At 39.3% G+C, this 248,591-nt stretch overlaps 3 protein-coding genes, 2 long non-coding RNA genes and 1 other non-coding gene across 16 annotated transcripts; 2 read left to right on the forward strand and 4 right to left on the reverse strand.

Moving 5' to 3' along the window:
- Positions 1-20,813: 20,813 nt before the first annotated feature.
- Positions 20,814-63,569, reverse strand: WDR89 (WD repeat domain 89). 8 transcript variants are annotated; one of them, XM_047738489.1, is made up of 4 exons: positions 63,494-63,543; positions 52,004-52,085; positions 49,379-49,451; positions 20,814-23,639 (listed from the first exon to the last, which is right to left on the reverse strand). In XM_047738489.1, the coding sequence occupies exons 2-4, from the start codon at positions 52,008-52,010 to the stop codon at positions 22,445-22,447; spliced, it is 1,275 nt and encodes a 424-aa protein (XP_047594445.1). In that variant the 5' UTR covers positions 52,011-52,085; positions 63,494-63,543; the 3' UTR covers positions 20,814-22,444. The 8 variants fall into 8 exon arrangements, with proteins under 8 accessions (XP_047594445.1, XP_047594446.1, XP_047594447.1 ...); XM_047738494.1 differs by lacking the exon at positions 52,004-52,085 and adding an exon at positions 47,036-47,155 and having other exon boundaries at positions 20,815-23,639; positions 63,494-63,555; XM_047738495.1 differs by lacking the exon at positions 52,004-52,085 and adding an exon at positions 47,036-47,155 and having other exon boundaries at positions 20,815-23,639; positions 49,329-49,447; positions 63,494-63,549.
- On the reverse strand, positions 32,722-32,863 carry LOC125105703 (U4 spliceosomal RNA). Its single transcript, XR_007128992.1, has one exon. It is a non-coding gene; the product is annotated as a U4 spliceosomal RNA (small nuclear RNA).
- A 202-nt stretch (positions 63,570-63,771) lies between the features above and the next one.
- Positions 63,772-122,239, forward strand: LOC125104833 (uncharacterized). Its single transcript, XR_007128741.1, has 3 exons — positions 63,772-63,919; positions 116,450-116,536; positions 121,434-122,239. It is a non-coding gene; the product is annotated as an uncharacterized LOC125104833 (long non-coding RNA).
- LOC125104834 (uncharacterized) lies at positions 72,258-81,028 on the reverse strand. Its single transcript, XR_007128742.1, has 3 exons — positions 80,853-81,028; positions 80,254-80,371; positions 72,258-72,290 (listed from the first exon to the last, which is right to left on the reverse strand). It is a non-coding gene; the product is annotated as an uncharacterized LOC125104834 (long non-coding RNA).
- On the reverse strand, positions 102,202-139,386 carry SGPP1 (sphingosine-1-phosphate phosphatase 1). Its single transcript, XM_047737664.1, has 3 exons — positions 138,537-139,386; positions 114,450-114,539; positions 102,202-104,641 (listed from the first exon to the last, which is right to left on the reverse strand). The coding sequence occupies exons 1-3, from the start codon at positions 139,230-139,232 to the stop codon at positions 104,090-104,092; spliced, it is 1,338 nt and encodes a 445-aa protein (XP_047593620.1). The 5' UTR covers positions 139,233-139,386; the 3' UTR covers positions 102,202-104,089.
- LOC125104832 (translation initiation factor IF-2-like) lies at positions 139,259-192,459 on the forward strand. Of its 4 annotated transcripts, none has more exons than XM_047737666.1 (3): positions 139,259-140,187; positions 183,698-183,867; positions 192,170-192,459. In XM_047737666.1, the coding sequence occupies exon 1, from the start codon at positions 139,259-139,261 to the stop codon at positions 139,718-139,720; it is 462 nt and encodes a 153-aa protein (XP_047593622.1). In that variant the 3' UTR covers positions 139,721-140,187; positions 183,698-183,867; positions 192,170-192,459. The 4 variants fall into 4 exon arrangements, with proteins under 4 accessions (XP_047593622.1, XP_047593624.1, XP_047593623.1 ...); XM_047737668.1 differs by lacking the exon at positions 183,698-183,867 and adding an exon at positions 191,128-191,262 and having other exon boundaries at positions 192,180-192,459; XM_047737667.1 differs by lacking the exons at positions 183,698-183,867; positions 192,170-192,459 and adding an exon at positions 191,128-191,582.
- Positions 192,460-248,591: the final 56,132 nt, after the last annotated feature.

Below are 248,591 nucleotides of genomic sequence, written 5' to 3' on the forward strand. Positions count from 1 at the left end.
TAAGTTCTTGATTGCATTCTGCCACTTTGCCAACATGATTATCCTTTCTCATCCTGTCTAAATTTATAGGCCAAAAATTTGAAACCGATTATCACTTTCATCTTTTCAACCACAGAGGTAGACTAGTTAGAATATTTTCCACATATTTGATAGTCATTTATATTTATTTTTCTGCAAATTATCTATTGGTGTTCTTTGGTTCTATTATAGATTTAGTGTTTTTGTGATTTGCTTAAATCCATTTTTTATATGTTGAATTTTACATAGAGAAGCGTACCATAATTCCTTGGAGATTTAAAAAGCAAAGTTTTTAAAAAGTCTTTCCCTTAAAAATTCCTCCTCCTGAAAATCTTTCAAACAAAGATACTCCTAAGGTTCATCAAGGATATTTATTGCAGAATTTTAATAACAAAAAATAGAAACAACCTAAATATGTATCAGTTGAGGGATAGTAAAATTATAGCATATTCATGTCATGGAATATTATATAGCCATTAAATATGAGGGAGATGTATATATATATTTGTATGGAGAGGTGTCAATGATATTAAGTGAAAAAAAAAGCAAGAATTACAGAATTATATGTAAAACAGTACCCTATTTATATTAGGAAAAACATAATATATGAAATATATAGCTACCTAGACAAGGTAAATATCAAAAATAAGTCTGGAAAGATATACATGGAATTGTGACTGGTGGATTCCTTTCATCATGGTTTGGAGTTAATGATTAAATTATGTATTTAGATATTGTTTTAATTTTTTTTAAAGATTTATTTATTTATTTTTAGAGATAGAGAGCACAAGTGGAAGGGCAGAGGGAGAAGGAGAGAGAATCTCAAGCAGGTACCATACTCAGTTGGGAGCCCAATGGCAGGCTCAGTCTCACGACCCTGAGATCATGACGTGAGCTGAAACCAAGAGTCAGATGCTTAATGTCCTATACCACTCAGATGCCCTTTGTTTTAATTTTTCATAGGGAATACATATTACCTTTAAACTTTATTTCATGCTGTGTCCAGGTCGCTCAGTCCATTAAGGGTCTGACTTTGGCCCAGGTCATGATCTCACATCTGGAGAGCGAGCCCCTGTGTCAGTGTCTCTGCTCAGCAGGGAGTCTGCCTGCCTCTCCCTCTGCCCCTTCCCCACCTCCTCAAATAAATAAATTAATTAAATATTTTTTAAAAAAACTTTATTTCACAAAACATCTTAGACATACAAATCATTGAGTGAATAATATAACATATAACCATGTACCTACCACACAGCTCTAGAAACAAATACCAGCACAGTGGAAGCCTCTTGTGTAACCTTTTCCATCACATCCCTTCGGTCTCAGAGGTTACCATGCCCCTAAATTGGGTGCTTTTTAGTCCTATGATGTCATACCTTTACTAAATATGTACATATTCTTAAACAGCATGTAATATTTTTGCATATTTTAGGATGTAAATAATTGGTATTATGTATACAATTGGTATTATGTGTATAATTGGTATGTTATCTTTTTTTTTTAAAGATTTTATTTATTTATTTGACAGAGAGATAATCACAAGTAAGCAGAGAGGCAGGCAGAGAGAGAGGAGGAAGCAGGCTCCCTGCTGAGCAGAAAGCCCGATGCGGGGCTCGAACCCAGGACCTGGGATCATGACCTGAGCCGAAGGCAGCGGCTCAACCAACTGAGCCACCCAGGCGCCCCGGTATGTTATCTTTTATAGCTTATTTTTTCACTTAACATGATATGCTTTTTTTTTTAAGATTTTCTTTATTTATTTGAGAGAGAGCCACCACGAGTTGGGGGGGAGGAGGAGGGAGAAGCAAACTCCCCACTGAGTAGAGATCCCAATGTAGGGCTCGATCCCTGGACCCCAGGATCATGACCTGAGCCGAAGCTAGACATTTAACTGACTGAGCCCGCCAGGCATGGTGTGCTTTAAATTTAACCATTTTAATACAGATACTTCAGATAATTCCCTTTCCCTGTTACAGAGTATTCCATTTACAAATGTTCTGCAGTTTGTTCATCTGGTTTTGTGATGGTAGGTTTCCAGCATTTTACTATTTTGAACAGTGGTGCTGTGAGTATTCCTAGGCCCATATCCATGTGTATGGTTCTCAAGTTCGTGTGTGTGTGTGTTTGTGTGTGTGTGTGTGTGTGTGTGTATCTAGCAGTAGAATCAGGTCATAGGGTATGTGCTTCCCCCTCACAAAATAGGGACAAATTGCTTTCCTCAATGTTTGTACCAATTTACATTCCCAGCAGCAGTGTATCAGAGGTTCTGTCATTCTAAAAACTCCTTAACCCACTCAGAGAGCAGACATTTATTTCTATATATTATCTTCTCATTTTTGTTTTATGTGTCTCTTACAGTATACTCTTTAATTGAGCTTGAATTAATTTTGCTGTAAGTTGTGACATGGGATCTAAAATGACTTTTTTTTTTTTTTGACAGAGATCACAAGTAGGCAGAGAGGCAGACAGAGAGAGGGAGAGGGGGAAGCAGGCTCCCCGCTGAGCAGAGAGCCCGATGCAGAACTCAATCCCAGGACCCTGAGATCATGACCTGAGCTGAAGGCAGAGGCTTTAACCCACTGAACCACCCAGGTGCCCCATGACTTTTTTTTTAAACAAATAACCAATTTTCCCACCGTTGTTCATTGACAAGGCAAGTCCTTTTTCATTATACTTTTAAATCTTTCTCTTACTTATTCTCATCTGATGGTTGAATTTCTCATCTGGTTGAATTTCAGTATCATTTTGTAGAGTATCCTAAATAACCTATTGAGATTTTATTGTAATTTCATTAGGCCCATGAATCATTTGGGTCTAAAACTGGCATTCAACAGCTCATACCTCTACTCTCAAAATGAAATAACTGACTCCTCACTGCATAGAATCAAGTATCTTCAGTCTGCTCCCGAAGTCCCCTATTATTTGTATCCGTATTCATCTTTCAGGCTCATCACTTCCAGCAGGCCGGTGTCTTCCTGGTCCGCTAAGCTTTCCTTATTTTTTTCCTACAAACTTTGTTCATGAAGTTCCCTCCAATCAGGAATGCCAACCCTTGGGGTGCCTGGGGGGGCCCAGATGGTTAGGCATCTGCCTTCGGCTCAGGTCATGATCTCCAGGTCCTAAGATTGAACCCCCAACCTTTTCTTCCATTCCCTTTGTTGTTTATTTAAAACTTTTCCTTCTTTCAAGGGCCTGCTGGGCTCCTAGCTAGAGTTAGAGTCCTAGACAGGAGTTAGCCCGCCATGTTGCATCGCTATTCAATCTTCCAGTAAGTCTGTATTTAATCTCTCCAATTCTATGACGGAGTTAACTAAAATAAGACAACGGGAGACGAGAGGAACTTGCCTGGAGAGAAGTCAGGAAGAACAGTTGCTGGTAAGAGAACTTTTACTCCTGTAAACTTGGAGTGGAGAGAATAACAGGACAAGTGGAAGAGAGAAGCTGGAGCTGGTGTCTCAACATCCCACCTTACCCTCCTACGACCAGAAAACAGTGGTGAAGCCAGGTAATAGACAAATGCCTTGCATTTGAATAGTGCTTTAGGGTTTGCTAATTTGCACACACATCATCTCATTTAATACTTGCAAAACTTTGAAGTAGGTGACATATCTCCATTTTATCAGTGAGGACCCTGAGGATTAGACATTAAAAGTCCCCAGCTAGGAACTGGTAGGGCCAGCTCTGTGACTCCAACCTTCCAGTGACCTCACTTCATCACTCATACTCCCTGTTGCTTCCATGTTGACTTCAAAATTTTTCAAATTTTATTTTTAATTGTGGCAAAAAAAAAAAAACTCACATAATATGAAATTTCCCTCAACCACTTTTAAGTGTATGGTTAATCATGTTAACTATATTGAGATCATTCGATAGCAGATCTCTAGAATTTTTTCATCTTGTAAAACTGCACTTCTAGGGGCGCCTGGGTGGCTCAGTAGGTTAAAGCCTCTGCCCTCAGCCCAGGTCATGATCCTAGGGTCCTGGGATCGAGCCCCACATTGGGCTCTCTGCTCAGCGGGGAGCCTGCTCCCCCCCCACACCTGCCTCTCTGCCTACTTGTGATCTCTGTCTATCAAATAAATAAAATATTTTTTTAAAAACTGCACTTCTATAGCCGTTGAACAACAGTTCCCCATTTCTCCCTTTTCCCCAGCCCCTGGCAACCACCATGCCACTTTCTGTTTCCATGATTTCGATTACTCTAGATATCCCCTATAAGTGGAATCATACAATATTTGCCTTTTGTGACTGGCTTATTTCACTCAGGCTGATCCTTTTGGAAGCATGTGTCTGAATTTCCTCTTTTTTAAGGCAGAATAATATTCCATTGTATATATATATACCACACTTTCCTTATCTGTTCATTTGTCAATGGACACTTGGGTTGCTTCTACTTCTTGGCAACCGTGTAATATTGCAATGAGCACGGATGTACAAAAGTCTCTTTGAGACCCCGCTTTTGGTTCTTTCCCATATATACCCAGAATGGGATTGATGGATCCTATGATGATTCTGCATTTAATTTTTTGAGGAGCTGTGTTAACTTTTACACAGATAGCCCCATTCTCATAGACTCTACTGCATTATGTTAAGCAGAGCATATCACCTTTCCTCTAATTAAATTGAAAACAGCCATTATGCTCTTATAGAACCATTAAAATATGTTTAAACTTCTTACTTAAGATGTATCGCTTACAACTTGGGCAACTGTAGGTGCTTTCATTTCCTCCCAGTCTCAGTGAACACATTCTTCTTCACTTTTACCTCCACCCTACCTTCCACCCCCTAAGTCAGGGGCACTAGATGAGAAGATTCATGATGGAAGGACTGATCTATTTTTGTGCAATTCTGCGTCTCAAGTAACTAGCACAGTGATTGGCATATAATAAGCATTCAAAAAATGGTTAAATGAATTGGTAAGTGAGGGGGCCTTGGTGGCTCGGTCAGTTAAGTGTTTGCCTTCGGCTGGGGTCATGGTCTTAGGGTCCTGGGATAGAGCCCCTTGTCACACTTCCTGCTCTCCCTCTGCCCTTCCCACTCATGCTCTCTGTCTCTCAAATAAATAAATAAAATCTTTAAAAAAGAACTCTATCTGACAAATAAGTTAATAAAACTTAAAAAAAGAATTGTGAGTAAGTGAATAAAAGACTATGTTCTGGTTATAATTAAAAAAAATTGAACTTATCCCCCAAAGTGGATGTTGTCATTTTTTTTTAAGATTTTATTTATTTATTTGACAGAGATCACAAGTAGGCAGAGAGGCAGGCAGAGAGAGAGGAGGAAGCAGGCTCCCTGCTGAGCAGAGAGCCCGACGCGGGGCTCGATCTCAGGACCCCGAGATCGTGACCCGAGCCGAAGGCAGAGGCCTAACCCACTGAGCCACCCAGGCGCCCCGGATGTTGTCATTTTTAAGAGAGCATAGTTCAGGACTTTTTTTTTAAAAGATTTTATTTATTTATTTGACAGAGAGAGATACAGGGAGAGAGGAACCACAAGCAGGGGGAGTGGGAGAGGGAGAAGTAGGTTCTCTGCTGAGCTGGGAGCCAGATGCGTGGTTCAATCCCAGGATCCTGGGATCATGACCTGAGCTGAAGGCAGACACTTAACCACTGAGCCACCCAGACGCCCCAGTTTAGCACTTTTTGTTCCAGCAAAGCAGGAAGTAGATCCCATATGGCAAAGAGATATTCAATGACATGAATTTTACCAGAACGAGGATACAATCTCTAGGATAAATTCAGACTAAAGCTCTAATGGTAACACAGGATCATACCAACCATGAGGATTTGGAAAGTTTGGGAAGCCCTTGGAATTCTAAGAATATCCCGCTGGATTAATAGGACAGAGCTCAAGGTAGAAAAAGCCAAGAGAGGGTGCTAATAGTGCAGGACTGTATTTCTCTTCCCTTCTGCCAGACAGCATGGACCCTGGTTAGAGAGCATTGGCAGCAAAAGCATTGTCACACCAAGTGGCAGATTTCCTCCTGGCTAGCTTGCCGTGCATTAGGCTGACTGGTGCCCTCTAAGGAGGACAGGGGTGTGGGAGCAAAGAGAGGATTAAACCCCTGGGGATAAAAATACATTATATGTTTATTTAAAAATTTAAAAGTTAAATTAAAAAATTAAAAAGAGAGAGAGAGAGAGAGGATTAAAGAAACTGAGAGCAGTTATTGTCTCCTAAGAAAGCAAGGTCTCCTGCTAAAGGCTGCTGGCTATACATCTTTGGACTTGATATACACCCTTATGAAAGGAACTGGAGGAAATGGAATTACAGTGTATCAGCAAAACTTAAATCTAGACTTCACAAAAATCACATGAATTTTCCAAGGATAGAGGCCCTGGAACAAATTGTTCAGTAGAAATTATGCTCTGCACATATTTAAAGAATGAATGAATTGTAGCTCTCTTCCATTCAAACGGGAAGATGGAATTCAAGCGAAAAATATCTTCTAATAGGCGTGTCCCCACAAAAAGATAAAAGACAAGGTGAAGTTGCCTGATGATTATGTGAAATCTTTTCCCATTCTCTTAGTCATGAGTTTATTATTTTTTCTAAAGATTTTTTTTTTTTAAGAGAGAGAGAGACAGAAATCCCAAGCTGGGGCAGTGGCAGAGGGAGAGGGAGAAGCAGGATCCCCGCTGAGCAGGGAGCCCAGTGTGGGGCTGGATCTCAGGACCTCGGGATCATAACCGGGGCCAAAGGCAGACTTTCACCGACTGAGCCACCCAGACACCCCTCTTAATCATGAATTTAAATTCACTCTAGCAGATCAATATAGTAAATATTGGGACCTTTTTTATATATTGCTTAATATAGGAGACAGCATGGTTTCATGAAAAATGCTAAACACAGGTCAAAAGACTTGCGTCTGACACTAGTATCGCTTGGACCATACTGGCCTTTCAGAAAATTATCGGTTTTCATTGCCTACGGTGCCAGAAGAATGGTACAAAGCTGATCATGTCACTCCCCAGCATAAAATTCTTCATGGGCATCTGTCACTTGTACACAAATTCAGAGCACTTTCGCCTAGTAAATTCCTTATCTCACTCCGACTTACCCAAATAGCTTAATGTCTATCATTTGCCCCTCCAAACATGTCAAGCAGTACTGAATGATATGTAATTTCCTCAGGATAAACCACACTCATTCATGCTTTCACTGCTTAAACACCCCTCTCCCTTCTTTTATTTGGCTTCTACTCATGCCTAAGTGCCACTCCTCTGACTCTCCTCTAGGAACCTCCATGTGTCCCCTTCTTAATACTGCCACAATGATGTCGTATTATAATTAACAATTTGCATACCTGCCTTCCCATCAGACTCTTCTCCCACTGCCATAAAAGTAATCTCTTTTTATCATATAAATTCAAACAAAGTGTAGAAAGCAAAATGTCCCCTTGAAACCCACTCCCAAAGGCAGTTCTTATTAACAGAGAGCAGGAAACCATAAGTCTCCTTTGAATTTTCAGAACATAGCAGTGCCTGGTATATAAGAGGCCTCAATAAACAGAGCTAATGGGGGTGCCTGGGTGGCTCAGTCAGTTGAGCATCCAACTCTTGGTTTTGGCTAAGGTCATGATCTCATGGGTTGTGGAATTGAGCCCTGCTTTAGACTCCAGGGTCAGTGGGGAGTCTGCTTGAAGATTCTCTCCCTCTGCCCCTGCCCCTCCCCCTGCACAGTGTACTCTGTCTCTTTCTAAAATAAAATACATCTTGGGGTGCCTGGGAGGCTCTGTTGGTTGGGTGTCCAACTCTTGGTTTCAGCTCAGGTCATGGTCTCAGGGTCGTGGGATGGAGCCCTGTGTCAGGGCTCCGTGCTCCATGGGGAGTCTGCTTAAGATTCTCTCTCCCTTTCCCATTGCCCCTCTCCCCCTTGCTCTCTTTCTCTAAAACAGATAAATACATCTTTAAAAAATAAAATAAATAAATCTTTAAAAAAAATAAACAGAGCTAAGTGAATGAATCTGTAAAAATAAGATGGCATAGCTGGCTATACCAGCCAGCAGTCTGTTGTGGTGATGGAATCATGCAGGATAATGACTATGAAATCTCTTTGAACCCTGGAAAGCATCATGTAAGTCCAAAATCTCGTGACAAGTGACTAATGACCCTGGGCCTCATTTTTGTCTGGCATCTTGGTTTCAATGAGGCTGATGCTGATGATAAAAATAAACAATAGCTAACATTCCCTGAGCACTTTTCGTGTCTGAAGTACTGTCCTAAGTGTTTCACCTGTATTAACTCACTTAATTATTATAAGAATCTAAAAGGTGAAGACTATTAATTTCGCCATTTTTTTTTTCAGATGAGGAAACCAAGGTACAGAAGGCTATGTAACTTCCCCTCCAAAACCACCGAGGTAATGAGTAATACAGTCAGGATTTAACCCAGAGGATCTCGCACCTGGATCCACACTCAGCCCCATCACCGGGCTGCCCACGATATACAACCCTGAGGTCATACCAAGAGCCAGTTACTTCCCATTCCTACAGTGCTTCTTGATCTAGCTTTAGAGTCGGAAGTACCTTAATCTCTGTCGTCCTTTGTTTCCTCACATGTAAAATGGGTATATTAATGGCCCCCATCTCACGATTATTTGTGTGGAGTATCTCCAACTCTGCCTCAGGTAGCCAAGCGAGAAAGGGGATGAAACCCAGACCCTGGAGCCAGGGACCAGTCACACTGCAACAGAGAAGTGGGAAAGGAAGACAAGAAGACTGCACTGGTGATCCTAATCTCAGGAGCTCAGCATCCCTCAACAAGTGTATTTGCCAGCAAATGAATGCTGAGAACTAGCACTCTAACTCGGGCCTTCTCAGTCAAAGTCTCAGTGGCCAAGGAAGCAGGCTCCCGTGAAGAGAAAGCCAACTCACAAGATGGGACCCTCACTTATTAATTCAGTTCTTTGGCTCTGGTCTGTACTAACGGCCACAATGGTTGATGGCTACCTATACCTGATAGGACAGGAATGGAAGTGAAACTTTACAGCGTGTCACGTGTTTAACAGCAGAGGTATGTGCGCTCAGTACTGTGGAAACAGGGAGAAGACTACCACTGGCAGGTGCTTACAGATGGCGCTTGGATCTGGAATAGTCTTCAAGGCTTATAGAAAACTCAATCCAACTTTCAAAAGGAATTGCCAAGTCGGAGTGCTAGAGCTCTATCCAGCCAAGCGACCGTCCTATCACACCAGGCTCGGGACCCTGTGGGAGTCATAGTTAATGAGGGTCTCCGGGGAAAGAGTACTTGGTTAAGCCCCTGCTGGGATCTCATTCAACTCCTGGGCCAAGCTCCATTATTGGTAAAGCCCCTAAGGAAATATGGAGACTTTATTCTGTCCTAGAGAAGAGAAATGAAGGCACAGGTGGCAACTTCATACATAGAGTCTAGTTTAATCAACGAGGAAGTTACTGGAACAAAAAAAAAAAAAAACCCTGAAAAAAAAACCAACCTTCAAATTAATGCAGCATTGCCCCTAGGCTAGGTACTAAAGACAGAAGGTAGAAAACTGACAAATCTGCTGTTAACTAGAAATGAATAGCTAAAACTAACCAGGAAGTTTTTCCAAGGGAGTCTTGCAAATGCTCTGAATGTCAGAGCAAAGAGTGAGCCTCTAGAAGAGCTCCCGAATGCAGGGTGCTTGCAGGGTGAGTCAAAGGGCGATGGGGGGGGAGGGATTTGAGTGGCACTGAGGAACACTTCTTTAGACTAATAATATTAACAACTTTGGCCATACCTAGTGGTACGGAGTCTAGAAAACAGCACAGGGAAACATCGTCCTCAGAATTAAAACAGTGAGAACCCAAGGCATAATAGATGCAATGAGCCATCTGCAGAGGTAAATCACCCTAAGAAATGTTTTGTGAATGTGTTTGCAGAGAAACTTGGGAGGACCTGAGTCCAATGCTCATGACTAAAATTAACCACGTATTTTATGCCTCTGCGCCTTTGCACATGTTTTCCTTCTGCCCGTTTTATCATCTGTTGCTCTTTTCTCCCCTTTTTCCAGCCTATCGGGTAAATTAGTTTTCTTTCAAAATACATTCCAAGCATCATCTTCTCTTAACCTGTGCCTGAGAACAGAATGAATCATTTCTCTCCCTCCTCCCCCTACCTTTGCACTCTGTACATCTTCTTTTTATTAGTTGAGACTCTGTCTCCCCTGATAAATTGCACGCTCTCTGAGAGCAGAGACCGAACCTTCTCCAGCATCATCCACTACAGTGCCTAGCCCAACGGACACTTAGTTCAGCTGATCCACTGAGCGGGTCAGAAGAGGGGAGGAAGGCTATGTCTCCTCTAGAAGTGGTGTAGCAGGATCTTTGGGGTAAGGTTGGGAGGTGTGGTGTTTTGCCAGATCGGCATATTGAATCCTGCCATTGGTTTAGGGGCAGTAGCAGAATCTACAGGAACCATGACATTTTTATGTTTATTGAAAGAGAACTCTAGAGGCACCTGGTGGGCTCAGTTGGTGGAATGTGTGGCTCTTGATCTCGGGGTTCTAAGTTTGAGCCAAATGTTGGGCATAGAGATTACTTAAAAATAAAATATTTTTTTAGAAAGGGAACTCTAGCTTTTTTTTTTTTAATGAGAAAGCAGTTTAGTAGGGAGACAAACGTGTAAACAAAAATATCCAAGTTGCTATAAAAGTACACATAAGATTAAGAGCTAGTACAAAGCAAAGGGAGGATTAACTCCCTAGATGGAGATCAGAAAAGGTTTCATGGAGGAGGAAATGATTGAGCTGGGTCATAAGGACAAAAAGGAGTTTGTCAAACAAACCACTGGGCAGAGGGAACAACCTTACCAAAGCATGGAAACAGTGTAACATTACAATTATGACTTTGTGCTTACTCTACTCCCAGACACTGTCCTTTTTTCTTTTTCTTTTTTTAGATTTTATTTCTTTTTTCAAGAGAAAGAGAGAGCACAAGTTGGGGGCGGTGCAGGGGAGAAGCCGACCCCATGGAGCAGGGAATCTGACACAGGCCTCAATCCCAGAACCTTGAGATCATGACCTGAGCCAAAGGCAGGTAACCGCAGAGGTGCTGAGCCACCCAGGCACCCCAACTCTCAACATTTTTCTAAAAGCTTTTATATGTATCCACTCATGTAATATTGTCAACTATCTTAAAGAGTTTACACAGTGTTATCAATTAGATTCCGCTGCTTGTAACAGAGACTTGAAATAATAGTAGCTAAACCACAGGGCAGTTTCTTTCTCCACAAAACCTCAGGGTCCCACACTCCTTTTAGCCAACAACTAGAAGCTAGTCATGTCCTTTATCCTCACAATCCAAGATGTTGGGTAGAGAACTCCAGCCATCCCATCTACATTCCAGACAGCTGGAGAGGGGGCACAGGGAATTCAATAGCTGTAAATTTATGCAGATTCTTAGAAGTTTCCACATATATTCCATTGCCTCAACATAGTCTTTTTTTTTTTTTAAGATTTTATTTATTTATTTGACAGAGATCACAAGTAGGCAGAGAGAGAGGAGGAAGCAGGTTCCCCGCCAAGCAGAGAGCCCAACGCGGGGCTCGATTCCAGGACCCTGGGATCATGACCTGAGCCGAAGGCAGAGGCTTTAACCCACTGAGCCACCCAGGTGCCCCCCAACATAGTCTTATAACCACAAACACTTGTAAAATATTCTGGGAAATAGTCCTTATTCTGGATATTACATCCCCCAGCTATGATTTGGAGTTCGATAACTATGGGAAGGAAGAACAGATAACGAAGACAGGAGTTTCCGCACCTACTCTTATCTCCAGTTTGCAGATAGTGACACCAGTGCCCAGTGGGGCTGCATTCGTCATGATGCATTCAAGGATTGCAAGTAGGTTTTGTGTTTTCTGTTCTGGGGTGTGTGTGTGTGCGCGCACGTGCATGTGTGTTTTGCTTAAGCATACAATGTAAAGCGGGAAGAATGAAGGACGACGGGGCTACAAAGTTAGATGATTATTTATTTATTTGACAGACAGAGATCACAAGCAGGTAGAGAGGCAGGCAGAGAGAGAGGGGGAAGCAGGCTCCCTGCCGAGCAAAGAGCCTGATGTGGGACTCGATCCCAGGACCCTGAGATCATGACCTGAGCCAAAGGCAGAGGCTTTAACCCACTGAGCCACCCAGGCATCCCCAAAGTTAGATGATTTTAATTCTGACACTTTACGTGATCAAACGATAATGGGCAGTGTAATGCACAAAACCCAGGCAGCACTAAAGTGCCAACAACATAATGTATGAGTAATCTCAAAGCTAGATAATTGAGTTGGTTTGTGAATCTGAGAGATGGATTAGTAAAATGGGTCAGTAATTGAATAGCGAATTGATTCAATATGACATTGCTGACTGCAGCGGCAGAAAATCACATAAAATTTGCCAAAAGGACAACAGATACCATCTGACACATTTTTCAGTTTCTCCTTTTAAATTTGTTAAATGTCTCCCTCTCCTCTAAATAAGCACCCACTAAAGATCGAATGGCTTGCATTGAATGCATGTTGATGAAAAAAAGTAAAACAGTGCAGGCTAACTCTTGCCTCACAAATACCTTACATTTATTTGAGTCAAGGTTCCAATGAGAAATATTTTGAAGAAATCATACACGTGACTGAAGTCAAGCAGTACCTATAGAAGAAATGGGTGGCTACCTTCCCAGCAACTACTCAATAACCCCAACCTACTTTTTTTATCCTTCCCTGGGCCCCTGTACTTCAGAAAAGTCTATGTTACCCCCAACCCCACAGGCAGTGAATCACATGTGGGCCAACTGGTGGTGATCGCATTTCTCCTGTTAGTGACTATTTGAGGCATGTGGGCACACAATGAAATTCTGACCAGTAACACTTGCTGTGAGGTTTCTCAGAAAGTGTGTGTTTGTGTGTAAGTGTGTGATCATTAATAAAAAGGATCACAAAGAAACACTCTCTTTTCCATTGGACATAGTTGAGTGTGGATGTGATCATTGACTGATTATAGCAATCTTGGGAACTTGAGGCTGACAAGATAAAGATTGGCAGAGCAGAAGAATGGAAAGAATTTGCCTTCTTGCTAACAAGCAACCTTGGAAATGCTCCACTTCTGAACTTATGTGAGGCAATAGGTTCCTTATATGGTTCATTTGAAATGAGCTGTTATTTGCAGCCAGAAGTATCCTGATATTCCACCACAAGGTATCCTATAACAAATACTGAAGAACAAAAACCAGCACTCCCCTAACCAATCTCTTCACCCCAGCTCTTCTCTAGAGGGACTCCCTTTCAACTTGTTTAGCTTTTTTGGCAAGCAATTTACTAACATGTTTCTAAATAATGGGCTTATAGTGCTATTTTCTTGATTTATCCACAGAGTGTTGACTCTCTGCTATGGGAGAGGAAAACGAAACATTTGCCCACGTCTTCCACTTCTCTTCCCTGCTCTCAATAGTTTTACAACATTTGAATAATCAATACTGTGCTTACATTATTATGACTACATAAATATTATTTACCAGTGAAGGGTTAAGTAGTGTACTGATTGCATTTCTTTCTTTTTTAAAGATTGTATTTATTTATTGACAGAGAGATAGAGCACAAGTAGGAAAAGCAGCAGGCAGAGGGAGAGGGAGAGGCAGGCTCTCTGCTGAGCAGGGAGCCCGATGTGGGGCGCATTTCTTTTCTTATACATTTTTTTACCCCCACCCTTGTTTGTATACATGGCTTTCGGAGTGCCTGTTATTCATTCTTAAACTTTCCAACAGATGTGTAATAGTCTTTGAAAGTGATTTTTTCTTTCCCATTAAAGTTTCTTTTCTACTCTTTCCTTCTTCCCTCTCTCATTCTCCCCTTCTCTTTCACTTCTAAATTTACTTCCTTTCCTTTCTCCCCCTATACCAGGCAATCACTCTGTGGTCACTAATATGTACAACTTTGTATGTCCTTGCAAAATGTGAAGTTCTTTGTATATTTTAAATTTATATAAATGGCTTTCCCTATGTATGCATTGTTTCCCATTTTCATAGGGTACTATCTTCTTATGGTCAAGCCATGTGTCCAAGTGTACATCTAAACCGTGGCTTGTAAATACCACAGAATACTTCATTGTGTAATCCAAAACATTTTTTACCTGTCTCTCAGGAACGGATGTCCGGGTGGTCTCCAAATCCACGACACAACAAATAATGCCCAATAATGGACCTCTATGAAAGTATCTTTGAGACATTACACCAAGCAGGACGACTGCTAGGTCAGAAAGTACGTCAACACAGAAGTGTCTGCTCTCCAGAAGAGCTGCATCTGGGCCTATGCTCCTATCACCAGTGCATGGTGGTTCCTAGATGCCCACATGCCTCCAACACTTGGTATCATTTAGTTTTCTAATTTTGTAGTTCTAAAAGGTATAAAATGATTAAGTCTTCATTTCTTATGAAGAAGAAATTTCCTAATTTCTAAAGAGTTTGGCCACCTTTTTAAGCTCTTCCAAAATTTGCCTTTTCATAGTCTTTTTTAAAAAATTTAAATTCAGGGCGCCTGGGTGGCTCAGTGGGTTAAGCCGCTGCCTTCGGCTCAGGTCATGATCTCAGGGTCCTGGGATCGAGGCCCGCATCGGGCTCTCTGCTCGGCAGGGAGCCTGCTTCCTCCTCTCTCTCTGCCTGCCTCTCTGCCTGCTTGTGATCTCTCTCTGTCAAATAAATAAATAAATAAAATCTTTTAAAAAAAAAATTTTTAAATTCAACTAGCCAACACATTGTACATCATTAGTTTCAGATGTAGTGTTCAACCATTCATCAGTTGCATATTCCCTTCTCACAGTCGGGTCATTTTTCCATTGGTATTGTTTTCCGTTATGGATTTGCAGTTCCTTCTATAGTCTAATTAACCACTTGTTGATTTTAAATATATTTTCTTGCACTCTGTTGCTTACTATAGATTTTGGGGGACCAAAAATGCTTAATTTTGATACAAAATTTCTTTTTTCTTTATACTTCATACTTTTGAATTTTAAGAAGTTAATTGCTATTTGTAGGTCACAGAGATATTCTCCCATACTTCCTTGTATTATAGTTTTCATCTTTTATTATTTAAGTCTACCATTTAAGGAATCTAGTTTCATTTTTCTCCATCTAGTGAGCTAGTATCCTCAAAACCAACTAATAAAAAACTCTCCCTTTTACATTATGTCACATTTATAAGATATTAAGTTGCTATATATCCATGCTGTCTGTGCTCTATTCATTGACATTGTTCTAAGGCCACACCACAGTTTTTACTATGAGTTTGTGGTTATCTGATAGTCTTAATGTCTGGTAGGGAAAATTCTCCTTTTCTAAGTTTACTGTTCTTTGTGGACCTTATGCTTTCATACAGTTTTTAAAAAAGATTTTTATTTATTTATTTGAGAAATATACAGAGATAGTGAGAGAGAGCACAAGAGGGGAGGAGGAGAAGCAGTTTCCCCAGTGAGCAGAGAGCTCAATGTGGGCCTGATCCCAGGACCCTGAAGATCATGACCTGAGCCAAAGGCAGACGCTTAACTGACTGAGCCATCCAGGAGCCCCAACTGTTTTTTAAGTAGGCTCCAAGTCCACCATGGAGCCCAACTCAGGACTTGAACTCATGACCCTGAGATCAAGACTTGAGGTGAGACCAAAAGTCTGACACTTAATCGACTGAGCCACCCAGGTACCCCATTCATACAAAATTTTAAAGTAAGTTTGGGTTCTTCAAAAAGTCCAACTGGGGGGCAGCTGGGTGGCTCAGTGGGTGAAGCCTACGCCTTTGGCTCAGGTCATGATCTCGGGGTGCTGGGATCAAGCCCCCATCTGGCTCTCTGCTCAGTAGGGAGTCTGCTTCTCCTCCTCTCTCTGCCTGCCTCTCTGCCTACTTGTACTCTCTGTGAAATAAATAAATAAAATCTTTTAAAAAAAAGTCCAACTGGAATTTGGTTGAGGTTACATTAAATTTTCAGACTAAATTCAGAATGGTTACTTTATAATACTGTCATCTCATTGGAAGCAAGGTTTCTTAGAACATCTTCTATTTTTTTTTAAGATTTTATTTATTTAATTTAGAGATAGAGACTGAGAGAGCAGGAGCAGGGGGAGGAGCAGAGGGAAAGGGATAAGCCAAATCCATGCTGAGCGTTGAACCCTCCTCAGGGCTTCTATCCCCCCAAACCGGAGATCATGACCTAAGCTGAAATCAAGAGTCTGAACACTTAACCGACTCAGCCACCCAGGCGCCCCACATCTTCTGTCTTTATTGGAGTTTTAAAGTTTCTCCAAACAGATCTTGAGTATTCTTGTTAATTCCTTGATACTTTTTAAAAATTTCCTGCTATTGTAAAATGATATTCTTTAGATTTTCATAGGCTGATCTTGGTCTGGCAACTTTGCTGACTCTCTTAATAGTTCAAAGAGAATTGAAAATGAGTCTAGGTATATATAATTTGCAAAGGAGTTTTTCCCCTCTTCCAATCCTTACACATTATCCTACTTCTTCTTCTTTTTTTTTTTTTTAAGATTTTATTTATTTGACAGAGATCACAAGTAGGCAGAGAGACAGGCGGGGGTGGGGGGGGGGAAGCAGGCTCCCTGTGGAGCAGAGAGCCCGATGTGGGGCTTGATCCCAGGACCCTGAGATCATGACCTGAGCCAAAGGCAGAGGCTTTAACCCACTGAGCCACCCAAGCGCCCCAATTTTTTTTTTTTTAAGATTTTACTTATTTATTTGCGAGAGAGCATGAAAGACCATAATCGGGGGAGGGGCAGAGGCAAAGAGAGAAGCAGGCTCCCCATTGAGCAGGGGACCCCCCTCCACCCGAGATCATGACCTAAGCTGAAGGCCGATGCTTTGCTGACTGAGCCACCCAGGTGTCCGATAGATTTTCTGATGTTGAGTCATCCTGAGATGAACCCTAGTTTGTCGTCATTTTTTAAAAATGCACCATTGGATTTGGTTAGCTATTTTTAACAGCGAATATATATTCATAAACAAATGAACCTCACTTTTTCTTCATTTTCATCTGGTTTTGGAATTAAGGTTGTATTAAACTTAAATTCTATTTTGTCAAGGGATGCCTGGGTGGCTCAGTTGGTTAAGCATCTGCCTTTAGCTCAGGTCATGATCCAAGGGTCCTGGGATTGAGCCCCATGTCAGGCTCCCTGCTGAGCAGGAAGTCTGCTTCTCCCTCTGTCCTTGCTCCCACTCTTGTTCTCTCTCTCTCAAATAAATAAAATCTTTTTAAAAATTCCAATTCCTCCCTGGTTTTTTGGTTCGTATTTGTCATATATATATATATTTGGTAACAACTTCATTTGGGTAAAATTCACATGTAATTCATTTACTCAAAGTGTACAATACAATGGTTTTTACTATATTCAGAGTTGTGCAACTATAATCACCATCAATTTGCATCACCTCCATACCCCCAAACATCCACAAACCCTCCCATTCCCCTCCCACCTCCCAGCCTTCGGTAACCACTGATACATGTTCTTTTGTTGTTCTTCTTCTTCTTTATAGACTTGACTATTCTGGACTTTTGATGTATATGGGATCATACAGGGCAGTCTTTTGTGGCTATTTTTACTTAGTATGTTTTCAAGATTCATCTGAGTTGTAGCATGAATTAGCACTTCCTTTCTTCTCATGGCTGAATAATATTCCATTGTTTGAATATACCATAATTTACCCCTCCAACAATTGATGATTATTTTATTGTTCCCACCTTTTGGCTATTATGAATAATGCCATTATGAGCACTCATGTACAATTTTTTATATGGACTTACGCTTTCAATTCTCTTCAGCATATACCTAATTTGGAACCGCTGGGTCAAACAGCAACTGTTAGAGGAATTGCCAGACTGTAGCTATGCTATTTTACATTCTTAACAGCAGAGCAGTGTATAAAACTTCCAATTTCCAACCTCACCAAGATTTTTTTTTTTTTTATAGCCATCCCAGTGTGTGTGAAGTGGTATCTTATCGTGGCTTTGGTTTGCATTTTCCTGATGACTGATAACATTGAGCATCTTTTTTCTCTATCTTCTTTGGAGAAATATCTATTCAGATCCTTGACCATCTCAAAAATTGCTTTCTCTTATGGTAATATTTTTATGTGGTAATATTTTTAAAAATATGTTTTTAGGGGTGCCTGGGTGGCTCAGTGGGTTAAAGCCTCTGCCTTCGGCTCAGGTCATGGTCTCAGGGTCCTAGGATCAAGCCCCACATCGGGCTCTCTGCTTGGCGGGGAGCTTGCTTCTCCCTCTCTCTCTCTGCCTGCCTCCCTGCCTACTTGGGATCTCTGTCAAATAAATAAATAAAATCTTTTTAAAAAAATGTTTTGAATGCAAGTTCTTATCTGATGTATTATTTGCAAATATTTTCTCCCATTCTGTGGGTTGGTATACCTTTCTTCATCCTTTAACTTTCTTTTAACTCTATGTCTTTAAGTGAATTTATTTATTTTTAATCTTAAAAACTTTTGAAATGATTTTTAATACGAGGGTCTCTTTCAATTTGTGAGTTTAAGGCACTTATTTCATTTTCCACATGGTCAGAAGCAGTGACCAATGGTCACATTCCAATGGTCAAATTCACTTCTCTCCCTGGACATCTCCCTCCCTCATGTCCTCTTGCTCCAACCTGGACTGAATACTGTGGGCCTGCTGCAAAGCTGTTATCCTGCCCCTATGTTGGGTTGGTGCCCTGATTCACGGTATCTCTTGTCTTCCTTGATTTACTCCTTTATTCTTTGGGGAGTACATCCTCCAGTATCCTTTTTCAAAAGCTAAACAGAAAGTAAAGTTTTAAACCTCACATGTTAGGGCAATTTGATCTATAGAATTATAGGTGAGAAAAGCAATTATCTCCTGAAATCCAAATTGTTAAATTCCTAGTGGCCAATGAGTGTGGTTAGCAATGGATATTCTGTTAGGGAAATAAATCTAATTCCTCAGTTTCAGAAGGCAAGTAAGAAATATTCGCTTAGCAAGGGATGTCTCAAAAAAATTTACTGCCATTTGCTTCATGAGTTTGGAGAGCACAAGTTCAGATAGCAGGAAATTGTCCTCAGAAGTTGGAACTTTGATTCACCATCTTGTGTCATCCAGATTTGCTAATGAAGAGTCTAATTCACAGGTTTTCCTTGTACCTAAGTGATTGCTTCCCCCCTCCCTTTCTTTGGAAATTTTTTAAATTTTCTCTTTGTTCTTGGAGTTCTGACACTTCACAGTGCTATACCTTGGCGTGGATCTTTTTCATTATACTTGACACTCTGTTGGGCCTTTCGATCTGAAGACTGAAGTTCTGGGCATAGCGTCTAATGTTATTTCATTTTAATAACCCCTTCAACCTCCTTTACATTTTTTTTCACATTGTAAAAACTGATAATCTGATATTAGACCCTTATTTTATCTTCTGTGCCTTTAATCTTTTCTTTTACTTTCTCTCTCTTTGAGGTCTACTTTCAAAGGTATTTGCTTACCTACATCTTCTAACTCTTAATTACTTTTTTTGTGGGGGGAGAGAGAGGGAGAGAGAAGGACAGAAGGGGCAGAAGGAGAAGGAGAGAAAGAACGCTCAGCATGGAGCCTGACACAGGGCTTGATCTCACACCTCTGAGATCATGGCCCTAGTCACAATCAAGCATCTGACATCCAACCTACCCACCCACCCAGGTGCCCGCTATTAATTACTTTTAAAGTTTAAACATTTTTGAAAGTTTTACTGTTTTTGGGTTTTTTAAAAGATTTTATTTATTTATTTATTTATTTGACAGACAGAAATCACAAGTAGGCAGAGAGGCGGGGGGAAGCAGGCTCCCCACCGAGCAGAGAGCCCGATGCGGGGCTCGATCCCAGGACCCTGAGATCATGACCTGAGCCGAAGGCAGAGGCTTTAACCCCTGAGCCACCCAGGCGCCCCAAAGTTTTACTGTTTTGATAACTGTTTCATTTCCTGTGTTGTTTTATAAATGCAGTGTCTCCAAGTCTTTTTATACAGCTTTTCTACTTACATAGTCAGCATTATCTCATATCCTAAGTATCTTAAAAACATGGTTTTTCATTTTTACATAGTGCTCCATCAAAAGATCAAAATGTACCAAAGATTTTAAGCAGCATGAGGCATTATCAAATCCGTATTTCCTATGTTCAGCCTAGAAATAGTGGGAAGAATGAATTGGAGCAGATTAGAAAAAAGGGTCTGTAATCTAGGAGAAATGATGAAACCTCTTATCTAAGGCAATAGTGGAGGGGGGGTGTGGTAAATGCAAAAGAATAGCAGATAGATTCTGGGAGGTGGAGTGGCACAGGTCTTGGTGATTGACTAAATAAGAGAAAAGAAAAAAGTTCAGAATTAACCTCAGGTTTATGATTTGAACAAAAGCAAGAATAAGTGAATTTTTTCAAATAAGAATTACGTATTTTGAGGGGCACTTACTTGGGTGGCTCAGTTGGTTAAGCCTCTAACTGGATTTTGGCTCAGGTCATGATCTCAGGGTCATGAGATCAAGCCCTGCCTCAGGGTCCCCGCTCAGTAGAGATTTTCTCCTTTCCCTTCTACTCCTACTGTTCATGCTCTCACTCTAAAATTAACAAATCTTGGGCGCCTGGGTTGCTCAGTGGGTTAAGCCGCTGCCTTCGGCTCAGGTCATGATCTCAGGGTCCTGGGATCGAGGCTCGCATCGGGCTCTCTGCTCAGCGGGGAGCCTGCTTCCCTCTCTCTCTCTCTCTCTCTCTGTCTGCCTCTCTGTCTACTTGTGATCTCTCTCTGTCAAATAAAAAAAAAAATCTTTAAAATTAACAAATCTTAAAAAAAAAAGAATTATTTATTTTGAATATGCTTAACAGTGATTTAACTATTGTTCCCTCTCAAGTGAGTGAAGCTAGATCAAACCTACATGTACGTTGCACTGTGCTGTACGATATGATTTTCCCCTAGTGCTATGGTCTCAGTGATAAGTCATTAACATTTAAAGAGAAATGTACAAGGTTCTAAAATAATGTTTGTATTTTTCATGAGAATATTTTTAGTTCGAAAGATTAAAAACATTTTAAAACATCTTTATAAATATTCTTATCTACAAAGATATTTTTATTTGTAATTAAACATAAGAAAACATACCAAACCTTTAGAGTGACCAAGTTTTTAAAAAATAGCTTATTTGTTTATTTGAGAGAGAGAAAGAGAGCACACGCATGAGTTAGGGAGAAGCAGAAGGAGAGGGATAAGCAGATGCTCCTCTGAGCACAGAGCATTGTGGAGCTCAACCTCATAACCCTGAGATCGTAGCATGATACAAAATCGAGAGTCAGATGCTTAATCAACTGAGCCACCAGACACCCCAAGTGACCAACTTTTTAATTAAGATTCTTTGGAAAAATATTTAACAGTAAGGATGAAAAAACTGGCAGTAAACAAAAATTCAAGTTCAAAATTATGGCATCGTCCTTTCCCAGCAGCACCTCCTGCATGGCCCCTACTCCCCATGGGCACTTAAGTTTAAAATTATGGATGAAACACTATGAAAGAAAATTTTATCACAAGATAGTAGAATATTTTGAAATAAAAAGTCATTCTGCCATATAAATACTTTCATTTTTTGTATATTCCCTTTGAGTCTCAAAATAAGTTCTACAAGATAATTTCCTTTTCATCAGTGAAATATCTGTTTACCATTTAACTATTTAAAGATATAGATGCAAATAGGGGTGCCAGGGTGGCTTAGTCAGTTAAGCGTCTGACTCTTGATCTCAGCTCAGGGCACGATCTCAGGGTCGTGAGTTCAAGCCTTACACTGGGCTCCATACTCAGAGTGGAGCCTACTAAAAAAAAAAACCCCAAAACAAAAAACTATCTATCCAGATAGATGCAAATATATACTAACTATCTTTTTTTAAATAGATGCAAATCATTTTATTTCAAAAAAAACCCTTAGTTCTACTTAGAATCATTAGAATATTTATATTTAAATACTCCAACTTAATTTATGTGTATTAAGCAAGTGGGAGCTCCTACAGAAAAGTCTGATTTGGTTTTATAAATAATGAAGATGATTTAAAAGGAAAAAAAAACTAAACTTAAAAGACGTATCTCAAACCACCTGATTTTTTAAAGTCACAACAGCCATCTACTTCTAAAAAGTCCTTATCAAAGCTATTTCTTTAAACCCAACATTTACTAACTCAACAGATGGGTTTTAAAAATGAGGAATGTAATTTTACTTTCAACTCACTGATTATATACTCAACTGGCAGCTTTAAAAAAAATAATTTTAGAATACATGTAAGACCTGAATTAAACCATTTTCAACATTTCTCCAGGACTTTTTGCTAACTGGCTTGTTTTTACATATGAGCTTTAAACATAGCTATCACAGGTAGTACACAAAAATAACTACTTGCGACTATAAAACCTCTCAAGTAAACTCCCAACATAACATCACTGCTTCTTCCTTCTCTTGTAAGAATCATTACTGTGAACTCGTACTCGCTGGGACACAGAGGATGCTATTTTCATGCTGTCTTTCTTTGTAAATGTCTTCTCTATTGGTCCGGGTTTCCAAAGTAACAACTGTGCATCTTCTCCTCCGGTTAGCAAAGAATCATCCTGCATATTCCAAGAGAAAGAACGGACTGTAGCAGCATGCCCTCCGTGAAGGGTGGTCACATGGCTCAATCCTGATGTAGTGCAGCTCATTAAGTGAATAATTCCTGTGTTTGTTCCTCCAACAACAAACAATTTGTCCATTTTTTCATGATATAGGCCACCAATTAAATAGTCCAAAATACCTTCTTTCAGATTAACCACTTCTCTGACATCTTGGATGTTCAAACATGTAATTGGTTCATCAGTATTCAGATGATTAAGATCCCACCAACAAAATCCTTCATCGTGTGTCATGCAGTAAATCTGTTTATAATCCTTTCCAGACCAACCAATACAGCTTACTGATGAAATGGAGTTACAGGTTGTAATCAGTGCATCTTCTTCATTATCCACACTAATATCAAATACATTTACCAGGCCATCAGTTGAACCTGAGACTAACATGTTGGGATTGTTGGGATGGAAGCACACTTGAGTGACATCATCACTATGAGTCTCTGAATATGCTCCAAGTGGGTCTTTAGTAGTAGACAAATCCTGAGAACTAAGTCTTGCATCCCAAAATACCAACAAGGCATCATCATCAACTTTTTCTGTACCAGCACAAATAACATGATCATTGCAGTTGATATCAAAACTAATAAAAATATTGGAAGGGTAACCCTTGAACAGCTGGACAGGTTTTTCACTGGCTAATCGAGCATCCCAACACTTTACGGTGCCATCGCTACATGATGAATATACACTGTCACGAGAACTTGCAAATCGGACTCCACTCAGAAGTCCAGGATATCCACTAAATTCTCGTAGTACATATAACCTTTCTTTATCATATATTCTGATTGATCCATTAGAACATAAAACAGCAACCAAGTTTTCTTTTTCTGCTTGTACAGCTTTTGATGTGTCTATACCAAGCAAATAAGTAGGCTCTTTAGTTTCCGAGGAACGTTTAACAATGCTCAGATTAGCAAATTGTTCCTCAATCTTCTCCATGTCAGGAGTAGCATCCAAGCGTAGTAAAAATCTGTAATAAAAATACAAAAATTAAAATTAAACGCAAAGCTTCTCCAAAATTATAATCAAGTCAAGAACACTTTCCTCTGAGGACCGGCACAAAATAACAGAAATAAAGTCTATTCTAATATTTTAATCTTTCCCTGCCATGATATAACTAGAACTCGGTTGCATCCCTCTAATTCAATCACTTTTTTTTAATTAAGATTTTATTTATTTATTTGACAGAGATCACAATCAGGCAGAGAGGCAGGCAGACAGAGAGAGAGAGAGGAGGAAGCAGGCTCCCCACTGAGCAGAGAGCCCGATATGGGGCTCGATCCCAGGACTCTGGGACCATGACCCAAGCCGAAGGCAGAGGCTTTAACCCACTGAGCCACTCAGGCGCCCCTAATTCAATCACTCTTGAATACTCAATCTACCATATATACCTTATGTCAGTAAGAGAATTTTAAAACATGTACATATACTGCTCAGTAGTTCCTTTTAGCTTACACCCAACCTTTGGTCCAACTCATAATTCTCAGCATTAGCCAGAATGTTGGCTTCTCCTGGCCCCAGCTGCCTGAGGCAACTTTTAGAATTTAAACGCAGGTGGATGGGTGAGCTCGGTGGTAGGTATTAATGAGGGCACATACTGCATAGGGCCCTGGGTGTTATATGTAAACAATGAATCTTGAACACTACATCAAAAATTAATGATGTACTGTATGGTGACTAACTTAACATTAAAAAACAAAAGAATTTAAACATAGATGTGCAGATGTGCAGAAAAATGGTCCCCCAAGATATCTATGCCTTAATGCTTGGAACCTGCGAATGTTAAGTTACATGGCAAAGAAGAATTGAGGTAGCTGATCATTTGATCTTTAAAAAAATTTTTTTATTATTGATGTATAGTCGACACACGTTACATTAATTTCAGGTGTACAACATAGTGATTCCACAAGTCTGTGTTATATTATTCTCATCGCAAGTGTAGCTACCATCTGTCACCATACAATACTATCAGAATATCACTGACTATATTCCCTATGCTGTACTTTTTACCTCTATCATTTATTCATTCCATAACTGGAAGCCTGTATTTCCCACTCCCCTCCATCCATTTTGCCCATCCCCCCCACGTCCCTCCCCTCTGGCAGCCAAGAGTTTGTTCTGTATATTTATGTGTCTGTATCAGCTTTTTATTTTTCAAGTGCCACATCTAAGGGAAATCGAACAGTATTTGTCTTTCTCTGTGTGACCTATTTCACTTAGCATAATACCCTCTAGGTCCATCCATGTTGTCATGAATGACAAGATCTCATTTTTTTTTTTTTTTGTGGCTGACTAATAGTCCTCTGTGTGTGTGTGTGTGTACATGACCTCTTTATCCATTTATTTATCCATGAACACTTAATTGCTTCTGTATCTTGGCTATTGTAAATAATGCCGTAACAAACATAGGGGTGCATGTATCTTTTTGAATGAAGTGTTTTCATTTGAATGAAGTGTTTTCATTTTCTTCGAATAAATACCCAGTAATAGAATTACTGGGTCATATTGTACTTCTAATTTTTCAAGGAACTTCCATACTATTTCCTACAGTGGCTGTACCAATTTACATTCTCACAAGCTGTGCATGAGGGTTCCTTTTTCTCCATATCCTCACCAACACTTGTTATTCTTTGTCTTTTTGAATCTGGCCATTCTGGCAGATTTAAGGTAATAGCTCATTGTGGTTTTTGATCATCCCTGATGATGAGTGATACTGAACACCTTTTCCTGTATCTGTTTGCCATCTGTATGTCTTTGCAAAAATGCCTACTCGGGTCCTCTGCCCACCTTAATTGGATTATTGGGGTTTTGTGTCGAGTTGTGCTTATCAGTTGATTTTAAAATAGGGAGATTATTCAGATTATCTGGCTGGGTCCAGTGTAATCACCATTGTTCTTAAAAGTAGGAGGAGGCAGAACATGATGCGAGTCAGAGAGAGATATTACTATGGAAGAAGGGCACAGAAAAATATATTGTTGGTTTAGGGGAAGAAGGTCTTCTACAGGTGGCCTGTAGAAACTGGAAAAGGCAAAGAATAGTCCCCATTTAGATTCTCCAGATGGAAATGCAGCCCTGCCAACACCTTGATTTTCACCCAGTGAGACCTATTTTGGACTTTTGACCCCTCAGAATTGTAATAAATTTATATTTTTTTCAAGCCACCAAGTTTGTAGTAATCCATTACAGCAACAATAGGAAACTAATACATAGGGGTTCCCAATATGAAATTCTGGAGAAGTGCTTCTCAGGCAGTAGTAACTTATAAATGATGGAGCTGGAATGTGACCCTAGGCATTCTGGCTACAAGGACTGTGCTATTCACCACCACACCATATTGCCCTCCATTTTTTTTCTCTTAAAATATTTCATTTTGGGAGCTCCTGGGTGGCTCAGTGTTGATTAAGCATCTGCCTTCAACTCAGGTCATGATCCCAGGGTCCTGGGATCAAGTCCCACATTGGTCTCTCAGGTCAGCAGCAGTCTGCTTCTCCCTCTCCCTCTGCCCGCCGCTCCCCCTGCTTGTGCTTTCTCTCTCTGTGTCAAATAAATAAAATCTTTAAAAAAAATTTTTTTTTAAATTTTTAAGGAATCTCTACACCCTAGGTGGGGCTTGAACTTAGAAGTTCCTTAATGGTAGAACAAGTTCAAAGCCAGAAAAACTTGCATGCCTAGTGACTTTATCACAAATTTCCTATCTTGCTTTTACCAAATAGTCTACCTCACAAATTCACTTTTTCATTCTTATAATGAAATGGTTTTTTTGTTGTTGCTTTAATGATATCTTTTTAACCGTTTGTCTTTTCATCTTTAAAAGAAGAAATGAGTACCAACTCAAGAGTTGTTAGAAGAATCAACTAAAATAATGTGTTTAGCACAACACCTGGCAAATAAAATACATATTCAACAGATGTTATATAAAAATCATCAGTATTACCACTACCAATACCAGTAACACTATATTGGAGGCAGGGTGAGTTTGGATCTAGGTATTGTTACTCAGACTTCAGTGTCACTGCCTAGAAAGATCCTCCCTAGTCAACCGATCTAAAATAGTCCCTGTTACTTCCTATCATATTGCTTGTTTTATCAATTTAAAAATTAAAAATGCCTAATTATAAAATATTTCAAATATTCAAAGCTTAGAAAAAAGTGTAACAGACACCCAAATATAGACAGTCATATACTCAGATTTAACAGATGTTAACATTTTACCATACTTGTTTGTTTTTTATTTAAAGAAACATTACAGACACAACTGCTCTGAATTTATAACATGGCATTGCATTTGTATGTCTTCTTTGCATTTGCTCTTTTCACTCGGTATTTTTGAAAAACCCTATTTTGCTGTTGAAGTTCTTATTCTTTCTTACTTATCTAGTATCAATAAATAATTGTTGAATAAATGAATAATTGATTCAACTTTCTTGCTCTTGTTCTAGGACAAACAGAATAAACCTAAAAGGATATTGCATGTGTTATGTGTTTTCAGGGGGAGCTCTGCTCATGGAAATTAGTAAAATAATGGGATTCTTTAACAGTACTTTAAATAGGGCATGGAAAGCAACTACAGAGAAAGATTTTATATTGTAAAGAAAAATATTATTTAACTTTTTTTTTTTTTAACCACAAGCTATTCAAATTATTCTTCAAATGTGTATTTACTTAAGAGTGTACTTCCTAGGGGCACCTGTGTGGCTCAGCTGGTTAAGCGTTGGCCTTCGGCTCAGGCCATGATCTCAGGGTCCTGGGATTGGGCCCCACATTGGGCTCTCTGCTCAACGGGGAACCTGTTCCCCTCACCTCCTCAATCCCCTACCTGTCTCCCTGCCTACTTGTGATCTCTCTGTCAAAAAATAAATAAAATCTTAAAAAAAAAAAAAGAGTGTATTTCCTATAACCTCCAAGGAGAAACCCTTTTAAAATTCCAAATAAAAACTATCCATTCTTGAAATATTCCAAGAATTAATATGAGGTTATAAAATAAATAATTTTTTCTACTGCTTCATTTTGATTTTTGCATATGAAAGGTCAGGTTGATGGAAATTTTTTTTTTTAAGATTTTATTTATTTATTTGACAGACAGAGATCACAAGTAGGCAGAGAGGCAGGCAGAGAGAGAGGAGGAAGCAGGCTCCCTGCCGAGCAGAGAGCCCGATGTGGGGCTCGATCCCAGGACCCTGAGATCATGACCTGAGCCGAAGGCAGCGGCCCAACCCACTGAGCCACCCAGGCGCCCCAGGTTGATGGAAATTTTAAACAATCAAGTTTAATGTGGCTTTTAAGCTAATAGTAATTTGTAGGACTATGACCATGCATTCAAGCAGGATAGTAGTACAGCACTCCCTCCCTCCACTACATTGCCTGGAGAGTCTGTTTCATATTGGAACAGTACCCTGAATGGCTTCAATTCAAAGGATTCTAGGGGTTGATGGGTCAGGAAGGGTAGGCCCCAGACTGAATGCTACAGCAAACTTAACACTTCAAGACTGTGGAGATGGGGGCACCGGGGTGGCTCAGTCGGCTAAGCATCTGCCTTCAGCTGTCATTGTCCCAGGGTCCTGGGATCAAGCCCTGCATCGGGCTCCTTGCTCAGCAGGGAGTCTGCTTCTTCCTCTTCTACTCCCCGTGCTTGTGTTCCCTCTCTTGCTGTGTCTCTCTCTTTCTGTCAAATAAGTAAATAAATAAATAAATCTATCTTTAAAAAAAAAAAGATTGTAGAGATGGTAACAATCACAGTGGTTGTCCACTTGACACACTATTCAAATGCAATATAGTTTCTCAAGAAAGAAGAACTAAAGGATGGATGGGTGGGTGGATGGATGGATGGATGGAAGGAAGGAAAGGGGGAGAGAGAGAGAGAGAAAACAAAAAGGAAGAAGGGTATTAGAGGTAAGGTAGGTATATCTCACAAAGCCCTCAAGCTATAGAGCTTAGAGAGTATACAGATACAGTGAAATAATTTGATCTCTTACAGAGAAACATGAAAACCTCTAGCTTATGTTTTAACACATTAATATGCAAGTGAGTCATACTTGAAATATAGCCTCCCTAGGCTATGTAGTTAATTCTTAATTTTACATGCTAATGAATCATTCCAAGATGATAAATACTTTTTCTTCTATGCACAGCCTTTATCTGCATTTTCTTTGCATGATCCACCTCCAGTCCTGAAAAGAAGCCATAGGCTCTTTTCATCCCACACTACACTCTCACAGGGTGACTTCATTCACGTTCACGTGCCGTCTATATGCCAATGATCTCATCCATTTACAGATCTGTATTTCCAACCATCTACTGGCCATTTCTTTTTGGATGTGTCCCACTACACCCCAAAATAAAAGTGATCGTTTATGTTTCTCTCCTGCCCCACCAAACCTTCCCTTTAAAAATAAAAACAAGATGGGGACGCCTGGGTGGCTCAGTGGGTTAAGCCGCTGCCTTCGGCTCAGGTCATGATCCCAGGTCCTGGGTTCAAGCCCTGCATCGGGCTTTCTGCTCAGCAGGGAGCCTGCTTCCTCCTCTCTCTCTGCCTGCCTCTCTGCCTACTTGTGATTTCTCTCTGTCAAATAAATAAATAAAATCTTAAAAAAAAAATAAAAAAAAATAAAAACAAAAACAAGATATATTTCACTATTTTCTCCATTTTGATTAATGGTATTAGCACCACGACAACCCTCTGATCTACCTGGCTAAGCTAGAACCTCTGGGATATCTAATTCTCCTTCAACCAATCAGTTTCCAAATCCTACTTTTGGCTTTGGGCTGTGGGATGCTTAGGGGAAGTATTAAGTTAAATCTATTTCTGTCGATCAGAACAAAATTGACAATTTCATATGATTCAACCCAACAAAAACATATGATGAGAACAAGTAAGATTAACCATAATTTCTATCTTTTCTCTATTTGTTCCTGTTAGATGCATAAAAGGAAGCTTAGTTAGCATTCTAGATCTTAACGGGGCTAGGGAGAGCTGAGGATTGTGGACTGAGCCCTTTTTATGTCAACATACAAACACACAGATACACAAAGAAAGAGGGTACAAAAAGAGGGGGACACAAAAGAGTACTAAAGAATATAAAAGAGAAGAGAAATGAAAATAAGCCAAAAGGGAAGAGCAAAGCAAAGAGAAGGGAATGTGCAAAAGAGGGGGAAGTTACTACCACTGTCTCTGGAGTCCTACACGAGGGAGATACTGCAGTTTGTACTCTGCTGACACAGAGATGAGATGAGAAATCCAGATTTAGGAGAGTTTAGGAAAGTCTAAAGCTATGGTAATTTGTGTGGTTAAAAAGAATCTTTCTTTCTTTTTTTTTTTTTAAGATTTTATTTATTTATTTGACAGAGACACACAAGAGAGGGATCACAAGCAGGGGCTCGATCCCAAGATCCCAGGTTCATGACCTGAGCCGAAGGCATCCGCCCAACAATTGAGCCACCCAGGCACCCCAAGAATTTTTCTTCATTTAAAAAAGGCTGCTTGGGGCGCCTGGGTGGCTCAGTGGGTTAAGCCGCTGCCTTAGGCTCAGGTCATGATCTCAGGGTCCCGGGATAGAGTCCCGCATCGGGCTCGCTGCTCAGCAGGAAGCCTGCTTCCCTTCCTCTCTCTCTGCCCGCCTCTCTGCCTACTTGTGATCTCTCTCTGTCAAATAAATAAATAAAATCTTTAAAAAATAATAAAAAAAATTAAAAAATAAAAAATAAAAAAGACTGCTTGTTAGAATTCAATAATTATAATCATAATTAGCCATTATAACCAACTGCAATATGGGCCTAGGTGTTCTGAGAACAGTGGTAGAAGAATTACTAATATCTCACCTTGAGCCACTTAGTACAGATCAGGCAACAGCAGGACCCCAGAGCTGCTGTTGTGCTTCTTACCGGAATACAGGATTCTCCCATCCGACTATAATGCGGAGGGTGGAAGATATTTAGAAAAGCAACCCAAAACAAACATTTTGGGTTAAGTTTGATGTGGTGAGAATATTAAATTCCTGATGAACTGCCATCTTGGAATACAGTATGTGGGAAGTGCTCACTAATCTCTTATCTGAATAATTGTCCTTAGATAATTAGGAATTGTTTACTTAATAACAAAATCCCTAAACATAAGTATGAATTTCTTGTCGCTTTTGCTTTCGTAAGATTTAAGTTCTTTTATCAATTGAAATGCTATTTCATTTTATTTTCTATTAAAATATACCCAGTAAAATGTTCTTTCTGTAAATAAAGTACATCCCAAACATACCTTGCTGCAACTAGGTACTGCTCTGATTCTGAGATGGTTAAGTTTAAATATGAAATCTGAAGGACAGACTAGCTTAAATATCTCCATAACAGAAGAAATAGCTTTTTCCCCCATTTGAACAAGAAACATAAAAGAGAAATATCATACATTTTATACCCATTTAGAAAATACTGATTACAAAAGGCACTATACTAGGGTTGGGAGAGGGGGGATGGGGTTATGGATATTGGGGAGGGTATGTGCTATAGTGAGTGCTGTGAAGGGTGTAAACCTGGCGATTCACAGACCTGTACCCCTGGGGATAAAAATATATGTTTATAAAAAATAAAATTAAAAAAAAGGCACTATACTAAACATCTTCTGTATATTATTTTGCATGAAATCAGAAATGGCAGTATCCTTAGAAAAAGATGTATTTCTATCTTTCAGCTATGAATGCTCATTATGCCTACAAGACCTGCCAGCATTAGCATCATACACTACATTTTTACTACTGAAAAGTAACAATTGTATGTGAAGTATACGTTGAGTATAGGACCAGTATTCTTGACAAAAGTTATCAGACTTGAGTCAGAAAAACCTAATTCTCCACAGCTGAAACTTAATGTTGCTCACTTATAAGGAATTAGCTATAATGACTGTGGAATGCAGACGTCCAGCGAATGTCCCAAATGTGGGAAAAGGTTTCATGGGAAAAGGCATTCAGGAATGGACGTTAATAACTTTACAATCCACACCTATAATTTACAACAATGCTATGCCCACATTTATCAAATTGGGCTAGGATACCTGAGCCTCACAGAGAAGAAAATAATCATAATTGGAGTTCAACAGATGCTAGCCTATGGGCTACCAACTTATATCTAGTCGCTTTTTTATCATAATCATTTAACCCTATAAGATAGGATTATCCCCATTTTATGGCAGAAATTGAAGCTCAGAGGGACTAAGTAACTGGTCAATGTTCTCACAGTTACTAAGGGGAGGAAAAGGGGGACTGTGGTTTGAAACCCAAGTTGTCTCTTCAAAACCTGTGAACCTTTGTTCACGCTAATGCTCTTTTATGTAAGTCCTGAAGCATTAATGTCAACTATAATTAAGGAATATGCCTATTAGCCTTTGAGAGGGCGAATTACATGTTAACCCTACAGATAAGCAGAGGAGAAAGGAAGAGTGCAGGGTGATTGGAGAAAAAAAAAAAAACGTACACTGGCCTAGAAAAAGGTTACTGTAAGCAAACATCACTTATTCTTTATTTTTTTCTGTCCCTCTTTTCAAACTTTTTAATTATGGAATTTATATGGAATAGAGAATAGTAAAAGAAACCACCATGCACCCATCGGCCAGCATAAACAATTACACTGCTCAAAAGTTATTATTAGGGTAAGGGGAATCAGTTATGTATCATATGTTATTTGAAGAGCAATTAAGGAGCTCTCGTGGACAGTATGATGGAACCCCTCCAACTCATCCCCTTCTCCCTCTTCCACGTGGCCATCAGCATGGTTTCAAGAATTGACCCTAGCTCCAGGAGCAGATCCTGATTAGCCTAAACCAATCACAGTAATTCTATTCTTTTAAACCAATAATTGGTTCAGAACCCTTATATTCCTGCCAACCCATGCATGTATTCTCCTAACTACAATTCATTCAGATGTGGAACACTAATTCTAAAGTGGACCCAATCCAACTGATGGAAAGAACTTTTATTCCATGTTAATGAGATTCCACATTTCTATTTAAGTCAGTTTGCAGCAGAATTTTTGTTAATACAGCCAGAGCCTCTCTAACTAATTGAAGATAATCAAATAAAGTTTTGTGTATATCACCAAATATTCACTTTATGTAAGAGGCTCCTACAAGGAAAGATTTAGGTAACATACTTTAATTAGCAATAATCGCGCCTCGGATAAACCTCATTGGCTACGATACTGCCACTGCGCAAAGCTCAGGTAACATACTTTAAAAAGTCAAATTTCATTCATACTGAAACGAGCGATTTGACTTTCATTCCCTTTAGAACATCTATCTATCCTCTCCCCCGACACACTCCATATTTTTTGTTCAAAAATAAAAGGGAAAAAATAAGAAACACAAAGGAAATCAACAAGATAAAAACACAAACCATTGAAATGATACAATGTTTTAAAACTTAATGTTAGGGGCGCCTGGGTGGCTCAGTGGGTTAAAGCCTCTGCCTTTGGCTCAGGTCATGATCCCAGGGTCCTGGGATGGAGCCCCACATTGGGCTCTCTGCTCAGTGGGGAGCCTGCTTCTCCCTCTCTCTGCCTGCCTCTCTGCCTACATGTGATCTCTGTCTGTCAAATAAATGAATAAAATCTTTAAAAACAAACAAACAAACTTAAAGTTAAACACTATCTGGTGAGTTTCTGGGGGTTTTTTTTCTTTCTTCCCTTCTTTTTTCCTTTTCCTCCCTTCCTCCTGCCTTCCTTCCTTCCCTTCTTCCCCGCTTCCTTCCCCTTCCCTTCCCTTCCTCTCCTTTCCCTTCCTTTCCTTCTTAAAGTGGGCTACACGCCCAGTGAGCAGCCCAATGTGGGGTTTGAACTCACAAACCTGAGATCAAGACCTGATCTGAAATCAAGAGTCAGACGCTTAACTGACTGAGCCACCCAGGTGCTCCTGTGTATTTTAAAAATGCATTTTTTTAGGGGCGCCTGGGTGGCTCAGTGGGTTAAAGCCTCTGCCTTCAGCTCAGGTCATGATCCCAGGGTCCTGGGATCGAGCTTGGCATCAGGATCTCTGCTCAGCAGGGAGCCTGCTTCCCTTCCTCTCTCTCTGCCTGCCTCTCTGCCTACTTGTGATCTCTGTCAAATAAATAAATAAAACCTTTAGGAAAAAAATGCATTTTTTAATATCCTAAATAGTCGTATGGTTCAAAATTCAAAAGGTTCCAAAAGGTTCCTCAAGCCCCTTTCTTCTCCCAGAAAGCAACAAATGTTACCAGTTTCTTCTGAATACTTTCAGAGATTGTCAATTTGAAAATAATGCATTGGGGGATGCCTGGGTGGCTCAGTTGGTTAGGCAGCTGCCTTTGGCTCAGGTCATGATCCCAGCATCCTGGGATCGAGTCCCACATCGGGCTCCTTGCTCGGCAGGGAGCCTGCTTCTCCCTCTGCCTCTGCCTGCCATTCTGTCTGCCTGTGCTCGCTCTCTCTCCCTCTCTCTCTCTGACAAATAAATAAATAAAATCTTTAAAAAAAAAAAAAAAGGAAAATAATGCATTGGGACACCTGGGTATAGTCAGTTAAGTGTCTGACTCTTGACTTTGGTTCAAGCATGAGAACAAGCCCTGCATCATGCTCTATGCTTGGCCAGGAGTCTGCTTAAGATTCTTTCCCTCTCTCTCTGCCCCTCTTCCCATTTTCTCTCTCTCTCAAATAAGTAAATAAATTGTTAAAAAAGAAAAGAATGCAGTGAAGTATTTTCAGCTTATCAAAAAATTGTCAGTGTGGTACAATAGAAAAAACAATAGGTTTAAGAATCAAACATCCTAATTTCAAGTTGTTATTCTACCACAAACTAACAAAGTCATCACTGTACAAATTACCTAAACTCTCTAAGTCTCAGTTTCCCCATCTATAAAGCAGGGATAAAGGGGTGCCTGGCTGGCTCCACTGAAGAGCAGGAAGCTCTTGATCTCAGGGTCATGGATTCAAGCCCCACACTTGGTGTAGAGAAAAATAAATTAATTATTAAAAAAATAAAGTAGTGGAGCGCCTGGGTGGCTCAGTGGGTTGGGCCTCTGTCTTCAGCTTGGGTCATGATCTCAGGGTCCTGGGATCGAGCCTCTCATTGGGCTCTCTGCTCAGCGGGGAGCCTGCTTCCCCCTCTCCCTCTGCCTGCCTCTCTGCCTGCTTGTGATCTCTGTCAAATAAATAAAATAAAATCTTTAAGAAAAGAAAAAAAAGTAAAGTAGAGATAAAAATGGACAGTCAATATTCAGTGCCGATTATGGCCAAGTATGACTGTAAATGCTAGAGATTCAGATGAAAACAAATTTGCTATCTTCAAGAAGTTAGGAGACAGAACAGTAAAGAATTATAATATAGGGAGATAAGCACAAGGACAGAGGTAATCATAGGATCCAGGAACACAGAGGAGAAGTATACAGAGGGCACAATTCTTGACAGTAAGAAAATAAGCAACAAATGGTATTTCCTTTCTTCTAATTAATTTCCATGTGATTTACATTCATTTAATTTCATTTTACATTCACATCTAAAAATTTACAATTCTTATAGCTTTTAGAACAGGTATAAGCAGTCTCTTATATTAAAACTTTTTAAAAAATGAATCAATACGTAAAATTTCATGAACACAAGTATCAAACATAATTCTCAATTCTGAATAAACTTTATATCAAATTGAATCGGTGCTTTTTAAGATTTTTTTCATTTTATAACGAAAAATACCCTTCTAAAGAGCAAATAAACTTCCACGTGTTTTAGAAGACAACAGAGCTTCACTACTGTATAAGCTTCAGTGAACTTCTCCAAGATTCTTATCTTTTAGTTAGGTACTAATCAGAAAAGCTTGAGTTCTAACCTATTTAAAATACCCTTGGAGCTCCTTGAACAAATGGCTGATTCTAGGTCTGGGACAGGGAAAATACAGATGAGCCAAGAGCACCAAATAGTGCCAGAAAGTAAAGTAATGTTTAAAAAAAATAATAATAATAATAAGGGCCCCTGGGTGGCTCAGTGGGTTAAAGCCTCTGCCTTCGGCTCAGGTCATGATCCCAGGGTCCTGGGATCGAGCCCCGCATCGGGATCTCTGCTCACCAGGGAGACTGCTTCCCCCTCTCTCTCTGCCTGCCTCTCTGCCTACTTGTGATCTCTCTCTCTGTCAAATAAATAAATAAAATCTTTATAAAAAAATAATAATAATAATAATAAGATACAAGAGCCAAAGAATAAAATAAATACCCACAAATCCACACGGATAAAAATAAATGGCTATATAATTAAATAAATGAGGGAAGAATTTCAACTAATTTAAGCAGCTATACTTGCTAGGAGGTAGAGCTTAATTCTTCTCCCCTCCAGTACAGACTGGACTTAATTAACCTGCTTCAAAAAACAGAGTAGGGAAAGAGTAAAAGATAATAATTTCAAGTAGAGAAACCTGGAAGACGTTGCCTTAACCAACTGATGGAGGTTAACATCACCAACAATAAGTCGGTAAGTCGTGTTGATGTCACCTGCCCCCTGGTGTGACATGGGAAGGACACTTCACTTCTGTGGTATTCTTCCCCCCAAGTCTATCACCCCAGTGTAATCAAGAGAAAATACCAGACAAACCCATTCAGGAACATCCTACAAATACCTGGTTAATACTCATCAGAAGTTCCAAGGTCATGAAAAATAAGCAAAGTCTGAGAGATTATCACAGGTTGGAGGAAAGAAGGAGGTTTGATGACTAAATGCAATGTGGTATCTGTGAATGGACTGACCAGAGAAAGGATGTTAGTGGAAAAGCTGGTGAATTCCAAATAAACTTTATAGTTCAGTTAACAGTATTATACCAGTGTTAATTTCTTAGTTTGGTAAATGTATCACTGTTACATTAACTTAGGGAAGTTGGATGAAGGGTATACAGAAACTGTAGTATCTTTGCAACTTTTCTACAAACCTAATAGTACTCAAAAAAACACTTAAAAAAAAATGCCCTCAATACATATCTTGGATATTTAGAGGTTCGAGGTAGGAAAGGATTTCAGGTACATACATACTAGGAATGTTCCTATGTGGAAATACTCTTATGTCAATCTCAACTCTAGACCTGAGATGACTCCCACAGGCTAATCATCAATGCTACCACCAAGCTCTGCCCATCTATTTTCATGATGAAAATATAAAAAAATAAAATCTACTAATACTCCCAAATTGGGAAAGAAGCCAACTGAGGAGGAAGGTAGGTGACCTCAGAAAAACTCAGAAGTAAACACCCTTACTTACTAATGCAGGAGCTCAGCAAAGAGGGCTGCTAGTGCTCACTATATTTCTAAGGTCTCCATGCTAATTTGGGAAATGAGAAGCAGCCCAGAGGAGTGAGATAAAATTGGGATTTGGGACAGAAAATATCATAGGATCTCAGAAGAAAAAAAACAGAGACCAGGTTCCCCCATCAAGACTGATGCCTCAGTCTCAGTGAGGAGTTTTTGCAAGTAGAAGTGAATCATGTCATGTTTGGGTCAGGTGATCAAGAGGTGGTCGGTACGTCTTCACCTTCTCTTCACTCAACTGCTGGCTGGATGCAGAGGACTTCAAAGCCCTACAGGATGGCTGAGCCAAAAAATGAAAGGAGTCTGAGTCCCCCAGCCACCACATGAAAGGCTACCTGCTCACCAGAAAAACCTACATCTGCCTGTATCAAGCAGTTGTGAAGACATCTGAAAGATGTAGTTTAAAAAACTGCAAAATAAAACCCCAACCTCTTAGTATCATTCACCTTTTCTTTAGGTTAAATTCAAAGGGAATTAATACCTTATACTAAAGAAACACCAGAATTTCAGCAATTACCTATTTATTTATTAAATCCAAGTTAAACTAAATATAATACTATTTAGAGAATGTACACTATACCATCCCGCTTTGATAAAATTATTCCTATGCATGTTTCTGCTCATTCTATCTGTATATATGCACAGAAAGGTCTCTAGAATAATGTTCATAAAATGTATTGCAAATATCTGGAGCGTCCGTGCGCACACACACATGTACATAGGGAATGTGTTGCCTTCCCAGTACTTTTCTACACTGCTAAAATTTTTAACAATGATGTAACCTCATAATAGCTCCATAAGTACGATTATGTTCACTACCCTGATGAGACAAGCACAGTTAATATACACTAAAACTGGTTTCTGAATTCAAGCATTCTTGTTGCAGAGACCATAGTATCAACGCCTACATTATACTGCCTCTGTAAGTATATGTCACATTTATTTATTAATTTAGCAATTTCTACATCCAGTGTGGGGCTTGAACTCATGACTCCAAGATCAAGAGTTGCATACTCTACCAACTAAGCCAGCCAGGTGTCCCAAGTACATATATATTTTTTTAAAAATACGGGCAGCCTATGTTACCTGTAAAAACAAGCATATACTATACTTATTTTTTAAAAAGGGGGTGAGGGCTATATTAGTAGAGCACCTGGAAGGAGTAGCTTCTGATGTCTAATGTCATGTGCTAGTGGCAAACATGACAAGTCAAATGGTAGCCATAAACTCTCTATGCTGGATATTAAAGAGGCTTATTGTTTATCAAGCATATCTCAGGTCAATGTATCTGAAGCAAAACTGCTTAAGTAAAATTTAGGAATCTGGCAAGTAATGTTTATTTGAAAACCTGGGAAGAGTGACATAGTAACAGTCACTCCTCTTCATTATCAGTACGTCTCAGAAAAACACCACCTTGGGGTAAAAAGTATGCATTGGCTTAACTTCAGCAGAACATCTCTCAGAAAACGTTTATATCAGAAATTCAGAGAAATTTGTGTGTATAGTTTAACACAGAATGGGCTTTGAAACAACTTGCCAAAGAGCCATTTGTTTTAAACTAGGAAGAAGTGCTGAATATTTAGTGGAAGGTATGCTAAACTGACATCTGCTCCAACTTCAATGTCATTTTAAATATCATATTCATTAATGACTGAGACTTAATGTCTTTGTAGATTAATCCTGCTCAGTGAGTCTGAATATGCTATTCTTATTCATATGAATGTTCAAGATACTGGTTGCAGCAACATATGGCATCTCATACACTGAAATTCTTAGGAAAGCACAGTTTTTAAGTGCAGGAATCTGTTACCAAGGAAAGGGGGGTGGGGTAGAGGGAATGACACACACACTTTCTCATGCAGTAGGAGATACAACATTCAAGTATCAGGTTCCAGATATAACATTCAAGTATCTTTTTAAAAACAAAGACACTTTCCTCAATAACATCCTGAGATGTCAAATTTCTCAAGGAAATCTTCCACCCAAAAGTCACCCTTTGAATTAAATCTATGAATGCCTTGCTTCTTCAACAAGAACAATCAACTGTGTTTGCCTTTCCAGAACAACCAGCTGGTTAACCAAATACAGAGAGAAACCAAACTTCCCCAGTCACCAGATGTCTTAATTTGGAACAGTTAGTAACAATGTGGAATAATCCAAAATTTTGAGCTGGTACTCTATGTTTACTACTTCTTTTTCTAATTCTGAATAGACGCTTTTAAAAATTAAGCAAATGGGGCGCCTGGGTGGCTCAGTGGGTTAAGCCGCTGCCTTCGGCTCGGGTCATGATCTCAGGGTCCTGGGATCGAGTCCCGCATCGGGCTCTCTGCTCGGCAGGGAGCCTGCTTCCCTCCCTCTCTCTCTCTCTCTCTGCCTGCCTCTCTGTCTACTTGTGATCTCTCTCTGTCAAATAAATAAATAAAATCTTTAAAAAAAAAATTCAGCAAATGTGTTCTTTGAAAACTGCAAAAAAAGGGATAAAAAGAACCACTGCCTATAGCCTGAACAGATCAATGTTCACATCAAAGAACCAGCCACTTGAATATTATATTATAGTTAGAAATTGATCTATCGACATTAAATCTGCTCTCAAGTCCTAAAGAATTACCCTATTCGATAACTCAAAAATGATTCCTGAAGGTCTGACATGACAGGCCTAGAACACACTGGATTCAGCTAAGAACACAACAAAGCCCCTGCCTTCATGGAGGGCAGTGGGGTGACAGATAGCCGTAGAGACACATAACTAATTAAAATAATAAAAAAAGTTGAGGTGTTATGAAAAACAATAGTGTTTAAGGCAAGAAAAATGAGGCAGGAAAATTTTTTGGATATAGTCATTAAAGGAAAGCCTCTCCCAGGGGTAACATTTCAGCCAAGACCAGAAGGAAATGAGGGAGCGAGGTATTGGACTCTGTGGGCTAAGAGCCACCTCCTGGGCAGAGAGAAACAGCAAGTGGTCCATTGCAGCTGAAGCTGAGTCAGAGAAGGCAAGTGGTGTAGGAAATAAGGTTAAAGAGGTAGTCGCAAATAAATAAATCTTTAAAAAAAAAAACGAAACCCCAAAACCAAAAAAATAATGATCTTGGGTCATGAGATCAAGCCCCAGTGTCTGGCCCCATGTTCACTGGGGAGTCAGCTGGGGATTCTCTCTCCCTCTAACGCTCTACCCACTTGCTCACACTTGTGTGCACATGTATGCGCATACTCGCTCTTTCTCTCTCTCAAAATAAATAAATAAGTATACCAAAAAAAAAAAAAAAAAAAAAAAGAGGTAGCTGGATCCAGATAAGAGCTTTGCAGGGCCACAGTCGGAACTTGAGATTTTATTCTCAAGTGAGAAAGGAGGCTGGTTGAGAGCAGATGAGAGATGTCTGTTAAGGAATTCCTCTGGCTGCTGCCTGGAGAACAGACCTTAGGCAAGAGATATAAAAGTGGGAGAAGTGGCTGGATACAGGCCACAGATATGAAAGAGGAATAAAAAGAATTTCCTGATTAGAAGACAAGTGGGGTATGAAGAAAGGTGACAAAGATGAATGAGGCTTTGAATTCTGGCCTGAGTAACAAAGCCAAAGTTGGCATGTTACTTTCAGGGTAATTACAAGCCTTTAAGAAAGTTACAAGATGATTAATTAGATAATTAGACAAGTATCCAGTTGTTTAAATAATCTTTACTGATCAACTGTGTTATATTAATAGACTGGAATGCTACATGGCAATAGAAAATCAGATACTACTGGTAGAAGCAACAGTATGGAAGAATCTCAGAACTGTTTAGTGACAGAAGCCTGACACAGAAGAATACTATTATGACTTCTTTTACACAAAATTTAAGAACAGGCAAAACAAGTCTACAACAGTAGAAATCAGAATACTGGGGTGCCTGGATGGCTCAGTGGGCTAAGCCTCTGCCTTCAGCTCAGGTCATGATCTCAGGGTCCTGGGATCGAGCCCCGCGTGGGGCTCTCTGCTCGGCGGGGAGCCTGCTTCCTCCTCTCTCTCTCTGCCTGCCTCTCTACTTGTGATCTCTGTCTGTCAAATAAATGAAATCTTAAAAAAAAAAAAAAAAGAAATCAGAATACTGGTTATCTTTTGAGGGGGTTATGGACTGGGAATGAGAACAAGAGAACTTTGTGGGTGATGATTAAGCACAGATATTTGCATTTGAAAAACAAACAAACCATCATGGAGGAGAATGACCCCTTGCCTCCAGCACGATTCTCATGAGGGAAAAGCATCAACAGTTGGAGGAGGAAGGAGAGGGTGTCGAGAAATCCCTTATAGATAAGCAGGGCCTGCTAAAAGTTGAGACCTGAGGAGGAACAACAAGGAAAACCCTTCAGCATACCAGGCCCAACACTAAGCACAGGATATTAACAGCCCAGAGCTGAAGAATTTCAAGTCTGTAGTGTACTGAAGGTAACCACAGCAACGACAAAACCTAAAGCAGCTCACCTACAGATTACACTATTGAATCCCTAACACTAACAATCTGACAGAAGCAGAGAGGGGTCCATTTCCAGGAAAAAACACTATTTACCTTGTTGTCTACTATTCCTCTACATATGATGCCCAGAATTCAATTAGAAAAAGAGAGAGACAGACACAAACAGAAGCAAGAAAAAAACAACAAACTGTCAAGAAATGTGGCAATGAACAGAAAAGACACAGAAATCACCCAGATAATGGACTTTAAAATGACTATAAATTGTGTATTAAAAACAAAACAAACAAACAAAAAACAACAATTGTTGGCAAGAATGTGAAGAAACTGGAACCCTTCTACGATACTTGTGAGAATGTGAAATTCAATTAGCCTCTCTGAAAAACAGGTTGGCAGTTTTTCATAAATTTAAACATATGTTTATGCAAACATATGTATAGGAATGTTCATAGTAACATTATTCATAATAGTAAAAACATATAAACAACCCAAATGTTCATCAATAGATGAATGGATAGGCAATATATGGTATATCAATGCATTGGAACACTATTCTGCCATGAAAAGGAATGAAGTACTGTTAAATGCTACAGCATGGATAAACCTTGAAAATATTACACTAAGAGAAAGAAGCCACATACAAAAGAGCACATATTGTATGATTCCATTCATATGAAATGTCTAGAAGAGGCAAACCTATTAGATCAAAAAGATTAACGACTGCCAATGGGAAGGAGGAAATTGGAAGTGACTGCTAATTAGAAAAACTATGTAAGTCAGTGGACCAAGAGTGACATTTTTAAAGCATTCAAAGGAAAGGAAAACTTGTCAATACAAAGCTCTGTACCCACAAAAAATACCTTTCAGAAAAGAGGGTAAAAGAAAAACAGACAAAAGCTGAGAAGAATCACCACCAGCAGAACACAGAACAAGAAATGTTAAGAAAGTTATTCACCCACAGTAGTACTGGAAATCTAGACTGACATGAAAAAATAAAGAGAACTAAAAATGGTAAACATGAGTGTAAATTTAAGAATTTTAAAAATTAAAAATTTTGAGGTGCTTGGGTGGCTCAGTTGGTTAAGCACCTGACTCTTGATTTCCACTCAGGTGATGATCTCAGGGCTGTGAAACTGAGCCCAGAGTTGGGCTCTACGTTCAGTGCAGAGTCTGCCTGAGATTCTCCCTCCCCTTCCCTCTGTCCTTCCCCTCACTCATCCACACATTTGCTCTCTCTCTCTCTCTCAAATAAATAAATAATCTTTTAAAATTTTCCTAAAAAAAGTTGACTTTCTAAAGCAAAAAATAGTAACAACATATTAGAGTGCTATTAAAAGTCAAATATTTGAGAGTACTAGTAGGAGGATGGGAGGAAAGAAATGGAAACATATCCAGCAAGGCTCTTACAACATAATTAGGTATCATATTATTTTAAGGTAGACTTTACACAAGTTAAAGAAGTATACTGTAAACCCTAGAGCAACAATTAAAGGACAAAAGTGGTAAAATTAACAAACCAATAGCAGAGATAAAATGTAATAATAAAAACAATCCAAAAGAAGGTAAGAGAGAAGAAAAAAGGAACAACAAAAAAAAGAAACAAAGAACTGAAGAAAATAGAAAATCTATAAACAACTAGCAAGATGGTAGATTTAAATCTAACCATATCAACAATTACATTAAATATAAATGATCTGAACAACTCAATTGAAAGGCAGAGATTCTCAGGTTTGTAGAGGGCAGAGGAGAAGCAAGACACAACTATATGTGTCTAAAGGAAACCCATTTTAGCAAAACTATGGAAAAGAGCCCTGATGTCCATCAACAGATAAATGGATAAAGAAGATGTGGTGTGCACACTACAGACACATACACAATGGAATACTACTCAGCCATCAGAAAGATGAAATCTTGCCATTTGCAATGACGTGGATGGAACTAGAGGGTATTATATTAAATGAAATAAATCGATCAGAGAAAGACAATTATCATATGATCTCACTCATAGGTTGAATTTAAGAAACAAAACAGAGGACCACAGGGGAAGAGAGGGAAAAAAATAAAACAAAATTAAATCAGAGAGAGAGACAAACCATAAGAGACTCTTAAGCATAGGAAACAAACTGAGGGTTGCTGGAGGGGAGGGGAATGGGGAAACAGAGTGACTGGGTGATGGACATTAAGGAGGGCACAAGATGTAATGAGCACTGGGTGGTGATGAGCACTGATGAATCACCGACTTCTACCTCCGAAACCAGTAATATATTATATATTAAGTAATTGAATTTAAACTAAAAAATAATAATGAAAAATTAATAAAAGAAACCTATTTTAAATATAAAGTAGGTTAAAAGTAAATGGATAGAAAAGTATATATCATGCAAACACTAACAAAAGGAAACCTGAAGTAGCTTATTAATACCAGACAGAGGAGAAGTCAGAAAAGAAATTCACTCAAAATTGACCATAGACCTAAATCTGAGAACAAGAATTACAAAATTCCTGGGGAAAAAAAATAGGGAACCTAGGACTCCTAAGTTAGATGAAGATTTCTTAAGTTAATACACAAAGCATGTACCAGGGGCACCTGGCTGGCTCAGATAAGAAATACATCTTATCAAGTCCCAAAGGGAGTGTAGAGATACTGAAATAAATAAAAAACTTAAAAACAAAAACAAAAACAAAAAACATCTACCAGAAAAGAAAAAATGTGAGTTAATTAAAATTTAACATTTCTGCTTTTTGAACAAGAGTGATATGAGTTTGGGGCGCCTGGGTGGCTCAGTGGGTTAAAGCCTCTGCCTTCGGCTCAGGTCATGATCCCTGTGATGGAGCCCTGAGTTGGGCTCTCTGCTCAGCGGGAAGCCTGCTTCCTCCTTTCTCTCTCTACCTGCCTCTCCGCCTACTTGATTGAGATCTCTGTTAAATAAATAAATAAATAAATAAATAAATAAATAAATAAATAAAATCTTTTTAAAAAAAGAGTGATATAAGGGACAGTTCATATGAGAATTTCACAGAAGGTTAGATAGCTGGCTGAAAAGGTGTTAAGAATCATATTATTTTAAGGTAGTTGTGAATGTGAGTGCCCTGACAGGATGGGTACAAAGATGGTCAAAGAGGATTCCAGAACAAGCTCTTCTGTAGTCTTACTGAAGCAGCAGTAGAAGGTATAGCTGTAAGGTATTGGTGGGGGAAGGCATCTTCAGGCTGCTAGATCTAATTTTTGGCTGTAGTAACTTAGAGGTCAGTGATAGCCCCCATGCTTTTGGGTAAGTACTCTGAGGATATTCCCTTCCCTTCCCTACAAAAAGGAAAAGGGTAGCTGATAATTTGGGTGTCCCAGGGGAGATGGATTTATTAAGCTTTCCTGCAGGGTCTTGAAGACCAAACCATCTTGGTTATCCCAAACAACAGGCTATATGTGGAATACAGGGTCTGAACCATTAAGGAGAAATTTGGGATCCAAGTACAATAAACAGCTAGCCCAAGAAAACCCCGTTAAGTAACATTTGGTTTTAAGGTTTGGAAAGTTCAAAATGCCTTGAAGCTTATCAGGATCTAGGTGTCGTCCCTGTGCTGAGATTAAATGTCCGAAATAGGGGCGCCTGGGTGGCTCAGTCATTAAGTGTCTGCCTTTGGCTCAGGTCATGATCCCAGCGTCCTGGGATCAAGCCCTGCATTGGGCTCCCTGCTCTCAGGAAGCCTGCCTCTCCCTCTACTACTACCCCGGGCTTGTGCTCTCTCTTGCTCTCTCTCAAATAAATAAATAAAATCTTAATAAATAAAAAAATATAAATGAATGAATGAATGCATGTCCTAAATATTGAACTTTGGGTTGGATAAATTGCAATTTTTCTTTGGAGACCCTATGCCCCTTAACAGCTAAGATTTTAACGGGTAAACACTCTTTTTGTGAGAAGCCTTGGGAGGGCAAGCAAAGAAGCAAATCAGCCACGTATTGCAGTAACACAGCCTCCAGACAATTTTGTCATTTAGGTCAGCCTTTAAAACTTGTTGAGAAGCCTCTCAGTAAAGCCCTGAGGCACAACTGTCTGTTATTGTCCTTCCCAGGTAAAGGCAAAAAGATACTATCCTTATCAAAAAGGATCTTAAGAAAATCCACTCTATTAGTCAGCCAGAGTAAAATAATTGCTTTCAGTTGGCACAGATACCAATAGCATGTGGGGATTAAGGATGACTGGATAATAGCAAGAAATTAAGTTGTTATTTATTACTCTAGATCTTAGACAAATCTATTCTCAGCCATTGGATTTTTTATGTACAAAATAGGGTATTAGAAGGACTAGTACAAGAGATAAGGAGTCCTTGAGCCTTATAGTCCTCTATATAAGTCTTATGTCCTGTAGGGTTTATTTATAGGGTGCTGTTTTTTGTTTTCCCTTGGGAGAGTTTTTTTGAGGGGTCAATCTAGATCTTAATGGGAGGGGCACTATGAATTCTGTCTACATCTGTTGAGGATCTTGCCGGGAGTTGAGGTTACTAGGTTTAATAGTGGGAATGAATCCAAAGTTTAGACATCCTTGGTTTGTAGAGTACAAGTAAAGACAAAGGGGATTGAATTTTCCTAAGTGTTAGATTTAAACTCAAGGGTTAGTTCCCTTTTTGGGACCCCTGGGAGGCTCAGTCAGTTAAGCATCTGCTTTTGGCTCAGGTCATGATCATAGGGTTCTGGGATCAAGCCCTGCATTGGGCTTCCCGCTCAGTGGGGAGCCTGTTTCTCCCTCTCCCTCTGCTTACTGCTCCCCCTATTTGTGCTGTCAAATAAATAAACAAAATAAAATTTAAAAATCCTCTTTAAAAAAAAAAGGGGGTTAAAAATAAACTGAGGGTTGGGGCGCCTGGGTGGCTCAGTGGGTTAAAGCCTCTGCCTTCAGCTCAGGTCATGATCCCAGGGTCCTAGGATGGAGCCCCGCATCGGGCTCTCTGCTCAGCGGGGAGCCTGCTTCTTCCTCTCTCTCTCTCTGCCTGCCTCTCCACCTACTTGTGATCTCTCTCTCTCTCTCTCTGTCAAATAAATAAATAAATAAAATTTAAAAAAAATATAAACTGAGGGTTGCTGGGGGGTGGGGGGTAGGGCTAGGGTGGCTGGATTATGGACATTGGGGAGGGTATGTGCTATGGTGAGTGCTGTCAAATGTATAAGCCTAATGATTCACAGACCTGTACCCCTGGGGCAAATACATTATATGTTAATAAAATAAAATAATATTAGAAAAAGGGTTATTTCCCTTTTGACAGAAAAAAAGGCAACATTAGATTTCTCCAGGAAATTTTATTCCAAGAAATATATGGGAACTAAATAAATTATATGTTAATAAAATAAAATAAAATTAAATTAAATATAAAAATATATAAAAATAAAAACATATTAAAATATAAAAATTAAAAATATTTTTAAACGGTCATTTCCTTTTTGACAGAAAAAATGGCAACATTAGATTTCTCCAGGAAATTTTATCCTAAGAAATACATTGGAACTAAATCATTGAGGACAAATGAGTAGCTCACTTGCAAAGGTCTGACAAAAATACATGGGCTGAGAAATAGGCACATGTTGTGGTTTTTTGAAGACCCACACCCACCCCACTATTTGAATATATGTATTACTTAGATGAAGAGACTCTTTAACTGTAGGGGGGTTGAGCACTGATAGTGTAGCTCCTACATCAATTTCTAGCAATCCATTTCTAATAGCCAGGAGTTTTGCAATCATGATATAGTCCAGTAAGATGGATTTGGATTTCCCATCTGTTAAAGGTGAATATTCAAAATATTAGTTATCTTTTTTCTGGTGTCATGTTTCTACGGTGCAAGCTAACAGATTATCCAAACTGACAAAGTCAGGGGTGCAATTGTCTCCCATTTTATATGGGTTCTTTCGACCAACAGGGATAAGTCTCTGTTTAGGCCATTTATGAACATGGAATTATAAGCTGTCTGAGCGGCAGGTGCCTCAGTGGCAGGTGGCTCAGTGAAGCATCCAACTTGGATTCTGCTCAGGTCATGATTTCAGGTCATGAGATCAAGCCCCAGGTCGGGCTCCTGCTCTAAGTTATGTCTGCTTGAGATTCTGTCTCTCCTTCTCCCTCTCCCTCCTCCTTCTCACATGTGGGTAGGCACTCTCTCTCTCCCTCCTATAATAAATAAATCAATCTTTAAAAAAAATAAATAAAAGTCACCCGAGTGGATTCAATATCTATGGAAAGTCCAGAATTTTTAAAAATGACTTGGAGTCTGCTTTATTAGTCACAGACAGATTTAGTAGGCTTTTGAACGTATGCTTGAATTTTGCTCTGGTTTAAGGTTTAAGGAAGGCCCTAGGGATGGCTTCATGTAGCCTTTGACCATACCACAAACTTGATCATATAAAAGGGCAGTGATTGGTTTAATTTAAATCTTATAGATTGTTGGAGGACCTGGGTGGCTCAGTGGGTTAAGCATATGCCTCTGGCTCAGGTCATGATGCCAGAGTTGTGGGATTGAGGCCTGCCTTGGGCTCCCTGTTCAGTGGGGAGTCTGCTTTTCCCCTCTCACTCTGCCTGCCACTCCCCCTGCTTGTGTTCTCTGCCAAAGAAGTACATTTTAAAAATCTTAAAAAAAAAAAAAAAAAAAGGCAAGCACCCCCCACCCCACAAAGCCTGGAACTTGAGATTTCCCCAAACTGTTTGTTTGTTGTTGCTGTTTAAGATTTTATTTATTTGACAGAGAGAGAGGGATCACAGGTAGGCAGAGAGGCAGGCAGAGAGAGGGGGGAACCCCACTCTCTTGTGGCATTTGATCCCAGGACCCCGAGATCATGACTTGAGCCAAAGGCAGAGGCTTAACCCACTGAGCCACCCAGGGCCCCCCCCCCCCCCCACGCAAACAGGAGATCTATTGTTGAGCATGACCTTCTCTGACAAGCAGGTAGGCTAACTGATAAGAGATGGAAGGGCAGGTTGGTAAGTTAGAGTTACAATACTGAATTCCTCTGCAAATGCATGGAGATTCCCATTTACCTTGGGAAAAATCTAAACTATAGTCCTAACTTTGGCCTTTGTCAATGGGATGTAGGAAATCTGGGGTAGTTTAGAAGGATCCTCCGGTTTAATTTTGAAAGGGAAGGTTTTAATGGAATCAGTGGATGGGTTTTCAATAATAGGAAAGAAAGGAAGTTCAGAGAGAGGAGAAATGTTAAGAGAGGTAAAGGGGAATATAGGGAGGTGGAGTAGTAGGGCTAGGGAAGACCTTGGTTACCCCAAGGAAGAGGTCCCTGGTGTTTTTTAGTATGTTAGTTGTTTATTTTCTTCAGTCAATTTAGAAACAGTATTTTGTAAAGAGGCAATTTTAGAATCCTAAACACATTTAGAAGCTTCCAGACAGCAATTAAAATAACTATCCCATTTGGATTGTTCGATAGTACAGCCATGGTCTTCTAACTTAGAGAAAAATAAGTATGGGGAAATCAAAGTTTCCACATAATGGTCACTGGACTTCTAGGTTATCCTTAGTAAGACTGGTTTACTTAGTCAAACGTGTGTGAGGAAGGACTGTAATTTTAAAAGATTTTATTTATCTGAGAGAGAGAGAACATGCATGGGGCGTGCAGAGAGAGAAGCAGACTGCCTGCCAAGGGGGAAGCCCGATGCAGGGCCCAATCCCAGGACCCTGAGACCATGACCTAAGCCCAAGGCAGGTGCTCAACCAAATGAGCCAACCAGGAGCCCCAGGACTGTAATTTTTTAACATAAAACCAGCCAGTGTTCCTGAAGGGGTAGGGCCGCCCTTAGAAAATTCTGATAACCAGGATCCCATTATCAGAAGTAAGAGTACATACCGGAAGGACAATCTGTCCTTATCCAGATCCCAAATAAAGTCAGAGAGCTCCACCAAAGGAGGGAACTCAAGACCTCAGAGGAAATTTGCCAAACTGAAAAATTACCTTATTTGCAGAAACAAAGAGTGCAAAGGGCTCAAGTGCAGGAAACTCACTTATTTCTGGACATTGGTATTCCTTGGTGGTCACCTCCTTCAGATCCCACTTTTGATACCATGTAATGTCTATCTAAGAGAAAAGAGATAAACTAAGACAACCTCGAGTTACCAAAAATCAAGTTTATTGAGCAATAGTTGATGAATTGCAGCTTGGGATAGGCCAACTGCAGCGAGCTATAGGAGAGTCTGCTGAAGGTTCAGCTTGGTTTGCTTTTATGGGCAAGGAGCACAAAAGGAGAAAGTCCAGCTAGGAGCCAAGCAGCAAGCATGAAGATGAGAGAGATTCTTGGTGGATGCTCGTCAGTCAGAAGATAAAGTTCAATCCTCTATAAATCAAGCATTTATGAGAAATCAGTCTCAGTCTTTAAGTTTCATTTTTCTGAGGGCACATGTATGAGGTTCTCCACTTCATATCCTTTGGTTCCATTTTATATTAAAATCTTTCCACTGTTTATCCATCTCAAGCCTGAAGGACATGTGGGGATGCCAGAAGCTGGATATACAGCAGATATTTGGATACATTAGTCTACAGCTCAGGGGGAATGTATACAATTGGGTCATCAGATTACAGGTAGCAGGCAGTAGTTAAAAACTAGGAAAGTGGATAAACCTACTGAAGGGAAATTATATAGAATGATATAAAACAGCAAGCCAAAAATGGAACACTAGGATAATACCACTGTTCAAAAAATGGGAAGAATAAGAATGAACTATAAGAGAGACAAAGGAAAAAAAGAACTAGAAGAATTTCAGAAAAGTGGCCAGACAACAGCTTATGTTAAATGATCATTAATATATAGATTTTTGTATCACATGCATTGCTTCAGTTAACCCTATCAGTGACCCTAAAAGATAATCTTTTTATTACTGCTTTTTAGATTAGGCAACAGAAGCTTACAGAAATAGGTCTTGCATGGTAGTTAAAAGAATGGATATATGCTCAGGTTCAAATTCTGGTGTCACTAGCTATGTCTTTCAGCTTCCTATTTTTCAAACAGGGGTAACAGTTGCAACATCAGAGGGTTGTTAAAAGAAGTAATTTAATTACTACATGGTAAGTGCTCAAAATGATGCCTGGTACAAAAGAACAATAAGTGCCAGTACAGGGAATTTCGAAGAAATGCAATGGTGTCAAATGATAAATCTGTAGAATAAACTATTAGGTATAAATTCTATTATCTATCTATATACGTGTGTGTGTGTGTATATATATGTATATATGTGAACATATATACATATATGTATACATATATACATAATCACTCATACACACACAGTGTGATTATGTATATATACGTATACATGCATATGCACATACCCATACTGTTAATCATGGTAAGTGAGATTTAGAATGTATACACACAAGGGCACACACACACAAGGTGGGAGGGAGGGGAGACAGACTAGATATATCTAAAGTGAATTCACAGTATGAATTATTCCTCAAAAAAGTCACCAAACAGAAAGATGCAAAAAAAAAAAAAAAAAAGATGCTTTAACATATTAATAATTCTTTAAATTTCCACTGTTAACCAGTGTTACCCCGACACTGGATATCTTGCAATCACGTCAACATATCTCACACAACCAGGCAATATTTTATAAGAATTTATAAACTGATAGTTAAAGATACTTTCCTTTATATTCTAAAGTAGATTCACTGTTTAATACCTCCAAATTGGGTGAATGTCCAAAAGGGATCTGTTGAAATTGAAATCAAAATGGCAAAACCCTTGAATATAAATATTTATAGCTTTATACTTGTGTAAAGATACAGTAGAACAGACAAGTTCTCTTAACTACTTTGTGCCATATCATGGGAAGATCAGAATCTAGTTAAATTCTAAATTCATTTCCTCTCTTCTGAACACAGTAAAAGATTCTGATAATAGAGAAATAACCAACAAAAGGAATAATTCTTGAACCATCCTGCAAAAGCCGGATATTAAGAGAAAAAAAATTCACACTTACTTTATAGATCTGACGTGAAGGATAAAAAGGATTGGAAATAAAGTACTGTCGACTGTAGGTTTACTAAACACATGAAAATGTTTAGCTTAGGCTTATGCTATCAAACTCTTTCAATACTTGCCTTCCTTGCCCTTGGAATTAACTACTACTGCCATCTAGCAAGAGGTCCAAAAATTAGAGAATGGAATAAAAAAAATCATTCAGGGCTTACCTACAAAGTCTAAACAGACAGATGCTTTAACTGATTAGTAATTATTGAAATTTTTGCTGCTAACCATGATAACCAAAATTGAATTTCTCATACTTGTTCTTTCCTCTCTTCCCCATGCAACATAAATTATCACCTCTACGTGAACTCCTAGATTTTACTGTCAAACCTGATCTCTCTTCAAAATTTCAACCTCATATTTCTAACGTCTGTCTAGACCACTATCCCTGAACATGCTACCAAAACTTCAAATTCAATATACCCAAAATATAACTCAAGTACCTGTATTCTTCTACATAATCTTCTTAGTCATCTGGGCTCAACATCTCAGAATCATCTTTGATTAAAGAAAGTCAAAGGACAAGATGCAACTAGCCAATAAACCCACACATTTATCTCATCACTGTCCGCCCCACCATTATCCTCCTCAAGCAGTCCATTACCTCTCATCTGCCAACTGCAATGGTTTCCTGTACGGCCCTGACACAGAACAGGGCAGGAAATACTTGATTTAACATCTAATTACTGGAAAAAGATGGGAAGAATAGGACAAATTCTTACTTCATATAAAAAGTTTTGATCTTAGAAATCAATTTCATGTTGTAAAAAGTACTGACATTCAGTGTGACATGAAGTGGAAAATAAAAGCAGATATGTGATTTCACAAACATTTAAGGACATAAAACTACTTAATTTTTTTTTAAAGATTTTTATTTATTTGACAGAGAGAGATCACAAGTAGGCAGAGAGGCAGGCAGAGAGAGAGAAAGGGAAGCAGGCTCCCCGCTGAGCAGAGAGCCCGATGCAGGGCTCGATCCCAGGACCCCGGGATCATGACCTGAGCCGAAGGCAGAGGCTTTAACCCACTGAGCCACCCAGGCGCCCCAACTACTTAATTCTTAAAAAGCATCATACACGTTCCTGTGTTTGTGCATGGGCTGCAGTTGTTCAAACATGTGAATCACACACTATATTTTATAGCAACCCCAGACATAGCAATATTTTAATGGGTGAAATATTTTCCCCGTGATAAAACTGTAAAAAAGATTGCTAATCTTTCCAAAAACCCTATATTGTCTTCTTGAGTTATCTAGATCCTACCCATGCTTCAAGATCGAGACCAAACTCTACCAGTACTATAAAATGATTCTTAACCTGGCCTAAAGCAAGTTTTTACTTAGTCTGAATGCCAAAATATATTCTCTTATTTATATAGCAGTAATCATATACTAAATATATTGAAGCATTATTTTTCTTGAGTTATATTTCACATATTTATATTTGTTTCTCTCTACTATTGAGTATACATTTCTTAAAAGACAAGAGCCATGTTTTCCAATTCTCTTAACATCAATCCTCTACCAGCCTGAGGCTACCTCTATAGCCTACCTCATAAAATCCTCCTTCCGGGAAAGGAGTATAAAAACACAAACATACACAAAACACACTCCAAAGAGGAAAACAAAGAGGCAAAGATAAGGAACTACACAAAATGTAAAACAATGATAAGGACAGGAAACACACACACACACACATACACACCCAAAGCCATAGACACAGCCATCCCTTTTCCCGAGAAAGCAAAGAAATAAAGAAAAAGAAATAAGAAATCAAGCAGTATCAATATTGACATCCATGCATCCATAAACACAGCTTTTAGATCAATTCACTTTAAACACTATAGTCATATAAAATACCATGAAGGCAGAACTGAGGAAGCTAAGAAAGGGTTAGGATTTGGGAGCCTCACTTTCTTACCACCTTACACAGTACCTTATAGGCAGAAAGCATTCGATGAACACCTACTGGTATGAACATGATTTAATAGACAGTACTACATACCCAAATTCCAGAATTAAACAATTTGTTCAAAATGCTATTCCTTCACAAAATACATTATAGGATCAAGTTACCTCAAATTTCCAGAGTAATGCAGCAAATATTATGTGCTTTATATAATATAAATAAGGTTTTGATGCCAAAAAAGGATACATACACATTTTAATCATTAAAGAGTTTCAAAAATAATCCAATGATTCATAAATTGTATTCTTCCTATTTTTAGAATGGCTCAGAGGATTTGTGTGATTCTCAAATTCCATTCTCAATTCCTAAGAAAAAGTTCAATTTGATTTTACAATTTCAGGGGGAAAAAAGAGGGGACAATTTGGAGGAGATAAAGTAGTTTTATAAAAATAATTCAGCGCCATGTAAAATATAAATTAATAATAGGCTAATGAGATCACAAGTTTAAAAAAACTAACCTTTATGAAAAACTTAGCTTCAGTATCTATTCTTTCTTCCTTTCTTAAAAAATAGATGCCTGTCATGCATGCTAACAACTTAAAAGCCCAAGTAATACAGGGCTGCAGAATTTATGAAGAGAAATACTCTGATAGGATGAAAACCAAGATGAGGGATGTCTGGGTGGCTCAGTTGGTTAAGTTACTGCTTTTAGCTCAGGTATGAGCCCCATGTCGGGCTCCTTGCTCAGCAGGGAGCCTGCTTCTCCCCTGCCTGCCGTTCCCTGTGCTTGCTCTGTGTGTGTCTCTCTTTTTCCCTCGCTCTTTCTGTCATATAAAGTCTTTAAAAAAGAAAACCAAGATGAAAATACTCGGACAAGCAGCCAAGAATTGGAAACACAATGGGAAATAAAGGAACATGTCTTTGGGGCGGACTCGGTCAGTATGAGTAAGCTAAAGAGGGGTTATGGGAAAAGATATGCACTAGAAGCAGGCGTACTTTTTTTCACATGACCTTCTGTTAATCATTGAATCTGATCTGAATCTTGGTTTTCTCATATTTCCATTTGTTCTACTTACTGGCTCTTTTTTTTTTTTTTTAAGATTTTTATTTATTTATTTGACAGAGAGAAAGTGTAAGTAGGAAGAGCAGTAGGCAGAGGGAGAGGGAGAAGCAGGCTCTCCACGAGCAGGGAGCCCGATGTGGGACTCGATCCCAGGACCCTGGAATCATGAGCCGAAAACAGCCACCCAGGCACCCCATTACTGGCTCTTTTGTATCCATCAATGATATTAATAGTAACTAAGATAGACTGAACTCTTGCTGTATGCAAGTTACTGTTCTAAATGCTTTATATGTTGGGGCGCCTGGGTGGCTCAGTGGGTTAAGCCGCTGCCTTCGGCTCAGGTCATGATCCCAGGTCCTGGGTTCGAGCCCCACATCGGGCTTTCTGCTCAGCAGGGAGCCTGCTTCCTCCTCTCTCTCTGCCTGCCTCTCTGCTTACTTGTGATTTCTCTCTGTCAAATAAATAAATAAAATCTTAAAAAAAAAAATAAATGCTTTATATGCATTCTATCTCATTTAGAGCTCTGGATGACCCTATAGGGTACCTTACTTACCTGGTTCTAGAAGAAAGTGAGGCTTACAAAAGGCAGGTGATTTGCCAAAGATCATTTGGCTCACAGTGCATAACAAGGACAGGAAAAGAAATCTGATTTTATTTACTTATTTATTTAAAAGATTTTATTTATTTGACAAAGAAAGAGGGAACACAAGCAGGGGGAAGTGGGAGAGGGAGATGCAGGCTCTCTGCTGAGCAGGGAGCCCAGTGTGGGCTTGATCCCAGGACTCTGGGATCATGACCAGAGCCTAAGGCAGACGCTTAACTGACTGAATCACCCAGGCGCCCCTAGAGACCACACTCTTTTTTTTTTTTTTTTAAGATTTTATTTATTTATTTGTCATAGAGAGAGAAGCGAGAGTGAGCACAGGCAGACAGAGTGGCAGGCAGAGGCAGAGGGAGAAGCAGGCTCCCTGCCAAGCAAGGAGCCCGATGTGGGACTCGATCCCAGGACGCCGGGATCATGACCTGAGCCGAAGGCAGCTGCCCAACCAACTGAGCCACCCAGGCGTCCCTAGAGCCCACACTCTTAAATGCTTTCTTACACTGACCCTCAAATGATATAAAAGATGTATTTTACAAAGCATTTAAATGGTCATTCAAATGTAAAGTTGTCATAATTCTTATCTGCATTAAATGAGATGAATCAATAACACTCATACAATCAAGCAACATGGTTAAAAATTTAAAGCACATACATGTGGAAAGTCTTAATACCAACAAAGATTTTAATATCAAAACCAATACCATATGATATGAAGTCCAGCATAATTTTTAGTTGCCTGGACATGCAAATTCCAAGTATTTACAAGGTTAAAAAAAGATTTAAAATAGTATCAGCTGTAAGATACGGTAAATTTAAAAATATAAGCCATAACCTAGAGCTTTTTCTCTTTGTATTCCATATTCATATTCATACTTGATGAATAATATTGAATAAAACCAGAGAAAGAAATTTATTTTTAAGATTTACTTAGAGTGAGAGAGAGCATGTACAAGCATGAGCAGGAGGCACAGAGGCAGAGGGAATCTCAAGCAGATTCTGCCGTTGAGCACAGAGCTCAGAGGCAGGGCTCTATCTCCAGATCCTGAGTCTAAAGCTTAACCAACTGCACCACAGAGTGCCTCAAAGAAAGGAATTTATTTATTTTTTAAATTGTTTTATTATTATTTTTATTAATATAGAACGTACTATTTGCCCCAGGGGTACAGGTTTGTGAATCGTCAGTATTACATACTTCACAGCCCTCACCATAGCACACACCCTCCCCAAGGTCCATAACCCAACCACTCTCTCCCTCCCCCACCCCCCAACCCTCAGTTTGTTTGTGAGATTAAGAGTCTCTTATGGTTTGTCTCCCTCCTGAACTCATCTTGTTTCATTTTTTTTCTTCCCTATCCCCCAAATCCCCCACTGTGCCTCTCAAATTCCTCATATCAGGGAGATCATATGATAATTGTCTTTCTCTGATTGACTTATTTTGCTCAGCATAATACCCTCTAGTTCCATCCACGTCATTGCAAATGGCAAGATTTCATTTCTTTGATGGCTGCATAGTATTCCATTATATATATATAGACCACATCTTTATCCATTCATCTGTTGATGGACATCTAGGTTCTTTCCATAGTTTGGCTATTGCGGACATTGCTGCTATAAACAAGGAATTTATTTAATAGTATTCGTCAGGCACTGTTTTAAGCACTTCACAAATATTTACTCATTTAACTCTTATAACAGCTATGAAGTACTTGTAATTATCCCGTTTCATAGATGGGACAAATGAAGCACAGAATGGTCACATGTAAACAGCCCAAGATCACAGAGCTAGTAATTGCAGACAGTATTCAATTCAGGCTATTTGGTTTAAAAATCTGTGCTCTTAACCACTATCTCTGCTACAATTTACAGAACAGTGAAATTCTTTTTTGGTGGGGGTTAGGATTTTATTTATTTGCTTGTCAGAGAGAGAGCGAGCGAGCGCACAAGCAGAGGGGATGGTAGGCAGAGGGAGAAGCAGGCTCCCTGATGAGCAAGGAGCCCATTATGGGACTCCATCCAAGGACGCTGGGATCATGACCTGAACTGAAGGCAGACACTTAACCATTTGAGCCACCCAGGCATTCCATGAAATTATTTTTTTAAAAGCCAATAAGAAGTAATGATCACAATGAATGCCCACAAAGAGAACAGAGCTATCACTTATCTCAGTATAGATATCGACACTAAGGAACATGTAAAAGAAATATTTTAACTGACATGATAAACAAAGTAACCTACATTATCAGGAAAAGTTTTAATTATAATGGCACACTAAGCTTATTAGTCTTTGGAAAAAGTTTCTTTTAATTTTCCTATGAAACCAAATGGTTAGTAAAGCAATGACATTTGGAGACTAATATTAACATTAAAAGATTTACTAGACAGGATTTTTATCATTGTTTGGTCTAGTCGCCTTATGAAGAGGAAAAAAACTATGCTAGAGCTTTAAAAAAAAAAAAAATCACCGGAACTGGTAGAATTCATAACAGAATTAATGCTAAATATGAACCCTTTAAAAAATACAACATATAGGGGCACCTGGGTGGCTTAGCTGGTTAATCGTCTGACTTTGGTTGAGGTCATGATCCCAGGGTCCTGGCATCAGGGCCCACTTTTGAGCCCAGAGTCAGGCTCTCCGCTAAGCAGGGAGTCTGCTTTTCCTTCTCCCCGGCCCCTCCCCCTTTCTCATGCTCTCTCTCTCAAATAAATCAATAATATCTTTTCTTAAAAAAGGTAAAACATATACTTAATATGACCTGCTAAAAGAATCACATTTTGCAAAGGACTACTGTATTTGTCATTTCATCTATTCTCACAACTGTGAGAGGTAAGAAGGACAAGCAATAGTGTTATTTCACAAATAAGTAAACTAAAGCTCAGAAAAGTTTAACATTTTATATGGTCTAGATAGAAAGATCTTCTGATTCCAGGTGCATATCACATGGTGCTGCCAACAATTTTATGCTTTATACTTTTCAAGTTGTTTCATAACAATTAATGCTTAGCCAAGAAAATTTGAAAAATAGTGAACACATAATGAAGGTTATGCTCATTAAAATGTTAAAGTGTTTTATTAAAAACCTTATTGTATGGGGTGCCTGGGTGGCTCAATCGGTTAAGCATCTGCCTTCAGCTCAGGTCATGATCCGAGTCCTGGGATGGAGTGCTACATCGGGCTCCCTGCTCGTCAGGAAGCCTGCTTCTCCCTCTTCCACTCCCCCTGCTTGTGTTCCCTCTCTCACTGTGTCTCTCTTGGTCAAATAAATAAATAAAATCTAAAAACAAATGAACAAAAAACAACTTGTTGTATGATGTACAATTTATCTCCTGAAATGAACAGTTAAACTCAGTCAAAATGAACTTGCAATCCAAGAAAAAAAAAATCTGTATTAAAGCTAAGTGAGGGGCGCCTGGGTGGCTCAGTGGGTTAAAGCCTCTGCCTTCAGCTCCGGTCGTGATCCCAGAGTCCTGGGATCAAGCCCCGCATCGGGCTCTCTGCTCTGCAGGGAGCCCGCTTCCACACCCTCTGCCTGCCTCTCTGCCTACTTGCGAGCTCGGTCTGTCAAATAAATAAAATCTTTAAAAAAAAATTTTTTTTAAAAGCTAAGTGAATCCATACATTTATCATCATGATCACTGAGTAATGGGTAGTAGTATTGTTGTATCACTAAATTATACACTTGAAACTACTATAACACTCTAAATTAACTATACTGGAATTAAAATTAAAATCTTAATTAAAAGGGCACCTGGGTGGTTCAGTGGGTTAAAGCCTCTGCCTTCAGCTCAAGTCATGATCCCACGGTCCTGGGATGGAGCCCTGCCTCGGGCTCTCTGCTCAGCGGGGAGCCTGCTTCCTCCTCTCTCTCTGCCTGCCTCTCTGTCTACTTGTGTTCTCTATCAAATAAATAAATAAATAAATCTTTTTTAAAAATCTTAATTAAAAAAAAGAAGTAAATCCAATTTTAAATCCTTAAACATGAAAAATGTGACCCTACAATAGTATTATTTTTTTGAGAATTAAAAACAAAAATCATGGGGTGCCTGGGTGGCTCAGCAGTTGAGTGTCTGCCTTCAGCTAGAGTCATCTCAGAGTCCTGGGACAGAGCCCTTCGTCAGGCTCTCTGCTCAGTGAGGAATCTACTTCTCCCTCTACCCTTGCCCCTGCATGTTCTCACTCTCTCTCAAATAAATGAATATAACCTTTAAAAAAAAGAAAAAAGTCACTTCTAACTACCATTTTATCTCAATCACTTAAGTTTATTCTAAACCGAGTAAGGCAACTTATAAGATCAAACGATTCTGCTTGATGACTGGGAAACCTAAGGGATTTGTTAGTTACTGAGAAATGCTAGTTTCCCAGAAATGATCAATTTCAGAGAGTTTTTTGGTTGTTTATGTTTTTACTTTTTAAAGTAGGCTCTACACCCAGTGTGGAGCCCAATGCAGGGCTTGAACTCACAACGCTGAGATTAAGAGTTGCATACTTAACTGACTGAGCCACCCAGGTCCCCTCAAAGATAGTTTTTTTTTAAAGATTTATTTATTTGATAGAGAGAGAGAGAGAGGGAGAGAGAGCGAGGGCGTACCAGATTGGGGGCGGGGTAGAGGAAGAGGGAGAAGCAGACTCCTGAGCAGGGAACCCAATGCAGGACTTGCTCCCAGGACCCTGGGATCATGACCTGAGCCGAAGGCAGATGCTTAACTGACTGAGCCACCAGGCGCCCCCAGATAGTTTTTTAAATGTACATTCCTCTAATTTATTTCAGGTAGATTTAATTATTACCAAACCAAGGAACAGAGATGGCTGGTGAACCAAACATTTAACAAATGGAATTGCTTAGGCTTGGATTACTGGGAGAATTTTTTAAAAACTTAGTTACATAATTAGTCATCAGGAAAACGCTTAGTAAACAATACTTTGTACTTCATAGACTATAAACTGCATATCATACCTTCACATCCCTAAGTCAGGTGGCAAACTGTCCACACTGGACTTGCAAAGATGACCTACAACTGGTTTTGCATCTATTAGCTTGACATCCATCCATTTTGAGGAAATAAAGACACCAAAGTGAAACAGCTGAAAAAAGAATTTCTTTGGAAGTTATTTGTGAAAAAATACTATGACATTTTTTCCTTGTTCCCACTCTACCAAGGATGAGTAGCTCAAACTTAGACCTTGATCTGGTCCCTTGTAGATTATGGATATACGTTCTATGCCTGGCAAAGTCTGAGAGACTGTGGCTCACTACCTGCTCAAAGAAAACAAAGAAAAATGACTGCATTGCATTGTTATTGGCCTGATCATGCAGACTTTGTCAGGGCCAAGGATGTGAAGTTTTTCCTGTGGACCCGATGATGGCATTGGTATGGAACCAGCTTAAGAAGGACTTTTGGCATTTGGATGCCAGGGAGAGTTCATAGGGCAAAGAAACTAAAGGCTGGAGGTTAAGGGCTGAGAACTAATCTTAAGCAGCTGGCTAAGTACTGCCCATTGTGGCAGAGACTAACTCATCAGCAGATCTGCAGTGAGGCACACAACTACACATTTGCTAGATGTGACTTTCTGTTAGAGAAAGCAACATGAGAAAAAGTAATGTAGGTCACTGCCAGGCCTGGCCCATATAAATGTCCCACACGTACTTCCCCTTCCCACTCCATTGACAAAGCATAGAGATCTTTACTGAATAGTTCTTATATACTGAATACCTATTCAGAGCTGGGCTCCTTTTCATACTCTAATTCCAACATACCTATACCAAATGGTAAGAAACCCAACTCATGGGCGCCTGGGTGGCACAGTGGTTAAATCCTCTGCCTTCAGCTCAGGTCATGATCTCAGGGTCCTGGGATCAAGCCCCGCATCAGGCTCTCTGCTCAGTGGGAAGCCTGCTTCCTCCACTCTCTATGCCTACTCGTGATCTCTGTCTGTCAAATAAATAAATAAAATCTTAAAAAAAAAAAAAAAAAAAGAAACCCAACTCATCAGATCCAGTCTCCTAATTATGACTTTCAGATAGACACGAGAGCAATTGTTGGGTTATTTTCTTCTGAAGATATGACAAAAACCTGGTCATCAGAGCTGTCTTGCTGGGGGAATTGGAGAGTATTAATGATGAGGGGCTGTCAGTCCAATTCTCCATGAAGCCTAGTGCACATTCTAGCCTTAGGAGCAATGGGACCCAAAGTCTTTATCTGGTTGCCTACATGACTTCCTTATAATAAATCCCCATCATCTGAGGTCATACTTCTTAAACTGGGAGACACAACTATGACTATAGTAAACTGGCTATTATAAGTTAAGAAACAGTCTAAATCTCTAAAACAGCAATGTTATGATGTGGCAAATAATTCAGAAGAGTATCAAACATGGGCATATTATGAAGTCAAATACAAAAGTCACAGGAATTCTTAAAGTAGGAGATTAGAACTCAAAGAAATTTCACTCTTCATACATATTTGATTAGACTTTAAGCTGCACGAGAATAGGATCTCCTTTACCCTCTTTACACCCTTTGTAGTAAGCTGAAAGATGGCCCCCAAAGATATCCAAATCCTAATTCCTATGAATGTTTCCTTACATGACAAAGGGGTTTGTAATTAAGATTTTGAGATGGAGAGATTATTGTAGATTATCGAAGTGGAACCTAAATGTAAGCATAAGTGCCTACATAAGAGAAAGGCGGAGGTAGGTTCGACTATAGAAAACAATGTGATTATGGAAGCAGAGATAGCTGTGACATGCTTGGGAAGATGAAGGTACCACAGCCAAGGAACATATGCAGCCACCAGAAGCCGAAATAGGCAAGAAAATGAGTTCTTCTCCTCAGAGCCTCCAGAAGGAACCATAACTCAGAAGTTATTTGAGCTGAGCTAGCTTTATGCTATCCACGTCAGCCTAAGAATACAAACTATAGAACACTTCTGCATTTACAGGGTACACCGTCCTCAACCCTGGATGAGTAGATAAGGGGGCCACAGAGGCTTCAGAGTATTTTGGAGCTTCCAGACTGGGGAACAAATGAAGACTGCAGAGAGTAGAGTGCCTACAGAGGGCATGGAAGTTTGAACCCTTTCTGCATACCTCACTTCGCATGCATCTCTTCCATCTGGCTGTTGGGTCCTATACTTTTTCATAGCCTTTAATAAGCTGATAAATGTCTGCAAGTTGATCAAGATGCACTGGTGGATGCTCTTCAGGAAGGGCTCATTAGGGGCAGTGCTGGAAGTGACGCCACTGACACCTCACACTGGAAATGCTACTCATCAAGCCAGACAACTGATGATGGAACATTTGGTTCAAAGCGTCCCGGCTTCTCTCAATGGCCTTTCCATTCCTAATGAAATGCTACTTAAATGATTCATGCGGGCTGAAAATTCAGGGAGATGAAAACCTAGCAGATTAAATGGCGGTGGGGGGGGGAGGATCTTTATAAAGAAAAGAGGTAGTTCACACGTGGTACTAAGCTACATATTACCACTCTTTTTTAGACACAGAATATATAAAACTACGTACAGAAAATTATCTATCTATGCTATTTAACGCTCGTTGGGCCTCACAGGAAAAAAATTTGAAAAGCAAAGAAAAGTGATTATCATCAATAATTTATATATTACATCCATTCTCTCATTTGATCCTTAAAAGTATAGGACACAGTCACATAGTCCAGGTCTGGTATTGATTTCAGTTCTGCAGTCGAGGAAGCTGCGGCTCAGAGGGCGACTTGCCCAAAGGTTAGGAAATGGTTCCTAGCCCAAGGTCTTCTACTAGATGACTTTACATCCATATCAACTCACTTATAAGTATGTTGTGTTAACTTCTAAAATAACTTCAAGTTCGGAAAGAAAACAGGAGCAACATTTTACAATTTAAGAGTGTATTTTAATTGTACGTCTTTGGAAACCAAACGCCACACTCAACAGACAAGCCGAAGACAACGTGTGGACGAGTTACTTGGCAGTCTTGTTTCCTCACTTGAAAATGAGAACAGTTCATAGGACCCCCACCCTTTAGGTCGCTACGTGGATTATGTATCACACGTAAAGGGTTTTTAAAATAGCTGGTCTCACGGTTTGTATTATATTTTACAGGGCGTCTGTTCCCAAATGAAAATTGACTTTCTGACTTCGAAAGTTTACGAACTCAGGAGATAAGAAAAATGAGAGTTGCAGGAGAAAAACAAAAACAGGTCCTGGGTACCGTTCCTTGAACACTAGACGAAGGGCACTTCGCGTCTACAGAAACGTGTCACAGAGGCGACTCCTCCGTCGCCGGCGACTGCGACCCTAACACCAAAGGCCCGCAGGGCACCGACAGAGCGGCTGTGGTGCAGGGGCTCCAACCCCGGCACCAGAAGCTCCGACACGTGGCTCCCTCCTCCCAGCCCCTCCCCACTTCCCTCAGAAATTCTCGTGCCAGATAATCAGCGACGACGGCTTTCTAGTCTCAAGCCACACTGTCGCCGACCGTGGAGACAACTGCCCAACCCGCGAACACGCCCAACCCGACCCTATGAGATATACCTCAACTGCAAGCACACAACGCGCGCGGGAAGAAAAGCGAGCTCAGCCTGGAAGAACCGCTGACGACCGGAACTCCACCCCCTACCTCTCTGATAGGGTAAATGCGCAAAGGAAGATGAAGCGCATTGGTCAGCAGTCCAGAGGCGGGGGAAGCGAGAGAGGACGGGTGAGGAGGGGCGACGAAGTGCCAAGACCCAGCCTCTCTCCGGATTGGACGAAAGCAGGACGTCTGCGCCTGCGTAGACCCAGTTTCCGTAAAGCGCCGCACGGGACCTCCCCTTTTGCGGCTCGGTTACGGAAGTTTCAACGACTCATTGGTTGTAACGAAGGTGGTGTCTCCTGGCTGCGTGGCCAGTAAAGGGCAAGAATAAAGCGGGTTCCGCCTCTTCCTCGGGCGGCTGAGTCCTTCCGTTGCCGTCGGGCAATGTGAGTTCCTTTTTGCTTTAAGACGACGTAACTTCCACTGAGACAAATTAAGGTAGAGAATTGTTATGGTGACCAGGAAGCTTCTACTGCGAGTAAGATACTTAAGAGTTAGGGCCCTGAAACACCCACGTACCCTCAGAACTTCTAAGTATGACTTCAGAGTTGGAAGGTTAAGAAACCGGTTTTTTAGGCCCCCCTTTTTTTTGCGTGGCTTTGTCATTGGATGAAATAGCTATCAATTTGAAAGTAGCTCCGCCTGCGCCCCTGGGAACTCTGGGATTTGTAGTATCAGACGCTCAAGTCCTGTAGCTTTAAATGTGGTTGTTGCTGTTGCCTTCTGCCTAACACCCACTGACGTTTACTGTGGTTTTTTGATGTGTTCCGTTGCGCTTTTTATCTTTTCACTGATCAGCACCGTTAAAGCCAGAGAACACTTAGGGAAATTGAAAAGATGTCATGTGTGTCTGTAAAGATAAGTAGTTGAAACATTGTACAAACATTGTACTGCTTGTGCTTGGACGCGCTGTGCTAGATGTTCATAAATACGGCACTAAGATTCTTGGCTTGTAAAAATTGTGCTAATACCATAAAACCGTCTTTGATTTTCAAATTAGTGCGCATTCGAAAATACTTGAAAAGTTCCCGAAACTTGGCCGTTACATACACTGTTTTGGCGGAGGTAGCAGCTGCTTACATCAATCAAGTGTTGATAGGACAGGAAGAACTGGCTGCTGCCTTGACAGAAGAGCGCTGTAGTTAAAATGTCAAGCGTGACCAATCTCAGGTTACACGCATTGTGTATTACTCAAGATTGTATTATGAAGTCCATTTCCAGCCTCTATGGAAACATCATGTTCCTTTAAGGCCAGCTTTCCCTACCTTTATTGAATCGTTAGCTTTCACTTCCCTGAGCGCATTTAGTAGTATAGCATCACTTTTGCGTTTGGCAAAAGTAGAAATCAGTCTATAAACTGAGTGGTCTTTTCCCTCTCGACGATTTTTTTTCCTATTTAATATATAATACAAACTGTTCCATTTGTGTAAGAAAACATATGATTAGTGATATATAATAGTTCTGAAACATTCTGGATTTAAAATTAAGTACATTTTATACGATTACAGCGAAGCAAAAGCTGCTTTTATGACTGATGCTTGGAATTATTGCATTTTTGCCTAAAAAAATAATTTTTAAACTTTTTGTGTCTTCTTTCTAAGTGACAAGAGAATACATCAGGTTGTTTGTAAATGAGACATGGAAGATATTTCTTTTTATTCTCAATAAATGAAGAGCCAAACTAAGTGTAATCACCACTATTTCTCCTTTCCACATTCCATATGATGTATTAAGAAAAATCTATGAATACAAAAGTCACCCTGAGGCAGAAATTCAGAATTATCAGTGTTTTGGGTTTTTTAAAAGATTTTATTTGTCTGAGAAAGAGCACAGAAGCAGGGGGAGCAGCAGGCAGAGGGAGAAGTAAGCTCCCCAGCTGAGCAAGGAACCTGATGTGGGACTGGATTCCAGGACTTTGGGATCACCACCTGAGCTGAAGGCAGATGCTTAACTCACTTAGCCACCCAGACGTCCTTAGAATTATCAGTTTTAATGCTTTCCATTTTAATGCTATTTTTATAGCATTAAATGCTATCTTAATAGCATTTTAATGCTACTTTTCCTTTTGCCTCCTAAGTTAAGTCAGTGTCCACATTTGAGATATAAATTAAATTCATATAACCAAGAATGAATAAACATTAAAAACTGCAGGTGTCAAGACTGCTACTGTGGTTAGCAGTGTTTAGGAGAGTCAATTTAGTGACTGAATTATGAGCACGTTTGGCTAATCTGTATTAACTGCCCTAAGTGCTTAGTCTTTTGGAAGCTCCCAAAGTGTTCCACTTAAAGAGAAAAAGCTTAGTTATTTGTTCAGAATTTAAAAAATAGAAATTGAAACAGATACCATTACTTCCTTTTAAGATGTGAACCCTGGAATCATTTTTGTATCATGTCTGTTGAGCAAAAGGTTACAGAACAGTCACAAAGTGAGATAAATGCAAGAAAAGTCTTGAGATGCAGGAAGAGAATATTATAACTTCTTTTTGTATTTACTTTTTAATCTCAACATTTTTTTTTCCATTTTTGTGTCTTAAAAAACTGTGCACATGATATGACAGTATAGATTTCTTGAAATCTAGCTATCTGATTTGGAGTGAATGGTAAAAAAAAAATTGTGATCAAAATAGTCTGGGAGCGTTAAAGAAAAAAATGTTCATAAAAAAATTATCTTATTAGATTATGCTGAGTGAAATAAGTCAAGCAGAGAGAGTCAATTATTATATGGTTTCACTTATTTGTGGAACATAACAAATAGCATGGAGGACAAGGGGAGTTGGAGAGGAGAAGGGAGTTGAGGGAAATTGGAAGGGGAGGTGAACCATGAGAGACTATGGACTCTGAAAAATGATCTGAGAATTTTGAAGGGGTGGGGGGTGGGAGGTTGGGGGCACCAGGTGGTGGGTATTGTAGAGGGCACGAATTGCATGGAGCACTGGGTGTGGTGCAAAAATAATGAATACTGTTATGCTGAAAAAAAAAATAAAAAAAAAAAAAATTTAAAAAAAAAAATTTAAAAAAAAAAAAAAAAAAAGAAACTTAGAATCAAAAAAAGAAATTATTTGTTTTTACAAAAAAATAAACAAATTTCTTGAAGGCAAAAAAAAAAAAAATTATCTTATTAAAGATAGTGAGACAGACTGCTCATGGGAAGCTACTGTGGTGGGGTTTTATAATAGGGGAGAGATACTGAACTCAACACCGAATATACACGTGGGAATTTGTGGCCAATGAGCAGGGTGTGGGGGTGAGTGGATAGAAAATTACTAAGAGGAAATATCAGGGTAAGGGGGATTATTGCTAGATTGAGTCTGCAGTATTCTTCCAGAAAACAGGTTAGGATAATCATACATCACGTGGGGGATAGTGAAGAATGAGGAACCCAATCAGATATGGTCAACCTAACTTAGCATTCTTACTAGAACTGGACACTAAAAGGGAGGACTTGGGAGCCCAAAGTCAGGCCTACTCAAAAAGAGAACAAGTGGGGCGCCTGGGTGGCTCAGTGGGTTAAAGCCTCTGCCTTCGGCTCAGGTCATGATCCCAGGGTCCTGGGATCGAGCCCCGCATCGGGCTCTCTGCTTGGCGGGGAGCCTGCTTCCTCCTCTCTCTCTGCCTGCCTCTGCCTACTTGTGATCTCTGTCTGTCAAATAAATAAATAAAATTAAAAAAAAAAAAAGAGAGAGAACAAGTATACATGTAGACCTACAGAGACGCTCTCCTATATACACACAGAAATACTTATATTTGCTATTAAAATACAAAGTCCAAATTGTACACAACACTTAGAAATACTGATGTTCAATCACTATATCAAGGATCAACCAGGGAAACAAATGGTAGAAAAAATTTTATATTATATTAATTTTATTAAGAAATATTTTTAAAGAAAATTTTGCAAGGAACTGACTTGCACAATTTTGGGGGCTGGCTGGGGGCAGGTCTGAAATCTGTAGAGCAGGCTGTCAGGAAAGGCAAGCTGGAACTTTCAGTCATGAGCTGAAGTTTTAGTCCACAGGCAGAACTTCTGGAAAACCTCAGTTCAGCTCTTAAGGCCTTTCACACGATATCAGGCCCACCCAGATTGCCCTGGATAATCTTCATTTAAATGCCTTCACAGCAACACATAGATGAAGAACTTCAAATCATGAGTTTGAGAGTGGAAGTGTGGGGGGTTGGTGGTCAGGCCTGGAAGTCATTCCAGAAAACTATGTTTGATATAGTGTCTTATATTTGTGGGAGTGGATTAGTACACGCATACAGAACGCACAAACCAATCCTGTTTTCCACTGTCCAGTAAAATACATCTAAAAGGAACAGCCCTACTTTAAACTTCATTCCAGCCTGCTTCTTTAACTCCCTGCCTCATTTGGCTGGCTAGTCCTTGAGACCTCGGCCTAAGAGCCTACATTTGAAGCCTCTGGCTTCATTCCTAAGTGCCATATTCCTCTGTCCAACTCTTGAATCCCAGAGCCCATTGAAGGCTTCCCAATAATATGTAAGACTTATCCCTAGGCAAGCATGCTTTTTAATATGTAAGGGATTCTTCCTGGTAAGCTACCAGATCTGACGCTTTTGAAAATGCCAACAAGACTGCTGTTGAAGCCACAGTGGGTGGTGGTGAGGACATCCTGTGACAAGTGCCAGCTGGTTTATACCAGTCCCCATGACAAGCTTTTTTCAGTGGTGGTATTTTACCTCAGTTTTAAGATGGACTTTATCATGACTCCTTGTCATTTAGATTGACGAAAGTTGTAGAAGAAGAAGGGCTAGTACTGAAACAGATAATCGTGTTCATCAAAAACAGCACCGACTGCCAGAAAACCTCTTGACAGAGCTGCTTAAAGTGAATTGACTGGTTTAAGCTTTATATTCTCTTCCTGCCACTTGGAAGTTAAAAAGAATGAATAAATAGTAAAATAGCACGCTAAGTGGTGCTAAGAGTTGAGAAGAGAAAAAGGCCAGAGTATTAGACAAAGTAGTCTTTGGGTCTTTTATTTAATTAAGAATTAGGATTATAGTTTATTTTACCCAGTATGGTTAGGACTGAAACAGCTTGGGATCTTTTTTTTTTTTTAAGGTTTTATTTATTTATTTGACAGAGAGACACAGGGAGAGAGGGAATACAAGCAGGGGCAGTGGGAGAAGAAGCAGGCTTCCCACTGAGCAGGGAGCCCGATGTGGGGCTCGATCCCAGGACCCCTGGATCATGACCTGAGCCGAAGGCAGCAGCCCAACCGATTGAGCCACCTAGGCACCCCTCAGCTTGGGATCTTAATAATTGCTATGAAACAAATTCACTTTTTTCTAAAATAAGATATGAAAGTGCCTATTTGCCCATGCATGTGAAGTGATTCAGAGCTTCTGGCAAAGTTAGCTCTAAATGGAAGTAGCTGAAAGAGTTAGTTATTGAATTGCTAAGGTGAATGCCGCTACACATTTACATCCTCCTCTCTTTTCCTCCTCCTTGCATCCAGTTGATACCAATTTTACTTTTCAGGTTACTTACTTTTAAAAAAACAGATCAGTTTGAGAAAGTTCCATCACACACAAAATTAGAAAAATTGGCATCACAAACCCTTAGATATATGACCCTATCACCCAGCTTTAACTGATGGCTAAACTTAGTTATATCTATGCTTGCACCCACATTCCTGCCACATCTCCTATCCCAGACATCATTTCATTTGTAAATATCTCTTTCTATCTCTAAATGATACGGATTTTTTTTCTCCAAACGTAACCTCAGTAGGCAGATATTTTAATAAGGACTGTTACTCAAGACTAGGTGTGTGAGTTTGAGCAAGATACTTAATCTCTCCAAACCTCAAATTACTCATCAGGTGACATTAACTCCCTTTCAGGGCTTTTCTGAAGATTAGCAGAACCTCAAAACACCCAGCACAATGCTTGCCACATTGTAGACATTCAGGAATTGCTCATTCAAGTTCTGACCTTTAGTGGCTTATACCTCTTATTTTGAGAAGCTGTAGGAAAGAAAACAAAAAAGGATGTTTGCTGAGCATTTTAACTGTTGAAAGTGATGCTTGAAAAAAATATTTTTAATTATAACAGGAGGAATGTACAACAGCTAGAAAGTGGAATCAAATAAGTTTAAATGAGGTAGATCAAAGTTATGTGCAAAGTAGAGCCCAATAATAAAGACTTAATGTGAACTTAAGGTGAAATAAAGACTATTTGCTTAATCTTAGGATTTTTTTTTCACATATCTCCAACTGCTATATGTGACGATATAATACATAACTATTTGTCTGAGCTATAAAAGAAATAAAGCCTTCTGTTTTCTTTTGTAGCGTTTCTGGAACTTTTAGCCCCTCATAGTCAAATAGCAGTTGTGTTCTTATTGTCTTCAGCTTTTTGGATTTACTTATTGGGTTTACCTGTTTACTCTCTCTCCTCTGCTATTCTAGGAAAGTATTTAGTAGAAGGTTGGATTTAATTTTCTAAGCATTATATTAAATAAATTTCCTTGCCAGATAATACAATGTTATGCCAAACATTATAAAGATAGATCTGATCATGATTGCCAGCATCTTAATATCTAAGCAACAATGTCACATTGCAACAAAGTCTTGTTTTCTTTCATTTTAAAAATATGTGGTAATGATAAAGGAGATAAAATACAGTCACAGAGAGAGTCAGCAGCTTGAATACCTTTGTAATTAGATGATTACAGATGATTACCCTCAGACTGATGAAGTGAAATGTTAGAAGAGAAAAGGCACATTAAATAGATTAAGTCTCAGTTATGAATATATTAATGTAATTAATTAGCATTTTCTCAACCTTGAAAATTTTGAAAATCAATACTTGATAGTTGTTGGTTTTTACTATAAAGTGACTACTTTTTTTTTTTTAAGTGACTATTTCTGGGGAGCCTGGATGGCTCAGTGGGTTAAGGCCTCTGCCTTCGGCTCAGGTCATGATTCCTGCGTCCTGGGATGGATCCCCGCATGGGGCGCTCTGCTCAGTGGGGAGCCTGCTTCCCTCCCTCTCTCTCTGCCTGCCTCTCTGCCTACTTGTGATCTCTGTCTGTCAAATAAATTTTAAATAAAATCTTAAAAAAAAAATTAAAGTGACTATTTCTGATAATCATTTCCCACTGAAACTTGTAGTATGTGATAATTTTTCCCATAAATTTTCCACCTTAAAAAAACCCCTACATTTCAAAAAACTTTTTTGACTGCTACTTAGAGCAGCTTGATTGGTGAAAACTGTTTCGTTCAAAAAGCAAAAATTATAATTATGGTAAGCAAAATAAGTCAGAGAAAGACAAATGTCTTATGAGTTCATTCATATGTGGAATTTAACAGAACAAACAAGAGAAGGGTTTAGAGAGAGAGGTAACCCAAGAAATAGACTCTTAACTAAGAGAACAAACTGTTGGTTACCAGAGGAGAGGTGGGTGGGGAGGGGGAAAATAGGGGATGAAGATTAAGGAATGAACTTCTGAGGAGCACCAGGTGTTGCATGGAAGTGTTGAATCACTAAATTCTGCACCTGAAATTAATATTACACTGTATGTTACCTAACTGGAATTTAAATAAAAACTTAAAAAAAAAAGAAAAAGGGGCACCTCGGTGGCTCAGTGGGTTAAGCCTCTGCCCTCGGCTCAGGTCATGATCTTAGTTAGGGTCCTGAGATCGAGCCCCACATGGGGCTCTCTGCTCAGCAGGGAGTCTGCTTCCACCTCTCTCTCTCTGCCTGCCTCTCTGCCTACTTGTGACCTCTGTCTGTCAAATAAATAAATAAAATCTTTAAAAAAAAAAGTAAAGAAAACGGGGTGCCTGGGTGGCTCGGTGGGTTAAGCCGCTGCCTTCGGCTCAGGTCATGATCTCATGGTCCTGGGATCGAGTCCCACATTGGGCTCTTTGCTCAGTGGGGAGCCTGCTTCCCCTCCTCTCTCTCTGCCTGCCTCTCTGCCTACTTGTGATCTCTGTCAAATAAATAAATAAAAAGCTTTTTTAAAAAAAAAAAGTAAAGAAAAAAAGAAATTTTAAAAAAAGAAAAAAATAAAAATCATAAATACTAAGTATAAGTGGGATAAATTATAACCTTTGTGCCCCAGCCCTGGGAGAAATCTCTGGGCAGAAAAAAACAATTCTACCTTCTTTTCCACATATTTGCCTTGCCGGCCTATTTGATCAGCTAAGATAAGGAAAAGCAAGAATTTCAAAGTTTTACTGTGTCTTTGAATAGACAGATGGCAGACTTAGGGTAGATGACTCTAACATGAAATGGGCACCACTGTGGTCATTTTTTATGCACAAGTAGGCATCTGGGCATGATTAGGAAACTGGAGGTTAAGAAATGAGGAATGGAAACCACTCTGCAAAAACAGTATAAATAACTACATCTGTTATGGCTAGGAACTTACATAAAATGTGTTTTATTTAGAAAATGTTTCTCCTTAATATGAAATGATTAATTCATTGAACAAATATCATTGCTCACATACTATATGCATGGTATATTTTAGGTACTGAAGATTTAATATTTTAAAAAGTCCCTGCCTTTATACGGCTTACTTTCTAAGTGGCAGACAAATATCTATAATTTATATTAAAATATATAATGTAATTTCAGGGGCGCCTGGGTGGCTCAGTGGGTTAAGCCGCTGCCTTCGGCTCGGGTCATGATCTCGGAGTCCTGGGATCGAGCCCCGCATCAGGCTCTCTGCTCAGCAGGGAGCCTGCTTCCTCCTCTCTCTCTGCCTGCCTCTCTGCCTGCTTGTGATCTCTCTGTCAAATAAATAAATAAAATCTTTAAAATATATATATATATATATAATGTAATTTCAGCTAATTCTAAGTGCTATGTAGGGTGGAATATTCAAATATGTAACTGGTATGGCCAGCTTATGATATTTGGTGTGGTTTTACATCCCCTTGTGTTCCCTTGTGTTTTCTCTCTTCTTTTCCTGCCTTACTTCCCTTTCCTGCTCACTCCAACTTCCTTGACGTTGAACTTCCCAATAAAGTGTTAGTTTATAAGCTTCCCCTCCCCACTCCCACCCACTCCAAGTGTGAATGTGGGCCAGCTTAGTGGCTGGTGTTAGGCCTTTCATTGCTGGATCCAGGGAAGGTCTGGGAGATGCATCAGGATCTGGGGCAACAGCTATCTGCTTTCCAACACAGAAGTAAAGTATTTTAATATTATAGCAATTGATGTAGCCATGATAATGTATATCCACGGAAAATCAGACATGCTCTTTGAAGAAAAATAGGGCAGGCTAAGAGGATAGGGTGATAGAATAATGCTGTGTTAACTCTATCCTTTCTGAGTATAGTGTCCTTGGGAGGTGTCTGTGTATGCACATGTGTGCACACACACACACACACACACACGTGGATATTTTATGTCTGTTGGATGACCAGAGAGCATGGGAGTTATCCCTTTACCACACAGTGATGGAGAGATTCAGTGGGACAGGAACTAGGAATGCCAAAGCCAACCTTACACTCTTCTGATGAAGCCTCCTTTGTGTTGTTCTGGACTGAATAATTCATACTTTAGGATATTTGTTACAATGCATTATTGTTTCCTATAGATCGAACTAGTGGAATAGAGACAGATACAAATCCTAGTGCAAGACAAAAGCCTTGTGTAGGGGGTTGTTTTCTGTGTGTGTTTAAAGGGGAGCAGAGTTTGCTAAAATGATATTCTAGGAAGCTCAGGAACACCCTTGTTTCTGAGCTTGATCTCTGCCCACTTAATCATGTGTCCTCTGAGGTCTTGAATGAATTGTATCCTCACTTTATTTTCTTTTTTTAAAGATTTTATTTATTTATTTGACAGACAGAGATTACAAGTAGGCAGAGAAGCAGGCAGAGAGAGAGAGAGGAGGAAACAGGCTCCCTGTTGGGCAGATAGCCCGATGCAGGGCTGGATCCCAGGACTCTGGGATCATGACCTGAGCGAACAGCAGAGGCTTTAACCCACTGAGCCATCTGGGCGCCCCTACTCACTTTATTTTCAACCTTTTCCTCATTTCTGTCTTTTCCTTCTTCCTACAAATGTGTAAGTGTCTTTTGTTCTATGAGTCCTGTGACTCTGACTACCCATTGATTTACTCCATTTTGTTTTTTGATTTTTTTTTAAAAAGATTTTATTTATTTATTTGACAGAGAGAGATCACAAGTAGGCAGGCAGGCAGAGAGAGAGAGAGGGGGGAGGAACAGGCTCCCCGAGCAGAGGGCCCAATGTGGGACTCGATCTCAGGACCCTGAGATCATGACCTGAGCTGAAGGCAGAGGCTTAACCCACTGTCACCCGGGCGCCCTTGATTTTTTTTTTTTTTTTAAGATTTTATTTATTTGACACAGGGAGAGAGAGAGATCACAAGTAGGCAGAGAGGCAGGCAGAGAGCGCGGGGAAGCAGGCTCCCCGCTGAGCAGAGAGCCTGATGCTGGGCGCAATCCCAGGATCCTGAGATCATGACCTGAGCCAAAGGCAGAGGCTTAACCCAGCTCAACCCACTGAGCCACCCAGTCGCCCCTCCATTTTTTAAAAATATTTATTTATTTATTTATTTGTAGATTTCATTCATTCATTTGAGAAACAGAGAGAGAGAGCACAAGCAGGGAGACAGAGAGAGGAAGAATCAGGCTCCCCGCTGAGCTGGGAGCCCAACGTGGGGCTCGATCCCAGGACCTGGAGATCATGACCTGAGCTGAAGACAGACACTTAACCATCTGAGCCACTCAGGAGGTGTCCCTGTTTTTATTTATTTTTTTAAGTAATCTCTTCATCTAACATGGGGTTTGAGCTCACAACCCCAAGATCAAGAGTCGCACACTCTACCAACTGAGCCAGCCAGGGGCCCCTGATTTACTCCATTGTCTATAATACTTTCTATACTGCGTCCATTCCATCTCGCTTCACCTTCAGTCAGCTGCGATATAGCTTTACTCTCTAGGCTTCCACAAAAAAACCTTTCTCTCGCAGGTCACCAATCAATTGCCAAATCCAAGGGCTTTCTGTCTGAGAGGACCTACCTACAATTTGAAAATGTTGACTCCCCATCATGTGAAACAATTCGTCCTTTGGTTATCTTTCATTGCAGTCCCTTTTCGGTCCCTTTCTCACCTTCTAAGTGTAAATGTCACCAAAATTCCAGGCAGGATTTTCTCCGCCTTCTGTGTTCCCTTTCTCCCTGGCTGCACTGTCTGAAAAGCCTAAAAAAGCCTAAAGCCACACTAAAAGCCTTAACATAATTTTTTACCTCAACCGTCTTCATCCGGTCACACACTGATAGTATCTGGAGGGAAAAACCACATCATTTTCATGCACCCTTGCTTTCTCCACTGCTACTATCCTTAGTCTTTCATTATAGTTTGCTTGGACTTTCAGTAGCTTTAAACCAACTTTGCCTCCATTTTCTTCCTCCATCAGCCTCTTCTCTATAAAGTCACCAGTGTTTTATCTTTTAAAAAGACAGAGCAAATCCTTAACTCTCCTACTTAAACCTTCAGTGTACTTTTGGTTTTAAAAGGTGGAGTAACACAAGTTTCTCTCTGTTTCCTCCCATTTTTTTTTCCTTCCTTCCTTCCTTCCTTTTCGTGATTCCTTCATTAGTTCCTTTGTTCTTTAAGTAGGCTCCTTGCCCAGCGGGGAGCCAAGTGTGGGGCTTGACCCTGAGATTAAGACCTAAGCAGAGATCAAATATCAGTGTCACTTAACAATCTAAGCCACCCATGCACCCCTCCTTCCATCTTCAAACAAGATTGTTAAGGAATGAAAAAAAGTTATTAATCCTAAAGGACCAAGCAAACAAGAGAGAAGAAAAGAGATTTTACTCGATTTATAGAAGATGAAAATTGAATGGAATAGTGATACTTGATTTAGCAGGGTGGAGGAACTAACAGTTTAAGGAACAAAAATCAGACGTGTTAATGAAAAACAAGACAGTTAACTCTGAAGAATCCCTGAGAGACTCAGTACTTGTAGATACCAAATTCACAATATGGCATTAGACCTAACACCAAAAGTCTGTCATTGGAATACCAGTTCCCCTTTCCCATCCCATTGATCCTCACCCCTATAAATGAACAGACAGCCAAAGATTCCAGACATTGGAGGAAAACCTCCAAGGAAAACCAAATAGGGCCTGGAGAAAATAGGACCATGTAGGGAAAACTTTAAAACTTTAAAATAATTTTTCTCAGGGCACCTGGGTGGCTCAGTGGGTTACGCCTCAGGTCATGATCTCAGGGTCCTGGAATCAAGCCCCACATCGGGCTCTCTGCTGAGTGAGGAGCCTGCTTCCCCTTCTCTCTCTGTCTGCCTCTTTGCCTACTTGTGATCTCTCTCTCTCTCTGTCATATAAATAGGAATCTTTAAAAAAATTAAAATAATTTTTCTCAGGGCACCTGGGTGGCTCAGTTGATAAAGCCTTCATCTCAGGTCATGTTCCCAGAGTCCTGGGATAGGGCCCCACATGGGGCACCCTGCTCAGTGGAGAGTCTGCTTCTCCCTCTTTTTCTGATGCTCCCACTGCTTGTGCTCTCTCACTCTCTTACGCTCTCACTTGATCTCAAATAAATAAGAACAAAATCTTTTAAAAAGTAAGGTAAAATAAAATAATCTTTTTAAAATATTGATTTATTAGAGAAAGAGTGCATGAGTGAGCTGTGAGCATGAGCAGGGAGGAGGGGCAGAGTGAGAGGGAGAATCCTTAGAGCCGACCCCTACTGAGCATGGAGCCCAACATGCGGATGTTAGGCTCCATCTCACCATCTTGAGTTCATGACCTGAGCCAAAATCAAGAGTTGGTCTCTCAACCAACCTGAGCCACCCAGGTGCCCAAAATAATTTCTATTATACTGATAAGGAGTTTGCTTCCATAGAAAAATAACAGATGATGTTACATGTAATTATGTATGTAATTATATGTAATATCTAACTACACATATCAGTTATAAGAAAGAGTTTGATATACATTATACATAGATATACATTATATATATGTGTGTGTGTGTAAAAGATATATACAACTACAGGTCTATATTAGGTATGTGTTATATATGTATATAAAGTATGTTTTTAGTTAACAAGAAAGTGCTCTTGGAAATGAAAGAATTCTCACAGAAAGTAGAATAAAGGGACACCTGGGAGTAGAATAAAGGGACACCTGGGAGGCTCAGTTCGTAAAGCATCTACCTTCAGCTCAGGTCATGATCCTGGAGTCTGGGGATCGAGCCCTGCATCAGGCTCCCTGATCAGCGGGGAGTCTGCTTTCCTCTTTTCCTCTGCCCCTCCCCCCTCCCCTCCTCTCACTCACTCTCTTTCAAATAAATAAATAAATCTTTTTTTTAAAAAGGTAGGATAAAAGCAAAAGGAAAAGAGAAGAAAAAAAACATTTCTATTCAGTTTTTAATTTTAATTCCAGTATAGTTAACATAGTGTTATATTAGTTTCAGGTGTATAATATAGTGATTCATTGCTTCCATACATCACCTGGTGTTCATTACAAATGTGCTCCTTAATCCCCATCACTTATTTCACCCATCCCTCCACCTACCACCCATCTGGTAACCATCAGTTTGTTCTCTATAGTTAAGAGTCTGTTTTTTGGTTTGTCTCTTTTTTCTCCTTTGTTCATTTGTTTTGTTTCTTAAATGCCGTATATGAATAAAATCATATGGTATGTGTCTTCAGAAGAAAAAAATTTTGAAGAACTTATAAGGTTCAGTTAATATGAGGTACAGAAAGAGAAAAGAAAGAAAATGGAAGACCGGCATCTATCAAAGAAATAATTCAAAAACATGTCCTAGAATAGAAGGACATGAGTCTTTATTATGTCTCCCAAAGAGTGAATGAGAACACACAACTAAGGTATGTTATTGTAGGGGCACCTGGGTGGCTCAGTCAGTTAAGTGTCCAACTCTTGATCTCAGCTCAGGTCTTAATCTCGGGGTCAGGAATTCAAGCCCGGTGTTGATTTAAAAAAAAAAAAGAAGAAGAAGAAGAAGTATGTTATTGTAAAATGTCAGTATCCTAGGCCTACAGAGAAGATCTAAAGAGCATTCATGATAGTGTGGGGGAGGGAGTGGCAAGACCTTGGCAGAATGAACTCCTCCACCAGGGTGGGAAGTCAGTATCTAAAATCAATTTTTAAATAACCTTTAATGGGCTCCTGTGTGGCTCAGTTGGTTAAACATTTGACTTCCGCTCAGGTCCTAGGATCAACCCCCATATGGGGCTCCCTGCTCAGTGGAGAGACTGTTTCTCCTTCTGCCCTTCATCCCACTCATGCTCTCTGTCTTGTACTCTCTCTTGCTCTGAAATAAATTTTAAAATCTTAAAAATAAAATAGCCCTTAAGAGCATTGTTTAGAAATACGGCTGTAGAGGTGCCTCAGTGGCTCGGTTATTGGGTGTCTTCGGCCTCAGGTCATGAGCCCAGGGTCCTCATGGGATCGAGCCTCACATTGGGCTCCCTGCTTGGCAGGAGGCCTGCTTCTCCCTCTCCCACTCCCCCTGCTTGTGTTCCCTTTCTGGCTGTGTCTCTCTGTCAAATAAATAAAATCTTTAAAAAAATAAATGGCTGTAAATTTGGGTAAACATCTAAGTGTTTAGGATAGTTGCCTGTAAATAGGACTGGGAGTAGAGCACTCCTACTGTTAGAATCGTGATCCTTTTAGTATGTCTTTTTTAAAACTGTAGACTTTTTTTGTGTGTGTGTGGTAAGCCCTATGCCCGATACAAGGCTTTGAACTCATGACGTTGAGATCAAGAACGGCATGCTGGGGCACGTGGGTGGTTCAGTTGGTTAAGTGTCTGCCTTCAACTCAGGTTATGATCTCAGGGTCCTGGGATCGAGCCCCACATCAGGGAACCTGCTTCTCACTCTCCCTCTGCTCTTCCCTTCCTCTCTCAATCTGACAAATAAATAAATAAAAATAAATAAAATAAATTTTTAAATTTTAAAAATAAATAAAATCTTAAAAAAAAAAAAAAGAGTTCTGTGCTCTATTGATTGAGCCAGCCAGGTGCCCCTTAAAGTGTAGACTTCAACTGCTTTGCAAAATAATAAGTAGTATTAACAAATACCTTGCTAGCTTCCTGTTCCCTTTTGCCTGCAAATAAGCCTTTCATCTCCAGAGTCTGGTCTCTAAAATCGGGCTGCCTCCTGCCTTCCGATCTCATTTATCATCCCTCTCTCCCCAGCCTCACACAATTTGCATTCCAATCACTTATTCCTTCCAGAACATCGATTGAGCACCTACTGTGAGCTAGTGGATGTAGAAAGGTCTAATGAATGGTCTAATGGCAGAAACAGATGCATAAAAAATAAGCACTTCCGTGCATTTGATGATTCGATAAAAGTATGGACAATGGTTTATTCTGTGGGAATCCCAAAGAAAGAGCAACATGTTGCCCGAGTTTGTCTCTTACTCAGAGCTCCATGCCCTTGATAATGGTGATTTGTGTTTTGGAATTTTTTGTGGCCATACAAAAGGATAACATGAAACTTTCTATTACTTGTCCTATCCTGTCCTTCCTCCCACAAAGGCTTTTCTTTCTTGCTCACCAATCACTTTGTCCATTGTGCTCTGATTCTTTTTTACTCAGCAAGCATTATAAGATAATTAAGAACTCCAGCTGTGGAGTGGAGAAGACTCTGGCACGTAATACGTGATAGGGCAGGCTACATATCTGGTTAGTGTCCAGTTGCTTCATTTGTTAGATGGAAGGTAAGTCTGCTCATAGAATAGGGTTGTTTTGAGTATTATGTGGGATAATTCATTTTAAATGCATGGAACGTAGTGTTTATTATGGTCATATCAGTCTCCCTGTTGGATACAATCCTGAGGAGGACAAGGATTGTGTTTGCTTCAACTTTTTATCACTGATATCTCGTTCAGAGCTTGACAGCAGCCAGGCCCCCATTTGCTATGATAATATAGGAAGAAAGAAAAGCAGATTTAATGGAGACTGTGGGACCGGAACTCGTATTAAAGGAAGGATAACATCTAGTCTGTCTTGGATAACATCACCCAGATGGGCGTGGCCAGTGCAAAAAGTCCATTATTGAGAAAGAGTATGTGGGAGCCACTGAGGCAATCAGCTTGCTTATAGAGAGGGTGTGTGTTGGGTTAGTGGGAGATAAGTTTGGTATGTGGGATGAAGTTGTGAGCATGAACAGGGGCAGAGTTATTTAGACCTGAGATGGTAAACAGGGACTCAGAGACTCTCTTAAGCAAGAATAATGCTACAATGCCAAATCTTAAGGAAGGTTAGTGTGTGAGTCAGAGGGAATGCAAGACTCCCTCCCACACTCTCCACACCTGATGAGTCACCACGGTTGGTATGGAACTACATGAAAAGCATGCATCTGAGTTCCAGCAGCGAAGGAAAAATCAGAGACAAGTCTGGCTACCTGAGCAGCAGGGTCAAGCAAAGATACATTTGAAAAGGAGAGAAGATTTAGAAGAAAACTGGGAGAGCAACATTCTTTTTTTTTTTTTTTTAAGATTTTATTTATTTGATAGAGATCACAAGTAGACGGAGAGGCAGGCAGAGAGGGGGGGGGGGAAGCAGGCTCCCCGCCGGGCAGAGATCCAGATGTGGGGCTTGATCCCAGGACCCTGGGATCATGACCCGAGCCGAAGGCAGAAGCTTTAACCCACTGAGCCACCCAGGTGTCCCGCAACATTCATTTTTGAACTCAGCAAATACTTACTGAAAAAAATACTTACTGAGCTTCTGTTACATGCAGAGCATTGCTGAGTACTGTGATGAATGCAAAGAGTGCTGTGTCTTCTGGTAGAGGCAGTAATACAGGTGCACAGATCTCCACGTGTAGGAAGGAACATGCTAATGGCAGGAGGGAGAGAGCAGATGAATAGAGCACTTTATTTTACTTACTTATTTTTAAAGATTTTATGTATTTATTTGAGAGAGAGAGAACCAGCAGGGGACAAGTGAGAGAAGCAAGCTCCCTGCCGAGCTGGGAGCCTGATGCCGGGCTGGATCCCAGGACCCCGGGACTATGGTGGCTGCCCCAAGAATGAGCATTTTAGACCAGTAATTCTCAAATGTTTTGTTCTCAGGACCCCGCTACACTCTTAAAAATTATTCAGGACCCCAAAGGGCTTTTGTTTATATGTCTGTCAATAGTTATGTATTTGAAATTAAAAATTTAAAATATTTACCTCTTTTTAAGTAACAATTTAAACCCATTACATGTTAACATAAGTAACATTTTATGAAAAGTATATTCAAAAATAGGTGGTAAGAGAGTTGCTCTGTTTCACATATTTGTAAATCTCCTTAATGTCTGGCATATAGCAGATACCTGGATTCTAATAGGTGCCTCTGCCATTGATACAATCGTGACATGTTCTTCAGTTTGAGTATTTGAAGAAAATCTGGCCTCCTACAGATATGGAGTAGGAAAACAGAGGAATTCTCAGATTCCTTGACTGGGTCTTAGAGATCCTCAGGGGTCCTCAGTCCGTATTTTCAGAGTCCTTTTTCTAGATAGTAATCAGTTATTTAACCTTCCAGTTAGGAGCCGTTTTTAGGTGACTACCCCATTTCCAACATCAATGAGGGCTAACAGAAAGTGAGTGAAACTTGTTGGATATAAAAAAAATAATATACCCCCCGCCCAAAGATACACGTGAAAAGAAAATTGCCCTTCAACTCCCATCCCAACCACCCAGATTCCCATGCAGGAGGCAACCAACATACCGATTTTTTTTTTTTTTTTTTTGTCTTTCCCACCAGAAATATTCTTTTTTTTTTTTTTAAAGATTTTATTTACTTATTTGTCAGAAAGAGAGAATAGAGCTGCAGTGAGAGGGAGAAGTAGGCTCTCTGGAGCCAGACACAAGACTCAATCCCAGGACCCTAAGATCATGACCTGAGCCAAAGGCAGATGCTTAACCGACTAAGCCACCCAGGCATCCCTCACCAGAACTACTCTTTGCCTAGATCAGATAAAATGTGACATACAATGGCCAGTTAACAATATACCTTGGAGATTTGTTCATATATACATACAAAGCATATATTATCTTATATTACTGCTTATTGTGGATATGGTATTATTACAATGCTGTAAAAACTCTTGCTTATGCATCTTTATGCACATACACCAGTATATCTTTTGCATAAATTATTAGAAACAGAATTGTTGGGTCAAAGAGATGTGCATTTTACATTTTGACAGTTACTGCCAAATTTGACCACCATAAAATATTTATTTCTCCAATTTTATGCACCCCAATGTATTATGAAATTATTTTAGCTTTGTCATCCAGTGAGTGAAAAAGTGCTGTGGTGCCTGGGTGACTCAGTGGGTTACGTGTCTGCCTTCAGCTCAGTTCATGATCCCTAGGTCCTAGGATAGAGCCCTGCATTGGGCTCCCTGCTCAGTGGGGAGTCTGCTTCTCTCTCTTCCTCTGTGTGCGGGCGCGCTCTCTCTCTCTCTGTCGCTCAAATAATTATGATTTTTTAAGATTTTATGTATTTATTTTTTAAAAAGTGGAAAAGTTCTATTGCATTATAGTTTTGATTGGCATTTCTACTAGATGCTTTTCATTTCAGTGTGTTAAGCTGTTTCTTTTTCTTTTTTTTTTTAAGATTTTATTTATTATTTATTTGACAGACAGATTACAAGTAGGCCAAGAGGCAGGCAGAGAGGGAGGAAGGGAAGCAGGCTCACTGCCAAGCAGGGAACCTGAAGCGGGGCTCAATCCCAGGACTCTGGGATCATGACCTGAGCCGAAGGCAGAGGCTTTAACCCACTGAGCCACCCAGGTGCCCCTCTTGCTTATTTTTCTACTGGAACATTGGTTTTACTTATTTGTAGAAACTTTATATATAAAGGCAGTGCTGGAAATGGGGTATTCTGGCAAGCTTGAAGATACATTGTAGAAGACAGGCTAATATGGGGCAGGGTGTCCAGATAAGGAATACACAGAAAGGGCAGGTAAAAGGATGTTAAAGACCATTTCTATTTGACATGTTTTATAGGCCTGTGGTTCATAGGTATTGCTTACTGGTGTGGTTATCTCCAAGCTGGAGTTTGCAGGGTAAGGCATTGAGATTCAGGAATAAAATATTAGAACTTAGGGGTGCCCGTGATCCCTGGAATCAAGTCCTGCATCAGGCTCCCTGCTCCACCGGGAGCCTGCTTCTCCCTCTGCCTCTGCCTCTCTCTCTCTGTCTCTCATGAAAACATAAATTTAAAAAAATCCTTAAAATGCTAGAAGTGATATTTAAATTTATTTTTTACCTACAAACAAGAAATTAGTTTTTACTAATATTTAATATATGGAATGCCACTTGCATCTTTACTCGGTCTGAAGGTCCGATGGTCACATAAGGTGGAGTGGGTATCCAGGAACAAGAAGAAGAATTCAGGTGTCACTCATCTGTGTTTGCTCCTTTTTAGCACATTGCAATGCATTGTACAATGGTAAAGAAAAATATCTACCTATTATATTATCTAGTGTTAACTACACTAACGTCACAAAAGGGGTATTTGGTGTCTTGCCAGAATTCTCTTTCCTGGTCATTGCACCCATTCCCCATATGCTGTTGATTCTTGGCTGCTAACAGCTCATAGCTGTACCCTTCCACGTGAGAGAATTGCCTGAAATGAAAGGGGCGACCTAATCAGAGAGGTTAGACACTACCATCCCCCTTCCATCCACACCCCAGACAACCTGTTAGCTGATGACTGAATGTAAGGCCTGCTTCCTTTCCTCAGGATGAGATGACGTCCTGGCAACATCCATACTCCAGAGCTCCTTGTGGGATGACTGAGGATAAACTTCATCTGGAACCCACATCTATGGCTAGCCCTTCCTCCTACCCTGTTTTTTTCTTACTGCCTTACAGGTTTCTTCTTAACATCACTCTCTCAAAAAAAAAAAAAAAAAAAAAAAGTAACTGGAATCCTCATCTCAGACTCTGCTTCTTAGGAAACTGGCGAAGACAATAAGCATATAATTTTAAAACAGTCACACAAAGACAAAAGTGGAAAAGATCAGTAATAAAAGCAAAATTGGGGCACCTGGGTGGCTCAGTTAAGCGTCTGTCTGCCTTCGGCTCAGGTCATGATCCTAGGGTCCTGGTTTGAGCTCTGTGTCCTTTCTGGCTCCCTGCTCGGCGAGGAGTCTGCTTTCTCCCTCGTCTTCTGCCCTCTGCCCCTCTCCGCACTTGTGCACATGAGTGTTTCTTTCTCCAAATAAGTAAAACCTTTAAAAATAATTAATTAAAAAAAATAAAAGCATAAGCAACAACAAAATAGATTTTTCTTCTAGTACGGTCTATTCTTAGCCAAAATATGTGATAAAAATGGCAGCTTAATGGGATCGAACAAGAAGTCAGCTAAAAGAATTAGCAACTACAAAGACTATTTGAAATATGGGCTTCTATTCACTTTTCTAGGAAGTGAATCTTGCCTTAGTGACTAAAATGCTTTGAGATATTATCTAATAAATAAAACACTGTTAGCAAGATATTTAAAAATCTATGCGTCCAGAATGTGAAGCTAAATCCCAGCAATCTTTTTAGTGACGTTTAAAATTATGGGACATGTGGGGTGCCTGGGTGGTTCAGTTGGTTAAGCATCTGACTCTTTTTTTTTTTTTTTAAAGATTTTATTTATTTGTCAGAGAGAGAGGGAGAGAGAGCAAGCACAGGCAGACAGAATGGCAGGCAGAGGCAGAGGGAGAAGCAGGCTCCTGCTGAGCAAGGAGCCCGATGCGGGACTCGATCCCAGGACGCTGGAATCATGACCTGAGCAGAAGGCAGCTGCTTAACCAACTGAGCCACCCAGGTGTCCCAGCATCTGACTCTTGATTAAAGGCTCAGGTCTTTATCTCAGGGTCATGAGTTCAAGCCCCACATTCTGCTCCACTCTGGGCATGAAGCCTCCTTAAAAAATAAAATAAAAAAATAAAATTGTGTGACATGCAACACTTTATACAATTTCACATTAAATTAAGTGATAAATGTTTAGAATTCTAAGATATCTTCTGAGGTTTCTTAACAATGAGAGACAAAACAAAAATAACATTAAAAAGAAACCAATTTACCACAACACTTACATACTATTCCTTCTTGCCACAGTTAAAATAGCTAAAATAATTTAAAGAATTTATAAAAAGAGACAACTAACACTCATTCTTTTAGGTAACATACACTAAAAAGAATATGCATAGAAAATATGGTGGAGAATTGAAGAAACAAGGAAACAAGCGTTAGAACAAATTATGCAGTGTGGAAAATTCCTATTAATTTGGATGAAAATAAAAGTGTTTCTAGTATGTCTCAGTATATGCTATTTGTTAAATTCAGGGTCAATAATGAAATACAGGAAGCACTGTTTTCTTAAGCCATTGAAAGAAAAATATCCTAGAGAGAGTATGTTTTTAATAATAAATGACTTCTTTAATAAAAATTTTTATGGGAAAATAAAACTAATTTTTTAAAAGATTTTATTTATTAGAAAGAGAGAGAGAGAGAGAGCACTAATGGAGGGGAGAGGGGAAGAGGGAGAAAAAAACTCTCCACTGAGCAGGGAGCCCCATGCAGAGCTTGATCCCAATGATCTGAACTGTAGGCAGATGCTTAACTGACTGAGCCACCAAGGGGCCCCCAAAACTGATTTTTTTAGTTGGGCAACTGACTTCACTAGAATAAATCAATTTTCTGGAATATGGTTACAGTGCTAATAACACATATGAAATTAAATCACTGGATACATCATTAGCAAGATATAATAACAAGAAAGTTGGAGCCAGACCATACAAATTTCTACAGGATATCATCAATCTAGTATTTTATTTTTTAATTTAATTTTATTTTATTTTTTTATTTTTATTTATTTGTCAGAGAGAGGAGCGAGAGTGAGCACAGGCAGATAGAGTGGCAGGCAGAGGCAGAGGGAGAAGCAGGCTCCCTGCCAAGCAAGGAGCCCGATGTGGGACTCAATCCCAGGATACCGGGATCATGACCCGAGCTGAAGGCAGCTGCTTAACCAACTGAGCCACCCAGGCGTCCCTCAATCTAGTATTTTAATAAAACAAGACTTTAAAATTTTACTGCAACCCTTCATAATACTTTCTAATTATATAGAATGAGAATAAAAAATTTGTATTTTTTATAAAGAGGGAGAGGTTCACTGATTTTCCTGTGGCAAAATAGTTAATAGAGTTGTCAAAGTGAAGAGAAATTACACGTTTTCTTTGTACCAAAAGGAAAGGGTTTTAAATTTCCTGTGTTTCTTGTGCTGACAAGGGACTTTCTGTAAAATGCAGTGTTGGGAAATATTTTGGGGAACAGAAAAAAGGAGCAGTTGATCTGATTATTTCAGGTAACAGTGATCTTTTAAGAATGAATGGAAAGTAATTTCTTATCAAAAGCATGTATAATTTGAAAATACGTGCTTGGAAATATTTCTGTTGTGTGATTTTTTTTTTAAAGATTTTATTTATCCATTTGACAGAGATCACAAGTAGGTAGAGAGGCAGGCAGAGAGAGGGAGAGGAGGAAGCAGACTCCCCACAGAGCAGAGAGCCCGATGTGGGGCTCGATCCCAGGACCCCGGGATCATGACCTAAGCCGAAGGCAGAAGCTTTAACCCACTGAGCCACCCAGGCGCCCCTGTTGTGTGATTTTATTTCTGAAAATGACAGTTTTCACCCATAAAACTTCAAGTACACTGAAATTTAGAAATGATTGTCAAACTTTTTTGAAACTTTTCTAAATGAAGAGTTACAGTAGATTTTTTAATCTATTTGTTAGATTTAAAAAAATGCAGCATCTTCTGGTTGACATTAGAGAAGGTGGGTATTTCTAGTGGAATTTCACAGGAATCTCCATAGTTAAGATATAAGATAGAATAAATGAGTATCCTTTTTTTTGTACTCATTCCCTTTGGATCTTACTACCTTTTTGAGGTATGTTTTTCATCTATAATAACATTAACACCAAGAAATAAAATAAACTGGGCGCCTGGATGGCTCAGTGGGTTGAGCCGCTGCCTTCGGCTCAGGTCATGATCTCAGGGTCCTGGGATCGAGTCCCGCGTCGGGCTCTCTGCTCAGCAGGGAGCCTGCTTCCCTCTCTCTCTCTCTCTCTCTGCCTGCCTCTCTGTCTACTTGTGATCTCTCTCTGTCAAATAAATAAATAAAATCTTTAAAAAAAAAAAAAAGTAAAATAAATTGAATGTAAACTCACACTCACAAGTATCTTCATATCCAAGATATTAAACCAAGATTTTCAAAAGTAATGAAATTTTCTTTATTAATATATTTTGTTAGAGCAAAATATTTGAGAAACATTAATAAGTAAAAATTATTTTAAAGATCTCATTCTTTAAAAATCTTTATTCTGTGTGTATTTTATAATATGAAGAACATTGCCATATTACATATAATTTATTAAAGACTGAGAATGGACACTTATGCATTTTTTTTAAAGATTTTATTTATTTATTTGACAGAGAGAGACACAGCGAGAGAGGGAACACAAGCAGGAAGAGTGGGAGAGAGAGAAGCAAGCTTCCCATGGAGCAGGGAACCTGATGCGGGGCTCAATCCCAGGACTCTGGGATCATGACCTGAGCTGAAGGCAGATGCTTAATGACTGAGCTACCCAGGCTCCCCACTTATACATTTTTTATGGTCCACGTACAGTCCACAAAGTTTAATGAATAGTAAGTACTGCATTGAAGAATGCTTCTTATTCTTAAATCAAACTCTCCAAGCTGATACAATTATTTTAATTAAATTCTAAAATAGGTGAAAATTCAAGATGTAAGAATGAAAACATAATTTTCAGGTGTTTTCCTGGCCAAACAGTCTGAAATTATACATGGAGTAATGAGTGTGTGGAACTCAAACATCCTTTCTGTAATGGGAGAATTACTTTTTTTTTTTTTTTTTAAGATTTATTTTTTTGAGAGAGTGATAGAGCATGTGCATGCAAGCAGAAAGAGGCAGAGGGAGAAGGAGAGAGAGAATCCTCAAGCGGACTCCCTGCTGTGTGGGGAGCCTGATGCAGGGCTCAATCCCAGGACCCTGAGATTGCAACCTGAGCCAGATCAAGAGCTGAACTCTTAACCAACTGAGCCACCCAGGCATTGCTGTGATGGGAGAGTTCTATCAACAGAGCAAACATACTGCATGCTGCATGGTGGATTGGGATCTGCCTTACTTGTTGATTATAGAGAGCTAAAAGAAACAGGCCATTTAAGGGCTGTGGCCTTTCACATGTTAATTCTACTCAGTACAGAAAGGTGATTTAATAAATGTCATAGTCTCACCATTTCATCAAGTAGCTAGATCACTCTTGCATTTGCAGAGGTAGAGAGAAGTCCGCAGCATCTCCCCTAAAATTTTCTTCCCAAAGAATGGAAGCTTTCGCAGACATTCTTTCTTACCTTATTGGCTGGGGCAAAAATGTATAAGAATGAAAGAATGAGTTCCCTTAAAAACAGTCAAAAAATTCTAAAGGCAGCTGATTACAAATTTAATACTCTAAGATCAGTAGCTTTCCCATAAATTAGAAAGACCCAGTTAGAACATAAAATGAATAAAAGATCCCATATACTATTTAAAAAATTATATACTCAGGGACAAACCAAAGAAATATGTCAGGCCTGTGTGAAGCCAGCTGGAGGACACTGAAGATGATTTGAGTATATTTTCCAGAGTCAGCTCACTGGTCATTCAGGGGGACTGCTCAGATCCCCAGGATTATATCAGATCACTTAATGTAAATCCACCATGGACCCATGTATTTATCCCTTAAAGCTTGGCAATTTATGTTTATAGGTGCAATTATTTGCTTAATCTTTACTTTGCAGTCTGAATTTCATAACAGCTTTAGAAACAGATACATTACCTTAGTTACATTTACATAACTCCAGTGTCTTGTATAATTCCTGGTGTAACAGGCATTCAGTAAAAGTTTTTTGAGTGAGTGAGTGATGAGTGATCAACATGGAAAGATATACATTGTGTTTAGTAAGAAAGCAGTTGTAGGGCGCCTGGGTGGCTCAGTGGGTTAAGCCGCTGCCTTCGGCTCAGGTCATGATCTCGGAGTCCTGGGATCGAGTCCCGCATCGGGCTCTCTGCTCAGCGGGGAGCCTGCTTCCTCCTGTCTCTCTGCCTGCCTCTCTGCCTGCCTCTCTGCCTGCTTGTGATCTCTCTCTGTCAAATAAATAAATAAAATCTTTAAAAAAAAATAAAATAAAAAAATTAAAAAAAAAAAGAAAGAAAGAAAGCAGTTGTAAAAATACTGTGCTATGCAAACTACACATTGAATATAATAACAATCAATATTGGCAGCATTATTTTTTGGAACCTGACAGTTAGTAGTTCATCTAGATTCTGGAGAAGGATGATGGTGATAGTTGCACAAAATGTGAGTGTGCAACAAAGCTGTACACTTAAAAATGGTTAAAATGGCACATTTTATGTATATTTTGCCACCAAAAAAAAAATCCCATCTAGAAATATGAGAAGAGATGGAAAAAAATCTTTTTAATTAATTTATTTATTTACTCTTAAAGATTTATTTAGAGAGAGAGCATGCACAAGCAGGATGAGGAGCAGAGAGAGAGAGAGAGAATCTCAAGCAGGCTTCACGCCCAGTGTGGACCCAAAGTGGGGCTCTATCTCAGGACACTTAGTTCGTGACCTGAGCCAAAAACTAAGAGTCAGGGACGCCTGGGTGGCTCAGTTGGTTGGACGACTGCCTTCGGCTCAGGTCATGATCCCGGGGTCCCGGGATCGAGTCCCACATCGGGCTCCCAGCTCCATGGGGCGTCTGCTTCTCCCTCTGACCATCTCCTCGCTCATGCTCTCTCTCACTGTCTCTCTCTCAAATAAATAAATAAAATCTTTAAAAAAAAACAAAACAAGAGTCAGACACTCAACTGACTGAGCCACCCAGGCGATCTGGGAAAAATTTTTTTAAAGAAGAACATTAGTAGAGGATTGATTTAGTCTTCCTAGAAATTAAAACTTATTGTAAAGGCGCAGTACTTGAAACACTTGCAATCAGATAAACAAATCAATGAATCTAAGTGAAGACTACAGAAAAAGACTACTCTCTGTATGGGAATTTAGTACAGATAAAGATGACATTTCACAATGAACACAAAGGTTATTCAACATTAGTTTTGGGAAAGTAGGATAGCCAACACAAAGAAATCAACAATTCCACTTTGAATTCATGTATAAAATGTATATACAAAGATGGTCACTATATCACTATTTTTAACAACCTAGCGATATCGGGGCCCCTGGGTGGCTCAGTCTTAAGTTAAGCATCTGCCTTTGGCTCAGGTCATAATCCCAGGGTCCTGGGAATGAGGCCCCGAATCAGGCTCCCTGCACAGTGAGATGCCTCTCCTCCTCCCTCTCCCACTCCCCCTGCTTGTGTTCCCTCTCTCGCTGTGTGTCAGATGAATAAATAAAATCTTCTAAAAAAAATAGCCATATCTTGGGGCGCCTGGGTGGCTCAGTGGGTTAAAGCCTCTGCCTTCGGCTCAGGTCATGATCCCAGAGTCCTGGGATCAAGCCCCACATCGGGCTCTCTGCTCAGCAGGGAGCCTGCTTCCTCCTCTCTCTCTCTCTGCCTGCCTCTCTGCCTACTTGTGATCTCTGTCTGTCAAATAAATAAATAAAATCTTTAAAAAAAAAAAGAATACAATAATGGGTATTAAAATTAAGTAGATCCTTATCACACACATTTTTAAATGAAGAAAATTGTACAGAACCATATATAGCTCATTTTTAAATTGTAAAAGGATATATATGCTAGTGTATACATTTTATTTAGTTTTTAAAAGTTGGGTTTTTGTTATTATTGTTGTTGTTTGTTTGTCTGTTTGAGACAGAGAGAATGCAGGCATGTTTCTAAAGCTATTATGAAATTCAGAAGGCAATACAGGGGAGGGGCAAAGGAAGAAGGACAAGTGGACTTCCTACTGGGTGCAGAGCCTGACGCAGGGCTGGATCCCAGGACGCTGAGATCAAGACCTGAGCTGAAATCAACAAGAGTCAGCTCGCTTAACCAACTGAGCCACCCAGGCACCCCTGAACTTTTTAAATATATTCACTGGGAGCACCTGAGTGACTCACTCAGTCGGTTAAGCGGTTTGACTCTTGATTTCAGCTCAGGTCTTGATCTCAGGTTTGTGAGATTGAGGCCCACGTCAGGGCTAGGGTCAGGGCTAGGCACTGAACACAGCCTGTTTAAGATTCTTCCTCTCAATAACAACAAAAAAATTCTCCCTTTCCCTCTGGCCCTCCCCCTCTTGCACTCACTTAAGCGTGCGCACTCTCTCTCTCTCTCTCTAAAACAAATTTGAAAAATTAAAAACATTTTCATCAAAAAGTTTTTTTTAAATACTCAACTGATTTTTTTTTTTAAAGATTTTATTTATTTATTTGACAGAGAGATCACAAGCAGGCAGAGAGGCAGGTAGAGAGAGAGGAGGAAGCAGGCTCCCCGCTGAGCAGAGAGCCTGATACGGGGCTCGATCCCAGGACCCTGAGATCATGACCCGAGCCGAAGGCAGAGGCTTAACCCACTGAGCCACCCAGGCGCCCCTACTCAAGTGATTTTTAAGAAGCTAATTAAATGGTTCATCTCAAAGAATTCTGGCGAATTTTGTTTAACTGACATTTAGCTATAAATCAATACACTTTGAAGTACAGATAATATAAAAATGTTCAAATTACTGATGATCAGTTTAGGACTTCTCAGGACAGTGAAAGTAGGTTGTTAATGTTACTTCCTGATTTTGTAAACCTCCAATATATTGTTTGGAATAGCTGCAAAGGAAGAGAGAAGTTCTTTCTTTGGAAAAAACAACTACTATTTTACTCTTATGTGGTTACACACATTACTAGATTTTCAAAATAGCACAAATTTTGATTCTAGTGAGAATACACTCTTCATAAGATAAAAATATTCAGACTATCCTAGAAACACCATAAACAAAAATAGAACTAAATCTTTTTAAATGCCAACCTGTATCATCAGAATTTGTATTGAGAACTTATTTGAGACGTTTATATATTGTGAACCTTGAAAAAGGTAGCATATGTAGGTTAAGGTTTCACCGATATTACTAATGATATATTTGCAATGTATATAATGTTGGAAATTCCTATCACTGCATTAGTCATGCTCTTTTTTGAACATGGTAGAGAGGAAGATCTGTGCAGGTCTGGGAATGATTAATTTCCAATCTGGTAATACATAGTAGCCTTTTATACTTTGAACTGACTTATTAATTAATTACAAAGTCTTCATCCTCTTGTTATTGATTTGTTTTAGACCTAGAAAAGTGTTCCCTACATCTCCTCAGTCCTTAATCAGATGAGATTTCTTTATTGGAGTCTTAAGCTTCAGTTACATGAGAGATGCATTTTTTTCCAATTGTTTTATTGTTTTGTAATTATTAGGGTACTGATTTGTGGGATTTTTTTTTCCTGCAATACAAATGTCCTCAAAGTGAAGTATTTTTTTTTATGTTTTATTTATTTATTTGAGAGAGACCAAAAGCAAGAGAGGTCACAGAGAGAGAGGGAGAAGCAGACTCGCCGCTGAGCAGAGAGCCAGATGTGGGGCTCGATTCTAGGACCCTAAGATCATGACCTGAATGCAGACACTCAACCAGCTGAGCCACCCAGGAGCCCCTGAAATGAAGTTCAGGACTTTCAAGTTCAGGACTTTCTGCTTGTATAGCAGAAAATAAAATGCTGATTTGAAATATCTGGATAAATTTAGGGAGAAGTCAAAAACTTCAGTTTGTTCAGTTTACTCTAGAAAAAACTGAAGTTATTAAATATACGTTATTGAATGCATTAGAGGTAGGTTTATATGAACTTTTGTAAACATCCTTCCTTTCTCTTTTCTTTTAAACCTAACTATGATTTATAAGGATTATTATTTTTGAGGCAAGAGAAATTATTTTATATTTATGGTATTTCAATAAAATAATGTCAATTTAGAGCGCCTAGCTGGCTCAGTTGGTTAAGCGTCTGTCTTCCCCTCAGCTCATGATCCTGTGGTCCTAGGATGGAGCCCACATCGGGTTCCCTGCTCAGTGGGAGCCTACTTCTTCCTCAGCCCCTCCCCCTGCTTGGGCCTCTCTCTCTCTCTCTCTCTCTCCCTCAAATAAATAAAATCTTAAAAAAAAAATACTGTCAAATTAAATATTGATAAATGAAGGTAATTTGAAGCAGTAGTTTATGCTGTTGCATGATTATTAGTAAACATTAGTGATACGTGATTTTTGTTGTACTAATTGGAATGAATTGGATGTACTAATTGAAATGAAATGAATTGTTATTGATTTGTTTTCAGTTCAGAAAGAGTTCAGAAAGTTCAGAAAGAGAAAGATGTCACTCTTAAGGTTGTTATAAACAGTGCCTAGAAACTGATGGTGCAGGTATCTATTGAACCCACAGTAGAATTTTTATTATAAATCTTGATCACTAATGGGGATTTTCTTTTTTTTTTTTAAGATTTTAAAAATTTATTTCAGAGTGTGAGCAGGGAGAGGGACAGAGGGAGGCACCCCTTTCAGCATTTGTTTTTTTTTTTAAATAGAAGATCGAAAATGCCTGTTAATGGGGCGCCTGGGTGGCTCAGTGGGTTGAGCATCTAACTCTTGGTTTCAGCTCAGTTCATGATCTCAGGGTTGTGAGACTGAGCCATGAGTCGAGCTCTGCCCAGGGCATGAAGCCTGCTTGGGATTCTCTCTGTGCCACCGCCCCTTCTCTTTCTTTCTCTGTCCTTCTCTGAAACAAAACAAAACACTGAAAAATAAATGTTCTTACTAGTTTTACAAATATGAACCACAAAATTATAGCTCTAAATTGTGAGGTTCTTCTATCTTAGACCTTCTTTCCTGGCATACATGGTGTTTGTAGGTGTGACATTGCCATAAAAGCCTCATGCCCATAGCACACAGACTGACCAGTGAAGTAACCAGGACTGGTGGAAATAACCAAATCACAGTCAACAGAGAAAAGTAAGAAAGCCTTGCATAGTGAGCACGGGTTCAGCTGAGTCAGCCCTATGACGTGTAAAGACTGGCTAGATAATCGGTTTTCTGACACTAGGTTGATATCATATGAGGAAGCCAGATTTTAATTACTTTAGGTAAAGACCTTAGATAATCACAAGACTGAAAGGGAGAACTTGGCAAGAGAAGCATGCTTTTTTAGATGGCGGGATCTTCATAAGGGATCTATTTTGAAATGCAGTATAATGTTTAATAGAGCTGTAATAGATGTACAAATAAATTGTTGTAAAAGGGAAGAATTTTTGTAGGACATGTAAATGGGTAGTGAATCAAAAATTGAAAATTGTTCCTCACAGATGAATGTGTCAAAAATTACTGTATGGAGTTCTGGTGTATCAGGAATTGGCTCAGGGTGCCTAAGACTTCTGAGCTCAAGCCATGGGGAGTTAGGGAAAGGGCATTGGAGAGAGGAAGTTCTCTTACTTGTGGGGATTGCTGCCCCTCCCACCCCCGCCCCAGAGTAATCTTATTTCCTCCAGCTCAGAGCTTGCTTGTTTTTTTTCTCCAATGCTTCTTCTTTTTTTTTTTTTTAAAGATTTTATTTATTTATTTGTCAGAGAGAGAGGGAGAGAGAGCAAGCACAGGCAGACAGAATGGCAGGCAGAGGCAGAGGGAGAAGCAGGCTTCCTGATGGGCAAGGAGCCCGATGTGGGACTCGATCCCAGGACGCTGGGATCATGACCTGAGCCGAAGGCAGCTGCTTAACCAACTGAGCCACCCAGGTGTCCCGTCTCCAATGCTTCTTAATAGACCACAGCTGGTCAAAAGACCACAGTACCCTTAAAAGACTTAGTTGGCTCTAACCCCTTGAAAGAGTTTGGCAGGACAGAGTCTAGGTCAGGCCCACCAAGTGGATTAGTAACTTAGTAACTGTGTGGCTTCTTTAATGAGAAAGTGCTGTTACAATGCAGTAATTGGAGTGTGCATCCAAATCACCTGGTGGGCTTGTTAAGCAAATTGTTGGGTCCTGGTCCTCAAGTTTTGAATTCACAAAGCCTGAGATGGGAGCTAGGAATTTGCCTTTCCACCTGGTTCCCAGCTGCTGCTGCTGCTGCTGCTGGTCAGGAGACTGCGCGTTGAGAATCACAGCTTCGGGGAGTTGAGCTGATCCCCTTGATGTGGTTCCCTAATGTTTTCTCCTTGTTTGACAAATATAAAAGCTTACTTTATTGCTTATGATCAGGTGCTACAAAGTCATTTGATGGATATTGTTAGCTTTAGGTTTTACATTCTTACTGATTCAGATACAGTCTAATGTTAAGATTTAATGTAGACTTTTTAAAACTGTATGTAATATAATCAGTTCTAGCATGGAGTCTCCACCAATTTCACAAATCTGTAAACCCCAGAAATGTATTTACTGCCTCATTTCCCAGTTCCTTTTCTCCATTTAAAATAAATCATTTAACCAATTATTAAATTTTGACTACTGACCCTCCCACATAACACTATTAAAATTTCTTTTGTAAAGGTAAACAAGACATCCATGGCTTTTTTTCCTGCCATCATCCTGAATCCTTCTAGTAGCGTTAGACACTGTCGACCTCTTTGTTCTTCTGGGAACTCTCTGCTCCTTTTCAGTCTAGATTTTAGTGTTTCTTGCGTTGGTATCTTCTACCTCCTCTCTCTTTTGCCATTGGTAGACAGCATTGACTACAGCATTCTGTTAAAAAAGCAAACCATAGCCCCAGAGTGGTGTCACTTAGACCGGGCTTAATACCCAGTCTAACTGCAGTTTGAATCTCCCCCAGAAATGTGGCCTTAACTGGGCAGTCAGGAAATTTTTCTTTATATCAGCACCAATTGAGTCTGTCATCTGGGTCCTCTCCATTCCCCAAAGAAAGATGAAGTAATCTGTGTTAGACAGTTTGCTTTTTCCCTTAGCAAGCAGCCCCTCCGAAAAAATCCTTTCTTTTGCTAATCAATTTCTTGCCACCTCCCCCGACCTTGATCTATAAAAACCTATTTAGTACAACTTCTGGAGGGCCTCTCTATGTGCTAGATGGAGTGCTGCCCAATTCATGAATTGTTTAATAAAGCCAATTAGATCTTCAAACTTACTTGGTTGAATCTTGTTATTTATCAACTCCTATCAACAGAACTTTTTTTTTTTTTAAGATTTTATTTGGTAGAGAGAGAGGGAGAGAGACTGAGAAAGCAGGGGTAGGGGTAAGGGCAGAGGGAGAAGCAGACTCCCTGCTGAGCAGGGAGCCTGAGGCGGGCTCAATCCCAGGATCCGAGGATCCTGAGATCATGATCCAGGATTATGATCAAGCCTCTGAAGACAGAGGCTTAACTGACTGAGCCACCCAGGCGCCCCCTATCGACAGAATTTAAATAATTCTTCACATAGCCCTTCAGCAAAATATAGTTGATTGGTGTTTGTCTTTGAGATGAAACATGTGTTGTGAAGATTGCTCCAGAAGCAATTATATCTATTTCCATGGTTTTAGATTTCACTGGATCAAACATGGCCTGGAACCCACTACTTCTAAACATTCAGTTAAACGAGACAATTACTTTTTTAAAAGATTTTATTTTAAAGATTTTATTTATTTATTTGACAGACAGAGATCACAAGTAGGCAGAGAGGTAGGCAGAGAGAGGGGAAGGGAAGCGGGCTCCCCTCTGAGCAGATTCCGATGCGGGGCTTGATCCCAGGCCCTGGGATTATGACCTGAGTAAAAGGCAGAGGCTTTAACCCACCGAGCCACCCAGGCACCCTAATTACTTTTTTTATTTTTTAACTTTTTTTTTTAAAAGATTTTATATATGTATTTGACAGAGAGATCACAAGTAGGCAGAGAAGCAGGGAGAGGGTGGGGGGGGGGGGGAGCAGGCTCCCTGCTGAGCAGAGAGCCCGATGTGAGGCTCGATCCCAGGACCCTGGGATCATGACCTGAGCCGAAGGCAGAGGCTGAACCCCCTGAGCCACCCAGGGTCCCTGCAATTACTTTTCTTTTTAAGACCATTTTGGGATGCTAGGGGGAAAAGAGTAAGGACTACAAGAACTTACTGGCCATGAAGAACAATAGCAGCAGATCTATTGTTTAATTCTTATTTAACCTATTGTTTAATTCTTGCTATTATTTTTCTTAAAATGGATCATACTTTTTTAGTATAGCAAGTTTTTAAATATAAAAATGTTAAAAAGGAAAAAATTAATGTAAATAGCAATAAACATTTAAAATGATAGTTGTACAATGTTCAGCATAGTACTTTTTAACATTCTTGTATAAATTGCTATAGATATATAAGGCAGGGAACCAAGAGAGATGATTAAGACCATGAGATGAAGAAAGATCAAACTTAAGATTATTTGTAGAGGTAATTTTAAAAGTCCTGTTCTGTCTTCCCTGGGTTAAACATCAGCCTTTATCTCAGGTCATGATCCCAGGGTCGTGTATCCAGCCCTGCATTTTTTCAATGTATTATAGAATTACTGAGCTCTTTGGTGTCTACTGTTTCCCCCTACTTTTATTTTTTAATGAAGAACTATTTAGGGTGATTACAATTCAGAACTATTTGGAGAATAAGTTTAATTAGGTAGTACTTCAAAGTCGCTTTAAACCTTGCCATTCAAACCAATGTTATGACCCGTGTAAAGCAATTAACTCATTGTTTCTTTTTTGAGACACTTAACTTTTTAAAGGGGTGTATGCAAACTTTTTGTGGACAAAACAAGATATGCTCCCTCAACTCTATTTCCTTAATGGAAATGGATTAAAAGTTGTGGTTTTTTCCTTTAAATTTTAGTAGTACACACAATAGAAATATTTCCTTTGTTTTTACTTGGTCTAATACAGTTTAATTTTAATGTTGAAAGGGATCTTAGAGAATATCAAGTCTGACCTCTTCATTTTATATGTGAGGCAATTGTCTCATAGAAGACAGAGCTAGTGCCTAAAGGTATAGCAAATTAGAGTCAAAGTCCAAAATAAAAACAAAACTTCTGGTCTCCTGATTTCTTCATCTGTAACATACTGGCTTGAGTGTGTTGCTTTTATTCCACATACCTGTTTTATCACTGTGTTTTAGAATAGACACAGAATGGGAACATGAAAGTCCATTCCAGTTTCGTACTAGCGTCTTCACACAAGAGTGGAATTCATACACAACAGTTTTCACAAGAATGGACAAAAGAGTTCTCTGTAAAGTGTCAGAGTCAGGATTTGAGCAAAACTGCTGCTTGCAAGACCCAAATATGAAATGAGCTTTAGGAGACATTAACATATCATGACGTGGAATGCATTAAAGTCCCCCAAAACAGAAGTCTATAATCTTTCCTTTCTACTTATAAAACCATCTCATGGAACAGTCAGCCAAGTTTCTTTGGAATGAGAATTTCAGGTGAATGACGTATATGGAATACCTGTACTTAGAGAGCTGCAAAAATTAGTCACATGTTGGAGGGTTAACTGTAAGGTAAATACGTCTTTTTAAAGTAAGTCACACATACCCTTAATGATAAGAGTCTTCTTGAACAACAGTGTTGAATCAGGAAAATTAGGTGGTCATAGGTGTAGTGGGGATTACCTCATACATGGGGAACATTTTGGTGTCTGCGATTCTACTAGCAAACACGCTTTCTACACTCACCTTTCACAATCTTCATGTCTCAAGCAGTTGGGGTTAGTCATTTGTGTGGTAGGTTCTGACCTCAATCCGTAGAAGAAATGTTACAGTCTTAGTATGGTGGGATAAGAAATAAGTTGAAAAACAGCAACATTATTCCCAGAACATGGCTGGAAATCCCAGAGTGAGTCACCTGGGCGGGCAGTTCTCACTATAGAACACACAAAGGCTGCTTATAGCTGGTCTGCAGCCTCTTCCTTGTCCTCATGACCCATTTCTTCATGGTCTGTTAGCAGGTTTCTGGGTATAACAGTTTTACATCCCCATAGTATAAGGATACTATAGTATATAGGCTCTCTGTCTCTCTCTGACAAATAAATAAAATCTTTTTTTAAAAGAAAAGAAAAGAAAAGGAAAAACAGGGCATTGTAGGGGCCACTTGGTGGCTCAGTTGGTTAAGCAACTGTCCTCAGCTCAGGTCATGTCCTGCAGTCCTGGGATTGATTCCCACATGGGGCTCCCTAGTCAGCAGGGAGTCTGCTTCTCCCTCTGACCCTCTCCCCTCTCATGCTCTCTCTCTCACTCTCATTCTCTCTCAAATATATAAATAAAATTTAAAAAAAACAGGGCATTATAATAATTACAGGCAAAACATTTCAAGAATCTAAATTTTTTTTTAAAGATTTTATTTATTTATTTGTCAGAGAGAGAGATTGAAAGAAAGCAGGCAGAGTGGCAGGCAAAGTCAGAGAGAGAAGCAGGCTCCCTGCCAAGCAAGGACCCCGAGGCAGAACTCCATCCCAGCACCCTGTGATCATGACCTGAGCCGAAGGCAGCGGCTTAGCCAACTGAGCCACCCAGGCCTCCCGAGAATCTAAATGATCCTTTAAATATTTGCATGAACAGTGAGAAAATTCCTAGGAGATAAGTTGGTAGCATTTATTTACAACCTGAACTTTTAAACAGCTAAACCTTTTACAGGTAGGCTATTATGTAATTTTTAACTTTTTTTAGATCATTGATGTCTTTGAGGATCTGATGGAAGTTGTAGAATTTTTTCCCCCCAGAAAAGTGCAAATACTGAAGCCTGTGTAGGGACTGAGTATTCATTCAACATATATTAATTGAATGCCTCTTGTGTCCCATGTACCCAGAAGTAAACAGAAGTACAAGCTACCTTTTTTATACTTTTAGTATAGTACATAAAGCAGTTTTACAATTCATTCGGCTTTCAGAAAATCAGGGGCAACCTCCTAAAGTGCAAATATATTCTGCCATATCCTATTGCTTACAGTGCTAGGGGCTGGGCTTTTTAAATTTATCTATGGAAATTGCACCAAGACTAAAGATGATGAAAGAAAAAAGACAAAAATTAAATACCCAGTAGTTGAGTATTAACAAACTAGTGTTTGTTTCTGTAAATGCTTTTATTTTTAAAAATGTTTCTTCTGGGGGCGCCTGGGTGGCTCAGTGGGTTGGGCCGCTGCCTTCGCCTCAGGTCATGATCCCAGGTCCTGGGTTCGAGCCCCGCATCGGGCTTTCTGCTCAGCAGGGAGCCTGCTTCCTCCTCTCTCTCTGCCTGCCTCTCTGCCTACTTGTGATTTCTCTCTGTCAAATAAATAAATAAAATCTTAAAAAAAAAAAAATGTTTCTTCTGTTTTTCTTTGAGTTTTCCCTCCTGTGAATCTCACAAGGAAGGCATTTGTTTATAAAGATCTGTAGTGATTTGGTAGGCTGAAAAATGAAGAGTTTTCTAAAATGTCCTTTATAGTTAGCATGTTAAACTCATTTTTATTGTGCTATTTACAGCTTATGTAACCACACTTAAAATTCAAATGTAAAGAGATTTCTTTTTAACTTATGTCTACTACAGAAGAAACTGGAAGAACATGACCAGAATTTGACAAAATACCCTGCATGGTACCATCCACTGTATCCAATTACAGTACTCTTCTCAAACTACTGCTTGTTCCCTTCCTCAAAAAATCCTTAGCAGGGGCGCCTGGGTGGCTCAGTGGGTTAGGCCACTGCCTTCGGCTTGGGTCATGATCTCGGGGTCCTGGGATCGAGTCCCGCGTCGGGCTCTCTGCTCAGCAGGGAGCCTGCTTCCCTTCCTCTCTCTCTGCCTGCCTCTCTGCCTACTTGTGATCTCTGTCAAAAAAATAAATAAATAAATAAATAAATAAATAAATAAATAAATAAATAAAATCCTTAGCAAACAAAAGCTCCCTTCAGAAAAACTAATTCAGCTATAAAGCTGATTCTTATTTTTTTTGAAGATTTATTTTAGAGAAAGAATACACATGCAAAAAAAAAAAAAAAAAAAAACACATGCAGGTGTGGGGAAGAGCAGAGGCAGAGGGGGAGAAGCCAACTCCCCAACTTGGGCTTCATCTCAAGACCCTGAGATCATGACTCTAGCCAAAACCAAGAATCAGAGTCTTAATAGACTCACCCACCCAGATGCCCCTAAAGCTGAATTTAAAAATTTGGTTCTTACTCATGTCTAGATTAAACAGGTTTTTATATCTAGAGAAGACATTCTTTGTTAACAAGAATGAAATTGTTTTGCCAATAAAAAAATCTTTGCTGTACAAAACTCTGTTATCATATACTCAACAACATTCTAGAATTTACTCATCCTATGGAATTTTTTTTTTTTTTGAAATTTTCTTTTAAATTATACTTGTATCTGGGGCGCCTGGGTGGCTCAGTGGGTTAAGCCTCTGCCTTCGGCTCGGGTCATGATCACAGGGTGGGATCAAGCCCCGCATTGCATCGGGCATTGGGCTCTGCTCAGCAGGGAGCCTGCTTCCCCCTCTCTCTCTGCCTGCCTCTCTGCCTACTTGTGATTTCTCTCTCAAATAAATAAAATCTTTAAATAAGTAAATAAATTATACTTGTATCACTTTGTTGTCTTTGAAATATTTAATAAAGATTACGTATAGGGGCGCCTGGGTGGCTCAGTGGGTTAAGCCGCTGCCTTCGGCTCAGGTCATGATCCCAGGTCCTGGGTTCGAGCCCCACATCGGGCTTTCTGCTCAGCAGGGAGCTTGCTTCCTCCTCTCTCTCTGCCTGCCTCTCTGCCTACTTGTGATTTCTCTCTGTCAAATAAATAAATAAAATCTTTAAAAAAAAAAAAGATTACGTATAAAGAAAGCTAATAAATAAAAATAATTATGTAAATCTACTGTAGTAGCATTGTTTTATATTAGATCTTAACATGAGTTTCTGGCAGACCTAGTTTTGCAATTCACATACCATGACATTTTATCTTTTTTTTTTCTAATTAGGCTCTACCCCCAATGTGGTGCTTGAACTCACAACCCTGACATTAAGAGTGCTCTACCTACTAAGTCAGCCAGGCACCCCATCACAGCATTTAAAAATTACAGAATGAAATATCCTTATGTTTATACAGCTTGGAAAAAATACCTATTCCTAATATATGTTTAATTCCTGAAACAATGAATTAGCAGTCAACTACCTATAATACTATTGGCCACAGTGTGCTGAAACTTATTTTATTCATAAGTTTTTTTTTTAAAGATTTCATTTATTTATTTATTTTTAGAGAGCAAGTGAGCATGAGTGAGTGGAGGGGATGGGAGAGGGACAGAATCTCAAGCAGACTCCCCATGAGCACAGGGCCGAAGGTGGGTCTTGATCTCATGACCCTGAGATGATGACCTGAGCTGAAAGCAAGAATCAGATGCTTAACCATCTGAGCCATCCAGGCAGCCCTATTCATAAATTTCTTAAAGAAATATTATGAAACTTTTCACTAAGAGTACAGCATCAGAATGATCATAATTGGAGCCCAAAGTCAGCTGGAACCCTAAAGAACTTCAGTGTCTTCTATTACTGAAAACAGTACTCTGATTTTAAATAAAATGCTTCAGAGGAAAAGCCTGCTAAGCATGAAAATCCTAGGCATATTTTATAAATCTCTATCAGATAATACAGACACAAATGCATACAAGGCAAACAAAACACCTTCAATTCTGAATTTGGCTTTTATTTTAAAATACACTTAGCATGAACTATTATAGGACAGAAAATAATAAACCACAAAGAAATGGAATATTTTCAAATACCTTTTAAGCTAGATATAAAAATTAATAAGATAGCATAGACCCAAATTATGGGCAATAGTCCCCAAAATTCGATTCATTAAACACATTTTGAAAGAAAAGTTCTTTGCACATTTTCCAACGTACCGATATGTTCCTAAGTGCCTTGGTTTCCTACTAATAGGTAAAGGTCCCAAATGTAGTTGCTTTATTTAAAATTATCAGATTCCGTGTTGGTAAAAATTACCATGTCCCTAAATTCTCAATCAGAATTATAAAAATATGAGCTCAAATAGTTATGCTGTCCAAAATAGAAACATCTTAAGTGATAATTCTGGATAATCAGACAGATATTGCACTAAAGTCAGTAATTCCATACCTGATGCTCATTTGTATGGAAAGTTAATTCTCTTCTTTATGAAAAAGTTACTACAAATAATGTTAACCTAACTACAATTACACTTCAAAATATAAAGGCACAGACAGAAGAATAAAGAATAGTTTAATACAATACCCAAATTTTCCACTGTGAAAATAATAAAAATTGAAAAAAAATAACAGGATGTGAAATACTGATACTTTTAGATTTTATAATTTACCTTAAGTAGCTAATAAATGGGTATTAAAAGTTAACACTGCTAAATCCAATCCTTTCTGAATAATTTAGAAAAACGGTTTGTTTACAAATGAAGCATGTGCATTGTCCCATCTATAAATTTCAATTACATTTCCATTCATTGGAAATATCTACCTGCAGTATAAACAATCAAGACAATGTACAAAAAATATATCTTGTTCCTATAACTTACAATGCACAGAAAAATACCTACAAAAATGGAAATATTTATCCATTCAGCTTCCCAATAAATTAGTGAGAAAGTTTAGCCCATTCCACATTTCTTTCCAAGCAAAAGCTGAAGAATTGAGGGTGGCTTACTTCTAGCCCTGTTAGTTTGACATGTATTTTAAAAATATTTGCCTGATTATATGTAACTTAAGATAGAGTTAGCATCTTATTTTTATTATCACAGTATACATGGCATTTCTTAATTCAGCAACAGAAAGGCACGATTAGCAAGCAATAAAATTCAGTACCTGAATTATTAAACTGATGTCCAGAACAACTGCAAATAAAGCACATTCAACACAGTGTACAGAACTTAAAAAAAAAGGAATAAAAAACTAACTTTTTTGAAAATTTGGTCCATTAAAAATGCCTCCCATGTCCAACATCATGGGTAACATGAAAGTGATGGCAGTGTAAAAAGAGGCAGTAAATCATTATGTGGTAGCATATGAATTCTGGCCTAGTAATTATGCAATTCAATTAGGAAATGGCTCCCATAGTAAATAAATGTTAAATATATCTGTTAATAACAATGTGCCTGTATTAAGTCAAGATATACAGGTACACTGTTTGCATATTATTATTGACTTTATAATACAGCCCCACAGTTTAAAATAACTTAGGTATATTATTTCATATATAACATATATTTGATACATAACTGTACATTATGTATCTTAATATATATTATATAACTCCAATTCATAACAGCATAAAACTCTCCAAACATTACATGAACATTCTAAATGGCTACTTATCATTTTCTCCCTGTTAAAATAGCTCAGCTCATCTAAAACAATATCTGGATGTGCAATGATAAAATGCACTGACTCTTATGAATTTACTTAAATAATTATTTAAGTTAAATTCCTGCAAAAGCCTAACTCTGATTTGGCTTTTAACTAGAATATATTTTTAGATACCGGAAACTGATACCCTCCTTTCTTACAAACAATATTTCTCCATCAAGAGATACCAATAAAGAAAAATATGTAAGGAACCAAAAATGTGATAGAGAAACCAACCATTCCATAGGTAATATACCGATAAGGAAGTTCAACTTCCATGTGTTGTCTTGCTTTTCGAACATCATCACATGGTATATTGAAGATTTTACAGGCTAAAGGAATGGTGATTTTTTTCATTATATCTCTGACTATCAGTACAAATACCATCCCGATAAGGATCCGCAATATGGCTTTTCCACACAGAGTCACTGTAATGGGGGGCCTAGCTAATGGTAGAACATCCAGAGAAGGATCTAATATTAGACCTATGTTATAGGTAACATGAGATCCACATGCAATTCCAGCACCACTTCCTAGAATCTCAGCTGTGTCTCCTCGGGATGTACTCCAGGTGTCAAGAGTGAAAGAAAAGATCCCCAAGGCTAAGTGAAGCCCGATGATGATTAATGGAGCATATTTGTGAGTTTGATTGAAGTTGTCAATCAGGTCCACAAATGGATAGAAGATAGCTAAGATTAAAATGGTATATAGGAATCCAGCAATAATATCCTGGGAAAAGAGAAGAGCAGAGCTGTTTACATTTTAAATGTTAATAAATATAAATTTTTAAAATGTCACAATTTCAAAATAAACTTTACTAATTGACCATATAAATTGACCATATAAAATTGACCATTTTAGTGATAATAAAAAGATTAATTTGACAATAGTAATGAAAGTATTGCTTTCATAATTCTACCTTTTTATAAATTACATATATTTACACTATACAAAAATTTATATTTAAATCCCCAGTAATAAAGTATGCCTAAATCATGTAGTTTTGATTTCTAGGAAAAACAATACTACACAGCTCCTTAAACAATTTAAGGATTAGGGTCACCAATCCCAACACAGTGGAAAATTCACATAAATTCACATATTACAGTATGAATCTTCCAGTATGCTGTCTCCCAATTCTATTAGTCTGTATCCTCCACAAAGGCATTTAGAAACCTGAGTTTTGGCTAAGTACCTGTTTTTAAAACCTTTTATCACATACTTCCAAAAAAAAAAAAAAAAAATCTGGGGCGCCTGGGTGGCTCAGTGGGTTGAGCCACTGCCTTCGGTTCAGGTCATGATCTCAGGGTCCTGGGATCGAGCCCCGCATCGGGCTCTCTGCTCAGCAGGGAGCCTGCTTCCTCCTCTCTCTCTGCCTGCCTCTCTGCCTGCTTGTGGTCTCTCCCTGTCAAATAAATAAATAAATAAATAAAATCTTAAAAATAAATAAATAAATAAATAAAATTTAAAAAAATCTAGTTTTTCTTCTTTCTGAGCTTTAGAAAAATATTATGAAATTTATAGTCTCCTTTGACTTCCTTTATACAGAAGTTAACATTAAACCTTCAAGCTTCATTCATTATATGTAGTAGGTCATTCACTTTCACAACAGTGTAATATTCTGCCGTGTGATTATAAAGTTTATCCATTTTCCCACTGATGGTCATTTAAGTTGTTTATAGGTTTTGGATTAGTTTATTGGTTATGGTTGAGCTCCAGTGCTTTCTTAATTGGTATCTATTCTTAAGCCAACCAAGGATACTTTAAACAGTGCAACTATGTTTCTTTGTTTCAGTGTTGACTGGTATGGGTCTGTGAGAGTTTCCTAGGAACAGAATGGCAGAATCATAGGATATATGCATGTTCAATTTTACAAGACAGTAAAAAAATTTCCAAAATGTTTATGAAAGTTTACATCCCATCAATTGTTGGCATTTATTGATGTTTAACTTAGGTTTTCCTGATTAAGTATCTTTTCATAAATGTATAGGTTATTCTCTGTGTAATGTATATTTGTGTCTTTTTGCAGCTGTTCTTTTTTTTTTTTAAGATTTTATTTATTTGACAGAAAGAGAAAGAGAGCACAAGGGAGAGCACAAGCAGGGGGAGTGGTAGGCAGAGGGAGAAGCAGGCTCCCCGCTGAGCAAGGAGCACATCGTGGGACTTGATGCCAGGACCCTGGGATCATGACCTAAGGTGAAGGCAGACGCTTAACCAACTGAACCACCCAGGTGCCCCTTTTTGCAGCTGTTCTTTTATATTTTCTTTTTTCTTGCTGATTTACATGATTTTTTCATATGGCCTTCATATAAATCATTTATATAAAATCTTTTATCAATGATGTGTTCTGTAAACATCTTTTTTGGATTTTGTGGCCTGTCTTTTCATCTTCTTTATAGCATCTTTTGGTGAACAGAAGTTCTAAATTTTAATATCATATTTATCATTATTTCTTGTTTAAGAAAGCCTTCCCTGCCGCAAGATCATAAAGGTATGTTATTCAAAAGTTTTGAAGTTATGAAGTTTGCCTTTTACACTTAAGACTTCAGTATACTCCCCCAAATTCCTGCCATTGTACTCACTGTGCAGCAGTTCTATAAAAACTCTACCAAGGATCAGCAAAGTCAACAGTACAATGCATTGTTCTAACAATATGAAATTCTACATCAGAATACAATGAAATGTAAGAACAGCTAAAGATAGAGACAATTACTAGAGTAAGAACTGCATATGCAGCTCAAAACTTTGAGGAAATTATCCTCTTTAACCACCACCTTCCTAGGAAGCTTAGCACATTGTAGACATGCAGATATTTTATTTATTGGATGAATGAATAAATGAATCCTTTACAGAATTTATCTGTTCTAACAAAATCTACTAAATTACTTGAAAGTGAGTATCTTTACTCTGTTTTTCAACAATTACATTACAACTATCTTTAGGAAAGCATTTAAAAAATTTATTTCCATATAGAACAAGTTTTTGTGGCTATTTTCTGATTCTAAAATATGAAATGAGATAATTTAAAAGTAATTGTGTTCTCTTTATAGAAGTGGCTGCTTTGATAGTAGGTCAAAGAAAGATATAATCACTTAGCAAAATGTTTATGAAAATATGAACTAAGGCAATAAATATCACTTGTATATTCAAACTCTTTAGAAGGACACATAGGGCATTTCACATCTGGCTTCTTTCTAGCATAATGCTCTGGTGAAGCATGTGACTCGATCTCAGGGTTTTGAATTTGAGCCCCACATTGGGTACAGAGATTACTTAAAAATAAAAAACCTTAAAAGAAAAATAACACTTCAATGCCAGATCCCGTAATGAATTTATAGACTCCATTTTCTGTCACCTCGGAATTACCTTCCCTTCTATATTTTAGGCAAACCAGTACATATCCTTTGAGAGTCTGCTCAGGCACCTATCTCCTTCATAAATTTTCTCTTCCAACCCCCATAATAAGGAATTTCCTCCTCTTTACCTCCATGGCATCTCCAACAAACCTGCTACTACAGTTACCACATTTCTTTGCTTTCTATTTCTTTTTTTTTTTTTAAAGATTTTATTTATTTATTTGACAGACAGAGATCATTCATAGGCACAGAGGCAGGCAGAGAGAGAGAGGGAAGCGGACTCCCTGCTGAGCAGAGAGCCCGATGTGGGGCTCGATCCCAGGACCCTGGGATCACGACCCGAGCCGCAGGCAGAGGCTTTAACCCACTAAGCCACCCAGGAGCCCCTGCTTTCTATTTCCGCCAGAAAACCGAGAAGGTTCACAACTCCTGTGCCCTTTAAAAATCACTCAGGAACTTTACCAATATTGATGCCTGGGCCAATCCTTAGAAAAAAAAAAAAATTTTTTTTTTTTTAAATGTCCTCGGACCACTTGCCAATGACTTTTTAAAAAAAGATTTTATTTATTTATTTGACAGACAGAGATCACAAGTAGGCAGAGAGGCAGGCAGAGAGCAGGGTGGGGGAGAAGCAGGCTCCCTGCCGAGCAGAGAGCCCAATGCTGGGCTCGATCCCAGAACCCCAAGATCATGACCTGAGCCTAATGCAGAGGCTTAACCCACTGAGCCACCCAGGTGCCCCAATCCTTAGAAATTTTGATTGAATTGAATTGATGTAGGAGTAGGACACCAATTTTTCTTTTTTTTTTTTTAAGCTCCCCAGTGATTCCATTTTGCAGCCCCAATTGAGAATCACTGCATTACATATTTATTTTACATATTACCTATTTAGTGATTTCTCAAAGGCAAAGACTATATCTTATTTATACATAAATACCCAATGGCTGGCACACAGTAAGTAGCCAATAAATATCTGGTTAGTTAAACTGAGACAGAGTATTTCTTTAGACTCCTCATATTGATTATATAATCTTGCTTGATAAGAACTCTGTAAGAGAAATAGAAGAAACTTTTCAACTTATTTCAAAAACTAGATGGAACTAATTTTTTTTTAACTTAGGCTAAAGACATTTTCAGGGAATAGTATTTTCTGTGCTGAAAACACTGTTGTAATGCTTTACATTTAGTGCCATATTTGATCCTCACAAACACCCTGGTATGGCTCACCTGGAACAACCTCATTTTGCTCTTTTGTCCCCTTTCAAGGAGTGTCCAAATTTGATAAAAATTTATGGTTAATTTCCAGTTTTTTTATAAAAAAAACTGGACTACTATCATAGAGCTATGTATTTAATCTCATAGATTGAAGGTGCTCAATACATTTGTTTAAAAAATGAATATTCTCAGCATTAGGAATTAAATACTGGAGTGAAAAACTAAATTTCCAACATTTTTTTTTGAATATGAGGTCTTCCATGAAAATTCACTGATACTACTAAAAGTTACCTAAGAATTCTTATCAATTTAATTTTACTGCAGGTACTCAAAGATTCCGAAAGTGGCCTAAATTGTGACCATGCTTTTGGATATGCAGCTGTCAAATTATAGGACTGTCAAACCTCTAGCCTTCATATTTCAAATCCCTAATTGACATATAATTACACTTTTATGAGATCATGTTCCTTTGGTTGCTATCTTACCCTTTTTTCCCTACATAAAAGCATAAGTCTTGCGAAATAACTATAGGATTTTGGCCGGCAGGATAAAAGCTGTTGCTTTATTTCTTATTAAATTTCATGACTGATTCAAAATTTTCAGAATATGCTAATGTGGAAGTGTTCTGAGCCTTGTAAATCTCACAAAGAATGTGTGCTAAGTTAGAAGTTTTAAATAAATAACAATGAGTTTTTTACATAAAACCATATATAATACATTTACTATAAGGTTAATCGAAAGGAAGAAGGGTTAAGAGCTCTGAAGTCATCTATTTTTTTTTAAATTATAGTTTCCATACCATACATATAAGTCCATATTCATTCCTAGAAAATGTTTTTTACAGTACCTTAAAAAATGAAAAAAAAAATCAATTAAATGACTTTGAGCCTTTTTCCATTTGATCACTTTTTATATTATTATTACTTACTTAAGTTTTTATTTATTCATTTATTTAAGTAATCTCCACACCCAGTGCGGGGTTTAAGCTCACAACCCCAAGATCAAGAGTCACACACTCCTCTGATTGAACCAGCCAGGCGCCCCTACATTTGATCACTTTAAGAATTCTTTAAAATAATTCATAAAATTTAATTCTAGAAATATATTTCAGTACAACACAAAATATCAAGTATTTATTATCCTCTACTTTTTTTGCAGAGCTCCAGGAATATTAAACTTAGATTGTTACAAGACTCTCTATACAAATCTACCTCCTTTTCAGATTGAATTATTAATAATTTATGATATTACCCTGCATAGTTAAGGACAAACTGAACTTCCAGGCAACAGAAACAGAAGTAAGGAACAACTGAATTCAGGACATAAACATGATGGCTATCAGTGTGATATCAATTTAATGTATAACATTAAAATGTATAGTAGGTGGGTTTTTTTTGTTTTTTTTTTTTTTTTATTTGACAGAGAGATCACAAGCAGGCAGAGAGGCAGGCAGAGAGGCAGGCAGAGAGAGAGGAGGAAGCAGGCTCCCCGCTGAGCAGAGAGCCCGACGCGGGGCTCAATCCCAGGACTCTGAGATCATGACCTGATCCGAAGGCAGCGGCTCAACCCACTGAGCCACCCAGGCGCCCCTATAGTAGGTGGTTTTAAGCATTATAGACAAAGTATGCAATAAAGAGAAAATGTTAAAGGTAACAAAAAGAACTTAGAGTAGCAAATTTTCCAAATAAACCTTAGCAAATAATTTTAGATAGCAATTAGTTATAGATAAGTTATCTATAATATCTATAATATAGATATCTATAATAGGTATAATAGAAAAAAGATTATATATATATATAGTTATCTATAACAATAATCTATATAATAGTTATCTATAATATATAGATATCTATAATAATAATCTATAGTAATAGTTATCTATAATAATGCCCTCAAGTTAATAGATCACATTTGAATGGAATATTCAAGGTTATCAAATTTATGGTAGAAAACAGAAAATATACTAAATTCAATAAAGATTAATTATGTATTAAATCTAAAGTTTTATCTTTTTCATTTCTCCTGATCAGGAAATAGACCTAGAGAGGCTGGTGATTTGCTGAGATTAGAATTCAGGACTCCTGTCATGTCCTAGTGGGTTGTTGGGTTTTTTCAATTATAACATATTTCAGGTGTCCTACTTCTAATTTCAAAATGCCAGTGATGCCAGCAGTTTCAAACAACAAAATGTATTGTTGGAATGCATTTTATTTTATTATAAAGGCACTATTAAGGATAGATTTTGGAATTTTTTTTTAATAAAAATTCAAATTTAATGGAAACACCTGGGTGGCTTGGTCTTAAGCAGTTGCCTTTGGCTCAGGTCATGATCCCAGGGTCTGGGATGGAGGCCCTCAATTGGGCTCCCTGCTTTGCAGGGAGCCTGCTTCTCCCTCTCCCCCTCCCTGCTTGTGTTCCCTCTCTCACTGTATCTCTCTCTGTAAAATAAATATTTTTTTAAAAATTCAAATTTAATATGTAATTATAGAAAAACTAGAAAATACAGATTAACAATAACAAGTATTTATTACTTAGGAATAGCCACTATTAAGACTCTCAATGTTGAGTGTTCTAGATCTTTATGTTTCTGAGTTTTGGGGGGTTTTTGTTTGGTTGGTTTGATGTTTATTTCTTGTTACAAAAGTGGGTTTGAGGGGTACATACTATTTTATAATCTGGTAGTATGTTTCTAAAAAGATTTCCACATATAGACATATAACCTTTCAGTACAATTTTGGGTTAGTGAATTTACAACACATTCATAATCTTACTAATGTAGAAACAAAATAGTAGTTTGACAAGTACCCATTCTAGTAACTTAAAATGGCCTGCATTTTTATGAATTTAAATTTTGAAAGCTAGGTTTTAATAATAAAAAACAGACGTAGTAATTCCTCTATATTTTTCATGGAATTAAGAAAATCAATTTATGAAAGTAGGTAGATGTTGAAAATAAACTAATCTGTTAGTCTTCGTGTTGTAACAATAACAAAGCTTACGGCAAATACTGCATGAAGTATTCATTATAAATTTATTTAGAACATGATCAGGACTCTCTTCTTATGTTAATGAAGACATTGGCTTAGATAATATGGTATCTAAGCACCTACTGGAAATTCATAGGCCACATACTGCCTATAGTTCCATACTAATTTCACAATAAATAGTAAAGATACAAATTATGACTAAGAAAATTGTTCAAAATGCCGGTAATTAGCTGAAACATTAAAATATAGGAAAAAGCAAAAATTGTGGGAAAACATTAGATCCATTATGTAAAAAAGTGGGGTTCATTATAGGTTTAATTTCATACATCAACTAGCAAATGATTAGAAGCAATGTACTATTGATTAGGAAAAACTGTGGTCATAACACAGGGCATTATTTACATGTTTACAACTTACCTGTGATTTTACTTTTAAAAGGAAAACAAAAATTTATAATACTACATGTAATAAAATTCAGTAGCTAGTCAGAATAAAACTGATGAAACATTCCATAGGACAAAAAGGTTTTTGAATAAAGGACTAGGGTTATCAGACTCATGATCTGAGAAATACAACATCAATATTGTTTTTACATCAGCTGATTCAAAAATAGGGGCACCCAGTATGTAAAAACTGAACTCAGCTTGAATATTTGACCCATCCACTAAACATCTGTTTTTTTAAGAACACGTCTTTTAGATTATGTATTCAATATAATCAGATGCTTACTACTCTTTTTATTATGATAATGAGCCTATGGGTACTATTATCTAATATCTTTTCCTCTGAGAAATATCAGGGATCCATTTTTTATCATTCAAAGATGCATAACCATTTGGTAGTTTTTTAGGAGTAGTATTACTTAATTTTGGGATTAGAAGGGAATAACTAACAAGGCAAGGAGCTGGATAACATTTTCTCTTGACAAATATTAGATCTGACCTGAAAATATGATACTTCTCTCATTATAAAATTAGTAGATATCGATCAGACAGAATTATGTGTAAATTCACAATTTGTAATTAATACCAATAATTATAAAATTATTGAACACAAATAATGTGCTTACTAATTTCTAACTTCTGGAAATTTACTAGTGAAGGGGCGGCTACTGAAGGTAGCAATCTAAGTAAAAAATAGAAACCCAGTATTTCTATAGCTATGAAACAGTTACGTAGATATTTATGAGTAGAAAATTCTAAAAGGATAATAAGAATTTGTAACCAATTATAAATTTTTTGATTCCATGAGTTAGTTCATATTTACTTTTTTTTCTGATCCTTTATCTACAAAATACATAATACATTCAGTGTACTAGGAGACACCAGACTTGATGCAAGGGACAGAGAGAAAACATAGTTACTTTTCTTCTGTTGCTTATTGTCTAGTGGGGGTGACAGATTAAAAAAAAAAAAAAAAGCAACTGTAGTTTAGCATTAAGTGCTATGCTAGATTTATGCTCAGGATGCTCTGGAGAAAGGTCACTTAACCAGTCTAGAGACAGGAAAGATGCGGAATGTTACAAGGCTTTTAAGAGATAAGAGTGTTTTTTGGGCACCTGGGTGGCTCAGTGGGTTAAGCCGCTGCCTTCGGCTCAGGTCATGATCTCAGGGTCCTGGGATCGAGTTCCGCATCGGGCTCTCTGCTCGGCAGGGAGCCTGCTTCCCTCTCTCTCTCTCTGCCTGCCTCTCTGTCTACTTGTGATCTCTCTCTGTCAAATCAATAAATAAAATCTTTAAAAAAAAAAAAAAAAAAAAGGCAGCTGGGGCTCCAGAGATTGGTTCAGTAAACTGAGGGCAGAGCCCAGGAATCTGCATTAAAAAAAAAGAGATAAGAGTGTTTTTGTCCTTGAGGAATGGATAAGATAGCTAGACAAAAAAGGTATTCGGAGCAGAAGTTACAGCATTCCTAAAGGTATGGAGATAAGGAATACAATTTACCTTTGAGTAAACATGAGTCATTCAGTCATTCAGGCCTCACATTTGTGTTTTGGAAGTAATCTACAACAGGAGACTAAACACTGTGGAGTGGTGTCAGACTGGAAGTAGGGCTACTAATGAAGCTATTACTGTAATCTGGTGAAGAGATGATACAAGCTAGAATTAAACAAATGCCGATGGGAAGGCGAGGAGAACAGGTGAGGAGAGGCTAAAGAGTACAGGGTCCCCGTGCCACTGCTTTTTAAACTGAACAGCATTCTCAAAATAAAATAACTGGTGTAAGCGCTAAAATACTGTTGGGTGCTCAGCGGGGAGCCTGCTTCCCTCTCTCTCTCTCTCTGCCTGCTTCTCTGCCTACTTGTGATCTCTCTCTGTCAAATAAATAAAATCTTTAAAATACTGTTGGGGGACGCCTGGGTGGCTCAGTTGGTTAGGCAGCTGCCTTCGGCTCACGTCATGATCCCAGCATCCTGGGATCGAGTCCCACATCGGGCTCCTTGTTCTGTGGGGAGCCTGCTTCTCTCTCTGCCTCTGCCTGCCACTCTGTCTGCCTGTGCTCGCTCGCGCTCTCTCTCTCTCTGACAAATAAATAAAATCTTAAAAAAAAAAAAATACTGTTGGGAAAAAAAAGAAAGCTAGAGTTTAATATGTAAATATAAGTGATTTTTTACTAGTAAGTAGAGCTCTCGCTGATTTCTGTATTGCTGGCTTTCACTCAGCGGTAGAAGAGGATAGAAGAGAATAAGAAGGAAAATCAAACTGAGACTGGAAGGAGGGAGAAACCTTATCCTGAGCATAATATCTGGTTATTTGTGATTGCTGGAACGGTTTCTATAAAATACATGATTACTAAGTTAAAAATGTTCATAAAACATCATGTTTATATATATATATACATTATTATATATTTTTAGCAAAATAAGATTTATAATATTTTCTCAAGTTTCCTATAAGCTTGAAAATGATTATAAAAACTATAAAACTGCCTGTCAATTTCAGAAAAAAACATAAAGGACAATGAACACAAAGTTTTCCTTACCAGAATGGAGTGCATTCCCATGTAAATTCTACTTAGGCAAACTAGAGAACACCAGCAGGGTATAAGAATCAGTCCATATATAAGAGGATACTGAAGGGGAAAAAAAGTAAAATCAGTTAAATAAATTAGGTTAAATTTAAACAAGGAAATAAATCACTATACCACAAAACTCCACAAAAACAAGAACTGTGTTTTTACTCCCATTGTATTCCCTGCACCTAAACCCAAGCATGGCACATAGCAGACACTTAAGAAAACTTTCGCAGGGGTGCCTGGGTGACTCAGTTGGTTAAATGTCTGACTTTTAATTTTGGCTCAAGCCCTGATCTCAGGGTTGTGACACTGAGCCCTGCTTAAGATTCTCTTTGCCTCTCCCTCTGCCCCTCCTCCTCCCTCTGCCCCTCCTCCTCCCCCGCCCCTCAGCCCTTGGCTCCTTGCGGAGCACGAGCTCTCTTATGGGGGGGGGGGGAATACTTTTGCATGACTGAACAAATGAATGAAATCTGGGGTTTCTACACTCTTCATTGTGAGAACTGGCTCGTTTTTGTTTCTATAGTAAAGACTTGATCACTGGCATGCTGCAGAAGAAAAATAAGTAGGAGACATTTTTCATGTAGCTCCAAAATGAAATACCTCTGGAATAGTGCTTGAATCTGATCCATGTAAGCATCCTTGCTTCCCGGGGGAGGAAGACTGAACATTCTCTCCCTCTCAGTTACCATCACTGACTGCTATTTGTAGTTTCTCTTGGTACTTCCCTATCTTGTATTCAGTATTCAACACCCTGTAACTGGTTTTCCACTTCCGCCCCTCCAGTAAAATTTCAAATGGTAACCTTTTTGAGAAAAATTGTGGGGGGGAAACTGGGATCAGAAAGTCGTTAAAATAGAAAAACAACAAAGTGCAGTTAACTCTTGGTATCAGGCACTAGCGTTAAGACTTGGCTTTGAGGGGCGCCTGGGTGGCTCAGTGGGTTAAAGCCTCTGCCTTAGGCTCAGGTCATGATTCCGGGATCCTGGGATCGAGCCCCGCATTGGGCTCTCTGCTCCACAGGGAGCCTGCTTCCTCCTCTCTCTCTGCCTGCCTCTCTGCCTACTTGTGATCTCTGTCTGTCAAATAAATAAATAAAATCTTAAAAAAAAAAAAAAAGACAGACTTGGCTTTGAATCTCCTTGTATTAGAGGGAAAGAGGAAATGATGGATGGACACAGTGGAAAGTTTGTAAAGGAATAAGGAAGGGGACACAATGGATGCCCTATAACTTCAAATCTCTCCATGAAACTGAAGCCAAGGTGGTTCAATTTAATCAGAAATCAACGTGGTTCAATAAGAAGTGAAGTCGAAAGAAGCGAATTAGTAGGGCTTCAAGAAGTGTGGTAAAGATTTACTCCATAGTTGTTTTGATTTGACTTACCTACTCTATTTGACATGGCCACCACTATCTTGAAAGTCTAAATACCCTGATTTCTCTAGTACCACATTCTGTTTCCTCTTTCACCATGTATTTTTTTCTGTGTTTCCCACACAAGGGCCTATCTTCTTCTTGTTCCTTAAACACTGCATAAATAAATAAGGATTCTGCCCTTAGCAGTTCTGGGTAGTCTCAGCTTTTATTTTTTTAACTACTTCACATGCCAAAGATGTACCTATCATTTCCTTACGTTAAGAACCATATGGCCAATGCCTGCACTTGCACCTTCTACTGCACATCTCTCTCTCTCTGGAGTTAATTAAACCCACTATACTTCAAACCAATGTCATCATCCTATCACCCAAACTTGTTCCTCCTCTCATATTACCTATTTCATTTAGAAACCTCATAATCCACATAATAATCTAACTGAGAAACATGAATTACCCTTGATTCCTTCCTTATCCCTCATATTCAACCAATAATCACATCTTGCTGATTTTACCTTCTAAATACTTCTTGATTCTGTCAACTCTTTTCCACTCTTCTTAAACTGTCCTTAATCAGATCCTCCTCATTTCTTTTCCAGGCTCTACCTCTTTCTCCAGTGTTCTTCCACATGCATGAGAAACTTGGTTAAGGGGGCAGACAGACATGTAACTATATAGTAAGGTAAGTGCTATGAGAATACCCTAAAAATTCCGAGGGATTCTAAGGGATGGGCACCTAACTTAAAGACATTAACAAAGTCACCCAGATTAAATAATATCCAAGTTTTCCTGGGAGATGATTAGAATTTAATCTTTAGAAAAAAGGAGTACACGGCAAAAAAGATAAAAAGCATTATAAACAGCAGGAACACCATGAACAAAGGCTTGCGGGCAAGAAACTGTAAGCAGTATGGTTTTCTAGGAGAATAAGCTTATACTTTAGCTGGCGGAAGGAACTAAATAGTGAACATAAAATATGCAAGTTATATGATATTTAAAGATATATCAATTACATAAGATGTGTTAAATACTATGTGTTCAAGTGTGTTAAGTGCTATGGAAAAAATAAGAAGAGAACAGGTGTTGAAACAGTAATGTTCATCAAATACTCCTTATGCTCCTCCACATTTTTAGGTTCACTTGCAGTTAGATTGGGACTATGTGACTAGTTTAGCCAATGAGCTGGGTAAAAGTGACTTATGCCACTTTTAATCATTCTATGAGCTCTCTCTTCCTTGTAGATGTAATCCTGGAAGCCACATGCTGACATGTACACAGGACAGGCAAACTTCCATCAGTCTGGGTCCCTGAAGTCCAGTTGGTGAATTTTACCAAACTTTTTTTTTTTAAGTTTTTTTTTAAAAGATTCTAATTATTTATTTGACAGAGAAAGATCACAAGTAGGCAGAGAGAATGGGGGAAGCAGGTTCCCTGCCGAGCAGAGAGCCCAATGTGGGGCTCAATCTCAGGATCCTGAGATCATGACCTGAGCGAGCAGAGAGTCCAATGCAGGGCTCGATCCCAGGACCCTGAGATCATGACCTGAGCCGAAGGCAGAGGCTTAACCCACTGAGCCACCCAGGCACCCTTTACCAAACATTTTTAAAAGATTTAATATCCACCTTTCTCAAGCTCTTACAAACAACAACAACAACAACAAAAAACCCAGAAGGGAACACTTCCTAACTCTGTGAAGCCACTATTACCCTGATACCAAAACCAGACAAAGACATCACAAAAAAACTACAGATCAATATCCCCTGTAAGTAAGGGTGCAAAAACCTCTTACAAAATATTAGCAAGCCAAATCCAAGAGCTCATTAAAAGTATTATACACCACAATATATGATACGGGATTTATCCCAGAAACGCAAGGGTGGTTCAACAAAGAAAAATTAATGTAATATATCACATTAACAGAATTAAGAAAAAAATACCCATGATCATTCTTCATAATAAAAGCACTAAAAAACTAGGAAAGAAGGGAATTTCTTCAGCACAATAAAGGGCATTTATGAACTACCTACAGATAACACACTTAATGATGACAGACTGAAAGGTTTCTCCCCAAGATGAGAAAGACAAGATGTCTACCTCTCACCGCTGCTATCTAACACTGTGTAAGTTCTAGCCAGAACAATTAGGCAAGAAAAAGAAAAGACATCTAAATTGGAAAGGACAAAGTAAAACTACCTCTACTCACAGATAACATGATTGTAAGAAGAAAAAAAAAAAAGAAAAGAAAAAGAAAATCCCATAAGAATCCACGAAAAAATACTAGAGTTAATAAATGAATTCAGCAAAGTTGCAGGGTACAAGATCAAAACACACAAATCAGTTCTGTTTCTATACACCAGCACTTAACAATCTAAAAAGGAATTTAAGAAAATTCAATTTACGATAGCATCCAAAAGGATAAAATAACCTAGGAATAAATTTAACCAAGTAAGTAAAAGACTGGTACACTGAAAGCTACAAAACATTAATGGAAGAAGTTACAGACCTTGTCTTTGACATAGGATATATTTATACATTAGGATATAATAGATATTATGTATATTCTCTATATGTATGTGTGTGTATATATATGTACATATATAAAAAATCATAGTATTTATTTTAATTATTGCCTCTTTCCTCAAGAATTTAAGTTCTAGGGGCGCCTGGGTGGCTCAGTGGGTTAAGCCGCTGCCTTCGGCTCAGGTCATGATCTCAGGGTCCTGGGATCAGTCCCGCATCGGGCTCTTTGCTCGTTGGGGAGCCTGCTTCCCTCTCTCCCTCTCTGCCTGCCTCTTTGTCTACTTGTGATCTCTCTCTGTCAAATAAATAAATAAAATCTTTAAAAAAAAATTAAAAAAAATTAAAAAAAAGAATTTAAGTTCTAGGGGCACCTGGGTGGCTCAGTGGGTTAAAGCTTCTGCCTTTGGCTTGGGTCATGATCTCAGGGTCCTGGGATTGAGCCCCACATCGGGCTCTCTGCTTAGCAGGGAGCCTGCTTCCCTCTCTCTCTCTCTGCCTGCCTCTCTGCCTGCTTGTGATCTCTGTCAAATAAAGAAATAAAATATTAAAAAAAAAAAAAAAAAGAATTTAAGTTCCATGGGGTCAGAACTTGAATCTGTTTTGTTCACTACTGTATTATCAGTGACTATAACAGTGTCAACATATAGTAGCCAATAAATAAATACTTGATAAATAAAGTAAACATAAGCCTTCAGCCACAGGAGGGTATCAGTCTTACCTTATCACATTCATGATAACCTCAGGGTCACAGGCCCATCAGTTCCTGGCCCCAAACCTGGGCCGCCTTAACCTTTAGTTCTAAGAGCATCTCCGGAATCCATCACAATAAATTGAAATCTGAAAATCCTTTTGAGTAAGCTTAGGCAATTTCCAATGCTTGTTTTAGAATAATCATTGTTAGGTAAGGATTCTGTAACTTAAGCTTTTAAAACTAATATACACTTTCTAAAACAAAGTAACCAAATTGTATAGAAATAAAAACAATTTCCTACAATAGCACATTATGAACTGTATTTTGTATACTAAAAGCAAAACAAAGCGAAAAACTTAATCACAACAGCATGTTTTCCTTCATAGTACTTTCCACACTGACAGGCTAGTATAGAATATAATAATATATGGGTTCAAAAAGGTAAAATAATAACAAAAACTGACCCATATGCAGTCATTTAATGTACACACTAAGACAAATATGTGAACTAAAGCATTTTCAACTCAATCTGTCCTTTTGACCTATTCATATCTGGTTGCATCTTACTGTTTCTTTTGTATTCTGAAGTTACAAAGTATCAATTTAGCAACAGAACTCATCAAGTAAAATATTATAATTTTAAGTATATTTTTTTTATTAAAATCCACAATAAGGAAAGTATTATTTAAGGCACCTGGGTGGCTCAGTTGATCCTCCCCTCAAGTCCTCAAGGACTCCCCAGGGTCCTAGGATCAAGTCCTGCATGGCGCTCAGCTGGAAGACTGCTTCTCCCTCTCCCACTACCCCCCCCCCCCCCCCCCCCCCCGCTGCATTCCCTCTCTTGTGTCTCTGTCAAATAAATAAATAAAATCTTAAAAAAAAAAAAAAAAAGGAAAGTACTGCTTATTACCATCCTATCTGATATAGACTTAGGTTAACAAAATAGGATCTCTTTCCCAATTTCTGTTACAGGGAAGGGATTTGTGAAAAAGAAAGAAAAGGACTACATGTTTTAGCTTGTATCATTTTACAGCTGCAGGCAGGCAGACCACAGCTTTCCAGACAGTTAGGATGAACAAGAAATTCCTGATTCTCTCTGTGGAAACCAGAGTAGAAACAAGAGAAACGTAGTAAATTAAATCCTTCAGGCAGTCACCCATTCATTCATTCATTCATTCCAATTCTAATGTATCAAATAAATTTTTATATAATCGTCTGTTGGATAATCTAGCCCTACCTGCTACAAAGCCCCAGAGAATTTCTCCAGTGTCTAATATGGATCCCATGGGGATCTGTTTCTTTAAAAATCCCTATTCAAATCTCCAGGGTTGGGAGCAAATTTAGCCTGGGGTATGAATAGCTCTTACAGAGATGCTTCAGTACTTGGGAGGGTAAGTGGAAGAGGAGCAACTAAGTACAGTAATTTTAAAAATGGGAAGAGCATTGCAACAGAAAACTCAAATTGTCTTCTCCACATTGGCAAATTTAGCAATTCTGTAAGAGCCCTAGTTTCTATTTTTATATAAGTCTCTTCCTCTTTTCCTTGCAATAACAATCTAAACAACCTTTTTCTCACTTCTGATGCACACGTATTTGCAACTGTTCTGTCCTCCCCTTGACTGTCACACTCTACTAATTCCTAACCATCCCAGTCCTTTACTTGACAAATAAACTGGCTGGATTTTTTAAAACCACATTTCATTTCTAGGAAGCTGTTACAAGAAGTAAATGTGGATTTGTTCTTTATTGAAGGGTTAACAGATTAAATAATTTTACTTAACATACAACTTACTGTGTACCAGGTACTGTTTTAAGACCTTTAGAAATATTAGCTCATTTAATCATCAGAACACCCCTATGGGGTAGATACTCTAATTCAAATGAAACTGAGTCAAAGAGAGGTCCAGAATTAAACAGGCATTAAGAAATGGAGCTGAGACTCAAACACTGAAAGTCTAATTCCCGAATCTAAGCTCTTAACCACTATACTAAGCTGTCATTCATTAATAGCGTGTTGTTTAATTCCTTGTATCCTTGTATCAAGCAGATTATCTCTCAGATCTTTTTTTTTTAAAGATTTTATTTTTATTTATTTTAGAGAGAATGAGTGAGAGAGAGCATGAGAGAGAAGATCAGAGGGAGAAGCAGACTCCCCAAGGAGCTGGGAGCCCGATTCAGGACTAGATCCCGGAAGTCCGGGAAGTCCAGGATCACGACCTGAGCCGAAGGCAGTCGCTCAACCCACTGAGCCACCCAGGCGCCCTCTCAGATCTTTTTTATTTAGGTTTTTCTTAAAATGGAGCCTAGGTACAAACTTAATTAGAGGTAGAAGGGATCTTAAAGATATTAATTCCACTCTCCTTTCTTTACAGTGAAGAAACGACTCAGGGACGCTTATTCTTCAGTGGCCTATCCTGATGCCTTTTCCAATTTACCATGCTTGTTACTTTACACTTTTATCACTATACAAATAGGTAATAATTTTAAGTTTGGTAGGAGTTTCTAGTTTTTAATTTTTTTTTTCTTAGAGAATGTTGAGCTTTACTTGCTAAATTTGTTATGTCCTCTAATAAGAAAGTTTTACTTAAATCTTTAGGTCTTATCAAAAAAAGCTGAAAGAAAATTTTAAGTCCTTCATATTATTTTCAAATTAGAAAAAATTTACCAAACTGAGAACAGATCATATGACCTCCTAGATGCTTTTAATTTCACACCATGATCTAATCTTTTCATTGCACAGCCTATTATGGGAACACTTATCTAAACATTCCCTTCAGTTATTCTACTAAACGGTTTTATTCCTACTGATATGCTTTCCTTAACTCTTTACCACACATAATCAGAATTAGTTTTTATATTGTGTCATTTGTCATTCGCATTCATTGAGGTTAATAAAAAAGTCAATAAAATGACCTGCAATTAAAGCAATGACAAAAACTGTCTTCAACAGAATTTAGAATTTTCATAGTAATTTAAATATGGGACAAAGTCAGGCACCAGAAAAAAAACTGTATTTTGAACTCAAGAAATGGATAGTGTATATGTAAACAACAGATGACAAGGATACCACGTTAATGATATATCTGCCTTGTTTTCATACCCTGCTACTCGAATAAAAATTGATGCAACCTTTCTGATAAGCAGTTTGTCCATACATAAAAAAGCTCTAAGTGTTCATATACATTGACACAGTGATCTCTCTCCTAAAAAGGCATAGAAATGTGGACCAAGGATTCATATACAAAAATGTTTATCATGCAATTATATATACCATGCAATGATAAATCAATATTTATTGATTATAATGTAGTAGTTTGAAATAAAAATGTAGATAATAGGAATTGAATTATGTAGAGAAAATAAAGTATTAGAAGGATACAGAATATCTCACTGAGCCCTAAGGCAAAAGGAAGCTAAGGCTTAAAGAAGAAACTGGAGCTATCAACTAGACAGTCACAGGATCCTCTCTTCTTCCATATCCACTTCATCTTTTTCTGTGTGGCAGCTTTTCCGCTCTTTAGTCCACATGGTAGGTGAAGGTTTTTTTAATTCTTCAGTGGAGAAACCTGCCCATACTCAGTACCTGTTCTCAATTTCTTTTTTTTTTTTTTTTAAGATTTTATTTGTCAGAGAGGGAGGGAGCACAAGCAGTGGGAGCGGCAGGGAGAGAGAAGCAGACTCCCCACAAGCAGGGAGCCAGACACAGAACTCCATTCCATGACCTCCGGATCATGACCTGAGCTGAAGGCAGACGGCTTAACTGGCAGAGCCACACAGGTGTCCCCTATTCTCAATTTCTGATGGACAAGATTGCATAGACAAAATATTTGCCCTAAAGGTGAGGGACTCTTAGGGGGTTGTTGATGAAGTTTTAGAATATAGGTGAGGTTCAGTGGGGTGGAGGTCCAGAGCTGATGACCAAGAAAGAATTCTTGAGACATCTTTGATGCAAAATGGTGGTTTATTAAGCACGGGGACAGGACCCGTGGGCAGAAAGAGCTGCTCCTGTGGGGTTGTGAGGGGTGGTAGGTTATGTAGGATGGGGTTGGGTAGGTAAGGAAAAGGGAGTTTCAATAGAACTTTCATATGCTAAAGAGGACCTACAAGATACGGGAGGTATTGAAGCCTTGCCATTGTCAAGGTCATTTTCCCTCTAGCAAGGTATTAATATTAAGATAGGTGGGAGATTCCTAAAGAATGTCACATATGTCCCACCCAGGAGTGGGGGTGGGGGAAGGTTGCAGGGTGTCAGCTTTTGCTTTGTCCTCAGCCAGCCTTCTGTTCCCTCATCATTGTAAGCTAGGCTGACTCCCCAAAGGTGCCTACTTCTTCAGGTGTGGGACAATGGTCTAGTTTCATAATCTCTTTGTATCAGTTTCCTCATCTATAAATGGAGATAATAGTATCTATAGTAAGTACAGTCCTATAATATAAAAACTATTTTGCAAAAATCTGAAAGTGTTTCATTCATTAAGAATATTTTCTAGGGGCGCCTGGGTGGCTCAGTGAGTTAAGCCTCTGCCTTCGGCTCGGGTCGTGATCTCGGGGTCCTGGGATCGAGTCCCATATCGGGCTCTCTGCTCAGCGGGGAGCCTGCTTCCCCCCCCCTCTCTCTCTCTCTGCCTGCATCTCTGCTTACTTGTGATCTCTGTCTGTCAAATAAATAAATAAAATCTTTAAAAAAAAAAAAAAAAAAAGAATATTTTCTAGAGGGGTGCCTGGGTAGTTCAGTTGGTTAGGTATCCCACTCTTGACTTTGGTTTAGGTCATACTCTTGGGGTTGTGGGATCAAGCCCCGCATGGGGCTCCCCACTCTGCAGGGAATCTCCTTCTCTCCATCTCCCCACTCTCCCTTTGCCTCCCCCCACAACTTGCACACACTCTCCCTCACTCTCTCTCAAATCAATCAATCAATCTTAACAAAAAAAAAAAAGTTTTCTGGGAATTTTTATTGATAGAGAAAAAATATTAGAGTTCTCTAGAGAAATAAAACCAGTAAGATACACACACACACACACACACACACACACACACACATAAATGGAGAGGGAGTCACTGCAAGGAATTGGCTTTATTACTGGATTTATTTTAAGGATCATGGAGACTACAAATACAAAATCTGCAGGGTAGGCCAGTGGGCTGGAGATCCAGGAAAAAGTTGATGTAGCTCAAGTCCAAAGATAGTAGGTGAACAGAATCCCCTCTTCCTGGGGGAAAACAGTCTTTTATTCTCTTAAGGCTTTCAATTGATTAGATAAACCGCCCCCCAATATTATGCAAGATAATCTCCTCAAAATCTACTGATTGAAATGTTTTTTTTTTTTAAAGATTTTATTTATTTATTTGACAGAGAGAGATCACAAGTAGACAGAGAGGCAGGCAGAGAGAGAGAGAGGGAAGCAGGCTCCCTGCTGAGCAGAGCCCGACGTGGGACTCGATCCCAGGACCCCGAGACCATGACCTGAGCCGAAGGCAGCAGCCCAACCCACTGAGCCACCCAGGCGCCCTACTGATTGAAATGTTAATAACCACCTTAAAAATATCTTTTTTTTTTCAAAGATTTTTAAATTTGTCAGTGTACACACGAGCAGGGGGAGTGGCAGGTAGAGGGAGAAGCAAGGTGCCCAGTGAGCAAGGAACCTGATGTGGGACTCAATCCCAGGACCCTGGGATCATGACTGAGCTGAAGGGAGATGCCTAATTAACCGGCTAAGCCCACCCAGGCGTCCCTAAAAAATATCTTCACAGAAACATCTACAATAGTGTTTGCCCCAAAATCTGGGTATCGTGGCCTAGATAAGTGTCCTATAAAATTAAGTATCAAACATTATATTAAATAAAAAAGTAAACACCGGGACGCCTGGGTGGCTCAGTTGGTTAAGCAGCTGCCTTCGGCTCAGGTCATGATCCCCGTGTCCTGGGATCGAGTCCCGCATGGGGCTCCTTGCTGGGGGGGGGGGGGGAGCCTGCTTCTCCCTCTGCCTCTGCCTGCCACTCTGTCTGCCTGTGCTCGCTCTCTCTTTCTCTCTCTCTCTGACAAATAAATAAACAAAATCTTTAAAAAAAAAATGTAAACACCATATACAATATGGTTGAAATTATTTTCAAATTGTAAGGAAATACCAAAAAAGTTAACATTTGGTTTTTTCTATTTTTATTTTACAAGTCTTCTATAAAGCTCAGTACTTAGCTTGTCTGTCCTTTTAGCAGCATTTAAAAATATTAATTAGGGGTGCCTGGGTGGTTCAGCCAGGTAAGCAGCTGACTTTGGCCCAAGTCATGATCTCAGGCCCTGAGTCCTGCTACCCACTCTGAAGGGAGTCTGCTTGTCTCTCTTCCTCTGCCCCTAACCCCCGTTCATGTTCTCAACTAAATAAAATCTTCAAAACAAAAAATATTAATTACTAGCCTTTTCGAGAAACACTCTTCTACTTGTAGCTTCCCTTTATAGTATATTCTTTTTATGATACTGTCCAATTTATACTCCTGCATATATCCCTGCTTAAGTCCCCCTGCAGTGTGGCCCTGGAGACATGCTAATACTGTGTTGATCCTACTTTTTTTTTTTACTACAACTGTTCGATCAGGTATGGACACTTGGTCCTAGAGGAGCAAATCCACTGGCTGGAATGAGCTGATTAGATTGTTTTTCCTAATTGTAATTTTTTTTTTAAAAGATTTTATTTATTTATTTGAGAGAGAGACAGTGAGAGAGAGCATGAGCTAGGAGAAGGTCAGAGAGAGAAGCAGACTCCCCGTGGAGATGGGAGCCCGATGCGGGACTCGATCCCGGGACTCCAGGATCATGACCTGAGCCGAAGGCAGTCGTCCAACCAACTGAGCCACCCAGGCGTCCCTCCTAATTGTAATTTGAATGAAAGTCAGTCATGACTCTCTGTTGTATGCTTGAAATTGAAATAATGGAGAAGCAGGGTAAGGCTGACATGCATGCCATAGCAGAGAGAGAAGGAAATAAATGAGAGGCCATGTAACCCCAAGAAACAGATGGACGGCACTGCCTTTAGTTCTGATAGCATTCCACGGGCCTGGCTCCATTCCCTCAGGAAGCCTGACAGCACTTTCTTGATTTTGACTTCCATAAGAAGATATTCCTTCTAGTCCTCAAATAAATTTCCTTTTTTTTTAAGCTGGTAGAAAGAACCCCCCCCCACAGCCTTAGTTAGATAATCCCTAAGATATCGTCTTACCTCTCAAACTGCTACTTGTCAGATTCTGTTTCAGTTTCTTTTTACCCTATCCATTCCTTAAATATTAATGTATTTTAAGGTTTTTTCCTTAGACCCTCTGTTCTCACTGTATGTACTCTCCAAGGGCAGTACCACCCACTCTCATCATTCATTCTGCACATATATGCTGATGATACTAAACTTTGCTTTGCTTCTTAATTTAAAGTCAGTTAGGGGTGACTGGGTGGCTATGTTAAGCGTCTGCCTTTAGCTGATGAGGTCATGATCCCAGGATCCTGGGATTGAGCCCCACATTGGGCTCCCCATTCAGCAGGAAGCCTGTTTCTCCCTCTCCCACTCCCCCTGCTTGTGTTCCCTCTCTAGCTGTGTCTATCAAATAAATAAAATCTTTTAGGAAAAAAAAGTCAATTAGCCAACATATAGTACATCATTAGTTTCAGATGTGTTCTATTATTAATCAGTTGCATGTAACACCCAGTGCTCATTACATCATATGCCCTCCTTAATGCCCATCCCCCAGCTACCTCATCCCCCCACGCACCTCCCCTTCAGCAACCCTCAGTTTGTTTCCTAGAGTTAAGAATCTCTCATGGTGGGCGCCTGGATCGCTCAGTTGGTTAAGTCACTGACTTCAGCTTAAGTCAGGATCCCTGCTCAGCGAGGAGTCTGCTTCTCCCTCTCGTGCTTTCTTTCTCTCTCGCAAATAAAATCTTTAAAAAAAAAAAAGTCTCTCATGGTTTTTCTTCACTGATGAGTTTCCATTCCATTTTCCCTCTCTTCCCCATGATCCTCTGCGTGGTTTCTTATTTTCCACGTATGAGTGAAGTAATATAATTATCCTTCTCTGATTGACTTACTTCACCCAGCATACCTTCCAGTTCCACCCACATAGATATAAATAGTAAGTATTCATCCCTTCTGATGGCTGAGTAATACTCCATTGTACTCCATTATACTGTACTGTATAGTATACACTGTACTCCATAATACTCCATTATAGTTGAGTATCTGCTTTCAAATTGTGTGTGTATATATATATATATATATATACTCCATTGTATATATAACTTCTTTATTCATTCATCTGTCAATGGGCATCTCAGCTCTTTCCACAGTTTGGCTCTTGTGGACATTGCTGTTATAAACATTGAGGTGCCCATGTCCCTTTGGATCAATACATTTCTATCTTTGTGGTAAATATGTCTAGGTCTCTTTCATGTGTAGACCTGCCTCCCAGATAGTTCTGTCTTAAAGACACCTCAAATTCAACTAAAACTAAAATGGAATTCTCCTCGTGCTTTCCAGATTTTCTATTTCTATAAATTAAACTACTATTTCTCAGCTTCCCAAATAGGAAATCTGGGAATAATCCTTTACTCCTGTTTTTCTTCCTTACTGCCATCTGGAATTAATCACCACATCTTGTCAATTCTACCTCTAAATATCTCTTAAAGGTATCCATTTCTTTCTACTCCCACTGACACTATCTAGGTCAGGGGCCAGTGGAGTTTTTAAATAAAGAGCCAGATAGTAACTATTTTGGACTTTGTGGATTACGTAGTCAGTGTCACAGTTATTCAGCTCTATTGCTGTAACACAAAAGCATCACACACAATCTAGATATAAATGAATAGACATGGCTGTGTTTCAATAAGGTTTTAGGAATCCTCACTAAAATTATTAATTTCATATAATTTGCACCTGTCACAAAATATTCTTCTTGTGGCTTTTTTCAACTATTTAAAATGTAAAAAAATCATTCACAGTTCACAAGTCATATAAAATCAGGCAGCTGGCTGCTGTTCGTAGTCTCCTGATCTAGGCCTCCCATCTTTCCTCCCTTGAACTGGTGGGAGTAACATCTTAGTTGGTCTGGTTTCCCTGCCTCCAGTCTTACTGCTCTCTAGTCCATTTTCTATACTATAGACACAATAGTCTTCCTAAAACAATCTAATCTCCCCCAAGCAAACAGACCATATTTTTGGGTTTTTGCCCTGTTATTTGTGGGGCTTGTGATACTGGCTAGTACTTACTAAAAATGAAATGATTATATTTGTGGAATTTAATATCGTTACCTTTATTAAAGCTTTTTAGTCAAGAAAAAAGGTACACTTGCAACAGAAGAAATAAACGTCATAATTCTCAGTTGATACGATTTTTTTCTATGAAGAACAAATGAAATTATACATATAAATTATTAAAGGAGAGCTGAAAAAAGTTGCTGGTTATATGACCAATGCATAAAAATCAAACATGTTTCTATCTTCCAGCCCCAAAGTTATAATATTTGATTTTTAACAAGACATCATTGTAACATATAACATGTTATATGTATATAACATATGTTATATATATATATATATATGCACACATATAACAATAACAAAAAATATAAAGTAACTACAAATAAATCTAACAGAATTTATACTTGATTTATATGGAGAAGGTTATAAGACTCCATTGTAATAAGAAAACCTAAATATATAAGATTCACCATATTCACAGATACATTCAATATTGTAAGGCTATCAGTTCTCTCTACATTCATTTATAAATTCACTGCGATTTCAATAAAAGTCCAGAGTTTTTTATAGAAATTAAAGAACTCATTCTAAAACGTATATTGAAAGCAAATACTCAAAAATAGCCAAGACAGTCTTGAAGAATATGGTAGAGAACTTTCATAAATAAGACTTACTCTAAAGCAATTAATAAGACTTACTCTAAAGCATAAATTAAATAAGACTAAAGCAATTAATAATTACTCTAAAGCAATTTCATAAATAAGATGATAAGACTTACTCTAAAGCATGACAATGATAAAGAGATAGACAAAAAAACAGTGAAACACAACAAAGAACCCCAGAATCACACCCATACATATATGGAAACTTGATATATAACCTAAGTGGCATTACAGATAAGTGGAGAAAGGATGAATTATTCAAAATAGTATTAGGTCAATTAATTATCAGTGTGAAAAAAATTACATCAGATCCATATCTCACAATATATACAAAATTAAGTTAGATCAAATTTTTTTAAACATGAAAGTAGTAGTTTATCTTTCCAATAAAAAAAATAGCAAAAGGATTTTTCTTTTAGAGCTAGAAAAACAGGGGCGCCTGAATGACTCAGTGGGTTAAAGCCTCTGCCTTCAGCTCAGTCATGGTCTCAGGATCCTGGGATTAAGCCCGCATCAGGCTCTCTGCTCATCAGGGGAGCCTCTTCCTCCTCTCTTTCTGCCTGTCTCTCTGCCTACTTGTGATCTCTGTCAAATAAATAAATAAAATTAAAGAAAAAAAAAAACTAGAAAAACAAAATCCAAAGTACATACAAAAAACTGTATAAACAAGTGAAAACAACAAGAATAAGTAAAAAAAATATTATAAAGCTACTATAAATGTAATAGTATGGAACTTGCACACAAGTATCAGATGTATCAATTCTAAGTAAAAAATATAGATACAGACCCAAGTATATACCTATATTTAATATATATATAAAAATGACAGTTCAAGTCAGTAGGGGAAAATGGGCTATTGATGCTAATGGGGAATATCAAGTGAGATTCCTTCCTCAAAGAGATGGTTAAAAGATTTAAGCATAGGGCACCTGGGTGGCTCAGTGGGTTAAGCCTCTGCCTTCGGTCATGATCTCAGGGTCCTGGGATCGAGCCCCACATTGGGCTTTCTGTTCAGAAGGGAGCCTGTTTTTCCTCTCTCTGCCTGCCTGCCTCTCTGCGTACGTTGTGATCTCTGTCTGTCAAATGAATAAATAAAATCTTAAAAAAAAAAAATTCTGGGGCGCCTGGGTGGCTCAGTGGGTTAAGCCGCTGCCTTCGGCTCAGGTCATGATCTCAGAGTCCTGGGATCGAGCCCCGCATCGGGCTCTCCGCTCAGCGGGGAGCCTGCTTCCTCCTCTCTCTCTGCCTGCCTCTCTGCCTGCTTGTGATCTCTCTGTCAAATAAATAAAATCTTTAAAAAAAAAAAAAATTCTGCTTGGAAAAAATGGTAGGAAGAAAACAGGAAAGCACATTTCTAAATCATACATGGACAAAAAGCTAATTTGACCACAATATAAAGGGCTTCAAAAACCAATCAGTAACCCAAGAGAAACAAAAACATATGTCCATGCAAAAACTTGTACAAAACTATCCATAGCAACATTATTCAAAATAACCAAAAAGTAAAACCAAATGTCTATCAACAGATGAAAGGTTAAATAAAATGTATATCTATCTGATTGAACAGTACACTTCACAATAAAAAGGAATGAAAGGAATAAAGCACTGATACATGCTATAATATGGATGAATCTTAAAACATGCTAAGTGAAAGAAACCAGCAACAGACTATATACTGTATGCTTCCATGTACATGATAAGTCCAGAGTAGACAAATCTACAGAGACAAAGTGGATTAGTGATTGTCTAGGGTTGGGGAGGGGGATGTAGAGTGACTACTATGCGTATTGGGTTCCTTTGAGTGGTGATGAAAATATTCTAAAGTTGATTGTAGTGGTGGTTGCACAACTCTATGAATATATCAGAAGCCACTGAACTGCATATTTTAAATGGTTGAATTACATATGAATTACTTATCAGTAAGTTTTTTGTAATATAAAAAAGTAAGTAAAGGTGAGAGGATTTGTTTCTGTCCATAAAGGATTAACAGCTATAACAACAGCCATTCCATTATAAACAGCCAGAAAACTTGACAAATTATATAAAACAACCATTTTCATATACTGGAAAACAAGCAGCACAAACTGTAATTCAGGAGAAGAGGGAAATAAATGAGATGAGCCCTATGATTGCCCTAACTTGCTGCTGGAGGCAGTTTCCAGGCTGTAGCATGGGAGGAGGAACCAAAACAAAGGCTAGCAGTCTCACTGGGTTAAGGGAAGAAGAGTGGAATTCGCAGAGGCCAAAGCAGCCATTAATTTGCAGCACAGAGCACAAGAGAGAGGAATCCACACAGAGAATGAGCCCCAAAGAACTGCAGGGGGTCTCTGCAAATTGTTTGCTGAGTACTAACGTGTGCATGCATGGGGTGAAAATCCACCTGTCTGGGGAAAATAGTAGGCCAAACAATTCCCAAAGCTCACATAGGACGGGAATTGCTTTCCCATTAGGCAGAATACTAAGGGAATTGGGCAGTTTTTGTAAGGTTATCACCTGGAGAGCCTGGCTGCCTTAATAGAGCATGTGATTCTCGATCTCAGGGTTGTAAATTCAAGTCCCACACTGAGTGTAAAGATTAGTAATAAGTAATATATTTTTTAAAAAGGTTATGATCTTAGCAATGAGGCCAAATTAGCTCTAGACTAAGGTTATTCTGGACGCTCTCAGCTTAAATTGACAAGTAATTTAACTGTAACCACGATCAAGTCCGACACTATTTACAGGAATAAACACAATCTAACACTGTAAAAATTACTAAGCAAGGAAGCCGGAGAATATGATCCAGGAGAAATACTAGAGTCAAACAAAGATGACAAAGATGATGGTTAGTGGATAAGAATCTTTAGACAGCTATTAAAATCTTATACTCAAGGATGTAAAAGAAAATAGGAATATAATGAGTGGAGAAATGGAAGACTTAATAAGAAACACACAATTGGAGCTTCTAGATATAAAATAAACAGTATCTGAAACTATATCCCATCCTACTTGAGGAGTCTACCAGAAAATCAGACACTGCAGAAGAAAAAAATCAATGAACCTGAAGTCATAGCAATAGAAACAATCCAAAATTAATCAGAGAGCAAAAACACTGCAATCATCATCATCACATCAGTGATCTGTGAGTGACCAGTGTAAACAATTTAACATACATGAAACCGAAGTTCCAGAACAGGAGGAGATGATAGAAGAGGGGAGAAAAAAAATTTTCTAGAAATGCTGGAACATTATACAAAAATAATAATGTATTACTGTGAGTTTTATAACATGTAGATGTAAAATGTAGGACAATAATATAAAGGGGGGAGAGGGAAAAATGGAAGTATAGTCTTGTAAGGTTCTTAAGGTATACTTGAAGTGGTATAACATTACTTGAAGGTAGAGCAACAGTTTAAAAAAAAAAATCCCAAAAAGAATAGTTTCGAAAAAAGGGTGCCTGGGTGGCTCAGTGGTTAAGCATCTGCTCAGGTCATGATTCCAGGGTCCTGGATCCAGCCCCACATGGTGCTGCTCCCCGCTCAGCAGGGAATCTGCTCCCCCCCCCCCACTCCCCCTGCTTGTGTTCCCTCTCTCGCTGTCTCTATCTCTGTCAAATAAATAAATAAAATCTTTAAAAAAAAAAAAAAAAAAGAGGGACACCTGGGTGGCTCAGTGGATCACGACCTGCTTTGGGCTCAGGTCGTGATCCCAGGGTTCTGGGATTGAGCCCCGAATTGGGCTCTCTGCTCAGCAGGGAGCCTACTCTGCTTCCTCTTCTCTCTCTGCCTGCCTCTCTGCCTACTTGGGATCTCTGTCTGGCAAATAAATAAATAAAATAAAATCTTAAAAAAAAAATAGCTTCAGAAAAAAGAATCAGTAAGTAAAATGCCAGTAATCTAATAGAAAACAAATATGAGAAAGGTTTGAATAGGCAGTACTGGAATAGTCAACTTACTAAATCAATTATCCTGCATTAATATATTGGTGCAGGGGCGCCTGGGTGGCTCAGTCGGTTAAGCATTCAACCCTTGATTTCAGCCCAGGTTATGTTCCCAGGGTTCTCGGATCAAGCCCTGTGTCGGGCTCCCTGCTCAGCTGCTTGAGCCTTACTTTTCCCTCTCCTGCCCTTGCTTGTGCACTCTCTCTCTGTCAAATAAAATAAGTAAAATCTTTAAATAAATACATAAATAAATCTTTAAAAATATATAGTGTATTGGAACATAATGTAAAATGTGAAAAAGTTACACAACTCTATATAATATGGAAAGCTATATAATATAGTAGCATAATGTAATTTTGCAGCCAAACCGGGTTTGAATCCAGGCTCTGTTATGTACTTGCAGTCATCTGGAGCAAAACTTAAGTTCCCGCCACCTCAGTTTCTTCTTCTGCTAACCAGTGATAATACTCAGAAGATTTTATGGGAATCAAAAAGAATTAAGTCATGTAAAGCATTTAAAACCATTGTTAAACACAAAGTTAGTATTCACTAACTGTTGGGTAAAAGAAAAGGAAAATCTTTCTACAATATACTTCTAAATGAGAAAAGCAGGGTCCAGAACAGTACAGTATGTTACCATTTGTATGAAAAAATAAACTATACAGATACATGTCTATAATAGACAAGACTTTCTAGAAGGCTAAAAAAGAAACTTCTAAGAGTGAATCCCCTGGAATAGAGATTCTGGTAGCCATGGAATAGAAAAAGAAGTGAAATGTCCTCTCCTCTTCGTATTTTCATGTAAATACTAAATTTTCTATGTATTCCCCATTCAAACAAATAAATTTAATTAATTTTAAATCAAGAATTAAAAATAAGCACTTATAAAATAAGGAAAATATGCATTAAAAACATAAGTATGCCACTAGGTAAAAAGAAATCAAAGAGCAAACCAATTTGATTTTTTTTTTAATAAACTGTTTCTTGGGGCGCCTGGGTAGCTCAGTGGGTTAAAGCCTCTGCCTTCCGCTCGGGTCATGGTCCCGGGGTCCTGGGATCGAGCCTCGCATTGGCTCTCTGCTCAGCGGGGAGCCTGCTTCCTCCTCTCTCTCTCTGCCTGCCTCTCTGCCTACTTGTGATCTTTGTCTGTCAAATAAATAAATCTTTAAAAACAAATTTATAAAAAACAAAACAAAAAAATAAACGGTTTCTTCTCAGAATTACCAGTGATCAGTTTCCATTGGCTCTTGCAGCCTTTTCTAGTCATTGTCATTTATGACCCACTTTTGTAGCTCTTACTTTTTTTTTTTTTAAAGATTTTATATATTTATTTGACAGAGAGAGATCACAGGCAGGCAGAGAGATGGGGGGGGGGAAGTAGGCTCCCTGCTGAGCAGAGGGCCCAATGCAGGGCTTAACCCACTGAGCCACCCAGGCACCCCTGTAGCTCTTACTTCCTGTCTTCCTATTATCTTTTCATGATCTCAGTATCTTTATTATATACAATAAACTGTATTTTAATAAAGTATACTATATGCTTTTCTTTTCCAAAGTTCTTATGTTTATGGCTTTTTTTTATTTATAGTAGGAAGACAGAAGGAAATGTGAGAAAATTAGCAAAGATTTCAGTCAACAACTTAATATATGTTTAAAACAAGTATTTGTGGATATTGCATATGTATGTACATATACATTATCTTCTCAAGGCATATAAAAACTGTTTTTGTAGTTTAAGACAATCCTATTTCAAAAATATTTATCGCAACAATTCTTTAAAAATCACATTGTGTGATTTGGAATGTTTTCTGCATAAGCTCTGGAGTCTGAAAAGATTTAAATTTGCCCTCTGAGACTTACCCAGAGCTATGTTACTTTGTCAAGTTACTTCACCTCCTTAACCTCCCTCTACCTTAGTTTCCTGTAAACTTCTACTAATAGTAGAACCAAACATTGGGATGTTTTAAGAGCAGACTAAATCAGGTAATAGACCTTTCAAAAAATGTCTGACCTCTACCAAGACCTTCATAAATGTTAATAATGTTAATTATAGAATTACTATTATTATTAAAATTAGCAAAAGGATATAGATTAGTTGGGAATGGTTTGTGTGGTGACAATTTTTTTAAATGAAATTAATCTAAAACTTTCTTAATTTTATTAAATCAGGTATGTAATTAGAACTCATTATGTGCCATACTATTAAAGAATTAAGAATTTTTATTTTTTGAAAGAACATGCAAAAATAAATACAAAAGGAGTGCTTTATTTTCAATTTTTTATTATTCTTCAAAGGACTATGTTCTTAATACCTGCTGCTCCTTATTCCTTATTTTTTCCCAATTCAGGCTACAAAAGATTCCAACAAATAATATGAGAGCAGTAATTATTGTCCTGGCTAAATGGATCAAGTTAATACCTGGAGAAATGCCATACATTTTCTATCTTGCATCACCATGAAAAAAAAATTCTCCTAGAATCAAATAACCACTTAGAGTTATACTATCCACATCTCTCTTTTGATATTATAACGTACCTTAAAAAGATTCAAAAACTGGAATCGCAAAAAAGGTGAGACAACAATGTTGGAGAAATGTAAAATATATTTTAAGGATCAAGAGTTAATTTTACTGGAAAGGGTTTAAGAAAGTACTTTTTTTTCCTCAAAAATCTTTGGGAAAGTTCAGTAAAATGCACTACACCCTCACTTAGCCAGCTAATGGATCAGAATCTCTGGAAGTAAGGTGCAGAAACCTACACTTTGAACAAGCCCCAAGTAATTTTTTTTGTCCATGGTCATTTTAAGAACAAATAAGGACTAATGAAACAAAGGGGTTAACTAAAAAGGCTCTGTGTAGGAGGTGAATCTTGAACAGATTTCAAGTAGGAACATTAAGTGGCAGGGAGGAGTTCAGTATTTATTCCACACCAGAGGGATGGTATGTGAGATAAGTCTGCTTCCACAGCCATTTCAGCATCCTGGGCAAACAGAAGTAACCACACTGTCCTGAATAAGCTGTAGGGGCCCACCAGATGGACAGGACTGTCAACCAAAACTACTATTAGAAAAACACCAGGCTTTCATTGTCTAATTCTTATCCCAAGTTTCCAATATATATTTTTTAAGATTTTATTTATTAGAGAGTGAGCAAAGGTGGGGGGGGAGAGAAGTAGACTCCCCACTGAGCAGGGAGCCCCATGCAGGACTCTATCCCAGAACCCTAAGATCATGACCTGAACGGAAGGCAGAATCTTAACCAAGTGAGCCACCCAGGCGTCCCACCAATGTTTTTTTCATTACCCACCCTGGAAATACAAGCATCTGAAGTACAATAGTACTGACAGAGAACAGGACCAAAACAACTTAAGCAAAGGGAGATACTTTTGTTTTCAATTCATAACAAGGATTTTTAAAAAAGTAAAAAGGTAAAAAAAAAAAAAAAAAAAAGTCATTTTGTTTTCTAAACTAGATTATTACAAACATTTATAAATAGGACTTCCATACAAGGGAGGCTTTCTTCTCTAACAGCAAATCAAAAGATAAATAATTATTCAAACTTAGAAGTTTACTCAAATTTAGAATAAAACATGTAAAATAAGAAATTTTAACTAATTTTACAAGACCAATTCTAATAGGGCAGTTTCCACATCTATAAAATGATAGTTTGAGAGGTGATTTCTGAAGTCCTGCCTAGCTCAATTTCTAAAACTGAACAACCTATAATTTTCTCAGACTTTGAACTAAATATATTACATTGTTCAAAAACTATAATGTAAGCTTATTCGGATAATTCAAATAACCCTAAAATGTTAGAATACTAGTATCTACAATCCATAAATGATCGGCAGTGCTGTTTTCAGACTTCCTGTTAGCATGTGTTCTGAATAAATGATGAGCAAAAAATAACTTTTTCTTACTTGGACTTCTAATATTAACAGCAAGCAACATAGCTACTCATTGAGGAGTTATAAAAGGCCCTACAGTAATAGAATCCTGAAAGTCTCATGAAAATAAGAGAAACATCATTAGCTAACCAGTATCATGCCAAACATAACTCAATGACAATCTTAAATTTGAAATATTTAAATAAGAATTTGAAATCTTTATCATTCAAAAAAGGCAGCACTACTTTATAATCTGAATATCCTCTATATTTCCTTTGGCTAAATACAAAGAAAAAAAACTGTCCATGATACTCTTCCCTCATAATTCTGTCATTCTTACCCTGCACATTACATACTTTTCCATGTTACTGTAAGAGAGATGCACTGCACATAAGCGCCCATGGGGACAAGATTTTATCTATACTGGAATTAAATCTAGAATAAGAAAGCTTCTCATAATAGAGTTTTACACAGAATTGAGTATTTCTCAATATAAGATGATTTGGGGCTCTAAAGGCAAAAAAAAAATCGAGAAAGTCTGAGTCTTTAGATTCTCCATAATTACCAACTTTATTCTTTTTTTTTTTTTTTTTAAGATTTTATTTATTTATTTGTCAGAGAGAGAGAGCGAGCACAGGCAGACAGAGTGGCAGGCAGAGGCAGAGGGAGAAGCAGGCTCCCTACAGAACAAGGAGCCCGATGTGGGACTCGATCCCAGGACGCTGGGACCATGACCTGAGCCGAAGGCAGCAGCCCAACCCACTGAGCCACCCAGGCGTCCTACCAACTTTATTCTTAAATTAAGGGACTGGTGTGCAGGAGGAACAAAGCTCCTTACAATTTAAAAGATAAAACAAGACAGCAGTCTAAGAATAAATTTTGTTTCCATAGAGAACAATGAGTTTTCAAACCCATGTAACATTTATGGACGACGAAAAAGTGAGAAATGGGAGGCCAAAAGAAGCCGGCAAAATATAAAATGTTTACCATTAAAAACTCATCCCTGATTGTCAGGCTGGCCCTGCTGTCATATATAACACTTTTACAAACCCACCAGTCTGACCAAGAACCCTAATTTCAAGAAAAACTTTAAAAGTATGCATTTTTAAAGCTAATGCAACAGTAATCCCGTAGTGGCTCAACAACTAATACTACAGATCAGTGATTCAGAAGGTAATTAAGCTTTGTGTCTATCAGCAAATTAGCAACCACACCCCTTAAAAAAAGAACTCAGGCTGTGTTCCATTAACTTCCATAAACAGCGGCTTTCGTTTAAAATTCATTACTTCATTGCCTAGAACAACAATGTTTGTTTTGGAATTACACTACGGTTTTATAAACAAGCCTAAAACAGAGTTAGTTTGGCGGAAAGCGGCGGATATTTTGGTAAAAGTGGGTCTTAGTTACCTAACGATTACGTATAAGAACACTATAATTAATTACAATTATATTCTGAGCATCACAAGAATTAAAACCATTTAAAAACTCAACCAAGGCCCGATGATAATATGTTACTCCACGAATAGCGTTTCCTTTGGGTTCTAAGAATGGCATTGCTATTAGAATATAGTTTGACAGCTAAGTCTCTAGGTTTCCCCCTATCACTTTAATTTTTATAAAACCTAGAAAGGGCCTGTTCGCGGGGACTGTGAAAACCCGTGGAAAGAGAGGCTTGGAAGGGGAACGGCCAAATTAAAATAACTATGCGGATCGAAAAGAACTCCGGGTTCTCCCGCGGAGAACTCCCCTAGGCACAGCAGACGAAGAGCGGGAACCTTACCTGCCAGCGGCCATAGGTGAGGAGGACCATGGAGATGGGGATGGCGGTGCCGGACATGGCATGGGTGGAGGGCATGCTGTACTCGGAGTTGTAGAAGACCTCCAACTTGACCACTGGCGGCGATGCGGGCCGCGGCCGGCGGATGATGTCCTTGGTGCACTGGCCCAGGTACATGACCAGCACCCAAATGACCACGAGCCTCCGGCCCACAAGGGGGTCCAGGTTCCAGATCCAGAAGGGGAAGAACAAGATGTAAAAGAGTTCGTTGCCCAGTTCCGTGCCGAAGCAGAACAGGTAGTAGAGCGGCCAGTTGCTCACGTGGGCCAGCTCGCCCTCCTCGCCCGTCAGCGAGTTGCGGCGCAGAGCCCCCACGCGCCGCGGCGAGGCCGGGCCCAGCTCGGCCGCCAGCCCGTTCCGCACGCCGTTGGGAGCGCCGCCACCGCCGGGCTTGGCGGGACACTGATTGCGGTCGCTCCCGGGCGGCTGGGGGCTTGCGGACGCCCCTGGCTGCTGCTCTCGGCGCCGGGCGTCTCCGGCGAGGGGCGCCTCCGCCTTCTCATCCTCTCTCGGATCCGTGGCGGGAGCGGCGGAGCGGCGCGGTAGCGCTTCCACCCCGCACAGCCGCTGGAAACGGGCCACTTTCTGTGGCTCCTGCAGACGGCCAGCCAGCTGGGCCAGGCGCTGCCTCAGCGACATGATAACGGGACCAGGACGGCCGGCGGATGGGAGGACGTCAGCGGCGGGAGGACGGGCCGGCCCCCGGCGCAGTCCCGAACCGTCCCCGCGCGCCTGGCCAGCAGCAGCGGCGCCCAGCTGGACCCGATCGGCTCTGCCGAGTGACGGCGCCACAGGCCGCAGCGGCTGCCGCGCGCCCCCGCCCCGCGCGCCCCTCCCTGGCCGCGCGCGCTCCGCCACCGCCCGCGGCCTCCACGCGCCGGCGCGCGCAGCGCCCCGCCCCGCCCCCCGCCGCCGTTCCGGGAGAGGGCCGGGCCGCGCGGGGCCGCCGCGAGCGCATCCGGAGGCGTCTGGGTGCTGAGGCTCGGCGGGACGGCCGTCGTGAGGTTCGCCTTCAGCTCCACCAGGCGTCGCGGCGCTCGGCAGACGGATGTTGCCCGCCCCGCTTCGCCAGCTTCAGCCCTCGATTCCATCCGGCTGTGGTGCCGGCTCCCTCTGGGGAGCGCTGACTCGGAAAGGCCACGATCCCGGTGCGGGCGTCCGCAATGCGAGGGGCCAAGCACACGGACATCCTGCTGGCACAGAATCAAATGTTTAACGGTGAATGAAGGCGAAACCACCACCATGGGCTCGGAATCGTTCCACTCAGGTCATCACAAGTCATTCCAGAGCTGTCTCTGACGGTTGATGTCCTGAAAGCCACGTGCCAATTGACCAATGGTGGCAAGGCTAGATGTAGGTCCCAGGACAATACTGTGCCATGAATCAAATACGAGATCACAGTTATTCTTGACTTAAATGTAGAATTTGCTTTCAATAAATTCTAATAGCTAGGTGGGTTTGCACAGAAGAAGTAATCGGTGACTGTGATTTAGAGTCTCAACCTCCATGTCTCACAAGGTACAAACTTGGGGTTCTAGAAAACACAGTTTTTATTAGAAGATCTCTGAACTCTCAATCCAGGAAGTTACTTCAGGTAAGATGGGTATCTATAATTAAAGAATATGAACCTCTTCCAAGAAACAGGCTGGAAATTTCCCCTGCCGTGTCAGTAGAAATATTTCCTTCGTTTCCCACAGAGAGTGAGGCTCCTCCTCCTACCTGCTCGACTGTAGCCAGAGAAAGATGAATAAATCATCATCCCTGTTTTAAAGTTGCTCACAGTATCAATGGAGACAGAGATAGGTCTATCTCTCAAGTGCGGAGCAGATGATAACTGCTAAAATGGAGACATCAACAACATGCTCCGGAAAGGGGAAGAAAAGTTGACTAGGGACAGCAAGAAAGGTGAAAAGTGATCCTCTGGAGCTGGGATCCTTATTAAAGAGCAGCATAAGATTAGGTGGAGAAACTTAGGCAAAGAGAAAAGGGATAAAGACAGGATTGGAATGTGCAAAGATGTATTCGGTGAACAATTAATAGCTCATAGAATAAGGAGTAGGAAGAGTGAGTGAGTGGAATGGGCTTAGAGGGGATAGGACCGGATTGGAAAGACCTTGAATGCCTAGTTGGAGATTTTATTTTGTAGTCGGTAGGGAGGCAAGGAAGGCTTTTAACCTAGGGAGTGACACCATCACAACTGTGCTTTAGAAAGATAACTGAGAAGGAAATCAAAGATAAATTGCCAGAGGTCAGAGACCAAAGGCCAGGTAAATAATTAGAAAATGATTGCACTAGTCAGGTGAAAGAGAATGAGAGCCTGAACTAGGACTGTGGTTCTGGAAATTGAAAGGAACTGGATAGATTTGAACAGGATTTTGGAACCAGGAAAAAGTTAAAGCATTTCATTTGAATTCATGGGTCTGCAGGCAAATAATAGTCTGTCCTTGGTTGGAACATGTTGTATCTAATATTGAGGCATTTATAATCTATGAGGGAGACAAAACCTGAGAAAACATGTAAGTATATTCAAAGATGTAAACCCAGGCATACCAAACAGCTCCAGGAAGTGAGACACAAGCAATCACTACATGGAGTAAGCCCAGAGGCGGCACTGGGTTATGTATAAATGGTTCTGTGAAATGGATCTTTAGCTGGCATTTGGAAACAAGGAGCAACTTGTACAGACAGGTGGAAACAGCCTCAGCGAGGCAGTTTACACATGTTCTTTTGTCAAAATAATTCGTTTATAAAGGAATTACTCAGATTCATCCAAGGAATTTCCAATTCTGGGGACTCATTAGCCTAAAGATAGCAAAAAAAGAAGAAAATACATAAAACAAAACAGAGGTGATATGTATATTTTACGGCTAAATTATGACCTCTTCAATAATGGCATATTTTGTCAGAATGCAATATTCTCTTTAAAGGTAATAGAGAGAAAAATGAAATGGGAATTTGGCCTATGACTGCACTGAAGAGAAAAAGAATGTAAGCTGACAAAATTTGAAAGGGCTGACACTGTCCTGCTGATACCGTAAATCTGTTAATATGGGCAAGGTCAAAAGCACCAAAGCACCATGATGAAAAGAATAGTTCTAGTAGGTTCTATTTACACCTACCTGGAACTTTTCATCTTGAAACTTAATAGGAATTTAAACATTTTTATAACAAAGCATAAACTTTTTTTAAAAAAGAAAACATTGTGGGGAGGAGGTGGAAAAAAAAGAAAAGGAAAGGGAAGGGAAGAAGAGAAAAGAAAAAAGAAAAGAAAAACATTGCTACCAACTAAGGATACGACTAACTGGGTGTGATAGTCAAATGTCTTAGTTTATGTTACATAATTAACATGTTAAATAAATTTTGTTAGATCCTCCTCTGTGCTTCAATTACTTTAATGTAATATTAAACAAAACCTTTTTGAGATATATGAACTATAAATGCAAAGTATTGCTATCATTTCTAAATGGATCTTTCATAAAAGTAGTAGGGAAACATGATATATACCCTTAGTCTTGGTCATTTTAACTTCCACAGCTAATTTAAGTTGTTTTTTATCATATTGGGTTGAGATAAATCATTGATTCATCTACTTTTACAAAGAAGTCCTAAGAATTTTACCTTAGAAATACATATTCTAAGTGATACATATTTCAAACTATGTTATACATATTGTATATTTGAAGGTTGCTAAGATAATAGATCTTAAAAGTCCTCATAATAAAAAAAATTGTAACTATGTGAGGTGATGGATGTTAACTAAAATTGTGGTATTCATTTTGTAATGCATATATCAAATCATTATACTATGTACTTTAATACAGACTTCTATGTCATTTATATCTCAATGAAAGTGGGAGGGAAAAACTGTTACTTAATAGGAAAATGATAATATTCATTTATTATGAATATTATGTTTGATTTTCATGTAAATATTATCATCAATTAATTGTCTCTTGCCTGGAATACAACTTAATTTTTTATTTGTTAAACTACAAAATTTATATATTGCTAACTACTTGCCCTAAATTATTATTACTATTAGTAGACTATGTTTGACATGTAGGTGTCAGTACATAGCACATTATGGGCAACAATAAATGGTGAATATGAATTTAATATTTTTAAAATATTAAACCTATGTTAATTAAATTCTTTGCATATACATCTAGTGATTTTATCCTGCATTTTTTATTAGTTTTATATTTCTAAAAAATAGGACTTCCTCTGAATTCTCAAAAAGATGCCTATAATAGCACAAATATAAGTAATATGTGATAAATATACATAAAATTTTATAACTAACAGTTAAGGACTTTTCTATGCTTTGTGTTTTCTGTACCCCAACATTTCGATCACTTTCTCCCAGAGTAAGATTCTAAAGAAAAAAAAAAACAAAACCTTACAAAAAATTATCTGAGGGGCACCTGGGTGGCTGGTTAGGCATCAGCTTGGGTCATGATCTCAGGATCCTGGGATCGAAGCCCACTTTGGGCTCCCCGCTCAGGAGTCGGCTTCTCCCTCTGCCACCCCCGACCCCATGCTCATGCTCTCTCTCTTGCTCTCAAATAAATAAATAAAATCTTTTAAAAAAATGATCTGAGAGTATTCTAGGCAATAAAATACATGCCTCTCACCCATGCTGACTGAGATAAACATGGAATTCTTTCCTTACCATATATACCATTTATACCAGTTTTCTTTTACCCTAAATCTGTAGTACTTCTTTTTTTTTTTTTTTTTAAGATTTTATTTATTTATTTGACAGACAGGGATCACAAGTAGGTGGAGAGGCAGGCAGAGAGAGAGAGAGGAGGAAGCAGGCTCCCCGTGGAGCAGAGAGCCCGATGTGGGGCTCGATCCCAGGATCCTGGGATCATGACCTGAGCCAAAGGCAGAGGCTCCAACCCACTGAGCCACCCAGGCGCCCCTGTAGTACTTCTTTTTAAACCATTTTTTTCTTCCCAAGATTTTCCCCCTTTGTTTGTTAACATCTCTTTCCAGTTCCAGTTTTCTTAAAATCTGATTCACGGCTTTTTCCCCCCCAGAAATGATTGGAAATACAGGTGTGTACCCAACTCTGAAGATTTATTTTTATTTTTATTTTTTTATTTTTATTTTTTTTTAATTTTTTTTTTAAGATTTTATTTATTTATTTGACAGAGAGAGATCACAGTAGGCAGAGAGGCAGGCAGAGAGAGAGAGAGAGGAGGAAGCAGGCTCCCTGCCGAGCAGAGAGCCTGATGCGGGGCTCGATCCCAGGACCCTGAGATCGTGACCTGAGCCGAAGGCAGAGGCTTAACCCACTGAGCCACCCAGGCGCCCCTGAAGATTTATTTTTAATTCAAGACTAGAAGTCTCCAGCCCCATCTGCCCATTGACCATTCCAGACATTTTGGTAGGTGTTGATCTGCCCTTAATATTTCTATGTTTGTAATATACTAGAATAAATTCTACATTAATCAAAATGGTTCATTTAATTTTCTAAAGGACATTAAGTGTTTTTATAAACTTTAGCTCTTGGTGCAAATATTTATAGAACGTGTCTGGTAGATTTTCCTTTTCTTCTTTTTTTAATTGAGGTATAATCAACAATATTATTTTAGCTTCAGTTTTATAATTTAGTAATTCAGCATTTGGATACATTGCAAAATAATAACCACAATAAGTCTCATTACCATCCATTACCATACAAAGTTAACACAATGTTATCGACTGTATTTCCCTGAGCTGTACATTATATCCCCATGACTTATTTATTTTAGTACTGGAAGTTTGTACTTCTTGACCCCTTCACCCATATCTCCACCCAGCAATCCTCTTCTCCTCTGGCAACCACCAATTTGTCTTCTATATCTAGGAGTCTGGGCTTTGTTTTGTTTTGTTTGTTTTGTGTTTTAGGTTTCACATATAAGAGAAATCATGTGGTGTTTGTCTTTCTCTGTCTGACTTATTTCACTTAGCAGAATACCCTCCAGGTCCATCCATGTTGTGGCAAGTGGCAAAATTCCATTCTTCTTAATAGCTGAGTAATATTCCATTGTGTATATACCGTATCTTCTTTATCCATTCATCCATCAAAGGACACTTGGGCTATTTCCATATTTTGGCTACAGTAAATAATACTGCAACAAATATATCTCTTCGAATTAGTGTTTTCTTTTTCTTCAGTTAGAATACCCAGCACTGAAATTGCTTCATCACACACTAGTGCTATTTTTAATTTTTTTAGGAATCTCCATACAGTTTTCCATTATGACAGCACCAATTTACATTCTTGCCAACAGTCCACAAGAGTTTCTTGTCCTCTACCTCCTCGCCTAACCATGTTATTTCTTGTCTTTTTGATAATAGCTATTCTGACAGGTATGTGGTGATATTTTGTTATGGTTTTGACTTGCATTTACCTGATGATTAGTGATATTGAGCATCTTTTCATGTATCTGTTAACCTTCTGTATGTCTTTTTTGGAGAACTATCTATTCAGATCTTCTGCCCATTTTAAAATTGGGTTGTTGGGGCGCCTGGGTGGCTCAGTGGGTTAAGCCGCTGCCTTCGGCTCAGGTCATGATCCCAGGTCCTGGGTTCAAGCCCCACATCGGGCTTTCTGCTCAGCGGGGAGCCTGCTTCCTCCTCTCTCTCTGCCTGCCTCTCTGCCTACTTGTGATTTCTCTCTGTCAAATAAATAAATAAAAATCTTAAAAAAAAATTTAAAATTGGGTTGTTATTGAGTTGTATGAGTTTTTTTTAAAAGATATTACTTATTTATTTGACAGAGAGGTCACAAGTAGGCAGAGAGGCAGGCAGAGAGATAGGCAGAGAGACAGGCAGGAAACAGGCTCCCCGCTGAGCAGAGAACCTGATGCAGGGCTCAATCCCAGGACCCTGAGACCATGACCCGAGCCGAAATGTAGAGGCTTAACCCACTGAGCCACCCAGGTGCCCCTGAGTTGTATGAATTTTTTATATGTTTTGGATATTAGCCCTTCATCAGGTATATAATTTGCAAATATCTTTTTCCACTCGGTAGGGTGAATTTTGCCTTTGCTGCTGGTTTCCTTTGCTGCGCGGAAGCTTTTCATTTTGATGTAGTCCCACTTATTTATTTTTGCTTTTATAGCCCTTGCCTTTGGAGTCGGATCCCCCCCAAAAAAAATCACTAATACCGATGTCAAGGACATTACTACCTGTTTTATTCTGGGAGTTTGATGGTTTCAGGTCTTGCATTCAAGTTGTGTTAATTTTTATAAATGGTGCAAGATAATGGTCCAGTTTCATTCTTTTGCATGTAGCTCTCCAGTTTGTATAACATTACTAGAGAGACTATCCTTTCCCCATTGTATATTCTTGCCTACTCTGTCATAAGTTAATTGGCCATATATGTGGGGGTTACTTCTGAGTTCTCTTTCCTGATTCACTGATCCATGTGTCTGCTTTTGTTCTAATACCATACTATTTTGATTGCTATAACTTTGTAGTATTGTTTTTTTTTTTTAAAGATTTTATTTATTTATTTGACAGAGAGATCACAAGCAGGCAGAGAGGCAGGCAGAGAGAGAGAGGAGGAAGCAGGCTCCCTGCTGAGCAGAGAGCCCGATGCGGGGCTCGATCCCAGGACCCTGAGATCATGACCTGAGCCGAAGGCAGTGGCTTAACCCACTGAGCCACCCAGGCGCCCCTGTAGTATTGTTTGAAACCAGGGAATGTGATACCTCTGGCTTTGTTCTTCTTTCTCAAGACTGTTTTGGCCATTCAGGGTCTTTTGTGGTTCCATATAAATTTTAGTATTATTTGTCCTAGTCCAACTGCCACTGGAATTTTGATAAGGCTTGCATTGAATCTGAAGATTATTTTGGGTAATATGGACATTGTAACAATATTTATACTTCCAATCCATGTGCATGGAATATTTTTCAATATCTTGAATTTCTTTCATCAGTGTCTTATATTTTTCAGGGTACAGGTCTTTCATCTCCTAGGTTAAATTTTTCCCTAGGTTTTTTATTTTTTCTAGTACAGTTGTAAATCGGATTGTTTTTTTTTATTTCTCTTTCTGATGATACATTATTGATATATAGAAATGCAACGATTTTTGTACATTAATTTTATATCCTACAAATTAACCAAATTCATTATTTCTAATAGTTTTTTGGTGGTGTCTTTAGGGTTTTCCATATATAGCATTATGTCATCTGCAAATAGTGTCAATTTTACTTCTTCCTTTCCATTTTGTATGCCTTTACTTCCTCTTTTTGCCTAGTTGCTGTGGCAAAGACTGCAAATACTATGTTGAATAAAATTGGGGACGGTGGTACCTGGCCAGCTCAGTCAGAAGAGCATGTGACTCTTGCTTTTGGGATTGTGAGTTTAAGTCATATTGGGTGTAGAGATTACTGAAAAATAAATACATAAAGAGAAAAAGTGGGGAGAGTGGGCATTCTTGTTTTTTTCTGATCGTAAAGGAAAAAGCTTTCAGCTTGCAGTTTTTTACCATTAAGTGTAATATTAGCTATGTATTTGTCATATATGGTCTTTATGTATGCTGAGGTACATTCTCTCTATGCTGTCTTTGTTGAGAGGTTTTTTTTGTTTTGTTTTTTTAGAGTTTATTTATTTGACAGACAGAGATCACAAGTAGGCAGAGAGGCAGGCAGAGAGAGAGGGGGAAGCAGGCTCCCTGCTGAGCAGAGAGCCCAATGTGGGGCTCGATCCCAGGACCCTGGGATCATGACCTGAGCCAAAGGCAGAGGCTTTAACCCACTGAGCCACCCAGGTGCCCCTGTTGAGAGTTTGCAATCATAAATGAAGGTTGACTTTTGTCAAATGCTTTTTCTAAATCTATTTTTTTTTAAGATTTTATTTATTTATTTATTTGACAGACAGAGATCACCAGTAGGCAGAAAGAGAGGAAGGGAAGCAGACTCCCTGCCAAGCAGAGAGCCTGATTCGGGGCTCGATCTCAGGACCCTGGGATCATGACCTGAGCCGAAGGCAGAGGCTTTAACCCACTGAGCCACCCAGGTGTCCTTCTAAATTTATTGATATCATGATTATATTTTAATCTTTCATTTTTTTAATGTGGTATATCACATTTATTGATATGAGGATATTAAACCATTCTTGGATCTCTGGACTAAATACCATTAGATCATGGTGTATGATCTTTTGAATATATGGTTGAATTCGATTTGCTAACATTTTGTTGAGGATTTTTTGTAACTATGTTTATCAGGGATATCAGCCTGTAATTTATTTATCTTCTTTCTTTCTTTCTATCTTTCTATCTTTCTTTCTTTCTTTTTCTTTCCTTCCTTCCTTCTCTCTTTCTTGCTTTCTTTCAGATTTTATTTTTTATTGATCTCTGTACCCAATGTGGGGCTCAAACTTAACAACCTCTGAATTAGGAATCACATGCTTTACCAACTGAGCCAGCCAGCCAGGCACCCCTGGCCTATAATTGTGTGTGTGTGTGTGTGTTGTCTTGTCTGGTTTTGGTATCAGGATAATGCTGGCCTCATAAAATGAGTTTGGAAGTATTCCTTCCTCTCCAGATTTCTGGAAGAGTTTGAGAAGGATAGATATTAAATCTTCTTTGAATGGTAGAATTCACCAGTAAAGCCATCTGGTCTTGGGCTTTTATTTGTTGGGAAGTTTTTGATTAGTGATTAAAACTCCTTACTGGGGCGCCTGGGTGGCTCAGTGGGTTAAGCCGCTGCCTTCGGCTCAGGTCATGATCTCGGAGTCCTGGGGTCGAGCCCCGCATCGGGCTCTCTGCTCTCTCGGGGAGCCTGCTTCCTCCTCTCTCTCTGCCTGCCTCTCTGCCTGCTTGTGATCTCTCTGTCAAAAAAAAAAAAAAAAAAAAAAAAAAAAAAAAAAATCTTTAAAAAATATAAAATAAAATAAAATAAAACTCCTTACTATTCAGATTTTCTATCTCTTCATGATTCAGTCTTGGAAGATTTTAAGTTTCTAGGAATGTAGTCATTTTTTCTAAGTTGTCCAATATTTTGTCATATCATTGCTCATGGTATCCCCTTATGATCTTTTGTACTTCTGTGGTATCAATTGCAACTTCTCCTCTTTCATTTCTGGTTTTATTTATTTGGGTCCTCCTTTTTCTTGGTGAGTCTAGCTTAAGGTTTGTCAGTTTTGTATATCTTTTAAAGAACCAGATCTTAGTTCCATGTATCCTTTCTTTTACTTTTTTTATTCTTTTCTTTTTTTTTAAAGATTTTATTTATTGTGGCTCCTGGATGGCTCAGTCAGTTAAGTGTCTGCCTTCAGCTCAGGTCATGATCCCAGGGTGCTGGGATCGAGTCCCACACTGGGCTCTCTGCTAGGCAGGAAGTCTGTTTCTCCCTCTCCTGCTACCCCTCCCCCGGCTCTTACTCACTCATGCTTGCTCTCTCTCTGTCTCTCAAATAAATAAATAAAATTTATTTTTTTTAATTTAAATTAAAATTTTTTTTAAAAATAAAGATTTTATTTATTTATTTGAGAGAGAGACAGAGAGAGCAGGTGTGGGGGTGTGGCAGAAGGAAAGGGAGAGGGACAAGCACACTTCCTGCACATCAGGGAGCCTGATGTTTGGCTACATCCCAGGACCCTGAGATCATGACCTGAGCCACCCAGGCACCCCAGTTGTCTCCTTCCTTCTAATTTTGGGCTTTGCTTTTTCTTTTTTAGTTCCCTTTTAGGTGTAAAGTTAAAATGTTTATTTGAAATTTTTCTTGTTTCTTGAGGTAGGTCTGTGTTGCTATGAACCTATGAACTTCCCTCTTAAAACCACTTTTGCTGCATCCCATAGATTATGGTATGTCATATATCTGTTTTCATTTGTCTCTGGGTTTGTTTTTTTTTTTTTTTAATTTCTCCTTTGATTCCTTTTTTCACCCAGCAGTTGTTCAGGAATGTGTTGTTTAGTCACCACATAGTTGTAGTTTTTTCAGTCTTTTTCTTGTAATTGAATTCTAGTTTCATTTCATTGTGGTCAGAAGAGATACTTGATATGCTTTCTATCTTCTTGAATTTATTGAGATTTGTTTTGTGGCCTAACATGTGGTCTCTTCTGGAGAATATTCCATGTGCACTTGAGAAGAATGTGTATTCTGCTGCTTGTGGATGGAATGTTTGGTATATGTCTATATTAGTCCTTCTGGTCTAATTTGTCATTTAAAGTTGATGTTTTCTTATTGATTTTCTGACTGGATAATTCATCCATTGTTGTAAGTGGAATGTGAAGGTCCTCTACTATTAGCGTATTGCTGTCAGTTTCTCCCTTTAGATGTTAATATTTGCTTTATATATTTTGGTGCTCCCATGTTGGATGCATATGTATTTATAAATCTTATATTTTCCTGCTGGATTGACCCTTTTATCATTATATAGTGCCCCTCTTTGTCTTTTTTTTTTAATATTTTATTTATTTATTTGACAGAGATCACAAGTAGGCACAGAGATAGGCAGAGAGAGAGGGAGAAGCAGGCTCCCTGCTGAGCAGAGAGCCTGAGGTGGCTCGATCCCAGGACCCTGAGATCATGACCCGAGCCGAAGGCAGAGGCTTTAACCCACTGAGACACCCAGGTGCCCCACCTTCCACTTTGTCTTTTATTACAGTATTTGTTTTAAAGTCTATATTTTGTCTGGGGACACCTGGCTGACTCAGTCAGTGGTGCATGCAACTCTTGATTTCAGGGTCATGAGCTCAAGCCCCATGATGGACATGGAGCCTACTTAAAAATTTTTAAAATTTAAAAAAAAGTCTATTTTGTCTAATACAAGTATAGTTTTACCAGTTTCTTTTTGTTTCCATTAGCATGGAATATCTTCTTCCATCCCCTCCCTTTCAGTCTCTGTTTATTTTTACTTCTCAAGTGAGTTTCTTCTAAACAGTATATAGATGTGTCTTTTTTTTTTTTAATTTTTTTTTTTTTAAGATTTTATTTATTCATTTGAGAGAGAGACAGAGACAGAGAGAGGACAAGCAGGGGGAGAGGCAGAGGGAGAGGGAGAAGCCGACTCTCCACAGAGCCGGGAGCCTGACATGGGGCTGGATCCCAGGACCTGAACATCATGACCTGAGCTGAAGGCAGACACCCAACCATCTGAGCCACCCAAGTGCCCCGTGTTGTGTTTTTTTTTTTAATTCATTCAGCCGTCCATTCATTTTGAGTGGAGAAGTTAGTCCATATATATTTAAAGTAATTATGGATAGGTGTGTATTTATTGTCATTTGTTAATTTTTTTTCTGGCTGTTTTTATTGTTCCTCTCAGTTCCTTTCTTTGTCTCTTTCTTTCTTCCCTTGTGGTCTGAAACTTTCTTCAGTGTTATATTTAAATTACTTTGTCATTTTCTTTTGTGTATTTTCTATAAGTTTTTTGACTTCTCTTTACTGTGAGGTTCATATATATTATCTTATGTATGTAACAGTCTATCTTAAGTTGATAGTAACTTAAATATGAACACATTCTAAAACTCTACTTTTCAGTCACCCATAACATTTTGGTTTTGATATCACATTTTACTTTTTTTTAATTTTATGTATCCTTTAACTATGTGGTTTAATTTTACTCTTTTTTACTTTTAACCTTCACATTAGCTTTATACATGGTTAATCCACTACTTTGTATATATTTGCCCTTTCCAATGAGATTTTTACTTTTATATGTTGTCTTGTATTAATTAGTGCTACTTCTTTTCAGATTAAAGAAGTCTCCTTAACATTTCTTATAAGGCTGATTTAGTAGTGAACTCCTTTAGTTTTCACTTCTCTGGAAATCTCTGCATCTCACCTTCATTTCTGAATGATAACCTTGCTGGATAGAGTATTCTTGGTTGGATGTTTTTTCCTGACTTTGAATATGTCATGTTTCTTCCTTCTGGCCTGCAGTATTTCTGCTGGTACCTCTATAGGGTTTCATGTATAGTAACAATTTGTTTTTCTCTTGCTGCTTTTAAGAGTCTCTCTTTATCTTTAACTTTTGTCATTTTAATTATATGTTTTCTGTGGATCTTTTTGGGTTCATCTTATTTGGAACTTTCTGGGCTTCCTGAACCTGGATGTTTTCTTTCATAGGAAGTTTTAGAGAAGTTTTCAGTTATTATTTCTTCAAATAAGTTTCTGCCCCTTTCTGTCTTCTCTTTCTGGGACCCCAATAATGTGAATGTTATTTCACATAAGTTTCTTTTTTTTTTTTTTTTAAGATTTTATTTATTTATTTGACAGAGAGAAATCACAAGTAAGCAGAGAGGCAGGCAGAGAGAGAGGAGGAAGCAGGCTCCCTGCTGAGCAGAAAGCCGGACGCGGGGCTCAAACCCAGGACCTGGGATCATGACCTGAGCCGAAGGCAGTGGCTTAACCCACTGAGCCACCCAGGTGCCCCTCACATAAGTTTCTTAAGTTATCTGCACTGTTTCTTTTTCTTTAAAGATTTTATTTATTTATTTCAGAATGAGAAAGTGAGAGAGAGCATGATGGGGAGAAGGTCAGAGGGAGAAGCGAACTTCCCATGGAGCTGGGAGCCTGATGTGGGACTCAGTCCCAGGATTCTGGGACATGACCTGAGCTGAAGGCAGTCACTTAACCAACTGAGCCACCAGGCACACACACACACACACACACACACACACACACACACACCACTTTTTTTTTCTTTTCTTTTCTTTTTCCTATTTGGAAAATAGGAAAAAATATTTTTTCTAGATAAAAAAATATTTCCTATTTGGAAAAAATAGTCTGGGTGGATTCCATTGCCTTGCCTTGCAGCTTACTGATTCATTCTACTTCATCCAGTTTGCTGTTGAACCCTCTATTGAAGTATATTTTTTCAGTTCAGTTATTGTATTCTTTTTTTTTTTTTAAGATTTTATTTATTTATTTGACAGAGATCACAAGTAGGCAGAGAAGCAGGCAGAGAGAGAGGGGGAAGCAGGCTCCCCGCTGAGCAGAGAGCCTGATGTGGGGCTCGATCCCAGGACCCTGGGATCATGACCTGAGCCGAAGGCAGAGGCTTTAACCCCCTGAGCCACCCAGGCGCCCCCAGTTATTGTATTCTTTACCTCTGCAACTTCTGTTGGTACTTTGTAAATATTTTCTAGTTCCCTTTATTGAAGTTCTACCTATGTTCATTCTTCTCCCAAGTTCATTGAGTATTTTTATGGTCATTACTTTGAATTCTTTATAGCCTAGATTACTTATCTTTGTATTATTAAGGTCTTTTTCTGAGGTTTATGTTGTTCTTTCATTTGCAACATACTTTCTCATTTTGCTTAACTCTGTTTCTATGTATTAGACAAAAGAGCTACCTCTCTCAGTCTTGAAGGAGTGACCTTGGTAGGTGATAAATATTCTAGTTTAACTTTGCCCTCATTCTTGTTTGTCTCTGGAACCTTTGTGATAGTCTAAACTGCCTGATTTATTCTAATGTCCTGTTGTTGAGGGTGTGCCAAGAGTTGTCAGTGTTCCAAGGGGAGGAATCTCATTTTGCACTTAGTTTGAAGCATATTGGAAGCAAAGCCTTCAGGTATCACCTTTTTTTTTTCCCCCTTAAGATTTTATTTTTAAGTAATCTCTACATCTAACCTGGGACTCAAACTCACAACCTAAGATCAAGAGTCACATGCTCTACCAGCAGAACCAGCCAGGCACCCTGGTAGCAGCTTTGAAAATATGCAAATACATATAGTACTGTGGGGCTGCAGTCATAATTCCTGCTGGCCTCAAGACCAGGAGATCTGGAGGTACTCTCTGAGTGACAGTTGCAAAACTTGGGACTCCAAATGAGTGTATAAGCTTCCTTCTGGGTGGTCTTGTTGAGCTGTTGTGAGGCCAAGGGAGTGTTGAGAATGGTATCTCCCTGCTTACATTCCCTGGGTGTTCCTACTTAGACTCTAGATGTTTGGGAAGCCTAAAGTCTGTCCCTCAGGCTGCAGCTCCAAACTAAATAAATAGGCATTTTTCACAAGACTGGGGTTGTGTTTCAGTCTGCTGTTTATTAATTTTTATTTTAGGAAGAGAGTGTACAAGCAAGGGGATGGACAAAGGAGGGTGGGGGAGAGAATTTCAAACAGACTCCATGCTGAGTGTACAGCCTGATGCAGGGCTCCATAACATGACCTGAAATCATGACCTCGAGATCATGACCTGAGCTGAAACCAAGGGTCGGTCACTCAGCTGACTGACCCAACCAGATACCTCCAGTCCACTGTCTATTCAGTGCCCTGAGCAGGGAGGGAGGCGTGGCTGGCCAAGAACTGTCTCTCTAATTGTTACATTCCTGTGGAGCTCAGATATGCCAGCCCCTTTGGCCACCAGGGCCAGCTGATCAAGGGGGCCCCCGCTAGCACCCATAGTTTTAGCTAGACGGCTGGAGAGTATGAAAGGTGGGGGCGTACTTACTGGCATTGGAAAGGCAGCAGGAAAATGTCTTGACTGCACACATCTGTGAGCTTCAGGAATACACTGGGAGAATTCTTTGTGTGCCTGTACCGGCTTTAGCCTGGGAGCAGGACAATGCCACAGCCATTTGTGTCTGCCCGCCCTGGCTAGGGACCATGGGAGTGCTGCAGCCACCTGCACTCTGTGACCTCAGCAAGGCGGTCGGATAGTGCAACCACTGTGCACCCCCAGCTGTCTTAGTGTGGCAGCAGGAGAGTGCCACGTGGGAGCTTGCCCACCTGCGCTGGCAGGATAGGTGGAAAGTGCAAAAGTGGCATCTGCCAACACCTCCATCTCTGGGGAGGGTTTCAGCTGTTCCCTGCCCCCCAAGCAGATGCTTTTATGTTAGCAAATGAAGCTCCTTCACATACAGACCTGGGCACTTTTCAACCTGCTGTTTTTTCCCTGAGTGCTGTGGCAAGTGAGACCACATGAGGGCCCTTTAAAAGGATAATTTCAGTTCCATATACCACTTTGGGTCCCTTGGATATCAGCCCTGTTTGTTTTCTAACCCAGATGCTTTGGAGGCTCATCTCTCTGGTGCAGATCCCAAGGGTTGAGGTGCCTGATGGATAATACAAACACTCCTCTGGAAGAAGTACCAGGCGGGTGAGATCCCTCCCTACTGTGTGTCACTGAGCTGGAAATGAGGTTTTTGGCAAGACTGTCTCTACCTCTCCTACCTGTCCCATTGTGGGTTGTTTTTTTTTTTTTTTTTAATCCTTTTTTGGAGGGAGAAGCAGTTCATTTAATTTTCAGATCTTTTTCAGAGAGAAATGATCCATATGTAGCAGCAGATTTGGTGTTTTGAAGAAAAGAGGTGAGTTCAGGATCTTCCTCTGCTGCCGTCTTGCCATAATTGGTATATTTTCAGACGAGATCGGGGCGTTCAGGGTGGTATGGCCGTAGACGCCATAATTGGTATATTTTCAAATGCAGGTTTTTGAAAGTACAGTAGAATGAACAACCTATCTTTGGGGGGGGGATTTTTTTTCATTGTGACCCAACATACATAACATAGGGGTTCCTGGGTGGCTCAGCCAGTTGAGTGTCTGCCTTCAGCTCAGGTCATGATCCCAGAGTCCTGGGATTGAGCCCTGCATCTGACTTTCTGCTTGGTGGGGAACCTGCTTCTCCTTCTCCCTTAGCCCTGCTTGTGCTCTCTCTCTCTTCAAATAGATAAATAAAATCTTTAAAAATATAAACACAATATAAAATTTGCCATCTTAACCTTTTTTTAAAATTTTTTTAATTTATTTTTTTATAAACATATAATATATTTTTATCCCCAGGGGTACAGGTCTGTGAATCGCCAGCTTTACACACTTCACAGCACTCACCTTAGCGCATACCCTCCCCAATGTCCATAACACCACCCCCCTCTCCCAACCCCCCTCCCCCCAGCAAGCCTCAGTTTGTTTTGTGAGATTAAGAGTCACTTATGGTTTGTCTCCCTCCCAATCCCATCTTGTTTCATTTATTCTTCTCCTACCCCCTTAACCCCCCCATGTTGCATCTCCACTTCCTCATATCAGGGAGATCATATGATAGTTGTCTTTCTCCGACTGATTTTGCTAAGCATGATACCCTCTAGTTCCATCCACGTCATCGCAACTGGCAAGATTTCATTTCTTTTGATGGCTGCATAGTATTCCATTGTGTATATATACCACATCTTCTTTATCCATTCATCTGTTGTTGGACACCTAGGTTCTTTCCATAGTTTGGCTATTGTAGACGTTGCTGCTATAAACATTCGGGTGCACGTGCCCCTTCGGATCACTACGTTTGTATCTTTAGGGTAAATACCCAGTAGTGCAATTGCTGGGTCATCATCTTAACCTTTTAAAACAAATCTTTTTTGTATGTGGATATTCAAGGACTTTGAAGATTTTTAAGATCAGGATGGGAGATGGACTCAGAGTTACATTGTTGAAAGGGGTTTAAAAACCATTTTTAGAGTCATGCAATTTATTAATCTTATAAATTTTTTTTTTTTTTTAGATTTTATTTATTTATTTGACAGAGAGATCACAAGTAGGCAGAGAGGCAGGCAGAGAGAGAGGAGGAAGCAGGCTCCCTGCCGAGCAGAGAGCCCGATGCGGGGCTCTATCCCAGGACTCTGAGATCATGACCTGAGCTGAAGGCAGCGGCTTAACCCACTGAGCCACCCAGGCGCCCCTAATCTTATAAATTTTTTAAAGATTTTATTTATTTATTTATTTATTTTTTAAAAAGATTTTATTTATTTATTTGACAGAGAAATCACAAGTAGGCAGAGAAGCAGGCAGAGAGAGAGAGAAGGAAGCAGGCTCCCCGCTGAGCAGAGAGCCTGATGCGGGGCTTGATCCCAGGAACCTGGGATCACGACCTGAGCTGAAGGCAGAGGCTTTAACCCACTGAGCACCCAGGCACCCCTAATATTATAAATTAAACACCAACATACTAAGCACCAATGTCATTAAGACCATCTCTTGCTTTCCACAGGCACATGTTCAAAGAGCCACTGAGGGGGTGATCAAGAGCTGTCATTGGGGATGCCGGGTGGCTCCTTCAGTTAAATGTCTGCCTTCAGCTCAGGTCATGATCCCAGGGTCCTGGGACTGAGTCCCACATCAGGCCTCTGGCTCAACAGGGATCCTGCTTCTCCCTCTGCCTGCCACTCCCCATACTTGTGTGCCCTCTCTCTCTCTCTCTCACCCTCTCTCTCTCTCTCTCTCTCTCTCACACACACACACACACACACAAATAAATAAATAAGGCTGTCATCGTTCTTGTGGGCTCTCAGATTGGACGACTAGGGATTTTCTTTTGAATTTTCCTCCTCTGAATTCTGTCACTCATTCCTCTTTTTTCCCTACTGCCACAACTCTAAGCCAAGTTCAGCTGACAAGGAAGGAGCATTCTAGGAAATGGTCGAGGATCTGTTTATGTTATAAAGTACAGTTTCAAAGTTACAGTTGAATCCATATAAGAAACCTGTAATGACTGCTTCAAGTATAATGAATTCTGTGTTTGCCTTTTAGATCCCTAATACTTGGTTCCTCCTTTAGCAATCCAGAGTGATTTTTTTTTAATTTATTTATTTATTTGAGAGAGAGAGACACAGTGAGAGAGGGAACACAAACAGGGGGAATAGGAGAGGGAGAAGCAGGCTCCCCGGCTGAGCAGGGAGCCTGACCCCAGGACTCAATCCCAGGACCCTGGGATCAGGACCTAAGCCGAAGGCAGACGCTTAATGGCTGAGCCACCCATGTGGCTCAGTGTGATTTTCAGTGGGAAAGGTGAACTCACAGCAACTCAGTGTGATTTTCAATGGGAAGAAGGAGGCAGCCTCCACTCCAGGCAGGCTTGACTTTTATTCAAAGACCGCCTATGTCACGGCCTCAAAACCTCCTTCCTTTACCTGAAATGCTGCTGTTCTTTCCTTCTATCTAGCTATATAATGCCTGTAATCAAGGTTCATGTCTTTTGTAAAGATGTCTTTCATCGGGGCGCCTGGGTGGCTCAGTGGGTTAAGGCCTCTGCCTTCGGCTCAGGTCATGATCCCGGGGTCCTGGGATCGAGCCCCGCATCGGGCTCTCTGCTCTGCAGGGAGCCTGCTTCCTCCTCTCTCTCTCTCTGCCTGCCTCTCTGCCTGCTTGTGATCTCTCTCTGTCAAATAAATAAATAAAATCTTAAAAAAAAAAAAAAAAGATGTCTTTCATCAAGATGACTTGGGAGTCATCTCTCTTCAATGGCTGTAGCTTTAACTTCTAATATCAGAAACAAAGTAGCCATATTTCTTCCTTTAACCAAAGCTAGTTAGCAGCAAAAAGAAAGGGAAACTGCCACACAGATAGCAACAGAAACAAATGATTTTGAAAACTCTTAACAAGGTTCAAGCCCACTCTTTCCAGTTGTTCCTAAAGGCTACCTCCGCAGCCTTACCTTTGTAATCATGGACTGTTGAATCCTTCCGGGGGTTTAATGAACCAATAAATTCCCCTTTCTGTTTAAGTGTGTTTGAGGTGGATTTCTGTTATTTTCAAATAAAATACAATCACAGAGGTGGCTGAGGCAGAATTAGAATTGGAAGCCAGATTTGTTTGCTGATCTACAACTTTGCTCACAAACGGTGCTGTTGTCCCTATGCTGATCTCCTAATTCTTTTTGTTTTTTTTTTTTAAATCTCTGCTAATGTACTGTGAAGAGCAGAGTGGACACAAAGTGAGAGTTGATGGGTTACTATGAGTATGTGCAGTTCACTGTGTCACCTGGAGCTAGGTTTAAAGTTGGATCTGCCCCCGACTTCCTCTGTGATCTTTCACAAGTAAATCACTTATAATCTCAGAGGCATAAATCTTCCTTGAAAAATGGGAAGAATAGGGGCACCTGGGTGGCTCAGTGGGTTAAAGCCTCTGCCTTCGGCTCAGGTCATGATCTCAGGATCCTGGGATGGAGCCCTGCATCGGGCTCTCTGCTCAGCAGGGAGCCTGCTTCCTCCTCTCTCTCTCTGCCTGCCTCTCTGCCTACTTGTGATCTCTGTCTGTAAAATGAATAAATAAAATCTTAAAAAAAAAAAAAAGGGAAGAATAGCAGTCCTGTCTATGTTATAGGATAATGGAAAGACTAAAATGACATTATATAGGCAGGAATTTTTTTTTAAGATTTTATTTTTTTTTTTTTCGAGAGAACAAAAGTGAGATCATAGAGGGAGGGGGGAGGCAGACACTTGGCTGAGCAGAGAGCCTGATGCGGAGCTTGATCCCAGGACTCTGGGATTGTCCTGGGATTGTCTTGGATTTTCCTAGGATCAGGACCTGAGGCAGATGCCTTAACCGACTCAGCTGCCCAGGCCCCCTATAGGTAAGAAATGTTTAAGTTATAAAGTGAATTAATAACCACAAACATATAATTGTAGTAGTTAGAGAAAATTGGACTGAGGATGTGCTGAGGACAAAATATGCCTTGGAACTTTTATTTAAAGAACTAAGTATGATCTCTTACTATCATCTTAACATCATCATTCAAATATCCGTCGTGATCTCCAACTCAGTATATTCAGACAGAACACACTGTCTTCGTCATACCTCTCCCAGCATTCGCCACTCCTTGAATCTGTTCTCCACACTACTTCCACAACCGCTTTCTGAAAGGCAAACTTGATCCCAGTTCTGCCCCTGCTTAAAATCCTCCAGTTTTTCCCTATTGCCTTGAGGATAAAATTCAAATTTTACTTTGGCATTCATGACAAACTAAATTTACGTTGTCCAGGATAGGATAGACGAGGAAAAACAGGTGATTGAGGTCTAATTTCTTCAGAACTTTGATTTCACAGAGCCTGGTCCACATCCTACCTGGCTTTTTTTTTTTTTCCTTCTCCCTCCCCACCTCCTGGCCAGCCCTGTGATCTCCGAAAGCTGAGGGACTTTGATGGGGAGAGTGAGGGAAGCCAGGTGTTTTTCAGGCCTCACATTGATAGTCTTCATCATCCTGCCCCTGACTGTCTCTTCTACCACTGCCCAGATACCCTCATTCCGCAGTCACTTATTCTTAAATGAAGCTCCCTGAATAGTCTGAGCTCCAGGCATACCTCTGTGTATCCCTCCATGTTATTCCTTTCTGTCTTGAACTCACTTCTTCCATTTCTCATCTGACTGAATCCTTCAAGACTGTGACTTAGTTGCAGACAGGAACAATACCCTTGATTTCTACATCCCTAGCACCTAAATGCTTACTGAATAACCGCATGACCAACATAAATGAATGAGGTTTGGGGATCCATTCCTACAAAACTCCCCTAACAAGTTATTGAAACTTAAAGAGACTGTTAAAATGTTTATGAACTTGATTACTTGGCTTTGGCTTATTCTCAGCACAGCTGTAGGTTATATGAGATCATTTTCTTATCTGCTCCTTATACACATCTTTGAGACCTGATGATCCTTAGAGATGTTATAGGTTCTGGAAAAACCAGTGTGTCCCAGTATCTACTTGGTAATACATTCTTTGGAATTACTTGACTAAATGATCACTGAGAGGCATGAAGAAAGTGAAGCTTTTCCAATTTTCATAATAAAGGTAACAGTTATTGGCTCTTTTTACACAACAGGTACTATCTGATGTGTTTTACAGGTAGTAACTAATTTAATCCTCTCAAAAGCCCTGTAAAGTCAGTCTTTCTATGTTCATATTACACATGAAAAATTGGGGCACAGAAACATGAAATATGCTCAAGGCACAGAGCTAGTAAGTAGAAGAGCTTACTTTCAGATGTCAGAAACCAGAACCCATACTCTGAACACATTCTGCTATCTTACCTCCCAAGAACTCTTAAAACTGTCAGATCAGTCTTTGCTGTTCTCTTATTACCATCATATTTAGGAGATTCTGTATTCTGTTTTGCAGTAAACAACAGTCAATTGACTTCTAATCCTGAGCCTCTCATGTTATATTTAGTTGATAATTAGATATAACAAACATATGTTACAGAAAATGCCACATGCAGCCACAAAGGAAATAGAATAATTTTCCATGTATTTTAATTAAAAGAATGAATATTGGGGTGTGTGGGTGGCTTAGTAAGTTAACTGTCTGACTCCTGGTTTCAGCTTAGGTCATGATCCTGCATCAGGCTCTACGCTCAGCATGGAGTCTGCTTCAGATTCTCTCTCCTTCCTTCTCTCTCTCTCTCTCCCCCAAATAAATAAATACAATTTTTTAAAAAAAGAAAGGGAGGGCGCCTGGGTGGCTCAGTGGGTTAAGCCGCTGCCTTCGGCTCAGGTCATGATCCCAGAGTCCTGGGATCGAGTCCCGCATCGGGCTCGCTGCTCAGCAAGAAGCCTGCTTCCCTTCCTCTCTCTCTGCCTGCCTCTCTGCCTACTTGTGATCTCTCTCTGTCAAATAAATAAATAAAATCTTTAAAAAAAAAAAAAAAAAGAAAGGGAATATTGAGTGCTTTTCAAGTGTGAGGCATTAGACTAAGGGCCAGAAAACACACAAAGGAATAGAACACTGTCTTGACCTCAAAGAATGTATGATCTAGGACAGATTTTAAAATGTATACAACTTAGTGTAATTTAAAAAAAAAACCAAAGCCCTATTTTTAATGCTTTAAGGAAGGTACAGACACTGTTAGGGGAATAATAATGCAGAGATTAATTCCCAGACAGGGAAGGAATGGTAGTTGTGTTGGGTAGAAATTGAGGGAGGGGGGATTTGGAGGGAAAACATCTGAGGTACAGAAAAAGTAAATGGGCAAGCACAACAAGACTGGAGAAAGAAAAAAACCTTTAAAAAGGGTTAGAAGATTTAGAAGTCTTCATGGGAGGAAGAGGTGAGATTAGACCTCGTTGTGGAAAGACTTAAATGCTAAACTAAGGAATGTGGACTTTATTCTTAGGTAACAGAGAGCAAAAAAAAAAAAACAACAAAAAGAATGCAAAAGAATGCTGAGATTGGAGGAACAATCTTCAGGAAGATGAACTTACCGGCAATGTGAAAAGGTAAATAAAACTGGAGGCTGAGGAGACTAGTTCATAATGGGCGAGGATGAGATTAATAAGGGCATGAACAAGAGCTGTGGCAATGTGAAGAAAGGAGATGGCAGGTGCGAGATACTCAGAGAATATCTGTCTAGAATGAAATAATGGGAAATCAGTTTAAGAAATGACATATTCAAAGACAGTGTCAAATGAAAAATCTGAAAAAATTATCCAGTGTGAATGGGGCCACTGTAATAAGGAGAACCCTCTGAGCATGAGGCTTGCAAGTATCTCAGAAGTTGGGCAAAAGGGTTTTTCTTTTATAGAGAAAGGTGAACAAAGTTAGCAAGAACCAGGTGTGGGTACAGGAGATGAAAGCGTCATCTACAGAACAGTAGGTGAGAGAATGTTTTATCCCAAGGCCAGTCTCTTTCCAGGCAGCTGTCCATAAGGAAGGGCAGTATGCTGACTCAGGCTCAGGGTGGGCCAAAGTTCGGGGACCTGGAGAAGGAAAGAAGCTTAAGAGAGGTTTAGTTAATGTTTTAGTTAAGTTTTTAGTTAAGTTAAGGTTTTGTTAGTTAATGTTTTAGTTAAGTTTTTAGTTAAGTTAAGGTTTTGTTCCTGTTGATCAGTAAGGACAACAGTAGTTCAGCTAGTCACTTACAAGACAAAAGAATGGAATCTGGAGGGTCTGTGTCTGGGTCAGAAGTAAACAAGGCAGGCATCTCACCTGAGGCTCTTGGGGAAGGGTGGTTCCTTGCAGTAAGCTCTTTTCAAAAAAGGGTGAGGGGATTTCTTAACCTTCAGGTAAAGTTCTACATTGTCAAATAAAATAAGGAGGCATTACTTTATACTGAGACTCCTACTGAGGAGTAAAAGTGTTAGCATTCTTTGACCTAAACTTATTTGTGTTTCATTTCAACACCTAAGGGGGGTCCACTCTGACATAGCCACATCCAGTAACAGGACAGACTCCGGGGGCAGGTTTCCCTGGCTAGCTGAAAGGAGAGCATTCCTTTTGAAACTTTTCATAACCCAAAACGGCATAAAATGGAAATCCTATTCAGATTGCTTTCAGTTCACAAAACAGGTACTATTATGTGTCTTTTATATAAGCAAAGTGGCATAATGCAGAATTTCAAAAAGAGGGAGATACCTATTTTTTAAGATTTTATTTATTTATTTTAGGGGGGGAGGAAGAGGGGAAGAGTCAAGAGGTGGGGGTAGAGAGAGAATTAAGCAGGCTCTACAGTGGAGATCATGCCAAAACCAAGAGTTGGACGCTTAACCAACTGAGCCACCCAGGGGTTCTGAGACTCCAAATTTTAAAATTTATTTGGAGCATGGTCATGCCATTGTTTTCAAAGTTTAATGTCCTAGGCTAGTCAGTAAGAGTAAAAGTGGTTGCCAGATACTAAAATTGTTGCTGTAAGGTAAACTGCAAATGATGGATCTTGGGCTTTGAACTTGCAGTTTGAACATTGCAGTTTTGATTGTTGATAGTTCAGGGATAATAGGAAAGTTGGCATGAAGTTTGTCAGAGTTTATGGACTGTTGATATGCAGGTACCTAAGATTATAGTTGTATCTGACAGTGCTCTATTTATAGTATATACTTATAATGTTCCTATGAGCAAGGTTCTCTTATATTTGCAAGTGGCAGAAACCTAATTTAAACTAACATAAAAGGTCAACTGCTGCTAGATTCAGAGTCTCAGACGATGTTATTGGAATCCTGTCATACACTCGCTCTCAGCCTTGCCTTCTTGCTGTTTTTGCCTTTATTCTCACATAGGCTTTCTCTACGCACTCAGATAGATAGCTGGCAGAGTTGGCCATCTGCACCTTTAAGCTTATATTTCCTCAAAGCTGAAGATCCCTTCAACATTATTGGCAAATGTCCCAAAGAGGACTGTGACTGACCCTGGTGTGTCCCTCTACATGGCCAATCCCTGTTGCCATGGATATACGGGATCTAGCTAGGTCTGTACCACCTGTTTACTCCTAAGGTGATGGTGGTGGTATATGCCAAGTGCATGCTTGGTTTAAAGGGTGTATGGAATCAGCCCTGTCTGTGGGGTATGGATTCTCCAGAAGAGTACAGGGGGGAGATGTATACTGGCCAGGACTGTAGCTATCGTAATTCACTACCGATATGAGAGTGGCCTTTCAAGTCTAGCATCTTGCACGTCTTTTGTTTGTTTGTTTTTAAAGATTTTGTTTTTAAGTAATCTCTACACCTGGGGTGCCCGGGTGGCTCAGTTGTTAAGCATTTGCCTTTGGCTCGGGTCATAATCCCAGGGTCCTGGGATCAAGCCCAGCATCCGGATCCCTGCGTGGTGGGAAGCCTGCTTTTCCCTCTCCCATTCCCCCTACTTGTGTTCCCTCTCTCACTGTGTCTCTGTCAAATAAATAAATAAATAAACAAATGAACAAATAAATAAATAACAATCTCTACATCTAACTTACAATCCTGAGATCAAGAGTTGCACACTCTACCAAATGAGCCAGCCAGTGCCCCCATCTTGCATTTATTACTCACAAAAATAATTTCAAATCCTCAATAGGCACTGCTTATTTTCAAATTCTTTTTTTTTTTTTTAAAGATTTTATTTATTTATTTATTTGACAGACAGAGATCACAAGTAGGCAGAGAGGCAGGCAGAGAGGCAGGCAGAGAGAGAGAGAGGGAGAAGCAGGCTCCCTGCTGAGCAGAGAGCCCGATGTGGGGCTTGATCCCAGGACTCTGAGATCATGACCTGAGACGAAGGCAGAGGCTTTAACCCACTGAGCCACCCAGGCGCCCCTTATTTTCAAATTCTTAAACTTTGGAATTATCTTTCCAAGAAATTATTGTCCTTCTTATGACTTATAAAACATTTTGGTGCATGGCTCTAGTGAGCACTCAACAATGTTTCGTTCAACAGTCAGCCCTATTAATAGAATTTCTCAAGAAAGTCATGTATTGCAGCAGTACATAATATGAAGTGCTATGATTTATGCAAAATGTTTCACATTTTTTTCTTAAAAAAAAATCAATTGAGAGACAGAGCATGAGCAGTGGAGAGGGGCTGGGGGAGAAGGAGACTCCCTGCTGACCATGGACCCCCCAACTCAGGGCCCTATCCCAAGACCCTGAGGTCATGACCCAAGCGGAAGTCAGATGCCTAACCAACTGAGCGACCCAGACACCCCTCACAAACTTTCTGATCAATGTCTCTGCAACTTCAATACTCTAACTTTTTTTATTGGTTTTATTGATTGTGTAAGACTAATTATTTTGCTTTCCTTAAGGCAGGTATTGTTGCCCAGGATACCAAATAGGACCCAAGTATTTCTGACTAGATTTTGGAGATCATTTAGAGACAGTTTCATCTATTAACTCCCCAGTTTTCTTCCCGGTTTCCATTTTGAGTTGTAAACTATTAAATTCTCTTATTCTCTACCTCCCATGAGATTCTGAGCCTGGTCATTACACTTACAGAATTTGATTTCCCATGTATGTTGTGTTGAAGGTGGTTAGGAGATAAACCTTAGAGACAAGTAGAAGTGGGTTCAATTCCTAGCTCTGTTACTTGCTAGAGGTGTGATCTTGGAACAGGTAATAATGCTTATTACCTCAAAGGGTTTTTGTGGAGAAAAAAGAGGTTATTTATGGAAAATAAACACACAGTGTTTATTTTCACTGTGTAAAACACAGTGCCTGGCAGATAGGAAACAATGACCTCAGGGTCGTGAGATGGAGCCCCACATTCAGCTCCGTGCTGGGTGTGGAGTCTGCTTAAGTTTCTCCCTCCCTCTACCCCTACCCCCTGCTTGCTCTTGCTCTCTCTCTCTCTCCCTCTCTAAAATAAATAAATCTTTAAAAGAAGTTATTTTGATTGATCCTCTTCCCTTTACAACATGCTAACATTGATATTTCTCTCTCTTTTTTGGAGTTTTCATTGTAGTTTTTTTTTTTTTTTTTCTTAAGATTTTATTCATTTGGGGGCACCTGGGTGGCTCAGTGGGTTAAAGCCTCTGCCTTTGGCTAAGCTCATGGTCTCAGGGTCCTGGGATCAAGCCCCACATTGGGCTCTCTGCTCAGCAGGGAGCCTGCTTCCCTCTCTCTCTCTCCCTGCCTCTCTGCCTACTTGTGATCTCTGTCAAATAAGTAAAATCCTAAAAAAAAAAAATTATTCATTTGACAGAGAGAGAGAGAGAGAGAGAGAGCACAAGCAGAGGGAGCAACAGGCTGTAGAAGAGGGAGAAGCAGACTCCCCACTGAGCACAGAGCTTGATCCAGCCAGGGCTCAAACACAGGATTCTGAGATCATGACCTGAGCAGAAGGCAGATGCACAACCGATTGAGCCACCTGGGCACCCTAAAATGAAAATTTTAAATACACAAAAAGCATTAATTGCCCTGTCTAGTAATTTTTTTGTTATTTTTGTTTAATGACAGATAATCCTGCTGCCCCTCATTGTAGTGACTTTTCTATTAACTTTTTATTTTAGCTCTTCTATTTCCTCACATCCCTTTTTCTAGATAAATTCCTGTCTTTTGGTCACTGAAAGAAAATTTATTTGAATAATGAAAGATTCTAAAATAACTCAATACGTCACTTGAAAAACTGGTTTGGAGAGTAAAATGAATTTGTCAAGTCTGTTTCTTTTAGAGCTGGTATTTAAAATCGGCAGTTACTAATAAAAAAAATAAAATCGGCAGTTATGAAGTACATGATACATCAAGAGACAGCTTGTCTATAAAACATATAGGCAACTGTAACTGAAATTCTAGAAATTTACAGCCCAAGGAACCCTATGTTGGATTCCCTTGTCATTGTTGCACTGTGTCTCATGGCATTTTTATGAAAAAAATAGAAAAGGTGAAGAAATGGGGTGCCTGGGTGGCTCAGTGGTTAAAGCCTCTGCCTTCAGCTCAGGTCATGATCTCAGGGTCCTGGGATCGAGTCCCGCATCGGGCTCTCTGCTCACCAGGGAGCCTGCCTCCTCCTCCTCTCTCTCTCTGCCTGCCTCTCTGCCTACTCGTGATCTGTCTGTCAAAAAAAAAAAAAAAAAAAAAAAAAAAAGAAAGAAAAGGCGAAGAAAAGCATACTATGAAAATAAAAGAAACATAAAAATTAGAAATATTTTATTGCAACACTGAAGAATGAATAATGTCGTTAATGGGAGCTGTGTAATAAACTTTGTATATTGAATTGATTAGATAAGTACTTTAAATTTGAGAAATACCACTCCCAAGTCTATATTACATCACGTTAATACATTTTTTTTGTCAGCAATTTTAAACAGATGAATAGCTAAAGGTGCCAGGTATTACTGTAATAGTCTTATCGTCCTAAGTCTATTATTAAAACAGTTTTTTAAAAAATAAACCAACAGTAAATAAATTAATTAAATAAAATAGTTTTAGAAGACATTCCTGTTGCCGTTGACAAAAGAGCCTTGGCAAGTGAAGACTTCTTTTTACTTCTACCCCTTTTGTTATATACATCCACAGTCTAGTGAGAACCATAACTTTAAAGATTTTCCTTCAGTATTTCACATTCATTGAACATTAGAAATTGAAAACTTTGGGATTTTTTTTTTTCTTTCAAGATTTTACTTAAATTCTAGTTAGTTAACATATAATGTAATATTGGCTTCAGGGGTAGAATTTAATGATCCATCACTTGCATAGAACACCCAGTGCTCATCACAGTAAGTGCCCTCTTTAATGTCCATCACTCATTTACCCCATTCCCCCACCCACCTCCCCTCCAGCAACCCTCAGTTTGTTCCTTATTGTTTTTTTTTTCTTTTCTTAAGATTTTATTTATTATTTGACAGAGAGAGGGGGAACACAAGCAGGGGGTTGGGAGAGGGAGAAGTAGGCTTCCCGCTGAGCAGGGAGCCTGATGTGGGGCTCAATCCCAGGACCCTGGGATCATGACCTGAGCCGAAGGCAGACGCCCAAAGACTGAGCCACCCAGGTGCCCCTTGTTCCTTATTGTTAAGAGTCTCTTATGTTTGCTTTTGGATATTACTAGAATATCTAAACATCGGAAATGTTGGAAATTGTAAAGGATACAAAATTTAGTCCTGTCTCTGGTCAGTGAAATTTGGTCTTAGTGGACTGAAAACACTTTTTTAAAGTTGTGCTTCATCAAAGAACCTAATATTTAGGCGTAGGACTCTACTACGATGCATATTAAAAATCAGCAGACTGAGATATTAACTGAATCCCACACCTATTCAAAGATTTACCCATTTGGGCGCCTGGGTGGCTCAGTGGGTTAAGCCGCTGCCTTCGGCTCGGGTCATGATCCCAGGTCCTGGGTTTGAGCCCCACATCGGGCTTTCTGCTCAGCGGGGAGCCTGCTTCCTCCTCTCTCTCTGCCTGCCTCTCTGCTTACTTGTGATTTCTCTCTGTCAAATAAATAAATAAAATCTTAAAAAAAAAAAAAAAAGATTTACCCATTAAATGCTGTTATCCTCATCTCATTTAGCCGAAAGCCTAAAGATTAATTCACTTCAGCTGTTCTTGTCAAGTATTTGTTTTCAGTAATTAGGGCAGATGACCAAAGAAAGGAATACATGGCTTAAAGAAGGATTAGAGTGGTGGAAATAGTTGTCTCATGTTTCAAAGAGTACCTTTGATCTCTTTTATTTTTTATAGCTTAAGCTGCTTATTTTGTTTGACATGTATTTTTCAGTGACTGCTGTTGGTAGCACCTCTTTGTTTGGGATATCTGCTTTTATTTTCTTTCACTGACTTTCACTGGCTTTACTTCATTTGTAATTCCAGCCTTTCCTTGACCTTCAACCAAACCTGGCTTTTGATGTATTCTTTCTGTTTTTCACAAAGACTAATGTGGTGTGGTTTTTTGTTTTGCTTTTTGTTTTAAATAGAAATTCTAGCCAACAGCTTGAGGGTACTGGTAGAAGAAATATAGTTGGCGATAATTTTTTTTTAAATATTTTATTTATTTATTTGTTAGAGAGAGAGCATGAGCACAGGCAGACAGAGTGGCAGGCAGAGGCAGAGGGAGAAGCAGGCTCCCCGCTGAGCAAGGAGCCTGATGTGGGACTCGATCCCAGGACACTGGGACCATGACCCGAGCCGAAGGCAGCCGCTTAACCAACTGAGCCACCGAGGCGTCCCTAGTTGCGATAATTTAATGGTTACATTCATTGTGTATTCAGACCTCCTGGAAAGTGGTTCCTTTGGTAGATGCCTCTGGGTTAATAGATCTGAAAGAGTCTCCTTGGCATGTGAGTGTGTGTGTGTGTGTGTGTGTGTGTGAGAGAGAGAGAGAGAGAGACTATATATATACCATATGCAAATAAATATATCATAGAAACAGAAATATAGATGTGAAGTAAGATCTTCACACAAGGAAAACACACACATCTAATTAATGCCATCGTAATATAGAATATCATGTCTGACTGATTAGTATGTTTTAGGCTTGTCTTATAAAGCCATCTAAGGATGGATTCACTGGAAATGTCATCAGCACAATTCTTCCTATAAATCAGCTTTGTTATTTCAATGTTTATGAGGGCATATACGTCAAAATAGGTTGCTTTGCTTTTTATTTATGAAACATATATTCAAACTTTTTTATACCTTATGAACTTAATCATAAAAACAGATAAATTCCCTGCATTTTTCACGATTTCTTCTATGTAAAAAAAGCAGATTGAAAAAGATTAAAAGACAGGTGCCTAGGTGGCTCAGTAGTTAAGCATCTACTCTTGATTTCACCGGAGGGCATGATCTCAGGGTTGAGAGTCCTGGTGAATCAAGCCCTGAATCAAGTCTATGCTGGTTGTGGAGCCAGCTTGATACTCTCTATCCGGGGCGCCTGGGTGGCTCAGTGGGTTAAGCCGCTGCCTTCGGCTCGGGTCATGATCCCAGCATCCTGGGATCGAGTCCCACATCAGGCTCCTTGTTCTGTGGGGAGCCTGCTTCTCCCTCTGCCTGTGCTCGCGCGCTCTCGCTCTCTCTCTCTCTCTCTGACAAATAAATAAATAAAATCTTAAAAAAAAAAGATACTCTCTATCCTTTCCCCCATCCCTGTCACTCACTCTTTTTCTCTCTCTTTTTCTTTTTTTAAAGATTTTATTATTATTTTATTTGACAGAGATTGCAAGTAGGCAGAGAGGCAGGCAGAGAGAGAGAGGGAAGCAGGCTCCCCGCTGAACAGAGAGTCCGATGCAGGGCTCTATCCCAGGACCCTGGGATCATGACCCGAGCCGAAGGCAGAGGCTTTAACCCACTGAGCCACCCAGGTGCCCTTTTTCCTCTCTCTCTTAAAAAAAAAAAAAAATGGGGCTCCTGGGTGGCTCAGTGGGTTGAAGCCTCTGCCTTCGGCTCAGGTCATGATCCCAGGGTCCTGGGATTGAGCCCTGCATCGGGCTCTCTGCTCAGTGGCGACTCTGCTTCCCCCTCTCTCTCTGCCTGCCTCTCTGCCTACTTGTGATCTCTGTCAAATAAATAAATAAAATCTTAAAAAAAAAAAAAATTAGGGCACCTGGGTGGCTCAGTTGGTTAAGCAACTGCCTTCTGCTAAAGTCATGATCCTGAGTCCCGGGATGGAGTCCCGCATTTGGCTCCCTGCTCAGCAGGGAGTCTGCTTCTCCCTCTGACCCTCCCCCTCTCATGCTCTCTCTCTCAAATAAATAAATAAATAAAACCTTTTTTAAAAGTTCAAAGAAAAGTACATAAAATAACATTGGGTATCTTGGGGGATTTTTCCTTCATTTTATTTTCATGTCATTTAAAAATATTCTATAATTATCTTCACAATTTACAAAAAATAAGTAACACATTAATTTAGCATTTTTATAGAACTCTATGGTAAATTTTTTTAAGTAGGCTCCACACCCAATGTGGGGCTTGAACTCATGACTCTGAGATCAAGAATCCCATGCTCCACCGACTGAGCCAGCCAAGTACCACTGGAGATTTTTAGTGTATATGATGACAATGGTAAAGATTTCCGGTCCAAATGCAATAATTCAACATTTTATATCTAGCTGTGCGTTTTAGTTTATTCCTTTTGAAAAAGAATGTCCCACAGCATTCTCAAAAGATGATCAAAATGTACTGAGTCAGAGTGAACCGACTTTAAAATACTCTCCAAACACTTTTTTTTTTTTTAATTTTATTTATTTATTTGACAGACAGAGATCACAAGTAGGCAGAGAATCAGGCGGGGGGGGGGGGGGGAGCAGGCTCCCTGCTGAGCAGAGAGCCCAGTGCGGGACTTGAGCCCATGACCCTGAGATCATGACCCGAGCCGAAGGCAGAGGCTTAACCACTGAGCCACCCAGGTGCCCCTCCAAACATTTTTCTTTCTTTCTTTTTTTTTTTTAAAGATTTTATTTATTTATTTGTCAGAGAGAGAGAGAGAGAGAGAGTGAGTACAGGCAGACAGAGTGGTAGAGGGAGAAGCAGGCTCCCTGCAGAGCAAGGAGCCCGCCACGGGACTCGATCCCAGGACCCTGGGATCATGACCTGAGCCAAAGGCAGCCGCTTAACCAACTGAGCCACCCAGGCGTCCCCAAACATTTTTCTATAATATTTATTTCTACATTATATAAGTGTATTGCCATAGTAATATATAATATATATTATTTTTAATATGTTTTTAAGCATGAAGTAAAAAATAGAAATAGACATGTGATAGTTTCTCCTGATATCCCAGTGGGCTGTTTTGTGTAGTCCTGAAGGACATACAACAGACTTCGGAGACCATTACATTAGAAAATTAAAAAGTCAAATAGTTTAGGATTTTACATTTATTTACATTCTGTATTCCTTTCCATTATTTAAAAAAATAGATTTGAAAGTAAATAGTAGAAAGAAAAGGAAAACTAAATTATTGCATGCCTTTGGTGGTAGATTTTACATTCTTTTTTTTTTTTCTAATGACAGAGAGAAATAGCAAGAGAGGGAACACAAACATGGGGGAGCTGGAGAGGGAGAAGCGGCTTCCTGCCGAGCAGGGAGCCCGATATGGGGCTCAATCCCAGGATGCTGGGATCATGACCAACACTGAAGGCAGATGCTTAACAACTGAGCCACCCAGGCACTCCTTACATTTATTTTTTGAAGATTATGTTTACTCTTTAGGTTCGAAATTTGATATTTGCTGCTTAAAATTATGTTTCATGGAATTGTTGGGGAGGAAGAAATTTTTCTCTATTCAGAATTCTTCTAGCTGAACTAAGGATTAAATTTACATGAGATCAATTAACAGAAGAAAATCAATTTTAGTGTCCTACTTGCAATGAATCCACATGGACATAGAATTTCAAAGACAGGCAACAGGAGGTTTATGTGACGTTCTGAGCTAAGGAAAGGGGTAGGGGCATAAGGATACAAAGGAGAGGAAGACCATAAGCAGAAAGGTGAAAGATGTTCGGTAAACAAAGGTTGCTCTGTTATGCAAATACGTTTGTTAGGTAAAGAGGAATCTCTATTAATAGCTCTCTTCCTAGTAAAGGCTTTCCTTTCCAATGTAAATTTAGGCAGTTCAGGGGGAGGTAAAGAGCTGTTCCTGAATCTGCTTGGTTTTGATTGCCTTTTTTTTTAAGACTTTATTTATTTTTTTTTATTAAAGATTTTATTTATTTATTTGACAGATCACAAATAAGCAGAGAGGCAGGCAGAGAGAAAGGGGGAAGCAGGCTACCCGCAGAGCAGAGAGCGGGACTCCATCCCAAGACCCTGAGATCATGACCTGAGCCTAAGGCAGAGGCTTAAACCCCCTGAGCCACCCAGGCGCCCAGTTGCTTTTAACTCAAGCTAATCTTCATGGCAAAGTAGCCCTCCTTGGAGCTGCCTGACCTTGGCCCCTACAGTTCCTCTTTTTGGAATTTCCCACTGTAAGGGCCTATTTAGCCAGAGCGGCCCCACCTCGGTTGAACAGCCATTTTGTTGTTTATGCAGTAAAACCTAAATTGACCCTGTCCCCACCACCCCCTTCCCCCCAGGGAACTTATTTAAAAGCAAGTCCGGGAAACCAGTCCCAGGTAACAGAGCCCAGATAGAAGGGCTGGTCAGGTCAGGTGGAGATAACAGCCCGAATGCAGGGATGCGTCGGGCAGGTGGAGACATCCAATCAGTAAAGCGTGCATACTGTCTCCCTAGCTACCAAGGAGTGTGGGCCCTGCCTTTTGGGGGCCAATTCTCACCAAGGTGATAGGCTAATGCAAATGTCTACTATGGGGTGAATTGTAGTTCAATTGGCCACCTGTGTGTGGCCAGGCTCAACCACATGGCCTTTGCTCTATAAAAGTTAGTCTGTGAGGCAGGGAGGGGTCGTCATCCTCTCTGTAAGGGGCGGCCCCGGCCGGTCTGTTTGACGGTTGGTTTGATTCTTGATGGTTGGCGCGAAATAAAGCTTTGCTTGACCTTCGCTTTGTATCAGTCTCGCTCTTTTGACCATGGACCCATTATTGGGGGACCCAACACCCACAGGAAAAGTTTAGTGGGTAGGTTTTTCCCTCTTGTTGAACCAGTCACTTAGTCCTGACAGTAGGTCAATTCAGTAAAACTCATTTCAGGAGGCAGTGATGCAGATTTGTTCTCAAAGTTAGGCCAATGGTTCAAGTAATCAGGTATTAAATAAGAGGCATTTCTATGGAAACAAAAACAGTGATTAATGATTGGATCAAATTACAAACCAGTTTCTGAGTTCTTAGGTTAGCCAGTTAAGATTTTTAGTTGTCAGGCTCAAAGTATCTTCAGATGGAGTGAGAGCAGTCGGTGGTAATCTGACAGATTTTCCCAATTTGGAGTTCAGATCTCTCTGGTGATCTTTTTGAGTGACCCACAGAGTAACAAGCAAAAAGATTGTCTTTAAATGTTAGCTATTGTGATTTCTCTGCATTTATGTCAAGTCACTCATATTTAGTTTGCAGGGCTTTAGGAAAAAGGGCAATTTTAGTTCTCAAATGATTCCAAGTCAGAAAGGTGGGAGAAAAATTGAAAATGTTAGTTTGGAGAGTTGTGGCCAGGCACTGGGGAAACGAGAAGAAATCATGTTCTAGTACTGTTGATAATAACAGTATTAGAATCCAATAATCTCGGGGCACCTGGGTGGCTCAGTGGGTTAAAGCCTCTGCCTTCGGCTCAGGTCATGATCCCAGGGTCCTGGGATCGAGCCCCGCATCGGGCTCTCTGCTCCACAGGGAGCCTGCTTCCTCCTCTCTCTCTCTCTGCCTGCCTCTCTGCCTGCTTGTGATCTCTGTCTGTCAAATAAATAAATAAAATCTTTAAAAAAAAAAAAAAAGAATCCAATAATCTACCCAGGAATTATTGAAGTACATTTTTTTCTACATAATCACCCTCATTCTATCAAAGATGGCCATGTTATCACTAATATGTTTGCAAAATAAGTCTAGTTTCAAAAAAATTGGGCATGATTATTTACATGAATGCAGCAAGAATAACAATTGACCAATAGGCTCTTTAAAACCTGCTTTACTGGAACTTTTCATAAGAAATCTCCAGACTGGGGCACCTGGGTGGCTCAGTGGGTTAAGCCTCTGCCTTTGGCTCAGGTCATGATCTCAGGGTCCTGGGGTGGAGCCCCACATTGGGCTCTGTGCTGAACAAGGAGCCTGTTTTCCCCTCTCTCTCTGTCTGCCTCTCTGCCTACTTGTGATCTCTGTCTGTCGAATAAATAAATAAAATCTTTAAAAAAAAGAAAGAAAGAAAGAAATCTCCAGACTGAACTTTTAACAGCCTCTCAAGGCCAAAAGCCAAGACAAATACTTGCTATCAGACTTCACCCACAATACCTATAGATCTGGATTAATTTCTCGCCCTTTGAGGTCTCCAAAAATATCCTGAGATTCCTGTACCTGCTAGGAAGTGATCTTTAATTACTTGCTAAGGCTGCTGGAAACTCGGTAAGCAGGGTAACAAACTGTTATTTCCAAGGGGCTTTACTGGTTCCATAAAGTCAACCATAGTTTCCTTAAACATTTTGGTCATATCTGAGACTATGCTTGTCTCTCAAATATGACATTCCAGTCAAGGCCTTGATATTATGACCAATGTTTCCAATTGTGTCATGTTACAAAGAGAAAAGATTCTTATTGAACTTATGCAAATAAATATATTCCCATGAAAATTTAAGAATACTGAAAATTGGGGCGCCTGGGTGGCTCAGTGGGTTAAGCCGCTGCCTTCGGCTCAGGTCATGATCTCAGGGTCCTGGGATCGAGCCCCGCATCGGGCTCTCTGCTCTGTGGGGAGCCTGCTTCCTCCTCTCTCTCTGCCTGCCTCTCTGCCTGCTTGTGATCTCTCTGTCAAATAAATAAATAAAATCTTAAAAAAAAAAAAAAAAGAATACTGAAAATTTCTTAATTCTGGAGCGATCAGGTAGGGAGAAAAAGATAAATGTTTCAATTTGATCACAAAGGTATATTTTATCAAATTGCTGCTATAAGTTAGCTTAAGATAAAACATTTCCTTGACTCTGGAAAAGCAAAACATTTTAGAAAGTCAGCTTAAAATGAAAATCATACAAATTATAATTACTCTCCTCACTCCATTCAGTCTCATGTTATTAATTCTTATTCTACTCTCTTATTCTACTCTACTCTATTCTCTCTCTCTCTTTTTTTTTCTTTAGTAGTTCCAGAAACACTTACCTAGTTCAGTATTATGATCTTAAGGTTATCAGAAGCCTGTACTCAGAGTTCTTTCCATGAGTCTCACTAAAAATGAAATACAGTTGCAGGAAGCTTTTGTAAAAGCATAACTGCCAAAGGACTTATTTTCCTTTAGTGCCCAGGTTCTTGGTCACATGGCTTCCAGGAATGGAGAGGCAGACCAGATGAAGAAGAGTGGTGGGCGACAAAGCAAAGTTTATTGAGTGATAGTAAACTTTATTGAGCAATAGTACAAAGCTCTAGTAGAGGGAGGGGACCTGAGAGGGTTGCCACTAACAAAACTAAGGGTTTTTATGGGCTTGTTGGCAGGCTGCTTTAATCTGATTAACCCTCCATGTCTGCCACACAATCAGGTTTTTGCCAGCTATATATCACATGGGAAAGGGTGGAGGACTCACTCCTTCTAGGGTGGTGTAAAATCCTCTTAAGGGTAGTTTCCTCTTATGGCAGTGGGGAGAGGGGCCCTTGTTCCTGCCTGCTTTTCTTTCAACTATCTTGCATTATAACTGTCTGTAAATGATAAAAAACTTAAAAATGGCCAAGAGTAAAGATCTTATTAATGAGTTCATTGTAATGCAGTTAGTAAGGAAATTTCGTTATTTCTGAGAAACACAGCACTTCAAGATAACAGGCCAGGGCATCAGATTTCTAGGACTTTCCATACAATTTGTAAAACACTTATTTTAGTAACCTATCTACACAAATATAATTTAAGAGGGTTTAGTATCACTTATTTGGCCATGATTCCTATGTAATTTAATGTACCAAATAAGTATAATTAATTTAATTTCTCACCAAATCTCTGAAATGTTCAAGGGCCCTCTGGAAAATTTTAATTAGGTTATAGTCAAAAGACTTCATTTTAGAATTTGGTTTTGGGAATTATGCCAAAAGATACCAAGAGGTTTGAACATTTGATTAAAGAGAATCACAAATCATTATGAAACAGTAGTTAATTATCCATTTAACCAAAATGGCAATAAAAGATTTCAAAGGCAAATACAGATAGCTGTGAGCAAAATTTAGCTCTCTTAATATTAAGACTCAGTTTTCTTTTTTTTTTTATAATTTTTTTTTTATTAAGACTCAGTTTTCTTAAAAAAAAAAAGAAAAGTACTCAGTTTTTTTGAGTAATCAAAGACTGATAAACATAGGAAATTATTCTGGCAAAACAGAGTCCTTATTTTCTAGGCAGATAACTTTAAAGGTAAAGAAAGACTTTGGTTAATAATTCCTTATTAAGAGCAAATCGATAGTTAAAGAAAACTTAGTCCTTTTAGCAAAGAGAAAACAAAATTTTAATTTTTTGCCAGTGTACTTTCGATATTAAAACTCAGTTGTTAAGCATCTGCCTTGTGCTTAGGTCATGACCCAGGGTTCTGGGATGAGTCCCACATCAGGCTCCCTGCTCAGCAGAAGCTCAGCTTCTCCCTCACCCTCTGCTTGTCGCTCCCCTGCTTTGCTTGCGTACACGTTCTCTCTCTCTCTATGACAACTAAATAAAAATTAAAAAAAAAACAAACTCGGGGCACCTGAGTGGCTCAGTGGTTTAAAGCCTCTGCCTTCGGCTCAGGTCATGATCTCAGGGTCCTGGGATGGAGCCCCGCATCGGGCTCTCTGCTCGGCAGTGAGCCTGCTTCCTCCTCTTTCCCTCTCTGCCTGCCTCTCTGCCTACTTGTGTCTCTGTCAAATAAATAAATAAAATCTTTAAAAAAACAAACAAACAAACAAACAAACAAACTCATTTACTTAAATTTATCATAATCTTAGCCAGTAGTGACCACACATTCTTTCTAATTTCTTTTCTGTAAACCTACAACTCTCTTTTTTACATTCAGATTTTGTCCTAAGTTTTCCCTCTTTGAATAACCAGCCTCACTTTAGGATGAATTTTCTTTTTTCTCAACAAAAATGTATTTCTATATCTTAAACTTTTTCTTACCAAACACACATATCTTACTTTCCTTGCATGCAGAGTTGTTTCCTTGATTATTTCCAGTAGTCTTAATTACATTTATTAGAATTCTGAGCTCCTGGAAATCTTAATTTCTAGTGAAAACTAAGTAGTAAGCAAGTGTGAACTATTAGACCAGGGTTCTTTAGATTGACAAATTTATAAATACATTTTATAATTTCTAGAAATGCATTTTTCGTAGTACCATCTTTTAGTAAAGCACAAGACATGTTTACTAACACACTCAAATTTGTCTTTAGTTTCTCAGTAATAAGACAAAAGTAGATAAAATAACAAAACATTAAGTACTAAGCATAAGCATATCTTATTTGGAAATGATCCAGATGTTCAATGAATTTAACTTAACTCATCATTTAACTTAGCAGGATGTTAAAGTTTCATGTTACCAGGAGTACTTGGGTAGCCCAGGCAGTTAAGTGGCCTACTTTTGATTTTGGCTTGGGTCATGATCACTGGGTCATGGAATCGAGCCTGACATTGGGCTTCAAACTCAGTGCAGAGTCTGCTTGAGGTTCTCTCTCTTCTCCCTCTGTCCCTCCTGTTCATGTTTTTTCTCTCTCTCCAAAATAAATAAGCATATTTATTTATTTTTTAAAACTTAAAACAAAACAAAACAAAAAAAAGTTTCAAGTTATCAAAGATTTTAGAAGCTGCTTAAAACGTTGCCTACAAACCTTTTTTATCTTATTTTCACCTATTTAATTTACTTGTTCTTAACAATTATGGTTAGTCCACCCACAACCCTTCATGAGGCATTGGACAGAGTCAACCATAATCCTTAGGGGGTTTTTTGTTTTGTTTTATTTGGACAAACTTCTTTTGTTTGTCCAAACTTTTTCTGGACAAATTTCTATCATCACCAGCTGGACCCCCAAGACCTGACCTTTACTGCCCACCTGCTTGAACTCAGCAACCTCTGTTCCGTGTATTTCCTTAAGCTCTCCTTTCCAGTGTGTTCTTAACTCAGGCAAAAGATCTGAGAGACATAGTATCCCATGATGGAAACCAGAACTATATCTCAAACAAACAAACAAAAAAACTGCCTAGACAGAGATCCCCAGGTGGCTCAGACTACCCAGAACTATTGAACTTAGCCCCTAACTTGCCCCTATGCGGATGGACCATGGAGTGACCTCTAGAATCACCCCAAACTGCCTTTACCTCACTATGGTACTATCTCCACTCAAGGAGGAGCACAAGCCTCATTTACATAATAGACATTATGTGTACAGGCATGCTTTCTTAAGGCGCATGTGTGACATTTTGTCCCCCACTGCGGATTATAACAAGTCTCCCCATCTAAATATTCATCCTAACACCAAGTAAAAATAACTTATCCACCCTTACACCCTTGAGTCATGGCTTTGGAAGTCATTCCCCATGATCTTATTTGCTGCAAATAAAGTTTCCTTAGTGGGACAACTGCACCTGTTATAGTTTTCATCTGTGGTTCACTGAGGAGCAAACTCATGTTAGGTCAGTTATTAAAAATGAACTTATTTAACTTTCAGTAAATATAGTCAGAATAAAAGTTTTATATTAAATACTGGTTATCTGGAAACATATCTATTTTAATCAAGCCAACCTTAAATAGCTTTAATATCAAATATTTTCCCTGATCACGTGAACTTGATAAACATTTGGGATAGTTTCTACGTTTCTGAGCTTTAGATGCCCAATTCTTGTAAGTGCTTACCTTCAAAACAACTAAATAGAGCTCTTTTACAAATTAATTTTAGCAGTACTAGAGGTAGAGAAAATATCTCACATTTACAATATATATAGACACACAAATAGACACATGCAAATAAAAGTTTTATAGCTTTTGTTTTTTACTAATATTTGTAGAGAGGACATTATAGGCCCAATTTCCAAATATCTTCCTCCTTTTTTTTTTTAACTCCAGATGAAAAACTTTTCCTTAAGTTTGTATTTCAAAGAGTGGCTTTTAGGTCCTAGAGATGATGAGGGTAGAAAATATACAGTATAAATGCATAGAGAATGTATACAAGTTTTCTCCAAGGTGGACTTTTTAGGACGTATTGGCCTCTTATCAGAGGTGCTAGAGCTTTGGCAGAAAAAACCCTTTTAGCAGTTTGTGTTTTATAAAGGCCTTTCCAAGCCTCCTCTTTTTTTTTCCTTCAGACTCAGATGGTTGAGGGCTTTATTTACATTTCAAAGACATGATAAGATCTGTAATTTCGAGGGACAGTGAAAGAATGCAAAAAACGTTTTTCTTTCCTAGAGTTTCAGAGTAATTGCTATTTATAATTTACCTTCCTTTTCTTTCTTTTTTTTTAAATTTTTTTTTTTAATTTATTTGACAGAGATCACAGGTAGGCAGAGAGGCAGGCAGAGAGAGAGGAAGGAAAGCAGGCTCCTTGCTGAGCAGAGAGCCCAACGCGGGGCTCGATCCCAGGACCCTGGGATCATGACCTGAGCCGAAAGCAGAGGCTTTAACCCACTGAGCCACCCAGGGGCCCCACCTTCCTTTTCTTAAGTACAGGAGAATTTTGTTCCAATATCCTGATCATTTATAATATTCACAAACATTTTGAGAGGAATAGGTGAGGTTTTGGGATTGGTAAACATAAGATGGGCTTTAACCTGTTTCTAGAGTTGTATTTCTGGTTCTGTAGAGACCTGTAAGACAACGACAGATCCTAATTCTCCAAAGAACTGGATGACAGCCTGAATATCAGGGGACTGGCCTGCCTTTTAAACTAAGTTTGTTTCCTTATATGAGGGAGATTTTTTTAAAAAATTTATTTATTTATTGAGAGAGAGAGAGATCCCAAGTGGGAGGGGCAGATGAAGGAGAAAGAATCCCAAGCAGAATCCCTCCTGACCGTGGAGGCTGACATTGGGCTCACCTCATGACTCTGAGATCACAGCCTGAGCAGAGCTCAAACCACGAGTCAGCTGCTTACCCAGCTGCACCACCCAGGTGCCCCATCAGGGAGATCTTTAACTAAGAGGGGAATCAAAAGGTTTATACCTATGTAAAGTCTGTGTTGGGGAGCAAGAATTCTTGTTACCTTAAAAGTTATTCTAGCTGGATTAAGAATCAGATAAACAGAAGAAAATAAAATATAATAGGCATAGGTATGGGAAATCCATATAGACATGGAAATTCCAAACACAGGCAAAATGAGGTATATATGTCATTCTGAAGTAAGGAGAAAAGGGGGTAAGGGTCTGAGATTTCAGAGGAAAGGAATCCACTTCACAGGGTCATAAGAAGAGTAGATGTTTGGTAATTAGAAGTTTGCCCAGCTATACTGATGGTCACTTGGATAAAGTTTATCTCTGTTAATATTCCTTGTTCTGGGAAAGACCCCCATCTAATTTAGATTTTTCTGTGTGTGTGTGTGTGTGTGTGTGTGTGTGTTTTAAAGATTTTATTTATTTATTTGAGAGAGAGAGAGAGACAGTGAGCATGAGCAGCGGGAGGAACAGAGGGGGAGGGCGAATCAGACTCCCCACTGGGCAAGGAGCCAACACGTGTACACAAGGGCTTGATCCCAGAACCCTGTGATCATGACCTGAGCTGAAGGCAGACACTTAACCAACTGAGCCAACTGGGTGCCCCAGTTTTTCTGTGTGGTTAAAGGAGGGATATATGATCCTACAGGGTCTCAAGTGCCTTTAGCTCAAAATAATTCACATGCCAAAGTGGCACATTTGGAGGGGTCCTGTCCTGAACCCCTTCATCTGTATAAAACATTTTAACAAAAGCTGCCCTTCTGGTTACACAATTCAACCTTGGCTTCTTCTTCTTCTTCTTCTTCTTTTTTTTTTTTTTAAGATTTTATTTATTTATTTGACAGACAGAGATCACAAGTAAGCAGAGAGGCAGGGAGGGAGAGAGAGAGAGGAGGAAACAGGCTCCCTGCTGAACAGAGAGCCCGATGCAGGGCTCCATCCCAGGACCCTGGGATCATGACCTGAGCCAAAGACAGAGGCTTTAACCCACTGAGCCACCCAGGCGCCCCGACCTTCGCTTCTATTATTAGTCCCTGAACATTGGCCTTCCACTGATAATTTGTAGGGGGCCTCAGAGAAATTTTGGTTGTCTCTTTCCTCCGTGAATGGGAGGTTGTGAATAGTCAAATAATCTTTCTAATTTCTCTTTAAATTTGGTAGGATCTTCTGAAAGTAGAGATAAAGGGGCTTTATTGCTTAAAAAATTCGCTGCTATCCAGTGGACACAAATTCTTTTATGGCAGAGGGTCTGTGATACGCCTACGTAGAAATGCCTGAGGCTGGCACAGCTCCATTACAAAGCCCTGGGAGGCAGGAGCAAACAAGACTTACTGCCAGTCTTGGGGGCTTTTAAATTCACTTTCTGGCTTTCGGCATTTACGTGAGCAACCCATATATCTTGAACCTAGAGATTGGCTGGAGTGTGCACTATAAATCCTATAGGGAAGGGGGAAATTAAAAAAGGAAGATGAAACTGGATTTTTAAGAAGGGGAATTTACTGGTGGGGTTATGGACATTGGGGAGGGTATGTGCTACGGTGAGTGCTGTGAAGTGTGTAAACCTGGTGATTCACAGACCTGTACCCCTGGGGCTAATAATATATTATATGCTTATAAAAAAATTTAAAAATTATTTTAAAAAAATAAGGGGAATTTACTTTCTTTTTTTTTATTTTTTTATTTATTTTTATTTTTATTTTTTAAAGATTTTATTTATTTATTTGACAGAGAGAAATCACAAGTAGGCAGAGAGGCAGGCAGAGAGAGGGGAGGAAGCAGGCTCCCCGCTGAGCAGAAAGCCCGATGCGGGGCTCGAACCCAGGACCTGGGATCATGACCTGAGCCGAAGGCAGCGGCTTAACCCACTGAGCCACCCAGGCGCCCCGGGAATTTACTTTCGATGTGAACATTCATTTTTGTCTTAAGTCTAATTTCTGTTCTTTTATCTTTTCAAGGAAGTCCCTAAGGCAGGTCATTATACTATGGAAATTGAGAGCTATCTATAAAGAATATATGTGTTTCTTGGGACGCCTGGGTGGCTCAGTTGGTTAAGTGGCTGCCTTCGGCTTAGGTCATGATCCCAGCGTCCTGGGATCGAGTCCCACATCGGGCTCCTTGCTCGGCAGGGAGCCTGCTTCTCCCTCTGCCTCTGCCTGCCATTCTGTTTGCCTGTGCTCTCTCGCTCTCTCTCCCTCTGTCTCTGGCAAATAAATAAATAAAATCTTTAAAAAAAAATAAAATAAATAATAAAAAAAAGAATATATGTGTTTCTAAAATATGACCCATTTAAAGGATCCATCATCTGGCCATTGACAAGTAGGATCTTTTTTTTTTTTTTAAAGATTTTATTTATTTATTTGAGAGAGAGACAGTGAGAGAGAGCGTGAGTGAGGAGAAGGTCAGAGGGAGAAGCAGACTTCCCACGGAGCTGGGAGCCCGATGTGGGACTCGATCCCGGGACTCCGGGATCATGACCTGAGCCGAAGGCAGTCGTCCAACCAACTGAGCCACCCAGGCGTCCCTACAAGTAGGATCTCTTAATAGGAATCCAAACCAGAAAGCCTTCTAATGGCTTAACCAAAGATGGAAGAGGAATCCAGAGAGGGGGCGATGATGTAGACCTCATGATCCAAAAGTTTACTACCAAAATCAGACTAAGAAAGCAAAAGCCTTTTTTGCACAGGTGGTAAAGATGACGTGGTGAGAACAATGTATCCTGTCTCCCACTGACACATGCATTGCCTCCACTCAGTCACAGATCTCCTCATCTGTGACGCTGGGCAGGAGCTACTGTAACCAAACTAATGCAAGTTTGCTCCTGGGTGAATTACAGGTGGAGACCACACCAGATGGAGTTGTCACACAAAAGAGTGTTTATTTGCAGCAAATAACTTCCAAAGCTGTGACTCCCTGAGCAGGAGCGAAGGGATTCTTTTTATTTAGGGTTTAGGATGAATATTCTGAAAGGGCAGCTTCATCATGGCATTTGAAGAGGACATAAAGTTGTGCAAGCCTATACCTGCACCCAGGGTTAGGTTAATGAAGCTTATGCGTCTCCTAGGGCAGAGGCCTTAACATTACGAGGAATCAGAGGTAACCGTCTCAAGTAAGGAATGCAGGGTATTGCCTACCTTTGACATAGCACTGGGAGTTTTCAAACTAATTTATTGTCTCTGATATGGTTAGGCTGTTTCCTGGCCAGATGGAGACTGTTCTTTTTTTTTTTAAGATTTATTTATCTATTTATCTATTTTTTGAGAGAGAGAGAGAGAACAAGTGGGAGGGGCAGAGAGAGTTAGGGAGAGAGAATCTCAAGCTGACTCCATGTTGAGCTCTATCTCAGGACCCTAAGATCAAGACTTGAGCCCAAGTCAGACACCTAACCTACTGAGCCCCCCAGGTGTTTGTACTTCTTTGTCATTCAGACACCATTTGCGCAGTTCTACAAGCAGTATGCTGAGGCAAGTAGAGCTCACCAGGGATCTGTGGATCACCGGAAATAACTGGAGACCTGAAATGACTTCTCTTCCACCAGGATAGTTGTGTCTCATCTTTCTTTTTCTAGAGATAGCTAATTCTGCTTACATTACTGGAATGGGATTTCCAGCACCAACAAGCAACAAAGGTTGAGACAATGAAGGAACTTAAACACCTCGTGACAATTACCTCTGGGAGCTGGCATGTCTGGACTCTTGGAACCCTAGTCTATTTGACTGACCTACAAAGTGCACCCTGGTAAGTGTGCCCTCTGGATGGTGGAGACCAAAGACAGTACTATCACTGGTCACAAAGCCAGGCTCTTAGGACTTATAGAACAAGATGAAAGGGAAAATCTCATCCAGTTTTTCTTAGAAGCACATTAACAGCTTTAACTAAGCCTTGAGGCTCTTGGAGCCAAACTAATACATAGCAGAGATGTACTGTGGGGTTGGGTATTGTGTGCTGTTCCACAGTGTTGCTTGGAACTTTTCTTGAGGTTGGCAGGTTACCTAGTGTCAATCTAATCCATTCCATGACTAACTTACCTAACAAAGGAGTCTTTGAGTAAGGTGGTAAATATTCTAGTAGATTTTTTTTTCCTCTCTGTCTGACAGCTTTTAAGTACTTGACCCATGTCTTCTAGTTTTGTGGCTTGGACTTCTGGACTTCGAAGATATGCCTTAGCAACAGCCTTTACCTCACGTGCACATTAACCCACACCGAAGTTTATATGACAAATGACATAAAAGACGTAGACAAAGGAAAACAAAAACCATCTGGAGAGGACATGGATCAGTATTCCACTAAATTTACCAGGAGTTACTAAGCCCGAGGAACTAGTTCCACAAGTATTTTCTCCTGCTAATCTAAATTTAGAAGAAAAAAAAAAAAGGGAAAAAAGGGACACTCATTACTCTTGCTCCATCAGACTCCACAGATAAGGATCTCTGGAGACTGACGTGGTTAAAAAATCTTACCTTCTGTTGGCTGTATGTCAGATTTCCCAAGGAGCTCTTAGCTGCCTCTGTGTCTGGGGCAAGCAGTGTCCAGCAAGTCAGTGTCCTGCCAAGTAGGCCACCTATTGAGGAGGAAGAAATTTTCTTCTATCCTAGGTTTTTCCAGCTGGACTAAGAATTAAATGTACATAAGACCCAACAGATTAACAGGAGAAAATCAAATTTAGTTTCATATCTATGGAGAAATCTACACAGACATGAAATTTCAAAGAGAGTCAGGCAACATGAAGCTCATTGATTAACCTCCTGAGCCTGAGGAAAGGGGTAAAGGTGTAGGGATACAAAGGGGAGAAAGAACATTAGCAGGAAGGTAAGAAGAGATTTTGGTAAATAAAGGTTGCACTATTCATTAGGTAAAGCAGAATCTTTGTTAATAACTCTCTTCCTGGGGCGCCTGGGTGGCTCAGTGGGTTGAGCTGCTGCCTTCGGCTCAGGTCATGATCTCAGGGTCCTGGGATCGAGTCCCACATTGGGCTCTCTGCTCAGCAGGGAGCCTGCTTCCCTTCCTCTCTCTCTGCCTGCCTCTCTGCCTACTTGTGATCTCTGTCTGTCAAAAAAAAAAAAAAAAAAATCTTAAAAAAAAAATAACTCTCTTCCTGGTACAGGCTCTCCTTTCCAATGCTGGCTTTTGACTGCTTTTTTTTTTTTTTTTTAAGATTTTATTTCTTTATTTGACAGACAGAGATCACAAGTAGGCAGAGAGGCAGGCAGAGAGAGAGAGGAGGAAGCAGGCTCCCTGCTGAGCGGAGAGCCGGATGCGGGGCTCCATCCCAGGACCCTGAGATCATGACCTGGGCCGAAGGCAGAGGCTTTAACCCACTGAGCCACCCAGGCGCCCTTGACTGCTTTTAATTCAGAATAATCTCATGCCAAAATGGCCCACCTTGGGGCGACTGGTTCTTTCCCCTCCAGAATTTTATAGGAAATGCTGGAAGTACAAACGGCACAATCAGGCATTGCCCAAACTAGAAGATGTGACTGAGCAAAGAGAGCCTGCGTCTAAAACTCACTTCAATGCGTAATCCAGAGAACTGTCATTGTGCAAAAACCCACACTACTAATTTAGAGTAGAAGAGGTTTTGGCTGCTTCGAGGACACTTTTTATCCGAAATAAGTAAATAGCTCAAGGAATTTAAGCAGGAGGTCAAAAGATATTTCCAATGTAAATACTCTCCATATTTTGCCAGGAATACCTATAAGAGGATAGGAAATTAATATTGAGCCATCTACAAGGGAAAAATACCTTGTCTCTGAAAAATAGGAACTTTGTTCACTGATATAAGAAAATAGTAAGGAGTAAGGCTTATCAACTGTTAAATGTATATTATAATAAACCAACCAGTGTTAGGTCAATGTCCTACAAAGAAAGGATCAGGGAAGTAATGAATTGAAAGAAAAACATATCATTTTTGTTTGTTTGTTTTTAGTTTAAAAGTGGTTAGTCCAGATTTGTTTGTAAACAAATGGAGTAGATTATCTCCAGCTCTAAGTTAAATGAATAATCAACCACACCTTTACTTTTAGAATTTTTTTTTCCTTAAAGATTTTTTTTTAAGTAATCTCTACACCCAGTGTGGAGCTCAAAGAGTCACATGCTCTGCTGACCAAGCCAGCTGGGCACCCCCACTTTTAGAGTTTTAATCAAAATTATTTAAGAGAAGCAAAATTAGCTGATTTAACTTTTATCTGTCTGCCTTTTGGATGTGCAAGTAAGAACATGAACTAAGTGGCCTGACACCCATGTTTGTTCATCATTCTTTTATGTCAGCCAGCTGGCTATATTAGCACAATACTTCTTCTTATTTTTTTATTTTTTTAAAGACTTTATTTATTTATTTGACAGAGAGAGATCACAAGTAGACGGAGAGGCAGGCAGAGAGAGAGAGGGAAGCAGGCTTCTTGCTGAGCAGAGAGCCTGATGTGGGACTCGATCCCAGGACCCTGAGATCATGACCTGAGCCGAAGGCAGCGGCTTAACCCACTGAGCCACCCAGGCGCCCAACTTCTTCTTATTTTTTTAAAAAGATTTTATTTATTTATTTGAGAGAGAGACAGTGACAGAGAGCATGAGAGAGGAGAAGGTCAGAGGGAGAAGCAGACTCCCGGTAGAGCTGGGAGCCCCATGCAGCGCTCGATCCTGGCACTCCGGGATCACGACCTGAGCCGAAGGCATTTGCTTAACCAACCGAGTCACCCAGGCACCCATAATACTTCTTTTTTAGAGATTTTTTGGGAGGAAGCTCTTAACAACATTTTGTGGACAATTCAGGAAACTAGAACGGACTACATTGTTGCATTTCTTGGGCATAAATATGGAATTGTGGTTATGGAAGAGAATACATGATGAACTATTTAGCAGTGAAATGTCATGATACCTTTGTTACTTTCCAGTGCTTCAGAGGGAAAAAAACAAACTGGTACAATGCTACCAAGTGGTGAATACAGGCAGAGATTATATGTAGATTTATCAAATGCGATCATATCCCTTTTTCTGTAATTTTAAAATGTTGAAGGAAAATGATGTAAACAAAAGAGCTTTTGAAGCTTATACAAGGATTTTTTCCTCTTTAAGCCTTCTGTAAGGAAACGATATACATCACTTTAGAGGCTATATAAAACCTATTTTAACTCCTGAATCATATTTTAATTTGGCTAGAATACAGGTTTGTGATCAAATGCTAAACTTTTGTCTTCCCAAGAAATTTTAAAAGGAAGGCAATATAGGTAACTCAGAATGAATTTGCAAAATGGGATTCTCTGCCATCAGACCAGGATAATAAAAATAGGAGGGTTGGGCACCTGGGTGGCTCAGTGGGTTAAGCTGCTGCCTTCGGCTCAGGTCATGATCTCAGGGTCCTGGGATCGAGTCCCGCATCGGGCTCTCTGCTCAGCAGGGAGCCTGCTTCCCTCTCTCTCTCTCAGCCTGCCTCTCTGCCTACTTGTGATCTGTCCCTGTCAAATAAATAAATAAAATCTTTAAAAAAAAAAATAGGAGGGTTAACTGTTGTAGGTAGAAAATATGACTAAATATGGGCATGTGTGGTCACAGTTAAAACTGACATTCTAGTCTACAGATTGGATTAATGACATCTACCTCAAGCCTCAGAGGAAGATTTATGAAGAGTTCCACTGTGTTTGTATCAGTGAAGGTCTAGGCAGAAAAAGAGAAACCAGTGTTTGAAAGAGAATTTCATGCAGGGAATTGATTACACAGGTGACTGAACAGCAGAGGCTGAGAAGCCCCCGAGGACAGTGATGCAACTCAGGGTGAGCACAGCAGAAGGACGCTCCCTCTAGCGCTCGGAGGCCTTTCTCTCTAGCACCCAGGGGCCTTTAAGAGAAAATGGCGCCCTTTGCTGGAGGCTGAGGCTGCCAGTTGAGAGCTGGAGCCAGGGCAGGGGCTGTTAGTTATGAGCAGAACCATGGAGGGAGGGGCCAGATAGACCATTTTCTAGAAAGGGAAGAAATTCTGAGATAATATTTGTTAGTCTGTGGACTATTTCAGGAGACAAAAGAGAAAAAAAAACCCCAAAACAACACAAAACCCTTCCTTGCATTATACCTATCCTATTTCCCTCTGTAAAGAAAATTTCTCTGGGGAGAACAGCAGGCAGAGGGAGAGAGAGAGCAGGCACTCCACTGAGCAGGGAACCCCACATGGGACTCGATCCCAGGATCCTGGGATCATGACTTGAGCCAAAGGCAGATGCTTTACTGACAGAGCCACCCAGGTGCTCCTCTTGATTTCCTATGTCTCTTATTTTATGATACTAGACAAGTGAAGGGGGATGGAACTGAAGGTTGGTGGTAGGATGTAGGGCGAGGAGAGTGAAATGGGAGAGAGAACAAGTTCTAGTTGGTTAGCTGAGGAGTACATAGTTGGAAAGTCATCATAAAGGGCAATCTAAATTAAAGATCACAAAAAGGCTGAAGTGTTTTATTCAGCTTGTACTGTAAGGGCCTATTCAGCCAGAGCAGCCCCACCCCGGTGAACTGCCATTTTGTTGTAAAACTTAAATTGACCTTGCCCCCAGCCAGGAGAACTTATTTAAAAGCAAGTCCAGGGGGCGCCTGGGTGGCTCAGTGGGTTAAGCCACTGCCTTCGGCTCAGGTCATGATCTCAGGGTCCTGGGATCGAGCCCCGCATCGGGCTCTCTGCTCGGCAGGGAGCCTGCTTCCTCCTCTCTCTCTACCTGCCTCTCTGCCTGCTTGTGATCTCTCTCTGTCAAATGAATAAATAAAATCTTTAAAAAATAAAAATAAAAAATAAAAAAAAATAAAAGCAAGTCCAGGAAACCAGTCCCAGGTAACAAAGTCCAAGTACAAGGGTGGGTCAGGCCAGGTGGAGGTATTCAATCAGTGGGGGCGCATACTGTCTCCTAGCTACCAAGGAGTAGGGGCCCCCGCCCTGTGGGAGCCTTTTGGCGCCAATCCTAACCAAGGTGTGATAAACTGGTTCAAATGTCTACTAGGGTAAATTGTAATACAGTTTGTCGCCTAGCATCACTGTGGAGTTTCCTGTGTGTGTGTTACAATCTCATTGGCCACCTATGTGTGGCCAGGCCCAACCACATGGCCTTTGCTCTATAAAAGTTAGTCTGGAAAGCAGGGAGGGCTCGTCCTCTCTGTAGGGGCGGCCCCGACTGGTCTGTTAGACGGTCGGTATGATTCCTGTTGCTTGGCGCGAAATAAAGCTTTGCTTGACCTTCACTTTGTATCAGTCTCGCTCCTTTAATCACGGACCCATTATTGGGGTACCCAGTTTTTGGGGGACCCAACAGTACAATAAAAATAATTAAGCTATCTGACATTAAAAATTGAGAATCTCCTATGAAACTAAAATTCTAGCTTATCTTATAAATTAAGGTGCTCTGGTCACACTTGGCCCTCATTCCTGCCTGCAGACTTGCTGGAGCATGTCCTTTCCAGTTCTCTGTGTCCCAGCTTTACCTGGTCCGGTCATGTGTGCCATTTGCCCTGCCCCTGCAGGCAAGCAATCCTCATTTCTTCTTTTCATTCTAGACTGGATAAGGATTTGCACTAGCTATCACCTCCGCATTCTCTCCTTTCATATTGAATCAGCTTCTACAACACTTAAGAGTCCACTGGCGGGGGGGGGGGGGGGGGGGGGGGGGGGGCACCTGGGTGGCTCAGTTGGTTGAAGGGCTAACTTTGGCTCAGGTCATGATCTCGGGGTTCCTGGGATCGAAAGAACTTGGTGTCTGTGCTCGGTGGGGTGTCTGCTTCTCTTTCCCTCTTCTCCTCCCAGCCCCATGATCTCTCTCGGTCTCTCTCTCAAATACATAAAATCTCTCTTAAAAAAAAATCCACTTGGTAAGTCACTAGTCAAATCAGTGAAATCCCAACTCAGAAATTCTAGCAATATTCCCATGATACATCATTTTAAATTCTTTGTTTAAGAAGGTGATACAGCTGGCTGGGACTGAGGACCCAGCTATGGGGGGTTGTGTCACAGGACCAGCTAAGAAGGTCCTTAGCTTCCAACAGGGTGGAAATCAAGCACAGTCAAAAAGGAAGTGAGAGCAGAGTTTCTTGAAGATAGTGTAGATACAGAGCATAGGAGCCTAGGAAACTGAACCTCATTGTTTGCTTGGGACCTGGGGTTTTTACTTAAGACAATGATCTGGAGCACTTGTCTTCTCAGTAATCCAGGAACAAAGATGAGTGTTTAGGTGTTCTCCAGAAGTCACTTATGCCCTGGAGCCAAGAGTTGATGAGTCAGTGGTCTTGGAAAATGTTCACGAGGACCCTGCCCAGTCACTCTTCAGATGGTATCTATTCTGTTAGAAGACTCTAAAGTCATTAAATCCTTGATCTTTACAAGGAGGGCGTGCATTCTCTGTTCTGTGAGGTATATGTAAGGGAATCAAGGGGAGCAAGAATGGAAGCAGCTAAAGGAGCGAATAAAGAGGTTTTTCAGGGGGTCCCTTTAGTTTTCCTGTTTCAAAGGGATACATGAAAGTGATCATGTGATTATATGTACAAACACATCTTTGCCCACAACTAAAAGACTTTGCATTGACTTGAAATAAGATAGTAAAACCAAAACAATTTAAAAAAACTAGAATAAAAGTCAAACACTCGGCAAGAAATGTTAACTAGCTGAGGTTAAGTCCTCATGTTGTTAGCTTCCTTTAAGTCTTTCTCTCTCTCTCTTTTTAAGATCTTATTATTTATTTGAGAGAGAGAGAGAGCGTGTGCATGGGAAGGGAGGGAAAAGCAGACTCCCTGCTGAGCAGAGAGCCCAACGTGGGACTTGATCCCAGGACCCCGGGATCATAACCCAAGCTGAAGGCGGATGCTTAACAGACTGAGACTCCCAGGTGCCCAGTCTTTCCCGTTTGTAGTATGTAGCCAGTGTTGGGAACAGAATTCCTGTCCCTTTCAAGGTCCTTCTAGGTAGACTAAGAATTGACATGAAACAGATTAACAGGAGAAAATAAAATTTAATTTTATATGTAATTTTGACTCCACACAGACATGAAGATTCCAAAGACAGCCAAGCAAAATGAGGTATATATGTCATTCTGAACTAAAGAGAAGAGGGCAGCAGCCTGGGACATCAAAGAGAAGGAATGCAATTTGCAAGAAGATGAAAAAGAGTAAATGTTTGGTAAACAAATGTTTGCTGGGCCACTCAGAAACAATGGCGCATAGAGGACTTGGATCAAACAGGGCTTGCTAGGTTCCTCCCTGTCTACCATCCCTAGTTCATAGTATAATATAACTATCTCTGGTAATAACTCTTCCCGGAGTAGGTCCTCTATCTAAATTCTTTTTAGGCGTTGGGGAAGTAAAGAAGGACTTTAATGAATCTGCTGGGTTTTGATTGCTTTTTAACTCAAAATAATCTTCATGCCAAAGTGGCCCATCTTGGGGTAGTCTGCCCTTGGCCCCTACTCTAGTTTCAACTTGTTTGACGCTTTGCTCTCCTACTGGACTATAAGCTCTTGATGGCAAGGATTCTGACAGTTTTTTATATAGCTGTAGTCCAAAGCAGATAGCAAAAAGGTTCATTGTTTCAATAAAGAGATGAAAATATATGAAGAAATTTTTTGCTCAGTTACTGCCAAAATCAAACTATAGTCATCAAACATAAAATTATTTTTGAGGGGTACCTGGGTGGCTCAGTCAAGTTGAGCATTCGACTCTTTATCTTGGCTCCGGTCATGATCTTAAGGTCATCAGATGGAGCCCCATGTTGGGCTGGCTCTGTGCTGTGCTCTGTGCTGGGCATGGTGCCTGCTTAAGATTCTCTCTCTCCTCGTCTCCCCATCCCCCACATGCACATGCATGCATACTCTCTCTCTCTCTCTTTTTTAAAGATTTTATTTATTTATGTATTTGCTAGAGAGTGAGCAAGAGAGAGCACAAGCAGGAGAAACGGCAAGCAGAGGGAAAAGCAGGGTCTCCGTCGAGCAAGGAGCTTGATGGGGAACTCAGTCCCAGGATCCTGGGATCATGACTGGATGACTGAGCCACCCAGATGTCACTTTAGCTCTCTCTCTCTTAAGAAAAAGTATTTTTCAGATTCCCAGCAACCAGGACAAAGAGAGGAGCAGCAAAGAGACTTGGCTTGTGGCCTGACCATATCCTACGATAAGCCTCTGTCCAGAAAGAAGTGCGAAAAAAATAAGCAAACAAACACTCTAGGTAAGAAGGTCACTCTTGATTCCACACTGTTAGTGACTTGAGGAACAGGGTACAAGGTACATATCTGGTCTGGGTTTCAGGACAGGACTTTGATCTCTTGGAGGAACACTGCCATAGAGAAACTAATTTTCAAATGGGAACCTAGTTGATAAAGAACAAAACATGGGTGGCTGGGTGATTCAGTTGGTTAAGCGGCTGCTTTTGGCTCCCATCATGATCCTGGCATCCTGGGATCAGCCCTGCATCAGAGCTACCTGCTCAATAGGAAGTCGGCTTCTCCCTCTCCCTCTGACCCTTCCCCTGCTCGTGCTCTCACTGGTGTGAATGTGTGTGCTCTCTCTCTCAAAATGAATAAGTAAAAAATCTTAAAAAAAAAAAACAACAAAACAATAATGTTGTTTGCAATAGTTGAGAAAACGGCAGAATCCCATAACTAGTACTGGCCAACAAGACAAACTTAATTTGTAGGAAGTGACCAGAGCTGACACTACTCACTTTCAGCTTTGATCCCAGAGTCCAGTGAAGGGTCAAGAGTGCAGTGGCTGGGGAACACCTTGATAGAGATTCAGGAGGACCATTAAAAAATTCTAAATGTAATACCAAACAAGTTATTTAATCTCATGATGTGCCTTACTGTGCGATGGTGAATTGGGAAAATAAAAATAGTGAAATAGTAGAGGGAAAGGTGAGACATAATGCAAAAATACATTAAAACCTTGAGATCTTCATATAAGTTATACTGAAAAATACTCTTAAAGTGCTCAGTAAAACTAGAGTGTCCTATCCTTTTTATGCTTGAATGCTATGCTGTACAATTCATGGACTCTTTTGAGCTCCCTCTGGTGGCACACTAACCCTTAGTGACTACTGAGTATTTTCAAGACTCCTGTAAATTAAAAAAGAAAAAGAAAAAAGAAAAAAAAAAAAAACCTCTTATAGATTCATTCATTGTAACTTTCATTAAGAATGTTTTTTAAGGGGTGCTGGCTGGCTGAGTTGGTTGAACGTCTGCCTTTGGTTTGGGTCATGATCCCAGGGACCTCGGATCGAATCCCCTATCAGACTTCTTGCTCAGCAGGGAGTCTGCTTGTGCCTCCCGCTCTGCCCTTTCTCTTGCTCATGCTCTCTCTCGCTCACTCTTTCTCAAATAAATAAAATTATTTAAAAAAGTAGTTTATTAGGAGAACCCTGTCTGGCTTAGTTGGTAGAGCATGCAACTCTCGATCTTGGGGTTGTAAGTTTGAACCCCATCTTGGGTGCAAAAATTACCTAAACTCTTTAAAAAAAAAAGATTTTATTTATTCATTTGACAGAGAGAGAAAGAGAGAGCATAAGCAAGTAGAGCTGCAGGCAGAAGGAAAAGGAGAAGCAGGCTTCCCACTGAGCAGGGAGCTCAATGTAGGGCTCCATCCAAGGACCCTGGGATCATGACTTGAGCTGAAGGCAGATGCTTAACAACTGAGCCACCCAGGTGCCCCTAAAAAAATAGTTTTTTAGTTGACCAGTCTTAAATATTCAAATAAGTAAAAAATGAATTTTCCAGAAGATGGATGCCAGAAACAGACCCATGGATAAATGGAAACCTGATATAAGACAGAGGTGGCCTGGTAGATAAAAAACAAAGTACAAACCAACTGGAAAGTGAGCAAATTATATGATTAGATATTTCACAGTGGAGGGAGTATATATGACCAATAAACATATGGAAAGAACCTCATTAGTGAACAGAGAAATACAAGCTAAAACCAGTGATATACCATTTCGTACCTACCATGTTAGCAAAAACTTAACAATCGGTCAACTTTTGATGTTGGTGAGGAAGCGGAGCCACAGAGCCCTCATATACTCCTATGGGACTGTAAATTTGATAATGATTTTGGATAACACTTTAGTATTGCCTCATAAGTTGAAAACACCGTGAAGGAAGGAAGGAAGGAAAGAAGGAAGGAAGGAAGGATACCATTTCTAGTGATTTCATTCCTAAGTATTCCATTCCTGGCATTTCATTCCTAAGTATTTACTCCAAAGAAACATTTTTTTAATATTTTATTTTTGAGTAATCTCTACACCCAACATGAGACCTGAATTCACAACACTGAAATCAGGGGTCACAAGCTTTACCAACTGAGCCAGCCAGGTGCTCCTAAGAACCATTTTTATATACACTAGTAGGCATGTGTGGGAGTGTCTTAGTTGCACTATTCATGCTAGCAAAAAATTGGAAACATCATTAAAGGATAAAACTGTGGTGTGTTCGGGCGCCTGGGTGGCTCAGTGGGTTAAGCCGCTGCCTTCAGCTCGGGTCATGATCTCAGGGTCCTGGGATCGAGTCCCGCATCGGGCTTTCTGCTCAGCAGGGGGCCTGTTTCCCTCCCTCTCTCTGCCTGCCTCTCTGTCTACTTGTGATATCTCTCTGTCAAATAGATAAATAAAATCTTTGAAAAAAAAAAAACAAAAAAAACTGTGGTGTGTTCATATAATGAAACACTATATAGCAGTTAAAAGAGTGAACCATAGCTGTAGGCATGAATATGGATGAGTCTCCCAAAAATGCTGAGTGGGGAAGAAAGCTATCACAGAAAAATACTTAGAATATGATTCCATTATATAAGATAAAGACAGGAAAAACTTAAAAATATATAGGAATATATACATAGGTAGCAAATATGTATTTATAAAGTGAAAAATCTAGTGTTTATTATTCTTTTAACTATATATGTTTATTGTATTTTACCCTTCATTTATGATATATTTCACAGTAATAAGTAAAATAGAAAGTATTCATTTAATTCTCTATTCATTTAATTCTATATTCTATATTCATTTAATTCTATATATTAATTCTGTATTACCCCCTTCCTCCCAGTCTCCATTTCACATCATTAGAGACTAGTCTTCCTGTTATGGCTTATGTAACAGCCGGATACCTGCAGCAAGGCTTCCTATTCACCATAGTATGAAGTGTGGCAGCTTAGGTAATAGATGATTGAAGGTCCTCCCAAGTGTGATCCCAGCTGACCTTTTCCATCTTGTTTTCTTTTCTTTTCTTTTTTTTTTTTTTAAGATTTTATTATTTATTTGACAGACAGAGATTACAAGTAGTTAGAGAGAGAGAGAGGCAGAGGCTTTAACCCACTGAGCCATCCAGGCACCCCCCCATCTCGTTTTCTACCACAGCACTTACTGCAGCCACATGGGCCTCCTCCTCATGGATCTGGTACCGAAACAGACTATGAGTTTTCTCACCTCTTGGTCTTTGCTTTTGACATTCTTACTACATGTTAGTTTTGAGTCTAAAAACTGTACTTTTTATAACCATCAAGCTACCTACCAGCAATTTTTTTTGCATTTTTAAAATAAGCTATTTTTAATATTATGTAAAGAGCAAAGTTGTCCTATCTAAAGCAACAGACTTCAGTTTTCACTGAGAAGTATAGACACCATTGTGTTTGCTTGTGATTATCCTTCTGACAGGAGAATCTCTTGTTCGAGCTGAACACATCTTGTTTTTGCAATATGATTATAGAATTAGAGATTCTTATCCCTCAAAGGGCTCTCACAACTATAGAAATTATTAATGCTTTGTATTTGTACAATATGCTATAGGTAACATAACCATTCAGTTGATTACCAAGTATCACTAGAAAACATCTCCCTCATTTTACAGTTTAGGAAACTGAGAGAAGGAGAGAAGGCTTTCATCAATAAAATAGCATGATTTGGTAGGTGGGTTTAAGTTATTGCATTAGTAGCAGAAATAAAAATAGCAATAATAATAATGTCCTGTGGGGCGCCTGGGTGGCTCAGTGGGTTAAAGCCTCTGCCTTTGGCTCAGGTCATGGTCCCAGAGTCCTGGGATCGAGCCCCGCATCGGGCTCTCTGCTCAGCAGGGAGCCTGATTTCCTTCCTCTCTCTGCCTGCCTCTCTGCCTGCTTGTGATCTCTCTCTGTCAAATAAATAAATAAAATCTTTAAAAAAATTAAAAAAAAAAAATAATGTCCTGAAAATGAAAGACTATCAGGTCCTGAATTTTCACAATTATCTGGAAAAGTTTACAAAATAAAGATGGATTTTTTTTTTCAACTAATAATGGCTGACCACCTGCCAAAATGCAAGGCAAGATGGGAGGTACTGACAGAATCACAAAGATCAATATGACATGGTCAGTGTCTCCAAGAAGATTACAAAGTAGGAGGGGGAATCTCTACCAGTATTTGTGATCAGGTGCCAGTTTTTGTGTATGGGCTAAAGATTAGACCTGGTGCTCTCAGTTAACACACTAAAAAGAATACCTAGTACTTTTCCTTTATCATTAAAAGCCTTCAGAATGTATTCAGTAAATTAGTAAGCATATCAAGTAGGAGGGAACATTCTGACCTATATCAGTGTATTGTTTCTCATTCAAATAGCATCTTAGTTCACAGGAGGCTTTACGTGAATGTTTATTACAGTATTTATTTCTCTTGATTAAGATGATAGCAGGTGATTATTGAGTTCCATATCACAATTAAAATAAAAATTTTCCACCTTCCTGAAAAACAGGAGTGTCCAGACATTAACAACTCTGAAACTTAAATCAAAAAAAGGATTGCAAAACCCTTAGGCAACGACAAACTTTTGTAAATGTGTCTGATTGTAGGAAGTTAACACAGTTATAGCTCTAAACTATTATGAAGGTCTTAGTTCAACATACAACTGCACACGTGCCTTTAAACTTATACAAGTATAAGTAACATTTGCTGTGAACAGTACACATTTCTCAGAATTTCTCAAAATCTTTTCTTTGTCTTTTAGTTTGATTACTCTTATGACAATGTCATACAGTACAGACTAGCAATATTGATGGGAAAATAATTAGTAATAAAGAGAGTTTTGCAGTATGGATCCTTGGATGAGCGCAAAGAGAAAGGAATCAGAGGAATATTTTTTGATAATAATACTATCTGCTATTAAGTAGGCAGCACTTTGTTTTTTTTTTGTTGTTTTTTTTTAAAGATTTTATTTATTTATTTGACAGACAGAGGTTACAAGTAGACAGACAGGCAGAGAGAGAGGAAGGGAAGCAAGCTCCCTGCTGAGCAGAGAGCCCAATATGGGGCTCGATCCCAGGACCCTGGGATCATGACCTGAGCCGAAGGCAGAGGCTTTAACCCACTGAGCCACCCAGGCGCCCCAGTAGGCAGCACTTTGAAGGAGATCACTCAGGAGTAGGAATTTCAATGTAAAAGATTATTTTTACATGCATATACCCATATTCTATAGTTGAACAAACTAAAATATATTAATTATTGAATTTCAGAGACTATTAGAGATTATCTAGACTAGTATTTACAAACTTTTTTCAATAGCAGCACCTTTTAAATAAAATCATATACAAAGCCCAATATATAAAATTAATAAAACAGAGCTGTTGTAGAGGGAGTGGAGAATCCTTCTTTATCTAACAAATGGAGAAAATAAGTACATTACATCATGAGGCTTTTGATGGAAAGGGTGACTCACAGCTGAAAGAATTTGCACTTGACTGCTTTGACAGAGTACTTTGTCAGAACAGGACAATCTTGCAATTCAGAATAAGAATAATTTCCTATTGCATTCCCAGAAAGTAAAATTATTACTAACAGAGACATGTCTGGTTAGTATCTTCTACCTACAGTAGTTACACAGCCTCAAATTTGAAAGACTCAAAGAAAATAATTATAATTTTTAAAAAAGATCTTATTTATTTGTTTGTTTGAGAGAGTGAAAGCAAGAGAGATCACAGAGGGAGACGGAGAAGCAGACTCGCTGCTGAGCAGAGTTCCTGATGCAGGGCTCGATCCCAGGACCCCAAGATCATGATCTGAACCAAGGGCAGACACTTAACCAACTGAGCCATCCAGGCACCCCTAAAAGTAATTATAATTTTTCATTAGTTATATTACCGTTTTAGAAGTGGTGGAGTAGTTCACATTGGACCAGTGCTCCCACAGATAACAACTTTCAGCCTCAGATAAAGTATAATTAATGCTTACTTGAAGGCACTGGAGGGTGAGTGACAAAAGCTGCCAGAAACTAGAGAAGTTGACCCTTAAAAGAAGGGAAAGTCACTGGAATATATCTGCAGGTTTTATGGCTTTTCTCCAGAGAGTGCTCACCAGTCCATGCAGAGTGGAACAACTAGAACTCAAGCAAAAAGCTAGTCTTTGAGGATGTCAGAATGACTCAAAAGTGAAGGGGAAAACTCTGGAAAGGGGATAGCCACATAGGAAGAGTGGTCAATTCTGCGCATAGATTCAGCCCAAATCTTTGACTTCCATTCAGCACATTCATGAGGGAGATTTCAAGTACATTCACAAGGGAGACTCCAAGCAGCATGGCTAAAAGAAGCAGGCTAAAAGTAGGTCGAAGCAGAGATTAATGTTGCTGTTGACCATAGAGGAGACAGAGTTCGGAATATGAGTCCAGTTAATTTATCCAATAGAACAACACTCAACAATTTCCAGAGTGCCATGCAGCATTCATATTTGCCAAAAATATCATTCAAAATTTGAAGGTATAATAAAGACATTTTCAGATGAAGACTGAGAGAATACATCACCAGCAGACTTGAGGAAATATAAGATAGTGTGAATCTTCACAAAAGGATAAAGAGTACCAGAAAAGGTAAATTCGTAGGTATATATAAAAGATTTTTTCTCATTTTATTTAATTTTTTAAAAGAGTTTATTTATTTATTTATTTATTTAACAGAGAGAGAGAGAGAGAGAGACAGAGAGAGCGCTGGCAGAATGGCAGGCAGAGGGAGAGAGAGAAGCAGATTCCCTGCTGACCAGAGCCCAATGTGGAGCTTGATCCTAGGACCCTGGGATCATGCCCCAAAGCTGAAGGCATACCTTTAACGGACTGAGCCACTGAGGCCCTCCTCATTTTATTTAATTTTAAAAACCAGCTTACTATTTAAATAAAAGACAAAAATAAAAGTGTAGCATTTATAATATACGTAGAAGAGAAGAGTATAACAATAATGCACAAAGACAGGAAAGGAAAAGTGGAAGCTTACTTTTGTAAGGTTATTACATTATACATGAAGAGTAAAATATTACTTGAAGGCAAATTGGGATGAGTTAAAAATGCCAAACTAAGAGAGTCCACTGAAAACAAACAGGTATAGCTAATAATCCAATAGAAAAAATAAAATGGAATGTTAAAGGTAACCCAAAAGATGATAGGAACAGAGGAAATAAAAGAACAGAGAACATATTAAACAAGTAGAAAAGAAACATCAAGATGATAGACTTAAACCCAACAATATCAGTTATTCCATTAAATACAAATGGACTAAACAAGCCAATTAAAAGGTAAAGATTGTTTAGGCCCACTGCATGCTATCTATTAGAAAGTCACTTAAAATAAAATGCATAGATTATTATTATTTTTTTTTTTTTAAGGAGGCTTCACGTCCAACATGGAGCTCATTGCAGGGCTTGAACTCACAATTCTGAGATCAAGACCTGAGCTGAGATCAAGAGTTGGACACTTAACTGACTGAGCCACCCAGGTGCCCCTAGGTTAAAATTTTTTTAATGAAAAAAATTACACCATGAAAATGTGAATTGTTAAAAAGCTGGATTAGAAATTAATATAAGATAAAGTAGACTTCGAGATGAGGAATAGTACCAGAGACATTTCATAATGATAGATGAGTCAGTTTCTCAAAAATACATAAATAATACCAAGTGTGTATGCACTTGATAACAAATCTTTAAAATACTTGAAGGAAATGCATCTGAATGGTTTAGTCTGTTAAGCATCCAGCTTTTGATTTTGGATCAGGTCATGATCTCAGGGTTGTGAGATTGAACCCTGCATGTGGCTCTGTGGCTAGGCATGGAGCCTGCTTAAGATTCTCTCTTTTCCTCTCCCTTTATCCCCCCTGCCATCTCTCCCTCTCCAGAAAAATAAATAAATAAATAACTTGAAGGAAAAGCTGACATTACAGAAAATAGAAGCAGATAAATCTATAATTATAGTTTGTAATTCAGCATGTCTTTCTCCATAATTTACAGGACAAGTGGAGAGAATTTTGGTAAGGATATAAATGACTTGAACAACGTTATCAATCAACCAAATTGCAGTAGTTGACATTTATGGAACACAGCACTCAAAAATGGTAGCATACATGTATTTTCAAGTGTACATGGAATATTCACCAAGTTAAACCATATACTGGGACAAAAAACAAGTTTCAGTAAATTTTGAAGTGCTGAAATGACATTGAGCATAGGCTGATTGCCCATAACAGAATTAGAGTAGAAATATTTATAAATGTATCTGGAAAATTCTTTTTTTTTTTTATTTTTTTTTTATTTTTTTTTATTTTTATTTTTTTTTTTAAAGATTTTATTTATTTATTTGACAGACAGAGATCACAAGTAGGCAGAGAGGCAGGCAGAGAGAGAGGAAGGGAAGCAGGCTCCCTGCTGAGCAGAGAGCCCGATGCGGGACTCGATCCCAGGACCCTGAGATCATGACCTGAGCCGAAGGCAGCGGCTTAACCCACTGAGCCACCCAGGCACCCTATCTGGAAAATTCTTAAATATTTGGAAATTAAACAACAAACTTATAAATAACTCTTGGGTCCAAGAAAAAATTATTATAAGAGAAATAGGAAAATAGTTTGAACTAAATGATATTGAAAGCATACCACATGAAAAACTATAGGGAAAGCTAAAGCAGTGTTTAGAGAGAAATTTATAGCTTTAAATATTCATATTGGAAAAGAAGAATGGTCTAAAACAATGACCCAAAGGACGCCTGGTTGGCTCATTTGATTAAGCATCTGCCTTTGGGTTAGGTCATGATCCCAGGGTCCTGGGATCAAGCCCTGCTCAGCGGGGAAACTGCTTCTTTCTCTCCCTCTGCCTCTCTCTCTCTGTTTGTAATGAATAAATAAATAAAATCTTTTTTTAAAAAAAGGCAAAATAAAATAAATAAAATAATGACCCAATATTGGATTAAGAAAAGCTGAAGGAAAGAGTAAAGTTAATGAAAATTAAGTAGAAGAAAGGAAATAATAAAGAGAAGAGCAGATATCAGTTTGGGGGGGGGGACCAATAATAAAAAAATATAACAATGTCAAAAATTGGTTATTGGAAAACATCAGCAGGGTTGCTCGGGTGGCTCAGTTAGAGGAACATGTGACTCTTGATCTCCGGGTCTTGAGTTCAATCCCCATGTTGGGTGTAGAGATCACTTAAATGCATAAAACTTAGAAAAGACCAGCAAAATCAATAGCACCTAGGTAGACAGATCAAGAAATAAAGACAGAGAACTCAGGTTTATCAATGTCAAGAATGCCAGGTGAATTATCAGTATAGAACCTATAGACATTGATAGGATAACAAGGGGATATTATAAACAACTTTTATCATTTTTAAAATTTGACAATTTAGAGGAAATTTTCTGTAAATACAACACAACTTACCAAAGCTAGTCCAATATGAAAGGAAATAGAGTGGTTCTGTATCTGTTAAAGAAATTTAATTTGTTATTTAAAATTATCAAAGAGGGTGCCTGGGTGGCTCAGTGGGTTGAGCCGCTGCCTTCAGCTCGGGTCATGATCTCGGGGTCCTGGGATCGAGTCCCGCGTCGGGTTCTCTGCTCGGCGGGGAGTCTGCTTCCCTCTCTCTCTCTCTCTCTGCCTGCCTCTCCGTCTGCTTGTGATCTCTCTCTGTTAAATAAATAAATAAAATCTTTAAAAAATAAGTAAATAAATAAATAAAAATAAAATTATCAAAGAAAACTCCAGACACAATGGTTTCATTGATGAAATCTACCAACATTAAGGAAAAAATAACCCAATCTTAGAAGAATTCTTACAGAAAAATCAAATAAGAGGGAATACTTCCCAACTCTTTTTTATGAGCCGGCAATACTCTATCTAGTACCAAGCTTGCGAAAGACAGCACCAAATATAAAGAGGAAGGGACATCTGGGTGGTTCAGTCAGTTGAGTGTCCAGCTCTTGGTTTCAGCTCGGGTTGTGATCTCAGGTTTGTGGGATTGAGCCCTGAGTGGGGCTCAACTCACAGTGGGGAGTCTACTTAAAATTCTCTCTCTCCCTCTTCCTCTGCCCCTCTCCCCACTCTCTCTTTCTAAAAAAGAATAAGTAAATCTTTATTTTTTTTCAGATTTTATTTATTTATTTGAGAGAGAGAGAGAACACGAACAGGGGAAGAGACAGAGGGAGAAGCAGACTCCTCCTCACTAAGCAGGGAGCCCAACGTGGGGCTCAATCCCAGATCCCAGAATCATGACCTGAGCCAAAAGCAGACATTTAACTGACTTAAGACGTTAACTGTCTTAACCCTTAAACCACCCAGGTGCTCCAAAAAGTAAATAAATCTTAAAAAAAAAAAATTAAAAAGAAAAAGAACAAAGAAGAAAAGGAGGGAAGGAAGGATGGCTGGATGGATAGAAGGAAGGAAGGAAGGAAAGAAGAAAGGAGGGAAGGAAAAATTACAGATCAATATTTTTTATAAACATAGAAGGAAAAAAAATTTAGAAAATGTTAGCAAATCAAATCCAGCAGTATATAGAAAGGACAATGCAATGTGATCAAATAGTCCTTATCTCAAGGATATAAGGTTGGATTGACATTTAAAAGTTAGTATAATTCACCACTCTAACAGAATAAAGAATAAAAATCATGTGATCATTCTAACAGAAGCAGAAAGCATTTGCTTCCTCTTGCCTGTAATCTCAAAAACATTACACTCAGTGAAAGAAGCCAGACCCCAAATAGTACATAATGTATGATTCATTTACCCGTGGTTCTACAACAGGCAAAACTAATCTATAGTAAAAAATCAGTATAGGAATTGCTCTTAGATTGTGTTGGGATGGGGATTCACTGGAAAGAAGTTTGAGAGAATTTTTTAGGATGATGGAAATATTCTTAAGGGTGGGTTAAATTGGTTTATACAGTTGTCAAATAATACTCAAGATTCATATATTTCACTGTATATAAATTTTACCTAAAAAATAAAAAAAAACTAGGTAAATAATGATCTTTGCTTACTAGGTTTGCTTTTCACAGTAGTGTGGGGTAACAGTCCTAAAAGTGCATCCTTGTGCAAATAAATATCTTGACAATAATGGAACCAGTTTTCTCACTGTTGGAGAAGGAAATTACAAATATGGCAAGCGGGAGGGGGCATATATATGTACGTAAACATAAATATATATGCATATTTTTTTCTAGCTTTGTCTGTTGAGAAGGCCTAGAAATAATGACACATCAATAGCAGTAAGTATACCTAGCACCCAGAGTTGGTTCCTTTATTTTTCTTTTAAAATAGGGAAAGAACAAAATAAGCATAGAAATATCTTGTGCCAGAAAATAGGATGGAGGACAAGGGGAGATGGAGAGGAGAAGGGAGTTGAGGGAAATTGGAAGGGGAGGTGAACCATGAGAGACTATGGACTCTGAAAAACGATCTGAGAATTTTGAAGGGGTGGGGGGTGGGAGGTTGGGGGCACCAGGTGGTGGGTATTGTAGAGGGCACGGATTGCATGGAGCACTGGGTGTGGTGCAAAAATAATGAATACTGTTATGCTGAAAAAAAAAAAAGAAATATCTTGTGCCAGAAATTAGAAAAGTGATCGGAGAATGATTAGAGAAGTGATCGGAGAATGAGGTCTCAGAGGTAGAAAAGATCTAACCTGAAGTTTTTCTCACTACCTAAATTTAGCTTTTTACATTTATAATTTGAGCATGCAAGTAAATGATAGAAATGGAGTATAATCCATTAAATAAAATGAGATTCCAAGAATCCATGCTGATATGAATGAATGAAGGAATCAATTAATTAGGAAAAGGAAACCTTTGGGACGCCTGGGTGGCTCAGTCGGTTGGGCCATGCCTTCGGTTCAGGTCATGATCCCAGGGTCCTGGTTTGAGTCCTGCATCCAGCTCCCTGCTCAGCAGGGACCCTGCTTCTCCCTCTGCCTGCTCATGTGGTGCGCTCTGTCTCTCTCTGACAAATAAAACCTTAAAAAAAAAAAGGAAAGAAAAGAAAAGAAAAAGGGAAGCTTTTATTTACAGTAGAATGGTAACTAAAAGTGTAGAAGGAATGCTGAAGTGAGACGTCATCAGTGGATGTTTGAACCAGTAGGTGAAAATATGGCGGTGTGTTTATACAGCATCCAAGTACTTTCCCACAAATTACTTAATATTTGCATAGAGGAAAATATTTACTTAAAATGAGGTAATGTCTTGGCCACTATTTTCACTTAGTGAGAAGAGTTAGCATTAGCAACCTTGGGACAGTATGACATCATGTGTTATTTGATATAATACTCTCAGAAGGCTATAGCATCACTTCTGTATCATTCTTGCCAGAAATGCATAACCTGAATTTCATTATGATGAAACAGCAGACATTCAGGTTGAATGACATTCTACAAAATACCTCTGTATTCTCAACACTGAAGAACTAACTGTTCTAGATTAAAAGAGACCAATGAGTCATCACAACTAAATACAATATGGCATCCTGGGTTAGAGTGTGGACAAGGAAAAATAAATAGCTATGAAGAACATTAATTTGATTAGATAATGGTATAATATCAATGTTAAACTTTTTTTTTTTAAAGATTTTATTTATTTATTTGACAGAGAGATCACAAGCAGGCAGAGAGGCAGGCAGAGAGAGGAGGAAGCAGGCTCCCTGCTGAGCAGAGAGCCCGATGCGGGGCTCGATCCCAGGACTCCGAGATCATGACCCGAGCTGAAGGCAGCGGCTTAACCCACTGAGCCACCCAGGTGCCCCCATTCACCCTGGCCTCCTTTTACCCATTACCCACTTTTCAGAGACAACCACTTTCATTTCTTTTTTTTTTTTTAAAGATTTTATTTATTTGACAGATCACAAGTAGGCAGAGTGGCAGGCAGAGAGAGAGGAGGAAGCAGGCTCCCCGCTGAGCAGAGAGCCAGATGCGGGGCTCGATCTCAGGACTCCGAGATCATGACCTGAGCCGAAGGCAGCGGCTTAACCCACTGAGCCACCCAGGCGCCCTGTTAAACTTTTTTTTTAAGGTTTAGTTTATTTAAGAGAGAGAAAAAGAGAGAGCAGGGGGAGGGGCAGAAAAAGTCTCAAGCAGACTCTACACTCAGTGCAGAGCCAAGCCGGGGCTTCATCCCACAACCCTGAGATCATGACCTGAGGTAAAATTAAGAGTCGAAGGCCCAACTGACTGAGTCACCTAAGGACCCCTATGTTAAACTTTCTGATGTAGGTCATATACTGGTTATGTAAGAGAATGTCCTTGTTCTTAGAAAATACACACAAAAGGGGTACCTGGGTGGCTCAGTCAGTTGAGTGGCAAACTCTGTTTGGGCTCAGGTCCTGATCTCGGGGTGTGGGATTGAGCCCTGCATTAGGCTCTGGACTTGTTGCGGAGTTTAAGGATTCTGTCTCCCTTTTCCACTGCCCCCCCCAACTCATGCTCATTCTCTCTAAGGTAAATAAATAAACCTTCCAAAAAGAAAATACACACAAAAGTGTTTAGGGTTAAAGGACCCAGTTGGCTGCTAATCTGGTAACAACCTAATTTTAAACGGTTCAGAAAGAATATATGTACATATATATGCATGCATATATATGCACAAACAAAGCAACAAATTAAATATGTGTCAGAAAGAGAATGATGAGTGGTGCAACTTTTAAACAGTTTGTCAGTCTGCTGGGTATGTGGGAGTTCCTTATACTATTCTTGCAAGTGTTTTGTAAATTTGTACTTATATCAAAATTAAAAGTTTAAAGTTATTTACACTACCAGGATGTGTATATAGATGTGTATCAGAGTGCATGTGTACATGTATCTGCTAAATTCAGTGGCAGGTTGCTATACTTTAAGTGTGGGATAAACACAAGCTCTTAGTGTTAAGTATGAAATGGTGATGCATATTCTTAAGGAACACAAACCCTCTATGTTGATAGTCCCACCATTCTCTATTCTTTGAATGTTTTTGTTGTTGTTTTGGAAATACTGAGAAATTGGGAAAAGATACCCCACTTTGTTTTCACCCTTAATCAAAACTAGTGTGCCTCATGTTCAGTATTTACTTAGGATTAAGTCTGCGTGACAATATGAATATTTACAGTCATGACTTCAAACCTGTTCGTGAAGTAATTATATCTCTGTCGAACTGCTTCTAGGGATGGATTACTTGAAGGATTTAGTATAATCCAAAAAAATGCATTGTGTATCTAGAATGAAAAAATCTGCTCATAAAAATCTGCAAGATTGAACAGGTGGAAATGTCTTATAAAACCAATAGGAAACTTTAGTAAAGTTTTTTGTTTGTTTTTATCATCAACCATATTCATGTACTTTGTTTAAAGAGTCAAATAATTCAATAAGTTTTTTTAAATTAACATATAATATATTATTTGTTTCAGGGGTGCAGGTGTGTGATTCACAATTCACAGCACTCACCATAGCACATTCCCTCCCCAATGTCCATCCCTCAGCCACCCCATCTCTCCCACCCTGCCCTCCACTCCAGCAACCCTCAGTTTGTTTTCTGAGATTAAGAGTCTCTTATGATTTGTCTCCCTTTCTGGTTTCATCTTCATTTTCCCCTCCCTTCCCCTGTGATCCTCTGTGTTGTTTCTTAAATTCCTCGGTATCAGTGAGATCATATGATAATTATCTCTCTCTGATTGACTTATTTCATTTAGCATAATACCCTCTAGTTCCATCCACATTGTTGCAAATGGCAAAGAGATTGTGTTTTGATGGCTGCATAATATTCCTGTGTGTGTGTCTGTGTGTGTGTGTGTGGGTACCATATCATTATCCATTTATCTGTCGATGGACATCTGGGGTCTTTCCATAATTTGGCTGTTGTGGACATTGCTGCTATAAACATTGGGGAGCAGGTTCCTCTTTGGATCACTACATTTTTATCTTAGGGGTAAATACCCAGTAGTGCAATTGCTGGTTCATAGGGTAGCTCTATTTTCAACTTTTTAAGGAACCTCCATACTGTTCTCCATACTGGCTATACCAGCTTGCTTTCCACCAACTGTGTAGGAGGGTTCCCCTTTCTCCACGTCCTCGCCAACATCTGTGTTTCCTGACTTGTTGATTTTAGCCTTTCTGACTGGTGTGAGATGGTATCTCATTGAGGTTTTGATTTTTCAACAAGTTTTATTAAGAGAGATAGCAGTGCCCTGGCCTCCTTTTACCCATTACCCACTTTTCAGAGACAACCACTTTCATTTCTTTTTTTTTTTTTAAAGATTTTATTTATTTGACAGATCACAAGTAGGCAGAGTGGCAGGCAGAGAGAGAGGAGGAAGCAGGCTCCCCGCTGAGCAGAGAGCCAGATGCGGGGCTTGATCCCTAGACTCTGAGATCATGACCTGAGCCAAAGAGGCTTCAACCCACTGAGCCACCCAGGCGCCCCACCACTTTCATTTCTTACAGCTACTTATTTTGATATTTACTGCTATATCTCTAACATGCTTAATTGTTATTTCTTGATTTTTTTATTTCATAAACTTGATTTATTGGTTTATTACTGTGGAAAATGGGGACCCAACTTTCTCTGTTCTCCCTTTACCTACCACACAGGCATTCACCCTTCCCTTCCTTCCAACCTCCCTTACCCTCCATCCTCCAAAAATTGTCCTATCAGACTTTTGGTTACATTGATTTTTTTAAGATTTTACTTATTTATTTGAGAGAGAAAGAGAGAGTGTAGGAGCAGAGGGGAGGGGCAGAAGTCGAGGGAGAAGAAGGTTGCCTGCTGAGCAGGAAGCCTGGCTTGGGGCTCAACCCCAGGACCCCTGGGATCACTACCTGAGCCGAAGGCAGATGCTCAACCAACCGAGCCCCCAGCTGCCCCTGCTTACATTAATCTTAAGGGTTTACATAATTATGACTACACAAATACTAGCCAAGGCAAGGAGTATACCATGATCATCTTCTTTTCCTGAACATGTCTTTGTTTTTCCCAGAGTTAATAATTATCATGTTTTTTCATTGGTTTAGTTTCTATGTACTTATCACTAACTCAGCCCCAGACTCCGACAATGGTCTGAATCTTAAGAGGTTCCAATGCATCACCTATTTGGCTTCATCTTCCAAAGATGGCCGGCATGGCACCTGTGATCTACTCTAATCTGGACTGGTTTGCTGTTATGCCTGGTGACAGCTGTCATCCCGGAGTCTCCATTCACTATCATCCTGGTGATTCCTTTCACTCCTTGCCTATTGTAGATCTTCTGTTTCCTGTGCTGTAAGTCATTTTCATTTTTGGTTATACTTTTGATTTAGAGGAGCACATTCTCCAGTAACTTCCTGTGAAAGATGCAAAAGAGTTTTGTTTGACTTTTGTTTTTTTTTTTTTAAGTCTTTGTGTGTGTAAAAATATCCTGAGTCCTCCATAGTCCTTGATTTGTCAGGAGTAGGACGCTCACCAAAGACAGTAAGATTGAGCGTGAGTAAGTGAACATAGAGGTGAAAACCCTGTGGGTCAAGTCTGGAAGGTCAGGAATGGATTACAGAGGACTGCCCAGTTCAGTTACTGAGATACTCAAACAAGAAGAAAACTGTGAGGTGACTTTACTTGGTGGTTTTGCATTTCTACCCTACTTCCACCCTCTATCTGCAGAATGAGAGCCCAAGCAGAAGTTACAGAAAACAAGGATGTTGTATTTTTGTTTATCTGAGTTTGTGATGTGTTCCAAGTTGACCCCTCAGTGTGCATTTCTGATTTCTTTCACATTCTCCCCTCCACACACAATGAGTGTCTTTTGCTTTAATCATCAGAAAAACCAATATGGGTGTTTCTATTTCATGATGAATTTTTGTGGAGAACTAAAGGAAATGTTCAGAGGAGCCTTTCCAAGGTATACAGTAAAGTTTCTAATCGGGAGGTGATGGGAGAGATGGTAGGAAATCAGAGGTGGTCTGATAAATGGAAGGTCAGTAGGGGGTCCGCATTCTATTGAACGTGTTGAGCACTTTGTAGAGGGGTCTGGCCTTGTGCAGAAAGAATTGTCACAGTGTTTCAGAGAGTAACACAGGGATATAATGACTTTATTTGCTACTCTTTTCTTCCCCATCGAAATTTCATTCTCAAGAGCTAGTTTATAGCCATCCCAGATTCTGATGTCTCAGGGTTGTAGCTATTGAGAAGATGCTTACTTAACTTTGGTGAGCTCTGTTCTCCTTAACACCATCTTTTTTCCCCCCAGGATCCTATAATTGCTAATAAAAACCCCACTGATGAGAAGTCCATGTCAGTCAGATTTTTATTCTTTTTCAGTAATCTGTTTCTGTACTCCTGCCATCCCTACCTCTCATCCTCAATAGTTTTTAAGATTTTCTCAGTATCTTTAATTTCTATAGTTTAACTTCTGTGTGACTTGGTGTTGTTCTCCTTGTATTTATCCTATTAAGATTCACTGGAATTTTCCAGTCTTAGGATTCATGTCTAAGAAATTTCTCCACATCATATTTCTGAATATTGCTTCTCTCCTATTCTCTAATTTCCCCTCCTGAAGGTTTTACTATGTACATATTGGAGCTTCTCATTTTCATATTTCTTAAATTCTCTTTTGTAGATTTCTTTCCTCTGTACCACCTTTTGGATTTTTTTCCACATCTCTTATTTCTTCTTCTCTATTCTTTTTCATAATGTATTTTGTCCTCTTAGACATTTAATTATTTCTTTGAGAATATAATAACTAAACTTTCATCTTGCCTGGTCATCTTGGTGTCTGGCTGGTGATTCTTTCTCAAAGATACTGTTTTCTTTCTAATTTTTGACTGAATTCATCCTCAGAGTTATTTATTTTATGAATTTTATGTGTTCTGGGTGATGAAGTTACCCTTACCAGGTCATTTCTGATTTGGCTCTGCTAGGGCCCTATGGATTTTACTGGTTCTATGTAAGTTTTTTAATTTAGGGATATTTAATTGTCACCTTGAAGACAACCACTCTCTGCAGAGGCTTTAGGTTCCTATTTTTTTTTTTTTTAGATTTTTATTTATTTATTTATTTATTTATTTGACAGAGAGAGATCACAAGCAGGCAGAGAGGCAGGCAGAGAGAGAGGAGGAAGCAGGCTCCCCGCCGAGCAGAGAGCCCGACACGGGGCTCGATCCCAGGACCCTGAGATCATGACCTGAGCCGAAGGCAGCGGCCTAACCCACTGAGCCACCCAGGCGCCCCTAGGTTCCTATTTTTCTTGGTGGCTCCTTTTCCATTCATGGCCTATCCTGTTAGCTTGTGTCTATGTATGTGTCTACACACACCAATGGTGGAGTTTTTCTTCTCCCTGTTTTGAAGGCAGAGCAGCTTGTCCTGCTGCCAGCTTTACACAGTAACTTTATTTACAGTCCTACTCTGTGCATAGTCTGTATCAGTAGTGGCGGTCTCAAGTCCTGTTTCTTTTAAATTTTTTTTTTAAGATTTTTAAAATTTATTTGACAGGTAGAGATCACAAGTAGGCAGAGACTGGCAGAGAGAGAGAGGAGGAGGAGGCAGGCTCCCTGCTGAGCGGAGAGCCTGATGCGGGACTCGATCCCAGGACCCTGAGATCATGACCTGAGCCGAAGGCAGAGGCTTTAACCACTGAGCCACCCAGGCGCCCTCAAGTCCTGTTTCTTGAAGGGATTTTAGACCCTGGCCCCTTACACTTATACTCAGCTCTGATCGTTAAGGGATGTTTGGCTTCAAATCGTGATCACTCTTCTAATTTGCAGCTTCTCTTCATTTATTGGCATATGGAAATTTCTGGGTGGAATTTGTAGAGACAAGAGCCAGGAAAATTAGCTGGTAAATAAGTGAGTTTGAAAATTTAAAAAATAATAACCAGTCTCATTTCATTACACTTCCAGTGTATACTTGTTGCACTATTTAAGGATTAATTTCTATTGATTTGTAAGATTTATATAAGTTTGCAGAGGTTTTTGTTGTTGTTGTTAAACTTATTATTTGCTTACTGATTTCACAGAACCACAGGCAAACTTCCAGATTGCAAGGTGGGTGGTACTCATGGAAAGGATAGGGCTGTAGCATCAGGCTGATTTGATTCCCATGCTGGCTTTAACAGTTACTGCTCTCTGACATTGAATAATTTACTTCCTCTCTCAAGTCATTACTTTCTCTCTTAGCAAAGTAGATATAGTAATATTCATTTAGTATAAGAGGATTAAAAGTGGTCATAACCCACAATAGTAATTGAGTATTTATGATGTACTGATCACTGTACTGTAAGCTTTGCTGGGTTATCTCTTTTAATGTATGTGAAATTTTTAGTCCAGTGCCTGACAAATGTTCAATAAGTGTAGCTATTCATCTCATGTAACTTACCTCCTCCAAGCCAGGCTCTGATCCACATATGACACACTTCACCCTATGTCCCCCTACTATTAGTCAACAAACTTCTGTTTGAACACAGAGCAGTCAGAACTCTAGCTTCGGAGTCAGATTCCATGGATTCAAATCTCCCACTTTCTAGCTGTTTGGCATTGGACAAATAAATAGAGTTCCTTATCTGTGAAACAAGGATAATAGTAGTTTCTTCTAGAGTAATTCTGAGGATAAAATAAGTTAATTCTTTTTTTTTTAGTTATTTTTGTTAACATATAATGTATTATTTGCCCCAGGGGTACAGGTCTGTGAATCGTCAGGCTTATACATTTCACAGCACTCACCATATCACATACCCTCCCCAATGTCCATAACCCAACCACCCTCTCCATATACTCCTCCCCCCAGCAACCTTCAGTTTGTTTGTAAGATTAAGAGTCTCTTATGGGGGGCGCCTGGGTGGCTCAGTGGGTTAAGCTGCTGCCTTCGGCTCAGGTCATGATCTCAGGGTCCTGGGATCGAGCCCCGCATCGGGCTCTCTGCTCAGCAGGGAGCCTGCTTCCTCCTCTCTCTCTGCCTGCCTCTCTGCCTGCTTGTGATCTCTCTCTCTGTCAAATAAATAAATAAATAAATAAATAAATCTTAAAAAAAAAAAAAAAGAGTCTCTTATGGTTTGTCTCCCTCCCGATCCCATCTTGTTTCATTTTTTTCTTCCCTACCCTCCAAGGCCCCTACCCTGCCTTTCAAATTTCTCATATCAGGGAGATCTTATGATAATTATCTTTCTCTGATCGACTTATTTAGCTCAGGATAATACCCTCTAGTTCCATCCATGTCGTTGCAAATGGCGAGATTTCATTTCTTTTGATGAAATTTTTCATAGTATTCCATTGTACATGTATACGTATGTGTGTGTGTGTGTGTGTGTGTGTGTCTGTGTGTATACACACTCCACATCTTCTTTATCCATTCATCTAGGTTTTTTTTTTCCCCCATTCATCTATTGATGGACATCTAGGTTCTTTCCATAGTTTGGCTATTGTGGACTTTGCTGCTATAAACATTTGAGTGAATGTGCCCCTTCAGATCACTACATTTGTATCTTTAGGGTAAATACCCAGTAGTGTGATTGCTGGGTCATAGGGTAGCTCTATTTTCAACTTTTTGAGGAACCTCCATGCTATTTTCCAGAGTGGCTGCACCAGCTTGCTTTCCCACCAATAGTGTAGGAAGGTTCCCCTTTCTCCGCATCCTCACCAACATCTGTTTTTTCCTGACTTGTTGATTTTAGCCATTCTGACTGGTGTGAGGTGGTATCTCATTGTGGTTTCGATTTGTATTTCCTTTATGCCAAGTGATGTTGAGCACTTTTTCATGTGTTGTTGGCCATCTGGATGTCTTCTTTGCAGAAATGTCTGTTCATGTCTTCTGCACATTTCTTGATTGGATTATTTGCTCTTTGGGTGTTGAGTTTGATAAATTCTTTATAGATTTTGGATATGTCGTTTGCAAATATCTTCTCCCATTCTGTCAGTTGTCTTTTGGTCTTGTTGACTGTTTCCTTTCCTGTGAAAAAGCTTTTGATCTTGATGAAGTCCCAATAATTCATTTTTGTCCTTGCTTCCCTTATCTTTGGTGATGTTTCTAGGAAGAAGTTGCTGCAGCTGAGGTTGAAGAGGTTGCTGCCTGTGTTCTCCTCAAGGATTTTGATGGATTCCTTTCTCACATTGAGGTCTTTCATACATTTTGAGTCTATTTTTGTGTGTGGTGTAAGGAAATCGTCCAGTTTCATTCTTCTGCATGTGGCTGTCCAATTTTCCCAACACCCTTTGTTGAAGAGACTGTCTTTTTTTCCATTGGACATTCTTTCCTGCTTTGTTGAAGATCAGTTGACCACAGAGTTGAAGGTCTATTTCTGGGCTCTCTATTCTGTTCCATTGATCTATATGTCTGTTTTTGTGCCAGTACCATACTGTCTTGATGATGACAGCTTTGTAATAGAGCTTAAAGTCTGGAATTGTGATGCCACTAACTTTGGTTTTCTTTTTCAACATTCATCTGGCTATTTGAGGTCTTTTCTGGTTACATATAGATTTTAGGATTATTTGTTCCATTTCTTTGAAAAAAAGTGATGGTATTTTGATAGGGACTGTATTAAATGTGTAGATTGCTCTAGGTAGCATAGACATTTTCACAATATTTGTTCTTCCAATCCATGAGCATGGAACGTTTTTCCATTTCTTTTTGTCTTCCTAAATTTCTTTCATGAGTACTTTATAGGTTTCCAAGTACAGATTCTTTGCCTCTTTGGTTAGGTTTATTCCTAGGTATCTTATGGTTTGGGGCGCAATTGGGATTGACTACTTAAATTCTCTTTCTACTGTCTTGCTGTTGGTGTAAAGAAATGCAACTGATTTCTGTGCATTGATTTTATATCCTGACATTTTACTGAATTCCTGTACAAGTTCTAGCAGTTTTGGAGTGGAATCTTTTGGGTTTTCCACATAAAGTATCATATCATCTGCAAAGAGTGAGAGTTTGACTTCTTCTTTGGTGATTCAGATGCCTTTAATTTCTTTTCGTTGTCTGATTGCTGAGGCTAGGATTTCTAGTACTATGTTGAATAGCACTGGTGATAGTAGACATCCCTGCCTTGTTCCTGACCTTAGCAGAAGAGCTCTCAGTTTTTCCCCATTGAGAATGATATTTGCTGTGGGTTTTTCCATAGATGGCCTTGATGATATTGACGTATGTACCCTCCATTCCTACACTTTGAAGAGGTTTGGTCAAGAAAGGATACTGTACTTTGTCAAATGTTTTTTCAGTATCTATTGAGAGTATCATATGGTTCTTGTTCTTTCTTTTATTAATGTATTGTATCACATTGATTAATTTGTGAATGTTAAACCAACCTTGCAGCCCAGGAATAAATCCCATTTGGTCATGGTGAATAATCCTATTAATGTACTATTTGATCCTATTGACTAGTATTTTGGTGAGAATTTTTGCTCTTTGTTCATCAAGGATATTGGTCTATAATTCTCTTTTTTGATGGGGTCTTTGTCTGGTTTGGGAATCAAGATAATGCTGGCCTCATAAAATGAGTTTGGAAGTTTTCCTTCCATTTCTATTTTTTGGAACAGTTTCAGGAGACTATGTATTAATTCTTCTTTATTTTTTTTTAAAGATTTTATTTATTTATCTGACAGAGAGAAATCACAAGTAGGCAGAGAGGCAGGCAGAGAGAGAGGAGGAAGCAGGCTCCCTGCTGAGCAGAGAGCCCGATGCGGGGCTCGATCCCAGGACCCTGAAATCATGACCTGAGCCGAAGGCAGCGGCTTAACCCACTGAGCCACCCAGGCACCCCGTATTAATTCTTCTTTAAATGTTTGATAGACTTCCCCTGGGAAGCCATCTGGCCCTGGGCTCTTGTTTGTTGGGAGATTTTTTTTTTTAAAGATTTTATTTATTTATTTGACAGAGAGAGAGAGATCACAAGCAGTCAGAGAGGCAGGCAGAGAGAAAGGGGGAAGCAGGCTCCCTGCTGAGCAGAGAGCCTGATGCGGGACTCGATCCCAGGAGCCTGAGACCATGATCCAAGCCGAAGGCAGAGGCTTAACCCACTGAGCCACCCAGGTGCCCCTGTTGGGAGATTTTTGAGGACTGCTTCAATCTCCTTACTGGTTATGGGTCTGTTCAGTTTTGGTAATTTCTATGGCTCTAGGAATGCATCCAGTTCTTCCAGATTGTCAAATTTGCTGGCGTATAGTTGCTCATAGTATGTTCTTATAATTGTTTGTATTTCTTTGTGTTGGTTGTGATCTCTCCTCCTTCATTCATGATTTTATTTAATTTGGGTCCTTTTTCTTTTCTTTTTGATAAGTCTGGCTGGGGTATATCAATCTTATTAATTCTTTCAAAGAACCAGCTCATAGTTTCATTGATTTATTCTACTGTTCTTTGGTTTCTATTTCATTGATTTCTGCTCTGATCTTTATGATTTCTCTTCTCCTGCTGGGTTTAGGCTTTCCTTGTTGTTCTTTCTACAACTCCTTTAGGTATAGGATTAGGTTGTGTACTTGAGACCTTTCTTGTTTCTTGAGAGAGGCTTATATCACTATATACTTTCTTCTTGGACTGCCTTTGCTGTGTCCCATAAATTTTGTGTTTTCATTTTCATTTGTTTCCATGAATTTTTTCAATTCTTCTTTAATTTCCTGGTTGACCTATTCATTCTTTAGTAGAATGCTCTTTAGCCTCCATGTATTTGAGTTCTTTCCAACTTTCCTCCTGTGATTGAGTTCTAGCTTCAGAGCATTGTGGTCTGAAAATATGCAGGGAATGATCCCAATCTTTTGGTACCAGTTGAGACCTGATTTGTGACCCAGGAAGTCATCTATTCTGGAGAATGCTCCTTGTGCACTAGAGAAGAATGTGTATTCTGTTGCTTTGGGATGGAATGTTCTGAATGTATCTGTGATGTCTATCTGGTCCAGTGTGTCATTTAGGGCCTTTATTTCCTTGTGTTTCTTTGATTTTGTTATTAATTGGTTTATATAGTTTGTTGCTCCCATGTTAGGGGCATAGATATTTAAAATTGTTAGATCTTCCTGTTGGGCAGACCCTTTAAGGATGATATAGTGTCCTTCTTCATCTCTTATTATAGTCTTTGACTTAAAATCTAATTTATCTGATATAAGGATTGCCACCCAGCTTTCTTTTGATGTCCATTAGCATGGTAAATTGTTTTCCACACCCTTCCTTTAAATCTGGAGGTGTCTTTGGGTCTAAAATGAGTTTCTTTTACACAGCATATTGATGGGTCTTGTTTTTTATCCATTCTTATACCCTGTGTCTTTTGATTAGGGCATTTAGCCCATTTACATTCAGGGTAGTTATTGAAAGATATGAATTTAGTCCATTATATTGCCTGTTAGGTGACTGTTATTGTATATTGTCTCTGTTCCTTTCTGGTCTCATTCTTTGCTTAGAGGACCCCTTTCAATATTTCCTATAGAGATGTTTTGGTGTTTGCAAATTCTTTTAATTTTTGTTTGTCCTGGAAACTTTTAATCTCTCCTTCTATTTTCAATGATAGCTTAGCTGGATATAGTATTCTTGGCTGCATATTTTTTTTTTCATTTGGTGCTCTGAATATATCATGCCAGTTCTTTCTGGCCTGCCAGGTCTCTGTGGATAAGTCTGCTGCTAATCTAATATTTCTACCATTGTATGTTATAGGCTTCTTGTCTCGAGCTGCTTTCAGGATTTTCTCTTTGTCACTAAGACTTGTAAGTTTTACTATTAGATGATGGGGTGTAGACCTATTTTTATTGATTTTGAGGGGGTTCTCTGTGCCTCGTGGATTTCGATACTTGTTCCCTTTGCCATATTAGGGAAATTCTCTACAATAATTTGCTCTAATATACTTCCTGCCCCTCTCTCTCTTTCTTCTTCTAGAATCCCAATTATTCTAATATTATTTTCTTTTATGGTATCACTCATCTCTCAGATTCTCCCCTCGTGATTCAGTAGTTGTTTGTCTCTCTTTTACTCAGCTTCTTTATTCTCTGTCATTTGGTCTTCTATATCACTAATTCTATCTTCTGCCTCATTTATCCTAGCAGTAAGAGCCTCCATTTTTATTGCACCTCATTAATAGCTTTTTTTAATTTCAGTTTGGTTAGATTTTAGTTCTTTTATTTCTCCAGAAAGGGATTTTATTTCTCCAGAAAGGGTCTCTCTAATATCTTCTATGTCTTTTTCGAGGCCAGGAGCACTTCGAGAATCGTCATTCTGTACTCTAGATCTGACATATTCCTAATGTCCGTATTGATTAGTTCCCTAGCCTTCAGTACTGCCTCTTGTTCTTTTTTTTTAGTGGTGAGTTTTTTGCCTTGGTATTTTATCCGGATAAAAATATATGAACAAAAGGGGGCGCCTGGGTGGCTCAGTGGGTTGAGCCGCTGCCTTCGGCTCAGGTCATGATCCCAGGTCCTGGGTTCAAGCCCCACATCGGGCTTTCTGCTCAGCAGGGAGCCTGCTTCCTCCTCTCTCTCTGCCTGTCTCTCTGCCTACTTGTGATTTCTCTCTGTCAAATAAATAAATAAATAAAATCTTTAAAAAAAAAATATGAACAAGAGAATAAAATACCAAAAGGGTGACAAAGACCCAAGAAAAATGTATGCTAACCAAATCAGAAGAGACACCAAACCCAGGGGAGAAGTAAGGGGGGGGATTTAAAAAAAAAAAAAAAAAATATATATATATATATATATATATATATATATATTAGACTGGTGACTAGAACAGAGCCACCCACTTGATTTTGGGTGTATTCTGGTCTCTTAGAAGAAACTACCTCCCAAAGTTTTAAAGAAAGAAAAATTTACATATATACAAAAATAAAGGTAAACATGATGAAGGGATGGAATATGATTGTAAAGATGAAAATTTTTTAAGAAATTCTAAAAAAGGAAGTGATAAGTTGGTTGGTAAAAGAAAAGAAAAAAAAGAGGAGAGGAGAGAATGTGCTCAGGCTGGATACTAGAACAAAGCCATGTGCTAGATTTAGGGTATATTTTGATCTATTAGGAGAAATTTAGAAGAAATTAGAAGAAATCTCAAAACTTTAAAGAAAAAAAAACCCTATACATGTACAAAAAATTAGGTTAAAAACAATGAAGGGATAAAATATGACTCTAATAATGAAGGTTTAAAAGGTTTTTTTTAGAAAGGTATTGTTAAGATAAACTAGTTAAAAAACAAAAATGAGGAAAGAGGAAAGGTTAAAAAAATAGAATAAGAAAAAATAAATTTAAAAAAATTTAACTTTGCAAGACTAAAGGATCATGGGGATAAAGCCATGAATTCTATGGGTTGCTTTCCCATAGCTCTGGAGTTCTGGTCTTCTCCTTGATCGATTAGCTTGGTCTTGGCTGGATGTTCTTGCTGATCTTCTGGGGGAGCGGCCTATTGCAGTGATTCTCAAATGTCTTTGCTGGAGGTGGAATTGCACTGCCCTTGCCAGGGTCCAGGCTAAGTAATCTGCTCAGGGTCGCTCTTGGTAGCTCTTGTTCCTTGAATAGTTTCCATACAGCTTTGGAGGGTGGGGATGAAAACCGTGGCCTCCCAATCTCCAGCCTGGAGGAGCCGAGAGCTCGAGGTCCCACTCCTCAGTGTGCCCTCAGAGAAAAGCAGTCAATCACTCCTGTCTCCCTGGTCTCAGGCTATACTCTGTGCTCACCCAGCCTGTGACTGAAGTTTCTATCTCTGGCACATGGCCCATTTGGAGTCTCCAAACCCAGCAGATTCCTGCTGCATGCTCCTGCACCACTCCTCCTGGGGGAGGAAGGAGGAGGTCTCTTCAGATCTGCACTTGTGGGGTCCCTGCTCAAAGAGCAGTGGTCCAACTGTGCCTTGGATTATGGTTTAAGGTAACCCTGATCTGAGGGGCACCTGGGTGGCTCAGTCATTAAGCATCTACCTTCGGCTTGGGTCATGATCCCAGGCTCCTGGGATGGAGCCCACATTGGGCTCCCTGCTCAGCAGGAAGCCTGCTTCTCCCTCTCCCACTTCCGGCCCTCTCTCACTGTGTCTTTCTCTGTCAAATAAATAAAAAATTTTTTTTAATTAAAAAAAAAAAAAAGTTAGCCCTGATCTGAAATCTCCTTGGCTCTGTCTCTATAGTCGGCTTCCCCGTTTAGGTACTTGGGAGCTCTGCCACACTCAGACACCTCTGATCTTTCTGTGACCCCGCAGGACCTGGACCACACTGTCCCCGCAAGGGCTCCACCCCCACTTAGCCACTGGAGCAATGTCTCTCAGTGCAGCAGACTTCTAAAAGTTCTGATTTTGTGCTCCGCTGCTCCACCACTTGCTGGGAGCCAGCCCCTCTGCACTGTGGTCTATCTTCCCATCACTTCAGATTCACTTCTCCACACATCCTACCTTTCAAATAGTGGTTGATTTTCTGTTCCTAGAATTGGTGCTCTTCTTCTCTTCTATCTCCTGTTGAGTTTGTAGGTTTTCGGAATGGTTTGATAACTCTCTAGCTGAACTCCTGGGACCTGATGTCATTTCAGTCTGCTACTCCTCCACCATCTTGGCCCTCTCTGCTCTAAAATAAGTTAATTCTTGTGAAGCACTTAGAGTAGTTCCTGGGACATTGTAAACCCTCAGGAGGTTATTGCCATTATATTTGTCATCTCCTTGAATAACTTATTTTATTTCTAGGGTGTTCTAATGTTAAAAATTCAATTTGAACTGAAATCTGCTCTCTGCCATGTCTACCAATTGATCCTATTTTTGCCATCTGGAGTAGTATAGAGAAAATCTGATTCTCCTTTCCTAAGATGGTACTTCAAACACCTTTTTTTTGTTGTTTTTGTTCTCCAAAATAAACACCTTACTCACTTTGAGTATTTTCCACAGACATGGATTTGAGTCCTCTCACCATTCTAATGACCTCCTAAGAGGACAACTCAGTTTGAGAATCCTGCTGTGGGAACACTACCGTCCAAGCGTTGTCTGAGGAGTTTGGGGGTACTCTCACACTTCCTTCTTATGAATATTGCATATTTGGTTAAACTATTACAAATTTAGACTTTCTATTATATATAGTCAAACTCATTTATAACTGGCATAATGTTCATATGTGTTAAATTTTAATTTTCTCATTTTGCCTCATTATTTTAGCCTTTTTTTTTTTTTTAAAATTTTATTTATCTGACAGAGAGAGATCACAAGTGGGCAGACAGGCAAGCAGAGAGAGAGAGAGGAGGAAGCAGGCTCCCTGCAGAGCAGAGAGCCCGATGTGGGACTCGATCCCAGGACCCTGAGATCATGACCTGAGCTGAAGGCAGAGGCTTAACCACTGAGCCACCCAGGTGCCCCTATTTTAGCTTTCTTAATCTGTTTGTATCCCTAGACTGCCAACAAGTATATTAGCATGCCTTCTGGTTGCATGTCATTTTCAAGTTTGATAGATAGACTGTCAAAATCATTCATTCAGGGGCGCCTGGGTGGCTCAGTGGTTAAAGCCTCTGCCTTCGGCTCTGGTCATGATCTCAGGGTCCTGGGATTGAGTCCCGCATCGGGCTCTCTGCTCAGCAGGGAGCCTGCCTCCTCCTCCTGTCTCTCTCTGCCTGCCTCTCTGCCTACTTGTGATCTGTCAAAAAAAAAAAACTTAAAAAAAAAATCATTCATTCAGAGAGAGAATATCTTGGGCATTGCTAGCTGGATCAGTTGGTACATTATGTAACACTTGATCTCAGGGTCACGAGTTCAAGCCCCACATTGGGCATGGAGCCTACTTAAACAAAGAAAGAAAGAAAGAAAAAAAACAGAGAATATCTTGGATATGGTAAATATATATTTACCATATATTAGTTATATTAGTTCAATTAGATATATTAGTTCAATTGGCAGTTTTTGGTAGTGTTACTATCAATTACTTACTATTTCCTGCCTGTATAAATTTTATTCAAAATTACCCTTCACATGGGGTTTTGAGGAGCTTCAAGTAGTCTCATATGAAATAAACCTGTTAAAACAAAAGTAAATGTATGTCTTATTAATTGAAAATTAAGCACATTAATTAAAATTATTAATTTTTTGAGAGTGTTCTGGTGACATGAAAGCTGGTGAATATTAAAAAGAGAAAAAATTATAATCTACTCTAGAGGCTAGGGTAAGGGTTAGTAACAATACACTGATAGCCATGAATTTCTTTTGAACTCTTAGTTTAAAACTCTGACTTGTCTGCTTTTTACTCAAAGTATAAAAAAGGAAAGCATACTCACCTTGGCTTTTTCTTTTTCTTCATATATAATATGAAGGAGCTAATCAACCAGTAAATGAGATTAAGGCAGGAAGAAGGAATGAGACAGAGATACCATGTATTTAATTATATGCATACTCAGTAGATGAATTCTGAATAATTGAACATTGCCTTGCATGACTTAACACACAGTGAATCCCCAGCAGTTGGAGTTTATGGCTTTGGAGCTTTACAGGCTAAAGATAGAATGTGTATAGGCCTAAAGGTCTGACCCCTGACCCCATGTAAGGATTCACAAAAACAGGGGTACCTGGGTGGCTCAGTGGGTTAAAGCCTCTGCCTTTGGCTCCGGTCATGATCCCAGGGTCCTGGGATCGAGCCCCTCATTGGGCTCTCTGCTCGGCAGGGAGCCTGCTTCCTCCTCTCTCTGCCTGCCTCTCTGCCTACTTGTGATCTCTGTCAAATAAATAAATAAAATCTTAAATTTAAAAAAAAAAAGGATTCACAAAAACAACATTGGTGAGTCAAAACAAACAAACAAACAAACAAACAAATACTGGAAGGATCACAAGAGAGCTCTGATTTGTCCAACGGCGCCTCCCTGAAATTGACCTCCTACATTTGTGTTAGAGTGTCTAACTGAAATGCACATGTGACTATGTCTCTGTATACTTTAAAATAAATTGTGCCCCACCAACCCCTTTTCCCATTGATTTAGTATGGTATACGAGCACTTTCGTGATCTGGCCCTTGTTACTTCATCTTTCGTTTCCCTGTTGGATTTTATGCTACTAAACTGGCTATTTCTTTCTTTTCTTTTTTTTTTTTTAAGATTTTATTTATTTATTTGATAGAGAGATATCACAAGTAGGCATAGAGGCAGGCAGAGAGAGAGGAAGGGAAGCAGGCTCCCTGCTGAGCAGAGAGCCCGATTCGGGGCTCAATCCCAGGACCCTGAGATCATGACCTGAGCTGAAGGCAGCGGCTTAACCCACTGAGCCACCCAGGCGCCCTAAACTGGCTGTTTCTTGATTCATGCCTTTGTGCATGTGTATCCCTTTCCTGGAAGACAGCATTTCTTTCCATTTTCTAACTTTCTATCACCTGAAAATATTTGGGACCTTTGAGATTATCAGTCTCAATCTGTCCCATCATTATAAGAGGAGGGAGAAAATGAAAGTATATCAGAGCAAATTTGCTGTATTTACCAGAATTGGTCAGTATATACCTAAAGTAAATTATGATAAAGATACATACTGTAATTCCTAGAGGAACCAGTAAGAAGATAAGTAAAAAATAGCTTAAAAATGAACAAAGGAATTAAAATGGTATACCAAGGAATGTTTTTTTAATGCATACAAAACAATAAAGTTGGAACAGAGGAACAACAGTGACATGACACATAAAGAAAACAAATTTAAAAAATAAGTTAGTTGGGGCGCCTGGGTGGCTCAGTGGGTTAAGCCTCTGCCTTCGGCTCAGGTCATGATCTCAGGGTCCTGGGATTGAGCCCCGCATCTGGCTCTCTGCTCAGCGGGGAACCTACTTCCTCCTCTCTCTCTGCCTGCCTCTCTGCCTACTTGTCATCTCTCTCTCTCTGTAAAATGAATAAAATCTTAAAAAAAAATAAATTAGTTAATTAAAAAAACAAATTGAAAAATGGTAGACATAAATCTAACCACAAAAATAATTATATTAAATCTGAATGATTTAAATAGCATATTTAAATATGCACTCCAATTAGAAGGCAGAGATAGAAGTAAATAGGATCCAACTATATGCTGTCTATAAGAGACACACCTTCATAGATACAAATAGATACAAATAAGCTGAAAGTAAAATGATGCAAAAAATAGCCATGAGAGACATGGAATAACTATAATATCAGATGAAATAGACTTTAGGACCAAACACATTGTTAACTACAGGAGAAAAGGGACATTATAATGATAACATGATCAGTCCTTCAGGAAGATAAACAATTAAAAACATATATACATCTAAGAATAGACCTTCAAATGTATGAAGCAAAAACTGAGAGAAGTGAGGAGAGAAATATAATTCAACAATAATAACTGGAGATTCTAATATACTACTCTCAAAAGCTAAAATAATAGCTAGAGAGAAAATCAGAAGTTACAGAAGTCTTAAAACACTGTTAACCAACTTGACCTATGTGAAACCTAGAGTTTTCCACCAATCTGAAGTAAAATATAAGTCTTTTTAAGCATATGTGGAGCATTCTTTAAGATACCATAAAGAAGCCTATGAAATAAGTCTCAGTATATTTATAAGGATCGAAATCATACAAAGAATGTTTTCTGAGCACAACAAAAGTAAATTAGTTATCAATAATAGAAGGACATTTGGGAAAATCCAACAATATTTAAAAATTAAATGTTTCTAAATAACCCATAGGTCAAAAAAGAAATCATTAGAGACATTAGAATGTATTTCAAACTGAATTAAAATGCAAACAACACATCACAACTTATGAGATGCAGCTAAAGCACAGGAAAATTTATAAACCTTTATGTCTCTATTAGGAAAGAACAATCTCAAAATCAATAAACCAAGTTTTCTCCTTAAAAAAATCTAGAGGGGCGCCTGGGTGGCTCAGTGGGTTAAGCCTCTGCCTTCAGCTCAGGTCATGATCTCGGGGGTCCTGGGATGGAGCCCCGCATCGGGCTTTCTGGTCGGCAGGGAGTCCTCCCACGCCGCTCCCCCCCCCCCCCCCCCCCGTCTCTGCCTGCCTTTCTGCCTACTTGTGATCTCTGTCTGTCAAATAAATAAATAAAATCTTTATGGGACACCTGGGTGGCTCAGTTGGTTAAGCGGCTGCCTTTGGCTCAGGTCATGATCCCAGCATCCTGAGATCCAGTCCCACATCGGGCTCCTTGCTCGGCAGGGAGCCTGCTTCTCCCTCTGCCTCTGCCTGCCTCTCTATCTGCCTGTGCTCTCTCTCTCTCTCTCTCTCTGACAAATAAAGAAATAAAATCTTTAAAAAAAAAATCTAGAAATATGAGTAAGTCAAACTAAAAAAAAAGAGAGAGAGAGAGAGAGAGAGAGAGTAAATCAAACTCAAACCAAGCAGAAGGAAGGAAATAATAAATATTAGAGAAGAAATAAATGAGAAAACAAACAATAACAATAGACCATCAATAAAACTTAAATTTAATTCTTTGAGAAAATCTACAAAATTGACAAAGTTTTAGCTAAACTAAAAAGACAGCTAGAAAAAAGACAGATGATACAGATTACTAAAACCAGTAGAGAAAGATAGAACATAACCATTCATACTACAGGGATAAAAAGATCAGACACAAATAGGATGGAAAGCATTATGGCAACAAATTAGTAACCTAGGTGAAATGCACAAATTCCTAGAAAGACACAACTACCAACACTGACTTAAGAAGAGAAACTGACTCAAGAAAGGGGCACCTCCATGGCTCAGTTGGTTAAGCATCTGCCTTTGGCTCAGATGGTAATCTCAGTGTCCTGAGTCAGGCTCCTTGCTCACCAGGGGGTTTATTTCTCCTTCTCTAGATGCTCCTCCCCTGCCCCCCACTCATGCATATGCACCCTCTCTCTCAAATAAATACTAAAAATAAAATACCTATTTATTTAAATTAAATATATATATGTATATCCATACATATATAAAGATACGTGTGTGTGTGTGTGTGTGTGTGTGTGTGTGTGTAGAGAGAGATTTTATTTATTTGACAGAGAAAGACACAGCAAGAGAGGGAACACAAGCAGGGGAAGTGGAAGAGGAAGAAACAGGCTTCCCACTGAGCAGGGAGCCCAATGCAGGGCTCCATCTCAGGACCCCGGGTTCATGACCTGAGCTGAAGGCAGACGCTCAATGACTAGGCCACCCAGGCGCCTCTTAATAAAAAAAAATTTTTTTAAGAAGAGACAAAATTTGAATAGATCTGTAATAGGTTGTAATAGGTTGTAATAGGTTGAATTAGTAAAAGCAAAAAAAAAAAAAAAAAAAAAAAAAAAAAAAAACCAAAAAGTAGAAATGAAAATCAAAAAACCACAACAACTTCCCACAGAGAAAAACCTGTCCAAATGCTTTCACTGGTAAATTCTATCAAACATGTTTTTAAAATTTTTGTTTTGTTTTGTTTTGTTTTGTTTTGTTTTAGTAGTCTGTGTACCTGATGTGGGACTCAAACTCATGACCCTGAGATCAACAGACTCTTCTGACTGAGCTAGGTAGGTGCCCCTCTATCAAATATTTAAAGAAGAATTAATACCAATCCTTTACAAACTCTTCCAAAAAATGGGAGACGGAGTGGGAGGGGAGCATTTCCCTTTCATTCTGTGTCTGGCATAACCTTGATACCAGAGTCAGACAAAGACATAACAAGTTAAGTATAGCCCGATATCTGTCATGAATGTAGACAAAAAAATTCACAACCAAATATTAGCAAACCAAATCTAGCAGCATATAAAGGACATTATGCACCATGGCCAACTGAGTTTACCCGTAAGATTAAACTTGTAAGGAATGTAAGATTGGTTTAACATCCAAAAGTTGATTAATGTAACACATCATACTAATAGAATAAAGGGGGAAATTGTGATTACTTCAATAAACATAGCAAAAGCATTTGGCAAAATTCAGAATCCACCATGAATTTTTAAAAACCAACAAAAACAAAACAAACTCTCAGCTAACTAAAAAGAAGGGAATTTCCATGATCTGATAAAAGCATCTACAAAAACCCTACATCTAACATGCCTAATGGTAAAAGGCTGATTATGTTCCCCACTAAGATAGGGAATAAGACAAGGATATCTGTTCTTACCACTTCTATTCAAGATTTAACTGGATTTCTAGCCACTGCAGTCAGGCAACCAAAAATAAATAAATAAATAAACAAATAAATAAAATAAAATGTCAGTCGGATTAGAAGTAAAGAAATAAACTGTCTTTACTTGTAAATGATATAACCTTATAAATAGAAAACCTTAACAAATCCACAAAAAAGCATTATTAGAACTAATAATGAATCAATTGAGGTTATGGGATATAAGATCAATATACAAAAATCAGGGGCGCCTGGGTGGCTCAGTGGATTAAGCCGCTGCCTTCGGCTCAGGTCATGATCTCAGGGTCCTGGGATCGAGCCCCGCATCGGGCCCTCTGCTCAGCAGGGAGTCTGCTTCCTCCTCTCTCTCTGCCTGCCTCTCTGCCTACTTGTGATCTCTCTCTCTGTCATAAATAAATAAAATCTTTAAATATATATATATATATACAAAAATCAGTTGTATTTCTACATATTAACAATGAACACCTAAAAGTGAACAAAGCCATTTACTAGGACTTCAAAAAAAATAAAAATATGTAGGAAAAATTAACAAAAGAAATGCAAGTCTTATATACTAAAAGCCACAAGATGTTGCTGAGAAAAATTAAAGATCTAAATAAACAGAGAAACATTCCATATTGACTAGAAGTCATTAAAAAGAGACCAAACAACTCAATTAAAAAAATGAATAAAAGAGTAAATATTTCACTAAAAGATATATATAAATGACTAATACACTCACGAAAAGGTGTTCAACATTATGAACCTTAGGGATATGCAAATTAAAACCACAATGAGATACTACTACATACTAATTAGAATGGCTATGAAAAAGACAGCCCATACCAAGTGTTAGTGAGGAAGTGGAGAAAGGGGAATCCATACATTGTTGGTGCAATGAAAAAATGGTGCAGCCACTTTGGAAGACAATTTGGCAGTTACTTAAAAAAAACAGATTTACTGTATGATCCAGGAAGTCCATTCCTAGAGATTATTGAAGAGAACAGAAAGCATCTGTCCACACAAAGACTAGCATGTGAATGTTCACAGCAGCATCATTCAGAATAGCCAACAAGTGAAAACAACTCAAACATTGATCAGCTGGGTGAATGAGTAAATACAATATTCCTATCCATACAATGGAGTACTATTCAGCAAGTAAAAAGAACCAGCTACTAATACTACTACAGAGATACTATATATTGTATGATTCCATTTGCATGGAATGTTTAGAAAAGGCAAATTTATAAGACAAAAAGCAGATCTGTGATTATTTAGGGCTGAGGATGGCAGTGGGGATTAACTATAAATGGACACAAGGGGACTTTTTAGGGTCATGGAAATGTCCTAGAACTGAATTGTGTTTGTTGCACAGGTCAGTACATTCACTAAAAATCATTGAATTGTACTGTTAAAATGGGTGAATTTTATGTTATGTGAATTACACCTCAATAAAATGTTTAAAAATAAATTCAATAACAAATAACTTGTCACTTTTTAACATATTAATAGAAACAGTTCCAACAATAAGGATGATACTGAGCCTTTGTTCTGTGCCAGTCTCTACTCTCAGCACTCTACTCAATCCTCACAACAGCCTATTATCTCAGAGACGGAAATAGATACTATAATCCCATTTGTTTATGCAGCATATAAATAGGCGACCCAGGGTTTGTATTTAAGCAACTGGTTCTAGTAACCATGCTCTCACCTCTCAGCTAATACAGATCAAATTTTATGGTATTTTTAAAGGTATAATGAAGCAGCATCATTGCCAATTTCTCCTCTTGAAGTAAAAAAATATACAATATACCAAATGTGATAGTACAAAGCAGGGGAGGAAATGTGTTATTTTTCCCTTTTAAGATAATAATAAAAGTGCTTTATCAGTGTCCTAGACACTAATGAAGAAGAATGGCTTCCATTTTCTTTTCCTTCCAGTTTTATGGCAGGAGGCAATGTATATCCTGAAAAGATAATGGGCTTTAGAAATGAAATCACTGAAATTTACTCTCTGACTATGCTACTTAAGTTATGTGACTTATTAGAAGCCTCATTTTTCTTATCTATAAAAATAGATTGAATAATGCCTACACACCAGGATTGTGTGTATTAGACACGATACGAGTTAATGTATATAAAATCTGAGCATCATGCCTTGCTTCAGTAGACACCGAACAAGTGGGAACTTTCTTTAGTCATCAGGCACAGGCATCCTCTTTTTTTTTTTTTTTTGAAGATTTTTAAAATTTATTTATCTGACAGACAGAGATTACAAGTAGGCAGAGAGGCAGACAGAGAGAGAGAGGAGGAAACAGGCTCCCTGCTGAGCAGAGAGCCCAATGCGAGGCTCAATCCCAGAACCTTGGGATCATGACCTGAGCCAAAGGCAGAGGCTTAACCCACTGAGCCACCCAGGCGCCCCTCAGGCATCCTCTTATACATTAGAACCAATCATGTCTTCTAGCCAAGGGCTGGGCAGTTCTCTAAGGCTTCTGAGCCACATTAAACCTGAAAGAGAACAAAAAACAATTTAGAGTTTATCAGTGGTGTTATTTAGTTGGCTACTTAGTTATATGTGATCTAGCTTAGTATATTAAAATACAGGATGAAGAAGCTCCTCTTCTGCAGGCACATAGCTTTTCTAGAAATCTGACTTTAATAATCTTCTCCCATGCTTGACACTAACCAGACTCCAACCCTGATCTCTAAGAGATACTATTTCACTATTGTCTCCTAGTACCTTTGAGGGGTGTGATCAGAGCTTCCCCTTTAGTGTGGCTATTGTCAGAACACCTCCTCAGAGTTCTGATGGAGGGAAGAAAGGGGGATAGAAACAGATCTTGTTCCCGTGCTAAGAAAAGTTTTGAGAACGCAGGGTATTACCTAGTATCTATGGGGCCCAAGGCCCTGCTCACACAAATCACTGAGAGCCATTTCAGATTAAGTGTGGGAAGCTTCCTCTATTAGTGACCACTGACCTGTATGTATATATATTAAGAAAACATTTACTGAGGGACAAATTTTTTGAAGCATATTTTTTTCTTTACGACAGAAATAGAAAATGCTTATCTAGCTACTTGGTAAATTATTTAAGCATTTAGTCCACTAGATGTCGCTATTGTGCTTGAAAAATAAACATGGTCTTGCGCTTCTATAACATAACCTGTTGTAAAATGAAAGTTAAATTTTTTAACCTTGGAACAGCATTTTTCTTTCTTTTTCTCTAACAGAAGAAGAAGAAGATACCACCAGATGACCCAGACTGATCTTATTTCAAGAAAATTTCCTTTAAAGAGAAACCAGGAAGGAATTTGATATACAGAATTTAGGATTTGGCCAGAAGATCTGGAAGAATCCAAAGCCTGCTGTGGAATGACAGTTTCCAAAGCCCAATATAGAAAGTAACTTGTGCATTCTGGAGGAAGAGTTCCTTTTGGCTTGTCCTTTAAGTCTTCATATCCTGTTTCCAACCCAGGACCAGCTCATCTGAGGGTGGAAAGATGTTGAACACCTTTCCAATATTCTTTTTTTTTTTTAAGATTTTATTTATTTATTTGAGAGAGAGACAGTGAGAGAGAGCATGAGCAAGGAGAAGGTCAAAGGGAGAAGCAGACTCCCCATGGAGCTGGGAGCCCGATGCGGGACTCGATCCCAGGACTCCGGGATCATGACCTGAGCTGAAGGCAGTCGTCCAACCAACTGAGCCACCCAGGCGTCCCCCTTTCCAACATTCTTTCCTACTTCTACATCCCACCCCTTCTGTGATCCACGTCTACAAAACACACAGTATAATCCTGTTTCAATTGTAAAATTGTAACACTAAACATTTCTTTATTCACGGAATGAAAAGACAAGTCAGAATTTTTCTTTGTTTTCCTTTCCCCATTGTATTTATAAATGAAGTGGAACCTACCAGCATATTGTTTGTGAGCCCTCGACTACTTCCCTATCCCTGAAGTTATATTGAAATAGAACAGATGGAAGTACAGTGGGGTCTGTCACATATGCTACACAGAGAAGGGTCAAAAGGCTATTGGTGCTTTCCAAAACAAGCAAGAGAATAAAAGAAAGGGGGCGGGGTGTACAGAGAACAGTGGCTATTCTTGATGTATGCTAACTGTACTATGTGTCCCATTAAACTGTTTTGAGAAGGAAGTTAAGCCCTGGAAAAGCCCCTCTCTCCTTAAATGCTACTTTTTTTTATTTTCTATTTTTTGTTTTTTGGTTTTTTTAGGTAGGCTGCACACCCAGCATGGAGCCCAGTCCAGAGCTTGAACTCAAGACCCTGAGTTCAAAACCCGAGCTGAGATCCAGAGTTGGATGCTTAGCCGACTGAGCCACTCAGGTGACCCAAGTGCTTAGTTTTCTAAGGACTATTTTAGCTGTATGTCACAAATTTTATTCTATTTTTATTATATTTAATTCAAAATATTTAAAAATTTCCATTGTGTTTTCTTCTTTCATCTGTGACGTTTTTGGACATACTGTCCTCAATTTCCAAAAGTTCGGGGATTTAAAATTTATTATTCCGGGGTGCCTGGCTGGCTCAGTCAGTAGAGCATGCAACTCTTGATCTCAGGGTCATAAGTTTAAGCCCCACACTGCACATTGATTTTACTTAAAACAAAATTTTTTTTAAATATTGTATTTATTTATTTGAGAGAGACAGAGAGAGTGAGAGCCAGAGGGACAGTGAGAAGGAGAAGCAGATTTCCTGCTGAGCAGAGAGGTCAGCATGAGGCTCCATCCCAGGAGTCTGAGATCATCACCTGAGCCAAAGGCAGACATTTAACTGACTAAGCCTCCCAGGTGCCCCCGCCTCCCACCCATTAATTTTTCTTTTTTAATTATCTTTCTGTTCTTGATTTTTAGTTTAGTTTCACTGTGGTTAGAGAAAATATTTTGGGTGACAAAATCAATCCTTTATAATTTATGAAGACTTGCTTTATGGCCCAGCATATTGTCTATTACGGCAAGTGTTCTGTGTATCTGTGTATCTGTGTTGAGAAAAATATATATTCTGCAGTAGTCAGGGGATGGTTTCTACATAGGCTGAATAGGTCAAGCTGATAAATTATGTTGTACAAATCTTCTATACGCTAATTCTTTGCTCGTTTTATTTGTGACTGAGAGATAGAGTTGAAATCTCTATCTTTGTAGACTTATCTGTATCTCCTTATAGTTCTGTCAATTTTTGCTTTGTGTATTTTTTTGAAGCTATGTTCAGTTGGAAGAGCATGCTACTCTTGATCTCGTGTTCATGAGTTTTGGTCCCACAGGGCGTATAGAGATTACTTCAATTAAGAAGGAAACTTCAAAAATAATAATAATGTGGGGTGCCTAGGTGGCTCAGTATTGAAATAATAAAAGGTTGAAAGTCAATTATTTAAGTCCCCATATCAATGACCTATTTTATTTATTTTATTTTAAAGATCCTATTTATTTATTTAACAGAGACACAGCGAGAGAGGGAATACAAGCAAGGGGAGCAGGAGAGGGAGAAGCAGGCTCCCCGTGGAGCAGGGAGGCCGAGGCAGGGCTCTATCCCAGGACCCTGGGATCATGACATGAGCTGAAGGCAGAAGCTCAATGACTGCGCCACCCAGGTGCCCATCAATAATCTATTTTTTAAAATAACAAATTAAACTGAAAAAGGTAGAAGAAAAGAAATAAATTTAAGAGCAGAAATTAATGTATTGGAAAATAGGAATCCACTTAAAAAAAATTAACAAAACCAAAAGTTGGTTCTTTGGAAAAGTTAACAAAACTGATAAATTCCTAGTAAAGCCAGTAACAAAAATAAAAGCAAAAATTATCAATGACTGAAATAAAGTTGGATATTTCTATAAAACTTATAGACATTGAAAGGGCAATAAAATACAAATAAGTGCATGTCAATAAAAAGTGACAATTTAGATCAGAAGCACAAACTATTAAAAACCTACTAAAACTGATACAAAAACAAATTAAAGAGATGGATAGTCTTGGACGCCTGGGTGGCACAGTTGGTTGAGTGTGGGACTCTTGGTTTCAGCTTGGGTCATGATCTTCGGGTCATGAATTTGAGCCCTGGGTTGGGCACCGTGATGAGCTCAGAGTCTGCTTGGGATTCTCTCTCTCTCCATCTCCCCTTCCCACTCGTGCTCTCTTTCTCTTTTTCTCTCTCTAAAATAAATAAATCTTAAAAAAAAAAAAAAGATGGCTAGTCTTAAAAACATAACACAAACTAAAAATTCAAATTGTAACATCTTCCCACCATGTGTGGACAGAGATAAGAAATATGAACAAGTCAAAGTGAGGAGGTCTGACAACAGCCATGAGATTTAGGTCTTTTGGACTTTGGGCTTGTCCTTAACTGTATGAACAGCACAGAATAAATCAAGTCCCAGAAGAACAGAGCAAAGCCATGTTAGCAAGTAACAAAAGACAAACATGGTCTCTGGTCCTGGTATGGGGCTAGGTTTTCCAGAGGGAGTGAATCAGCTCCAGCCACGTGATGGAGTTAAAGTGGGAAGAATCCACTTGATGGTGTGCTTAGATAGTGTTCAGGTCTACAAATAGATTTTTCTTTCTTTTTTTTTTTTTTTAAGATTTTATTTATTTATTTGACAGAGAGAGTGAGAGATCACAAGTAGGCAGAGCAGCAGGCAGAGATAGAGGGGGAAGCAGGCTCCCCACTGAGCAGAGAGCCCAATGGGGGGCTCAATCCCAGGACCCCGAGATCATGACCTGAGCCAAAGGCAGAGGCTTAACCCACTGAGCCACCCAGACGCCCTGATTATTCTGTTTCTTATTTGATAATCTTGGCAGGCATGCAATGAAGTCTGAGAGCTTTATGTGTCTCAAGGAACGTACCCCCCAAATGTGACCCTCACACAGGCAGGATCCTGGTGAAAGTCTCCTTTACCCCATATAAACTCTTACTTTTGAGCAGCCATCTTGTTTCCACACCATAAGCCATTTTGCTTAGTTTGGTCTAACTAGTTCTGATAATCATTTATTTCTGATCCTGTTCTTTCTGACCCTGGATTGACAGTTCCAGACTACCTTTGTTTCCTTGACCAAAACTTAGAGTTTGGTTCTTGATTGCTCCCATGTCTACAAGATACAGGTCATCACCCTGCCCCTTCTATTTTCATCCTCATCTTCTCACAAGACCTTAACCCAGGCCAAAGCTCCAGGCCTGTTTTTAGCCTGAGAAAGGATTTGGGGTATTTTGATTCTGCTTTGCCCTGCCTCCCCACCCCTTAAGATTTATTTATTTATTTTTAGGAGGCGGGTGGGGCAGAGGGAGAGACTCTTCCAAGCAGACTCCTCACTGAGCAAGATCCCCACATGGGGCTCGATCTCACAACCCTGAGATCATGACCTGAGCTGAAACCAAGAGTGGGGCACTTAACTGACTAAACCACCCAGGCACCCCAGGCTTCCCTTTTCCATACCTTTAAAAAAAAGTCTCTGGGGTGTCTGGGTGGCTCAGTTGATTAAGCATCTTCCTTTGGCTCAAGTCATGATCTCAGTGTCCTGGGATCAAGGCCCGCATCGAGCTTCCTGCTCAGTGGGGAGCCTGCTTCTCCCTCTGCTCCTTTCCTCTGCTAGTGCTCTCTCAAATAAATAAATAAATAAATAATCTTTAAAAAAAAAAAGTTTTTGCGTCTCGCTAGGTTATTTATTGTTTTCTCAAGTCTTGGTCTATAATGGAGAAATTATTTTCTAGTGTTTGTTTTTCTCCTAAAACTCTTGAATAGTAGGTTACATAATGAAAAGAGCAGTAGTACCCCTTTCTCTTTCTTTCATAGGCATATGTATGACACCATCTTCTTTGGATCTTGGTTTTATGCTCTGTTACTTTGAATAATTTCTAATGCACCAGCTGTTAAGTTTTACATTGTGTGTTTTCTGCTCCCTGAATGGCAGGTGTCTGGCTGAGGTGCTTTTCGGGTAATTGTTGTAGAAAGCAGTATAGGAGAGTGGCTAAGAACATAGAAGGCTGCACGGCCTAATACAGTAGCCGCTATCCACATGGGACATGGAGCAGTGAAAATGAAGCTTCGACTGAGTGCTTAAACTGAAGTACAATTGCAGTACAAATTGAGATAACTTTTAAATTACAATCAGTGTAGTAAACCAATGTAATTAACCATATTAATAGACCAAAAAAGAAAAACCATATGATAATCTCTCAATATATGTAAAAAAATTTAATAAAACCCAACATCATTTCAGATTAAAAATAAACTCTTAGCAAATTAAGAATAAAAGATAGTTTTCCCAACCCAAAAAGGAGCAGCTACACAAAACATACAGCTAATATACTTACTGGTATAATGAATGTTTTTTTCCTAAATTCCAAAGCAAGGTAAGGGCAGCTACTCTCACCAACTTTTTCAAACTTGTACTGGGAGTTCTAGCTAGTGTTTTAAGGCAAAAAAAGAAAGAAAAGAACATTCAGTTTGTAAAAGGAATGATGAAACTGTCTTTAGACTCAGACAACATTACTATCTAGATAGAAAATCCTCTGGGGGGTGCCTGGGTGGCTCAGTCAGTTAAGTGTTGACTCTTGGTTTCAGCCCAGGTCATGATCTCAGGGTCCTGGGATTGGCCATGTCAGGCTCCCCACTCAGTGTGGAGTCTGCTGGAGGATCTCTCTCCCTTTTCCCCTGCCCCTTCCCTCCACTTATACATGCACACATGCTCTCTCTAAATAAATCTTTAAAAATAATAATAAAATCCTTTGGGATTTAAAAAAAAAAAAAGCTAGAACTAAAAAGTAAGTTTACCAAGGCACCAGGTTGCAAGATCATTATATGGACCTCAATTGAACCAAGACTGATGTCAAGGAACTTACTGCCTATGCTTCTTCTAGGAGCTAACGTTTTTAAGTCTTAACATTCAAGACTCTAATCCATTTTGAGTTAATTTTGTGTATGGTGTAAGATCGTGGTTCAGTTTCATTCTTTTGCATATGGCTGTCTAGTTTCCCAACACCATTTGTTGAAGAGACTTTCCTTTCCCCATTGTATATTCTTGGCTCTCTTGTCATTAGTGAACCATGTGTATGTGGGTTTATTTCTGAGCTCTTGATTCTGTTCATTGATTTATATGTCTGTCTTTATGCCAATACCATACTGTTTTGATTACTATAGTTTTGTAATTAGTTTGGATTTAGGAAGTATAATGCTTCTAGCTTTGTTCTTCTTTCTCAAGATTGCTTTGGCTATTCAGAGTCTTTTGCAGTTACTCGTGAATTTTAAGATTATTTTATTTCTGTGAAAAATGCCATTGGAATTTTGATAAAGATTACATTGACTAGGGGCGCCTGGGTGGCTCAGTGGGTTAAAGCCTCTGCCTTCCGTGGTCATGATCCCAGGGTACTGGGATTGAGTTCCGCATCGGGCTCTCTGCTCAGCAGGGAGCCTGCTTCTCTGTCTCTCTTTGCCTGCCTCTCTGCCTACTTGTGATCTCCATCTGTCAAATAATAAATAAAATCTTAAAAAAAAAAAAGATTACATTGACTCTGTAGATTACTTTGGGTAGTATGGGCATTTTTAACAATATCAGTTTTTCCAATCCATGTGCATGGAATATCTTTTCATTTATTTGTGTCCTCCTGAATTTCTTTCATCAGTGTCTTACAGTTTTCAGTGTACACATCTTTCACCTCCTTGGTTAAATTTATTCTTGTATTTTATTTTATTCTTGATGTAATTGTAAATGAGATTGTTTTCTTAATTTCTCTAATAGATCTCTTTGATTTTTAATCTGGCTTCTACAGTTTAAAACTTGCCACATAACCAAAATACAATTAAATGAAAGGTCAACAATAAAATATAACACCCCCCCTGAACACTCTGTATAAATATGGAAATCTCAAAATGCACTTATGTAGAAACATTTCCAGAATGGCTGAATTAGAATCTATGAAAATCTGCTCATCCATAAAAGCAAGGGAACACTGATAAAAATTGTCAAAAAATTAACTTATTCAGAACTCTGGAAATTAACAGAAGGTTTGCAATATTCCAGAATCATTTATTCAAGAAAAACAGTTGAACATCAGTAAAAGCAGTAAGCTTTGTGGGCTTCGGCTTGCCCTATTCCCACTCTCCTCTCCCCATTTCCTGTGTGGGCTTAAAAATCAGCAGACTCACAACTATGATAGTTATAGAAACCAGAAGCCTAGCAGTCACTGGTGGGAAAGGGCAGAATGGATCTGAGATTCCCCAGTTGTTCCATCCCCAGAGAATTGTCACTATATGACCCATCTTCAACTCCTTGTAAAGTTCCATTCCCAAGGGTCGACTTTATTTGACCTGACTCAGAGCTCACTTTGCTTGACTAGTCCTATCCTTAGGACACATGTCAGAAAGAAGTAGTGGCAACTGTTAAACATTGCAGTTGCATGAGGCGGTGATACCAGTTGGAGCTAATAAGCTAACAAAACAAAACAAAACAAAACAAAACAAAATTAAAAGGAAAAAAATGTGGCATGAGATGTCCATGTGGGGCTTTGCAAAGCTCCTAAAAGTTCCTGGGAAAGTAGAAAGACATGTGTGCATGCAGTGCTCTTCCAATGTTCAGCAAAGATCTGAGAAGGCCCTAGCTCCTCACCTCTGACTGACCTTGGGGCACTGCACAAGCAAGAAGTGAAGGTGAAAACACAATTGTAAAGGGCCTGCTGGAGCATTAAAAACATAGCCCAACACAGACAAGAGCAGTGCTTGGATGGAAATGTATAATTGTAAACACCTATATTAAAAAAGAAAAAAGATGGCTATGCCTGGGTGGATCAGTCAGCTAAGCATCCAACTCTTGGTCTCATGAGCTCAGGTCTTGATCTCAGGGTTGTGAATTCGGGTCCCAGATTGGGCTCCACACTGGGCATTGAGCCTACCTAAAAAAAGAAAGAAAGGAAGGGATGTTAAATCAATAAGTTAACTTTCCACTCTAGAAAACTAAAACAGAAGAGCAAACTAAACTTAAAGCAAACAGAAGAAAGGAAACAAAAAAATTAGAGTGGAAATAAATGAAAAAGAGAATAAAATAAATATATAAAACCAATGAAACCAAAAACTGGTTTCTTGAAAAGATGAACAAAATTGACAAACTCTTACGTAGTTTGACCTAGCAGAAAATCTCAAATTACTAAAATCAGGAATGAAAGGGACTAGTGACCGTACAGATAAAAAGGGAATAGTATGCCAACAATTTAGATAACTTACCTGAAATACACAAATTTCTAGAAGAAGAAAATTTAAATAGATATTTAAATAGATATATTTAAATAGATATATTAAATAGATAAAATTTAAACAGATAAAAAGGGAATAGTATGCCAACAAATTAGATAACTTACATGAAATACACAAATTTCTAGAAGAAAATTTAAATAGACTCATACCCATTGGAGAGATCATATTAGTAATAAAAAGTCTTCCCATGGGGCACCTGGGTGGCTCAGTGGGTTAAAGCCTCTGCCTTCCGTTCAGGTCATGATCCCAGGGTCCTGGGATCGAGCCCCACATTGGGCTGTCTGCTTGGCAGGGAGCCTGCTTCCCTTCCTCTCTCTCTGCCTGACTCTCTGCCTACTTGTGATCTCTGTCTGCCAAATAAATAAATAAAATCTTTTTTTAAAAAATCTTCTCATAAATATAAATCCAGGTCCAGATGGCTTGAATGCTGAATTCTACCAAAACTTTAAAGAAGAATTAACACCTGTCTTTTACACAGTCTTCCAAAAAATAGAAGAGGGAACACTTCCTAACTCATGTTATGAAGCTAGTATTACTGTGATATTAAGACCAGATGAAGATACCACAAGGAAAGAAAACTGCAGGCCAACATCTTTTATTAATAGAGATGCAAAAATTCTCAAGAAAATACTAACAAGTCAAACCCAGCAACATGGTAAAGGATTATTTATACACCAGGACCAAATGGGATTTATCCCAGGAAAGCAAGGTTGGTCTAGCATAGAAAAGTCACCAATGTAATAAAACATTAACACAATAAAAGGTAAAAACCACATGATCATCTCAACAGATATAAAAGATAAGCTCTCGGGAAATTAAGAAGGAAACTTTCTCAACCTGATAAGGGACATTTGATGAAGAAAACTATAGCTAACAATACACTTAATGGTGAAAAACTAAATGCTTTCATTCTAAGATCAGGAACAAGACACGGATGTCTACTTTCATTACATGTATCCAACATTGCACTGGAGTTTCCATCCAGTGCAATAAGACAAAAAAGGAAAAAAAGAGCATTAAGATTGGACAGGAAGAAGTTAAAATGTCTTTAATGTAGATGACATGATCTTTTACGTAGAAGATCCTATTGTATCTATCAAAAAATACTGAAACTAATAAATGTGTTTAGCAAGGTTGTAGGATATGCAATCAGTATACAAAAATCAACTGTTTTTAGGGGTGCCTGGGTGGCTTAGTTGGTTAAGCGGCTGCCTTCAGCTCAGGTCATGATCCCAGGGGTCCTGGGATGGAGCCCTGAATCAGGCTCCCTGCTCAGCGGAGCTTCTCTCTCTTCCTCTGCCTGCCGCTCTGCCTACTTGTGCTCTTTATCTCTCTGTTGAATAAATAATAAAAATCTTTTTTAAAAAATCAACTGTTTTTATATATTGTCAGTAAAAACTCAGAAATTGCAGTTTGAAAATACCATTCACAATGGCATCAAAAAGCATAACATACTTAGGAATAAATTTTTAAAAAGTGCAAGACTTCTAGAATGAAACTACAACACATCATTGAAAGAAAGAAGACCTGGGGCGCCTGGGCGGCTTAGTGGGTTAAAGCCTCCGCCTTTGGCTCAGGTCATGATCCCAGGGAGCCTGCTTCCTTTCCTCTCTTTCTGCCTACTGTGATCTCTGTCTGTCAAATAAATAAAATCTTAAAGAAAGAAAGAAGGAAGGAAGGAAGGAAGGAAAACTTTCTTTTTGGAAGAAATGGAAACACATCCCATATTCATGGTTGGAATACTTAATATTGTTTAGATGGGAATACTCCTTAAATTGATCTACAGGTTAGACGCAATTATAAAAATCTCTGCTGCCATTTTTTTGTAGAATTAGGCAAGCTGATCCAAAAACTCATATGGAAATGCAAGAGACCCAGAATAGCCGAAACGATCTTGAAAAATAATAACAAATTTGAAGGAGTCACACTTCCCATTTCAAAACTTACCAAAAGCTACAGTGATCAAAATAGTGTGTTGCTGGCATAAGGATAGACATATAGATCAATGGAATAGCATTGAGAATCCAGAAATAAATCCTCACGTTTATGGTAATTTGGTCTTTGGCAAGGGTGTTAAGAAAATTGAATAGGTCTCTGCTTACTTGTGATTTCTCTCTGTCAAATAAATAAATAAAATCTTTAAAAAAAAAAGAATAAGAAAATTGAATAGGAAAATAAAATTTTTTAATGAGTGGTGCTGGGAAGAACCAGATAAACACATGCAAAAGGATGAAGTTTTCAACTCCTGCCACTCACAGAAATGAAGTTGAATCTCACACCATTTATAGAAATTAACCAAAATTGGAACATCCACTTAAATATAAGAGCTAAAACTATAAATAAACTTTTAGAAGAAAACGTAGGTGAGTATCTTTGTGATCTTGAGTTAGGTAATGTTTTCCTAAATATGATGCCAAAAGTACAAACTATAAAACTATACAAACTATAAAAGCAAAATAGGTCGTTGAACTTCATTAAAATTAAAACCTTTTGAGCTTTGAAGAACTCTGTCAAAGAAGTGAGAAGACAACCCCACTGAGTGGGAGAAAATATTTGCAAGTTATATATCTGATAAACATCTATATCCAGAATATACGAAGAACTCTTTTTTTTAAATTATCTTTGCCTTTTTAAAAGATTTTAAGATGTATTTTATTTATTTATTTATTATTTATTATTTAATTTATTTATTTATTTTAATATTTTATTTATTTATTTGACAGACAGAGATCACAAGTAGGCAGAGAGGCAGGCAGAGAGAGAGGAGAAAGCAGGATCCCTGCTGAGCAGAGAGCCCGATGCGGGGCTCGATCCCAGGACCCTGGGACCATGACCTGAGCGGAAAGCAGAGGCCTTAACCCACTGAGCCGCCCAGGTGCCCTGATACGAAGAACTCTTAATAACAAAAGAATTAAGAACAACAATTAAGAAACGTACAAAATATTTTCATATTTATGATTCCAAAAAAGAAAAAAAATGGCAAAGGTAACAAGCACATGGAAAATGTTTACCATGGGCGCCTGGGTGGCCCAGTGGGTTGGGCTGCTGCCTTCCGCTCAGGTCGTGATCTCAGGGTCCTGGGGGCGAGTCCCGCGTCGGGCTCTCTGCTCGGCAGGAGGCCTGCTTCCCTCTCTCTCTCTCTCTCTCTGCCTGCCTCTCCATCTACTTGTGATCTCTCTCTGTCAAATAAATAAATAAATAAATCTTAAAAAAAAAAAAAAAGAGGGGCGCCTCGGTGGCTCAGTGGGTTAAGGCCTCTGCCTTTGGCTCGGGTCATGATCCCGGGGTCCTGGGATCAAGCCCCGCGTCGGGCTCTCTGCTCTGCGGGGAGCCTGCTTCCTCCTCTCTCTCTGCCTGCCTCTCTGCCTGCTTGTGATCTCTGTCAAATAAATAAATAAAACCTTTAAAAAAAAAAAAAAGAAAATGTTTACCATCACCAGTCATGAGAGAAATGCAAATCAAAACCACAATGAGATACCGCTTCAACAGTAGGATGGCTATAACCAAAAAGGACAAATAATAAGTATTGGCTAGAGACCTCTTAGTGGCTCAGTTGATTGAGTGTCTGACTCTTGGTTTTGGCTCAGGTCATGATCTCAGAGTTGTGAGATCGAGCCCCACGTCAGGCTCCCCCCATTCAGCAGGGAGTCTGCTCAGGGTTCTTTCTCTCCCTCTGCTCCTACCCCTCCAAATAATAAATATTGGCTATGATATGTACAAGTTAAAACACTAATACATTGCTAGTGGGAATGTTAAATGGGCAGCCACTCTGAAAAACAGTTTGGCAGTCCCTCGATGGTTAAATACTGAGTTACCATATGATTCACCACTCCCAGAGAAAGAAACACATATGTTGACACAAAAACTTACATACAAATTTTCATAGGAGCCTTATTTGTAATAACCAAAAGGTGGAAAGAAGCAAATGCTCATCAATTAATGAAAGTGGTCTGTCTGTATGGAATATCATTTGGTTATAAAAAGAATGACATGCTGGCACATGCTATAAGATAGATGAGCCTTAAAAACACACTTAAGAAACTGAGTGTTGCCGGGGGAAGAGGGTATGGGAGAGGGTGGTTGGGTTATCGACACTGGGGAAGGGATGTGCTATGGTGAGTGCTGTGAAGTGTGTAAACCTGGTGATTCACAGACCTGTACCCCTGGGGCTAATAATACATTATATGTTAATTAAAAAATTAAAAATTAAAAAATAAATTAATTTTAAAAAAAGACAAAAACCCCCCACACACTTAAGAGAAAGAAGCCAGTCAAAGGACCACATATTTGTGTACGAGTTATGTGTAATCATACATTTATGTATGATTCCATTTACATGAAAGTAGACTAGTGATTGCCTAGAGCAGAGGTGGGTGGCGGTTGTGGGGCTGTGGCATGACCACTAAGGTTTGTGAGGTTTCTTTTTGGAGTAATCACAGTATCCTAAAATGGCTTGTGGTGGTGGATGCAAATCCGTGAATACCCCAAAAGTCTTTGAATTGCACACACACACACAAATTATCAGGACATTTTAACTTTTTCCCATACTTTGTCATTTTTTTCCCCCATTTCTCTGGGGAATTGGAATCATCTCTTATATTCATGTTATTTTTACCTTTACATTATGTATCTTTTAAGGTCTGTTAAAAACATTTTATTTGTTTTGCAGTTATGCACATTATTATTATATAATTTTATGATTAAATTGGTTTTTAATTCTCACCATCAATCCTTCAGTTAGGTGATCTCAATCCACTTTTAGATCTCTATTTTAATTCTCTCTTAGAAAATTTTTTTTCAGCAGCTGCCTGAGTGGCTCAGTCAGTTAAGTGTCTGCCTTCAGCTCAGGTCATGATCCCTGGGTCCTGGGATGGAGTCCCAATCAGGATCCCTGCTCGGTGGGGAGCCTGCTTCTCCCTCCCCTACCTCCCCTGCTTGTGCTCTCTCTCTCACAAATAAATAAATAAAATACTAAAAAAAAAAGATTTTTTTTTCAGAAGGTTATGGGTAGTACTTTCAGACCCCTTGCATATTTGAGCCTGTCTGTTGTCTTCATGTATGAAGTGACATCGTGACTAAGTATAAAAGTCTTGGGACCCAGTTTCTAAGTACAAGGGCATTATTCTGTTGCTTTCTAGATGTGGTGTCATAGAAGAAAAAAAATCTGAGCATGGTTGGTTCTTTTTGTTGTTGTTATTGACATTTGCTCTTGATTTTTGTTTTAGCCTGTATGTTTGTATGATTATTTTTTTTTAATATTTTATTTATTTATTTGACAGAGAGAGATCACAAGTAGACAGAGAGGCAGGCAGAGAGAGGTAGGGAAGCAGGCTCCCTGCTGAGCAGAGAGCCCGATGCAGGACTGGATCCCAGGACCCTGGGATCATGACCCGAGCCGAAGGCAGAGGCTTTAACCCACTGAGCCACCCAGGTGCCCCAACAAATAGTCATTTTTGAATCAAATCATGTTATACATTATTTCACTAATATTAAAATATTTATTAAATATCCATGTCTATGTTCTGCTCTACCAGAGGAGGTAAAACACATAGATGTAGCCACAGTCTTGTACTTTTCTTTCTCAGTTAGGTAACGTATGTGAAGAGAGACATAAAACAGACCAACAGACACTCGATGAGCTGACCACTGATTGACACGAGTGCTACATATCTTTGTATGCGATAACACCACAGCTAAGTACTAGCAGATTTTCTTTACTACCATCTGTTTATACTTGGTCTTTGAATAATTGTCCATGGATCATTTAGAAGCAGGGGCGCCTGGCTGGTTGAGTCAGTGGAGCTTGTGACTCTTGATCTCGGGGTTGTAAGTTCTAACCCCATGTGGGGTGCAGAGACTACTTGAAAATAAAATCCTTAAAAAAAAAAAAAAAGTAATATCTGTCCAGAATGCCAATTACCTTTCCAAAGTTCATCATTATTATGGCATACAATGTGCTCTGTCTCTTTTCTTATTCTTTTAACCCAATGTTTCTAAAATTTCAGTCTTTCACTTACTATCTTCACAATTTTTGCAATATTACCATACAAACCATGCTATTATTTTAAAAAATAATTTAGAGGCACCTGAGTGGCTCAGGGGGTTAAGCCTCTGCCTTCAGCTCAGGTCATGATCTCAGGGTCCTGGGATCGATCCCCTCATCGAGCTCTCTGCTCAGCCTGCTGAGCCTGCTTCCTTCCCCCTCTTTCTCTGCCTGCTGTTCTGCCTACAGTAGATCAGAGAGATCTCTCTCTCTCTCTCTCTCAAATAAATACATAAAATCTTAAAAAAAAATTTAACTCATACTTCTTTTATTGTAATACCTACTTTAACCTAGTTCTAAACATTGATGAGAGTCACAGATTTGTTTTTTTTTTTTAAAGATTTTATTTATTTATTTGTCAGAGCGAGAGAGGGAGAGAGAGTGAGCCCAGGCAGACAGAATGGCAGGCAGAGGCAGAAGGGAGAAGCAGGCTCCCTGCCAAGCAAGGAGTCTGATGTGGGATTCGATCCCAGGACGCTGGGATCATGACCTGGGCCGAAGTCAGCTGCTCAACCAACTGAGCCACCCAGGCGTCCCCAGATTTGTTTTTTTAAAAAGATGTGTCTAGGTATCCTCAACTTAAATAATCACGTGAGCCCTCAGTGCTATGCTAACTGTACTTGGATAACCACACCATTAATCGAGTCAGCTTTGCTATCACTTAGCAAGAATGATAAGTGTACCAACATGGAATCCTGCCCTGCAGGACATAAGCTACGCTATCTTCTATCTCAAAAGGTAGTCTTGTTTTTTGTAATCTCTTATAAGTAGACACATTCCAAGATACGCATAGCAAAGAATATGTAAGGAAGTCTGAGTTTCTTAATTTAACTATTTCACAGATTAAAATATCTCTTAAAAATTCATCTCTGGGCTTTTCTTCAAAGCTCTTCAGATTGATTTAGTAATTATTGATATTTACTCTGATAACAATGACACAAATATATCGCTGTCTCTTAATTTTTAACATTCAGAATAGTGTAAATCAAACAGCATTCATGGAGTTTAAATAATAAGGGAAGAATTGGATCTGCAAATGAATGAGGCTCTCTTTCCTCATTTATTCAACAAATGTCTGCTGAATGCATATTATGTGCCTGCCCTTTTTCTAGGTGTTAGAGATGCATCAATAAAAAACTTAAAAATAGATAAGACCACTGTTATCATGCATACATAATAATTATTATAATACAAAATTTTATGGAAAAGTTTTAAGATACACATTTGTCTTTGAGATATTCCCACCAGTGTTTTTTAGTGTCTCATTCCTTAATTTTTAAAATCTCCAAATGTTTAATTAATATTTTAATTTACATTTATAATTATTAGTAAAAATATTCTTGGCCTTTGTGTATAATAAAATATATCTAACCTATAGAAAAGTGCAGACAATAATATTAAACTTTATTCTTCCATTTGTTCAGACTGAAAACATTGGGGTCATTGACTCCTTTCACTTACTATGCTTCATCATTTCTGCAATATCACTATACCAACTATGCTATTATTTGGAAAAATACTTTAAAATTGATTCATTTTCCTTTCATTCTTTTTTTAAAAGATTTTATTTATTTATTTGACAGAGAGATCACAAGTAGGGGAGCAGCAAGCAGAGGGAGAGGGAGAAGTAGACTCCCTGCTGAGCAGGCACCCCCCCCCCTCCCCCGCAGTGTGGAGCTTGATCCCAGGATCCTGGGATCATGAACCGAGCCGAAGGCAGCCGCTTAACTGAGCCAGCCAGGTGCCCCTTTCCTTTCATTCTAATACCTCCTTGATTCCTCACTTTTACTAACACTTCTCAAATTATGTTGAATGTGCCTTCAAAATACATCCAGAATTCTATCACGTCTCATCATCCCCCTGCTGCCCTCTTGGTCCAAGACACCATCATCTGTTGCCTGCATTATTACAATAGCCTCAGAGTGGATTTGCCAACTTGTGCCCTTGCCTTCCTCTTCACCCAAAGTGTAGCCTCAACACAGCACCCAGAAAAATCCCGTTAAAATGTAAGGCAGATAATATTCTTCCTCTGCTCAAATCACTACCATGAATTATCATCTCATACAGAATAAAAGCCAGAGTTCTTAACATTCTATTTCTACAAGTTGTTTTTTTGTGTGTAATTATTTCATTTTCACTCTTAGATGGTATCTTCTAGTAAGAAAATAACTCATTTTATTAACCTACTCTTTTATCTATGGACATTTGGGGGTCTTTCTTTGCTTTGCTATTATAAATAATGCTGCCATAAGAAATGCCAAAGGAAAGGGGCACCTGGGTGGCTCAGTTGGTTAAATGTCGGCCTTATGTTCAGGTCATGATCTCAGGGTCCTGGAACTGAGCCCCACGTCGGGCTCTCTGCTTAGCCAGGGAGTCTGCTTGTCCCTCTTCCTCTCTCTTTCCCTCTCCCTGTTCTCTCTTTCTCTCACTCTCTCAGATAAATGAAATCATTTTAAAACAATGAATCCTATATGTGTCTAATAGTAGTATTTTTAAAAATAAACTTAATTGAGGAGTAACTTACTTAGAATCAAATGCACAGATGTTTAGTGTGCTGTTCAATGAGGTTTTTTTTTTTTTTAAGATTTTATTTATTTATTTGACAGAGAAATCACAAGTAGGCAGAGAAGCAGGCAGAGAGAGAGGAGGAAGCAGGCTCCCCGCGGAGCAGAGAGCCCGATGTGGGGCTCCATCCCAGGACCCTGGGATCATGACCTGAGCTGAAGGCAGAGGCTTTAACCCACTGAGCCACCCAGGTGCCCCTCAATGAGGTTTTTTAAAGATTTATTTATTAGAGAGAGTGAGCACAGGGGAGGAGCAGGGAGAGAATCTCAAGCAGGCTCCCCGCTGAGTGCAGAGGCAAGTGTGGGACTCAGTCCCAAGATCCACAAGATCATGACCTGAGCTGAAATCACGAGGCAAATGCTTAACTGAGCCACCCAGGCGACCCAGTGCAGTGAGTTTTAATGAACATATATACATGTGCTACCATTTCCACAATCAAAACATAGAACATTTACATAGCTCCAGAAAATTCCCCTGTACTTCTTCTTCCGGTAACTAGTAGGTAAAATGTTACTTCCCTTCCTCTAGGCAGACATTGATCTGAATTCTATGAGCATGGAGTGGTTTTATTTGTTCTAGAATTTATATAAATGAAATTATATAGCATGCATTCTTTGTGTTGGCTTCTTTCCCTCAAAAGAATGTTTTTGAGACTTGTTGGGGGAGAAGAAATTTTTGTTACTCCTCAAGGTCCTTCTAGGTGGACTAAGAAAGTCAAACTGACATGAGACGGATTAACAGGAGAAAATCAAATTTACCTCCAGAGGTATAGGGAATCCACATGGAAAATCAAATTTACCTTTATAGTTATAGGGAATCCACATATACATGGAATTCCAGAGACAGTCAGGCAACAGGAGGTTTATCTGAGCTAAGGAGAGGGGTAGAGGTCTGGATATACACAGGAAAGGAAGATCATTAGCAGGAAAGTGAGAGATATTTGGAAAACAAAGTTTGCCTGTTCTGCAGATAAATTTCTTTTTTTTCTTTTTTTTTTTTTAAAGATTTTATTTATTTATTTGACAGAGAGAGATCACAAGCAGGCAGAGAGGCAGGCAGAGAGAGAGGAGGAAGCAGGCTCCCTGCTGAGCAGAGAGCCCGATGCGGGGCTCGATCCCAGGACCCTGAGATCATGACCTGAGCCGAAGGCAGCGGCTTAACCCACTGAGCCACCCAGGCGCCCCAGCAGATAAATTTCTTAGGTAAAGAGGAATCTCTGTTAATAGTTCTCTTCCTGGTACAGGCAGGTCGTTGAGGGGGGTAGGTAAAGAGCTTTTCTGAAAACATGAGTTTTGATTGCTTTTAACTTAAGATAATGGATCTTCCAACAATTTTTTTTTTAAGATTTTATTTATTTGACAGAGAGGGAAATCACAAGTAGGCAGAGAGGCAGGAAGAGAGAGGGGGAAGCAGGCTCTCTGCTGAGCAGAGAGCCCTATGTGGGGCTCAATCCCAGGACCCTGAGATCATGACTGAGCCGAAGGCAGAGGCTTAACCCACTGAGCCACCCAGGTGCCCCTGATCTTCCAAACAATTTTACCAACTGGCTCTAGCAGTGTATAAGAGTTCCTATTGATCTATGTCTTCATTAGCACTTGGTATTTTCTGATTTCTTAATTTTTCCAGTAACTAGTAGGTAAAATGTTATCTCACTATGGTCTTTTTTTTTTTTTTTAAGATTTTATTTATTTATTTGACAGGCAGAGAACACAAGTAGGGGGAGAGGCAGTCAGAGAGAGAGGAGGAAGCAGGCTCCCTGCTGAGCAGAGAGCCCCATGCAGGACTCGATTCCAGGACCCTGAGATCATGACCTGAGCCGAAGGTAGAGGCTTTAACCCACTGAGCCACCCAGGTGCCCCTTCACTATGGTCTTATTTTAAGTTTTCTGATTAGTAATAAGGTGGAACATTTTTTCTCAGTTATTGACCATTTGGGTTTTCTTTTCTCTAAAGTTGCTGTTCAAGTGTTCTGTGTCTAATATTTCTCATTCACGTTGTAATTCTACATGGAGGCAAGAGCTTCTTCTCCTCTTCCCCTGCCTTCCTCTCTCTGTCTCCCACTGGCAAAACCTAAGATAAATCATTTGGCAGTGAAACAAAGTGCTGCAGTGGAAAACCTTGTGCATATTTTGTTTTTGTGGAACTACTTCCTCAGGGCAAATTCTTAGTGGGATTATACGTAGCTTTTACGAGATATTGCCAAATTTTTCTCTATATGGGATTGGACCATTTTGCACTCAGCAACAACATATGAGGGTGTTTTTCCACGGAGGCATATGAACGGGGTACATTGTCAGACTTTTGAATCTTTGCCAAACTAATAGGTACTAAGTGATATTTCTGTATAATTTTAATTTGGATTTCTCTTATGGAGTTGGACATCATCTCATATGTTTGGGATCCATTTATATACCTTCTTTTGTGAATTTTCTGTTCATGT

The sequence above is a fragment of the Lutra lutra genome, chromosome 7, assembly GCF_902655055.1.
Source record: "Lutra lutra chromosome 7, mLutLut1.2, whole genome shotgun sequence".
Classification (NCBI taxonomy): Eukaryota; Metazoa; Chordata; class Mammalia; order Carnivora; family Mustelidae; genus Lutra; species Lutra lutra.

Excerpts from the sequence above, each read along its gene's own strand:
- WDR89 (XM_047738489.1), bottom strand. Across the intron at positions 23,640-49,378 it reads ATACCAATGTCCAGAAATAA|ATTTTTACTACGCTTGGATG; the intron begins GTGAGTTTCCTG and ends TTTTTATTACAG.
- SGPP1 (XM_047737664.1), bottom strand. The coding sequence starts at position 139,232 with ATGTCGCTGAGGCAGCGCCTGGCCCAGCTGGCTGGCCGTCTGCAGGAG. Across the intron at positions 114,540-138,536 it reads TCACCTATGGCCGCTGGCAG|TATCCTCTTATATATGGACT; the intron begins GTAAGGTTCCCG and ends TTTCCCCTTCAG. Across the intron at positions 104,642-114,449 it reads TGGGAATGCACTCCATTCTG|GATATTATTGCTGGATTCCT; the intron begins GTAAGGAAAACT and ends CTCTTTTCCCAG.
- LOC125104832 (XM_047737666.1), top strand. The coding sequence starts at position 139,259 with ATGGGAGGACGTCAGCGGCGGGAGGACGGGCCGGCCCCCGGCGCAGTC.